Source organism: Pleurodeles waltl, chromosome 9 (assembly GCF_031143425.1).
Source record: "Pleurodeles waltl isolate 20211129_DDA chromosome 9, aPleWal1.hap1.20221129, whole genome shotgun sequence".
NCBI classification, from domain to species: Eukaryota; Metazoa; Chordata; class Amphibia; order Caudata; family Salamandridae; genus Pleurodeles; species Pleurodeles waltl.
In genome coordinates this window covers 23,107,859-23,396,216 of record NC_090448.1, presented here as the reverse complement: position 1 = coordinate 23,396,216, position 288,358 = coordinate 23,107,859, and the positions used below count along the sequence as shown (strand labels likewise).

The window sequence follows — 288,358 nt, the reverse complement described above, 5'->3', positions numbered from 1 at the left end:
AGTTCTTCATGGCTGTTGATGGGTTCTCAGTCGAGGAGAGGATCAGCTGTGTGTCATCAGCATAGGAGACAATGCTCATGCTGTAATTCCTGACGATGGGGGCTAGTGGGATCATGTACATGTTGAACAGCATGGGGCTCAGTGATGATCCTGGGGGTACTCAACATCTGATCTCCGTGGGTTTTGATAGGTGTGACGGGAGCCTGACTTTCTGTGTTCTGCCTATCAGGACGGAGTGTATCCATCGAAGGGCCTTGCTGTGTATGCCTGCCGCATGGAGTCTGGCGCATAGTGTATGGTGAGCGACTGCATTGAAGGCGGCTGAGAGATCAAGAAGGATGCAGGCTGCTGTTTGTCTGGGGTCGAGGAGGGAGCAGCTGTCATCTTCGGCTGCGAGCCATGTGGTTTCGGTACTGAATCCTGATTGGGAGACGTCCATGATGTTTTTGTCCTCGATGTGTTAGCGAAGCTGAGTGTTGATTGCTTTCTCTGCAACTTTAGCTTTGAAGGGCAGCAGTGAGTTCTTGAGGTCAGTCAGGTCGGCTGTGGGTTTTTTCAGAAGTGGCCCAATCTCGGCACGCTTCTAGTCTTTGGGGTAGGTTGCTGATTCTAGGCAACAGTTGATGGTCTTGCAGATTTTGGGCATGATCGAGGCACTGGCCTTCTTGAAGATGTAGTGTGGGTAGGAGTCGGTCGGGGCTCCCGAGTGGATGCTTCTCATGATGGAGTAGGTATCCTTCCTCATGAGGGGGGTCCGGGCGTGCCTGAGTAGTGGTGGTTCGGCTGGTCCTGGCAGGGGTGTTGTTGGTGGGCTCAGAGAATCTTAGGGTCCGAAACTGTTGTAGATGTCTTTAATCTTCCGTTGGAAGAAGGCGGCAAGTCTGTCGCAGAGATCATGCAATGGATGGATGTCAGTGGTCTTGGTCTGTGATTTGGCGAATTCTTCGACGATGTTGAAGAGTTCTTTGGTGTTGTGGGTGGAAATGTTAATTTTGTCCTGTAGGGCGAATTTCCTGCAGGACCTGATGAGGCTATGGTGGAATCTTGTGGCAGCTTTGAAGGTGGCCAGGTCTTGCGGGGATTTGCTGTTCTCCACTTCTTCTCCAGCCTCCTGCGTGAACGCTTTGATTCCTGGAGTGAGGGGGTGAACTAGCTGGCTTTCATGGAGGAGTGTTTCCCTGTAGTCATCTGGAGAGGGGGTAGGGTGTCAGCGCAATTGGTGATCTATTTGTGGAGGTTGCGGGCTGAGGTGCTAGTGTCTGTTGTACAGGGTAGTGGAGTGTTGCTGAGGGTGCTGGTGAGTTGCTCCTCTGAGATCTGGTTACATTTTCTATAGGCGGGGCGTGTTGGGGTGTGTAGGAAGCTGGCTCTTTATATTGTGGACCAAAAAGAGGTACACTGTGTAAAGTGTCCAAGCAAACCCCAGAGGAATTACAGAGGCACAAATGACACCCTAAGTGCTCTCTTTTGTGATAGTGTGGGCGAGCAGTTACGCTTATCAGAGGGTAATGCTAAACATGTATTGCACATACAAAGACAGTAAGCGAGCCACACAGTCAATAAAGAAATACGATACCAATTTATAAAAATAGCATATACTTTTGTATAAGTTTTAATACCAAGATCATCAGAATTGGTTGAATACTTTTCAAATTATGAATACGGGTACTTAGCAATGACTTACAGATCTGTTCTTCTGAACTTGAGGTGAGTATAGGGCAAGGTCCAAGGCCCCACCAACAGTTCAACTTCGGGGGCTCTAGGACATCTAGGAGCAGAGGTGTGCTACGGCATCGGGAATCCTATTCACTTCAGTGGAGATCAGTCCGGTCCGATAGAGGCTGTAGCTGTAAGCAGGGACTGGGCTGCCTGTCTGGGGGAACTCACAGGGGGACTCGACCCCTGAGATCTTCGGGCATGGAAGGACAACATTGGGGCACTTCTTGTTGGGCTGTTGGGCTCAGTGCAGTGGTTTCTTTTGGCATCTGGATTTACTCGCAGTTGGAGTGGGGCCCACAGACATAGGATGCAGGCGTGGACAGAGGGGCCAGTCCAACCAAGCCAACAAGCGGGCTCAGGTCTCACGAGGGTTGGAGACGTGGCGACAGCCTTCGTTCTGTTCTCCTCGATCCGAGGGTGGACTGGTGCAAAGGTTTCCTGAGACATCGGGTCTTTGTCTCCAAGTCACTCGCAGTAGAGGGGGTGGTCTGTAGACGGAGGCAGCAGACACCGTCAGGAAGTCCACAGTGGCCAAGTCCAAGGTGGGCTTTTTCTCTGTAGGGCTGGAGGACCACGCTGGCACCATTGGTCCACTTCAACTTGGCCTGTGCTGCTCGTGTGCAGTGGTGATGTCCGGTGTCGGGCTTTGGAGGTCTCGGGTTCTCGTAGTTCATCTTTTGTTGTCTTGTCTGCTGATGCAGGGAGCAGCTCATCTGCTTCAAGGGAGCTCTTCTTGATGATTTGTGAAGCACTGGCAGCTTTCCCGGTTCCTTTGAGGCTGCAGCGGCAGGACAGGTTAGGTGTTCCACAAGAGTCTGATGGAGCAGGCAGGCTGGCAGGGTTAGCACCAAGTCAGTTGTGCTCCTCGATCCTTGGGTCAGCAGTCTTCTTGTCCACTTCCACTTTTGTGTCCAGTGAAGATCTGAAGTCCTGGTATCAGGGGGTCCCCTAAATGCTCAATTTAAGAGGTGTTAAGGGGAGTGAAGTGTAGTAGCCAATGGGTTAGTTACCCTCGGGTCACTAGACCCCTTAGGGGACCACTTCCTTTGGGGAGCAGGCATCACTATGTCCCAGAATTCCAAATTGCACCACACACAAGTTGGTGAAATTCCCAAGGCTGTGTTTGTTTCAGGCTGGTCACCCAAGGGGTGTGACCAGCCTGGAAATGCAACATAGCTCCTGCATTTTCCCGCACCTGTCCAGGTGCCAGATGGGCAAGGAGGTTGGCATATTCCTCTGAAGAATGCCAGATTTGCATACCAAAGGCAGTGGACTTCTTTGAAGCCTTCTACCTTGGAATGCAGATTTGCAGGTCATCCTGTTGGGAGGAGTGTGTAACAACCCTGCCAGAGCAGGCTTTGTTTCTGACCTCCAGAGAGCAAATGCTCTCACCCTTGGGGGTCAGATTATCCTGTGTTGGTGGCAGGCTGGCTAGAACTAGTCAGTGAGCCCACCAGCAGTTGTTAGGTTTTCAGGGGGCACCTTTAAGGTGCCCTCTGGGTGCATGTATTAATAAACCTATCACTGAAATCAGGGAGGGTTTATTAATACGAGATGTTTGATATTAAATATCCCTAGTTTCAGTGAAGCCATCATGTAACTGGGAAACTCACATTGACCAGTGTCCAGCACATGTATTTAATATGGCTTCTCTACACACTTACTATGTCTAAGAATTGACAAAGACATAGCAGGGGCATATCTGCTGTTGCAAATATGCCTGCAAATGTAATATAATGCTCCCTGCCTTAGGGCTGTAAGGACTGTTGCAGGGGTAAATTACAAATATTACATGCAGTGTGTCATGTTGTGTTTTCACTTTTGGGAGCACCTTGTCACACAGCCTGCAATGGCAGTCTGCATGAGGTTAATGCTGGGTCCCTTAAAGTGGCACAAGTTATGATGCAGCTCTTAGGAACCCTCTTTAGTATCTAGGCGCTATGTACTAGAGATACCATTTACTAGGGACTTACAGAAGTGCTAATGGGCCTGGCCTCTTGGGGATTAAGTGACGAGATGTCTTATTTTGGGGAAAGAACACTGGCACTGGGGACCTGGTTAGCAGGACCCAAGTGTACTTTAGTCAAAGTTGTATCAAAAACCAGGCAAAAAATGGGGGTACTGCAACCAGAATCTTGCTTCCTACAGGTTGGTTTTTGAATGGTGTAGTGGGATAGTGCTCTCTAGGTGGGAGCTGTACAACAGGTCCACAGCAGTTCTTAACCGTTTTCTACACAGTCTCATAAGTATCACTTTCACTGTATGCACAGTTCGATATCCTTATTACTGTGTTCAAATTAGTAATATGTAACCTGTGATCGGTTCAGGAAGGACCAGCGTCAGGTCTGATTGATATGAAACTGGTGTTTCCTTTAGATCAATAGATATGCAACCTCTGTGTGCTAAAGAGATGTCACGCTCTGATCTAAACTTTACTAATTCTCCCACCAAGACAAAGCAACCTCGTGGTGGATTAGCTATGTTTTCCGTATTCAACGGAGGTCACAGGGCTTCAACAACACAGTTGTGTAGGAGGCTGGACTGGCTTGTAGTGAGTACCTAGGGGTACTTACACCTTGCACCAGGACCATTTATCCCTTATTAGTGTATAGGGTGTCTAGCAGCATAGGCTGATAGATAATGGTAGCTTAGCAGAGCAGCTTAGGCTGAACTAGGAGACGAGTGAAGCTCCTACAGTACCACTAGTGTCATATGCACAATATCATAAAAAAACACAATACACAGATATACTAAAAATAAAGGTACTTTATTTTTCTGACAATATGCCAAAAGTATCTCAGTGAGTACCCTCAGTATGAGGATAGCAAATATACACAAGATATATGTACACAATACCAAAATATGCAGTAATAGTCTTAGAAAACAGTGCAAACAATGTATAGTTACAATAGGATGCAATGGGGACACATAGGGATAGGGGCAACACAAACCATATACTCCAAAAGTGGAATGCGAACCACGAATGGACCCCAAACCTATGTGACCTTGTAGAGGGTCGCTAGGACTATTAGAAAATAGTAAGGGTTAGAAAAATAGCCCACCCCAAGACCCTGAAAAGTGAGTGCAAAGTGCACTAAAGTTCCCCAAAGGACATAGAAGTCGTGATAGGGGAATTCTGCAGGAAAGACACAAACCAGCAATGCAACAACGATGGATTTCCAGTCGAGGGTACCTGTGGAACAAGGGGACCAAGTCCAAAAGTCACAAGCAAGTCGGAGATGGGCAGATGCCCAGGAAATGCCAGCTGTGGGTGCAAAGAAGCTGCTACTGCTACTGCTGAAGATTCTGCAGGAACGACAAGGGCTAGGAACTTCCCCTTTGGAGGACGGATCCCCCACGCCGTGGAGAGTTGTGCAGAAGTATTTTCCTGAAGAAAGACCGCCAACAAGCCTTGCTAGCTGCAAATCGTGCGGTTAGGGTTTTTGGATGCTGCTGTGGCCCAGGAAGGACCAGGATGTCGCCAATTGCATCTGGGGACAGAGGGGGCGTCGAGCAAGACAAGGAGCCCTCTCAGAAGCAGGCAGCACCCGCAGAAGTGCCGGAGACAGGCACTACGAAGATGCGTGAAACGGTGCTCACCCAAAGTCGCACAAAGGAGTCCCACGTCGCTGGAGGACAACTTAGGAGATCGTGCAATGCAGGTTAGAGTGCCGTGGACCCAGGCTGGACTGTGCACAAAGGATTTCCGCTGGAAGTGCACGGAGGCCGGAGTAGCTGCAAAAGTCGCGGTTCCCAGCAATGCAGTCTGGCGTGGAGAGGCAAGGACTTACCTCCACCAAACTTGGACTGAAGAGTCACTGGACTGTGGGAGTCACTTGGACAGAGTTGCTGGATTCAAGGGACCTCGCTCGTCGTGCTGAGAGGAGACCCAGGGTACCGGTGATGCAGTCTTTTGGTGCCTGCGGTTGCAGGGAGACGATTCCGTCGACCCACGGGAGATTTCTTCGGAGCTTCTAGTGCAGAGAGGAGGCAGACTACCCCCACAGCATGCACCACCAGGAAAGCAGTCGAGAAGGCGGCTGGATCAGCGTTACGGAGTTGCAGTAGTCGTCTTTGCTACTTCGTTGCAGTTTTGCAGGCTTCCAGCGCGGTCAGCAGTCGATTCCTTGGCAGAAGGTGAAGAGAGAGATGCAGAGGAACTCGGATGAGCTCTTGCATTCGTTATCTAAGGAATCCCAAGAGACAGAGACCCTAAATAGCCAGAAAAGAGGGTTTGGCTACCTAGGAGAGAGGATAGGCTAGCAACACCTGAAGGAGCCTATCAGAAGGAGTCTCTGACGTCACCTGATGGCACTGGCCACTCAGAGCAGTCCAGTGTGCCAGCAGCACCTCTGTTTCCAAGATGGCAGAGGTCTGGAGCACACTGGAGGAGCTCTGGGCACCACCCAGGGGAGGTACAGGTCAGGGGAGTGGTCACTCCCCTTTCCTTTGTCCAGTTTCGCGCCAGAGCAGGGCTAAGGGGTCCCTGAACCGGTGTAGACTGGCTTATGCAGAAATGGGCACCATGTGTGCCCATGAAAGCATTTCCAGAGGCTGGGGGAGGCTATTCCTCCCCTGCCTTCACACCATTTTCCAAAGGGAGAGGGTGTAACACCCTCTCTCAGAGGAAGTCCTTTGTTCTGCCATCCTGGCCCGGGCCTGGCTGGACCCCAGGAGGGCAGAAGCCTGTCTGAGGGGTTGGCAGCAGCAGCAGCTGCAGTGAAACCCCGGGAAAGGCAGTTTGGCAGTACCCAGGTCTGAGCTACAGACCTGTGGGATCATGGGATTGTGCCAACTATGCCAGTAAAGAGGGGGCAATTCCATGATCATAGACATGTTACATGGCCATATTCGGAGTTACCATTGTGAAGCTACATATAGGTAGTGACCTATATGTAGTGCACGCGTGTAATGGTGTCCCCGCACTCACAAAGTCCGGGGAATTGGCCCTGAACAATGTGGGGGCACCTTGGCTAGTGCCAGGGTGCCCTCACACTAAGTAACTTAGCACCCAACCTTTACCAGGTAAAGGTTAGACATATAGGTGACTTATAAGTTACTTAAGTGCAGTGTAAAATGGCTGTGAAATAATGTGGACGTTATTTCACTCAGGCTGGAGTGGCAGGCCTGTGTAAGAATTGTCAGAGCTCCCTATGGGTGGCAAAAGAAATGCTGCAGCCCATAGGGATCTCCTGGAACCCCAATACCCTGGGTACCTCAGTACCATATACTAGGGAATTATAAGGGTGTTCCAGTAAGCCAATGTAAATTGGTAAAATTGGTCACTAGCCTGTTAGTGACAATTTGAAAGAAATGAGAGAGCATAACCACTGAGGTTCTGGTTAGCAGAGCCTCAGTGAGACAGTTAGACATCACACAGGGAACACATACAGGGCACACTTATGAGCACTGGGGCCCTGACTAGCAGGGTCCCAGTGACACATACAACTAAAACAACATATATACAGTGAAAAATGGGGGTAACATGCCAGGCAAGATGGTACTTTCCTACAAGTTGATACTGTTTGAGGTTTTCCACTTGACCCCATTCCTAAAAAGCTGTGATACAAAGGGCTCACAACCATACAGCCTACTGAAACGATCCTGTTTTTATAATGAAACGATCGATCTATTAACGCATGTCCTGTGTTGGCATCTTGGACATATATGTGTAGCACGTACCTGCCACATGTTTGGATATCTCAGGAGAGACCATAGTCTTGTCAAAAGTACCATTGGAGAAATACACTGGGGAAGAGAGGCATGTAACCTCTGGCAGACCTCTGAACACACCTCCCTCCCTCTCTCCAGGAACATGGGTGACCTGCACATGCATAAGTCAATAGTCATTATCTTATGCATGTGCAAGAGGCAGCTAATTATGCGAGCTCCCTTTTGTAAGTCCGCGAAAGGCATAACTGTGCATAGATGCACAATTCTGAAAAATCCCGAAGGGTACAAATTGCGCACATAATTGGATACAAAAGAGTGGCCATCTTATAATACAGTTTAAGCAAATTACTTATTATACGTATGTATACCTCTGCCACTCAGCACGTACCCTTGAGATATACCTGTGACTTCATAAATGGAGTAACTCACTAGAGAGAAGAGGTCGTAATTTATTTTACATGGTTTACAAATTTACTTCCGCCCGCAGGAGGGCCATCATCATGCTCAACTCTAATTCAAATTCAGTTTTATTCAATCAAGTTGAAGACCAATTTTTGACTTTTGCTGGATGTCTAACCTTTTGGTGGGGTGATCGATTGCTGTGCTTGGGCTTAACTTGCTAACCCTGTAACTATACTGAGCCCGCTCCAGCTGGGCTCGGGCTGCAAGTGTCATGTGTGTTCCATTGCACCCCCAGTTGAACTCCCAGTCTCCCCCGAGTGGCCCTGGCCCAGCTGTCTGGCATCCCGAGGCACATGAGTAAGGTGCAAGCTTCCCATCTAATCCTTCTTCCGGACACGACATTGATCTTGCGGGGCTGACCAGTGCTATTACTACCGAGTTGTTGCCCCTTCGTGGCTCCTCACCATCTCCCTTTTCTTTCGCCAGCTCAAAACTCTTGCAACCTTCTTGTTTATGAGAATCCTGCCAGCTCCAATGTCCCCCTGACATTCAGTGTGAACGTGTCTAACCCGACGCCGGACAAGTAAACCCTGCCTTCTGTCTAGTGTTGATTAGCCAATGCCCTATGCAGTCCCTGCCCATGTTTTGCAGAACTAACACATGGCTATGTTCGGAGTCATCCATGATATGTCTAGTGTGCCAGGTGCTTTTGGTCCCTCCATTGGAATCTGGGAATGAGATCAGACCCTATGATTGCGGTTGAGCTTAACAACTTTGCCACTGCTATCCAGTTCTTTCACATGTTAAGTAATAGTTGTCTGCTGCCCTTGGATGTCAAATCATAGTCTTTAAGGTCGACAACCGAAATGTCTGTCCTTCGGTGCCTGAGAGCAGTTTGGTACCCTCGGGAACAGCCGCCCCATCTCTTGGCTATCTCACCAAACCATCTCACATCGACACTCGTCAGCCCTTTAACTGTGTCCTCTTGTCGGCTCAACGTTGCACCCTTGTAATCTATGAATGTCCGATATACACAGACCTCCATTCCTGCTGTCTTTGTTCCCTTCTAGAGACACAAGCATCTAAAGCGGCCAGCTGTATTCATCACCTTCTTGTCTGATGTAAAACGCTTTTGATTTTTTTTCCATCCGACTTTCCTTATGATTTTTGCCCTCAGGCACTTTGTGTTCTTCTGCAGTGGCTGCTGCTCCTATTTTAAAGTAGTGAGTGCAAAGCGCAACGATGACTGCCCAATCTTGCCCAGGTCCTTTCCCATGGCCTGCTTGATAGGGAAGGTACATAGGCAGAGACGTTTTAAGGCATGGACAAGTGGGCTCTGGCCCGGAGCCCCGGTCCTTCAGGACACCCCCTGATAGGGCCAGCTCTAGTTGCAGAGAGCCCTACATTATGACCTAGAATAATTCCTAAACAAATTGTTATGAATAGCGTTTTTTTCCTTTAACTTATTTTTAATGCGGGAGATGTGTAAGAATCTGTTGCAAATAGTTTGCAGACAAATGTTGTGTTTATGTTTCATACAACATACATAAGAAAGTTTATTTTACATCAATATAAGACCTCACATATGAGAAATGGGAGGGGGTCACAGAGACCGGCGGTAATATTAGTAAACAGTGATGTGTTACAATATTGAAAACACACGCCATTATACCGGAATATTAGATGTACATACATTTAGAGTATGGCTGTGCACTGCCAGTGATCTGGACAAAGAGGGCATGAAAGAGCTGAAATTGGATCATAAATTCAAAGCTGCTCCAAACATGGTCCCTCAAAATACGTTTAGTCCAAGGCCACCCAAAATCCTTCAGATGTCGCTGTAAATGTTTGAATAGCAGCACCTCTCCCCTAATAGCCTGACACACTGCAACAATAAAGTTTGTCTGTGGAGTCTAGGTGGGTTCCACTGCCTTTTCCTAGCTGTTCAGTTTTTGACTTCCTCAGTATCAGAGTATGACAGTATCGGGTGACTATCATGCCATACATAGTGGAGTCTCTGGCCTAAGGCATGAGTCATTAGCTCTTTGGATGGGGCTATTAGCTCATTCACTCTGAATGCTCCAAAAAGGCCACTGAAAGCTGTCCTGAACATTACTATTTCAAATTGAGAGTAGCTTTCTGACCTTAGCAAACCGAGTAGAGAGGTAAACGTATTGAAAGTCAATGGGGAGACTGGTGTCCTTTTATTGTGCTTGGGTGTGGCCCCACCCTTTCATTACTCCTTTAAGTTTTGTGAAGAACGTCACATCAACCAACAGTGCCTATGCCCATGTTCTGCTCTTTCCTCCCTTGAAAGCCCAGTGGATGAATGGTTCCAATGCAGGTTGCTTTAAGACTTCTTGACACAGTTGATAGAAAAGAATACTTTAATAAGATTCACAGTAACAACCCCTGAACACGTCCTATCACCTCAGCAACTGCCTGCTTCTCTCACTGGAACTCACACTCTAGAATCCAGCAAAGAAGCATCCAGTTTCTAAGATACAACACATCTCCCTCCTTTATAATATACAAATTGTAAAACATAAAAACATAATCGAATAAACAAACAGTACATAGTTAATGTAAACATGCATTAACAAAAATTCTCAATATGAACATGCATAAACATTATGTACATGCATAGGCCCTAATTTTGACCCTGGTGGTCTTTTGACTGCCAGGGTAAATGTGGCTGTCCCACCACCAACAGGCTGGCGGTACAGACTGCCACATTATGAGTGTAGTGGGTTGGCCACTGCAAACCTGCCACATCTCCACACATACCGCCATGGCAGTTGGAACTGCCGGGCCGGAGATGATCATCTCTGACCCGGCGGTCCACAGAAGACCGCTGGCGGTATTAGGAGCCGGCTTTCCACCATGGTTTCCGCAGCAATAGCACCACCACAAAAACCATGGCGGAAAGGCTACCGGTGACGGGTAATTCCCTGTCACTGGTAGACGACTCCTACACCCCCGCCAGCAAGCACTAGACTCCCCCAGGCCCCACCAGACACAGCGCCCCTCCAGAGACAGTGCCCCCCTCCATAGACAGTGCCCCACTCCCCGCATACATGAACACGGACATCCAGATCAACCACGCATACACCCATTCACCTACACTTACATACATGCATTCACTCATATGCATCCATACACACATTCACTTCAACATTCATACACGCATTCAAGCATACATACTCACACCCATTCAAGCATGCATACTCACACCCATCCAAACACACATACTCACACGCAAACATGCATACTCACACGCAAACATGCATTCACCACAACACTCACACTTGCATACATACATGCATACACACTTACATGCAGACATGCACTCACTTCTGCATTCAGACACGCATACAACCACGCATACACACATTCATGCAGACACCACACACTCATACACGCACAAACAACACCCCCCACTCTCTCACCCCCTTCCCTGTCGGACGATCACCTTACCAGGTCTGGGAAAATGGTTGTCCGGCAGGGAATGGGATGGGGCGCTTCCACCGCCGGCAGAGCCCCACCAGCAGGACACCGCCAGGCCCTATATTGCCCATAATACCGCTGGTGGAGTCCTACTGGCAGGGTGGGTCTGGTGGTGGGACCCCCCCAAGCGCCTCCACCTCTGAGCACGACTACTACTGGATTTCTGCCCAAAGTCTGGCAGTACCCGTGATATGGTAGGCAGAAGACCACCAACACTGGCGATTTTCTGGCGCCCGCGGCTTTGACCGCCATAGTCGTAATGAGGGCCATAGTCTTTATGCCAGACTGGTTTTCTTTTGATGCATTCTCTCCCATTATTTTCAGCATGGGGCACAAACTCACTAATAGACACATGGGGCCTCATTATGACCCTGGCAGTCTTAAGAACGTCAGGGCCGCGGTGGCGGTCAGACCACTGCCAATGTGGTGTTCCAACCGCCATGGTCAGACTGTCAGCACCACCAGTTTTCCTTCACAGGACGGGCTGTCGGCCCAAATCTGCCAGGGAAGTGCTGCTTGCAGTGCTGCTTTGGGGATTACAATCCCTTCTCCTCCACCTTTTACATGGTGGTAGCCCCACCATTTAAAGGCTGGCGGAGACAGAGTGCAGGTGGCCCCAGGGGGGCCCCTGCACTGCCCATGCACTTGGCAGGGGCAGTGCAGGACCCCCATGGCCAGCCCCATTGCGCTTTTCACGGTCTGCATTGCAGACAAATGAAAAGCGCGACAGGTGCTGGTGCACCGCACCCACTGCAACATTGTCGCTGGCTCAGGAATGAGCCAGCATCAATGTTGTGGAGTGTTCCCCGCTGACCCAGCGGGGAACTCGTAATAGGGCCCACAGGGAGGTGGCCGCACTGGCGGCCACCTGCCCGTCGGGAATTTGGAGGACGGTGCAAACCGTCCATCGAAGTCGTAATGAGGCCCATTGGCCTTACTAAGCTGTTCCTTCCATTTTTTGCATTCTAGATCATTACTGAGTGTGACCTTCCTAATATTCCATCTTTTATTGTCATCCAAACATACACTATTTCCAAACACCTTCTTCACTAACTTGAGTTTTTACCACTTTGACAATAATGATTTTTGACCACCAATCCGCAAAGTCCGTATCCAATCACCTACCCTAAAACTTCGAGATACATTTTTCAACTTGTTATTGTGCCTGTCAACATACTTCTCCTGATATTTATTTACTCTTTGAACCAGATCTTCCTTATCAATCTCCTTTTTCTTTCCTTTATCCATACACAAAGTTGTCACTTTAGTTCCTGCTTGCCTGTTCTTCAATAAACAGAAATGTGTTTCCCTTGTAGCTGAATGTGGAGTGTTAGGATAACACCACAACATATCTTTAACAGCTTCCTTGGAATCTGCCCCACATTCAACACTCAGCTGTACACATTCTTTTATAACACGGTTGAATCTCTCGACAAGACCATTTTCTCTCGGATGATATGCTGCTGTTCTGTGGTGAGAAACTCCCACCCTTCCTAAGAGCTTCAGAAATTCATCAGCAATAAATTGTGGCCCGTTACCAGTAAATATACACTCAGGGTAACCCTCTCTTCTGAATACCTCCTTGCAAAAATTTACACTGGATGCTGTTACTTCACTAACAAAAGCCACTTTGGCCATTTAGAGAAATAATCTATTAAAACTAGGGGATATTTTCTGTCTATGCCGTTACTGCTGAATGGACCACATATGTCCCTGGCTAGTTTATGCCAAGGTTTCTCTGGCAGTTTGGTGTGCGAGATGGGGGACTCTTCTGACTTGTGATATTTGTCACTGCACATACAGGCTTTGCAATGACGCACAAACCTTTCAATATCCCTATCCATTCCTGGCCACCAAAAATCAATACAAGCCCTTCTTTCCGTACTTGACATACCACTGTGGCCCTAATGTAGTAATTCTAATAATCTGGCCTTTAAACCTGCAGGCACCACCGGCCTTCCACCCCTCCTTAAGATGCCATCGACTGAAACAATTCAGACCATATCATTCTATAGTCCACATATTCCTTCCTCACATTTTCTGCATGGCTAAAACTACCGGACAAACATGTCTTAAGTTGTTTCAATTCATCATCCTGCACAATTGCTTGTTTCCACTCTTCTTTCTTTATCGCACCTACACATGATTCAGTCACAGTGGCTACTAAACACTCCTCATCTTTATCCACATTTCCATCCTCTTCCTTCCCTTGCAACAGTAATCAAGATAAATAATCTGCATTCTTATTTTTATTACCAGGAACGTATTTTAGTTCAAAATTATACTCTTGCAAACCATAAATCCACTTGGCAGTTCTTGAGTAGCTCTTTCAGCCCCTTTTGCAGTGAATATTGCGATCAGGGGTTTGTGGTCGGTACTCAATTCAAAAACTGTTCCCCAAACGTATGATTTAGAAATGTTTACCCCCACCAACATGCCAACGCCTCTCTTTCGACTACAGAATATGTTGCTTCAGCACCCTTTAATGTTCGTCAAGCAAATGCTGCCACTTGCTTATATCCATTTTTTTTTGCATCAAAACAGTACCCAGTCCGTACGCACTTGCGTCAACCACAACTATAGTTTCATCTTTAGCATCAAAAGAGGTTAAGGTCACCACCTGCACGATTTCATTCTTAATTCTGTCAAATGCTGGCTGACATTTGGGTGTCCACTCGAAGGTCATACCCTTTTTCATCAAATTTCTTAAAACATGTATTTTGTCAGCGAAATTCTGTACACACTTCGAATAATATTTGGCTAGACCGAGAAATGATCGAAGTTGCTCCTTATGTGTTGGTGGGGATGCACGCTCAATTGCTTCAATTAACTTAAGCTTGGGTTTCACTCCTCTTGATAACGTATGTCCAAGATAATCCACTTGTGGCACTCCAAATTTGCATTTCTCCTCACTAACAGTCAACCCTGCTTTTTCTAACTTAGCTAATACATTGTTCTCCATGGAACCGTGCTGTTTGGCATCTACACCCCACACTAAAATGTCATCCTGGAAGACTAGCACCCTTCAAAATGCTACTCATGACCCTCTGGAACACAGCCGATGCCAACCCTAATCTGAACAGCACACATATGAATTGGAATGCACCCTCTGGTGTTATTAAAGATGTGAAATGTTTAGACTCAGGATGCAAATGAATCTGATGATAAGCGTTGGATAAATCAATAGATGAAAAATACTTCACACCTTTGACACTGGAAATAATTTCATTTATGTGTGGCAGGGGATGCCGGTCGACCCATATGCATTGGTTGAGGTCTCTCAAGTGAACGCACATCCGCAACTTCCCATTGGCTTTCCACGCTAGTAATATGGGACTAAGCCATTCCGACGTTTCTATTGGTTCTATTACACCAGCTGCACATAGACCATCCAATTCCTCTTTGTGTTGAGTTCTTAAAGTCAAAGGAACATTCCTCACTTTGTGTACTTTAGGTATACTATTAGATTTTAGTACAATGCGATGCTCACATTTTTCTAAACAATCCATTTTGCCAGCAAACAACTTAGGATATCTCGCTTTCCAACTAGCTTTCTGTGCTTCCTCAGTAAGTAACACCTGCTCAGGATGATTGGGATCAAGTATGATACCCAATGCTTTTTGGTCTTTCCACCCTAATAGAGCCCCCACATCCCCCCTCCCATTCACACATTTGTCTTTGTATGTTAATTTACAATTGAAATACCCCACCACGGGCAACTTTATTCCACAATATCCTTCAGGCTCAATATCAGGCAAACATAAATCACATTTACCCAACTCTTCCCAAATATTTTTATCAGTTATGGTATATGTGGAACATGAATCAGCCCATACATTGACATTGTTCTCGTTGATTTTCAAAATGCATTTTGGAGGGCGATAACCTTCCTTGATTTCCCCCACCCAATCTTCGTACTCCACTAACAGTTCTACTTTGTTGTACTCTTCGTCACTAGAACACTCATCACAGCATTTATTGGCTACATTTACCACGCATTTGTTTCCCTTGTGATTATCAGATTTGCACGCTCGAGAGAAATGTCTTTTTTTTTTACATTGGAAACATTTTGCTCTTGTAGCCGGACATGTCTCTGTGTCTGCATTATGGGGGTCATTATGACCCTGGCGGTCACTAGACCACCATAATAACTGTCGCAGTTGGACCACCGCCAAAGTGGCAATCTGACCGTAACATTATGACCGTGGAGGAGCCGCCACAGTCAAACCGCCAACATCGCCAAGCTGCCGCCAGCCTGCAGCCTGGCGGTCCCGGCAGTTGTAACTCTGTTTCTGTCCGCCGGCCCAGCGGGGAAGGCATAATAGGGCCAGCTAGGTTCAGGCCGCACAAGCGGCCTGATGGCGGGTGGCGGAAATGTCATAATGAAGGCCAATGTCTAGTACTTTCACATCTGTATCATGTCCGTCTGTCATTTAATACAACTGCTTTATTATTCTCTGCAAACATTTTTTTCCCTTTTTGCACAATGTTTACTTTGTTATGTTCACTAATCCCCTTGTCTTGTTCCCCGTTAAGTTCTTTGACATATCTTGTTGTGTTTTCTATTGTTCGTGCTATGTTAATAGTTTTTTGTAAAGAGGGATCTTTCAATTCTAACAATCTTTCTTGAATTTTAGTATTGCTGGTCCTATTTATAAATTGATCTCTTATAATGTCTTCATGTAAGTCCTTAATCTTACATGTTGAAGCCAACGTTTTTAACACAGATACATATTGTTCTACACTCTCACCTGGCAATTGAGATCTGGAAAAAAACGTATGCCTCTCCACTATAATACTAGTTTTTTTTTTTCAAAAGTTATCCTCTAAGGCTTTCTTAGCATTTTCATATTCCTGCGTAACACCTTCCTCTGACACAAACACACCATCTCCTTCTCCATCTTGGTTAGATGTGATTGTACATGATGGTATGGGCAATCTTTTTAACACTTTCCTTCCTTCAATCTCCAAATTCTGTTTAAGAAGAGCTAATTTACGAGATGCAATTTATGCTTCGCCCCCAATAGCTTCTAGGTAAGACTCAAAAGACTCTTGCCAATCCTCCCACAACATAACTGGAGTGCCAGGAATTTGTGAAATTTTGGGGGGAGGACATATCCATACTGGCTAATGCACTAATGTATTATTGATTCTATAAACTTGTTAACTGAAATTACGTTAATTTTTTAAGTTTTTTGACTGAGATTACGATAATTTGTGTAAGCTTGTTACTCACTTTCCTGTGTGATAAAAAAAATTATCAATAAACTACATTTTTTTTTTTTAAGTGAAACAAACTAAAATAACTAAAGTAGTCACCGTTTTCTAGAACCAGATGAAACACGTTGTTTCCTCGATGTTCACACTGTCAATAGTCCCAAATGACGCATTCAATGTTAAATCCCCAAAATAGACGTGCAACAAATCGTGAGTTTTCTTCTCTAGGTGCACACCAGATCGCGAGTGTTACGTTCCTTCATAGAGGCGCAGCAAATCATGAATTTCCCTTTATAAACACGCAGCAAATCATGAATCCCACTTCCTGGTTTGGAAAGGTTTGTAGAGTTGCCAAGCAACAACCCATAATAACACAACTAACTGAAATGATGCTGACAGACAATTACAATAATTTCATGATGTAACATTTACTTCCTCCTTACGATTTCACGTCTCACTCTTTCACTTCCTGAGCTATCCGATGAGTTCACACGTGCACCTTTGCACACAGGCTTCACAGTGAATGTGACTGTCACTAGCGTGATTCCTAAAACGCGCACCACATATTTCAAAAACAGCATTGTTGCACGATTAATCTGGTAAAATATTCTGTGTGGAAAATAACGCTCAAATACACATGCGCTGCTTGTCAATGGAATTCAATGTTGTCAAAGTTCAATGTTTACTTCCTAACTTAACATAATTGTGGCGCGTGACTTCACGCGCAGCGCACACACTTCTTTAATACTTCCACCTTGTTAAAACATGTTTTTTTTAACACAGTCACACGCATACCATGTGTAATAAACTCACCACAGATCAGGCTTCCTTAGTCTTCCAGCAGGTTTCAACACAAGCGCATACTAACAATTCAACGGATACACGAAGTAAGAACCAGAAGTTGTCCACAAAAATGAAAATTACGACATCCAGGCTAATTTAACAGTGTCCATAGTTCAGCATCCTTCTGGACACAGTTGATGGAAAAGAATACTTTAATAAGATCCACAGTAAGAATCCCTGGAACTCGTCCTCTCACCTCAGCAACGCCTGCTTCTCTCACTGGAACCCACACTCTAGAATCCAGCAAAGAAGCATCCAGTTGCTAAGATACAACATATTGGGCCTCATTGCGACTTCGGCGGTCTTTTTGGAAGGCCGCCGCTGTAGCCAAAAGACCATAATGTTGGTGGTGATCCGACCGCCGTATTATGACTCACACCATGAAGACCGCCAAAGAACAGCCAAAAACTGACACCACCAGGAGACAGGAGGGTGGGAAAGAAGAGGTCCCTCCACCAGCACCACCAGCCCGACCCAATTCCACCCACCATATTACGAGCCATAGATCACCACAGCTGTTTTTTCATGGTGGCAAACCATTGGCGGTGCAAACCGCTGCGCTCAGAACCCATTACTAACCGAACACCACATTGCACAGTTTGAATAACCCATACCTGACACACATACACACACCAGACACACCTACTCACTGCACTCACTATATAACACACCCTCACACAACCTATAATCCATTGCTACAAATTTGATTTACACATACACCAAGAGCAGGCAAATACACCTATATAGCACCATTACACCATAGGCACATATAGAAATCTCACTCAGCACACACCACACAACTGCATTACCAGCACAAAACACACATAACGAGCACACACACACACACACACCACAAGCGTCCATCACTCACTGCGCACCACTCACTCCTCATTAATCACCCTACACTGTACCCAGTACACACACAACACCCCTCCCACCCTCAACACAACCACTACCATTTCCCCACAAAAGCACCCACGGTTTACAGACGACGAGTTGAGGGTCATGGTGGATGAAATCACCAGCGTAGAGCCACAACTGTTTGGAGCACAGGTCCAGCAAACCTCAATAGCCAGAAAAATGGAGTTGCGGCAGAGAATAGTCCCCAGGGTCAACTCAGTAGGCAACCATCCAAGCACAAGGGAGGACATCAGGAAGAGTTGGAATGACTTACGGGGGAAGGTGCGTTCCATGGTATCACCGTGCACAAGATTGGCGGTGGGCCCCACCTCCTCCCCCACAGTTCACATCATGGGAGGAAAGGTCTTGGACATTCTGCACCCCAAAGAGCCTGAATGGAATACCCGGGGGACTGGACTCTGGTAAGTTACCCACAACTTCCATGTCACACTATTATTAGTATCCTGCATGCTTCCTCACCACCCCAATCCTCCCCAATTCAGGGTATGTCTCACTACACCTCCCACCTATCCACATAATGCCCCTCTCCTGCATGCCACACCTCCACCCAGCCCAAATGCCAACACAGCCCTTGGCAAAGGCAAGGATGGCATTGGCTAATACTATCACTACAACTCCCACAGTTCACTAGCCCATCTACGTGAATACCTGGAATGTGCACATCACATCACATCCCTTGCATATATGACTATTGTACTAGCTATACCAACTAGATGGTACAACTGAGAACCACTACATGGCAATAACAGCAATGCAGTGGCACAACACAATGCCAGACAAGGCAAAACAGAGCTACAGCACTGTGAAAATCCAATTGGCCACTAATCAGGATCCACAACCTAGAAATTCACCCACCATGGTCTGGAATGTAAGATAGCAGACTCCATGAACATGCAGAACATGCACAGACAGCACAATTATCCTTGCATACACACATACCCTCCTCCCACAGGGACACCATGCTGCAGTGCCCAGCCATTACCTCTCACAACTAGCAAGCCTGAATAATCACTGGCTAACAGTGCAGAACAGTCATTTGAACTATCAGACAGTAACAGAACCCATCCACAGAGCCTAAGTTACTAAACCTGAATGACACCAACCAAAATGGAGTATGGTACGCATGTCACAGACAACTAACTACCACCAATAGTATGCTGTGCAGCATCTGTCATTGTCATTGCTGGGAATCATGTCAACCCTCTGTATGAATATGAAAAACACACGTTCAACATTCAACTCATTCTCTCACTCCATCCACAGGTACCCCTGCCAGTGCCACCATGGAGGGGATACCAGAGACTGCCAGCCCTCCTCAGGATGAAGGCCCCAGTGAGGACAACGTTCCTGGATGTCAGGACACTGATGACCTACCTGGTCCATCTGGGACACCGGGTCAGTCTACGAATCCGTTTAACCCTGTTTAACCCTGCCCACATCGATCCCCCCCAACCCTGTGGCTTCAACATCACAGCCATCCCTTTGTCCCCAAACCTGTGTCCCAAGGACTGTTCAAACTATTATGTGCCCCACAGTACAGGGACCTGAGTCGACCCCTTACACCTCAGACAATAAAGGTTCTGCAAACACTGGGAGTGGGCACACCGTGCCAGGGGTACAGGCACATGGGGACAGGGGGCGTGGGAGGGACACTGTGGGTCAGAGGACGGGGCCCCCAAGAGACCCTACTGACCAGGAAACCACCTCCCAAGTTTTGGAAGCATACCAACAATCCCAGGGCAGAATGGGCCAGATCATCACCATGTTGGGCGAAAACCAAAGGCTGCAGAGGGAATACCGCCAGGAGGTCATGCAGCAATGGCAGGTACACAGTGCCACCATGGTCTCCATTGCAGGTGTGCTGAGGGATATCAACAACACTGCGTGTTTCCACCACCAACCAGCAGGCCCCTTCCGCTAGCAACATAACATCTGAGCCATACATATCAGGATCAGTTAGTGGAATGGAGGCCCTGCCAGGGGAACCACATCTCTCAGACACCCCTCCCTCTGTAGCAGAAGAACACCCTCCTCCCGCAAATGTGACATCTGGCTGGAGCAGATGCCAAGACCCAACCCACTGCCAGGAAGTGAACCTCACCTGTTATGTCTCCCTTGTGTGCCACTGAGACACACTATTGACTGTTCAGTGACATAACTCCATCTCCCCATTGACACATGGACACTGGACCTGTGCAACCAACTGGTGTACCACCTACTCTGATGATTCCATCTACCACGACCTCACACATCATCAGTTAGGCAATGTATGCACCATCATTTTGTAATCACAACTTTATTATATTCACAATAAACACCAATGGAACACAGCTACTATATATGTGTCTTCATTAAACCATCAACAAATGTAATGATTGCAAAATGTGATCTGGTTATGCCCCATTACATCCCATAGGCAGTGTAAGGGACAACCGACGGAGGCATCCTCAGCAGGAGACACAGTAAAATAGATATGTTTCAGGACAGATGTCAGAGAGTCAAAAATCCAGGCCCACACAAGAGCACAGTCAGTATTCCAACCTGAAAAAGATAACGATAGATAGTACCATCAGGATGGAAGGCATGGATTTACACAAATCACATATGCAGCTCATAGATGTCGTGCCCATTGTAGATAACCTCCTAAGCAGGGCTCCCCAGAGATTATCTATATATCCCCAGCCACAGAATAGTCATCACAAATCACTCTAGCTGCCATCTGTCATGTACAACCCTCAATTCTCAAATCATTTAGCAATGGCTAATGATTATGAATGCCTCAAGCCATAGGTAGCAGAGGCATATATTTCAATAGCACAGTCAGTGGGTGGAATGACATGAGAACAGGAGAATGAGGCAAAAATAACTCAATAGTGGTCTGTACAGGGGAGATGTGTATGTAGGAAACTGCAGTGAGTACACTTGTAGGAGTTGAGACACTTTTACTGTCAACCTTATATTCAATCGGTCAATTTCCCCAACACACACATAGGGATAGGACCACATTACACCCCCACTGATGAGTCAACTCTGGAGGACTATTGTCAGCAATTCATGTGGATATACATTATTTGCAAACCCACACTAACCATATATGTATGTTATTGGAAGTATTGATTGATGAGCTCAGTCCTAGAGTCAGCTGCACCTTCCTCCTCTGCCTCCTCATCACTTGCCATGTCAGCATTACCAGCTACTGGTTCAGCTGCCTCACCCTCTTCAGCTAGCAATGGTATCTGACGTCTCAGGGCTAGATTATGGAGCATGCATCAGGCTACTATTATCTGGCATACGTTTTGGGGTGAGTAGAGGAGGACACCTCCAGATAGATCCAGGCACCTAAATCTGGCCTTCAGAAGGCCAAATGTTCTTTTCATTACACGTCTTGTCCTCCTGTGGGCCTCATTGAAACTGAGCTCCCCATCTGTGGCAGGGTAATTCACTGGTGTCAACAGCCAGGGAAGGGTATGATAGCCCGATTCACCTGTGTTTTAAAAAATGTAGGACCAGTGAAAATACAGGTACAGCGACAGGGAAGAATGTTAAGACAGGTGCCATAACAGTGAAACACCTTCATATGCATACATAACAAGGAGCCAGGCCCTCTTTGTACGTAGTTGTGCCATCATGTGCGGGATATTGCTGTCCCTCAAAACATAGGACTCATGCACAGATCCAAGAAACTTGACTGTGACCTGTGAGATGTATTGGTCTGCCAGACACACCACCTGAACAGTTATGAAGTAGTAGTTCTTCCTGTTCTGGATGATATGCCTGTCCTCCAGGGTTGCAAGGTCAACTAGTGGACGGTACACTGGTGGTTGTCTCAATCTCCTCATGGCAGGATATCTAGGTAGAGAGGAGAGAACGTACATTGAGAAATGCAGTTGACACATGTAAGCAGAACATGTCAAAATCACACACCCTAACAATGTAGGACATTTGCAGCACTGCTGACACATACTATTATGGGCATGCTGAACCATCTTGGACACCATCCTTGCAGCACATTGCTGAACCTGTTAGTGGTATGGGACACATATCACGTGTAATGTACCATATGTGGCACACTGAGCTGTCATGCACTGATCAATTGAATAGTAATGGGATATACCAATATAGTGCCACTGCCTATGTGCTTCTGAGTATCTAATATACTGCCACATCACATCACTGGGCCATGCATGCCACATGCCTCTGCACTACCATAATGGCACAACATAGGCTTACTCCTCCATTTGGGTGAATATGTGTATGGCTGTCAGGGAGACCAGATCCTCGGGGCTTGCGCATGTTCCCAACATGTCCACCTCTTGGCAGCTCCAAACTCCACTAGATATTATATCACAGAGTTAAAGAATGGCCAAGTGGGGGAATGGGTTTTGGGTTGGGATCAGCGGGGAAGGAGACCTGTGGAAGCAAGAGTTAAACAACACAATTGCAAGATTAAACACAATGACTTTCAATAAGCTTTGTTTTCAAATAACATTATACTGAGAACTTGCTAACTTTTGCTCGGGGGCCAAAATTGCTGTATGGTTTGCGGCCGAGGGCCGCACTGGAGTGACAGCGGGAGGGGGGCGGGGCTTACAGGGGGCACAACCACCCCGCTATACGATAATGGCCGCCGTACGTAAATATAGAGGAGGGCCGCGGGAGCATGCGCAAAGAAGCCACTATTGCGCATGCTCCCGCGGCCCTCTTCTATGTTTATGTACGGCGGCCATTATCATATGGCGTTTGTCCGACGTGTCCGCGGGCTGCCAAGGTAGGTCCGTGGGGCCGCTGGCGGCCCGCGGGCCGTACTTTGAGTAGCACGGGTCTAGAGTTTCACTATAACTAGGCCTCAGAAATCTGGGTACCTGGAAATCAAGAAGGATTATGCAAACTGTCATATGAACATTCCAGAGTTAACATCTCACACTTTGAATATTAAACACTCTCCATTTGGTTCTTAGAATAGTCACTACATTATAACAAGGATCAAAGAACACATGGTTTTTCCTTCATGAATGAACTGTACTATGATCATGAATAACACTACAACGTCACACTCTGTCTAAGAGTCTTAAGTTTCAATTGTTCAGGAATTATTATGCACATTAATATTCAAACTGTACATCAAAGATTTCAAGATCTAGAAATGATTGTGCACTCTGCCGATCTGTACTTCAAGAGTTAAATGCCAAGAATGAATCGCGCGCACTGTTGCAGATTCAAGCGTCAATATTCAAAAGCCATGAAATGATAACGCATCCTGCAATCTGAATGCCAGGGTTTTCAATGTCAGGAATGAATCGCACACACTGTTGCCGATTCGAACATCAAGATGCAAATGTCATGAAATGATTGTGCACACTGGCGATCTGAATGCCAAGAGATTTAGGGGGTCATTCCGACCCTGGCGGTAAACACCGCCAGGGCCATGACGGACGGAAAGCACCGCCAACAGGCTGGCGGTGCTTTCCTGCCCATTCTGAAAAGGGGATCCGGCGGTTTCCCGCCGGATTACCCCTGGCTGGGCTGAATCTCCATGGCGGCGCTGCTTGCAGCGCCGCCATGGAGATTCTGACCCCCTTCCCGCCATCCTGTTTCTGGCGGTTTTTACCGCCAGGAACAGGATGGCGGTAACGGGTGTTGTGGGGCCCCTGGGGGCCCCTGCACTGCCCATGCCACTGGCATGGGCAGTGCAGGGGCCCCCTAACAGGGCCCCAGCATGATTTTCACTGTCTGCTTAGCAGACAGTGAAAATCGCGACGTGTGCAACTGCACCCGTCGCACCCCTGCAACACCGCCGGCTCCATTCGGAGCTGGCTCCTGTGTTACAGGGCCTTTCCCGCTGGGCCGGCGGGCGCTCCCTTGGCGGGCGCCCGCCGGCCCAACGGGAAAGTCGAAATGGCCCCCGCGGTCTTCTGATCGCGGAGCGGTCTTTTGACGGGGGAAGTTTGGCGGGCGGCAATCGCCTCCCGCCAAACTTGGAATGACCCCCTTAATGTCTGGAATGAATCGCGCACACTGTTGCCGATTCGAACATCACGATAAAAATGTCATGAAATGATTGCGCACACTGCCGACCTGAATGCCAAGAGTTTAATGCCAGGAATTAATTGCGCATACTGTTGCTGATTCGAACATCATGATGCAAAATGCCATGAAATGATTGCGCACACTGCTGACCTGAATGCCAAGAGTTTAATGCCAGGAATGAATCACGCACACTGTTGCCGATTCGAACATCACAATACAAATGCCATGAAATGATCGCGCACACTGCCGACCTGAATGCCAAGAGTTTAATGCCAGGAATGAATCGCACACACTGTTGCCGATTCGAACATCACAATGCAAATGCCATGAAATGATCGCGCATACTGCCGACCGGAATGCCAAGAGTTTAATGCCAGGAATGAATCGCGCACACTGTTGCCGATTCGAACATCACGATGCAAATGCCATGAAATGATTGCGCACACTGCCGACCTGAATGCCAAGAGTTTAATGGCATAAAAAACAATAACACACACGATTTCAGAATTAGGCCCAAAACTCGTATGTCACTGAAAACGGAGTCGGGGGCCTAACCCGGCCTCCGCCTTACCACCCTGCTTGAGGATCACCAAGGAAATGAGGGCAGGCCTGGAAATGCCTAGGTAGGCCTCCAGAACGGGAGCTCAGGAAACTGCTGCTGCTCTGTACCGGGACCTCTGAATAGTGAGCATGTGGAGCTGGGCTGGCTCCCTTAAATAGAGCCAAGCCCCGCCCACGAGCCACAGCCAGCCATGCTGCAGGAAAGGCTTCTAGAAAGTCTTAGAATTGGGACCACTCCCTAACCACACCCTGGAAGCCTGCAGCAAAGCCTTGCAAATGAACAATACATTACAAACAGCATTAATGGCTTTTCAAGGTAAAAGTTCTGCAATGCAAAAGGTTAACATACTGCATAGAAACACAATTCATGAATTATGACCCTGCATCAGAACTGGGTTTTTGCATTTACATCGCCCGTAGAGCGCGCACTGTCCTGATGTTGACAATGGCACACTTATTTTGGCAAATCAAAGCATGATTCGTGAACAAAATGGCAGCTGCCTGTCCTGCTGCACTGGACAGCTGGAAGTGACCTAAGTCCGCCAGCGCATGTCGTTATGGCAGTAGGCGGTCGCAACCACTGTGCAACTTGTTATTGGTTAACATTGCTGCCTATGGCGGACTGGAGCCAATTGCGATGACCGCTGGTGGTGACTGTCCTGTATGTGGTGGCTGTGACCACCATTTTCTGCAACCTTGCCCACTTGACTCCTGACATTGTTGCTATCAAGACCTCCACGACCTGAGCTGCTGTGTACTGTCTTTGGGGGCCATCATGCCATGTCCTGCATGGGATAGGGCCCCAGAAGCGCTCAAAAAGCTTGTGGAAGGGGTCCTACCCCTATATGAACAGCTGTATGAGGCACCAGAGGAGCAGGTGAGCCCAATGCCCTAGTCATGTGTGATAGGTGTGCGTGTGACGGTGAATGAGGTAAGTGTACCAGTGAGAGAGTATATGCATTCAGAGGGCATGAAGTGAAGGCGTGTGACCCGAGAGGATGGGTATGTGTGGGCAATTGGTGAGTCAGATGAGTACAGGCAACTCCTGTTGATATGGTGCCAGTGCACATGACATTCTCCTCTTGTCTGTGTCATCCATGCAGGTAAACTCCCATCAGAAGAATGGGATCTGGTGTGCCATCGCCAAGCAAGTGTGGATCCTGGGGCTCCAAAGCCAGTGGAGCACGCATTGTCGAAAGCAGTGGGAGGACCTGAGATGCTGGCCCTCGAAGACCACGGAGGCCCAGCTGGGGATGTCCTCCCAATGAGGTAGGGGTGCCGATAGGACCCTGACCCTCCTAATGGCCCGTATTTTGGCTTTGGCCTATCCTGAGGTGGATGGTGGATGGGCGTTTGAGGGCAGTACAGCAACCACAGGAGGGTGAGTACTGACTGCATTCTGGGACTTGGCTCTGGTTATATGGGATTAGCTGCCTCACTATAGCTTATGTGACAATGTAGTCAATGCATAATGTATGTAGACTAGTGGGAATGGGTAGTAACCACCCGGGCTGAGTATCAGTTGTAGATGCGTTTTGATGGTTTACTGTCAGTGGATGTACATCTCCCATATCAAGACATCCCCATATCTGGATTGTGGAGAGGGTCTAATGACATTGGCACATGTGTGACTCCATCCTGGCTATAGAATGGATGTGAGCTTGTGTACCACCTTAACCATTGAGTATTACCTGCTACATCCATCTGCATTTGTGGCTCTAAGGTGTCAGTCCACTCCCATCTGTATAGTATACCTGTATATGCAACTGTATGACTCTTGGTTTATCACAAGTACTGGTAATGGTATTGACTGAATGTGAAGAAGCCATTACATTTTCACCACAGATATGGCCTGTATATGACTGGACTAATGGCTTGATAGTTGTATACCCAGATATTGGTCATCTGCTAACTATAGGGTTTGTGAAGCTTGCTAAAGTAGGATACTTTTACATGTACAATTGATTAGGTCTGATTGCAATTATCATGCATTTCTAAGTGTTAGCAGCACCGTGGCTACTAGAAAGGGTCACCTCTATTTAGGCCAGTCCAGAACTAGTAAACAACCGGGCGTTCCTCAGAGTTCTTCAGCCTACGCTGGTAAGAGATGTGCAGACTGTGACATTGTAACGTGTTGTTGTATGTATGTAGTGTCATGTGGTGGTGTGTAATGTGTTAGCTTGCTGTAGCATTTGTGTTGTTCCGGTTGTGGTGTAGTTGTGTGAATCGGCTGTGTTGTGTATTGTTTTGCTGGACGGTGCTGGTGCTGTGTGTGTGCAGGGTGGTGTGTGTATTGTACATGTGTGTTGGCCGTGGTGTGTGTAGTATGGATGTGTGTGTGTGTGTTTGTGTGTGTGCATATGAGTGTTTGGTTACGTGTGTGTGCTGCCATCGCCTGCCGTCCAGGATGTGTATGTTGTGTGTGCATGTGTACTTTGGGTTTTCCCTACAGTGCAGGTAGGTGTGTGTACTCACAGTTGTTGTCGTCATTGCTGGTTCCAGAGTCGTTGTGCAAGCAGGAGTAGTGGGAGGACGTGCAATTCACACTCCATTGCGGCTCCAGACAGGTATGTGTTCCAGAAGGTGATGGTCTCCTTTTACAGAGTTGGTTTCTGCCAGGGTTTTCATGAAGGTGTGACCGCTGTGGAAACATTAGTGGTATGTAATATGTCCGGCCGAAAAAATGGTGTCCACCAGCCTGAAGGTGGCTACCTCCGTCCGCGGCAGTATAGGGCTGCACTGGCGGTACAGGTGGTGGTTTGGCTGTTTTCTCTTGGGAAGACCGCTGTGGTCATAACTTGGTGCTCTTCTCCGCCAGCCCATCGGCGGTGCGACAGCCGCCAACATGGCGATCCTGGTACCAGCAAACTCGTAATGACCCCCATTGTGTCTGCTCCTTCCCCCAGTGGTCTTGTAAACCTATGACCTGCTTGTGGCTGAGTACTTATGGTACCTTGTGCCTGTGTTGTCCATCAGGCAACTCAGGTCAGTTGTACCAGGGTGCAGAGTGTTGGCTTACAAGGTGTCATCTGAGTGTCTGTATGCAGAACCAATTATCTGACTTAGTCACCATGGAATTGAGAGAGCATCCGCCACTACATCGACTATGTCATCAACATGCCTCGCCCTCAACTCTGTGACGCCCCTTCTCCAGGTGGCAAAGTCAAAAGTTCCAGGGCCCTTGGGCACTTCGCTGCAGCATTGTCTACTGGCTGAAATACTCCTGGATTATTGGTCCATAATGTAATCATTTATGTAATGTAATCTTGTATGTAACCTTTTATTACAAAATTGTTCCTTCTATGTGCAGTGCGGCCACTATGGGGCAGAGTTCCAGCACAGTCATATTTTATGCTGTGCCTGATATTTTCCAGTTCACTGGCAATTCCTTAGCGCCCCATGTTTTGCCTAGGATGGCACCAAAACCTGTGCTGCCTTCACTGTTCATCTACTGCTCCCATTGCTGTGAGGACTGGAGAGCAAGATCCCCTCCATACCAGAGTGCTATGAAGTCTGCAAGAAACCTTTCCTACTTCAGAGGATCCTGCCTGAGCTCTGCGTACAAGCACGGGGCGGCCCCAGACTCAAATTCCCTCACTACCACCCTGCGAAAGTGACCCCATCTCGCTATAGCCCCTCTCTTACATATATTTCATTTGTTTCAAAACGTTGGTAAAGGCTGTCTTTACCACTCCACTCAGCTATCAACATAAAGTACAGATCTGTTCTTTGCAGCAGGCATAGTAACCCTTTGTGCTACTTTATATCGAGTCAAAACTGCCACTTGTCAAAACTCCGATCTCTCTCTCTAGCAGGAACATTAATCCCAAGAGTTATCATGACATTTGTATTGTTGCCTGAAAAGTGGATGCACAAGGAGGTCTGAAGCAGGTGTTTTTAAATCTTAAGTTATTCCTAAACAGAGCGATCCCCCACCCCCACGCCACCCTCTACCCCTCAAGGTCAGTGCCCCCCATCCAGTCAGCGCCCAGTGCAGCAGCACCAGTCATACCTCCCTAACACTCTGCAAGCTCTTGCTGTGATGCTTTGCTCTCGTACTCCCTGCCAGTCCCGCCTTCCCCTGAATATCAGTCCACCCAAAGGCCTCGGAATGGTTTCTGTATTGTCTTGCACTTCTGTGCCATACCTGCGACTGCTTCCTTGAGAGCCTCGAACTTTTCCCCTGGTAGCCCGCAGATCCCAAGAACTGAGTCACTTTCTATCCCCGAGAATGTGATGGTGCCTGCCTAAAAAGTAGTCCACAACAGTGCCCTGTCTAATGGTCATATTTCTGCTTATATTTTCATGTTTCTATCTTTATTCTTTCAGTTGTTCATATTGCTATACATTATTGAAAAAAACACGCTCAAGGCTTCTAGATGGTCGTATTTTTATAGTTTTTAATATTAGAATTTTAATGTTAATTGCAATTTTTTGCAAAACAAATCCATTTAATACAATTGCACTCTTGCCAAGACCAGACCTGAATTGCTTGTCTTACTTAGTATACAGAAACTGGCCAGCTATTAACTATTGGATGCTGGACCAAAACTGGAATAGAACATTCATTCATTCATTCATTTGTAAGCCTGATCTTTAAATCAGATATGTTTCCCTGAAATGCACTGGCATCTACGCACTGCTGAGTTGCCTTCAGTTTCTTGTCTTTTTTTAAGTCAAAAACATATTTCACAATGTTCCAAAATATTATGTGGAAAGTAGTTTTCAAAAATACCACAGTGGTTGGTAAATCATAAAATAAGGAACATTGGATGACAGAGAATGACTGCACGGTTAACTCTATTTTTAGGTTTGAAACCTTTCTTGGAGGTACAAACTATGTTGTGTATATATGACACAGCTTATTACTCACAATTGCACAATTCACCAAGCTTTGGATGGCCGGTGTTTTTGTGAAGTAAATCATTGTTCAAAAAGCAGTACACGCAGAATCTTCAGAAAGAGGTTTTTCAAATGTCATTTGGTAAGCACACTCGAAAGATTGAGTAAGCAAGCCGACCTGACAATAGAAAAGAACCAGAAAGTTTTATTTTAATTCCCATAAAATACTTTTGAAATAACTCTTAAGTACTGGCGTTCACTCGGGCAATGGAACCACGTGACTCACAGCACAGGATCTGATTTCAGCATTTGGTACAATGTCAGTCTAATCTGGGACGTGCCAGTGGAGGGACACAGAATGATTGAGACAGCAGTGCACGTGACAGCATGCACAGGCTCTCTGTAGATACACGACCATTCAGGCGTGCGGGAGCTAAACCATGAGGGTGTGAAAAATCTAACCAAACATAACTTCAAGAAATACATTATTTATTGTTTTTTTATCTTGCATTCATCACATAAAGCACACATAATGTGCAGTGGCGGTTGGTGGCAAATTACATTGGGGGCAAAACACATACACGAAAAACTACACATTACATACACACTGATATAAATATAATAAAAACCCTTAACCTACTCAATGTTCTCCAGCATATCACCATTGTTCTGTGGGTGTGAAGCCCACAGCCAGCTCCCTCATCCAATCAGGACGCTGTTTGTATGCTGTTAAGCAGCATGAAAAAAAGTCTTGATTGGCTGGAGCGGGCCGGCTCCACGTTCCAAAAGGCACTGAAGGCCTGTGCATGCTCTCCAACCCCGCTGTCCAAGACAGCAGGGTTGGAGTGGTTTGAATTTCGTATGTTGGTCTGGCCGAAGCAAGGTAGCCGGCCAAATTCAAATGTGCACTTCAAACTTAAGTGGCCACTCCTCACTGCTGCCGAACATTGGTAACAGTAACGCACCAGCCCTCACACTCCATTTGCTGGCAGAAAGTGTCAAAAATAAAATGGTAATAAAATGTTTTTATTACCATTTTATTTTTGATGCTTTCTGCACAGTAGTGTGTGTGTGGGGAGAGGGGGCGGTTTGGAGGGGGTATGCACCTCCGCTCCACAGGCCCATGGTTGTTTCAAACCGTGTTGATCCCATTAAGCTTTAGAATTAGGAGTCAAATGTGCCTCCTGTATACCGTACATGGTGCTGCTGGGCTCTTTGGAACTACTTTAAAGTTTGATTTGTAAAGCAAATCAATGTTTTTATTTTTGTATGTATTAGAAAATCATTGATATGTTCTCACCTTTTTGTTTCACACACCATTTTACCATAGACAAAACGTTAATATGTTCAAGCTGAAACATTCACCGGCAAAAATATGTATAATTTTTTTCTTTAAATTAACAGCCGTTTGTCAAAATAATGTTTACTACTGCTTGACAGTCCTTGGAATCGCTGCCAATGCTGCTGGAAGAAATGGCCTTTTATTGCTCTTTCTTCATCTGAAATTAAGGGTGTCTGAAGTTGCTACAACACCTCCATCACCCTTAGTTCCTGGTCCCACCTGCGATCCTTGCACTTCAGACAGGCTGCCAGCTTTTAAAACATGTCCTCACTAATTTGCCTCTAACACTTGTGTAATTGCCCTTTAAATTGGGTAGTGACAACCAAGGTTTTAAGTGGTGTGGGTCCCTCTGGGTCCCAGACCCCACAGTAATTAAAAAGTGACATTGAAATTGGTCCTTGTTGGGTCCCACATTCATGTCATTAACGTTACATGTAAAACCACTGATTGATTTCGGAACAATGACTATAGGGGTGGAAAAGTTTCCTGCATGGTGAAGGAAGTGCACTGAGTGCCCCAGCTGTAACGGTATCTGGATCATTGTTATTGATTTATTGTCATGGGCAAACACAGATCATGTGTGTGCAACATAACCTAGGTATTTTTCACAGATTATGGTTTTATTAGTCTGGGAGGGGCGCACTCGTAGTGGTAAAGTACTACTGCTCCTACCAAGAGTAAAGTAGCCGAGCAGTGTGGCGGCAGCATACTGTATTTGTAATAGGGATCAATAGAGTGAACAGACCTTTTTACCTTTGCCATTGGAGTAGGGGCTACCAGCCCACTCATGTAAAGTTCAACTGCTGTGTGCATAAACTGCCTTAGACCTACATCATGTTAGTAGGTAGGGCTGTAGAGTGCACGTGTTTGCACGTGCATGCAGTAATGTATGTGTGCCTGTGTGTGGTGCAGTACATGTAGGCCTATGGGTTCCATGTTGAAGTCCCACAGCCTTGTAAAGGCATACAGGGGAGTAGGGCCCATCCCAGACAGGTTTGTGGATTGCTGCCATTGCTGAGGGCTGGTTGCGACACACATACACTGGAGGGTGGGGAATCAAAGCATTTCTGTGCACTTCAAAATGGATCTTCGATTCTGGAAAGGTCAATGATCAGTGACGCATTGACACAGTGTCAGAGAGATAAAGGGGCTAATAAGGAAAGCACTGCAGATACAGAGAGAGAGGGAGAAAGAGCAGGCCTGGAGCCTTTTTAACCTTTTGTTAGGCATTTATTAGTGAGGCTGACATCGAAGTATGATCCTTTAGGCACTCCCATTACTTTTGTTGTGGGCTGTCAAGATTGGAGTCTCTCTTTCCATGACAGACTGCTTCCTCGATAATGGGCAGGACAGGGGAGTGGGGACTTCAAAGAAGGCAGCACTTACCGCCCAAGTTGTAAGACTGAGACACTAAATCACATCTATGTCTGGGAACCAATTTTAAAAAGGGGAACTTGAGTCTCCTAATTTGTCAAACTGTACCTGTACATCAGCGTGGAGAAGCTCAACATGACTTCTGCCTGTTGTGACCATGGCTTGGGACCACCGTCTGCTAGTCTCCCTGTGGGATGAGGGGACATCATCCTAGAGAATCAAAACCAACTTGGCCTGGAGTCTGAAACACCAGCATTTGCCTGCCAAGACCAGATGACTCTTCTAAGCAACAGCTTCCAAGCCTCCACCAGGTGAGTTTAGTCCAGTGTTACAGTGTTTTGTGACTGTGAAAGAGAGAAGAGAGGAAAGCATGCTAAGCAGTATGTGTATTTATTTCCTTGTGTTTCAATCTTTAAGTAAGTCCAGTTACATCTGAACATTTTCTCAGTGGTATGTATTCTACAAACTAAAGAACATAAACAAATTTGGACTTGTACCCATGTCAGCCGTCTATTTACTTATTTTATATTATTGGTTAACCTCCACAGATGGGACTGTAACATTGATTTTTTGTTTTGAAATGTTGGGCTGAATTTTCACAATCACAACCCAGAATTTGCCTTCAGACTAATTGATCACCCTGCAGTCAGACTTTGCCTTGGCACATTCCACTTTGGATCTCCTATTCACCAGGCAAGAGTAATGGCTCCAGACAAATACATAGGTCAGAGAGTAGAGAACTTCAAGTCCAGGTTCTTGGGTGCTGCTGTTCCCCCCCATAACTTGCATGCCAACACCACCTATAAAAGAGTGTCTTTTGGAGGAAACTGAGTTCTAGTCACCTTCTGTCAATGATCACTTGGACTTTGCCAGGGCACAGCATAATTCCAACAGGTGGGCTTATTCACATGTGAGGAGAAGCAGTACCAGATTAATGCAAAGTCTGAAGTCCAAAAGGCCTTGGGACTCAGGTCTGGTGGTTTGAGGTAATTCACCCATGCGATACATACTAACACTAAAGTGCTCTCTGTACTGATGCTGAGGACAATGCTTCTTCAGGCCTATAGGTCAGTGAGGCGAGGGCACAGAAGACCAGGGATGGGCAGAACTCACAGAGTTTCATTTCACGAAATTCATCAGAGTTACATAAAAATTCCATGAGATTCTGTGAAGTGTAGGAGGCTGGCCTGGCTTGTAGTGGGTACCAGAGGTACTTACACCTTGTGCCAGGTCCAGTTATTCCTTATTAGTGTAGAAGAGGTGTTTCTAGCAGCTTAGGCTGATAGAAGGTAGCTATGGCAAAGCAGCTAAGGCTGAACTAGGAGACATGTAAAGCTCCTACTATACCATTGGTGTCATATGCACAATATCATAAGAAAACACAATACACAGAAGTACTAAAAATAAAGGTACTTTATTTTTATGACAATATGCCAAAAGTATCTCAGTGAGTACCCTCAGTATGAGGATAAGTTATATACACAAGATACATGTACACAAACCAAAATTAGGTAAGTAATAGCAAGAAAAGTAATGCAAGCAGTGTAGAATTACAGTAGATTGCAGTAGGTGCACATAGGTATAGGGGCAACACAAACCATATACTCCAAAAGTGGAATGCGAACCACGAATGGACCCCAAACCTATGTGAGCTTGTAGAGGGTCGCTGGGACTATAAGAAAACAGTGAGGGTTAAAAAAAATAGCCCACCCCAAGACCCTGAAAGGTAGGTGTTAAGTGCACCTACTACCCCCAGAGAGCACAGAAGTCGTGATAGGGGGATTCTGCAGGAAGAACAAACACCAGCAATGCAACAACAGTGGATTTCTGGACCTGAGTACCTGTAAGACAAGGGGACCAAGTCCAATAGTCGCAACAGTGTCGAGAGTGGGTAGGAGCCCAGGAAATGCCAGCTGAGGGTGCAAGGAAGCTGCCACCTGTTGGAAGAAGCTTGGAGTTCTGCAAGAAAGAAGAGGACTAGGAACTTCTCCTTTGGAGGATGGATGTCCCATGTTGCGATGAAGCTTGCAGAGGTGTTCCCACGCAGATAGACCACAAACAAGCCTTGAAAGCTGCAAGGGTCACGGTAGAGGTTTTTGGGTGCTGCTGTGGCCCAGGAGGGACCAGGATGTCGCCACTTGGAGGAGGAGACAGCAATTCAGGGAGCCCTCACAGAAGCAGGCCGCACCTGCAGAAGTACCTGAACAGGCACTTGGAAGAAAAGTGAACAGGAGTCCACCCGAAGTCACAAAAGGGAGTCCCACGACGCCGGAGGACAACTCAGAAGGTTGTGCACTGCAGGAAGGAGTGTCGGGTACCCAGGCTTGGCTGCGCACGAAGGAAATCCTGTACGAGTGTACAGGAGCCGGAACAGCTGCAAATCACGTGGTACCCAGCAATGCAGTCTAGCGTGGGGAGGCAAGGACTTACCTCCACCAAACTTAGACTGAAGAGTCACTGGACTGTGGGAGTCACTTGGACAGAGTTGCTGAGTTCCAGGGACCACGCTCATCGTGCTGAGAGGGGACCCAGAGGACCAGTGATGCAGTCTTTTGGTTCCTGCGGTTGCAGGGGAAAGAAGAGATTTCTTCAGAGCTCCTGGTGCAGAGAGGAGGCAGGCTACCCCCAGAGCATGCACCACCTGGAAACAGTTGAGAAAGCCGGCAGGATGAAGCGATACAAGGTTGCTAGTAGTCGTCTTGCTACTTTGTTGCGGTTTTGCAGGCTTCCTGAGCAGTCAGCTGTCGATCCTTTGACAGAAGGTGAAGAGGAAGATGCAGAGGAGCTCTGGTGAGCCCTTGCATTCGTTATCTGGTGAAATCCCCAAAGCAGAGACCCTAAATAGCCAGAAAAGGAGGTTTGGCTACCTAGGAAGGAGGATTGGCTACCAAGAGAGTTAAGAGCCTATCAGAAGGAGCCTCTGATGTCACCTGCTGGCACTGGCCACTCAGAGCAGTCCAGTGTGCCACAGACACCTCTGCTTCCAAGATGGCAAAGGTCTGGGACACACTGGAGGATCTCTGAGCACCTCCCGTGGGAGGTGCAGGTCAGGGGAGTGGTCACTCCCCTTTCCTATGTCCAGTTTCGCGCCAGAGCAGGGCTGGGGGATCCCTGAAATGGTGTAGACTAGCTTATGCAGAGATGGGCACCATCTGTGCCCATCAAAGCATTTCCAGAGGCTGGGGGAGGCTACTCCCCCCCAGCCTTCACACCTATTTCCAAAGGGAGAGGGTGTTACACCCTCTCTCAGAGGAAATCGTTTGTTCTGCCTTCCTGGGCCAGGGCTGCCTGGACCCCAGGGGGGCAGAAACCTGTCTGAGGGGTTGCCAGCAGCAGCAGCTGCAGTGGAGACCCCGGAAAGGCAGTTTGGCAGTACCCGGGTTCTGTGCTAGAGACCCTGGGATCATGGAATTGTCCCCCCAATGCCATTCTGGCATTGGGGGGACAATTCCATGATCTTAGACATGTTATATGGCCATGTTCGGAGTTACCATTGTGACGCTGTACATAGGTAGTGACCTATGTACATTGCACACGTGTAATGGTGTCCCCGCACTCACAAAGTCCGGGGAATTTGCCCTGAACGATGTGGGGGCACCTTGGCTAGTGTTAGGGTGCCCACACACTAAGTAACTTTGCACCCAACCTTCACCAGGTGAAGGTTAGACATATAGGTGACTTATAAGTTACTTAAGTGCAGTGGTAAATGGCTGTGAAATAACGTGGACGTTATTTCACGCAGGCTGCAGTGGCAGGCCTGTGTAAGAATTGTCAGAGCTCCCTATGGGTGGCAAAAGAAATGCTGCAGCCCACAGGGATCTCCTGAAACCCCGATTCCCTGGGTACCTCAGTACCACATACTAGGGAATTATATGAGTGGGCCAGTATGCCAATGTGAATTGGTAAATTTAGTCACTAGCCTGTTAGTGACAAATTTGTAAAGCAGAGAGACCATAACCACTGAGGTTCTGGTTAGCAGAGCCTCAGTGAGACAGTTAGGCATCACACAGGGAACACTTACAGGGCACATATGTATGAGCACTGGGGCCCTGCCTGGCAGGGTCCCAGTGACACATAGACTAAAACAACATATATACAGTCAAATATGGGGTAACATGCCCGGCAAGATGGTACTTTCCTACATGAAGTCCCACCAATGGGTGGAAAACATGCAAATTGCATTGTTCACACTGCAATTTAGCACTGGTAGCACGAGCAGCGCTGAAAATCAGCACAAACATCACTATGTGGTGCACAAGAGCAGGTGTCCATTTGAGTTGATTTTGCTGTCATTTGACTAGAAAATCTACTCGAGCAGCACAAATCTACTTGAGAGGCAGCCGTCTGACCACGACCGCCTGCATTAGAAAATTACACTAGGGGGCACCAAATCTCACTCGCCAGCTGACATTTGTGGAGCCTGTCAGGAAAATAAATTTGCCACAGTGCGATTGAGGGAATTTGTTCAGAAGTCGATGTTAAGAGAGTGATGTGGACTTGCTAAATTCCACCAATTCCATGTGCGAAATGAAACATTCCACCCACACCTACCAAGGACATTGCCAAGTAAATAAAGATTTAGCCAGAGTCAGAGTTGTAGGAATTGTAAAGAACAAAATTCTATGCCAGGTAAGAAGCCATTGTCAACATCAATGGAGGCCACATTTTACTTGGAGAGATGTTGACTCAACAACCCCATTATTATATAATATTAATAATCATCCTCATTTGTGTTTCATTGTTATTACCTGAAGCTACTGTTACCAAACCCACACCTTCTAATGCTTTACCTTCCAGGCCAGTTCAGTATTTAGGGGCTGATTTAAGAGCCTGTAGCACCTCCTTGGCCACATTAGTGTTTGTTTTTTTTCTACACTAATGTGGCACAATGAGGCCAAAATTGCACTCCAAATTTACAAAGTGGCTCAATGCATGCATTGTGACACTTTGTAACCCTTTCCGCTACATTATGCCTGTACCAGGCATAATATATGCAAACAGGGCTTTCTCCCATTAGAGGGGCTGGAAAATGGTGCAAAGAAATCTCAGAGATTTCTTTGTGTACTTTTTTTCGGCACTTTTAACACCTGCTCAGAGCAGGTGGTAAAAGGAGGCACACCATTGTTTACAATGGGCCTCAAGGGGCTCAGCTATTGGATGAAGTGGTAAATACAGTAAGTCCATTCCCAGCCTCAGAACTGGAACTGGAGAGGCAGGATACTGCAAAGCTAGCTTTTCCTGTTACAGGGAAAACCTGGTGTTAGTGGACAGTGACAGCTGTGTGTTATCCGTGCTAGACCATATGTCCGCTACATTCTGCATACTAGTCTCAATGATCCAAACCACATTATTAAGAATGAAAAAACTGGGTTATATTCGTGGGGGTGTGGATTATAAAGATATAATGAAAAAAGCCACTATTAAGATCTCTGTAGATCACTTAATCATGTTTGGAAGCAGGGGACCCCCCAGCATCATTATTGGAACCTAGGGACAACCACAGAGTAAGTACTTGAAGCTGGGGACCCTGGCTTAAGCATTTTTTATGATTTCAGCCACAAAACAATACAGACGCAAGCATTAGTCAAGCAAATGCACAAATGATGAAGTATTTTATTTAATTCACAAACAAATAAAAAACCGAAAAATTTGAATTTTAATGGGAAGGATGGAGCTTTTCTAAATTCAATTGAGGCCACCATTGTCCATACAATATATTCTGTGTGATGCACGTACACTGCACCTTTAAACTAATCTGAAGAAACTATCTTAATTTTTTCGCCGCCAATTTCAAATTCCTTCACTTATACATCACATTTTAAAATGTTGAGTTACTCTTTTCTTTCTTTATTTATATATGGACTTTATTGACCTTTTAATATCATTTAATTTTCTAGGCAGTCACGGACCCCGAGAAGTCCTTTGTGCAGACAGTAGTTGATTTAACTTATCGGAACGTAAGTTTATCCATCCCCGATAAATGGAAAATGGTTGATATTATCGATAACAATTACCCTGATTTGGACCTTGCCATGCCACAATATGCAGAGGGGGGGACAGATAGTTACACACATGGACAGATATATTCCATTAAAAAAAAAAGGCAAAGGTTAAATAATTAGTTGAATTAATGAATCGATTTTAAGACTGTTTCCTTTATCTCCCTGAAATGTGCATAATTGAGCCCTAGAGCCTCCTGCCTCAGGCTATACTGATTGTTAAAGGCCCTGAACCTGGCTAGAGCTTTTAACGAAGCTGAGGGTTTTTAACAACCAGTATAGCCTGAGGCAGAAGGGCTATAAGACTATTAGAACATTCCACCCACTAATGGTAGAGTGTGCTAAATTAAAAAGGGAGAAACAGAAACACAAAGATTGGAATGCCATTTTTGGGGTCTCTGCACACCTATATCTTTGACAACACTTTTAAGATTCCAGTATTCTGGTGTAGCGTTACAGCCTACTGCTGAGGGCAATACATATTGATGAAGGCCCTGAAGCCGCAGATGAGGACCTATGAGACAGAAGAGAGCCTTGACAACCAGAATAGCCTGAAACTCAAGCTGTCAAGAGCTTATCTTCTTGGAGAAGTTGGTAAAGACTTTGTGGTATGAAGAAAGGGGGGTTCATCTTCAGCGGAAGGAGGGGAAGCCAGGATGTAATGAGTCTTGAACTGCTCCAGGAAATAAACCAGTAAGAAGGAAAGTCCAGCGAAAAAGCTTGAGGCTGGACCCCACAAGAAGCAGGTTGCAGAAGAAGTATACTGGATCTGCAGAGCAGGAGGTGAAAAGGAAACTGGAGACTTGGGAGATCCACTGACCCCAGGAGCAAGCAATGAAGAAACAATTGTGACATACCTTGCCTTCTCAATGGAGTCTCTTTTATTGTGGGAAACAGGAAATGAACTAAAGTAAAAATTATTCGACCATCTCGAATTAGAATGAAAAAAAAGAAGAAAAAAAACCAAGGCAACATTATAATATCTGCAAGAATAGTATTATTATGAGAGATACATTTTCTTTTGACATGTGATGCTTTATTGGAAATCTTTCTCATACATGCGTTCATAGGTGCCCGCACCGCACCTGAAACAAGATTTAGGCGAGAGAGAACGCTGTTGTGACCTCGCCATGGCTAGCGGCAGTGGAACAGAGCCACCATGAGCCGTGTTCTTGCGGCCAAGGTGAGGAGAAACTCCTTACACAAGGTCTAAAAGGCTATTAGAACATTCCATTCTCAGAGGGGAGAATGTTCTAAATTAAAAAAGGAAAGACATATATTGGAATGCTGGAGCAGAGGGCCTGTACCAGCATTATTAGCCATGAGCCACTCAACTGATTTCAACAAGGCACTCAACATTCCAGTGTTCTAATTGGACACCAAATAGAGACACTTGAGGACCCTCCACTGGCTACCGGTTGAGAAGCAAATTACCTTCAAGCTTCTCACCCACACGTACAATGACATACTCAACTCAGGACCAGCCCACCTGAACCACTGCGTCTCCTTCCACACCCCCGCCAGATCCCTCTGCTCTGCACAGATGGCCCTCGCCACCGTTCCTTGCATCCGCAAAACCACAGCCGGAGGACGATCTTTAACCTACACTGCATCGAAGGGCTGGAACAACCTCCCCCTGCTCCTCAGACAAACCCCGCTGCTCACCATCTTCAAGAAGAAGCTCAAGACGTGGCCCTTCGGATGAGGCCCCTCCCATCACGCAGGGTCTTGAGACCCTCATGGGTGAGTAGCCACGCTCTACAAATACTGATTGATTGATTGATTGATAGTTAAACTTAGCTTAGAGGCATCAGAGAATCAACATGCTAAGGTGTCAACAGCTTCATCTGGAGGCATCACCTTCACCGTATTGGATGGCAATGCGAAAGAGCTTCTTTATAGGATCAAATAGAGACAAGGCATTAAGCTTTTCATGTAGATCCGCTAAGACTGGTCGGGTAACGCCCCCTGGTACCTCGAAAGTGATCTCAATGAGCCAGGCAAGAGTTGCTGTTGGTAGATACTGCTAAAACCTATAGACTGAAGATAAATACTATCTCAATATTGTCAGAAGCGACAACCTACAGTACTAGGCAAATGTGATACAAAATAACAGAGTCAGTGGGACCAGAGGTTCAGCTAAACCTGAGGTCTGTTCTCTTCGGTCCTACCAGGAATTATGGTTGTTCATCTGTGGCTGATCGAGGGTATCAAAGGGAACAACTTAATATTGAAAGGGAATAACTACAATGCTAGCTACCTCATTACACATCTCCGAGGGTCCTTATGATACATTGAACAGCGACAATACGAAGAAATATTCCTCTCAAATTCTTTACAAATTATAAAGTCAACTGACCTTGAACAAGTTGAGTTTGTAGGGGGCAGGCGTATCTGCCATAAAACTGAGGGTGCCCTGTTTGCCCAACTTTGTATCACCCACACCCAAATTTAGATGACCACAATCTTAAGCCACCTACCTGATGGCAGAGCAACCTTTGGCTTTGCAATGGGAATAACCACTGGCTAAATAGGTCACTGCTGGGAATGGCATTAAACTAAATTTAGGAAGGGATACCATTTCTCCTTTAATCCCTAAAAACGTATTTTTATATAGCGCTTCATACCGCCCTTTCGTTCAAAGCACGTGTACCCAGTTGTGTTACTCAATTCACTGAGGCTAGGAGGAGGAAACTCTAAGTCTAATTCTATATCAGGACCGGAGGCTCGGATTATGCTTTCTCTTTCTTTACTTAAAATTCACAGCAGCCAATTAAAACAGAGTAAACAAAAAACTTCATCTCCCAAGATGCTCTAGTGTATAAATCACATGTACCAATCACAGACAGTGACCTTAGGCCATAAAAGCCATAACCTCAAACGTCATATCCTCTTTCTTTGCTGCTTGGCAGCAGATAAGTAACTTTTCACTTTATTCTATTATACAGGCTCGTTAACTGTATTAATAAGGTTAAGATTGTAAATTTGTGCAGGCGTTGCGAGTACGCGCGCCTTGCAGAGCGTTTTGTTTGCGTTTCGGCTTCCCACCGAGTTAATTACATTTTATCTAATTTTTTTTGTGTGGAGAGAAGTCGGGAGAGGGCTACGCGCTTAGCGCATAGTCTGTTTTCACTGGCAACCGAGGTTGCCAAGCGCGCGCGTCCTCTACGAACCAATCTCATTCCCAATTTCCTTTCATTGAGATCGGTTCGTATTTGGACAGCGCGCGAGGCATCGGAGCTTGCCTCGTGGCAAGAATTCAACTCCTCCCTGACGCCCGGTTGAGAGAAAAACCTGCTGGGTTGTAAAATTATGATTAGGCTTGGCCTAGAGTGAAATTTTGTTGCAGGCAACTTCCTCTACAACCTTATATATATTATATATTTGTATAGAGGTATATTGGTGTATATATATATATATTTTCAATCTTGCTTGTGGGTTTATATATATATATATTTCTATACATTCTAAAGAACCTGCTGGGGTTTTTTCACTCCCCCTTTATATACTTACTGACTACTGGTCCTATTTAGAATTATAATGGCTCAATGGAGTGACCAGGATGCAGGGTACTACCCTGATGATTCTGACAACCAACTGGAGGTGAATTTGGTTGAGGCACTAGACTCCAGGGTGCAACAGTCAGTTAATGATGCTCTTGTAAGAGCACTTGGCCCTTTTTCGGGGCAGTTGTTAGAATATGCCTAATCTCAGGGTTGGATGACTGGCAACCCCCCCAACCCCCCCCACCCCTCAAGACACGGCTACGCCAGTACCAAAAAAATCCAAATCTAAATCTAAGAACGTCTCACAGGAGACCCCTGCTGGGGAATTACATGCGGACATGTTTGACAAATTGCGCAGGAAAAGGAGCGCAGAGCACAATTATAGCTCTCATCGGGATTCCTCTTCTTCGGAGGATTCTGATGATCCAGATTCGGACGACATTACCGCTCCAATCCTTAGTAAAAAATCAAAAAAAATTCCCACAACATCTAAATTTTTCGATTTTGACCCCTCAGACATCATACATCGTAGATCCTCGAGTTGGCTGCCAGCACCTGAGGTAGCACTCTATGTGCACGCAAACTTAAGGAAAAGCTTCGATAAAGAGGTGCGCTCCAGACTCAGGGCGGAATGTCCCAGACCGGAACTAGATAATAATGTGGCGGAAACTCCTGAAAATGACCCCACTATGGTTACCTTTTTGAAAAAATACACGAAAGACCCCAAGAAGGGTCTAGACAGATCATGGCGCCTCTGTCAAGACAAACTGCTGGATATGTCAGGTCCATTGACAAAAATCTTAGATTTAGCTATCGCTTCCAAGGAGTCGGGCACACCGGTGAACACTGACGTTCTTTTGGGCTGGGCCCAGAGGGCAGTATGCCTTTTGGGCAACACAAACTGCGCTATTTCCACCGAGCGCAGAAAATCCATACTAATGCGAATGGATCCTAAACTTGTAGACTTAGCTTCATCAGAAGCGGGACCGGCAGCTGAAGGTCTTCTATTTGGGTCATCCTTCATTAAAGAACAGGCCAAATTTTGCTCTACCTTTTCGACCTTGGATAAGGAGCAACTGTCCCTTAAAAAAGTATTTAGAAGAGGCCTTTTTATCAGGACTGGGCGTTACGGCGGATGAATGCCCGGCCGAGGTGGCTTTGTCAGTCCCCAAAATTACTACCCGAGGGGTAGAGGTAACTGGTCCGGAGATCAAACAGACTCCACGTTCTATCCCTCACGCCCCCGTGGAGGAAGGTCCAGGTTGCGCAGAGGATACCGTAGAGGTCAGCAGGGAGCTATCCAAGACGCCTCCTTTACCGGTAAGAATTATTCTCCATTCACATGTTATTCTTGGGGGGAGAGTGAGCCTGTTTGTACACAAGTGGAGAGAAATCTCGGGGGATCCTTGGGTTATTCAGACCGTGTCAGGTTTTCACCTGGAGTTCATCAACACTCCTTTTCAGTAAACTCCCCCGGTGAATATGAGTTTTTCCCAATCAAGTCAGAGTTTTATAGATCTAGAAGTACAAGTGTTACTAGACAAAGGTGCAGTAATTTATTCAACCCCTCATCCTACCGGATTCTGCAATCCTATTTTTGTGGTAGACAAAAAAGGAGGTGGTCACCTGTTAGTATTAAATCTGAAAGATTTCAATTCTTGGATTGTGTACAGACACTTCAAGATGGAAGGGATTCACATGTTGCGAGACATCCTTTTAGAAGGGGATTGCATGGTTCGATTAGACCTAAAGGACGCATACCTTTCAATCCCGATTTTTGCTCCTCACAGGAAGTTTCTTCAATTCCAGTGGAAAGGTCATTGCATGGAATTCACGGCTCTCCCGTTCTGCCTATCCTCGGCCCCAAGGTGCTTCACAGAACTCTTGAGACCAGTGGTGGAATGGTTGAGAACCAAAGGGGTTTGTCTTATCATGTATCTGGACGACATCTTACTGATGGCGCAGGATTCCTTGACGTTACTGACGCATCTGAATTGGACAGTCACTCTATTACAGGAATTAGGTTTCCTTATCAATGCGCAGAAGTCATTGTTGAAACCCTCCCAAACGATAGAGTTTCTAGGTTTCAAGATAGATTCCATCCTCTCCCTATTGATACTTCCAGCTTCAAAAATTCGCAACATCAAGAGAGAGTTGAGAGCGGCATTACTCAGCCCGACTATTTCTCTAAGGAACATTGCTCGTTTGGTGGGACTATTAGCCTCATCCATTCAAGCAATATTTCCTTCCCCCCTGCATTATCGAGCTCTCCAGAGACTGAAGATCCACTATTTGAGACAGGGTCTGAGTTACTCAGCTCTGGTTCCTCTGACCTCAGAGGTCAAAGAAGAGATTCAGTGGTGGCTTCACCACATGGAAGCATGGAATGGCAGAGCCATTTTCGGATCTCACCCAGAAATTGTCATAGAATCGGACGCCAGCCAGTGGGGCTGGGGAGCTTGTTGCGGCTCGATGGTGACAGGGGGTCGTTGGTCATCGACAGAAAAAGATCTACACATAAATTGCTTGGAGCTCCTGGCGGGGTCTTTTGCAATAAAGAGTTTATCCCCGAGCAGGACGGACTGTTGCATTCTTCTGAGGATGGACAATATCTCGGCAGTACGCTATGTAAACAAGCTGGGTGGAACTAAATCCAGAATTCTGGCAGAGATAGCCAAGGAATTTTGCCATTATTGTCTGAGCCACAGATTAGTGGTGATGGCGGAGTATCTCCCAGGCGATCAGAACATAGTGGCAGACTGGAACTCCAGATATCTGACGCATCCCAGCGATTGGAAGCTGGATCCACAGATTTTTCAACAGATTTTCCAGGAATGGGGTTGCTGCGAGATAGACCTTTTCGCGTCTCGCCTCAACACCCAGATCCCAAAACTTTTCAGTTGGAGGCCGGATCCTCAGGCTATGGCAACAGATGCCTTCCTACAGAATTGGCACTCGTTCAGGAGTTATGCATTCCCTCCATTTCTCTTGATACCCAGAGTCCTAGCTCAAGTGCGGAGACAGAAGGCAGAGCTGATTCTAGTGACGCCGTTGTGGAGGTCTAAGCCGTGGTTCCCTATTGCTCTTCAATTAGCGTGTGCACTGCCATTGCTCATTCCTCCTCGTCAGGACCTCTTACTCAGTCCGGAGGGCCTTCAACATCCCTTGATTGTATCGGGGAATCTAACACTGATGGCTTGGAGGGTTTCAGGTCAAGATGGAAAGCCTCAGGAATTTCGCAACAGGCTGAAGGTTTTATCAAACAAGCATGGGCAAATAGTACCCACAAGAGATATGCTTCTGCATGGCGTTGATGGGTTAGTTGGTGCAATGGAAGAGGTCTTAATCCCTTGGAGTCAGGTATTGATATGATTTTTAAATTTTTGACTGAGTTAGCCTCTTCAGGCCTGGCCTATAGGACAATTAATAATTTTAGATCGGCAATCTCTTCGGGTCATACACCTATTGATGGCAAGCAGGTAGGTGAACATCCACTAGTATGTAAGCTGTTGAGGGGTATCAGATTTTCGAACCCTCCTCAAGCTAAATACTCTGTACTTTGGGATGTGCATATAGTATTGAAATTCTTGAACTCTTGGCCCAGTAATAAATACTTATACCGAAAACAACTTTCAGCTAAGCTGGCTATGTTATTATGCTTAGTCTCATGCAAGAGAATGTCAGATGTTAGAGCTTTGGATCTATCGGGTAGGCTTTATTCTCCGGAAGGTGTACCCTTTATTATTTCCAGAAGAACTAAGAATAATTGCAGGTCAGTATCTTATCCTTGGTTTCCAGACAATGCAAAATTATGTGTGGTACAGTGCCTTAAAGATTATGAAGTAGCTACAGAAGAGTTTAGGCAAGACATGAATGGACAAGTCTTAATTGCACTACAGAAACCTTTTAAACCGGTTGCTTCTGCCACTCTTGCGAGATGGATAAGATGGCTTATGAATGAAGCAGGTATTGATACTAGTCATTTCGGTGCTCATTCAGTAAGAGGAGCCATGGCTTCTAAGTCATTTACTTTAGGCTCTAGTTTGACGGACATTATGAAATCGGCAGACTGGTCATCTGAAAGTACTTTTCGAAAGTTTTACTTTAAACCTGTTTTAGATGTGGCCTCTGTAGTTATGGGTCAGCTTTGAACTAGCATAATCCAAGCCTCCGGTCCTGATATAGAATGAAAAGTTTTCTAGCTTACGCGTTAAGAATTTTCAATTCTATTAAGGACACGGAGGCGAGGATTATCCCACCCTTTCATGAATAATGGTAATTTTATTGCATTTGAAACTTTATTCATTTGTACCCTCCCAGTTGTTATATTGGGTAATGAAATGTATAACTTTTAAGTTGATTATTGAATCTTCTAGTTTGAGAATATTACCGGCTGGTATTTATTATTTTCCTAGGAGCGGATCAAAAGAATTCCTGAGGCTCTTCCCATCCAGTTGTCTCCGTTCTAAGAAAGCCGACTTGAAGTTCAGTCTGGTCTGTTCTTTGTTGGATGTTTCCTTCCAAGATGAGAGTTCGTATCATCTAAGACTAAGAGGTCGTTGGAAAGGAGTTACAGTTTCTGGTTGAAGCAATGAAAGAGGATATGACGTTTGAGGTTATGGCTTTTATGGACTAAGGTCACTGTCTGTGATTGGTACATGTGATTTATACACTAGAGCATCTTGGGATGTGACGTTTTTTGTTTACTTTGTTTTAATTGGCTGCTGTGAATTTTAAGTAAAGAAAGAGAAAGCATAATCCTCGCCTCCGTGTCCTTAATAGAATTGAAAATTCTTAACGCGTAAGCTAGAACATTTTTCATTGTGCATGGCTCGCCAGACTTCCAGTACATTTGTCAGCCGCGGTATTTAGCTCACTGAGCCATTCTGCATGTGGGGTGTGATTACAGCTGATATTCTGTTCGCAGACTGCTGAAGTTACTATCTCTTATGCCCTAATGCCTCGACTGTGCACGCAGACACATGGCACTCATGCGCAATGATATCCACGTAGACATGATGGAAAAAAAGACACATGAAAATACGAATTCTACAAATATTCGGAAACTGTACTTTAAATAGTAAATGATCCTTCCCTCCAACATTGAGGTGTATTTCTATGCCTCCCCTTCACTTGGAAGAAGCTTCTGAACACATGGAAATGTGGGAAAACCTGAACGGAGTCCAACCTGCTTCCACCCGGATCTTTCTCAAAGCTGCCTCTGTGTTTCCAACTTTGATGCTCTCTGCACATCTGCCAAACTTTGACATACCTGCAAGAAGCAAGTAGGTTTCAGCCCTTATGTTACTGTGCAGCAGTCATTGGTTTACCTTAGATAACAGCCCATAGTTTGCGCAGCCGTTAAATTTCCCAGGTCTGCCTAGTCGGGCCGGTCGCGTTTCCTTCTCTTAGAATTCTGGGTCTTGTAGTCTTATTTAACGCAGCATAAAACCAGGACTACAAGTGCCGGCATTCAATGAAAAAGTACTGATTGGGCTACCTTGTCACTCATGCACCTGAAATATATGGCTGCTATGAGCCCGTGTCCTGCACCAAACTGTACTTCTCTGTATTCTGCCTGGTTTTATTTGTATTTCCACAAGGACCAGACATAGGGACCAGGAAGTGGAGGGGAAGCTGAGTCCCTCCACAGCTCAGCGCGGTGGTTCGGAGAGTGGGGGTGGGTGTCCGGTTGAAAAGAACTTGCATGTGATATGGATCATATCTCAAATTAAAGAAGAGACGAGGTGGTGCCCCAGCAGGTGACACAGCGCTCTAAATGCACCTTTATCAATACAAAACTTTTGAACTGTAGCTCAGTGCAGGTGACCTGAAAGAGGGACCCAGAAGTATGTCAAACAATACATAGGGAAGGAAGAGTCTCTAACTCCAGCCAGCAGGGTTTGAAATCTCACTTTCACCGCTTTTGCTTTAGGATGAAGAAAGTTTCCATGGTAGGACCCCTTTGACCTGAGTCAGAGCATTATTGCCAGAGTTCTGGAGGCCTCAGAAACATCTGTTTATTTGGGCTCGTTGTGCAACAAAGAGTGTAATGGGGTGAGCAGGCGAGCCTGGGAACACTCATCAAGAATGAGTACCGGATGGGACCAAGATGGGCCTCTGTTTAAGTTACAACTCACTCTGGGTGTGTTGTTACATCTGGGTGTGTCACTTTGGGATGTCCTAATTCCTGGAAGTCTGGTCTCTGTGGAGTGGGAGGGAAGAGTTGTTTGAAGGAGTCAGAATAAAACATTACTCTCTCACCAGATGCAGAAATAGATTTCTATCCTGCACATGATATTTCGCTTCCCAAATTCAATGTTTCGCAGCTTTAATATGGACTGAACCTACTCTGTGGTCTATCTCCAAGTGAAGATTATTTTGGTTGTGAGGTCTCCTGTTTTAACATAGGATAGGCAGTGTCATTGGAACTATGCGATTGTGCAGCTGCGGTGATTTTCGCATAATTATAGATTTGCCACATAATCCATCATCTGTCGCATATTCTGCTGATATTAACAAAAAAGCTATTTCTTTCTGGCTCAAACAGTTCAAAGGTTACTAAAAATGCAGCTGCATGTGTTGCCCCACAGTGGAATGACCTTTGAAAGCTGGACTCGTCATCTTCCTGTTGATTATTTTTATATTTGGATATTAAACGGGTACTACTGAAGTGTAATCAGTACCCAGACAATGTTACCAAGTTTAAAAATGATGAAATAATGAAGTGATACTATTACAAAATGTGCTGCATTATGCCATATTATGTGGCTTTTCTTGCCACATAATTTACTCAACCATGCTGCATAATTAGGCCCTCTCCTGCTGCATAATTCCAGTGACCCTAAGATTAGGTAACTTTCTGCATGGGGGGGGGGGCAGTTTATATGACCTGTTGTGATTAGGGTGGAATCAACAGATTTCTCTGTCCTAGAGCAAAATAAAGTAAGGTGAATTACGTTTCTTACAGTAGAATTCAGCGTATTTTATTACCGAGACCAACTTTGCCACAGCGGACACGTTAAATTAAATACATTAAATATAAATATTACCATCCATTCAATAGTGGTTGTTTCAGATTCCAAGATGTTTCAAAGTTGATGTTTTAAACAGTGTGGCCCTTTCTGAGATGAGGCAGAACTCTGATACGGTAATTTTGTAATCAAAATTACCAATACTCGGGAAACCTTTTTTTTCAGGATGCTGAATTACCTCAGGATTAGAAGGTGTTATCCAAGGAACTGAAAAGATTGTGGAAATCATTCTCATTGCACCAATTTTGAGGGTAATTCCCCAATTCTCTCCCTTTTTCAAAGGAGGAAATACAACGACGATTGGTGACTTTCTCCACTAACTTGTCCCAGTATTTTAAACAAACACTAGCAAAGCTGATATATCTGGTGTTAACAGTCTATTGACTTTCTCACTGTTTTTGTTTTGTTATTATTTTTGCAAAACATTATTGTTGGGGGAGTTCCTGGTCACTCCTAAATCTTAAAAAAGACATCCGCTAAAAGCAAACATTTTTTGGTCTCAAAAGTACACAATGACAAAGTAATCCACGGAATTTAATGGAACTCCTTTCTGTCTGTATGTGCTCTTTGTGAAAGGACACAGTGCAGCGATTCACAAGGAAGTTAGCGAATGGTTGCAGTTGGCTGATCCATTGCCCCCTGCTGTATGTTACAGTGGCCAAAGATAAATGTGAATGACACTAAAACAGACCAATGGGTGAAGAGGACTGGCTCCATAAGTAATTGTATTATACATATCATTTTTTGTAAAATAAAACGGTCTTGGCTGACCCAGGCTTAAAAAGTAATATCTGGCATCCTGCTACCCTCTCCCACAGCTCTCTGCCCTGACCAAACCCAACACATCCCCCACTCAGCTGCGCACTCGGTAATCTCAGTGGCAGAGTGGAGATCAACCTCTCTGCCATGCCTTCTGCCATCATGGATTAAAATATGCACTCAATCATGGGGATGCAGATTTTAGCAGCGAATAGACAAATTGGCACTTACATTGCCTGCGTGCCACCCGCATTCCCAGCGCTGGACTGACCATTCAGCCACTCGGGCATTTATAGTGCCTAATATGAGTCGGTGGTGTTGGTGGGGAGCACCAGCACTCAATTTTGGGGACCGGAACTTGTTTTTCCTTTTTGCCTATTTACCGAGTTCAAAAGAGGGAAATTACAGAGGGAAAAGAAGGAGGAAGAGAAAGACAGCAAAACCGTCACAAAAGGAGAAAGCAGGAACCTGCCGGAGTGGGATAATGGGAAGAGAGTGTCTGGAACTGGACTAAAGAGGTTGTTTTAAAATGACCAGCCTTGGTATTGTGCGCACCAATGCTTAAGTGCACTAGCAAGGAGCTTCTAAGCAGATTTTCGGGCACCAGCATTTTTTCCTTTCACAAATTAAGCACTGGCCATTTCGTTGGTGGGCTGCAGCCCAGATGTCTGCTTTCAGAGCTGGAAGAGCTGCCGTGACCCAACCATGAAAGACACAATCTCCCCTTTATAAAAATGGAGTCTTCAGAGGCAGGTTGGTTTGAACATTGTTGCCAGGGCTGAATTTAGTTTGCAGTCCAGCCTCAGGTTAGTGGAGACCAAAGAGAGGATGGAGATGGTGTATCAGATGGTGGATCATTGACTTCCATTACGCTGCTCCCTCAGGCTTCTGAAACCCTCAGGAAGCGGCAAATCTACGTCCACCAACCATCAGCTACAGGGCATGGTATTTAGGGGTTTTACATTACAGTAGTGAAAATAGAAATCTTTTTCACGGCTCTAATATCAGAGCAGTGACAGGCCAGGTTTTTAATCTGGCGTATAAAGTACTGGATTCCAATAGAAGCCACACACAACAGTTCAGCGGTCTCCTGTGATAGTTTATGTCACAGGGAATGGATTAAGACATTTCATCAGCCATTCAGCCATTGCATCACATAGTGGACAACATCTGGCAACAGGGCAGATGCCAGAGAAGGCGATACAATAACTCTTTGCTACAGCCTGTTCATATATTGCAATGTGTTCTGCTACATAGTACATACAACTTTAAAGGAGAAATGAGTGTAAGTTGGAAAATACATATTTATCCAACACAAAACCAGTTACATAAATCGTACCACTCGGTGGAAAGCAGAAGCAAAAATTGAGCTAAAACACAAAGGCAGAAGACCCCAGATAGAGGCAATAATAATAATAATAATAATAATAATAATATAAATCTGTTTTTAACTATTTAAGTGGGGATTGTGGCCGGTGGACTTTGATAGTGGTGGGGCACAAACACCTGCAGTGAAATAGACCGAGTCACACAACTTGACGTACTCTAGTGTGTGGCTACTCATGTATATAAGTGTTGTGATATACCACCTTGAAAGCACTTTGCAGCTGTGATTTCCCATCCGTGTGTTGCACTGTGGGCATAGTATATTCCCACATAAAGCCCTGGGGAAGGCCTACAGTGAGGAGGAAACAACTACTACCCGCAGTATAACTGACGCAAAGGCAACCGCACTACACTAGAGTAGTGGTCCTGGGAAAAGAGGCAGTGGTCGTAGCTACATGCTCATGTAATGTGGTCTTAAATAAGCATTTCAAGATTGAGGTTTTAGTGACATTTATAAACAAGCATTGGCTAAGCCAATAGGTCTCCCTATATGAAACGCTTTCATAAAAAAATAAAATTACACATTGAAAAGAAAGAAAATGCTTCTAAGCATTAAATAAGGCTGTGGCTACAGTGTAGCCCTGCTGGATATAAAAGCAACATTGTTGTGAAGACTGCATGTGGAAAATAAACAAAGACATTTTAAATATTGAATAGTCCATCGCTGCAGTATCGACCTGGAGCTTTTAAACATCACTTAAGTCCGTGACTACAGTGTCAAAGTGCCTCAATCCGAGCGCGAGTAGCAGAAGAACACTAATAAAGTCATCAACAAAAAAAGTATGTTTCTGGGTAAACTGTTTGCCAAAGGTGGAGATGGACCGTTCAGCCGTTTTTTTCTGTATCAGATAGCAAGGTTTGCTATGGAAGTTCATATGGGAAATTAATATTTTAGTACCCCCTTACAGCATCCATTTTAGGACATCCTCACTCCTCACTCCTCATCCCTACTTCTCATCCCTGCTTCTCATACCTACTTCTCATCCATCATCCCTACTTCTCATCCATCATACATCATCCCTACTTCTCATCCATCATCCCTACTTCTCATCCATCATACATCATCCCTACTTCTCTTCCATCATCCCTACTTCTTATCCCTGTGTCTCATCCCTGCTTCTCATCCATCATCCCTACTTCTCATTCATCATCCTTACTTCTCATCCATTTTACATCATCCCTACTTCTCATTCATCCTCCCTGCTTCTCTTCCATCACCCCTACTTCTCATCCATCATCTCTACTTCTCATCCATCATACAACATCCTTACCAATCATCCATCATCCTTACTTCTCTTCCATCATCCCTACTTCACATAGATCATACATCATCCCTACTTCTCAACCCTGCTTCTCATCCCTACTATTCATCCATCATCCCTACTTCTCATCTATCATACACCATCCCTACTTCTCATCCATCATCCCTACTTCTCATCCATCATACATCATCCCTACTTCTCTTCCATCATCCCTACTTCTCATCCCTGTGTCTCATCCCTGCTTTTCATCCATAATCCCTACTTCTCATCCATTCCTCTCATCCATCATCCCTACTTCTCATCCATCATTCATCATCCCTACTTTTCATTCATCATCCCTGCTTCTCTTCCATCACCCCTACTTCTCATCCATCATCCCTACTTCTCATTCATCATACATCATCCCTACTCCACACCCATCATCCCTACTTCTCATCCATCATACATTATTCCTACTTCTCATCCATCATCCTTACTTCTCTTCCACCATCCCTACTTCTCATCCCTCATCCCTGCTTCTCATCCTTACTTCTCTTCCATCACCCCTACTTGTCATCCCTCATCCCTGCTTCTCATCCATCATCCTTACTCCTCATTCCTCATCCCTCAGTCATAACCACACATTTTCAGTTTTGTGAAACACACCTTCACACTGATTGGTTGGCAACAGGCAATCAGAGTTATGAAAGAGGTCTGCATTCAATTTCACTGAAAAGCAGGAGAAGGGGAAATGCAATTGTGTGTTTGTTTCCAGTGAATTCAAGGCTGTACAACATTTCATTTTATTTACCTAAGTGTTTTTCTGTTTAAACAGGCCTCTGTAGAAAGCTCTGCTGGTTTGGGAAATACAAGGAGCACACAGCCTGGGCCATAAATCAGCTCTTGGAGAAAGGGTTATAGAGTTCATCTACAGTTCAACCAAAAACCTTTCTGGTTTCAGTTTCATATGTAGATAGAAAATGTTTAAAATTAACTCTAGTGACAGTGCAATCCAATCCATCCAAACCTTTTCTGGTTTAATTTTTATTTACCACCGCCAACAGACAGGCGTAAGTCAATATACCACCCACCCAATCACAACACTCACATCCGCCAGCTTTTCCGGGGCGGTACCAACACCATCAAAAGCACGGCGGAAACAGTACACAGAAGGGAAACCACTCACCTCTTGACACTAAAGGAAGAACCAGGACACCATGGAGCCTGAGCTGCACGTCCTCCCCATGCTGGTCTACCTCCTCATACACGAGGAATATTAAAGGCAGCGGTGACGACCACAGTGAGTACTGCACCTAGCACACAGAGGACTGGGGGAGGAAAAAGAGAGTGACACACACACGCAACACGCAACACCCCCACCGGGACCCACAACACCATACACACAAACACATGCAACAACAGTATATTTACACCCCGTTACCCCCTGGAAGAACGCAAGGACAAAAGCAAATGAGTGAAATAAGTGATATTTTTGAAAATGCAGATATACGTAACGAATAGAAAAACATTAAATCTAAATATTTACAATATGTACAGAAGTCCACACACTCTCCTTTGCAAATGTCCATGGCCCACTGGGCCAAATATCATGGGCCAAGCCCACACTTGACTCCTGCCTCAATACGGAAAGAACACTGCAGGGGCATCAGGTTGAAAATACACAGGCACCTCAGGGGGACGGGGAGGGGTGGGGGGGCACCTCAGCCGGAAGATGGAATCAAGCCACTGCTCCTGGAGGGGGCTTCATGCCCACAGCAATGTCCTGGGGAGTGCAAGGCCACAGTCTCTCAAGTGGGAGGTTTGCCCACTGCTTGGTCCTGGGGAGCGCAAAGCCACAGTCTCTCAAGTGGGTGGTTTGCCCACTGCTCGGTCCTGGGGAGTGCAAGGCCACAGTCTCTCAAGTGGGTGGTTTGCCCACTGCTTGGTCCTGGGAAGCGCAAAGCCACAGTCTCTCAAGTCTCTCAAGTGGATGGCTTCTCCAATGGTTCTGGAGGGGGCTTTGTGCCCCGTGTGCTGCATCCTGCCAAGGATAGGGTGAGTGGATGCAATTCTCCACTGGTTCTGGAGGGGGCTTTGTGCCCAGTGTGCTGCATCCTGCCAAGGATAGGGTGAGTGGATTCAGTTCTCCACTGGTTCTGGAGCGGGCTTTGTGCCCAGTGTGCTTCATCCTGCCAAGGACAGGGTGAGTGGATGCAGTTCTCCACTGGTTCTGGAGGGGGTCTTGATCCCAGTGATGCAGCACTTGGGGTGTGGCAGTTCACATTCCCTCACCTGGTTGTCTGAGGCACGAGAAATGCAGGGAACAGGTAGCATGGTACTCCATGGAGGCAGGGCATGACTCCATCCTGCGGCGACTAAGGCTGCAAACTGGTGGCAGTGCCGTTGCTGGTGAGGGGGCTTCCAGTGGTGGTTGGAGGCTCCAGGCCATCTCCTGCAGCCTCGGACGAACGCACACTGGGGCTGCTGCTGCTGGTAGTGGTCCTACTGTCGGTGGTGCTTGCGGCGGTGCTTGCTGCGGTGATGCTGGCGGTGCTGTCCGTGGTGCAGGTGCTGGTGCTGCCAGTGGTGGAGGGAGGCACCAGCCCGTCTCCTGCAGCCTCAGATGGCTGCCCGCTGGGTATGCTGCTGCTGACAGTAGTTGTGGCAGCGGCGGTGCAGGTAGCGGTGCTTGTGGTGGTGCTGGCCGCGGTACAGGTGGCGGGGCTGTCGCTTCTGATGGTGGGCACCAGGCCATCACCTGGAGCATCCGAGGCCTGACGTTTTCTGCCCCTTCCTCACCTTGGCAGATGCTGATGGGACCTTGGCTCTGGCAGCTGGAGTTTTGGAGGCCTTGCTGGGTGGGTCGTGCTCCTTGGCCTTGCTGCATGCTGACCCCTTCTTCACCTTGGCAGGTGGTGGAATTGTTTGGTCCTTTGCAGGAGTCGGTGGCACACTGCCTAGCCTGACAGGTGCACCCTTTGATCCCCTGGGAGTTGCAGGTACCACAGGTGATGCCGACTTGGTTGCTGAGGTGGTGGCTTGGGATCTGGACACCCTGGCCCGAGGAGAAGGACGGGGTGGGGGTAGGGCTAAAGAACAGGTCAATGTTTGCCAGGACTTTTTTTTAGACACACTGGGACGGGAAGATGGAGAGGGTTTAGGAGTGGAGGAAGAGGGAGTGGTTGTATGAGGCATCTGTCTGCTCAGTTTGGGTGAAGGTGCATGGGCTGGATGCTGTTGTAAGGTGGATGGCTGTTGGCTGGGTGGGTGCTTGCGTTTATGTACTTTGGGAGGAGGGGTGTGTAGGAAAGTACCATCTTGCCTGGCATGCTACCCTCATATTTCACTGTATATATGTTGTTTTAGTCTATGTGTCACTGGGACCCTGCCAGGCAGGGCCCCAGTGCTCATAAGTGTGCCCTGTATGTGTTCCCTGTGTGATGACTAACTGTCTCACTGAGGCTCTGCTAACCAGAACCTCAGTGGTTATGCTCTCTCTGCTTTCCAAATTGTCACTCACAGGCTAGTGACCAATTTCACCAATTCACATTGGCATACTGGAACACCCTTATAATTCGCTAGTATATGGTACTGAGGTACCCAGGGTATTGGGGTTCCAGGAGATCCCTATGGGCTGCAGCATTTCTTTTGCCACCCATAGGGAGATCTGACTATTCTTACACAGTCCTGCCAGTGCAGCCTGAGTGAAATAACGTCCACGTTATTTCACAGCCATTTACCACTGCACTTAAGTAACTTATAAGTCACCTATATGTCTAACCTTCACCTGGTGAAGGATGAGTGCAAAGTTACTTAGTGTGTGGGCACCCTGGCACTAGCCAAGGTGCCCCCACATCGTTCAGGGCAAATTCCCCGGACTTTGTGAGTGCGGGGACACCATTACATGCGTGCACTATACATAGGTCACTACCTATGTATAGCGTCACAATGGTAACTCCGAACATGGCCATGTAACATGTCTAAGATCATGGAATTGTCACCCCAATGCCATTCTGGCATTGGGGAGACAATTCCATGACCCCCCGGGTCTCTAGCACAGAACCCGGGTACTGCCAAACTGCCTTTCCGGGGTCTCCACTGCAGCTGCTGCCAACCCCTCAGACAGGTTTCTGCCCTCCTGGGGTCCAGGCAGCCCTGGCCCAGGAAGGCAGAACAAAGGATTTCCTCTGAGAGAGGGTGTGACACCCTCTCCCTTTGGAAATAGGTGTGATGGCTGGGGAGGAGTAGCCTCCCCCAGCCTCTGGAAATGCTTTGATGGGCACAGATGCTGCCCATCTTTGCATAAGCCAGTCTACACCGGTTTAGGGATCCCCCAGCCCTGCTCTGACGCGAAACTGGACAAAGGAAAGGGGAGTGACCACTCCCCTGACCTGCACCTCCCAGGTGAGGTGCCCAGAGCTCCTCCAGTGTGCCCCAGACCTCTGCCATCTTGGAAACAGAGGTGTTGCTGGCACACTGGACTGGTCTGAGTGGCCAGTGCCATCAGGTGACATCAGAGACTCCTTCTGATGGGCTCTTACCTTTCTTACTAGCCTATCCTCCTTCCTAGGTAGCCAAACCTCCTTTTCTGGCTATTTAGGGTCTCTGCTTTGGGGAATTCTTCAGATACCGAATGCAAGAGCTCACCAGAGTTCCTCTGCATCTCCCTCTTCACCTTCTGCCAAAGGATCGACCGCTGACTGCTCAGGACGCCTGCAAAACCGCAACAAAGTAGCAAAGACGACTACTGCGACCCTGTATCGCTTCATCCTGCTGGCTTTCTCGCCTGTTTCCTGGTGGTGCATGCTCTGGAGGTAGCCTGCCTCCTTCTTGCACCAGGAGCTCTGAAGAAATCTCCAGTGGGTCGACGAAATCTTCCCCCTGCAACCGCAGGCAACAAAAGACTGCATCACCGGTCCTCTGGGTCCCCTCTCAGCACGACGAGCGTGGTCCCTGGAACTCAGCAACTCTGCCCAAGTGACTCCCACAGTCCAGTGATTCTTCAGTCCAAGTTTGGTGGAGGTAAGTCCTTGCCTCCCCATGCTAGACTGCATTGCTGGGTACCGCATGATTTGCAACTTCTCCGGCTCCTTTGCACTCTTCCAGAATTTCCTTCGTGCACAGCCAAGACTAGGTCCCCGACACTCTAACCTGCAGTGCACAACCTTCTGAGTTGTCCTCCGGCATCGTGGGACTCCCTTTTCTGACTTCGGGTGGACTCCAGTTCACTCCTCTTCTAAGTGCCTTTTCCAGTACTTCTGCGGGTGCTGCCTGCTTCTGTGAGGGCTCCCTGACTTTCTGGGCGCCCCCTCTGTCTCCTCATCCAAGTGGCGACATCCTGGTCCCTCCTGGGCCACAGCAGCATCCAAAAACCCTAACCGGGACCCTTGCAGCTTGCAAGGCTTGTTTGCGGTCTTTCTGTGTGGGAATACATCTGCAAGCTTCTTCACGACGTGGGACATCCATCCTCCAAAGGGGAAGTTCCTAGTCCTCTTCGTTTTTGCAAAACACCAAGCTTCTTCCACCCGGTGGCAGCTTCCTTGCACCCTCAGCTGGCATTTCCTGGGCTCCTGCCCACTCTCAACACTGTCGCGACTCTTGGACTTGGTCCCCTTATCTTACAGGTACTCAGGTCTGGAAATCCACTGTTGTTGCATTGCTGGTGTTGGTTTTCCTTGCAGAATCCCCCTATCACGACTTCTGTTCTCTCTGGGGGTTGTAGGTGCACTTTACACCTACCTTACAGGGTCTTGGGGTGGGCTATTTTTCTAACCCTCACTGTTTTCTTACAGTTCCAGCGACCCTCTACAAGCTCACATAGGTTTGGGGTCCATTTGTGGTTCGCATTCCACTTTTGGAGTATATGGTTTGTGTTGCCCCTATACCTATGTGCTCCTATTGCAATCTATTGTAACTTCACACTGCTTGCATTACTTCCTTTTGCTATTACTGCATATTTTTGGTATTGTGTACATATATCTATGTATTTGGCATCCTTATACTGAGGGTACTCACTGAGATACTTTTGGCATATTGTCATAAAAATAAAGTACCTTTATTTTTAGTATATCTGTGTATTGTGTTTTCTTATGATATTGTGCATATGACACCAGTGGTATAATAGGAGCTTTGCATGTCTCCTAATTCAGCCTAAGCTGCTCTGCTATAGCTACCTTCTATCAGCCTAAGCTGCTAGAAACACCTCTTCTAGACTAATAAGGGATAACTGGACCTGGCACAAGGTGTAAGTACCTCTGGTACCCACTACAAGCCAGGCCAGCCTCCTACAGGGTCACAGACACACTGGGAGAGGACACAGGGGACGTGTGCATGGTTGTGGGGGTGGTGACTGCTCGTGAGGGGTGTGTTGTGATGGGCGTGCTGGTGATGGAGGCAGTGGATGAAGATGTAGTGGATGCAGGTGTGAGTGGGGACGCTACTGGGAGGGAGGTGGACGAGGAGGAGGAGGGGGACACAGTGGAGGCAGTGAATGTTGGTGTGTCTGCATGGGTATAGTGCTTGTGTGAGTGCCTGTGAGATGAAGTGTGGTGCTTATGTTTGCCTGAGCCACTTTTGTGTGTTGATTTGGGTGAATGCTGGTCTGAAGGTGTGCTTGGGATAGGCTGGGGTTGAGGGGATTGGGTCTGGGTAGAGGAAGTTGGAGGGGGGAGGCTAGACACAGGGACAATGGCTGCAATCAGTACTGTGGTCTGAACCTGAAATGCTCTCTATTGAGCCGCCACTCCAGAGTGAATGCCCTCCAGGTATGCATTTGTTTGTTGCAAATGCTTCTGGATACCCTGGATGGCATTCAGTATGGTTGACTGCCCAACAGAGAGGGATCTTAGGAGGTCAATAGTCTTCTCACTGAGGGCAGCAGGGCTGACTGGGGCAGGACATGAGGTGCCTGGGGCGAAGGAGATGCCCACCCTCCTGGGTGAGCGGTCATGGGAAACACGCTGAGGGGCTGCTGGGAGGGCGGTGCTGGTAGGGGGGGGTGGCGGCTGTACCTGTTGTTGGGGTGGGCACAGAGGTGTCCGCCACCGCCAGGGAGCTTCCATCGGAGGAGGAGTCGCTGTCTGTGATCTCCCCTCCTGTCCCCGTCGTGGTGCTCCCCTCGCCCTCTGTCCCACTGGTGCCCTCACCGTCAGTGAATTTGTCCTCCAGGCCCATGTGGGATGCAGCTCCCTCCATCGCCGGTGCCTCTGCTCCACCGCCAGATGATGCTAATGCACACAAGGACAGGGTGACAAAACAAAAAGGGGGGGGGAGAGACAGAGGATACACTTGGTCAATGCCAGCAACACCACTACTGTTGGCGGACACAACACACAGGGAGCAGCCCTATGCACTAGGCCATGCCCAACCATTTCCTGAGGCAGTCACCAGCCCATGGGGTACAATACCTTGCGCCAGCATCTGCACACCAGAAACCCACAGGACCCTGCCCAGTAGTAGATGGCCACTTACACTATTGGGGTAGGAGTGCGCCAGAGCATGCCCAACAAGGAACCTACCCTGCCATGATTGCCCTGGCCTAGGGGCACCCACAGCCCACATCCCCCACCCAGGTACCTCCTAACGCGTGCAAAGTCAGCTTTCAGAATCTGCACTCACCCCCTTGTGTCTGCTGTGATGCCCTCAAGTGCCCATCCAACTCCGGATAGGCCACCGCCAGGATGTGGAACATCAGGGGGTTTATGGTGCGATGGGGACCCCTTCCTCGCTGGGAGGCCAGCCCCAGCTGAGCCTCTGCTGTTTTCTTTAACCTTTAACCAGCGGCGCAGGTCCTCCCATCTCCCTTCTGCAGTGGGTGCTCCACTTGTGAAAGACCACCAGGGTCCGCACCTCCTTGGGGATGGCACGCCAAATACTTTTTTTTTCTGGAGGGAAATGCAGCAGAAAAGAGAATTATTCACCAGTCCGGACCATCAGACTCATTGGCCACCAGTTCGCACCCATCCTCTGACGCACATACAATGACCACCTTACATGCTGCACTCTGGCCAGGACGCCTCAGCACACCCCAACCTGTGGCTTACATCCACGGCACTCCATACATTCATGGCCCACGCATCATGCTCACATGTTACTTACCTGTGTGTTTGGAAGGCTGTAGAGTAATGTGTACTGTGGTAGGACCCCATCCATCAGTTTTCCAGCTCCTCTGCAGTGAAGGCAGGGGCCCTTTCCCCAGACACATGAGCCATTGTCGCTTCCAGATACAGGTCACAGCAGCACTTGCAGTGTAGGTCCTCTCCTGTTGAAGGTCAGGTAGCAAGTGAGTGAATAGATAGAAAATGGCGGTCACGTGGCGGTGCGTACCGTCACCGCCGGCGTACATGGCCATTGGCTCCTGGAACACATAGAGACCAATGATAACCATTGCAAAGTTGCACGGCGGTCGTTGACCACCTACTGTGACAGCGCACAGCGCCAGCACAATTACCTCATTTCCACTTTGTGAGAAGGTAGCCTATTTTAAGCATTGTTACTCCCACTTTTAGCCTGTTTGTGAGTATATGTCAGTGTGTTTTGCCTGCCTCACTGGAATCCTGCTAGCCAGGACCCCAGTGCTCATAGTGAAAACCCTATTTGGCAGTGTGCTTTACTTGTCTCACTGGGATCCTGCTAGCCAGGACCCCAGTGCTCATAGTTTGTGGCCTGAATGTGTATACCTGTGTAGTGCTTAAAAGGCTCTGCTAATCAGAACCTCTGTGCTTATGCCCTCTCTGCCTTTAAATTTGTCACTATAGGCTAGTGACCACTTTTACCAATTTCAATTGGCACACTGGAACACCCTTAAAATTCCCTAGTATATGGTACCTCGGTACCCAGGGTATTGGGGTTCCAGGAGATCCCTATGGGATGCAGCATTTCTTTTGCCACCCATAGGGAGCTCAGACAAATCTTACACAGGACTGCCACTGCAGCCTGAGTGAAATAACAAACACATTATTTCACAGCCATTTTCACTGCACTTAAGTAACTTATAAGTCACCTATATGTCTAACCTTCACTTCCTAAAGGTTAGGTGCAAAGTTATTAAGTGTGAGGGCACCCTTGCACTAGCAAAGGTGCCCCCACATAGTTCAGGGCAATTTTCCCGGACTTTGTGAGTGCGGGGACACTATTACATGCGTGCACTACATATAGGTCAATACCTATATGTAGCTTCACAATGGTAACTCCAAATATGGCCATGTAACATGTCTAAGATCATGGAATTGTCCCCTCATGCCAAATCTGGCATTGGGGTGCCAATCCCATGCACCCCCAGGGCTCCACTATGGACCCCTGGTACTGCCAAACCAGCTCTCTGGGGTTTCCTCTGCAGCTACCGCTGCTGCCACCCCACAGACAGGGTTCTGCCCTCCTGGGGTCTGGGCACCCCGGTCCCAGGAAGGCAAAACAAAAGATTTCCTCTAAGAAAGAGGGTGTTACACCCTCTCCCTTTGGAAATAGGTGTTAAAGGCAGCGGGAGGGGTAGCCTCTCCCAGCCTCTGGAAATGCTTTGAAGGGCACAGATGGTGCCCTCCTTGCATAAGCCAGTCCACACCACAGTTCAGGGATCCCCCAGTCCCTGCTCTGGCACGAAACTGGACAAAGGAAAGGTGAATGACCACTCCCCTGTCCATCACCACCCCAGGGGTGGTGCCCAGAGCTCCTTCAGTGTTTCCGAGACCTCTGCCATCTTGAATCCAGAGGTGTGAGGGCACTCTGGAGGCCTCTGAGTGGCCAGTGCCAGCAGGTGACATCAGAGACCCCTCCTGATAGGTGCTTACCTGGCCAGGTGACCAATCCTCCTCTGAAGGCTATTTAGGGTCTCTCCTGTGGTCTATTCCTCAGATAACAACTTGCAAGAATTCACCAGAGTTCCTCTGCACCTCTCTCTTCGACTTCTGCCAAGGATCGACCGCTGACTGCTCCAGGACGCCTGCAAAACTGCAACAAAGTATCAAGAACACTACCAGCGACATTGTAGCACCTAAGCCTGCCGGCTTTCTCAACTGTTTCCTGATGGTGCATGCTTTGGGGGCTGCCTGCCTTCATCCTACACTGGAAGCCACGAAGAAATTGCCTGTGGGTTCAGCAGGCACCAAACTTCAGCTTCACTGGTCCTCTAGGTCCCCTCTCATCGTGACAAGTGTGTCCCCTGGAACACAGGTCATGGACCCAAATGACCCAGACTGTCCAGTGGTCCATCTGTCCAAATTTGGAGGAGGTAAGTCCTTGCCTCCCCTCTCCAGACAGTAATCCTGTGTACCACATGAACTGCAGCTACTAGGGCTTCTGTACACATTTCCACAAAATCCTTCGTGCACAGCCTAGCCCTGGTCCTCATCACTTTGTCCTGCAATGCTCAGCTCACTGAGTTGATCTCCGGCTTCGTGGGACCCTCTTTTGCAGTGTTGAGATGACCGCCATGTTCAGACTTCTTGAAACTGGGTTCACGTGCTTCTGCAAGTGTTACCTGCTTGTGTGTGGGCTCTCTACGTTGCTGAGGGCCCCCTCTGTCTCCTCTCCCAGGTGGTGACATCCTGGTCCTTCCTGGGCTCAGGCAGCACCCTTTATCTTTAACTGCAACTCTTGCAGCTAGCAGTCTTTTGCTAAGGAAACAACTCTGCATCCTCCAGCACGCCGTGGGACATCTTCTGCACAAAGGAGAAGTTCCTAGCTCCTTTCGTTGTTGCAGAATCTTCAGCTTCTTCCATCCAGAGGCAGCCATTTTGCACCTTCATCCGGGGTTTAGTGGGATCCTGCCCCCCCTGGACACTTTAGCGACTCTTGGGCTTGGTCCCCTTCCTTTGCAGGTCTTCAGGTCCAGGAATCCGTCTTTAGTGCTTTGCAGTCTGTTGTGGTCTTTGCAAAATCTTCTATCACAAGTTTAGTGTGTTTCTGGGAAAATAGTAGTACTTTACTCCTACTTTCCAGGGTCTTGGGGTGGGGTATTGTAGGAGGCTGGACTGGTTTGTAGTGAGTACCAAGGGGTACTTACACCTTGCACCAGGCCCAGTTGTCCCTTATTAGTGTATAGGGTGTCTAGCAGCTTAGGCTGATAGATAATGGTAGCTTAGCAGAGCAGCTGAGGCTGAACTAGGAGACGAGTGAAGCTCCTACAGTACCACTAGTGTCATATGCACAATATCATAAGAAAACACAATACACAGATATACTAAAAATAAAGGTACTTTATTTTTATGACAATATGCCAAAGTATCTCAGTGAGAACCCTCAGTATGAGGATAGCAAATATACACAAGATATATGTACACAATACCAGAAATATGCAGTATAGTATTAGAAAACAGTGCAAACAATGTATAGTTACAATAGGATGCAATGGGGACACATAGGGATAGGGGCAACACAAACCATATACTCCAAAAGTGGAATGCGAACCACGAATGGACCCCAAACCTATGTGACCTTGTAGAGGGTCGCTGGGACTGTAAGAAAACAGTTAGGGTTAGAAAAATAGCCCACCCCAAGACCCTGAAAAGTGAGTGCAAAGTGCATAAAAGTTCCCCAAAGAGCACAGAAGTCGTGATAGTGGAATTCTTCAGGAAAGACACAAATCAGCAATGCAACAATGATGGATTTGCATAGGAGGGTACCTGTGGAACAAGGGGACCAAGTCCAAAAGTCACAAGCAAGTCGGAGATGGGCAGATGCCCAGGAAATGCCAGCTGTGGGTGCAAAGAAGCTGCTTCTGGACAGTAGAAGCTGAAGATTCTGTGGGAACGACAAGGGCTAGAGACTTCCCCTTTGGAGGATAGATGCTCCACGCCGTGGAGAGTCGTGCAGAGTGTTTTCCTGAAGAAAGACCGCAAACAAGCTTGCTAGCTGCAAGTTGTGCGGTTAGGGTTTTTGGATGCTGCTGTGGCCCAGGAGGTACCAGGATGTCGCCAATTGCGTCAGGGGACAGAGGGGATGCCCAGCAGGACGAGGAGCCCTCTCAGAAGCAGGCAGCACCCGCAGAAGTGCCGGAACAGGCACTATGAAGAGGAGTGAAACGGTGCTCACCCGAAGTTACACAAAGGAGACCCACGTCGCCGGAGGACAACTCAGGAGGTCGTGCAATGCAGGTTAGAGTGCCGTGGACCCAGGCTTGGCTGTGCACAAAGGATTTCCGCCGGAAGTGCACAGAGGCCGGAGTAGCTGCAAAAGTCGCAGTTCCCAGCAATGCAGTCTGGCATGGGGAGGCAAGGACTTACCTCCACCAAACTTGGACTGAAGAGTCACTGGACTGTGGGTGTCACTTGGACAGAGTTGCTGGATTCAAGGGACCTCGCTCGTCGTGCTGAGAGGAGACCCAGGGGACCGGTGATGCAGTTCTTTGGTGCCTGCGGTTGCAGGGGGAAGATTCCGTCGACCCACGGGAGATTTCTTCGGAGCATCTAGTGCAGAGAGGAGGCAGACTACCCCCACAGCATGCACCACCAGGAAAACAGTCGAGAAGGCGGCAGGATCAGCGTTACAGAGTTGCAGTAGTCGTCTTCGCTACTTTGTTGCAGTTTTGCAGGCTTCCAGCGCGGTCAGCAGTCGATTCCTTGGCAGAAGGTGAAGAGAGAGATGCAGAGGAACTCTGATGAGCTCTTGCATTCGTTATCTAAGGAATTCCCCAAAGCAGAGACCCTAAATAGCCAGAAAAGAGGGTTTGGCTACTTAGGAGAGAGGATAGGCTAGCAACACCTGAAGGAGCCTATCAGAAGGAGTCTCTGACGTCACCTGCTGGCCCTGGCCACTCAGAGCAGTCCAGTGTGCCAGCAGCACCTCTGTTTCCAAGATGGCAGAGGTCTGGAGCACACTGGAGGAGCTCAGGTCAGGGGAGTGGTCACTCCCCTTTCCTTTGTCCAGTTTCGCGCCAGAGCAGGGCTGAGGGGTCCCTGAACCGGTGTAGACTGGCTTATGCAGAAATGGGCACCATCTGTGCCCATGAAAGCATTTCCAGAGGCTGGGGGAGGCTACTCCTCCCCTGCCTGAACACCTTTTTCCAAAGGGAGAGGGTGTAACACCCTCTCTCTGAGGAAGTCCTTTGTTCTGCCTTCCTGGGCCAAGCCTGGCTGGACCCCAGGAGGGCAGAAACCTGTCTGAGGGGTTGGCAGCAGCAGCAGCTGCAGTGAAACCCCTGAAAAGGCAGTTTGGCAGTACATGGTCTGTGCTACAGACCCGTGGGATCATGGGATTGTGCCAACAATGCCAGGATGGAATAGAGGGGGCAATTCCATGATCTTAGACATGTTACATGGCCATATTCGGAGTTACCATTGTGAAGCTACACATAGGTAGTGACCTATATGTAGTGCACGCGTGTAATGGTGTCCCCGCACTCACAAAGTCCGGGGAATTCACCCTGAACAATGTGGGGGCACCTTGGCTAGTGCCAGGGTGTCCACACATTAAGTAACTTAGCACCCAACCTTTACCAGGTAAAGGTTAGACATATAGGTGACTTATAAGTTACTTAAGTGCAGTGTAAAATGGCTGTGAAATAACGTGGACGTTATTTCACTCAGGCTGCAGTGGCAGGCCTGTGTAAGAATTGTCAGAGCTCCCTATGGGTGGCAAAAGAAATGCTGCAGCCCATATGGATCTCCTGGAACCCCAATACCCTGGGTACCTCAGTACCATATACTAGGGAATTATAAGGGTGTTCCAGTATGCCAATGTAAATTGGTAAAATTGGTCACTAGCCTGTTAGTGACAATTTGAAAGAAATGAGAGAGCATAACCACTGAGGTTCTGATTAGCAGAGCCTCAGTGAGACAGTTAGTCATAACACAGGTAACACATACAGGGCCCACTTATGAGCACTGGGGCCCTGCCTGGCAGGGTCCCAGTGACACATACAACTAAAACAACATATATACAGTGAAATATGGGGGTAACATGCCAGGCAAGATGGTACTTTCCTACACAACCCCCCCCCCAAACGAAGGACAATAAGACTAGCCATGACCTGATGAGTCTTCATTGTCTAAGTGGAAATATCTGGAGAGTCCATCTGCATTGGAGTGGGTACTCCCAGGTCTATGTTCCACTGTATAGTCCATTCCCTGTAGGGATATAGACCACCTCAACAATTTAGGATTTTCACCTTTCATTTGTTTTAGCCAAAGTAGAGGTTTGTGGTCTGTCTGAACAATGAAGTGAGTGCCAAACAGGTATGGCCTCAACTTCTTCAGTGCCCAGACCACAGCAAAGGCCTCCCTCTCTATGGCAGACTAGCGCTTTTCTCTAGGGGTCAACCTCCTGCTGATAAAAGCAACAGGTTGATCCTGGCCCTCAGAATTAAGTTGTGAAAGGACTGCCCCTACCCCTAATTCAGATGCATCAGTTTGGACAATGAATTTCTTGGAATAACAGGGGCTTTTCAGGACAGGTGCAGAGCACATGGCCTGCTTCAGCTCCTCAAAAGCTTTCTGACAGCTAGCTGTCCACAATACCTTTTTAGGCATTTTCTTGGATGTGAGTCATTAAGAGGGGCTGCAATGGAGCCATAGTTCTTAATGAACCTCCTGTAATACCCAGTGAGGCCTAGGAAGGCTCTCACCTGGGTCTGAGTAGTAGTGGGAACCCAATCTATAATAGTTTGGATTTTCCCCTGAAGTGGTGCAATCTGTTCCCCACTAACCAGGTGTCCCAGATAAACCACCTTTCCCTGCCCTATCTGGCACTTTGAAGCCTTGATAGTGAGGCCTGCCTTTTGCAGGGCCTCCAAAACTTTCCATAGGTGGACCAGGTGATCATCCCAACTGGAGCTAAAGACAGCTATATCGTCTGGATATGCTGCACTAAAAGCCTCCAGCCCTTGCAGGACTGTATTCACCAACCTTTGAAAAGTGGCAGGTGCATTTTTCAATCCAAAAGGCATTACTGTGAATTGGTAATGGCCTCCAATGGTTGAAAATGCAGTTTTTGCTTTTGCATCTTCTGATAATTTGATCTGCCAATACCCTGCAGTCAAGTCAAAAGTGCTTAGATACTTGGCAGATGCCAGTGTATCTATGAGCTCATCTGCCCTGGGTATAGGGTGAGCATCAGTTTTGGTTACTTGGTTGAGACCTCTATAGTCTACACAAAACAGCATTTCCTTCTTTCCATCTTTGGAATGAGGTTTTGGTACAAGTACCACAGGAGAGGCCCATGGACTTTCAGAGTGCTCAACCACTCCCAGTTCCAACATTTTCTGCACCTCTTGTTTTATGCAGTCTCTGACATGGTCAGGCTGCCTATAGATCTTACTTTTGACAGGCAAGCTGTCTCCAGTATCTATAGTGTGCTCACACCAAGAAGTGGTGCCTGGCACAGTAGAAAAGAGTTCAGAAAACTGACCCAGGAGATTTATGCAGTGGTCTTTCTGCTCAGCAGAAAGACAATCTGCCAGTACAACCCCTTCCACCAGAGCATCTTGTTCTGTGGAAGAGAGGAGATCATGGAGAGGGTCACTCTCTTCTTCCTGTCCCTCATCTGTTGCCACGAGCAGGGTGAGATCAGCCCTGTCATAGTAGGGTTTCAGGCGATTGACATGGAGTACCCTAAGGGGACTCCTGGCAGTGCCTAAGTCAACTAAGTAGGTGACTTCATCCTTTTTCTCAACAATTGTGTGGGGTCCACTACATTTATCTTGGAGTGCTCTTGGGGTCACAGGCTCCAAGACCCCCACTTTCTGCCCTGGTTGGTACTGAACCAAAACAGCCTTCTGGTCATGCCATTGCTTCTGGAGCTCTTGGCTGGCCTGAAGGTTTTTACTGGCCTTTTTCATGTACTCAGCCATCCTTGATCTGAGGCCAAGTACATAGTCCACTATGTCTTGCTTTGGAGCTTTTAAAGGTTGTTCCCAACCCTCCTTAACAAGTGTTAGAGGACCTCTCACAGGGTGTCCAAATAGGAGTTCAAAGGGGCTGAAGCCCACTCCTTTCTGGGGTACCTCCCTGTAAGCAAAAAGGAGGCATGGTAAAAGGATATCCCATCTCCTGCGGAGTTTTTCAGGGAGTCCCATAATCATGCCTTTGAGAGTTTTGTTAAATCTCTCCACCAGTCCATTTGTTTGTGGATGATAGGGTGTGGTGAACTTGTATGTAACACCACACTCCTTCCACATGGCCTTTAAGTAAGCAGACATGAAATTGCTTCCCCTGTCTGATACCACCTCTTTTGGGAAGCCCACCCTGGAAAAGATTCCCAGGAGGGCTTTTGCCACTGCAGGAGCTGTAGTGGTTCTTAGAGGAATTGCTTCAGGATACCTGGTGGCATGGTCCACTACCACCAAGATAAACCTATTGCCTGAAGCAGTAGGAGGGTCAAAGGGGCCAACTATGTCAACCCCTACCCTTTCAAAGGGAACCCCAACCACAGGCAGTGGGATAAGGGGTGCCTTTGGAGTGCCACCTGTCTTGCCACTGGCTTGACAGGTTTCACAGGACTTACAAAATTCCTTTGTGTCCTCTGACATTCTAGGCCAATGAAACAAGGGAACAAGCCTGTCCCAAGTTTTCATTTGCCCCAAATGTCCAGCTAGGGGAATGTCGTGGGCTAGAGTTAGGAGGAACTTTCTGTACTCCTGAGGAATCACCAATCTCCTGGCAGCTCCAGGTTTTGGATCCCTTGCTTCAGTGTACAAGAGGTTGTCCTCCCAGTAAACTCTGTGAGAGTCACTGACATCCCCATTAGCTTGTTTGACAGCTTGCTGCCTTAGACCCTCTAGTGTGGGACAGGTTTGCTGTGCCACACTCAGCTCCTCCCTGGCATGCCCCCCTTCACCCAAAAGCTCAGCAGTGTCTGCTTCCAGCTCCTCTGGTGTAGGTTCTGCACAGGGTGGAAATTCTTCTTCCTCAGAAGAAGAATCCACTGTAGAGGGAGGGATAGTAGGTAGTGCTTTACTTCTACTAGCCCTAGCTTTAGGGAGCACTTGGCCCATTCTTCCAGGATCCAAGTCACCCTGTCCTTTTTGCTTTTTGGCCTGAGCCCTGGTTAAAGCAAAAATATGCCCTGGGATGCCCAGCATTGCTGCATGGGCCTCCAACTCCACATCTGACCAAGCTGATGTCTCTAAATAATTTCCAAGTAGACAGTCTACAGGTAAATCTGAGGCAACCACAACTTTCTTTGGACCAGTAACCCCCCCCCCCAGTTGAGATTTACAACAGCCATGGGGTGGCTAAGTGTGTTGTTGTGAGCATCAGTTACTTGCTACTGGTGACCAAGTAGGTGTTGTTCAGGGTGGACCAGTTTCTCTATTACCATTGTAACACTGGCACCTGTGTCCCTGTAGGCCTGAACCTCAACACCATTTATTAGGGGTAGTTGCTTGTACTTATCCATGTTAAGGGGACAAGCAACTAAGGTGGCTAAATCAATAGCCCCCTCAGAGACTAACACAGCCTCTGTGATCTCCCTAACAAGACCAACCCCAACTAAGTTACCAAAGTGAGCACAGCTACTCCCTTGGATTGGCTATTAGTAGGTTTGCTCCAACCACCACTGCTATTAGTAGGGACACTAGGTGTAGCAGTAGGGGTTGTAGTGGTAGGAGGCTTGGTGCTTTTCTTTGGACAACTGGGATCTGTTGTCCAATGGCCTTTTATTTTACATAAATAGCACCATGGTTTCTTTTCTTTGTTTTGATTTGAAGAGGATTTGGACCCACCCCCCCCACCAGAGTGTTTTTGTGGGCCTGATGAAGACTCATTTTTAGATTTGACCCCACCCTTTTCAGAAGACTTACCAGCCTTCTTCTTGTTGCCATCTTTGTCACCCCCTGTATGAACTTTTCTGTTCACCATTGTTCTGACCCATTTGTCTGCCTTCTTTCCCAATTCTTGGGGAGAGGTCAGATCAGAGTCCACTAGGTACTGGTGCAACAAATCAGACACACAGTTATTAAGTATATGCTCTCTCATGATTAAGTTATACAGGCTTTCATAATCAGTAACTTTACTGCAATGTAACCACCCCTCCAAGACCTTCACTGAATGGTCAACAAAGTCTACCCAGTCTTGTGAAGACTCCTTTTTGGTTTCTCTGAACTTCATCCTGTACTGTTCAGTGGTTAAGCCATAACCATCTAGGAGTGCATTCTTAAGAACTGCAAAATTATTGGCATCACTTTCTTTCACAGTAAGGAGCCTATCCCTACCCGTTCCACTAAATGATAGCCATAGGATAGCAGCCCACTGCCTTTGAGGGACATCCTGTACAACACAGGCCCTCTCAAGTGCAGCAAAGCACTTGTTAATGTCATCCCCTCCTTATAAGGGGGAACTATCTTGTGCAGACTCCTAGAATCATGCTCTTTTGCAGGATGACTATGGGGAATACTGCTGCTGCCACCATGGGTTTCTAAACCCAATTTCTGTCTTTCCCTTTCCACCTCTAAGGACTGCCTATCCAAATCCAGCTGTTGCTTCTTGAGCTTCAGTCTTGTTTGTTCCACTCTCAATCTATTGAGCTCCCTTTCTAACACTCTGTCATCAGGGTGGGTGGGTGAGGCATGTCTAGAGACAGAAGTATGCTGAGATAGAACAGAAGGAGACCTGGCCCTAACAGAAGGCACCCTAATAGCTTGACTAACAGAAACAGCACTTCTACTATGATAAGAAGGGATACTCTTACTGTGATGTGAGACCACACTATCAGTATGGTGTGACTCTACATCAGTACCAGCTATGCTAGGTGGCTTGCTAGGGGGCAGGCTTGGAAGTTTCCCTCCCACCTCTTTTGCTAGGGGTGCCCCAGAATCAGAGTGGGAACCATCAGCTAACTTTTCAACAGGGGTGCCAGCTCTGGCCTTATCCTGTTCAACAAGCATATTTACCAACAGTTCTCTAGAGGGATTCTTCCTTACACTTAAACCTCTTTCTATGCAGAGACTCCTTGCTTCTTTCCAGCTAAGGTTATCATAAGCAAGTTTGGACAGATCAGCAGTTTGGCCTGTGCCAGACATTTTAGAAAGTGTTTAAGTGATAGAAAAAGTGAGAAAAAAGTTTTTCAGAACTTTTGGAAAGACAGAAAAAAACTTTTAAAACTTTTAAAGAACTTTTTAGAAAGTTAGAGGTACTTTTCAACACTTTAGAAAAGAAGTGAGAAAAGAAATGCAAAACTTTTTGGTTAGGTGTACATACACTGAACTAGTTTTGTATATTTTTCTCTTATGAAAAGTACAATGACAAAAGTGGTAAGTAGTTACAAAGCACTTATCCCACCTGTTGGACCTGGCTTTTTGACAGGGACATCCCCAAACTTTTTGCCTCCTTCCTCCTATTTTTTCTGACCTGTTGTTGTTGGCTTTTGACCTCTGAGCACTTTACCACTGCTAACCAGTGCTAAAGTGCATATGCTCTCTGTGTAAATTGTACTATTGATTGGTTTATCCATGATTGACTATTTAATTTACCTGTAAGTCCCTAGTAGAGTGCACTACATGTGCCTAGGGCATGTAGATTAAATGCTACTAGTGGGCCTGCAGCACTGGTTGTGCCACCCACCTCAGTAGCCCCTTAACCTTGTCTCAGGCCTGCCATTGCAAGGCCTGTGTGTGCAGTTTCACTGCCACTTCGACTTGGCATTTAAAAGTACTTGCCAAGCCTAGAACTCCCCTTTTCCTACATATAAGTCATCCCTAATGTGTGCCCTAGGTAACCCCTAGAGCAGGGTGCTGTGTAGGTAAAAGGCAGGACATGTACCTGTGTAGTTATATGTCCTGGTAGTGTAAAACTCCTAAATTCGTTTTTACACTACTGTGAGGCCTGCTCCCTTCATAGGCTAACATTGGGGCTGCCCTCATACACTGTTGAAGTGGCAGCTGCTGATCTGAAAGGAGCAGGAAGGTCATATTTAGTATGGCCAGAATGGTAATACAAAGTCCTGCTGACTGGTGAAGTCGGATTTAATATTACTATTCTAGAAATGCCACTTTTAGAAAGTGAGCATTTCTTTGCACTAAAATCTTGTTGTGCCCTTCAATCCACGTCTGGCTAGGTTTAGTTGACAGCTCCTTGTGCATTCACTCAGACACACCCCAAACACAGGGTACTCAGCCTCACTTGCATACATCTGCATTTTGAATGGGTCTTCCTGGTCTGGGAGGGTGGAGGGCCTGCCCTCACACAAAGGACTGCCACACCCCCTACTGGGACTCTGGCAGGATTGAACTGAAAGGGGGCTTGGTGCATTTCTTAGAGACTCTTTGAAGTCACCCCCACTTCAAAGGCACAACTTAGTATAAAACAGGGCCTCTGCCCTACCTCATCAGACACTTGCTGGAGAAGAAACCTGAACCAGAAACTACATCCTGCCAAGAAGAACTGCCTGGCTGCTCAAAGGACTCACCTGTCTGCTTTCTACAAAGGACTGCTGTCTTGCTGTTGCCCTGCTGCCTTGCTGAACTCTTGTCTGGCTGTGAAAGTGCTCTCCAAGGGCTTGGATAGAGCTTGCCTCCTGTTCCTTGAAGTCTCAGGACCAAAAAGACTTCTTCCTTTCACTTGGACGCTCCGTGCGCCGAAAATTTCGACGCACAGCTTGTTTCGCGGCGAGAAAAAACGCAGCACACCGACGCTGATCGACGCGACGCCCTCGGGACGATCGAGACTTCGACGCACAACCTCGCAAGGACAAAGCCGCCCGACTTTCCAGGAGAAATCGACGCGACGCCTACCGTGAGTGCGAAACTTTGACGCACGGCCTCGCAAGGACAACGGCGCCCGACTTCCAAGGAGAAATCGACGCGACGCCTGCCGTGAGACCAAAATTTCGACGCACGGCCTCGCAAGGACAACGCCGCCCGACTTCCAAGGAGAAATCGACGCGACGCCTACCGTGAGATCGAAACTTCGACGCGCAGCCCCGCAGAACGACGCGCAGCCGGAAAATAAGCAGGAGAATCCACGCACAGACCCGGGACATCTGGTAATCCCCGCGATCCACAAAAAGAGACTGTCTGCGCGCCGGAAAACGACGCCCGACTTCCCCGCGTCGAAAAGAACGACGCAAGTCTGTGTGGGCTGAGAGAAAATCGACGCACACACCCCTTTTTCCACGCATCTCTTCCCCTGTGGCCCTCTGAGGAGATTTCCCACCAGAAACCAGGTACTCTGTGCTTGAAAGACACTTTATTGCTTTTTAAAGACTTGAAGACACTTTATATCACTTTTCAGTGATATCTTTACAAATTCATATTGCAACTTTGATCGTTTTGACCTGAAGATACCCAGATAAATATTATATATTTTTCTAAATACTGTGTGGTGTATTTTTGTGGTGTTATACTATGGTGTTGTATGATTTATTGCACAAATGCTTTACACATTGCCTTCTAAGTTAAGCCTGACTGCTCGTGCCAAGCTACCGGAGGGTGAGCACAGGCTGATTTTGGATTGTGTGTGACTTACCCTGACTAGAGTGAGGGTTCTTGCTTGGACAGAGGGCAACCTAACTGCCAACCAAAAACCCCATTTCTAACACCACCACTGCACAACCAATGTAGGAGGCTGGACTGGCTTGTAGTGAGTACCAAGGGGTACTTACACCTTGCACCAGGCCCAGTTATCCCTTATTAGTGTATAGGGTGTCTAGCAGCTCAGGCTGATAGATAATGGTAGCTTAGCAGAGCAGCTTAGGCTGAACTAGGAGACGAGTGAAGCTCCTACAGTACCACTAGTGTCATATGCACAATATCATAAGAAAACACAATACACAGATATACTAAAAATAAAGGTACTTTATTTTTATGACAATATGCCAAAGTATCTCAGTGAGTACCCTCAGTATGAGGATAGCAAATATACACAAGATATATGTACACAATACCAAAAATATGCAGTATAGTATTAGAAAACAGTGCAAACAATGTATAGTTACAATAGGATGCAATGGGGACACATAGGGATAGGGGCAACACAAACCATATACTCCAAAAGTGGAATGCGAACCACGAATGGACCCCAAACCTATGTGACCTTGTAGAGGGTCGCTGGGACTGTAAGAAAACAGTTATGGTTAGAAAAATAGCCCACCCCAAGACCCTGAAAAGTGAGTGCAAAGTGCACTAAAGTTCCCCAAAGAGCACAGAAGTCGTGATAGGGGAATTCTGCAGGAAAGACACAAATCAGCAATGCAACAACAATGGATTTCCAAACTAGGGTACCTGTGGCACAAGGGGACCAAGTCCAAAAGTCACAAGCAAGTCGGAGATGGGCAGATGCCCAGGAAATGCCAGCTGTGGGTGCAAAGAAGCTGTTACTGGACAGTAGAAGCTAAATATTCTGTAGGAACGACAAGGGCTAGAGACTTCCCCTTTGGAGGATGGATGCCCCACGCCGTGGAGAGTTGTGCAGAGTGTTTTCCTGAAGAAAGACCGCAAACAAGCCTTGCTAGCTGCAAGTCGTGCCGTTAGGGTTTTTGGATGCTGCTGTGGCCCAGGAGGGACCAGGATGTCGCCAATTGCGTCAGGGGACAGAGGGGACACCCAGCAGGACGAGGAGCCCTCTCAGAAGCAGGCAGCACCCGCAGAAGTGCCAGAACAGGCACTACAAAGAGGAGTGAAATGGTGCTCACCCGAAGTTACACAAAGGAGTCCCACGTCGCCGGAGGAAAACTCTGGAGGTCGTGCAATGCAGGTTAGAGTGCCGTGGACCCAGGCTTGGCTGTGCACAAAGGATTTTTGCCGGAAGTGCACAGAGTCCGGAGTAGCTGCAAAAGTCGCGGTTCCCAGCAATGCAGTCTGGCGTGGGGAGGCAAGGACTTACCTCCACCAAACTTGGACTGAAGAGTCACTGGACTGAGGGAGTCACTTGGACAGAGTTGCTGGATTCAAGGGACCTCGCTCGTCGTGCTGAGAGGAGACCCAGGGGACCGGTGATGCAGTTCTTTGGTGCCTGCGGTTGCAGGGGGAAGATTCCGTCGACCCACGGGAGATTTCTTTGGAGCTTCTAGTGCAGAGAGGAGGCAGACTACCCCCACAGCATGCACCACCAGGAAAACAGTCGAGAAGGCGTCAGGATCAGCGTTACAGAGTTGCAGTAGTCGTCTTCGCTACTTTGTTGCAGTTTTGCAGGCTTCCAGCGCGGTCAGCAGTCGATTCCTTGGCAGAAGGTGAAGAGAGAGATGCAGAGGAACTCTGATGAGCTCTTGCATTCGTTATCTAAGGAATTCCCCAAAGCAGAGACCCTAAATAGCCAGAAAAGAGGGTTTGGCTACTTAGGAGAGAGGATAGGCTAGCAACACCTGAAGGAGCCTATCAGAAGGAGTCTCTGACGTCACCTGCTGGCCCTGGCCACTCAGAGCAGTCCAGTGTGCCAGCAGCACCTCTGTTTCCAAGATGGCAGAGGTCTGGAGCACACTGGAGGAGCTCTGGGCACCTCCCAGGGGAGGTGCAGGTCAGGGGAGTGGTCACTCCCCTTTCCTTTGTCCAGTTTCGCGCCAGAGCAGGGCTGAGGGGTCCCTGAACCGGTGTAGACTGGCTTATGCAGAAATGGGCACCATCTGTGCCCATGAAAGCATTTCCAGAGGCTGGGGGAGGCTACTCCTCCCCTGCCTGAACACCTTTTTCCAAAGGGAGAGGGTGTAACACCCTCTCTCTGAGGCAGTCCTTTGTTCTGCCTTCCTGGGCCAAGCCTGGCTGGACCCCAGGAGGGCAGAAACCTGTCTGAGGGGTTGGCAGCAGCAGCAGCTGCAGTGAAACCCCTGAAAAGGCAGTTTGGCAGTACATGGGTCTGTGCTACAGACCCGTGGGATCATGGGATTGTGCCAACAATGCCAGGATGGCATAGAGGTGGCAATTCCATGATCTTAGACATGTTACATGGCCATATTCGGAGTTACCATTGTGAAGCTACACATAGGTAGTGACCTATATGTAGTGCATGCGTGTAATGGTGTCCCCTCACTCACAAAGTCCGGGGAATTGGCCCTGAACAATGTGGGGGCACCTTGGCTAGTGCCAGGGTGCCCACACACTAAGTGACTTAGCTCCCAACCTTTTCCAGGTAAAGGTTAGACATATAGGTGACTTATAAGTTACTTAAGTGCAGTGTAAAATGGCTGTGAAATAACGTGGACGTTATTTCATTCAGGCTGCAGTGGCAGGCCTGTGTAAGAATTGTCAGAGCTCCCTATGGGTGGCAAAAGAAATGCTGCAGCCCATATAGATCTCCTGGAACCCCAATACCCTGGGTACCTCAGTACCATATACTAGGGAATTATAAGGGTGTTCCAGTATGCCAATGTAAATTGGTAAAATTGGTCACTAGCCTGTTAGTGACAATTTGAAAGAAATGAGAGAGCATAACCACTGAGGTTCTGATTAGCAGAGCCTCAGTGAGACAGTTAGTCATAACACAGGTAACACATACAGGGCACACTTATGAGCACTGGGGCCCTGGCTGGCAGGGTCCCAGTGACACATACAACTAAAACAACATATATACAGTGAAATATGGGGGTAACATGCCAGGCAAGATGGTACTTTCCTACAGGTATCTTGGACACCCTTTGTGTTTTCTTACACTCCCAGCTACCCTCTACACACTACACTAGGCCAGGGGTCCCTACGTGGTTCGCATTCCACTTTCTTGGTATATGGTTTGTGTTGCCCCTAGGCCTAGTACCTTTATTTTTAGTAACTCTGAGTATTGTCTTTCTTATGATATAGTACCTATATGATATAAGTGGTATAGTAGGAGCTTTGCATGTCTCCTAGTTCAGCCTAAGCTGCTCTGCTATAGCTACCTCTATCAGCCTAAGCTGCTAGAACACTACTAATCTACTAATAAGGGATAACTGGACCTGGCACAAGGTCTAAGTACCTCTGGTACCCACTACAAGCCAGGCCAGCCTCCTACACACTTGTCCCTCCTCACAGGTCAGGCAGCTGCCATTTCAGGGGTCCACAGGGCATGGCACCTAACTGCATCACAGCAGACATTGGCACGGCAACTGATTCTAGGATTCACATTTTGTTTCTGTAAAGTTAAAAAAACAGCATTAGTGTAATAGATGTGGGAATGTGACCCTCTGCTGACCGTTCTCTTCCATATGAGATGGCGGCATCCTCCGGTATACAGACCCCTGGTGGACCTTGCAACAATGGAGGACAGACACATTATCATTACCTACAGACTTGATCGTGTCACAATCCAGGAACTGTGTGCCCAATTGGAGCCAGACCTGATGTCAGCTATCCGGCAGCCCACTGGTATCTCCCCCTCTAGTTCAAGTCCTGTCAGTGCTCCATTTCCTGGCAGGTGGTTCCTTCCAAACAACAGTGGCCAATGCATCAGGGATGTCTCAGCCAATGTTCTCTAACGTGTTGACCATAGTGTTGTCAGCTCTGCTGAAACACATGCACAGCTACATCGTGTTACCCCTGGTGGAGGATTTGGCCACTGTGAAAGCTGACTTTTATGCCCTGGGACATATCCCCAACATCATAGGTGCCATTGATGGTACACAAGTGGCATTTGTCCCCCCGCCCCGGTGAAATGAGCACGTTTTCAGGAATAGAAAAAGCAATCACTCTATGAATGTGCAGCTGGTGTGTTTGGCGGACCAATACATCTCCCATGTGAAAGCCAAATACCCTGGCTCTGTGCATGACGCCTTTATCTTGAGGAATAGCAGCATCCCATATGTGATGGGCCAACTCCAGAGGCACCGGGTGTGGCTAATTAGTGAGCCCAAGGTCACCACACAGTATGAGTAGGTGTCTGGTTATGGGGTTGTCCCTAAGGGTTAGTGTGTGTCTTAACAGGTATCCCTCGATATTTGCAGGTGACTCTGGTTACCCCAACCTTTCATGGCTACAGTGAGGAATGCCAAAACAAGGGCAGAGGAACGTTACAATGAGGCACATGGGTGTACAAGGAGGATTATCAAACGGACCTTCGGCCTCCTGAAGGCCAGATTCCGGTGCCTCCATCTGACTGGTGGATCCCTGTACTACTCACCCAAGAAGGTGTGCCAGATCATCTTTGCCTGTTGCATGTTGCACAACCTGGCCTTGAGACGCCAGGTGCCTTTTCTGCAGGAGGATGAGCCTGGAGATGGTCTTGTGGCAGTGGGGGAGCCTGTGGACAGTGAGGAAGAGGAGGCAGAGGAAGAAGATGTTGACAACAGGAGCAACATTATTCTGCAATACTTCCAATGACACACAGGTAAGACGTACGTTCATATTACATTTCATTTAACCGCTGGACATTGTACAAGACAGCCTCTTACCTGATGTTTCTGGCCACTGACTTTACCCTTTGCCATGTCTATTTTCAGATCCCTGTGCCCCACTCTGGTTCCTGCTATGTGTACTGCTGCCCACTACAGGTCATACCAATGTATATATAACTGGACATATGGATTGAAATGTTTACAGCTTGTTCACCTAATACATATTGCCATCAATTGACAGACTCCGTACTTGTTTTTGATCCAAGGGTGTTTATTTCAGTGCTCATAGGTAGAAGGGGATGTGCAATGGACAGGGGTGATGGTGAAGGAAGGTCCAGTTAGAGTCCAGTCTCTTGGTATCATAGGTACATTGTCCATGCGGGGCATAGGAAGGGGAGTAACGGCAGTTCAAGGTGGACTGGGTGACCTAGTGGGACAGAAGGGTAACATTCAGGAGAGTCTTATTTCCTGGCGGGGGTCTTGGCAATGTTCTCTGTCTTCTGTCTGGATCGCAGGTGGTTCTCCTTCTGCAGGGGGTGGGGTGCTGGTGGCCTCTTGGTCCTGTGGTGGTGCCTCCTCTCCACTAGCGCTGGTGGAGTTGGAGGGCTATTCATCTGTGTGGCTAGTGTCAGAGGCCCGTTGTTGTGCCACTGCCTCCCTCATGGTCTTGGTCATGTCACCCAGCACCCCTGCAATGGTGACCAGGATGGTGTAGATGTTTGTTAGGTCATCCCTGATCCCTAGGTACTGTCCCTCCTGCAGCCGCTGGGTCTCCTGCAACTTGGCCAGTATCTGACCCATGGTCTCCTGGGAATGGTGGTATGCCCCCAGGATGTTTGAGAGAGCCTCGTGGAGAGTGGGTTCCCTGGGCCTGTCCTCCCCTTGTCACACAGCAGTCCTCCCAGCTTCCCTGTTATCCTGTTTCCCCTGAACCGTGTGCCCACTGCCACTGACCCCAGGTCCCTGATCGTCCTGTGTTTGTGGGGTTGCCTGGAATCCCAGTAGTGGTGGACACACTGCTGATTGACGTGTCCTGGGGACAGAGGGATGGGCCCGCTGGGTGGGTGCTGTGCTGCTGTTTCCGGAGGGTGGAGGCTCTGTGGTGGTTTGGGAGTGTGGCTGGGGTACCGACTGTCCAGAGGTCCCTGACGTGCCAGGTTGGTCATCCTGATCCAGGCATGCAGAGCTGCTGTCAGTACTGTGGGCCTCTTCAGGGGGTGGACTGGTTGTAGCTGACACCTCCTCTCCAGTGACATTGAGTAGGGGTCCTATGGGGATGCAAATGCAGTGTTAATGTATCTGCCTGTGCCATCTTGTGCATGGGTGTGTTTCCCTGTATGTGATTTCCCTGTCAGCTTTGCCTTGTGTTCGTGGTGGTTTTGTGGGCTGGGTGTTTATCTCTAATGGGCATGCTGTGGTGATGGATGTCCATGCAGGTCTGTGATGGGTGTCCATGCTTTGGTGTTGCATGCAGGGCTTGGTATTGGGATGGGTGGGTTGTGATGATTGGGTATATGTGAGGTGGTGGAGTGATGGGGGTGAGGGTAGGTGTAGGAGTTTGTGATGGCATGCAGGTAGGGTGGGGTATATAGTAGTAAGGATATGACTTTCCAGAGTCCAGTCCTCCTGCTACTCCTGCGAGGCCCTCAGGATGCATGATCGCCAAGACTTGCTCCTCCCATGTTGTTAGTTGTGGGGGAGGAGGTGGGTGTCCACCGCCAGTCCTCTGTACAGCTATCTGGTGTCTGAATACCATGGAACACACCTTCCCCCGTAGGTCGTTCCACCTCTTCCTGATGTCATCCCTTGTTCTGGGGTGCTGTCCCACGGCGTTGACCCTGTCCACTATTCTCTGCCATAACTCCATCTTCCTTGCAATGGACGTCTGCTGCACCTGTGATCCGAATAGCTGTGGCTCTACCTGGATGATTTCCTCCACCATGACCCTTAGCTCCTCCTCAGAAAACCTGGGGTGTCTTTGGGATACCATGGATGTGGTGTGAGTGGTAGGTGTGAGGATGTGTGGGGTGACGTGTGGGGTGGGGTGTTGTGGTTGTGGTGTGAGGTACGTGGATGGTGTATGGGTGATGGTGTTCTATGCCTCTGATTGAGTGGGTGCTCCTGCCTTGTGTCTCTCTCTGCTTGCTATCTCTTTTTTTTCGCTGTAAGTGGTTGTGGGTAAGATGGGTGTGTTTTTTATAGTGTTGTGGGTGTGTGGGTGTGGTGTGTGTATTTTGAGCGCGGCGGTGTGTACCGCCAATGGTTAACCACGGTTGAAAGACCACTGCGGTGATTCGTGGGTTGTGATACTGTAGGCGTATTCCTGTTGGCGTAATTGTGTGGGTTTTGCTACCGCCAGTTTATCACTGACCTTTGGTGTGGCAGACTTGTGTGGGTGTCTGTATAGTGGCAGATTTCTCTGTGTGGGTCATAATATCCGTAGCGGAATACCACAGCGGTCACGGTATATTGGTGGTGTAGATGAACTGTATAACCCTTTCCCCAGGAGCTGATTTGTGGCCCAAGATGTGGGCTCCTTGTATTTCCCAAACCAGCAAAGCCTGTGTAAACAGAAAAACACTTAGTTGAATAAAATGAAATGTTGTACAGCCTTCAATTCACTGGAAACAGACACACAATTGCATTTGCTCTCCTCCATCTTCACCCAGCACATGCAATGAGAAGGCTGTTTTTCAGCAAAATAGAATGCAGGCCTCTCTCATAACTCTGATTGGCTGTTGCCAGACAATCAGTGTTAAGGTGGGTTTCACAAAACTGAAAATGTGTTGATATGACTGAGGGATGAGGAATGAGGAATAGGGATGATGGATGAGGAGTAGGGATGATGGATGAGGCATGAGAAGTAGGAATGATGGAAGATGGATGAAACGTAGGGATGAGAAGTAGGGATGAGGGATGAGAAGTAGGAATGAGGGATGAGAAGTAGAAATTATGGAAGAGAAGTAGGATGATGGAAAAGAAGAACAGATGAGAAGCAGGGATGAGGGATGAGCAGTAGGGATGATGGAAGAGAAGTAAGTATAATGGATGAAAAGTAGGGATGATGTATGATGAATGAGGAGGGATGTAGAAAGAGAAGTAGAGATGATGGATGAGAATTAGGGATGATGCATGATGGATGAGAAGTAGGGATGATGGATGAGAAGCAGGGATGATGTACAATGGATGAGAAGTAGGGATGATGGATGAGAAGTAGGGATGATGGATGAGAAGTAGGGATGAGACGCAGGGATGAGGAGTAGGGGTGATGGAAGAGAAGTAGGGATGATGGAAGAGAAGTAGGGATGATGCATGATGGATGAGAAGTAGGGATGATGGATGAGAAGTAGGGTTGATGGATGATGGATGAGAAGTAGGGATGATGGATGATGGATGATAAGTAGGGATGATGGAAGACAAGTAGGGATGGTGGAGGAGAAGTAGGGATGATGGAGGATGGATAAGAAGTAGGGATGACGGATGAGAAGTAGGGAGGATGTATGATGGATGAGAAGCAGGGATGATGGACGAGAAGTAGGGATGATGTATGATGGATGATAAGTAGGGATGATGGATGAGAAGAAGGGATGATGAATGATGGATGAGAAGTAGGGATGATGGATGAGAAGTAGGGATGATGAAAGAAAAGCAGGGATTATGGAGGAGAAGTAGGGATGATGGATGATGGATGAGAAGTAGGGATGTGGATGAGAAGTAGGGGTGATGTATGATGGATGGGAAGTAGGGATGATGGATGAGAAGTAGGGATGATAGATGATGGGATGATGGATGATGGATGAGAAGTAGGGTGATGGATGAGAAGTAGGGATGATGGAAGAGAAGCAGGGATTATGGAGGAGAAGTAGGGATGATGGATGATGGATGAGAAGTAGGGATGGTGGATGAGAAGTAGGGGTGATGAATGAGAAGTAGGGATGATGTATGATGGATGAGAAGTAGGGCTGATGGATGAGAAGCATGGATGAAAAGTAGGGATGATGGATGAGAAGCAGGGATAAGACGCAGGGATGAGAAGTTGGGATGATGGAAGAGAAGTAGGGATGATGTATGAAGGAAGAGAATTAGGGATGATGGATGAGAAGTAGTGATGATGTATGATTGATGAAAAGTAGGGATGAAAAGCAGGGATGAGAAGTAGGGATGAGGAGTGAGGAGTGAAGATGTTCTAAAATGGATGCTGTACCCCCTTCCACTTTCTTGACTCCTACTCAACAGATTGACGTGAAACTTTCCAGGAACAAGCTGAAGTGGAAGAGTTTATTTTTCGGGCGTTTTGTGCAGATTCATTAAATGGCACCAAAGTTATTAGCAAAACTAAAAAACTATAGCCACACTGTGGTGATTTTACAGTGCTATTGTAAAACACTCCAACGCCTGCGGATAACGTCTGTGCTATAAAAAACTGCATACAATTAACTTTTAAAATTCATTAAATATATAGTATGCTGTCTGTCGCAATTTTTGAGTTTGGAGAAGGTCCAGAAAGAGGCTTTAATTGTGGAAAGGGGATGTGGCAATTTATTTGTAGGAGCATAGTTGGCTCATTTGAACAAAAGAGTCTCCAGTTCTTTCTTGAAGTGACTATGACAGGGAGTAAGATAAAGGACAAGTGAAAGCTTGTCCTGGCCCCAGGGTTTCAGCACATGGAATGTCCTGCTCCCAAATATATCCTTCCTGATGTGAGAGGTGTGACGTAAAGGCTGAGAGCTGGACTGCCAACATTTACATGGGGCACTCGCCCAATGTCCAGTCAACACGAAGGTGGGTCCACATTTATTGAAGGTCATGTGTTTAAGTCATTTGACCTTCAAATGGACCAGCTATTTGACTGGGGGCCATTGCTTGTGGACAAGATGCATTGCGGGGCCAGAAGCTGGTTAGGGGGTGATCTGATATTGGTTTAAAGATCAAGGAAGATCATTAGACTTTGGACTGGATGACTTATGATACTGAATAACAAGTGCGCCTAGAGGGACATGTTTGTGTACTGTATCTGGATCTTTGCTCCAGGCTTCCTTGTGCATGGTGCACAGAGTTCATGGTAGTTTAAATCTTGTTCTTTACCCCACCAGGACGCTACTGCCCAGTCTTATAAAGGGTTTGTTGTACTCTCGGATTTCCATGTTAATGCAGACAATGGTTGCCCAACAGTCATCAGTGTCAGAAAAGAAGAAAAAACTGATGGTAGAGGTAATGTATCCAGGGGCCAAAGCTGAGTTGTAAGAATCAAGGCTGAGCTATAGGTACCCATGATCTACAGAAGAGGGTGAATGATAAAGAGGCATGGCAATGCTTTATGTATATTTCTTCTTCAAAAATAGCTTAGAGAACTTGAGCACTACACTTCCAATTGGTAAGAGCATGGGACAAGCAAGTAGGATGGAGCTGAATTCTGCAGAGAAGTCCAAAAGAATTATCACTCTGACCCTACGGCCTTCTATCTCCGGGCATATCTCATGGGTAAGAGCAACCAACATGCAGTGAGTTGCCTACCCAGCTGAAGCTCTGTGGAGATGGAAATTGATGCCTAAAATGTATAGTTCATTACGATCAAAGATTCATAGGTGTTTGAGCTATCATTAATCTCTTCGGGTCCTCAGGAGAAAGCAGAAAACCTAATTAGTCCCAGAAGTCTGGGGTGTGTAAAGTAGGGAGAAGGATGATGAGGGGTGGAGGTGGAAGATAGAGGAAACTCTCTGATGTCCACCACATATTTACCTGGACAGATATCATTAGGTGATACCAAGCAATGAGTGGTGAATGTCAAGAACCTCACAACCCTCAAAGATAGTGAAGCGAGGTGAGCCATCAGGTCTCTCTTTGACACTAGTGCCGGCGGACAGTTTCCTAGCAGTAGTAAGGCATTGGAGTCCAAGGTCAACCCCAGTGATTTGAAATGTGTTTGACTGGAGGATCTGGTTGCCAAGAAGTATGATCCTACATTTCCTACCACCTTTTGCAACAGAAGGCGATTCGCCGTGTTAGGCAATTGTGGTTAACCATAAAGTCATGAAAATCTCAAATGCCGCCAAATGGAAAATGCATGTTGCTTGGAAATCAAAAAATTGTGTAATAAATAATACACATTTCCCTGTTACATTGTGGCCTTACTTAAAATATTTGAAGTATGCAGTGAAAATGTAACTTTTTCTGGTGGACATATTTTCCCATACCCTGTGTTTGCTGAGCATTTGAATAGCGGAAATACTACACAGGGTTAGGGAGTTTATAAATATTTCAGTAAAAATATTTTTGTGTTTTTTTCCTTCATGTCTCCCTCCTGTGAGCACCCACCATTGATTCTAAGAAACAGAGATATCGGTAAGGCCTTTGAACACGACTACAGCACGAACCACTGGATGGAATTACACCAAATTTTGCAGAAAGCTAACTTTCAGTACCCAGATTGTGCTTTTTCTTCATTTGGTGTAAATCTATTCAGTAGTTTACGAGAAATTAAGGAAAATCCAAATTTATATATCTCTAGCTGCAAATAAATTGTGAATATTCACAAATTTGAATGCACCACAAATAGGAGCACTCTAATAGACTGGTCACGACCTGACTAGAAAGTTGTGGCCGGCAGTTTATGTTAAGGAAGAGGGTCCCCAGGGCTGAAAATAGAAATGATAAGTGGTATATGGGTTCAGGATGGGGGTACCCTGACCCCAGGGGTGTGTTATAGGGGTGTTTTAGGGTCAAATTATGGATTTGAGTTTTCTACATGATGCTCAATATTCACGAATATCCGAGTATATGCAAAAAAAAAAAAAAAAACATTTACAGACTCATTCATACACTAATTAATTCCCCCTTCCATGCACTCAGAGACTCATATGCCCACTCACACACCGACTCTGACACTCATGCACCCACTTACATAGACTCACACACGCACTTTCAGACCCATTCAGACACTCATCCACCCACTCACAGATCCACTGAAAAGAGACAGGCCCTGTGGCCACCCCCTGATGTTCACGGCCAAAGGCCAGGCTCGGTGGTGGTTGGATTGACATATAGGACCTCAGTACCACCTCGGTGATGGCCGCCAATATACCGCTGCGGTGGCCATATTATGACACACACACACACACCAATCTGACAGAATACAGCCACATACACAAATCCACCAGCCCAAAGGTCAGTGGAAAAGTGGCGGTCCCAACACCCATACCGTTACGCCAACAAAACAACGCCCATCACATTATGACCCACAAATCACCACGGCGGACATTCAATGGTGGTAAAACATTGGCGGTACATACCGCCGCGCTCAGAATGGAAACCTACATACAAAACAACACCACATTGGCCAATACTAAAAACACACACCTGACACTCATACACACACCACACCCATAGCACTATAAAACACACACCCACATTACCCACAATCCTTTACAAATACAAATTATTGCCACCAGACTGACACCAAGACCACTGCGACAACTAGACACACACCCGCCACTTACACCCATACATCCCTCATGCACCCCACATCACACACCCCACCACATTACTCAACACACTCTCACCAACACACACCACACAACACCCATGTCCCCACAAAGGCACCCCCGTTTCACTGATGAGGAGTTAAGGGTCATGGTGGAGGAAATTGTCAGGGTAGAGCCACAGCTCTTTGGAGCTCCAGTCCAGCAGATATCCATTGCAAGGAAGATGGAGCTATGGCGGAGAATCGTGGACAGGGTGAACGCTGTGGGACAACATCCAAGAACAAGGGATGACATCAGGAAGAAGTGGAACGACCTACGGGGGAATGTACGTTCCATAGCAGCAAGGCACCAGCTTGCCATCCAGAGGACAGGCGGTGGACCCCCACCACCACTCCTACAGCTCATAGCATGGGAGGAGCAAGTCTTGCCATTACTGCATCCTAAGGGACCCGCTGGAGTAGCCAGAGAACTGGACACTGGTAAGTCAATATTTACTACTAATCACCCCCCATACCTGAATGCCATCTCACCCCCTCACCCTCACTCTCATCACTCTACCACATCCCACATACTGCACCTACACATATTATTAACCCCAATGCCAAGCCCTGTATGCTATACCAATGCATGGACAGCCCTCCCAGCCCTGCGTGGACACCCATCACAAAAGCATGCACAGCATACGGAAACTAACAATCACATAATACATCACCATACACAAGGAAAAGGTGGCAGGGCAACACCAACGATAGAGGAGAAGATAGGGATGTACAATATGTCACAGACATGAAGCATAATACATCACTTACATCCCTACAGGTGCCCCAGCCAATTTCAGCGGAGAGGAGGTGCCATGACTATCCAGTCCCCCAACAGAAGATGCCCCCGGTGATGACAGTATCTCTGGACTTCAGGATCTAGACCAACAACCTGGCCCATCAGGGACCACTGGACAGCCGGTCACCCCAGTCCACTCACAGTCCACCACAAAGCCTCCCCCATCAGTATCCAACACCACAGCAGCCACCCAGCGTACCCACACCTCTGTCCCCAGGACACGTCAATCAGCAGTGCGCCCACCTGTATAGGGACCCCAGTCCACACCTCGCTCCCAAGACAATCAAGGACCTGGGGTCAGTGGCAGTGGGCACAGCATTCAGGGAACAGAGACACAGGCCATTAGGGACACTGGGAGGACTGCTGTGTGCCAGGGGGAGGTCAGGACCAGGGAACTGACTCTCCAGGAGGCACTCTCGGAGATCCTGGGAGCCTCCCAACATTCCCAGTACACGATGGGCCAGATCCTTGACAACATGCAGGAGAACAGGCGGCTGCAGGAGGGACAGTATCAGGGGATCAGGGAGGACTTGCAGGCCATTAACACCACCTTGATCTCCATAGCAGACATGGCCAACATCATGAGGGAGGCAACAGCACAGCAGCGGGCCCCTATCACTAGTCAATCAATTGACCAGCCCTCCACTTCCACTGCAGTTAGTGGATAGGAGGCCCCACCACAGGACCCACAGGCCACCAGCACCCCTCCCCCTGCAGAAGGTGAACCACCCCACAAACATTCCCTGCAAACCAGACAGAAACCAGAGACACTTGCCAAGACCACCGCCCGGAAATGAGGCTCTCCTGATTGTCCCCCTTGTGACCCACACAGTCACGGTGTCCACTTTGAACTGCCTTTCCTCCCCTTCTTATGGCCACTTGGATACTGGACCTGTGCTACAAACAGACTGAAGCAATACCCTGGACTTTCCTCTATAATCACCCCATTCCATTGCACTTTCCCCTCAATTTGTTAGCACTACAATAAACACCCTTGAACACAACTTGACTACTAGTGTTTTGTGTTTTGAAAATGTGCATTTATGGAAACAGTCACATCTAGTGTAAATGATCTGAACACTGTGAGAGGATAGAAATAATGACCTGTAGCTGTCTGTAGTCAGCACATCAATACACAGTTGTTATATCACCAACATCTGTAAAATAACAAGCCATAGGTAAGTTGAGATGCAAAGGAAGTTAATGCCATCATGCTACAGCCACACAGAATACACCAATAGTCATAGGAATGGTCAGTTGCTCTGTCTCACCTGTGTGTCAATGGAAGTATTGACAGATAACTGATGTTCTGTTGTCCTCATCCTCTTCATCCTCACTGTCCTCAGGGTCTACTTCTGCCACGGGGGCATCTCCAGTCTCCTCCTCATGCAGAAAAGGCACATGTCATCTGATGGCCAGGTTGTGCAACATGCAGCATGCCACTACTTTCTGGCAGACCTTCTCAGGTGAGTAGCACAGGGATCAACCTGTCAGACGTAGGCACCTGAACCTGGCCTTCAGGAGCCCAAAGGTCCTCTCAATGATCCGTCTGGTTCGCTCATGTGCCTCATTATAATGTTTCTCAGCCCCTGTCCTGGCATTCCTCACAGGGGTCAGCAGCCACGATAGGTTTGGGTAGCCAGAATCACCTGCAATATTGAGGGACAACATTTAGCCTTACACAATCCTAGGGGGGGGAACACCTGAAGGCATACACTAAGATACAGTGGGTAGGGACCGAGTCTCACCTATTAGCCACACCCTGTGCCTCTGTAGTTGGGCCATCACATTTAGGATGCTGCTATTCTTCAGAACAAAGGCATCATGCACCAACCCAGGATACATAGCATTGACGTGGGAGATGTACTGGTCCGCCAGGCACACCATCTGCACATTGAGTGAGTGGAAACTCTTACAATTCCTGAACACCTGTTCATTCTGGCGGGGGGAACAAACGCAATATGTGTCCTGTCAGTCGCCCCAATAATATTGGGGATATGTCCCATAGCGTAGAACCCTGCCTTCACAGTGGCCAAATCTTCCACCTGGGGGAAAGAAATGTAGCTGCACATGTGTTTTACCAGAGCACACAAGACTCTTGCCAGCACGATTGTAAACATTGGCTGTGACATTTCTGCTGCCAAGCCCACTGTCACTTGGAAAGAACCAGTTGCCAAGAAATGGAGCACAGATAGCACTTTCACAAGAGGGGGGATCTCAGTCGGATGAGGGATAGATGAGATCAGGTCTGGCTCCAATTGGGCACACAGCTCTGTGATTGTGGCCCTGTCCAGTCTATAGGTGCCTGTCCTCCAGTCTAGACAAGTCCACAAGGGGTATGTGCACGGGGGTGTGTCTCCATCTCCTAATTATCTGCAGCGGTAGGTATCTAAGGGACTCAAGAGTGAGTAGGCTGTCACAACTGGAACAATGGAACCACAACTTCAGTGTACATGGTGAATTTATGTTATGGGACAGTGTCAATGGCGAGGTATGTGGCAGTCTAATCTGTGACGCAGTTAATGTCAATATGACCTTTGTCCTACCCCCCCTGAAATGACGACTACCTGTCCTGTATGTAGGGACAGGTAGAAGTGAGGTAATTCTGCCGACATTGGGCGTTGTGGCTGAAGGCGGTCTTGCACTGCTGTGTAATTCCTCATTGGATAATATGAGGCTCTATGGAGTACAGTGGCCAATGGGGATCTGTGCCGGCGGTCACAGTGTACACCGCCACAGGCGTGACTGACATTTTCTATCTGATCCCTCACTTGTTTCCTGATCTTCAACAGGAGAACACCTACACTGTGTGTGCTGCTGTGACCTGTGTCTGGAACCCACCAATGCCCGTGTGACCGGGGAAAGGGCCCCTGCCTTCGCTTCGGAGGAGTTGGAGTGACTGGTTTATTGTATTGTATTGTATTGTAATCGTATTTATATAGCGCTTACTACCCCTGACGAGGCGTTGAAGCGCTTTTCGATGAGTAGCACGCTACTCCGGAACCCAACAAGAATTAGTGATGGATTAGTATCATTTAATAATGAGTACAGTTTTAGTATTATTATGAGTTAATTTGAGCCGCGGATATGAGAGTTTGTTAGTTGGATTGACTGGAGTAATGGAGGGGGTGGAGGAGGAAAGAAATCCAGAAGTGTTAATTGGGAGTATATCCTTCATTTACTCAATCCAAAGGCTTGGGATGAATAAAGGGGGGCGGAGGGGGAAGAGTATGTGGAAGGGTTAGGGAGAGCATAGTAGCAGGGTGAGATGAATGCAAGAGAATTTAGTAGGGTTGTGTGGGAGGTCACAGAGGTAGAGTGAGGTTTGGTGAGTTAGATGTGGAGGTGGAGGGAAGAGCTTAGGTAGAGATATTTAGGAGATGAAAGTGGTCGAAGGGATTTGGGATGAGTCAGAGTGAGAATGGAGGATAGTTTGATAGAGACATGACATAAGAGTGATGAGTAGATAAGTGTGATAAAATGAGAGCAGAAATGCATAGATATCTAGTATAACAACCCAAAAACCAGGAGCCATGCAATGATCCACAAACATACCAAGCACAGAAACAACATATACACATACATACACATATATATATATATATATTTATACACACACACATGAATACACACACATATGCACATACAATACATAATTAGAATCATGGGTAAAAAATACTTAGTCAGACAGGTTTAAAAGAGTGTGTGTGTATTTTATTGTTATGACAATAGCAATACATATTTTCCAAAGAAACTATAAATAAATAGAAATACATATTTTCCAAAGAAACTAAAAATAAATAGAAATATACATATAATCTGAAAAAAATATTTATCCACATAGGCATATGCAGTTCATAGTTGTTTGAAAAAGGTGGTTATGAAGGAAAGAGCCAACTCTTGAGTAGTTTTCTGAAAACAAGAAAGTTATCTTTGGGGGTAATGAATTCCATAGTTTGGCTGCTTGGACGGAGAAGGATGTACCACCTACAGTATTTTTCTTGTATGGTGGTGTTCTAAGGCGGGGTGCCAGTCTTGAGCGGAGGGTTCTTTGTTGGATGTATTTGGTAATTTTCTTTCTGATAAAAAGCGGTCCTGTTCCATGTATAGCTTTGTGGGTGATACAAAGCAGCTTGAAAGTGCATCTTCTGGCAACGGGTAACCAGTGTAGTGCTCTCAAGGCATGGGAGATGTGGGCTTGCGGCTTTATATGTAGTAGTAGCCTGGCTGCGGAATTCTGGATACGTTGTAGTTTTTTCATAACAGATAGAGATGATCCATGGTAGAGGCTATTGGCATAATCCAGTTTGGATAATACAAGTGAGATAGTAGCTTGCACCTTGTGTGGAAATCTGAGGTGGGGGAAGATGCGTCGTAAAGTCTTTAAGGTGATGAAGCTTGTGCGTGCTAATTTGTCTACTTGGGCATTCATAGTTAGCTTGGAATCCATGGTGATCCCTAGGTTTTTAACTTCCTTGGATAATTGAGGAGGTGGTCCGAGATCGTCAGGCCAGACGCACAGAGGGTCATAATTTTTCCAGTCACCACATATGAGTATTTCTGTTTTGGAGGTATTTAGTTTGAGATGGCTCCAGGTCATCCACTGATCAACGGCTCTGAGGCAACTGAAGATTTGTGAGTTTTCAATGTTTTTGGGGTCTTCTAATTGAAGTAGTATTTGTGTGTCATCTGCATAGTTGTAGCATGTGAGATGGAAATCATTGATCAGTTCTGGTAAAGATATCATGTAGATGTTAAAAAGCAAAGGTGAGATGATTGACCCTTGGGGGACCCCTGTTTTTGTGAGGTAGGGTTCGGATGAGAAGGGGGGTGAGTGGATGATATTCGCTCTTTTTTGGAGATAGGAAGTAATCCAGTCGAGAGCAATCCCTTGTATGCCGGCTTTGTGGAGTCTTTGAGTTAGGGTGTCATGGTCAACCGTATCAAAGGCAGCTGAGAGGTCCAAGAGAAGTAGTGCAGCAACTCCATTTCGGTCGACTGTGTTTTTAAGATCGTCCCAGATTGCCATGAGTGCCGATTCAGTGCTTCTTCCTGGGCGGAATCCAGTTTGGAAGTCTGAAAGTATAGAATTGTGTTCAATGAATTGTGACATCTGGGCGAATGCTGCTCTTTCTATCAATTTGCCCAGGAAAGGTCCATTTGTGATAGGTCTGTAGTTGTTGGGGTCTTGCGGGTCTAGGTTTGTTTTCTTTAACAATGGTCGTATGTATGCCTTTTTCAGGTCTGTAGGAAAAGTTCCTGAAGTTAAAGAGTTGTTGATGATTCTTCTTACAGGTGTGGCAGCAGAAGTAGATAGCAGGATGTTCTTGAAGATTTATAGTGGGCAAGGGTCAGAAGGGCAACCAGAAGGTCTGCTTGCTTTGACCAAATCCATAAATTCATCCTGGGATATTTGTTTGAAGGACTGTAGAGGTTGGAGTGGTTTATTTTTAAAGGGTATTTTAGTAAAGGGGTTGGTGCTGATGGTTTTCTTCTGTTTTAAATAGGAGTCCAATGTGTCTGCCTTGGTTGTGTAGTGAGTTGCCAATTTGTTTGTGAAATCTTGAGTGGTGGGATGACTTCCTTCCATGCATGTAGGTTTTCGAAATTCATTGAGAATTTTATAAACTTCCTTTATGGGGTCCTAACCCAGTATGGACTGCTGTATGGGCCTCCAGACCAACAGGTGAGTACACATTGGGCACGATGCATGCGGGAAGGATGCATGGAGGTGTGTGTGCAAGCATTGTGTCATCGGGGGGATGGGTGGGAATGTCTTGTGGTGGTGTACATGGTGTGCGCCGGGCGATGTGTGTGCCATTGGTGATGGAAACGGGAATGGTAGGCCATTTGTGTGAAAGGCTTGATTGCTTGGTTAATGCTGTTCTCCTGTCTGTATTGCCTCTGCAGGTCAGCGCCCATCAAAAGAAGGGATTATGGCATGCCATTGCCAAGGATGTGCGGGCCCTGGGGGTGTATGGCAGGCGGAGCACCAACAGTCAGAAACGGTGGGAGGACCTAAGACGCTGGGCACGGAAGACCGCAGAGGCCCAGCTGTGGATGGCCTCCTAACGAGGAAGGGGGGCCCGTCGGAACCTGACCCCCCTGATGGCCCGCATACTGGTGGTGGCCTACCCAGAGCTGGATGGGCGCTTGAGGGAATCACAGCAGCCACAAAGGGGTGAGTATAGTGGGTATTATTCTAAAACTTGCCAGGTGAGGTGGGATCCAGGTGGTAGATGTGAGTTAGTGGGTGTAGGAAAGTACCATCTTGCCTGGCATGTTACCCGCATATTTCACTGTATATATGTTGTTTTAGTTGTATGTGTCACTGGGACCCTGCCAGCCAGGGCCCCAGTGCTCATAAGTGTGCCCTGTATGTGTTACCTGTGTTATGACTAACTGTCTCACTGAGGCTCTGCTAATCAGAACCTCAGTGGTTATGCTCTCTCATTTCTTTCAAATTGTCACTAACAGGCTAGTGACCAATTTTACCAATTTACATTGGCATACTGGAACACCCTTATAATTCCCTAGTATATGGTACTAAGGTACCCAGGGTATTGGGGTTCCAGGAGATCCCTATGGGCTGCAGCATTTCTTTTGCCACCCATAGGGTGCTCTGACAATTATTACACAGGCCTGCCACTGCAGCCTGAGTGAAATAACGTCCACGTTATTTCACAGCCATTTTACACTGCACTTAAGTAACTTATAAGTCACCTATATGTCTAACCTTTACCTGGTAAAGGTTGGGTGCTACGTTACTTAGTGTGTGGGCACCCTGGCACTAGCCAAGGTGCCCCCACATTGTTCAGGGCCAATTCCCCGGACTTTGTGAGTGCGGGGACACCATTACACGCATGCACTACATATAGGTCACTACCTATGTGTAGCTTCACATTGGTAACTGCGAATATGGCCATGTAACATGTCTAAGATCATGGAATTGCCCCCTCTATGCCATCCTGGCATTGTTGGCACAATCCCATGATCCCACGGGTCTCTAGGACAGACCCGGGTACTGACAAACTCCCTTTTCAGGGGTTTCACTGCAGCTGCTGCTGCTGCCAACCCCTCAGACAGGTTTCTGCCCTCCTGGGGTCCAGCCAGGCTTGGCCCAGGAAGGCAGAACAAAGGACTTCCTCAGAGAGAGTGTGTTACACCCTCTCCCTTTGGAAAATGGTGTTAAGGCAGGGGAGGAGTAGCCTCCCCCAGCCTCTGGAAATGCTTTCATGGGCACACATGGTGCCCATTTCTGCATAAGCCAGTCTACACCGGTTCAGGGACCCCTCAGCCCTGCTCTGGCGCGAAACTGGACAAAGGAAAGGGGAGTGACCACTCCCCTGACCTGCACCTCCCCTGGGAGGTGCCCAGAGCTCCTCCAGTGTGCTCCAGACCTCTGCCATCTTGGAAACAGAGGTGCTGCTGGCACACTGGACTGCTCTGAGTGGCCAAGGCCAGCAGGTGACGTCAGAGACTCCTTCTGATAGGCTCCTTCAGGTGTTGCTAGCCTATCTTCTCTCCTAAGTAGCCAAACCCTCTTTTCTGGCTATTTAGGGTCTCTGCTTTGGGGATTTCCTTAGATAACGAATGCAAGAGCTCATCAGAGTTCCTCTGCATCTCTCTCTTCACCTTCTGCCAAGGAATCGACTGCTGACCGCGCTGGAAGCCTGCAAAACTGCAACAAAGTAGCGAAGACGACTACTGCGACACTGTAACGCTGATCCTGCCACCTTCTCGACTGTTTTCCTGGTGGTACATGCTGTGGGGGTAGTCTGCCTCCTCTCTGCACTAGAAGCTCCGAAGAAATCTCCCGTGGGTCGACGGAATCGTCCCCCTGCAACCGCAGGTACCAAAGAACTGCATCACCGGTCCCCTGGGTCTCCTCTCAGCACAACGAGCAAGGTCCCTTGAATCCAGCAACTCTGTCCAAGTGAGTCCCACAGTCCAGTGACTCTTCAGTCCAAGTTTGGTGGAGGTAAGTCCTTGCCTCCCCACGCCAGACTGCATTGCTGGGAACCGCGTCTTTTGCAGCTACTCCGGCTCCTGTGCACTTTCCGAGGGAATCCTTTGTGCACAGCCAAGCCTGGGTCCACGGCACTCTAACCTGCATTGCACGACCTCCTGAGTTGTCCTCCGGCGGCGTGGGACTCCTTTGTGCAACTTCGGGTGAGCACCGTTTCACTCCACTTTGTAGTGCCTGTTCTGGCACTTCTGCGGGTGCTGCCTGCTTCTGAGAGGGCTCCTTGTCTTGCTGGGCGCCCCCTCTATCCCCTGACGTAATTGGCGACATCCTGGTCCCTCCTGAACCACAGCAGCATCCAAAAACCCTAACCGCACAACTTGCAGCTAGCAAGGCTTGTTTGCGGTCTTTCTTCAGGAAAATACTTCTGCACAACTCTCCACGGCGTGTGACATTCATCCTCCAAAGGGGAAGTTTCTAACCCTTGTCGTTCCTGCAGAATCCTCAGCTTCTACTGCCTAGTAGCAGCTTCTTTGCACCCACAGCTGGCATTTCCTGGGCATCTGCCCACTCTCGACTTGGTCGTGACTTTTGGACTTGGTCCCCTTGTTCCACAGGTACCCTCGTCTGGAAATCCATCATTGTTGCATTGCTGGTTTTGGTCTTTCCTGCAGAATTCCCCTATCACGGCTTCTGTGCTCTTTGGGGAACTTTAGTGCACTTTGCACTCACTTTTCAGGGTCTTGGGGTGGGCTATTTTTCTAACCCTCACTGTTTTCTTACAGTCCCAGCGACCCTCTACAAGGTCACATAGGTTTGGGGTCCATTCGTGGTTCGCATTCCACTTTTGGAGTATATGGTTTGTGTTGCCCCTATCCCTATGTGTCCCCATTGCATCCTATTGTAACTATACATTGTTTGCACTATTTTCTAATACTATACTGCATATTTTTGGTATTGTGTACATATATCTTGTGTATATTTGCTATCCTCATACTGAGGGTACTCACTGAGATACTTTTGGCATATTGTCATAAAAATAAAGTACCTTTATTTTTAGTATATCTGTGTATTGTGTTTTCTTATGATATTCTGCATATGACACTAGTGGTACTGTAGGAGCTTCACTCGTCTCCTAGTTCAGCCTAAGCTGCTCTGCTAAGCTACCATTATCTATCAGCCTAAGCTGCTAGACACCCTATACACTAATAAGGGATACCTGGGCCTGGTGCAAGGTGTAAGTACCCCTTGGTACTCACTACAAGCCAGTCCAGCCTCCTACAGTGGGTGCCCCTAATGCCGGGCCAGACATTGCAGTGTGGGTCAACTCCAGGGTAATAGGTATATGGCAAATGCAGGTAACCTAGCTTGTTAGCATTCCATTTCAGGCTGGGCTTTGTGGGTACCAGGAGGGGTGCAGTTGGCAGTGTGTATCCCTCATCTTGCCATAGCATCTAGCCATATCACTGGCAGTGCAATGTATAGTGCTTAAGCCTGATCCCTGTGTGTGACAATGCTGTGCATGCCAACTGTGGTGTTGGTGCAGTAATTGACCCATAGATTCATTTTTCTCTCTCCCCCCTTTTTTGTTCTGTCATCTTGTCCTTGTGTGCATTAGCATCATCTGGCAGAGGAGCAGAGGCACCGGCGACAGAGGGAGCTGCAGCCCAGGACCCAGGAGGCAGAGTCCACCGACGCCGAGGGAACCAGTGGGACGGAGGGTGAGGAGAGCACCAAAGCAGAGACAGGAGGTGACAACACAGACTCAGATACCTCCTCCGATGGGAGCTCCCTGGTGGTGGCGGACACCTCTGTGACCACCCGAGCTGCAGGTACAGACGCCACCCCCGTACCATCACTGCCCTCCCAGTAGCCCCTCAACCAGTTGCCCATGCCCGCTCACCCAGGAGGGTGGGCATCTCCTTCACCCCAGGCCCTGCCCCAGTGAGCCCGGCTGCCCTGAGTGAGGAGGCTATTGTCATACTGAGATCCATCTCTGTTGGGCAATCAACCATTAAGCAATGCATTCATGGAGGGCATGGCATCCACAGTGAATTGGCGGCCGAACAGAGATCGATTCAAGCTCTGGCCTCCTCTCTGATGGCAGCCATTGTCCCTGTTCCTACAGTCTCCCCTCCAACTTCCACTTTCCATTCCCAGTCTCCTCAACCCCAACCCATCCCATGCACACATACTGACGAGCATACACAAAAGACAACACCTAAAAGTGGCACAGGCAAACACAGACACCACATTTCAGCCCACAAGCACTCACGCAAACACCAGACAGTTGCAAACACAACAACATCCACTGCCTCCACTGTCTCCCCTCCTCCTCCTCCTCTTCCACCTCCCTCCCAATCACGTCCACACTCACACCTGCATGCACTGCACCAACATCCACCACCAGCATCACCTCACCAAGGAGCACACACACCTCACTAGCAGACACCTCCACAACATCCATGCATGCGTCTCCTGTGTCCTCTCCCACCTTGTCTATCCCCCCTCCTAAAGGACACAAACGCAAGCCCTCACACAGACAACTGCCATCCACCTCACATCAGCATACTGCCCATGCACCTGCACCTCAACCTCCACTCCAATCCCTCCTCCCTCCTCCCGCCCCACCGTCCCTAAGAAGCTTTTCCTTGCCCAACTTGACCTTTTCCCTCCCCCTACCTCCCCCCGTCCTGCCCGTGAGAGAAGGGTCCCAACGACCAATCCCAGAACCTAAGCCAAACAGTCCACGCGGACAGTGGTGGACCACCTAGTTGTGGTGGGAAGTCAGTGAAGGATCCCACTCCACCAGCCAAGAAGAGGAAGGATCCCACACCTCCAGCCAAGAAGGGAAAGGAGCCTGCGCCTCCTGCTTTGAAGGGGAAGAAGCCCTCGACTCCTGCCCAGAAGGCTAATGAACACATACAACCTGCCATGAAGGGGAAGAAGCCATCAACCCCTGCCAGGAAGGGTAAGAATTCCACACCCCATGTCATGCAGAGGACGAAGCCCTCTACTTCAGCGGAGGATGTCAGGGTGAAACCTCCACCACCACCAGTGGTGATGGGGTCCCCACCGCCTGCTGAGGAAGTGCAGCCACCTGCAGAGGCTGCCCAGGAGGGACCTCCATCTGCCACAAATGTTCAGCCATCACCACCTGCAGAGGCTGCACGGAGGCACCTCCATCTGCCACCACAGTGCAGCCATCACCACCTGAAGAGGCTGCCCAGGAGGCACCTCCATCTTCTACCACAGTGCAGCCATCACCACCAGCGGAATCCTTGTAGGTCACCCTCGAGGCGCTGGTGTACGAGGGCCCCCCTCCAGAACCAGTGGGAAACTCACCCACCTGAGAGACAGTGGCCTTGCACTCCCCAGGACAGAGACCTGGGCATGGAGCCCCCTCCAGAACCAGTGAGAAAGGTACCCACTCTAGAGACAGTGGCCTTGCACTCCCCAGGACAGAGAACTGGGCATGGAGCCCCTTCCAGAACCAGTGGGAAAGACACCCACCTGACAGACTGTGGCCTTGCACTCCCCGGGAAAGAGAACTGGGAATGGAGCCCCCTCCAGAATCAGTGGGAAAGTCACCCACCCCAGAGACTGTGGCCTTGCACTCCCCAGGACAGAAAACTGGGCATGGAGCCTCCTCCAGAATCAGTGGGCTTGTTCCCGACTTCGGCTGAGGTGTCCTCCGCACCCCATCCCCCTGAGGTGCCTGCTGTAGGAGGCTGGCCTGGCTTGTAGTGGGTACCAGAGGTACTTACACCACGTGCCAGGTCCAGTTATCCCTTATTAGTGTAGAAGAGGTGTTTCTTGCAGCTTAGGCTGATAGAAGGTAGCTATGCCAAAGCAGCTTAGGCTGAACTAGGAGACATGTAAAGATCCTACTATACCACTGGTCTCATATGCACAATATCATAAGAAAACACAATACACAGAATTACTAAAAATAAAGGTACTTTATTTTGATGACAATATGCCAAAAGTATCTCAGTGAGTACCCTCAGTATGAGGATAAGTTATATACACAAGATATATGTACACAAACCAAAATTATGCAGGTAATAGCAAGAAAAGTAATGCAAGCAGTGTAAAGTTACAGTAGATTGCAATAGGAGCACATAGGTATAGGGGCAACACAAACCATATACTCCAAAAGTGGAATGCGAACCACGAATGGACCCCAAACCTATGTGAGCTTGTAGAGGGTTGCTGGGACTGTAAGAAAACAGTGAGAGTTAGAAAAATAGCCCACCCCAAGACCCTGAAAGGTAGGTGTAAAGTGCACCTACTACCCCCTGAGCACAGAAGTCATGATAGGGGGATTCTGCAGGAAGAACAAACACCAGCAATACCACAACAGTGGATTTCTGGACCTGAATACCTGTAAGACAAGGGGGCCAAGTTCAATAGTCACGACAGTGTCGAGAGTGGGCAGGAGCCCAGGAAATGCCAGCTGAGGGTGTAAGGAAGCTGCCACCTGTTACAAGAAGCTTGGAGTTCTGCAAGAAAGAAGAGGACTAGGAACTTCCTCTTTGGAGGATGGATGTCCCACGTCGCGATGAAGGTTGCAGAGGTGTTCCCACGCAGAAAGACTGCAAACAAGCCTTGCTAGCTGCAAGGGTTGCAGTAGTGGTTTTTGAGTGCTGCTGTGGCCCAGGAGGGACCAGGATGTCGCCACTTGGAGGAGGAGACAGAGGGGGTGCCCAGCAACTCAGGGAGCCCTCACAGAAGCAGGCATCACCCGCAGAAGTACCTGAACAGGCACATAGAAGAAAAGTGAATCGGAGTCCACCCAAAGTCACAAAAGGGAGTCCCACGACGCCAGAGGACAACTCAGAAGGTTGTGCACTGCAGGAAGCAGTGTTGGGACCCAGGCTTGGCTGTGCACAAAGGAAATCCTGGAAGAGTGCACAGGAGCCGGAGCAGCTGCAAATCATGCGGTACCCAGCAATGCAGTCTAGCGTGGGGAGGCAAGGACTTACCTCCACCAAACTTGGACTGAAGAGTCACTGGACTGTGGGAGTCACTTGGACAGAGTTGCTAAGTTCCAGGGACCACACTCGTCGTGCTGAGAGGGGACCCAAAGGACCAGTAATGCAGTCTTTTGGTGCCTGCGGTTGCAGGGGGACGATTCCGTCGACCCACAGGAGATTTCTTCAGAGCTCCTGGTGCAGAGAGGAGGCAGGCTACCCCCAGAGCATGCACCTCCTGGAAACAGTCGAGAAAGCCGGCAGGATGAAGTGATACAAGGTTGCTAGTAGTCGTCTTGCTACTTTGTTGCGGTTTTGCAGGTGTCCTGAGCAGTCAGCGGTCGATCCTTTGGCAGAAAGTGAAGAGGGAGATGCAGAGGAACTCTGGTGAGCTCTTGCATTCGTTATCTGGTGAGATCCCCAAAGCAGAGACCCTAAATAGCCAGAAAAGGAGGTTTGGCTACCTAGGAAGGAGGATTGGCTACCAAGAGTGGTAAGAGCCTATCAGAAGGAGCCTCTGACGTCACCTGCTGGCACTGGCCACTCAGAGCAGTCCAGTGTGCCACAGACACCTCTGTTTCCAAGATGGCAGAAGTCTGGGACACACTGGAGGAGCTCTGGGCACCTCCCCTGGGAGGTGCAGGTCAGAGGAGTGGTCACTCCCCTTTCCTTTGTCCAGTTTCGCGCCAGAGCAGGGCTGGGGGATCCCTGAACCGGTGTAGACTGGCTTAAGCAGAGGTGGGCACCATCTGTGCCCATCAAAGCATTTCCAGAGGCTGGGGGAGGCCACTCCTCCCCAGCCTTCACACCTATTTCCAAAGGGAGAGGGTGTTACACCCTCTCTCAGAGGAAGTCCTTTGTTCTGCATTCCTGGGCCAGGGCTGCCTGGACCCCAGGAAGGCAGAAACCTGTCTGAGGGGTTGGCAGCAGCTGCAGTGGAGACCCCGAAAAAGCAGTTTGGCAGTACCCGGGTTCTGTGCTAAAGACCCGAGGGATCATGGAATTGTCCCCCCAATGCCACAATGGCATTGGGGGTGACAATTCTATGATCTTAGACATGTTATTCGGAGTTACCACAAATTCGGGGAATTTGCCGTGAACGATGTGGGGGCACCTTGACTAGTGCCAGGGTGCCCACACACTAAGTAACTTTGCACCCAACCTTCACCAGGTGAAGGTTAGACATATAGGTGACTTATAAGTTACTTAAGTGCAGTGGTAAATGGCTGTGAAATAACTTGGACTTTATTTCACGCAGGCTGCAGTGGCAGGCCTGTGTAAGAATTGTCAGAGCTCTCTATGGGTGGCAAAAGAAATGCTGCATCCCATAGGGATCTCCTGGAACCCCAATACCCTGGGTACCTCAGTACCATATACTAGGGAATTATATGGGTGTACCAGTATGCTAATGTGAATTGGTAAATTTAGTCACTAGCCTGTTAGTGACAAATTTGGAAAGCAGAGAGAGCATAACCACTGAGGTTCCGGTTAGCAGAGCCTCAGTGAGACAGTTAGGCATCACACAGGGAACAGATACAGGGCACATACTTATGAGCACCGGGGCCCTGCCTGACAGGGTCCCAGTGACACATAGACTAAAACAACATATATACAGTGAAATATGGGGGTAACATGCCAGGCAAGATGGTACTTTCCTACACCTGCCCACTTGCAAACTGATGCCCCTGCAGAGTTCTATCTGGATGAAGTCAGTATTCGAGTTGGGCCTTGGACTGTTCCCTGTAGCCATGTGGGCCCTTTGAACATTGGACAATTGGATTATTTGTTAGCTGTTGATATCAATACATTCACCTTGGTGCATTCCTGTTGTCCTTGCATTATTCTGCCGTGTATCGGGTGCAAATTGTTTTTCGTGGGCAGCTGGTTGTGTGCATGGTGTGTGTGTCGGGTGTGTGTCGTGCGTGTGTGTGTCACTCTCGTTTTCCTCCCTCCCTCCCTTGTGTGTTAGGCTGTGCTAACCGTCGGCGTTGGTGTTCCAGGTGGAGCATAACTTAGATCATCGGAAAAACTTGCAGTTCGGGTTCCATGGCGGCATTGTTCTTCCCTGTGTCTCCGATGGTGAGTCTTTTCTCTTCTGTGATATGTTTCCGCCAGGCTTTTGATGGCATTGGTACTGCCCCGAAAAACATGGTGGATTGTAGTGTCTTAATATCCTGGGAGGTTCTTTGTCTTCCGCCTGGCTGTTGACGGCTACCGCAGGGGTGAGTGTTGTGTCCACCCAAGCAGTTGGTGTGGTACATTGGCTGTCTAGGGGAGTTATTACTGCCATGGTCATAATTTGGCGGTAGTTACCACCAGCCTGTTGGTGGTATTACCACCGCTTTATCACTCACTGTCAGGGTCATAATGAGGGCCATAGTAATTAAAATTAATTAACTTTAAAAAAACATAGAAATTCACTGAAAATAGCAAAGGTTACAAGGACATTATAGTTAGGTTCTGAACTTACTTTTTCAAAACCCATAGAAATTCAGCAGTTAGAGTTATTTCAAGTAACTATCACTCGCGACACAAGGTAACTATAGTTCGCGTCTTCGCCATGCACAGCTAATTAGTCCACATATTATATAATTGATCACATCTTCTATGGCATCTTCGATATTTTTGCTGCAACATTTGCAATAAAATTATTGATAAGAACACTGTGCATGGCACGGCCACGCATGGTCCGACCCCCACCAAAAAAATACATTTTTAGACCAGATCTCAGGAGATGGGATCCCTGAGGCCAAGCTCAGCCTGGGGGGGGGGGCTCACACAACCCGCTTCCCCCAAAAAAATTAAATATTTATACTGGGCCCAGGGGATGGGGTTCCCGGGGCCGATATCGGCCTGAGGAGTGGGGGCCATGCAGGGTTGGATTGTTATAGGGGTTGGCCGCAGGGACTGGCCACAGGCCCGACCCTGCAGCCAACCCCCACTGCACAAGGCCAAAGGTCCTGTGCAGCTCGGAGTTGGGTGTATATAGGGGTTGGCCACAGGGACTTACCGTAGGCTAAGCCCTGTGGCCAGCCCCTGCTGCACACGACTGAAGGTCATGCGTAGCGTGGGGTTGAGTAGCTAATGGGGTTGGCCATAGGGACTGGCTGCATGCCAGGCCCTGTGGCCAACCCTACCTGCCCCCCGCAGCCCTGGGGATCACTACCTCCCAGGGGCTATAATGAAAAAGTGATATGGGGGTCCTTTTCTGGCCCCCAGGCCCTGGGGACCCCCACCTCCTCTGGGGTATTCTCGTAGGAGGGGGCTGTGCAGCCCCCTAATGGGACCACTGATGGCCCTGGGGACCACCACCACCCAGGGCCTGCTCCTGCTATGTCCTGGGGTGCCCATCCCTGGGGCATAGCTGTTTGTTGTCGCTAGGCTGCAGCTTTGACAGCTGCAGCCAAGTCACAGCAAACACTCCGATTTTTGACAGCAGGACCTGTCAAACAGGTCCCGCTGTCACAAAGCAGAGTTTTCATCTCTGTTCCCTGCACGTGGTCCCAGATAGCCCGTAAAAGACTTAGGGGGTCATTTTGAACACAGCGGGATTCCCCACTGTGTTCATGCTGGCGGTCTAAACACAGACCGCTAGCCCGTAGAAGACCCCGCCGGCCCTATAATAAACTTTCCACTGGGCTGGCGGAATGCTGGGCCAGGACATTGCCTATGGCTCCACATGGAGCCTTCGTCAATGCCGCAGTGCGGCAGGTGCAACAGCACCCGTCGCGCATATGACTGCCCGTAAATCGGACAGTGACCTGCGCAATGGGACTGTGCACGGGGGGCCCTGCATTGCCCATGCCAAGTGCATGGGCTGTGCAGGGGTCCCCAGTTGGGCCCTGGAGCACCCCTTCCGCCAGCCTTTCCCTGACGGGGGAAACCGCCATGGAAAGGCTGGAGGAACAAGGGTTTTTTATCCGGGGAGGCAGCGCTGCGTGCGTTGGATAAAGTAATCCGCCATCGTCAGGCTGCCTGTTGGCGGAGCCTGGCGGTGACGGAGGGCCGTCTGTGGCGGTCTTCATTTGTTTATTATATGGCAGTCCAGACCGCCATGCCGGTGATTTCCGCCACCGCCAGCATGGCGGTCTGGACCTTCATGTTCATAATGAGCCCCTTAGTATTAAAAAAAGTTAAAAAAATAGTGAGGGACCACAGGGTAGATCTTAAGGCTTATCCCACTGTCCCTGATAGCCCATAAAAGGCTAAAGAAATATATTTTTTTTAAATGACATAGCTCAAGTGTGAAGTTAGCAGACCTTCGCACTGAGCGTTAAAGGTTCAAATCGAGGTGTGCCCTTGGTCGTTTCCCTCTTTTTTTTTTATTCAAATGTTTAAGGTTCATACTAAAAGGTGATCTCACTCTTTTTAATTGACGAATACATTTTTCTTTTCCATTTGTGCAGAACTATCTCATTCTAAGTATATCATTCATCAAAGCCTAAAAAACTCTCTATCTCTCTCCCTCTCAATCTCTTTCTCTCGCTCACACACCCACTCACACACTTACACACCCATTAACAGACCCACTCAGGCCCTTGTGCACCCACTAACAGCCCCACTCAGACCCACTCACAGACCCACTCAGACAGTTACACACCCACTCACAGACCCACTCAGACAGTTACACACCCACTCACAGACCCACTTAGACTCACACACCCACTCACAGACCCACTGACACCCTCATGCACCCACTCACAGACCCACACACATACTGATGCACTCACTAAAACACTGATGTACGCACTCTCACACCCAGAAACACACTCTCACTGCCACTCTCACCCCCAGATACACCCTCTCATACCTATTCTCACACCAAGAGGGTCTGCAGCCTATTCCTGCCTCGCACAGCCAAACAGCTGTGTACAGCAGAGGGTTGGGTAGTTAGGGGTGTTGGCTGCAGGGTCTGGCTGCATGGTGCAAGGTTGAGTGCTTATAGCGGGTTGACATTGGCCAGGCTCTGTTGGCAACCATTGCCGTGCACGGCCAAAGGCCGTGCTCAGCAGTGGTTGGATTAACGTAGAGTAATGAAAATTACTACACGTTAGAAAAAACATAGAAAATCACTGGAAAAAAACAAAGGGTGCAATTAAAAAAAAAAAACATAGAAATTCACTTAAAAAAAACAAAAGTTACAGGGTCGTTTTAGGTAGGATTACATTTTAAACGCATGAAACCATAGAAATTCACCAGTTATAGTTACAGTTACCTCAAGTAACTATAACTTGTGCCCTAAGTTAACTATAAATCGCACCCTTGCCATGTGCTGCTAACTACCCCGCAAATTACAGCACTCATGACATCTTTGATAACATCATTGATAATATAAATGTAATATTTATAGTAACATTTGTAATGAAAAAACTGCGCATGGCCGTGGCGGTCCAAGTGTGATGGCCTCGTCTGTAGTGTGTCCAGTTCTGGAGAAGCTATATGGGATGCTGTGTAAAGTCCTTGAAGCCCCCCCGACCCCACCTCCCCTGAACACTGTCCAGTTATTTATTAATGCCTGCCATGGACTTCAGAATGATATTCTAACAATTGGGAGGTCACTTTTGTGCACTTTATTTGCCACTGAAAACCTCATCTTTAATGGGGTACCCTCTTCAGAGGGCCTCATCTGTTATTTTGTGCTGACATTTGGAAGGGCCTAAATATGTGTGAGTTAATGGCAAATGAATGGTGAATTGTGAACTGATGGTCACTGGACAGTAAATAAATGTAGAACGTATGATTAATGGAATCGGAGGTGACTACTGAGCAGCTAAGAAACGGGACAGTGGTTAAAGAATTGGTACATCAATGTTACATGGATTGTGACTCGGTGGTGGGTGGATGGTTAGATCCAGGTGAATGAATGGTAAGTAGTTAGTGATTGTGTCGTGAACGTAGGATGGATGGGTGATGATTGGATGGTAACAAGAGAATGAATGTTTAGTAGAGGAGAATGACGAATAGAGGGTAAATGTTGAATGATGACCATATTCTGCATGGATGGTGACTGAACGGTGGGTGGTGAAATGTTGGTGTATTGTGACTCTATGGTGACTGCATGGTGACTGGGTGGTGATGGAGAATTATGAATGAATGGTTGATGTATGGTACATGTACGTTGGATGGTGAGTCCATAGTGCGTGGTTGGGGTGTCCACGAGTGCATATTTGGTTGCTTTTCACCTTCACAATGTATGGAAAACTTAGCAACTTTCCACAGTTTGCGTAGGCGTTTGCTTTGCCACATCATAGTCAAAATGGTGTCCTTTGTTGCAATTTAGCTGCACACAAATGACACCAGGTGCTAGGGCTTCAAACATAGCAGAGGATCTTGGCAGCAAACCGACTCAATCCGTTGACGTCATGCAAAGCAAAGAAGACTTTCTATGGGAGGAAGGATGGAGTCGGTGAACAAGGATATGTGGTAATATGACATTTGCTTTCCTTCCCCTCGGTTCCTCTCCTTCAAACGTCACTTCCGGTGCAGCGCCCTCTGATGGCTGAAGCAGCTGGTGCACTATGTGTGCCTGAGGACGCTTCGAACAAATTATTTCTTATGATTCCTGTAACGCCTTATGTCTGATTCTTGCAGGTTTAAGTTTAAAGGTAGACAGCGCTGTTCACCTCTATTGCGAAGGTCATTTTACTGGCTCTCCCCTCGGTACACACATTCTAGGTGCCGTAATTGTAACAACTCTTCGTTTTAGTGTACCTTCTGCCTCTTTGAATCAGTGTTAGATTCCGAGTGCTGTAAGTTCCACCTTCTCTGCGTGGGAAATGATTTGTGACTCAACTCTGAGAAAAACACTCTTTCTCATCGCTTTCTCTACAGTAAATGCGCTTTTATGACTTCCCTTCCTGGACATTACTGGCCATAGCCCAGGCTAAGGGTCAAAGGGATGTCCTTAGTTATCAGAGATTGTTTCATTGTGTCTCTAAAACGAGAAACCGTGAAGCACAGAACATGATCGCCAGATCTGGCAAACAAAAAATAACTGAAAATTAAAACCTGGCTGATCCTTGCTGTTTCAATGTGCACTTCGCCGCTTGTGCTGTGAGATAATGATCACGGAATTTGTGACAACTCTAAGCATGCAGATAATTGCTATTTCTGTTTTTATAGTCAGATTATTGAAATACTTCATGATGGTTAGGGGACGAGAAGGGGTACAGAGTTGGGCTGTGCAGTGTAAAGAGTGTGGGACTCATTGCGCGATCCATATTATACTAACCAGCTATTCTTGGCTCAAAAACAAATATTCCACTCTGGTATATATATTTGCAAAATACCCCATAATGACTGGAAAACATTTTTATTTATTTTCTTAAATAATTAGCATTTTCAAGTACCGCCCTTCACATTCTTTCCTGCCTGGAAACATTGTTTTCCCAGCAGTGTACATACAGTCCATGCATACAGTAGTGTAAGGTACGTTTCTTTCAGATAAGCCGGCAGGCTTGTCTACTTTTAACGTCCCAAGGCCCACACTGATGTGGAGTATTTTGTTCAAGAAGTGAAACTGTGTACCTTTGAGCAAAAACTCTATTCCATGCTAAAATACGCAAATCCGTGGTGTGGAATGTTTTTTGGTGCAAAGACTAGTCTGTTTTGTCTCAATGACTATTGCATGTTACAAAGTCTTCTATTTCAGTTGAATTCAAAGATTGTCCCTGATATGTCTTCTGAGCCCTTGTGTTCACATTCGTATTTTTTCTCCTATCACTCATTCATGCAGTCACAAATCTTTCTGGCCTGGGTGTATACAGCACTAGCAACGCTGTGTTCCTCCTGGAGGAAGCTGTGGTCATGAAAGACGTGATTTGACTTGTCAGCCTCTCTTTTGGCGTGTACCCTGGGCACGCCTGTTCCCTCCTCATCCTCAGAAGCCGAACTGTAAGCGGCAGCCTGATTGTGGCTGTGGGAAAAGAGCTGACGCGTGACTTCACCAGTCATATCCAGAAGGTCGAAGGAATCGCTGGACAGGAAGCTGTCATCACTGATGATGCTAGAGGGTCGGCCGCTAAAGTGGATGAGGTCCTTCAACGAGTCAGACAACTTGAGGGCGGAGCAGTCAACGGGGAGATCCAGACTGGTGGAAAACCTTCCATTCCGCTTTAAGATGCCTCTTCTGTTCTGCTGCCCCTTCTCAGACTTCACTTTGCGCTCTGTGCTGTGGTCAACAGTCGATGGACACACAGAGGATATACCTCTCTCTGGAGATGACGAGTATCCTGACTCCCTTTCATAGTGTTTTTTAAGGATCCCTTTTCTTGGCATGGTCATTGTCGGCTGCCTGCTAGAAATGGTAGCTTTATCAATGGAGTCTGTTGGTTGAATGGCAGGCGTATGCTCCCCCTGCCCATCTGCATCACACGCCAAAGGCACGTTTTCTGAGAAGCTTAAGGAGGAAAAAAAGGCACTGTCAAAGCTACTCCTCTTCTTGAGAATCCCTTTGGGCTTCTTGCTCGTGGCCTTGGAGACATTGTCTTGCTGAGGATGCTTTATGTCATTCTCCTTCTTGGATTTCCTGAGGCCGGCCTCACACTCCTTTGTTTCCTCTGCTTGGAGGCTGCACTCCTGATGGGTTCTAGCCTCCCCACCGAAGCCGCTCTCTTCAAAACTCAACAGGTTCTGGCAGTCAATGTACCGAGCCAGAAGTGGGGATTGGCATTCCTGTGCCAAGTCGCAGTCACACACCACGGAGTCGAAGCCCCAGTTCACCCACCAGTGGTTGGCAACATCTTCGATGGTCGCTCTGTACCGCGAGTCCACTGTCAGTAGCCAGTCAATCAGCCCGCAAGCCCCTGTTGGCACAAAAACACAAGAAGGTCTTTAGTTAAAAATCTGTACTTCGATTTCTGAAGTTCAGTTTGCAAGATCTGCATGCAAGGAAAGTCATAGTGATCAGGCATTTGTTGACAAAAGTGTTTTGCACTTGATTTGACATGCAGTGTAAATTGAGGCAAAAGACAAACCCCTGAATACTGCGGCCCAAATTTACCAAATAGGCAGCCAAGTGCAGCAGCAAAACATACTGTGCTGCATGAGGAGAGTGCCTTATTTACAGAAATATGTCTATCTCCTCCCCTCTCCCTAGCGCTGGTGCTGATTTTAGCTGCCGTGTGCCAGGCACACACCTTTGCACCATTGTGGAAGGGTGTGTGCATGTGTCTAGCAGTACTCTTACAGTACAAAATACACATTTTAAAACCTTTCCTATGTTGGAAGTGTGATGCACAGTGCAGCATGCATGCAAAGTCAAAAAAGAAAGGAGAAATTAAACCATTTCTCCTTTTAATGCCTGCTTTCAAATGGCATTAACTTTTGGCTCAAAGCCCCGTCTACTAATGATTGTAGACAGAGACTTGCATCAAAAGGCATGGATGCTTGCATGGGAACGCCCATTCACCACCCATGTAACAAGCCCTTGGCGCTAAATAACGCAAAAAAGTGCTTTGCGCTGCTTTGCATCACATTTAGGGGTACTTTCCAGCACGCAACAAGTTTTGCGCTAGAAAGTAAATAGGTAAAACAGATTTTGCATCGATTTGCATCACTTTTGTGAAGCAAATACGGTGTAGAATCTTAGTAAATATACCCCCTGAGTCTTCTACTTTGTACAGGTGGCCGAAATGTATATTTTGCCTGCAGGATGTAGGCGTTTACAAACTTTCTTGTGAGAGAATTCTCCTATTAAAAATGAATTTTTATTGAGACTTTTTTTTTCTGAAAACCCTACAATAGTTGAATTTGTTTTAGCACAATTAAATATTTTAAGGGCAAACAAATCATTATGCAGAGGAAAAACTTTGCAACTTTGCCCACCCATACCAGTGAGTAGTCCTTTCTCTTGCATAATGTAAAATGTATCAAACCCACCCCACCTGCAGACATTATAGCATTCTTTATTCCCATTGTAGTTTTCATGTTTGTTGTCATTCATATCTCAGGTGTTGTATATAGTGTAGCTCACAATGCTTCAAGAAACTGCATCACAATATAAGAGCAGACACACTTAGGGCCATATGTACGAAAGCTTTTTCTCATAGACACAGAATGGGTAAAATCCTTTGGTACATCTGGCCCTTAATTACTTGCATTAAAAATATAAAAATTCAAGAATACTCCTGGTAGGACCATTTGGTTTTAGAAAAATGACTTGAATATCAGAGAGAACTCGGAAATCAGATTGCGGCCAAACAATACACAGTTAAAGCTGAAGGTTTCCCTTTTAAATATTTATATATTTAAATATTTCATAAATATGAACCGCTCCAAAGTGCCTTCTTTTGCTCTTATGATGAAAGGTGTGTTATTTGTAAAAATAAGTCCTTTCGGGCCCAGTAAATACCTGTACTACAGGCTAATATGATGTCCCCATTCTGAGTTTTTGCACCTCTAACCATGGAATAACAGGTAACGACACACCTCTTTCTCCTTGCCAAACCACAGAGAATATTGTGGCTTTTCAATGCACAGATGCTGCCAGGTATTACCTGGTAAAATTTGTGTGGAGGTAAAAAACATAATTCAGGGATATTTTTGAGCTGAACGTAATCCTGTTTCAATGCCATCTCCTCTGCCTGCTTCCTCACTTTGTGCATGCTATGTAAGATCTTGAAGTGGCTACCCCTACACACCAGACACACTGGGACACAGGCCCTCATCACCAGCCGACTGGACTACGGCAATAACCTCTATGTAGGAATTGCTGCACACCTCCTACAGAAACTTCAGACCACACAGAACACCGCCATCAGACTCATCCTGGACCTTCCCAGACAAACCCACATCACACACCTCCTCAGGCAACTGCACTGGCTCCCTGTACAGGAGTGATGCCAATTCAAGTTGCTGACCCACACGCACACGATTCTAGACAACCATGGACCAGTGAACAATAACCACCCCCTGAACTTCCACCATCCTGTGAGAAGACTATACTCTGCCTCCCTTTCACTTGCCCTTAATCTCTGCTTCTACCGAAGCAGAAGTGGAGGGTACTCCCTCTCTCACAACACAGCAAAAACCTGGAACAACCTCCCCACGCACCTCCGGACCATCACCTCACTTCCAGAATTCCGAATGGCTCTCAAGACCCGGCTGTTCGAATAAGCCACCGGGACCTGCAGGCGCCTGGATACCCTATAAGGTGATTAGCTGTGATTTATAAATCTTGATTTGTTGATTGATTGACTGATTCAGATGCAAACTTCTGTTGGCCTGATTTGGCATTTACTTTCTCAGCAGAACTGGATTTTATGTGCTGACGAGATCATTTTAACAAAGTTGCAATGGAGCCAAGTGACAAATCCGCAGCCATTCTTAGCATTCCTGGGCAATTGTGGTTTTTACGAAATTGTATCAATCACCTCTGTGGGACTTTTTGTAGCACGCTTTGTGAGGGTGACAAAATGGAACCTACAGGAAGCTTCATGGACATTTGTTCATTTGAAATGGAGATTATTTCCATCTATAAAACAGGCGTGCCCTTGCCATGCGTCATCTTACAGATGCACAAAAATATGCAAATGGCTTTTGAGGGAATAGGTTTGTGTGTGCCATCTTGGAGGTTGTGCATCATTTCTGTAATCCCCAGGGTGTCCTTTGGGAGGGACCACAGTGCACCACCGTGGAGATTATTGCAGGTACAGACGTCATCTCCAATGCAGGTGCTGGGCCTCCATGCCCACTGTACACCTACAACTGATGGCGAAACAGTAGAAGCTTTGGTGGCCGGTACTCTGCAAAGGTACCATGCATGCTGCCCTCTGGAATTGGACATACCCTTTCAAGGGGCACGGGATCATTATGGAAGCAGGTGCCAGCAGTAGGTAGAGCCTGCTCTTTCATGGTTATGGTTTGGTCCAATCTGACACCAAGATTTGTGGATATTGTCTGCTAGGTGTCCAGCAGGAACTATAGGTGCCGTAATCACATGGTTCAGGCATGCTTCCCCAGGCACCCATTATTACCATTTTGAGGACGTGGTTTCCCTTTCCTTTGTGGGGCAAGTGCAATGTGACAGAGGAATGACCTTCCACTCAATCACAGGTTACATAGGAAGGACTGTCTGGACACCCTTAAGATCAGACACTAGGAGCACTGCACTGTGTGGGGTGTTGAGATGGTAAGGTCCTCTCAAAAAATCCTCAGATGTCCTCTTATAATTATGAGGCAGTGAAAATATCTGGTAGAATCAAGTCACAGGGTGTCCAATATAACTTTCCTGCTTTCTTGACTTGTGCAGGTTTCAAGCCAGGCACTCCTGGAAGTGCTGGTTGATGAAATCCTCTCATAAATTCAGCCAGTGCCCCTTTACCATTTTGGGCCAGTGAAACCCTGCCCACTGTGAGGCTTGGACACAGGTTGTCTGGTATTATATGACCAGCTGTAGTGAGGGCATTTCTAGCTACATCTCCTCGCGCTGATGATCCATCAGCTCGACCGAGCCCCCAGTTGTTTTCCTTTCTCAAAACATTTCAGACCTGCTTTTAAGGATAACCTTCTTTCTTAAATTCCCTGGATCTGACCTGACGGTAGCAACCAATAAGCTGAACGGCGCCAAAACATGCGCTTCGTGTAGTGCTCTTCTTAAGTGCTTCAACTCAATTCACCTCCTCTGAGGTCTTATCAGTCAATAAAGCAGATTCTCCTCTTGAGTTGAACGTTTAAGTTATTGGGCTCAAATCCTAGCATTTTCCAAAACAAAATCAATTTTCCTTAGCCACCAATGAGCCATCTATGTTACTGGTGTGTTTTATCCCCAATTCACCTTTTGGCGTGCTACAAATGACAGGGGTTGGAACTACCTCCCTCTCCCTGCCTTGCCTTAGCAGCTACAGCGGGGCGAGGTTATTTATGGGCCTCTTCTGTATGCAACTCAGCAGACAAAAGCTCATGCATGATCATGAATGGAAGGAAGGGTGAAAAGAAGGAAGAGTGAAAGGTAAGAAGGGAATAGGAAAGGTGAATGGATGTCTGGGTGGATGAATGAGTGGGTGAAAGGATGAGTAAATGGATCGGTGCATAGACCGGTTAAAGGATGGCAGCATAAAGGGAAATCCGAGAGTGTGTGAGGACGGATGGATGGATTCCTTTATTGATGTATGGATAACTCAAAGGATGAATGTAAGGGTGGATGGATGTATGGACTGATGCATGCATTGATGGGGGAATTTGTGAATGACTGATGGACGGAATGGGGAAAGATTGGATGATGTATGGAAGAATGAATTGATGCAGTGGCGTAATGAAACTTGAAGGCCCCCTCTTGCCAAACACATGAAGGGAGCCCCCTATGTTCCAGACCCACACAGGAGCTCTCAGACCAGTGGCAGGCTACTCATGCACAGTGCCAGAGGGTGCCCTCTGGTGCTCGGGGGCCCTCCTGCACCGTAGGGGCTGCAGGGACTATTGTTACGCCACTGAATGGATGACAGAATGTGAAGATGGAATAGCAGATAGCCGCATTTGGATGGAAGAGTGAATGGATAGATGCTTGGATGAAAGAGACAAGGAGACTCTTTTTGGGAGGTTCGGGATTTGCTAGCTTGGTGTCATCACAGCTTTGGTGAGAAGTGGGTGCATTTTAATGTCCTGGCTACTCCCTGGACAACTGACATGTATTTGTTGATACTTGCATAGCATGAACCTAGCTTGGAAGACGTGGAGCAAGATCCCATTTACAGTGAGGTAGATAAACAGATAAGTACCACTGGCCTGGGGAGGGCAATGCTCTTTGAAACGGTGTGTCTTCATCTTTTTTCATCAAAATCAGGAAAGAAGGGGCAATCCTGAAGTCGGTGATGATGTTGTTCCTGGTTCTTGATTTCTTTTTGATCCTTCTTTGCTTTTTCCTTCCTGCACATCATGGTTTCCCATCTGTCCTCGATCCTGGTGTGGCATTGTTCACCTGAGGTTGACCTGGCAATTAGTGAGGCTGCCCATGCCATTTCCTTTACTGAAGCCTGTTGATCACTCATTTTACATATTTACTGGTCTCAGTTTGCTGGCGGAGAGGTGGGTGGGGGGGGGGGGGGGTGTACCCCTGCATCTCCTCCTCTGAGTCCGCTGACCAAGCACAGCCAGTGGCGTACTGAAACGTGAGCCCCTCCTGCAAAATACATGGAGGGGGCCCCCTACGCTCCGTATCCAGCCAGCAGTTCTCAGGCCGTGGACCCGCCACTTGTGCACAGCGCTGGAGAGGGTCCCCTGGAGCTCAAGGCCCCCCTTGCACTGGGAGGCTACAGGAGCTATTGTTGCACCACTGGCACAGCCCAAAGACCCAGACTCACTCAGTCCTTTGGAAGCGTGACACCCCCTGCCTCTTGCAGGCTTCCCTGTGTGGCTTGTCCTGCTATCACTCCAGCGGAGTCACCCCTCAGAAGGGAGGAAGGATGGGTCTTATGCTCTGCTTGAGGGTTGCCGCTGGAGTGGAGGGAGCCTCTGCCATTGCTCCTTTCCTCTGATCTCCTTGTTTCGCCACTGCACATCTTCTGTGGTCTCACAGGTCACCTGGGCCACTCAGGGGATCTTGGCATGCTGCTCATTGTATTCAATGCTTCCACAGGAGCGCCTCTTCTGCCGAGCTCGGTTACAATTCTGCTTGTGGTCCACACCCGGATGCACAGTGGTGCTTCAGATAGTTTTGATAAACTCTGGACCTAGAAGGTGCCATTTTAGCTGCACATTCCTCTGGGTCCTATTGCAGTTCACACATATGTCAGGCAGTATGGACAACAAAGCACTAGAGAGGCCTTTGGTTTCCCTTCACAAGGTGGGCTGGTTTTGGTAGACATTAGGCACCCATTCGCCTGGATTCCACCAGATTTCAAACGCAGGGACCTCTGCTGAGTGGCATCATACATCCTACCGGTCATGTCACTAGCCAAGGCCACCATTAGCGAATCCCGTTCTCTTGTCTAAAATGGTCATCAGTTTTCAAGTAAACCAGGAAATCCTTCTACCTATAATTTTCCCTGATCCCTTATCTCCTGTCGAAGAGCTTATTGATTCATCGACTGAATATTAAATGAGTGGACAAGACATTTACTCAGAACCGCTGTTGAATGAAGCCTGTTTGTGGAATTTGAGGCATCTCAGCTAGGATTGGCGCTGTCTGCTGTTGCACTTGAACTCAGCAGAGGTTTGCATCAGCCTAAGCACAAAGTACTCACAATCCCAGTTAGAGTTGCTCCAATCTAAGGGAGGTCCACCACAAGGATGCTGGTGTGTTAGAGCAAAGTGAGAAGAGCTTCTAGCATGGGCGTATGCAGGTAAGTGGCAGGGGCCCTCTTCTTAGACTTTCTTCTTTGGGATCGAAATGGGTCAGAATTTGCCTCTGCGATTCTGGCATCATTGATCTTTATAAAATTATTCCTGGGTGATGCATTAAAGTTGCTGACTCAGTAATTGTGGATAAGAGCCTCTTTACCGCTTGGAAACTACTACATGAATGTAAGGACTTCTCCAATGCCTGGGGAAAGGGATAATGATTTACTTACTTTGCATTTTCTATTGCCCCTAATCTTACTCTTCCTTGTAATAGACTTTTAAAAAAATCTGGGGGACTCCAACCTATCATTTTCTAATCGGTTTAGTTATTACTGGATTCTGCATCCGTTCTCATGTGGACAGAAGAGGGCCTAAACCTGCTGGACTTCAGACAGACCTGCATTGATGTGTGGACCACTTCATGAAAGGACTGTGATGAGGAAGAGAAATGCTAGGAGAAAGGAGATGATTCCACAATGAAGACATTTAATACACTATGGGCATTGCCAGTGCTGTTTACAAGAGGGACCGTGCTTATACCTGACAGATGTGGAGGCTTCCTGTATTCGCCGGTGCTGATCTGCTCTGCCAGTGTTCTGTAGTTGCTGTTGTCAAAAGGCATGCTACCATACACCAGTGCATACAAAAGAACTCCCAGAGCCCAACAGTCCACCTGAAAAGCAGAATTGAAGACAGTGAGAAGATCACAACATAATGTAATAAAGAAGTGTACAGGTATATGGAAAATCCCAGGTCTGTTCAATTATGATTCAAAGGACATGCGGCCATGGTTATCAGTTATACTGAAGATGTTTTTTTCTGCCTATTTCCTTAGTTATTAATTGCAGTGTGCAGCTACCCAGACCTTTGTGATCTAACCAGGTATTTATAGAACGGTGTTAGTACCAGCATGGCCAAAAGGTTTAACAAAAGCCTTTTACTAGAACCACAAAATGTTCTGCATTGACAAATGGAGATTTACAAATGTCAAAATAAAGATGTTTGGTTAAGCGATTAAAGTTGAGTTTCCTGTCCTGTACTTATTGTAGCATCCTCCCCAGCCTGGGTATCTGCCAATGACTACGCCACACACGGAGCTATATATTACACGTCATTATTCTTCAGCGTGTGCCCGCAAACTCCATACTCTAAACATGCATTCACTTCACCACATTCTTAAACTTACGTCATCATACTACGGAGTCTTTCAGGATCCCAAAAGGTTCCATCATACATACTCACAACACACTGAAACTTATGTGCCAGGGTTTTCTCCAATGTTTTGTGCAATGATGACAGCTGATTCAATCCTGCTTGGTCCAATGCCAGGAAGATTCAGTCTCTCACTCTTCCAAGGAGAGGAGCTCATGTCGAGATTCATTCTCCCCCGCCCTGCTAGTGGACCGAATGTTCAATTTCCTCCAGCACAGCTACATCTTTGGGTAACTGACTGCCACTATTCAGCCACTATTTCCCGTACTCATTTACTGGAGCCTCCGCCAGCTGCCTATTCCAAATAGTGCTTTTTCAGTACTCCACAATGATTTATTGCTGATTCTTTCTTTTGGACATTCTTCTTCAAGTGAATTTGGGATCTACCATAGCTCCTCAAATTGTTTTCTGCCCTGATGATGACCCATAGATTTCCCTAAGGGTCAAAACGACAATAGCGGCATAAAGACACTTTACCAAGAAACTAGTCATTTAGGAGACAATGAAAAAATAATGGATTATATTCTTATTATATTCAGTTATTTGAACGTATTCACTCTGTAACCGAGCAGTCCACTGACTGCCCACCTGTGATCACGGTATCGCTGTTCTTTATCACGGCACCCACTTGCACTGTGTGATCACTTTATTTCACAGAGCACCATGGCTGTTTGTTGTAGATCCTTTTGAATGTCGTTTGAGCTTTTCCATGATTGTTTGTACATGAAATATTACTGTATACATTCCTACATTGATATTTACACTTATTTGTGTTTTTATTGCATTAATTGACTATCATTTGACGTTATGAATGTTTTTGATGAATGAAATCTAGAAGGAATGTTGTTGCTCTCAATAACAGCTGATTCAGACATGCAGGTGTAACATGATGGGAATGCCACACATGTAACTGTGGGTATTGCTGGTGCTCTCAACAGGACGTAGGGAGCTCATACCTGTTGCTTCTGGGAGACTTCAAGAGACAGGTACAAATATTTTTGTTACATATATATTTAATGAAAAAACTCTGTGCTGACTGAGAGTTATGGTTAAGAACACAGAGCACAAATAAAGTCAAACAATTGAAATTCTCCTACAAAAACGTAAATTGAAGGGAAATTATGGATATTACCCAAAAATAAACGACCACTGGAATTCGTCAGACCTGGTGAGCAACCCAATAAAGCCCCCTCGCCCCCCACAGAATACACAGCTCATGACAACAGTCTTAGCATGCATAATTGTGTTAACCATGATACTTAGGGGCCCTGGCTGGACCAGGGCCCAGCCTCGCTGTCAACACCTCAAGTCAACAGAGCCCAGTGTGCACCACGCCCTGTACACAAGTTGGAGATGGTCTTGGGCTCTACTTATTATTCTCTGGACCCAGGCATTGACCTAGTCTCTGCTTATTGGACCCTCTTTGCATGGCCTTAGGGTGCGCACTGTGGGTTCAGGGTGCGATGCCTGCACCGGACCCACATGAGCTCCTGCAGAAGGAGCATCATTAACCAATGACGTAGCAGGAGAACCATGAGACCAAGGGAACAGGACTCTGCAGCTTCACATATCTGCCAAGAGTAGGTTGTGAGCAACAGAGTGAAGTGTGGTGGGGAGATCACAGAGGATGTTGATGGAGCAGAAGGATGAGTTGCAGTGCTTAATTTGTGCTTGTTGTTTCCGGTGCTGAGCACCGGCACTTATTTTTGCGGGCCGGTGCTTGTTCTTCTGCCTCAAGCATTTGCTGCGAGCAAAAGACACATATGGGAAAGACGGATGAAGAGAAAAACGAAAAAGCGTCACAAATGTTGAAAGTAGAAAGCTGCAAGAGTGAGCTGGAGGGGCAGGGAGTGGCTGTAAATGGATTAAAGAGGTCCGAGGTGGCTTCAGGATTACGCTGCCTGAGTATTCCGTGCTCGCACATTTAATTGCAGCAGCTGCGTATTTGAGGAGGGCTTTGGGCACCGGCACCTTTTTATTAACAAATTAAGCACTGATGAGTTGAATAGTACTTTCGAAGTTCGAGACTGTAAGGAGAGCTGTTTTAGTAAGGTGTCTAGAAAGGAAGCTGACTGCAGTGCAGAGGTACTGGTGTTAGTTACTGGGAGTGTCTATCTATGAGGGTCGTCTTTCAATAGTTATAGAAAAGGAAAGGAGAATAAACAAATGGATTCATTAATTAACGCGTGTCATTACCTCAGAAAAGGGTGTCCCAGTGTTACTAGGAATGTGGGAGAATTTTTAAGAGCAAATGAAAAGATGAGTTTTTGACAGGTTTCAGATCCTGGATAGGCATTTGGGGGAACAGCTGTCATGAGATAAAATGTTCCATTCTTTAGCAGTTATCGCAGTGAAAGTGAGTCCTCCCTAAACCTCCTGAGACTTGTAAGAAACAAAAGGTTTGCAGTATTGGAGGAAAGAGCCCTTGTAGGGACATAACACGTGAACTGATTGTTCGTGTTGCTAAAAAAAAAAAAAATATAGAGAATAAAAGGGCTTGTGACAAAGGTATTATTATGGCCTTGTAAATGCAGCGTATGGCAGGGGTAAGGGAAGTGACATCATGTGTCATTTGATCTTTACTTTTACTCATATACATGCTTATACACACAGGCCCATATTTATAAGGAGCTTTTGCCATCGCTGCGTCATTTTTTTGACAAGGTGACGGTGCAGGCTGCTGAGCCATATCTACAAGACCACGCTCGAACGCATGCGTCGCTTTACATGGCCTTGTAGATATGGAGTAAGGCAACGCAACACAAGTCGCTGTGTTGCCTTACTTTGTGTCAGGGAACCATTTCCGTGGGTGTTACCACGCAACATCCATAGATTTTGATGCATTCCCAGATTTACAAAGTTTTGTAAACCTGGGAATGTGTCAAAAATCTACACCACCCCAGGTGTGGCATAAGACTGACGCAACAGGGAGAAATATCTTTATTATCTGTGCTGCCATGTGCCACAGGGCCTTGTAAGTATGGCCCACACAATTTTACACATTCACACACACTCTCAGATAAACAGACTCTCACCCGAAAGCACGCACACACCATACATTTAAAAGTATGTTTACTTACCTCAGCTGCCAGTGATGGTCATATTCCAGCTAACTGTACTCCATTCTTTATTACATTTATAGTGAATAATATATTATTCACTATTAGTGTAATAAAACACTGACAGAAAACAAGGACAATGGAGCTCCTACGGACGTCTGCAAGGCCGAGCTGCCCCTGTGCTCCTGGTACTGATTTTGCCACTTCGGACTGACATATTCAGGACAGAAGAATGAGGGAGTGTTGTGTGAAACTGAGGGGGTCAACCTATAAACAGGATATGACGGACTTTGGCTGCTGTGTCCTACCCACTGATCACTGATGTAAGTGGTAGAGGTCTGAAGGAGCTATTCTTACACAGAAGGTCAATCCACCTGGAAAGGACATTCATGAGTTTGAAGAGCTCTGGGACATTTATCTGCACCTTTAAATCAAATAATCCGTTGTAAAATGCAAGCATGTACTTTCTGGCAATCACTGCTTTGTAAGATTCAGGGATGCGCCTGGCCTGCACAGATATGCAAGTTTCTTCTCGAAAGATTCAAAATGTACGTTGCTTCAATCAGTTGTGGTTTGTGGCTGCTAAGCATGTGTGTCCTCTGCATCCCTGGAACACCCAGTCAATCACCTTACACCGCTCACCTCCGGTCCTTGGTAAGGCAGACCATTCACGATTTCCGGAGAGGCATACAGCGGGCTTCCGCAGAAGGTCTCAAGGACTTGGTCCTTATTGTAGATGGTCGACAGCCCAAAGTCTGCGAGCTGGAAGTGAGCCAACAGAAACACAACATATAACAAATTCCTTTACAAACTTTTCACAAATCATAGAAGTGCCCTCTAAAATAATCATTTCCTGCTTACAAATGATAATTGATTGGCCTGCTAATGGAACACTAGAAGCTTGTTCACTTACAGTTACTTGTTGAGTAAAGGCCTTCCTGGGGGAGGCAGGGATGGTGTAAATCCAACTGAGAAACCAAAAGCACTGACAGTAAGGGAAAGATGGAGGATGGATGCTTACAAGCAGTTGGATCTCAGGCGTAGGAGTGGAGGACGGGGCGAACTTTATAAGAACTGTGAGGGGTTAAGGAAATGTGATGAGTCTTTAACTCATGCCTCAAGGGGAAGAAAGGAAACTTCAGGAAAGGGTGCTGGGGAGAGAGTTTCAAAGTCATGGGGCAAAGACAGGCAACACCACTGTCCAGGCCTTTTCACTCAAGCATTCCACTACTTTTAAGCAATGAGACTGGTTTGGTGTCTTACATGGTGAGCGCCTCTTCTAGGTACTCAGTTAACTATTCTAGAGATTCACTTTGTAGCTGGTGCATGCAGGGGTGTAGCTTCGTGGGGAGGGATGTTTGGGGTGTTACCCCCCCCTCAAAAAATGTATTCTGTAGTAAGTAGTTGGGTACAAGTGCTTTCAGTCGGGTATGATGAAGTATCTTTAGGATTTCACCTGGAATTACATGCACACATGGACAAAAAGAAACACACACACACACTCTCCTCTCTGTTTTGAAGGCCTTAAAATGTTGATTTGTTTGAAAAACTTTGTGTTTTAAGTGACCCTAACAATCCGCCCTCCTCTCTCTTTCCTCTGTCCTTTATGCCCCCCTCATGTCCTGGTTATCATATAATTAATTTTACCAAGATGTCCCAGTCTGACTGTTGGGAAATCTGAAGGTCACCCCACCCCTGTCTTAATGACCAAGTTACGCCCCTGGGTGCAGTTGACTTGATGCTGATATAAGTCTACAGAGTGAGCTGATGGAGAGAGATGGGGCAGTAGTGAATTTTCTGTTGCTGTGACATAAAAAATGAATTGTAAGGAGGTGACTACAGACTGGAAACATGTTGAGCAAGGCCATCTCTGCATGCACCAACTCTCCTCCTGGCATGCACACACAACACAGAAGAACAAATCAGCAACTTATTGAAGATCTTCATTACTTCCTAAATTCGGACCGTTATCAGTATTCAGTCTTTTGCACGATACATGTCAATTTAATAGTTCTTTATAAGTATACAGATGTCTGCAACTACAGCTAAGCTGGTGGGCATACTTGATGGCACACTAATTAATGAATGAAGAGATTGCACTGATGAGCTATATACTCTTAAGGCTGATGTAATGTACAATTCGAATTGCTCATGATGGGGTGACATAAAGCGCGTGACATGCTTTATCAGACGTGACCATGTTATTCTTTTATGAGTGCTCTAAAGTCGGGATGGGCTGAACTCACTGAGTTTCACTTCGCGGAATTCCACAAAGTTACATAAAACTCTACAAGATTCCACAGAGTTCCAGATATGCATGTTGTACTATTCGTGCTGCAATCTCGGCCAGTAGCGCAAGCATCGCTGGAAAATCAATGCAAACTGCACCATCCAGTGCACAAGAGTGCGCGGCCATTCAAGTTGATTTTGCTGCAGCTCGAGTAGAATATCTACTCGAGTGGCAGCAAATATACTTGAGAAGCAGACCTCTGACTACGACTGCCTGCATTGGAAAGTGGCGTGAGGGGGACATCAAATCTCGCTATGCCTAGAAAACTGTAGCCATTGCAGGTGACGTGGAATGCGTTTGTGAATTCAATTTTGCATGAGTACGAGTTCATTGGTATTTGTTTTCGTGCAAAAAAGTGTTAGCAAATGCACTTACTAACCTTTTTCTTTCACTTTGGTGCCAGTACCTTTCACCGTGGAGGATTCTTTGCCCTTCATCTCAACAATTCTGGGTAGTTGCTTACCACTTCTGTGGAAGGATTCCAACCTTTCCCTGTGTGGTTATGCTTCCGAGAGGTGTTTGTGAACACTCATGCGAGTGTAAGTTTGTGGGTGTGCACAAACCTCAAGGGCATTCCTGCTCTGTTACACCTACTCTGAATCCTCTAGAGTATACTTACTCACTCGTTAATATTCTTGACAAAAATCCTTTCACTAGGCCAAGGCAGCCTTTTGTGAATTGTAAAAGTAACTTTGCACTCGTAAAAAATGTTACTTGTGCACGTAGATCCGAAATATGCATACAAATAGCTTAGGGAATCGAGCCCTAAACGGTTTTTAAGATAAAAAGAGAGTATATAGTTTGGTTTCGAAAACACACCTCTAAAAACAAAATAGAACAAACACCGAAAGTTACACAAATTGCAATGGCAGGGCCCAGGTCCTTACTGACGGCTCTTGGTGTGGATGGAGGAGCTACACACGGTGGAGTACGGTGACATGGAGATGAGGAATGTCAGGTGTGGGTGTATTACAGAGGTGGGACAGTGCACCAGAATGGAGCTGCTGATGGAGTTGCGTAAATTCTGGGTGGATTTGCAGATCTGCACAAATGAGAATAAATCTGTCGAGCCTTTATCAGTTTCCATTCAGCAAAATGGAACAGAATGTGAGAACTGGTCTATGAACCCCCAGTGTCTTGAAGCGCATGTGTCAAGGCGCCAGACCCCCACAGTTATAAGTGGCATAACACAGGTCCCCGCAGCCCCCGGGGTGCGGGGGATCCCCGAGTTCCAGGGGGCCGCCTCAGTACATTACTCTGGTCTGAGAACTCCCGCGTGAGCCCGGAGTGGGTCCCCCTCTATGTACTGCGCAGGGGGTCCATCTCAAGTTTTGTTAGCCACTGACAGGTCAAGGTGTCTCTCATCTCGTGGCGAGAACGCCCTGTGTGGAGATGTGCACTGCACAGTACAGACGTAAAACAGATCATTCTTAGAGTACTGTCCGTGATGTACAACTGCATAATGTCCTTTCTTGTTCTTCAGCCAGAGCCTTCTCCTGTTTGTTGCTCTGGGCATGTTTCTGACGCCCAACAATAAATCATGTTACACTCTTGCTAATCCTGGCCTGACCTGCCAAAGGCTGAGAGAGAAGGCAGCCTTGTGGGCAGGAGCGCGGGACAGGACACCTGACCAGGACTCAAAAACACCCTCTCATCTTTGGCCTCCATGCACTATCCCCGGGGGCAATCTGCTTTTTGAAAGAACTTGTAAGTGTCCGAAACTCCCATAATTTGCTATAGCATAATTACATAAAATTACTGAAAAAGTGTGTGAAATTATGCATAATTATGCAAAATGCCTCTCTCACCCAAAACATTGCATAAACGGTCTATTCGGATAAAAATTCAACTTGAAAATATAATTTCAAGTTGATTTCCAGTCGCTCATGTTCAAAACACTGTCCTTCGCATTTGGATTTATAGTTTTACTCTCAAGAATTGGAAGAAAAGTCCTCCCAGGTGAAAAACCTATATGAAATGTTTCTTGACCTCTCGCTTTAAAGGCACGGCTGCTCACATTCTAAACACTGATTCTTACACTAAAAAATTACCCGAACTTTACATATTGCCAGCGGTGGCCCTTCCGTTATGGTGGAGGAGCGTCACCTCCCTGCCAGCAGAGGCAAACGAAAATTAAAATGATTAATAACATGTTTATTATCATTTTTTTTGTTAGGAGCCGAGTCTTGGGGTAGGGCCATAGGAGGAATGGTGGAGGAGTGTTGGACACTGCTGGTAGTGCGCATGTCGGTTTGGTCGGCCGTCTTAGAACGGCCAAACCGACATGCGCATTGACATCTCTCCAACCCAGCTGCATTTCTGGATGGAGAACAACAGCAGGCACAGCTCCCAGTCCCTGATGGAGGGCAAAACCAAGCTGCTCTCATGGGTTTTACCTGCATGAGAGCAGCACCTGGATTGGCCGTAGGGGAGTCTAGGAGCCTCAGCCTGTGCACAGCATAAGAGCGGTGAATGGCGAGCAGCAGGTACTTTTCCCTGACACCAGCCTCTGCTGCATCTTGCACTATAAATTCTCCCCGAAGAGACGTCTTATTATGCGACATGGGGTAATCTTGGTAACTAAACATAAATTTCAATATGCAGTTTTCCAAAATTATGCCAATTATGCAGGCATAATTTACAATTTCTCCCAGGTCTACTGTTAAGTAGATTAGCAAAGCCATGTCACCTTTAACAAGAACACTTGGAAAACGCATTTTATTCATTGAAAATTTAATTTAAATGCCTCAAACAAGGTTAGTTACCCTTTGCTTAAAATGTTGTCTCTTTAAATCATGGCAATTGCAACTACTCCTTCATAGGTGAACAAGGTAAATGTGGATTTTAGATACTACATTTTTATTTGTTCTGCACACATCAGTAGGTGTGATAAATAGGTTGCAGCAATGATGAAATGGTTGTACATGCATGCATTATTCATGAAATGTGGGCTCATCTATCCCACCAATCATTCAGTAATGCTTGCAGTGACAAATAAAACCACGTATGTAAATGTGGTTTATTTATGAACTCAAATATTCTATATCATACATATGCAAAAAGGTTTCGTCTCCTTTTTCAATCTCAGAACATCATTCATTTGCTATTTGGTGTGCTGCATTGGGTGGTTCGATAAAGTCTAAAATTGTGTTTATATCCATGTGGGAATGCACATGTTTTCAGAACTGCACATTTACCTGGAGTAATTCGTGATTTCCTTCAATTTGTAAGGTCTCAGTTGGCACCCCTAAAATTGTTCAACCCGAAGGAATGAATATGACTGCCACCATCTTCTGCCATGTGTGTGACCATTCATGACATGGATATGTCTGCCACCATCTTCTCCCATGTGTGTGGCCATTCATGGCATGAATATGTCTGCCACCATCTTCCTCCATGTGTGTGACCATTCATGGCAGGGATATGCCTGCCACCATATTCTGCATGTGTGTGTCCATTCATGGCATGGATATGTCTGCCACCATCTTCTGCCATGTGTGTGACCACTCATGGCAGGGTTATGTCTCCCACCATCTTCTGCATGTGTGTGTCCATTAATGGCATGTATATGTTTGCCCCATCGTCTGCCATGTGTGACCATTAATGGCATCGATATGTCTGCCATCATCTTCTGCCATGTGTGTGACCAGTCATGGCATCGATATGTCTACAACCATCTTCTGCCATGTGTGCCCATTCATGGCAGGGATATGTCTGCCACCATCTTAAGCCATGTGTGTGAACATTCATGGCATGGATATGTCTGCCACATCTTCTGCCACGTGTGTGACTGTTCATGGTATGGCCATCTTGGTCATAGCATTCATATGCATATGTTGTATGACAGAATCACACATGGCAGAACCACGCATGGCTTAACAACATGTCAGAACCATGACTGCGTCTTTACCACGCATGCCTTTATAACAAATTTTGTAGTAAAAGCATGCTTAGTAAAAGTATATGTGGTAACACCATGTATAGTTATGTGATACACCCCCTCTGACCGCCTCACCCGCCTTAAACCCTAAAGCATACCATGTCCTAAAAACTACCCACCATGTCCTAAAAAATACCCCAACACCCCGCCTCCCCTTAAGACCAAAACCTACCCTGCCCTGTCCTGAAAACTACCCTGACCCCAGCCATAAACCCTAAAAGCTACCCTTCCCTGTCCTAAAACCTACCCCAACTTGTTCTAACAACTACCTGACCCCGCACCCTAAACCCTAAAACCTACCCTGTCCTAAAAACTACCCCACCATGTCCTAAAAACTACCCTGCCACACTGCCGCCACCCTAAGCCCTAAATCCTACCCTGACCTATAAACTACCATGAACCCGCCCTAAACCCTAAAACCTACCCTGTCCTAAAAACTACTGAGAACCCCCATTCCAAACCTTAAAACCTACCCTGCCCTGTCGAAAAAACTACCCTGACCCCCCACCCTAAGCTCTAAAACCTACCCCACCCTGTCCTAAAACCTTTCCCACCCTGTCTTAAAAACTACCCTGACCACCCGCCTCACCATGAATCCTAAAACCTACCCCGCCGTGTCCTAAAAACCACCCCAAACCCACCCCACCCCAGCCATGAACCCTAAAACCTACAGTGTCCTAAAAACTACCCCACCCTGCTGTACAACTACCCTGACCCCACCTGAACCCTAAAACATACCTCCCTGTCCTAAAAACTACGCCGGCCACCTGCCCCCACCCTAAACCTTAAAACCTACCCTGTCCTAAAAACTACCCCACCCTGTCCTAAAAACACCCCGACCCCACCCGTAACCCTAAAACCTACCCCGTCCTAAAAACTACCCCAACCACCCACCCTAACCATGTCCTAGAATGTACCCTGATCTCCACCCTGAACCATAAAACCTACCCCACTCTGTCCTAAAAACTACCCCAAAACCCCAACCTGAACCCTAAATCCTAACCCACCCTGTTCTAAAAACTGCCCCAACCTCCCACCCTCGTTCTGAACTCTGAAACTTACCCCGCCCTTAAAAATCCCCCCACCCGCCCCAGCCCCACTTACCTGGCTGCAGTGCTCCTCTCCTGGCTGTTCCTGCCTGAACCATGCATATGCATGGTGCCTTAACCACACATTTGCGTGGTTCAGGCACATGCATGATTCAGACAAGCGTGGTCACACTTGCTTGGCTACATTATGCATTGCTCCAGCCACGTGGAAAAGGCTGTTTCCCATATGCATCACCTGGACAGTCAGCGATGTGGCCATACACTAAATGCATCATGTACCCAAGTGGTTATCATGGAGCATGATTCTCCTGATGTGTGACCTTCTGGGCATTTGTGAAGCAGCATGGCTGCCCCTATCCAGACTCTTAGGGTCTCCTTCATGAGCATGGCTGCCCCCATCCTGACTCTTGGACCACCTCCATGAGCATGGCTGCCCCTATCCTGACTCTTATGGTCTCCTTCATGAGGATGGCTGCCCCTATCCTGCCTCTTAGGGTCTTCTTCATGAGCATGGCTACACCTATCATGACTCTTGGCCCACCTCCATGAGAATGAGTAATCGCAAGCTGTGTTTTAGTGGATGGATATATGCTCTGAGGTATGCAGTCTTTACGCTGCAGCTTCTAACCTGTGGGACGGTACACCCACATAAGTACCACGCAGGACCCTTTTTTGTACCTTGCACTGCTGTAATTTACCATGCATGTAAAAAAAAAATTAAATGATATAATTCTACATTATTTCAAAAAGAGTGTTTAAGGATTAAAGTATGGGTAGAGTTAAGGGATGGCCAAGGGTAATAGAGGGTAGTGATAAAGGCAGGTATGGTCTATTTAGGGTTTAGGGATGGGTAATGGTAAAAAGAAAGTAAGGATATTTTAGAGGTCAGGAGCGGGTAGAGTAAAGAGGAATTCAAGGGTTTAAAAAAAACATGGTGTGGGTTTAGGGGATTATCCCCAAAAACAGATAAGCATTTGCAATACAATAGGTCTCGCATTTTCTTAAGTTAGAGCTATTAGTATTGTAAATTCATAACTAGACTTTACTTGTCACATAAATTGGTCAAGCCTGCCTCATAATTTAATCTTTTCTGCAATATAATTCCAGTGGCCCAGTATTTACCTAAAGCACTTCCTCTATCCGTCTTCCTCTATGATAAAACATATACAATTATAATATGAACCTTTATCAGAAATACACTTTTAGCATTAATGCTCAAAACAACAGAAAAGAGAGATGGTGAGAGAAATAAGCAGTGAAAGAGCCAGGATATGTATGTACTGACACATTTCCACAGAAACAGAATGGGAAAACCACTTTGACACTTCAGGTCCCGACAAGTAACTTGTGGCTTCCACATACAGATGGAAAAACAGGAATTTATACTTGTAAGACGTGAATTGACAGATAAGCATAAGAAAAACACCAGAGGAAAGAAGAAAGAACTAAAAAAAAGTGAAAGACAAATATCAAGTCAAAGGAAAGAGCAAATAAAAAAAGCATATTAAAAAAAGAAAGAATGAAGGGAAGAGAAAAAAATAGTGAAAGAATCAATGCCTGATGAAGACAAAAGAGAGGAACAAAACAAGGAAAGAAATAACCATGTTTTTGCAAGTTTAACCCCTTCGCTGCCAGGCCTTTTCCCCCTCCTGTGCCAGGCCTTTTTTTGCCTATTTGGGGCAGTTCGCGCTTAGGCCCTCATAACTTTTTGTCCACATAAGCTAACCAAGCCAAATTTGCGTCCTTTTTTTCCAACATCCTAGGGATTCTAGAGGTACCCAGACTTTGTGGGTTCCCCTGAAGGAGGCCAAGAAATTGGCCAAAATACAGTGAAAATTTCGTTTTTTTCAAAAAAAATGGAAAAAGTGGCTGCAGAAGAAGGCTTGTGGTTTTTCCCCTGAAAATGGCATCAACAAAGGGTTTGCGGTGCTAAACTCAGCAGCTTCCCAGCTTTCAGGAACAGGCAGACTTGAATCAGAAAACCCAATTTTTCAACACAATTTTGGCATTTTACTGGGGCATACCCCATTTGTGCAATTTTTTGTGCTTTCAGCCTCCTTCCAGTCAGTGACAGGAATGGTCATGAAACCAATGCTGGATCCCAGAAACCTAAACATTTCTGAAAAGTAGACAAAATTCTGAATTCAGCAAGGGGTCATTTGTGTAGATCCTACAAGGGTTTCCTACAGAAAATAACAGCTGAAAAAGAAAAATATTGAAATTGAGGTGAAAAACCCATCAATTTTTCTCTACGTTTTACTCTGTAACTTTTCCCTGCAATGTCAGATTATCGAAAGCAATATACCGTTACGTCTGCTGGACTCCTCTGGTTGCGGGGATATATAGGGTTAGTAGGTTCATCAAGAACCCGAGGAACCCAGAGCCAATAAATGAGCTGCACCCTGCAGTGCGTTTTCATTCTATACCGGGTAAACAGCAATTCATTTGCTGAAATATAAGGAGTAAAAAATTGCTATCAAGAAAACCTTTGCATTTCCAAAAAGGGCACACGATAAGGTGTTGAGGAGCAGTGGTTATTTGCACATCTCTGAATTCCGGGGTGACCATAGTAGCACATGAATTACAGGGAATTTCTCAAATAGATGTCTTTTTTACACACACTCCTATATTTGGAAGGAAAAAATGTAGAGAAAGACAAGGGGCAATAGTACTTGTTTTGCTAATCTATGTTCCCCCAAGTCTCCCGATAAAAATGGTACCTCACTTGTGTGGGTAGGCCTAGCACCCGCGACAGGATATGCCCCAAAACACAACGTGGACACATCACAGAAAACAGAGCTGTTTTTAGCAAAGTGACTACCTGTAGATTTTGGCCTCTAGCTCAGCCGCCACCTAGGGAAACCTACCAAACCTGTGCATTTCTGAAAACTAGAGACCTAGGGGAATCCAAGGAGGGGTGACTTGTGTGGCTCGGACCAGGTTCTGTTACCCAGAATCCTTTGCAAACCTCAAAATTTGGCTAAAAAAACACATGTTCCTCACATTTCTGTGGCAGAAAGTTCTGGAATCTGAGAGGAGCCACAAATTTCCTTCCACCCAGCGTTCCCCCACGTCTCCCGATAAAAATGATACCTCACTTGTGTGGGTAGGCCTAGCGCCCGCGACAGGATATGCCCCAAAACACAACGTGGACATATCACAGAAAACAGAGCTGTTTTTAGCAAAGTGACTACCTGTAGATTTTGGCCTCTAGCTCAGCCGCCACCTAGGGAAACCTACCAAACCTGTGCATTTCTGAAAACTAGAGACCTAGGGGAATCCAAGGAGGGGTGACTCGCGGGGCTCGTACCAGGTTCTGTTACCCAGAATCCTTTGCAAATCTCAAAATTTGGCTAAAAAAACCCATGTTCCTCACATTTCTGTGGCAGAAAGTTCTGGAATCTGAGAGGAGCCACAAATTTCCTTCCACCCAGCGTTCCCCCACGTCTCCCGATAAAAATGATACCTCACTTGTGTGGGTAGGCCTAGCGCCCGCGACAGGATATGCCCCAAAACACAACGTGGACATATCACAGAAAACAGAGCTGTTTTTAGCAAAGTGACTACCTGTAGATTTTGGCCTCTAGCTCAGCCGGCACCTAGGGAAACCTACCAAACCTGTGCATTTCTGAAAACTAGAGACCTAGGGGAATCCAAGGAGGGGTGACTTGTGTGGCTCGGACCAGGTTCTGTTACCCAGAATCCTTTGCAAACCTCAAAATTTGGCTAAAAAAACACATGTTCCTCACATTTCTGTGGCAGAAAGTTCTGGAATCTGAGAGGAGCCACAAATTTCCTTCCACCCAGCGTTCCCCCACGTCTCCCGATAAAAATGATACCTCACTTGTGTGGGTAGGCCTAGCGCCCGCGACAGGATATGCCCCAAAACACAACGTAGACACATCACAGAAAACAGAGCTGTTTTTAGCAAAGTGACTACCTGGAGATTTTGGCCTCTAGCTCAGCCGCCACCTAGGGAAACCTACCAAACCTGTACATTTCTGAAAACTAGAGACCTAGGGGAATCCAAGGAGGGGTGACTTGCGGGGCTCGGACCAGGTTCTGTTACCCAGAATCCTTTGCAAACCTCAAAATATGGCTAAAAATCCACATGTTACTCACATTTCTGTGGCAGAAAGTTCTGGAATCTGAGAGGAGCCACAAATTTCCTTCTACCCAGCGTTCCCCCAAGTCTCCCGATAAAAATGATACCTCACTTGTGTGGGTAGGCCTAGCACCCGCGACAGGATATGCCCCAAAACACAACGTGGACACATCACAGAAAACAGAGCTGTTTTTAGCAAAGTGACTACCTGTAGATTTTGGCCTCTAGCTCAGCCGCCACCTAGGGAAACCTACCAAACCTGTGCATTTCTGAAAACTAGAGACCTAGGGGAATCCAAGGAGGGGTGACTTGTGTGGCTCGGACCAGGTTCTGTTACCCAGAATCCTTTGCAAACCTCAAAATTTGGCTAAAAAAACACATGTTCCTCACATTTCTGTGGCAGAAAGTTCTGGAATCTGAGAGGAGCCACAAATTTCCTTCCACCCAGCGTTCCCCCACGTCTCCCGATAAAAATGATACCTCACTTGTGTGGGTAGGCCTAGCGCCCGCGACAGGATATGCCCCAAAACACAACGTGGACATATCACAGAAAACAGAGCTGTTTTTAGCAAAGTGACTACCTGTAGATTTTGGCCTCTAGCTCAGCCGCCACCTAGGGAAACCTACCAAACCTGTGCATTTCTGAAAACTAGAGACCTAGGGGAATCCAAGGAGGGGTGACTCGCGGGGCTCGTACCAGGTTCTGTTACCCAGAATCCTTTGCAAATCTCAAAATTTGGCTAAAAAAACCCATGTTCCTCACATTTCTGTGGCAGAAAGTTCTGGAATCTGAGAGGAGCCACAAATTTCCTTCCACCCAGCGTTCCCCCACGTCTCCCGATAAAAATGATACCTCACTTGTGTGGGTAGGCCTAGCGCCCGCGACAGGATATGCCCCAAAACACAACGTGGACATATCACAGAAAACAGAGCTGTTTTTAGCAAAGTGACTACCTGTAGATTTTGGCCTCTAGCTCAGCCGGCACCTAGGGAAACCTACCAAACCTGTGCATTTCTGAAAACTAGAGACCTAGGGGAATCCAAGGAGGGGTGACTTGTGTGGCTCGGACCAGGTTCTGTTACCCAGAATCCTTTGCAAACCTCAAAATTTGGCTAAAAAAACACATGTTCCTCACATTTCTGTGGCAGAAAGTTCTGGAATCTGAGAGGAGCCACAAATTTCCTTCCACCCAGCGTTCCCCCACGTCTCCCGATAAAAATGATACCTCACTTGTGTGGGTAGGCCTAGCGCCCGCGACAGGATATGCCCCAAAACACAACGTAGACACATCACAGAAAACAGAGCTGTTTTTAGCAAAGTGACTACCTGGAGATTTTGGCCTCTAGCTCAGCCGCCACCTAGGGAAACCTACCAAACCTGTACATTTCTGAAAACTAGAGACCTAGGGGAATCCAAGGAGGGGTGACTTGCGGGGCTCGGACCAGGTTCTGTTACCCAGAATCCTTTGCAAACCTCAAAATATGGCTAAAAATCCACATGTTACTCACATTTCTGTGGCAGAAAGTTCTGGAATCTGAGAGGAGCCACAAATTTCCTTCTACCCAGCGTTCCCCCAAGTCTCCCGATAAAAATGATACCTCACTTGTGTGGGTAGGCCTAGCACCCGCGACAGGATATGCCCCAAAACACAACGTGGACACATCACAGAAAACAGAGCTGTTTTTAGCAAAGTGACTACCTGTAGATTTTGGCCTCTAGCTCAGCCGCCACCTAGGGAAACCTACCAAACCTGTGCATTTCTGAAAACTAGAGACCTAGGGGAATCCAAGGAGGGGTGACTTGTGTGGCTCGGACCAGGTTCTGTTACCCAGAATCCTTTGCAAACCTCAAAATTTGGCTAAAAAAACACATGTTCCTCACATTTCTGTGGCAGAAAGTTCTGGAATCTGAGAGGAGCCACAAATTTCCTTCCACCCAGCGTTCCCCCACGTCTCCCGATAAAAATGATACCTCACTTGTGTGGGTAGGCCTAGCGCCCGCGACAGGATATGCCCCAAAACACAACGTGGACATATCACAGAAAACAGAGCTGTTTTTAGCAAAGTGACTACCTGTAGATTTTGGCCTCTAGCTCAGCCGCCACCTAGGGAAACCTACCAAACCTGTGCATTTCTGAAAACTAGAGACCTAGGGGAATCCAAGGAGGGGTGACTCGCGGGGCTCGTACCAGGTTCTGTTACCCAGAATCCTTTGCAAATCTCAAAATTTGGCTAAAAAAACCCATGTTCCTCACATTTCTGTGGCAGAAAGTTCTGGAATCTGAGAGGAGCCACAAATTTCCTTCCACCCAGCGTTCCCCCACGTCTCCCGATAAAAATGATACCTCACTTGTGTGGGTAGGCCTAGCGCCCGCGACAGGATATGCCCCAAAACACAACGTGGACATATCACAGAAAACAGAGCTGTTTTTAGCAAAGTGACTACCTGTAGATTTTGGCCTCTAGCTCAGCCGGCACCTAGGGAAACCTACCAAACCTGTGCATTTCTGAACACTAGAGACCTAGGGGAATCCAAGGAGGGGTGACTTGTGTGGCTCGGACCAGGTTCTGTTACCCAGAATCCTTTGCAAACCTCAAAATTTGGCTAAAAAAACACATGTTCCTCACATTTCTGTGGCAGAAAGTTCTGGAATCTGAGAGGAGCCACAAATTTCCTTCCACCCAGCGTTCCCCCACGTCTCCCGATAAAAATGATACCTCACTTGTGTGGGTAGGCCTAGCGCCCGCGACAGGATATGCCCCAAAACACAACGTAGACACATCACAGAAAACAGAGCTGTTTTTAGCAAAGTGACTACCTGGAGATTTTGGCCTCTAGCTCAGCCGCCACCTAGGGAAACCTACCAAACCTGTACATTTCTGAAAACTAGAGACCTAGGGGAATCCAAGGAGGGGTGACTTGTGTGGCTCGGACCAGGTTCTGTTACCCAGAATCCTTTGCAAACCTCAAAATTTGGCTAAAAAAACACATGTCTCTCACATTTCTGTGGCAGAAAGTTCTGGAATCTGAGAGGAGCTACAAATTTCCTTCCACCCAGTGTTCCCCCAAGTCTCCCGATAAAAATGATACCTCACTTGCGTGGGTAGGCCTAGCGCCGGCGACAGGAAACACCCCAAAGCGCAACGTGGACACATCCTAAATTTTGGAAAAAAACAGAGGTGTTTTTTGCGAAGTGCCTACCTGTAGATTTTGGCCTCTAGCTCAGCCGGCACCTAGGGAAACCTACCAAACCTGTGCATTTCTGAAAACTAGAGACCTAGGGGAATCCAAGGAGGGGTGACTTGCGGGGCTCGGACCAGGTTCTGTTACCCAGAATCCTTTGCAAACCTCAAAATATGGCTAAAAATACACATGTTACTCACATTTCTGTGGCAGAAAGTTCTGGAATCTGAGAGGAGCCACAAATTTCCTTCTACCCAGCGTTCCCCCAAGTCTCCCGATAAAAATGATACCTCACTTGCGTGGGTAGGCCTAGCGCCGGCGACAGGAAACACCCCAAAGCGCAACGTGGACACTTCCTAAATTTTGGAAAAAAACAGAGGTGTTTTTTGCGAAGTGCCTACCTGTAGATTTTGGCCTCTAGCTCAGCCGGCACCTAGGGAAACCTACCAAACCTGTGCATTTCTGAAAACTAGAGACCTAGGGGAATCCAAGGAGGGGTGACTTGCGGGGCTCGGACCAGGTTCTGTTACCCAGAATCCTTTGCAAACCTCAAAATTTGGCTAAAAAAACACATGTCCCTCACATTTCTGTGGCAGAAAGTTCTGGAATCTGAGAGGAGCTACAAATTTCCTTCCACCCAGCGTTCCCCCAAGTCTCCCGATAAAAATGATACCTCACTTGCGTGGGTAGACCTAGCGCCGGCGACAGGAAACACCCCAAAGCGCAACGTGGACACATCCTAAATTTTGGAAAAAAACAGAGGTGTTTTTTGCGAAGTGCCTACCTGTAGATTTTGGCCTCTAGCTCAGCCGGCACCTAGGGAAACCTACCAAACCTGTGAATTTCTGAAAACTAGAGACCTAAGGGAATCCAAGGAGGGGTGACTTGCGGGGCTCGGACCAGGTTCTGTTACCCAGAATCCTTTGCAAACCTCACAATTTGGCTAAAAATACACATGTTACTCACATTTCTGTGGCAGAAAGTTCTGGAATCTGAGAGGAGCCACAAATTTCCTTCTACCCAGCATTCCCCCAAGTCTCCCGATAAAAATGATACCTCACTTGTGTGGGTAGGACTAGCGCCCACGAAAGGAAAGGGCCCAAAACACAACGTGGACACATCACATTTTTTTATAAAAAGCAGTGCCTACCTGTGGATTTTGGCCTGTAGCTCAGCCGACACCTGAGGAAACCTAGCAAACCAGTGCATTTTTGAAAACTAGAAACCCAGGGGAATCCAAGATGGGGTGACTTGCGGGGCTCTGACCAGGTTATGTTACCCAGAATCCTTTGCAAACATCAAAATTTGGCCCAAAAAACACTTTTTCCTCTCATTTCGGTGACAGAAAGTTCTGGAATCTGAGAGGAGCCACAAATTTCCTTCCACCCAGCGTTCCCCTAAGTCTCTCGATAAAAATGGTACATCACTTCTGTGGGTAGGCCTAGCGCCCACAAAAGGAAATGGCCCAAAACACAACGTGGATACAACATATTTTTTCACAGAAAACAGAGGTGTTTTTTGCAAGGTGCCTACCTGTGGTGTTTGGCCTGTAGCTCAGCCGGCCCCAGGGGGGGGGGGCAGAAATGCCCTAAAATAAATTTGCCCCCCCAACCCCCACCCTCCCCCGCCGGGAGCGACCCTTCCCTACGGGGTCGCTCCCCCTGCGTGACATTGGCGCCAAAAAACAAATCCCCGGTGCCTAGTGGTTTCTGCCCCCTTGGGGGCAGATTGACCTAAAATTGGCCAATCTGCCCCCAGGGGGGCAGAAATGGTCTAAATACAATTTGCCCCCCCCAGGGGAGTGACCCTTGCCTGATGGGTCGCTCCCCATCTCTAAAAAAAGAAACAACAAAAAAAAACCACACAAAAAAAAAATTGCCCTGGCGCCTAGAGTGTTCTGCCCCCCCCCCCGGGGGGCAGTTCGGCCTAATAATAGGCCGATCTGTCCCCCGGGGGGGCAGAAATGGCCTAAAATAAATTTGCCCCCTCAACCCCCACCCACCCCCCGGGAGCGACCCTTGCCTACGGGGTCGCTCCCCCTGCGTGACATTGGTGCCAAAAAACAAATCCCCGGTGCCTAGTGGTTTCTGCCCCCTTGGGGGCAGATTGACCTAAAATTGGCCAATCTGCCCCCAGGGGGGCAGAAATGGTCTAAATACAATTTGCCCCCCCAGGGGAGCGACCCTTGCCTGATGGGTCGCTCCCCATCTCTAAAAAAAGAAACAACAAAAAAAAAAAACACAAAAAAAAATTGCCCTGGCGCCTAGAGTGTTCTGCCCCCCCGGGGGCAGTTCGGCCTAATAATAGGCCGATCTGTCCCCCGGGGGGGCAGAAATGGCCTAAAATAAATTTGCCCCCCCAACCCCCGCCCCCCCCCCCCCGGGAGCGACCCTTGCCTACGGGGTCGCTCCCCCTGCGTGACATTGGCGCCAAAAAACAAATCCCTGGTGCCTAGTGGTTTCTGCCCCCTTGGGGGCAGATTGACCTAAAATTGTCCAATCTGCCCCCAGGGGGGCAGAAATGGTCTAAATACAATTTGCCCCCCCAGGGTAGCGACCCTTGCCTGATGGGTCGCTCCCCATCTCTAAAAAAAGAAACAACAAAAAAAAAAAACACAAAAAAAAAATTGCCCTGGCGCCTAGAGTGTTCTGCCCCCCCCCCCCCGGGGGCAGTTCGGCCTAATAATAGGCCGATCTGTCCCCCGGGGGGGCAGAAATGGCCTAAAATAAATTTGCCCCCCCAACCCCCACCCCCCCCCGGGAGCGACCCTTGCCTACGGGGTCGCTCCCCCTGCGTGACATTGCCGCCAAAAAACAAATCTCCGGTGCCTAGTGATTTCTGCCCCCTTGGGGGCAGATTGACCTAAAATTGGCCAATCTGCCCCCAGGGGGGCAGAAATGGTCTAAATACAATTTGCCCCCCCAGGGGAGCGACCCTTGCCTGATGGGTCGCTCCCCATCTCTAAAAAAAGAAAAAAAAAAAAAAAAAAAAAAATTGCCCTGGCGCCTAGAGTGTTCTGCCCCCCCCCCCGGGGGCAGTTCGGCCTAATAATAGGCCGATCTGTCCCCCGGGGGGGCAGAAATGGCCTAAAATAAATTTGCCCCCCCAACCCCCACCCCCCCCCGGGAGCGACCCTTGCCTACGGGGTCGCTCCCCCTGCGTGACATTGGCGCCAAAAAACAAATCCCCGGTGCCTAGTGGTTTCTGCCCCCTTGGGGGCAGATTGACCTAAAATCGGCCAATCTGCCCCCAGGGGGGCAGAAATGGTCTAAATACAATTTGCCCCCCAGGGGAGCGACCCTTGCCTGATGGGTCGCTCCCCATCTCTAAAAAAAAAAAAAGAACAAAAAAAAAAAACACAAAATTTTTTTTTGCCCTGGCGCCTAGAGGTTTCTTCCCCCCCTGGGGGCAGATCGGCCTAATAATAGGCCAATCTGCCCCCAGGGGGGGCAGAAAAGGCCTTCCTAAAAAAATGCCCCCCTGGGAGCGACCCTTGCCCAAGGGGTCGCTCCCTTTTGCCAATTTCAAGAAAAAAAAAAAAATCCCTGGTGTCTAGTGGGGTTTCAAAAGCCGGATTGCAAGCAATCCGGCTTTTGAAACCTGTGAGAGACTTCAAAGGGAAGGAAATACATTTCCTTCCCTTTGAAGCCTCTCGGGGCCTCCCCCATGGGATTGAAAAAGAAATGCAAAAGCATTTCTTTTTCAATCGCGCTGGAAGCTCTGCTTCCAGCGCGATGGGGGAGACCCTGTGACTAATCAGCGCGCGCTCGCGCGCTGACGTCACAGGGGGGGTTGGGGGGGTCGGGGGTGGGAGGGGAAGGGCTTCCCCTTCCATCCCTGACTTGGGGGGGTGGGGGGGAACCCCACAGAGGGAGCGAGAGCGCTCCCTCTGGGCTCTGTGCACAGGACGTAATGGTTACGTCCTGGGCACAGCAGCACTGTGCCTCAGGACGTAACCATTACGTCCTGGGCACAGAAGGGGTTAAAAGAAGAGTTAGCAAGAGCAAGAGGGAAATAAAAAGAAGGAGAGGAGTAGAAATAAACACTTGAAAGTAAGAGCAAAACTGTTAACGTGTGGATTTTAAGAGCTAGAAAGATAAAAGTGAGAGAGAAAGAAAGCATTGAGAGTAAACACAGTAAAGGAAAGAACGGAGTGAGATAGGTGAAACAGACTCCCCCCCAAATAAAGATGGCAGCTAAGAATAGATTTAATTGGCTCCCCCATGTCCTCAAACAGAAGTGAGAGTGTGGAACAGCGGGGGCGCTGCAGAACAGTAGGAGGTGCATTAGCAGAGTTGTATGTGAACCCCATTACAGCAATATTGGGGCGCTTCAGATCAGGATTGGGGGTAGAGACAGAGCTGTGTCCCGGCCCAGTGCTGGAATAACAAAGGCAGCGGGTGAGGAATGAGAAATGGAGCGCCACGTAATTCCTGGTATTGGAATAATGGGGTGCTGCAGGTGAGGGTTGAGGCGCACTGACAGAGTTGTATGTGGGCTGCAGTACTGGAATAGTAATGGGCACACAAAGTCAGAAGTGTGGTATGTTAATGGAGCTATGTGTGAAATCTAGTGTTGACATGCCAGTGTTGCCGAGTGTTATCCTGGAGGTGCCCTGGTGATGCTATAAGTGGGGCCCAGCATGGGAGTGGCATTGCCTCTGAACCACAGAAGCGAGGAGTCCTGAAGGGCGTGTGTGTGAACCTTAGCAGTGAGAAATGTGCACTGAATGTTAGAATTGATGGATTCTGTCAGAGCTGTAGTGGTGTCCATCAATAGTCGCATTGGATGTTAGACTTGAGGTGCACTAGCTGAGTTGTGTTTTGCTCCATTGGGTCCAGAATTGGCTTGGCAGTGGGACTGAATATTAGAATTGAGCTGCTGTAATGGAACTGTATTTGAGCGGGGTCCCAGTATAGGAAAGGAAGTGACTTTACTGGGGTAGAACTGAGGTGCACTGATGGAGCTGCATCCGAGATACCCAATACTGGAATAGCAGAGTGTACTACTGCAAGAACTGAGGTGCTGTGTCAGACATCGTGCATGGGGTTCCCGGCACTGGCATGGCAGAGGGCTTGGAGCGTGTGAACCAAGATGCACTGATGGCACTGAGCCCGAGATCCCAGTACTGGAGTAGCAGAGTGTACCGACTGCAAAAACTGAGGTGCTCTGGCAGACAGCGTGCGTGGGGTTCCTGACAATGGCACAGCTGAAGGCTTGGAGCGTGTGAACGGAGGTGCACTGATGGAGCTGCGCCAAAGGTCCCAGTATTGGAGCAGCAGAGTGTACTGACTGCAAGAACTGGGGTACTCTGGCAGACAGCATGTGTGGTGTTCCTGGCACTGTCACAGCTGAGAGCTTGGAGCATGTGAACAGAGGTAAACTAATGGAGCTGCGCCCAAGGTCCCAGTACTGGAGCAGCTTAGTGTACTGAGTGCAAGAACTGAGGTGCTCTGACAGACAGCTTGCATGGGGTTCTTGCACTGGCATGGCTGAGGGCTTGGAGCATGTGAACGGAGGTGTACTGATGGAGCTGCGCCCGAGGTCCCAGTACTGGAGCAGCAGAGTGTACTGACTAGAAGTACTGAAGTGCTCTGGCAGACGGCGTATATGGGGTCCTGGCACTGGCACGGATGAGGACTTGGAGCGTGTGAACTGAGGTGCACTGATGGAGCTGCACGTGAGGTCCCAGTACTGGAACAGCAGGGTGTACTCACTGCAAGAACTGAGGTGCTCTGGCAGACAGCTTGTGTGGGGTTCTGGCATTGGCACAGATGAGGGCCTCGAGTGTGTTAACTGAGGTGCACTGATGTAGCTGCGATTCGAATCCCAGTATGGAGCAGAAGTTGGCAGTGTCTCTAAGGATTGTGGAGCCCTGGTAGAGATGCCTAGGCTATAAGCAATTACAAGTGATCCTCCAGGCAGGCACACTTGGCAAAGAAAATCCAAGCCAAGGAAGGGTGGGAACTAGGCAGCTGAGAGAGGGTGCAGAGAGCCCATAAAGACCAAATGTGACCAAGATAACAGCCTGATTTATAGCCTTATTTACAGCTAAGCTCAGAGCAAGAATGTTCAGCAAATGAAAAGGGAAGCTTCCTTGGACAGGAGCAGGAAACAAAGTGAAAAAAGTCCCCTACAGACCAGATAAAGAGGACAAAGCATAATTATACAGTAGTTGGTCCCTGCTCCCACAGAGAAGAAGGAGGGACAAAGAGGTATGACTGACCACTAGCAAGCAAGGATTTTTAAATGACACTGAAACTAACAAATGAAATAGCTGGAAGCCCACAAAAGAAGTATACTTAAAAGTATACACAAGGTCGTACGCTTACGTTTCACCTAAAAAATGTAAAAAGGGGGATATATATAAAGCAGTGAGGTGGTGGTCCCTGGGGCTGGTCTCCCCCACGACAGCAATGAGTTTAGCCCCTGGGAGGTGGTGATCCCTCGGGTGCGAGGGGACCGTGTGGCCCCCGCACAAGAGATAAATGCCCCAGGAAGGTGGTGGTTCCCAGGGTTGCAGGAGGGACGTGAGGCCCTCGTACACAATGACATAAATACCCAAGGGAAGTGGTGGTCCCCAAGGCTGCGGGGGGCCAGGCAGCCCCCTGCATTTACTTTCATTAATGCTCGGGGGAGGTGGTGGGTCCCAGGGCAGTGGGAGGGAGCCGGGAGGCATCCCACCCTTAAATAATGCCCCAGGACTTGGCTCTCCCGAGGGCTTCAAAATGATGAAGCGCGGCAGTCCACACTTTGTTTTTTTTAAAGTTTTGCTGCAGATTCTTGGCCCGTTGTGATTCTGCAGCAAAAAAAAATAAAAAAAACTTTTAAGCCGAGGGGTGTGGGGGGGGGGGGGTGTGGGTGGGGGGGGTATACGTGGTTGATTCTGAGTCCGAACATGGCTGACAACACTTCGTTGTTGAAGTGTTGTCAGCCAATCAGATCTCAGCACTAGATCCGGAGGGGGCCGTGAATCCTTCCCATTCCTATATATACAAATTTCAATTTCCTTTAATTTCTCTATAACTCATGAACGGATTTACACCAAATAACAAAAAGGGCTTTTTCTGGACCAAGAGCTATCTTTCTGCCAAATTTGGTGTAATTCCGTCCAATGGTTTTGGTGCTATCGCTGTTCAAAATCCCTATGGAAAAATGAATGGGAAAAATGCTTTTTGGTATCTCCCTTTTCCTTGGCCCCCGCTTGACGGATTACCCCAAAACTTTCCGGACAGCAGCTGAAGTGAGCGTGAAAGTTTTTGGGTAAAATCTTGTGCAGGTTTGTCAAGCGGCACCAAAGATATTTGCAAAACAAAAAATGCTTTTTCTATTGAAATAGAAACTAGCCCCTAGCTATAACTACCTAGTGGTGACTGCCACTAGTTTCTATCTATCTATCTATCTATCTATCTATCTATCTATCTATCTATCTATCTATCTATCTATCTATATATATAATATATTTAGGTATATAGATTTACAGATGCAAATCATATATATATATACACACACATATATATGTATATATATATATATAAATATAAATAAATAAAGATAGATAGATAGATAGATAGATAGATAGATAGATAGATAGATAGATAGATAGATCAAGGTATATAGATTTACAGATGCAAATCTGTATATATATATATATATATAGATATATATATATATCCTGAACAAAAAACAAAGGATAAAGTGACTTTATAGTTAGGTGAAATGGCAGTTGAAATGCAACATTTTAAACTAGAAAAATTACTGAAATTCATAGTTATATTCTACTCAGCTAGGTAGAACTTGTGCTCACACTATGCCCAGTATAGTTTACTGAGCGGCCCAGACCTTGTACCTCCACTATGTCCAGTGTTGTCATTAATGATGTAATTTGAGATTCTATCAGTAATGTAATCAATGATGTCTTTTAACCTGTTAAGTGAGATGCAGTCTGTGCAGTTGGGTACAGCATGCGTAGGGCACAGGACCTGTGGACTCCCGCCCAGGTCTACCAAACCTCACCGCACGCAGCCTATGGCTATGGACGGCTGTGAGTGGGGCACAGGGCCTGGCATGCAGCCAATCATAATGCTCCATCTTTTTAATTCCCAGTCCCGCAGGACTCCAGAGGCACTCCCGGAAAGACCATCTGTCAGTATATTGCTATTTATTAAACTTTATTTCTTCAAAGCTACAGAACAGATTTACACCAAATCCAGGAAAAGTCATTTTCTGGGTTCACAGCTGCGCTTTCTGCCAGGTTTGGTGTAATTCTGTTCAACCATGTTTTTTCTGAACAATCTATTTTTCTATATGGAAATTGCATGGGGAAATTGTGTTTTGGGACCCCCTTTTTCTCAACCCCACTTGACTGATCACCTCGAAAGTTTCCAGGAAAGTGCTCAAGTGGATTTTTTTTTTTTTTTAGTTTCTTGAAGATTTATCAAACTGCACCACAGTTATTAGCAAAATAAAAGGCTCTTCCTATGGAAAGTCTCACCAGTTATGACTACACAGTGGATTGTGTAGGCGTAAAAAAAGGAAGCAGGGAACTCTGGGTATTCCCAAGTTTAGGTGGAGAACAGCTCCTTTACATAGAGCTCCCTACAACACCACCGACACTGAATCTCCTCACATCATATGTCTCTTTTTCAAGCAGACAATGTTCCATTGATCACAATATTTTCGCCCTGGTTAGGCTGTGCAAGATTACAGCTGTTCAATCTGCCTAAACTAAAAATGTTATTGCAAAATTGCCTCTGTACAATCTATACAATGGAGCTCATACAACCTGGTATCAAGAAACAAAAGGCTGGAATAGACCAATTAGAAGCTAGTTGCAACTGGAATGTCCATCAGGGAATGTTCGATGCTCTGCTGAGAAGAGCTGGAATAATCAGAGGACAGATCATGAAAGAACAGCCATGAGAGGGTTTGTCACTGACAGTGGGACAGTCTGTGTACACAGTGCAGTGGGACGGTCTGTGTACACAGTGCAGTGAGACGGTCTGTGTACACAGTGCAGTGGGACGGTCTGTAACGGTCTGTGTAGACAGTGCAGTGGGATGGCCTGTGTGCACAGAGCAGTGGGACAGTCTGTAACGGTCTGTGTACACAGTGCAGTGGGACGGTCTGTGTACACAGTGCAGTGGGATGGACTGTGTACACATTGGGATGGTCTCTAACGGTCTGTGTACACAGTGCAGTGGGATGGCCTGTGTACACAGTGCAGTGGGGCGGTCTGTAACGCATCCCACTGCACTGCCTACACAGACTGTCCCACTGCACTGTCTACACAGATCGTCCCACTGCGCTGTGTATACAGACCATCCCACTGCGCTGTATACACAGACCGTCCAACTGCACTGTCTACACAGATCGTCACACTGCGCTGTCTACACAGACCGTCCCACTGCACTGTGTACACAGACCGTGCCACTGCGCTGTCTACACAGAGCATCCCACTGCACTGTGTACACAGACCATCCCACTGCGCTGTATACACAGACCGTCCCACTGCGTTGTGCACACAGACCGACACAGACTATTCCACTGCGCTTTGTACACAGACCGTCCCACTGCACTGTCTACATAGACCGTCCCACTGCATTGTCTACACAGACTGTCCCTCTGCGCTGTGTACACTGACCACCTCACTGCACTGTATACACAGACCGTCCCACTGCACTGTGTACACAGACCGTTCCACTGCACTGTGTACACAGACCATCCCACTGCGCTGTATACACAGACCATCCCACTGTGCTGTGCACACAGACCGACACAGATCATCCCACTGCGCTGTGTATACAGACCGTCCCACCGCGCTGTGTACACAGACCGTCCCACTGCGCTGTGTACACAGACTGTCCCATTGCAGTGTCTACATAGACCGTACCACTGCGCTGTCTACACAGACCGTCCCACTGCACTGACTACACTAACCGTTACAGACTGTCCCACTGCGCTGTGTACACAGACTGACCCACTGCACTGTATACACAGACCGCCCCACTGTGCTGTCTACACAGACCGTCCCACTGCACTGTGTACACAGACCGTGCCACTGCGCTGTCTACACAGAGAATCCCACTGCACTGTCTACACAGACTGTCCCACTGCACTGTCTACACAGATCATGCCACTGTGCTGTGTATACAGACCATCCCACTGTGCTGTATACACAGACCGTCCAACTGCACTGTCTACACAGACCGTCCCACTGCGCTGTGTACACAGACCATCCCACTGGGCTGTATTCACAGACCGTCCCACTGCACTGTGTACATAGACCATCCCACTGCGCTGTATACACAGACCGTCCCACTGTGTTGTGCACACAGACCGACACAGACTATTCCACTGCGCTGTGTACACAGACCGTCCCACTGCACTGTCTACATAGACCGTCCCACTGCACTGTCTACACAGACCGTCCCTCTGCGCTGTGTACACTGACCATCCACTGCACTGTATACACAGACCGTCCCACTGCACTGTGTACACAAACCATCCCACTGCGCTGTATACACAGACCATCCCACTGCGCTGTATACACAGACCGTCTCACTGCACTGTGTACACAGACCATCCCACTGCGCTGTATACACAGACCATCCCACTGCGCTGTGCACACAGACCGACACAGACAATTCTAGTGCGCTGTGTACACAGACTGTTCCACTGCACTGTCTACATAGACCGTCCCACTGTACTATCTACACAGACCGTCCCTCTGCGCTGTGTACACAGACCATCTCACTGCACTGTATACACAGACCGTCCCACTGCACTGTGTACACAGACCATCCCACTGCGCTGTATACACAGACCATGCCACTGTGCTGTGCACACAGACCGACACAGACCATCCCACTGCACTGTATACACAGACCGTCCCCCTGCACTGTGTACACAGACCATCCCACTGCGCTGTATACACAGACCATCCCACTGTGCTGTGCACACAGACCGACACAGACCATCCCACTGCGCTGTGTACACAGACCGTCCCACTGCGCTGTGTACAAAGACTGTCTCACTGCGCAGTCTACACAGACCGTCCAACTGCACTGACTACTCAAACCGTTACAGACTGTTCCACTGCGCTGTGTACACAGACCGTCCCACTGCACTGTGTACACAGACCGTGCCACTGCGCTGTCTACACAGAGCATCCCACTGCACTGTCTACACAGACTGTCCCACTGCACTGTCTACACAGTGCAGTGGGACGGTCTGTGTAGACAGTGCAGTGGTACTGTCTATGTCCACAGCGTAGTGGGATGATCTGTAACGGTCTGTGTACACAGTGCATTGGGACGGTCTGTAACGGTCTGTGTATACAGCACAGTGGGATGGTCTGTGTACACAGCGCAGTGGGATGATCTGTAACGGTCTTTGTAGACAGTGCAGTGGGAAGGTCTGTGTAGACAGTGCAGTGGGACAGTCTTTGTACACAGCGCAGTGGGAGGCTCTGTGTACACAGCGCAGGGGGACTGTCCCACCGTGCAGTGGGATGGCCTGGGAACACAGCGCAGTGGGACGGTCTGTGTAGACAGTGCAGTGGGACAGTCTGTAACGGTCTGTGTACAGAGCTCAGTGGGACGTCTGTGTGCACAGTGCAGTGGGACGGCCTGTGTACACAGTGCAGTGGGACGGTCTGTGTAGACAGTGCAGTGGAATGGTCTGTGTATACAGCACAGTGGAACAGTCAGTAACGGTCTGTGTAGACAGCGCAGTGGGACGGTCTGTTCAGAAAGTGCAGTAGGACGGTCTGTGTAGACAGTGCAGGTGGACGGGCTGTGTACACAGCACAGTGGGACGGTCTATCTACACAGTGCAGTGGGATGGTCTGTGTACACAGTGCAGTGGGACGTCTGTAATGGTCTGTGTACACAGTGCAGTGGGATGGTCTGTGTACACAGCGCAGTGGGACGGTCTGAAACGGTGTGTGTACGCAGTGCAGTGGGACGGTCTGTGTACACAGCTCAGTGGGACGGTCTGTGTCGGTCTGTGTACACAGCGCAGTGGGACGGTCTGTGTAGACAGTGCAGTGGGATGGTCTGTAACGGTCTGTGTATACAGCGCATTGGGACGGTCTGTGTAGACAGTGCAGTGGGATGGCCTGTAACGGTCTTTGTACACAATGCAGTGGGTCGGTCTGAAACGGGTTGTGTAGATAGTACAGTGGGATGGTCTGTGTACACAGGGCAGTGGGACGGTCTGTAACGGTCTGTGTACAAAGTGCAATGGGACGGTCTATGTTCACAGCGCAGTGGGACGGTCTCTAATGGTCTGTGTATACAGTGCAGTGGGATGGTGTGTGTATACAGCGCAGAGGGACGGTCTGTGTAGACAGCGCAGTGGGACGGTCTGTGTACACAGCGCAGTGGGATGGTCTGTATAGACAGTGCAGTGGGACGGTCTGTGTCGGTCTGTGAACACAGCGCAGTGGGACGGTCTGTGTACACAGCGCGGTGGGACGGTCTGTGTACACAGCACGGTGGGACGGTCTGTGTACACAGCGCAGTGGGATGGTATGTGTCAGTCTGTGTGCACAGCGCAGTTGGATGGTCTGTGTATACAGCGCAGTGGGATGGTTTGTGTACACAGTGCAGTGGGACGGTCTGTGTATACAGTGCAGTGGGATGGTCAGTGTACACAGCGCAGAGGGACAGTCTGTGTAGACAGTGCAGTGGGACGGTCTATGTAAACAGTGCAGTGGGACGGTCTGTGTACACAGCGCAGTGGAATAGTCTGTGTCGGTCTGTGTGCACAACGCAGTGGGACGGTCTGTGTATACAGCGCGTTGGGATGGTCTGTGTACGCAGTGCAGTGGGACGTCTGTGTACACAGCGCAGTGGAACAGTCTGTAACGGTTTGAGTAGTCAGTGCAGTTGGACGGTCTGTGTAGACTGCGCAGTGAGACAGTCTTTGTACACAGCGCAGTGGGACGGTCTGTGTACACAGCGCAGTGGGACGGTCTGTGTACACAGCACAGTGGGATGGTCTGTGTATACAGCGCAGTGGGATGGTCTGTGTACACAGTGCAGTGGGACGGTCTGTGTATACAGTGCAGTGGGATGGTCTGTGTCGGTCTGTGTGCACAGCACAGTGGGATGGTCTGTGTATACAGCGCAGTGAGATGGTCTGTGTACACAGCGCAGAGGGACAGTCTGTGTAGACAGTACAGTGGGACGGTCTATGTAGACAGTGCAGTGGGACAGTCTGTGTACACAGCACACTGGAATTGTCTGTGTCGGTCTGTGTGCACAGCGCAGTGGGATGGTCTGTATACAGCGCAGTGGGATGGTCTGTGTACACAGTGCAGTGGGACGGTCTGTGTATACAGCGCAGTGGGATGGTCTGTGTATACAGCGCAGTGGGATGGTTTGTGTACACAGTGCAGTGAGACGGTCTGTATATACAGTGCACTGGATGGTCAGTGTACACAGCGCAGAGGGACGGTCTGTGTAGACAGTGCAGTGGGACGGTCTATGTAGACATTGCAGTGGGACGGTCTGTGTACACAGCGCAGTGGAATAGTCTGTGTCGGTCTGTGTGCACAACGCAGTGGGACGGTCTGTGTATACAGCGCAGTGGGATGGTCTATGTACACAGTGCAGTGGGAGGGTCTGTGAATACAGCCCAGTGGGATGGTCTGTGTACACAGCGCAGTGGGACGGTCTGTGTAGACAGTGCAGGGGGATGGTCTATGTAGACAGTGCAGTTGGACGGTCTGTGTATACAGCACAGTGGGATGGTCTGTATACACAGCGCAGTGGCATGATCTGTGTAGACAGTGCAGTGGGACAGTCTGTGTAGACAGTGCAGTGGGATGCTCTGTGTAGACAGCGCAGTGGCACGGTCTGTGTACACAGTGCAGTGGGACGGTCTGTGTAGACAGCGCAGTGGGACGGTCTGTGTATACAGTGCAGTGGGTCAGTCTGTGTACACAGCGCAGTGGGACAGTTTGTAACGGTTTGTGCAGTCAGTGCAGTGGGACGGTCTGTGTAGACAGCGCAGTGGGACGGTCTGTGTAGACACTGCAATGGACAGTCTGTGTACACAGCGCAGTGGGACGGTCTGTGTTCATAGTGCGGTGGGACGGTCTGTGTACACAGCGCAGTGGGATGGTCTGTGTCGGTCTGTGTGCACAGCACAGTGGGATGGTCTGTGTATACAGCGCAGTGGGATGGTCTGTGTACACAGTGCAGTAGAACGCTCTGTGTACACAGTGCAGTGGGACGGTCTGTGTATACAGTGCAGTGGGATGGTCAGTGTACACAGCGCAGAGGGACAGTCTGTGTAGACAATGCAGTGGAACAGTCTATGTAGAGAGTGCAGTGGGACGGTCTGTGTACACAGCGCAGTGGAATAGTCTGTGTCGGTCTGTGTGCACAACGCAGTGGGACGGTCTGTGTATACAGCGCAGTGGGATGGTCTGTGTACACAGTGCAGTGGCATGGTCTGTGTATACAGTGCAGTGGGATGGTCTGTGTACACAGCGCAGTGGGACGGTCTATGTAGACAGTGCAGGGGGATGGTCTATGTAGACAGTGCAGTTGGACGGTCTGTGGATACAGCGCAGTGGGATGGTCTGTATACACAGCGCAGTGGGACGATCTGTGTAGACAGTGCAGTGGGACAGTCTGTGCAGACAGTGCAGTGGGATGCTCTATGTAGACAGTGCAGTGGCACGGTCTGTGTACACAGTGCAGTGGGACGGTCTGTGTAGACAGCGCAGTGTGACGTTCTGTGTAGACAATGCAGTGGGACAGTCTGTGTAGACAGTGCAGTGGGATGCTCTGTGTAGACAGCGCAGTGGCACGGTCTGTGTACACAGTGCAGTGGGACGGTCTGTGTACACAGCGCAGTGGGACGGTCTCTGTAGACACTGCAGTGAGACAGTCTTTGTACACAGCGCAGTGGGATGGTCTGTGTACACAGCGCAATGGGACGGTCTGTGTACACAGCACAGTGGGATGGTCTGTGTCGGTCTGTGTGCACAGCACAGTGGGATGGTCTGTGTATACAGCGCAGTGGGATGGTCTGTGTACACAGTGCAGTGGGATGGTCTGCGTATACAGCGCAGTGGGATGGTCAGTGTACACAGTGCAGTGGGACGGTCTGTGTATACAGTGCAGTGGGATGGTCTGTGTACACAGCGCAGAGGGACGGTCTGTGTAGACAGTACAGTGGGAGGGTCTATGTAGACAGTGTAGTGGGACGGTCTGTGTATGCACAGCGCAGTGGAATTGTCTGTGTCGGTCTGTGTGCACAGCGCAGTGGGACGGTCTGTGTATACAGCGCAGTGGAATGGTCTGTGTATACAGCGCAGTGGAATGGTCTGTGTACACAGCGCAGTGGGATGGTCTGTGTAGACAGTGCAGGGGGACGGTCTATGTAGACAGTGCAGCCGGACTGTCTGTGTATACAGCGCAGTGGGATGGTCTGTATACACAGCGCAGTGGGACGATCTGTGTAGACAATGCAGTGGGACAGTCTGTGTAGACAGTGCAGTGGACGCTCTGTGTAGACAGCGCAGTGGCACGGTCTGTGTACACAGTGCAGTGGGGCGGTCTGTGTAGACAGCGCAGTGGGACGGTCTGTGTATACAGTGCAGTGGGACGGTCTGTGTACACAACGCAGTGGGACAGTCTGTAACGGTTTGTGTAGTCAGTGCAGTGGGACGGTCTGTGTAGACAGAGCAGTGGGTCGGTTTGTGTAGACACTGCAGTGGGACAGTCTGTGTAGACAGTCAGACCATCCCACTGCACTGTCCACACAGACTGTGCCACTGCAGTGTCTACACAGACTGTCCCACTGCAGTGTCTACACAGACCGACCCACTGCTCTGTCTACACAGACCGTGTGACAGTCTGTGTACACAGCGCAGTGGGACGGTCTGTTTACACAGTGCAGTGGGACGGACAGTAACGGTCTGTGTACACAGCGCTGTCTGTGTAGACAGTGCAGTGGGACGGTCTGTAATGGTCTGTGTACAGAGCTCAGTGGGACGGTCTGTGTGCACAGTGCAGTGGGACGGCCTGTGTACACAGTGCAGTGGGACGGTCTGTGTAGACAGTGCTGTGGAATGGTCTGTGTACACAGCGCAGTGGGAAGGTCAGTAACGGTCTGTGTAGACAGCGCAGTGGGACGGTCTGTGTAGAAAGTGCAGTGGGACGGTCTGTGTAGACAGTCCAGGTGGACGGGCTGTGTACACAGCACAGTGGGATGGTCTGTGTACACAGTACAGTGGGATGGTCTGTGTACACAGTGCAGTGGGACGTCTGTAACGGTCTGTGAACACAGTGCAGTGGGATGGTCTGTGTACACAGCGCAGTGGGACGGTCTGTAATGGTCTGTGTACACAGTGCAGTGGGACGGTCTGTGTACACAGCTCAGTGGGACGGTCTGTGTAGACAGTGCAGGTGGAAGGGCTGTGTACACAGCACAGTGGGATGGTCTGTGTAGACAGTGCAGGTGGACGGGCTGTGTACACAGCACTGTGGGACGGTCTGTGTACACAGTGCAGTGGGATGGTGTGTGTACACAGTGCAGTGGGACGTCTGTAACGGTCTGTGTACACAGTGCAGTGGGATGGTCTGTGTACACAGCGCAGTGGGACGGTCTGTAACGGTCTGTGTACACAGCGCAGTGGGACAGTCTGTGTAGACAGTGAAGTGGGATGGTCTGTAAGGTCTGAGTATACAGCGCAGTGGGACGGTCTGTGTAGAAAGTACAGTGGGATGGCCTGTAATGGTCTCTGTATACAACGCATTGGGACGGTCTGTGTAGACAGTGCAGTGGGATGGCCTGTAACGGTCTTTGTACACAATGCAGTGGGTCGGTCTGTAATGGTTTGTGTAGATAGTGCAGTGGGATGGTCTGTGTACACAGGGCAGTGGGATGGTCTGTAACGGTCTGTGTACAAAGTGCAGTGTGACGGTCTGTGTACACAGCGCAGTGGGATGGTCTGTAACAGTCTGTGTACACAGCGCAGTGGGACGGTCTGTAAAGGTCTGTGTACACAGCGCAGTGGGACGGTCTGTGTACACAGTGCAGTGGGATGGTCTGTAACGGTCTGTGTACACAGCGCAGTGGGACGGTCTGTGTAGACAGTGCAGTGAGACGGGTGTGTCGGTCTGTGTGCACAGCGCAGTGGGATGGTCTGTGTATACAGCGCAGTGGGATGGTCTGTGTACACAGTGCAGTGGGACGGTCTGTGTATAAAGTGCAGTGGGATGGTCTGTGTACACAGTGCAGAGGGACGGTCTGTGTAGACAGTGCAGTGGGACAGTCTATGTAGACAGTGCAGTGGGACGGTCTGTGTACACAGCGCGGTGGAATGGTCTGTGTCGGTCTGTGTGCACAGCGCAGTGGGACGGTCTGTGTATACAGCGCAGTGGGATGGTCTGTGTACACAGTGCAGTGGGACGGTTTGTGTATACAGCGCAGTGGGATGGTCTGGGCACACAGCGCAGTGGGACGGTCTGTGTAGACAGTGCAGAGAGATGGTCTATGTAGACAGTGCAGTCGAACGGTCTGTGTATACAGCGCAGTGGGATGTCTGTATACACAGCGCAGTGGAACGATCTGTGAAGGCAGTGGGACAGTCTGTGTAGACAGTGCAGTGGGATGATCTGTGTAGACAGCGCAGTGGCATAGTCTGTGTACTCAGTGCAGTGAGACGGTCTGTGTATACAGTGCAGTGGGACGGTCTGTGTATATAGCGCAGTGGGATGATCTGTGTACACAGTGCAGTGGGACGGTCTGCGTAGACAGTGCAGTGGGACGGTCTGTGTACACAGTGCAGTGGGGCAGTCTGTAACGCTCTGTGTACACAGTGTAGTGGGACGGTCTCTGTACAAAGAGCAGTGGGACGGTCTGTGTACACAGTGCAGTGGGGCGGTCTGTAACGCTCTGTGTAGACAGTGCAGTGGGACGGTCTGTGCACACAGCGCAGTGGGACGGTCTGTGCAGACAGTGCAGTGGGACGGTCTGCGTAGATAGTGCAGTGGGACGGTCTGTGTAGACAGTGCAGTGGGACGGTCTGTGTACACAGCGCAGTGGGACGGTCTGTGCAGACAGTGCAGTGGGACGGTCTGCGTAGATAGTGCATTGGGACGGTCTGTGTAGACAGTGCAGTGGGACGGTCTGTGTACACAGTGCAGTGGGACGGTCTGTGTACACAGCGCAGTGGGCACCGAGGCTGATAAACACTGAAGGCGGAAGCGCGTTATTCCCACGTGGATCCACTGATGCTCTGGCGCGCCAGGAATGCCAATGCATCCGGTTATTCACGGGGACTGCATTCTGGGGGCGAGAATACTGGGGGCCTCGGCTGAGAATGCAGACGCCCAGGACACGGAACAAGGACATTCCCGGCATTCCTCAGGCGCACTGAACCTGAGGGGCTCGCCTTACAAGGACAAGGGAGCAGGGATGTCGCCCAATCAGCAGCCAGGCTTATTTTTAGACATTCTGTGAAATGCGGGCTATTTCTGTCCTGTTGGCTTCAGCTGCCGGACTCCTGAAAAGCACTCACCGGGGCCTGTTCCTCCTCTGATGAAACTCTTCCCACAAGTTATCAGCACAGCAAGTGCATACCCGGCTATCAGCTGGCACTGCCCGCTGCCCAGGCCTCTGCGTTCCTACCCCTCGAGGGTGGCCATGGGCCCCAGGGCAAGGAAGGAAATGGGCCCCCGGCTGCCATCTGGATTATAAAATAGAGCAATAATCAGGGTTCAGCACAGTGGGGCCATCTGGGCCCTGGTGCCACTGCACCTACTGCACCAGTGAAAGATACTCCCTTATTGTTGAAACCAGGTGCTGTAGAGCGTGGGATCTGCCAAAACGCCTTGGAAACAATTCTCCTCCATTTGCTTATTGCTTTGTCCTCTGCTCTTCATACCACGAGATTCCGAAAAATATTTTGGGGCATATTTGTGAGCCCCTTGCACTGCCGTTGCGTCACTTTTTGTAACATTGCGGCGGCGCAAACCTACCAACCATATCTATGAAGCCAAGCAAAGCCACTTTTCATGTTTTTGAATGTCCCAGTAGATATGGAGTAAGACAAAGCAGCGCAAATCCCTGCGTTGCCATACTCTGCAGAACGGAGGTGCCCCATGGGCGTTGCGGTGGCTGTTTCTATGCAACACCTATGGATTTTGATGCTGCCCCAGATTTACGATACCTCGTAAACCTTTGGATGCGTCAAAACCTTACGCCTGCCAGGGGAGGTGCAACGAGGGAAAATGTCTTTACTTATCCTAGTTTTTTCCTCTTTCTATGTGTGCTTCATGCTGCAGCAGACATAGAAGGAGGAAAAAGTCTCTCAGGATTGTTTTTTATGCAGGAAGGTGTCTCTACCTGCACAAAAACAATACTGCATGCAACGCAGACACCCTTGCACCATGGTGCATGGGTGCCTGCGTTGGCGCTGTGCAACCCATTGCACGCCAGCACAGAGGGAAAGGACGGGAATTTGCTGTATGCCTGAAATACGGTGCATTCCTGTCTTTTCCAAGTGATGCTGTGCAGAGCAGCAAGGTGACTTGCTGTGCCGCACTGCGCCACTTTTTTGTAAATATAACCCTTTTTGTATTTTTTTCTTCTAAAATACATGAGTGATTTCATGCATACTAAGGTGGTCATTCTGACCTCGGCGGTAAAAGGCGCCTACCGCCGGTCAGAAATCCTCCATAATCCCGCCGCGGTCGCGGAAACCCGCCACGGTCATTCTGACCCGCAGAAGGCAAACCTCCGAAAATCCGACCGCCACAACAGACCGCCAGACCAGCGGTCGGCGGAAAGGTGGAGGTGACCAAACCTCCACCGCCACGCCAACAGAAATACGCCCATCCCATTACGACCCACGAATCCACGCGGTGGTCATTCAAACGCGGTATTCCATTGGCGGGACACACCGGCGCGGTCAGAATACCCACCAACGAACAAAACTCACCCACATTGGACGATTTGAATCCCACACACCTGATACACATACACACACCACTCCCACACACACAATACAATATAAAACACCCACCCACATCACCCACAAACCCCTACGCTTACAAATTCGTAAAGAAGGCAAGAGCGAGACACCAGCATCCAAAACATAACAGCCACAGCCACTCAACACCATCACCCACACACTATCCACACACAAAACAACACACACCACCACACTCAACTCACTTAAATACACATACTCCACCCCACACATCATACACACCACCCCATGGCACCCCAAAGACAACCCCGCTTCACAGACGAAGAACTCAGGGTTATGGTGGAGGAAATTGTTCGTGTAGAGCCCCAGCTGTTCGGCACACAGGTCCAATACACCAGCATTGCCCGGAGGACGGAGCTATGGCAGAGGATTGTCGACAGGGTGAACGCAGTGGGACAGCACCCCAGAAATCGGGAAGACATCAGGAAGCGATGGAACGACCTACGGGGGAAGGTGCGTTCCATGGTATCCAGGCACAACATCGCCGTGCAGAAGACTGGCGGAGGACCCCCACCTCAACCCCCACAATTCACATCATGGGAGGAGGAAGTCTTGAACATCCTGCATCCTGACGGCCTCGCAGGAGTCGGCGGAGGAATGGATACTGGTAAGTTGAAGCTTCAATACTGCTTCCCCCCCACCTGCATGCCAAATCAGACCCCAACCCTCACCCCCATCCTCGAACCCCACCCTCACCCCCACCCCCATCCTCACCCCCCACCCTCACCCCCACCACCATCCTCACCCCCACCCTCACCCCCACCACCATCCTCACCCCCACCACCATCCTCACCCCCACCCCCAGCACACCTATTCCCCGCCAATGTCTCACCATCACAACCCACACATCCCAAAACCTAGGCCTGCATGCGTCCACTAAGCATGGACACCCATCACCAAAGCATGCCCAATGCATATACACATCCCCCCCACAAGCCACCCTCACCAAAGCCCCCACACACGAATGCCAGCACTTGGGGACACGGGAACCCACAGATACACCCATATGCCACACATTGAAACTATAACCATACCTCTATACCCCTGCAGGACCCGACCGTCAACACACCGCGGCGGAGGGGCCAGAATTATCCACACCCCCCACCCAAGAGGCCGTCAGCGATGACAGCAGCTCTGTCGATCTGGACACCGATGACCAGCCCGGACCATCGGGGACCTCTGGACAGTCGGTTCCCCTCACACAGGCACAGGCCACTATAGATCCTAACCCCTCTGGGAACACCAGCACAGCTCCCACCCAGCGGGCCCATGCCTCTGTCTCCAGGGCGCGTCAATCTGCGGTGTGTCTACCACTACAGGGCACCCAGGATAACCCACCACCCCAACAACAACAGGGACCTGGGGGCAGTGGTAGTGGGCACACCGGCCAGGGGGCAGAGGCCCAGGGAAACAGGGCAACTCGGCGGGCAGCTGTGCGACAGGGGGGGGAGGAGAGGCCCAGGGAACCCACTCTCCACGAGGTCCTCACCACCATCATGGGAGCATACAACCGCTCCCAGGAGACGATGGCGACGGTACTGGCCCGGTTCCAGGAGATCCAGGTGCTGCAGGAGGAACACTATCGGGGGTACAGGGAGGACATCCGAGCCATCAACACCACCCTGGTTACCATGGTAGGGCTGCTGCAGGACCTCGTAAACAGCAGGGCGGACACTGAACAACACCCAAGGGCCCCTGCCACTAGCCGGGACCAAGAACAGCCATCCACCTCCGCCGGCGCTAGTGGACAGGAGGCCCCCGCACAGCAGCAGCCCACCAGACCCCCACCTCCTGCAGGAGAAGAACCACCCCGCAAGAGGGCCCTGAGATCTCGCAAGACAGAGTAGGATGTCAAGACCCCCCGCCAGCAATGGATACCACCTGATGTCATCCCACTGTCCCACATTGTCACCCTGTCCATCCTCGAACTGCCCATGCTCCATCTCTCCACAGGCCTCTGGACAATGCACCTGTGTGACTGTTACTCTGGACTCTGCCATGGACATTCCTTCACCATAGCCCCCACCCACTTGAAACCACCCATCCCATTTTGAGCACTTCAATAAACACCTATTTTGCACAAAAATATCAGGAGTCTGGCTGTGATTTCAATAGATTGTAATTGACATGACAGTGCAAATATGTCCTTGTACATGGTGAAGTCAACAAACAGCTGCCACAAAGCTGTAGTCCATGGGGAAACGAAGCACAGGACTCGTAGTGGGGACCCCAGATCTGAAATAGGGAGGGAAAAGCCAAAACTCAGTCATCATACACTGGGGCAAATAGACAGGCAGCAGAGATGCTGCAGAGTAGTTAACATTTACTAAATTATCTTTGAAATGTTACCTGTGTCCTATTGGAAGTACTGTTCAATGATTCTGTCCCTGTTGTCTGTTTCAGCCCCGTCGTCTTCCTCCTCGTCACTCTCCTCAGGTTCCACCGCTGCCACAACACCACCGTCTCGACCATCCTCCTGCAGGAAAGGCACCTGGCGGCGCAAAGCCAGGTTGTGAAGCATGCAGCAGGCCACGATGATGTGACACACCTTCTTAGGTGAGTACATTAGGGATCCACCGGTCATATGCAGGCAGCGAAACCTGGCCTTTAGGAGGCCAAAGGTGCGTTCGATCACCCTCCTAGTACGCCCATGGGCCTCATTGTACCGTTCCTCTGCCCTGGTCCGGGGATACCTTACTGGGGTCAGTAGCCACGACAGGTTGGGGTACCCAGAGTCCCCCACTAGCCATACACGGTGTCTCTGTAGCTGTTCCATCACGTAAGGGATGCTGCTATTCCTGAGGATGTAGGCGTCATGCACTGACCCTGGGAATTTGGCATTTACATGCGAGATGTACTGGTCAGCCAAACACACCACCTGGATGTTCATTGAATGGTAACTTTTTCTGTTCCTGTACACCTGCTCCCTGTCTCTTGGGGGAACCAAAGCCACATGGGTCCCCATCAATGGCACCAATTACGTTGGGAATATGTCCAAGGGCGTAGAAATCACCCTTCACTGTAGCCAGTTCGCCCACCTCAGGGAAAATGATGTAGTTCCTCACGGATTTATCAGGGCAGACAACACTCTGGATAACACCTTTGAAAACATGGGCTGAGACATCCCGGAAGCAATTCCCACGGTTGTCTGAAATGACCCACTTGCCAAGAAATGTAGTACTGACATGACCTGCACCAGAGGGGGAATCCCTGTGGGTTGGCGGATGGGGGACATCAGGTCGGGCTCCAGCCGGGCACACAGTTCATGGATAGTGGCACGGTTAAGACGGTAGGTCAGGATAATGTGGCGTTCTTCCATTGTCGACAGGTCCACCAGCGGTCGGTACACGGGAGGATTCATCCGTCTCCTCGCCCAACCCAGCGGACGGTGCCTAGGAAGGACAACATGGAGCACACAGTCAGGCAACCCACAGGTACGTACTCACAGCTAGCACAGTATACGATTCTCTATGCAGTGAAATGGCGTGTATGAGTGGCTATGCAAGGCCTAGGCCTGTGTGACGCAGTTGAAATTGAGCCATGTGGGCCCTGGAAATGGCGGCTGCCTGACCTGTGAAGTGTGACAATGGGATGTGAGGTCAATGCGCTGGCGTGGCACACCGCGGCGGGCGGCGGGCCAAGACCGCGGCGCGAAGCCGCATTGGTTAACATTGAAGCCTATGGGTTTTCAGGAGCCAATGGCGAAGGGCGCCGGCGGTGGCGGGACGCACCGCCGCGGTACGCACCGCCGCGGACGTGACCGCCATTTTCTATCTACTTATCCACTTGCGACTTGAACTTTCACAGGAGAGGACCTATACTGCAAGTGTTGCTGTGACCTCGGTCTGGAAGGGACAATGGCTGCTGCGACTGGGGAAAGGGCCCCTGCCTTCACTGGAGAGGAGTTGGAGAAACTTGTGGATGGGGTCCTCCCCCAGTATGCGCTACTCTACGGTCCTCCAGACCAACAAGTGAGTTTAATTCTATATGGATTTGGGGCCACTGGCTGGCTTGGGGGCCTGGCGGGGATGGGGGGCATGTTGGGCATGGCGGGGGGCCTGGCGGGGGGCCTGGCGGGGATGGGGGGCATGTTGGGCATGGCGGGGGGCCTGGCGGGGGGCCTGGCGGGGATGGGGTGCATGTTGGGGCTGGAGGGGGGCCTGGCGGGGATGGGGTGCATGTTGGGGCTGGCGGGGGGCCTGGCGGGGGGGCCTGGCGGGGGATGGGGTGCATGTTGGGGCTGGCGGGGGGCCTGGCGGGGGGCCTGGCGGGGATGGGGTGGCATGTTGGGCATGGCGGGGGGCCTGGCGGGGGGGCCTGGCGGGGATGGGGGGCATGTTGGGGCTGGAGGGGGGCCCTGGCGGGGATGGGGTGCATGTTGGGGCTGGCGGGGGGCCTGGCGGGGGGCCTGGCGGGGATGGGGTGCATGTTGGGGCTGGCGGGGGGCCTGGCGGGGGGCCTGGCGGGGGGCCTGGCGGGGATGGGGTGCATGTTGGGCATGGCGGGGGGCCTGGCCGGGGGCCTGGCGGGGATGGGGGGCATGTTGGGCATGGCGGGGGGGCCTGGCGGGGGGCCTGGCGGGGATGGGGGGCATGTTGGGCATGGCGGGGGGCCTGGCGGGGGGCCTGGCGGGGATGGGGTGCATGTTGGGGCTGGCGGGGGGCCTGGCGGGGGGGCCTGGCGGGGATGGGGTGCATGTTGGGCATGGCGGGGGGCCTGGCGGGGGGCCTGGCGGGGATGGGGGGCATGTTGGGCATGGCGGGGGGCCTGGCGGGGGGCCTGGCGGGGATGGGGTGCATGTTGGGGCTGGAGGGGGGCCTGGCGGGGATGGGGTGCATGTTGGGGCTGTTGATGGGGGGCGTTGGGCCACTGGAAAGGAAAATGCTGAGTAACTTGAACGTGGTATTTCTCCCTCCCTGTACGTGTCACATAGGTCCGCGCCCATGAGAAGATCGGGATTTGGCGTGCCATCGCCAAGGAAGTCCGGGGCCTGGGGGTCCACCATCGACGGGGCACCCACTGCCGCAAGAGGTGGGAGGACATCCGCCGCGGGACCAAGAAGACCGCCGAGTCTCTGCTGGGGATGGCCTCCCAACGTAGGCGGGGTGCCTGCCGTCAACTGAGCCCCCTGATGTTCCGGATCCTGGCGGTGGCCTACCCTGATTTGGATGGGCGCGTGAGGGCAGCACAGCAGACACAAGGGGGTGAGTACAAGCATCATCTACTCTGTTGTCGTGCAGTGGAGGTGTCTGGGTGGGGGAGGAGGGCTGTGGGTCCCCCTAGGCCAGGGCGATATCTGTAGGCTGGGCACCCCCGTAAGCCCCTGTGTCCCCAGCCACCACCCTCAGTAGTGTGTCAGTACAGCCATCCCTGGGCCGTGTCATCCATGGGTGCAGTTGACAACTCTAGGCGTGTAGGGCATGTTCCACGGAATGCGTAGCGGACCCCAAGTGCGCAACTTAGTGCAGGGGGCATCTGTGTCTGTCATGTCCGCTAACTGTACCGGAGATCCATGTACTCAATATCCCTTTATTTCTCTCTCCCCCCCCCTTTTTGTTTGTCTTTCTGTGCTTGTGTGCATCAGCATCATCAGGCGGAGGAGAAGTGGCATCGGGGCAGGAGGGAGCTGCATCTCACATGGCCCAGGAGGGCCATGCCACAGAGTCAGACTGGACCAGTGAGACGGAGGGCGAGGGGAGCTCCACGACGGGGACGACTGGAGCCTGCAGCGACACGGACACGTCCTCGGAAGGGGGCTCCCTTGCGGGGGTGGCACCATCCGTGCCCCCCGCCATTACAGGTACAGCCGCCACCCAGCGCACCATCTCCGCCCTCCCAGCAGCCCCTCCGCGTTCGCCCCGTGCCCGCTCTGCCAGGAAGCCGGGCATCTCCTTCGCCCCAGGCACCTCAGGCCCTGCCCCTGTTACCCCCGCTGCCCTCAGTGAGGAGGTCATTGACCTCCTCCGAACGCTCATTGTTGGGCAGACTACCCTTTTGAATGCCATCCAGGGGGTGGAGAGGGAGGTTCATCGCAGCAATGCGTACCTGGAGGGCATTCATTCGGGTCAGGCTGCCCATCAGCGATCGTTCCAGGCTCTGGCCTCAGCACTGACGGCAGCCATTGTCCCTGTCTCCTGCCTGCCTCTACTAACTCCCTCCTCCCAGTCTCCTGTTCCTCTGCCTGTCCCACCCACACCATCAGACCAGCCTGCACACACCTCAACACCCAAGAGAAGCTCATCCAAACATAAGCACCACAGATCACGCAGACATTCACACACGCAACATTCCGATGCAGACATGCCAACAGTCACTACCACCTCTGTGACCCCCACCTCCTCGTCTCCCTCCTCCCTCCCTGTGACGTCTACACTCACACCTCCATTCACCTCACCATCAGCCAGTGTTTCCATCACCAGCACACCCTCCACTCCAGTCCGCACACGTGCAGTCACCACCCCCACTGCCATTTACACGTCCCCTGTGTCCTCTCCCACTGTGTCTGTCACCCCCTCTTCCACACCACACAAACGCAGCCACCCACCCACCCAACAGCCATCCACCTCACGACAGCCTATCCCTCCTGCACCTGCACCCAAAGACAGCAAACGTGACTCACCTACAACCACATCCTCTCCCTCCACTCCCATTCCCACTGTACCTACCACTCTCCATTGTCCCAAGAAGCTCTTCCTCGCCACTACTAACTTCTTTCCTGACCCTGAGCCCCCCCCTCCTTCTCGTCGGGGTAAGAAGAGCACCTCAGCCACCACCAGCCCTGCAGCCCCCTTGACAAGGGTGCAGGGGTATTGGAGCCCGCCAGCCCGCATGTCTGGATCTTCGCCCAGCAGCAAGGGGACAGCCAGCCCACCCCCTGGGAAGAGGAGCAGAAGGCGGAAGGGGCGCCGCAGGAGCCCGCCTTCTACATCCCCCCCGGACACCACCCAGAGACAGTCACCAGCCACAGCTCCAAAGGGAGGCAAGGGCCACAGGCCGACGACTAAGGAGGGCAAGGGCAGCAAGTTGGAGAGGTCAGGCAGCAGGCCTGCTGCCCAGGAGGAGCCCACAACCCCCATAGCCGCTGCCCCGGGAGGAACCGGCACAGCTGCCCCGGGAGAGCCCACCACCCCCATAGCCGCTGCCCAGGGAGGACCCAGCCCAGCTGGCCAGGAGGGCCCCACCACCCACAGCCCAGGTGGGCAGTGAAGGAGCACCATCCCCGCTGCCCAGGAGGGCACCACCAGGCAATTAGCAGTTGGCCATAGACCGTCCGCCGTCTCAAGAACCGCTGAACTGGGCCCCGCCGTCTCAAGAACCGCTGAACTGGGCCCCGCCGTCTCAAGAACCGCTGAACTGGGCCCCGCCGTCTCAAGAACCGCTGAACTGGGCCCTTCAAGGCAAGAACCGCTGAACTGGGCCCCGCCGTCTCAAGAACCGCTGAACTGGGCCCCGCCGTCTCAAGAACCGCTGAACTGGGCCCTTCAAGGCAAGAACCGCTGAACTGGGCCCCGCCGTCTCAAGAACCGCTGAACTGGGCCCCGCCGTCTCAAGAACCGCTGAACTGGGCCCTTCAAGGCAAGAACCGCTGAACTGGGCCCGCCGTCTCAAGAACCGCTGATCTGGGCCCTTCAAGGCAAGAACCGCTGAACTGGGCCCCGCCGTCTCAAGAACCGCTGAACTGGGCCCCACCGTCTCAAGAACCGCTGAACTGGGCCCTTCAAGGCAAGAACCGCTGAACTGGGCCCCGCCGTCTCAAGAACCGCTGAACTGGGCCCTTCAAGGCAAGAACCGCTGAACTGGGCCCTTCAAGGCAAGAACCGCTGAACTGGGCCCCGCCGTCTCAAGAACCGCTGAACTGGGCCCCGCCGTCTCAAGAACCGCTGAACTGGGCCCTTCAAGGCAAGAACCGCTGAACTGGGCCCCGCCGTCTCAAGAACCGCTGAACTGGGCCCTTCAAGGCAAGAACCGCTGAACTGGGCCCTTCAAGGCAAGAACCGCTGAACTGGGCCCCGCCGTCTCAAGAACCGCTGAACTGGGCCCCGCCGTCTCAAGAACCGCTGAACTGGGCCCTTCAAGGCAAGAACCGCTGAACTGGGCCCGCCGTCTCAAGAACCGCTGATCTGGGCCCTTCAAGGCAAGAACCGCTGAACTGGGCCCCGCCGTCTCAAGAACCGCTGAACTGGGCCCCGCCGTCTCAAGAACCGCTGAACTGGGCCCCGCCGTCTCAAGAACCGCTGAACTGGGCCCCGCCGTCTCAAGAACCGCTGAACTGGGCCCTTCAAGGCAAGAACCGCTGAACTGGGCCCGCCGTCTCAAGAACCGCTGATCTGGGCCCTTCAAGGCAAGAACCGCTGAACTGGGCCCCGCCGTCTCAAGAACCGCTGAACTGGGCCCCGCCGTCTCAAGAACCGCTGAACTGGGCCCCGCCGTCTCAAGAACCGCTGAACTGGGCCCTTCAGGGCAAGAACCGCTGGCCCTTTGGCAGACGTGGCAGGGCAGGATCTATCTCGGGCAGGGCTGCAGGATGTCCTCTGGCCAACTTGCCTCCTCCAGTGGCAGTGGGGTCTGTTATGGACTGTATGGACTGTGGCTTTGCTCTCCCCAGGATGGCCCAGTGGGCAGGCCACCCACTGTATGGACTGTATGGACTGTGGCTTTGCTCTCCCCAGGATGGCCCAGTGGGCAGGCCACCCACTGTATGGACTGTATGGACTGTGGCTTTGCTCTCCCCAGGATGGCCCAGTGGGCAGGCCACCCACTGTATGGACTGTATGGACTGTGGCTTTGCTCTCCCCAGGATGGCCCAGTGGGCAGGCCACCCACTGTATGGACTGTATGGACTGTGGCTTTGCTCTCCCCAGGATGGCCCAGTGGGCAGGCCACCCACTGTATGGACTGTATGGACTGTGGCTTTGCTCTCCCCAGGATGGCCCAGTGGGCAGGCCACCCACTGTATGGACTGTATGGACTGTGGCTTTGCTCTCCCCAGGATGGCCCAGTGGGCAGGCCACCCACTGTATGGACTGTATGGACTGTGGCTTTGCACTCCCCAGGATGGGCCAGTGGTCATGGAGTCCCCTCGTGGATCTGGCGTCGTGTACTCAAGTGGCTGAGGTGCCCCCCCTTCCCTTCCCCCTGAGGTGCCTGTCCTATTTTCTTTCTGATGCCCCTGCAGTGTTCTCTCCGTGGAGTTCTTGTCGTGGGACTGGGCCTTGCCCCTTTGCACAGGACCCCTGTGATCCACGGACAGTGGTTGGACTACATTTAGTAGCTGTATATATTTTGTACATAGTTTATTTATTTATTTGGATTACTGGTGTCCATATTTCAATATATCTGGCCGTTTATGATCTCTTCTTTTGGTCTTTGCATTATTTCGGAGGGGGGTGGTTTGTGGGTTGTGACAGTGATCTGTGGGAATGCATTGATGTGTGTGTTGTAGTGGGTGTGGGTGGGTGGGTGTGTGCCGGTAATCTTTTCCCTCCCCTGTGTCGTAGGTGCAGTACTCACCGATGTCTTCCGCGCCGCCGGGCGTGCTCCTGGTATATGAGGAGGAATAGGAGTGCGGGGATGACCTGCAACTCTGGCTCCATACTGCCGGAATCTCGCGTGGAGTGCGTAGAGGTGAGCGTTTTCCCGTTCGTAGTCTGTTTCCGCCGTGTTCTTATCGGCGGTGCTCCCGCCCCGGAAAAGGTGGCAGATTGGTGGGTCGTAATAGGGTGGGCGGTACTTTGTCTGCCGCCGGGCTGTTGGCGGGAACCGCCGCGCTGTTTGTTTGTACCGCTGTGGCGGTCGGAGTGTTAAGTTGGCGGGCTGTGTTGGCGGTTCCCGCCAGGGTCAGAATGCCATTTTTAATACCGCCGGTCTGTTCGCGGTCCGACCGCCGCCTCTCCGCCGACCGCCAGGGTCAGAATGAGGGCCTAAGTGTGCTTGAGAGTTCCCTATGTCCGTTGTTCACAATCTGCAAAATGCCTCACTTAAAAGACTTTTCTTCAAGTGTTTATCGGTGTGTCCAGTTCTTAATTTGAGCCGGAGGTTGCCGGTGGTGGCTACCAGCACTTATTTTCTTACCAAGAGCAATAGAGGGAAAAAACACACAAATCCGAAAGACGGAGCGAGGGAAATACAGAAAAACCATCACAAAGGGGTAAAGCAGGAACCTGAGAGAGTGAGTTAAATGGTCAGGGGGTGTCTGCTAGTGTTTCAAAGAGGCGTGAGGTGCATATAAGATTACTCAGTCTTGGTGTTAGGTGCACCTAAGTGTAATTGCTCTGGCCTCGGGAGCTTCGGCCACTGTCACTCTTTCTTTTACAAATCAAGCAATGGGGGCCAGATTTACTATTCTTTCACACAGTGCAACGCAGCAGGACACCTCGCTGCGCTGCGTGAAAGGGAAACGGTAGGGATACGGTGTATTTACCATTATGCAATGCATCCCTGTCCTTTCCTAGTGCTGGCACACTTTTGGCTGCGTAGTGCCAACACAGGCACCCTTGCGTCAGGGTGAAAAGGTACCTGCGTTGTAGGCAGCATTGTTTTTGTGCAGGAAGGGTCAACTTGCAGCACAAAAAAATACTGAGGGGCATTTTCCTCTTTATATGTGTGCTTTCAGAATGCAGCACACATAGAAAGAGGGAAAAAAACTAGAAGAAATAAAGATATTTATCCTCAATATGTCTCATCTGGGGAGGCGTAGCATTTTGACACATTCCCCTGTCTCTCACTAATGGTAAATCTAGGAATGCGCCCAAATTCATGGGTGGATGCATGGAAACACCCACGGTCCACCCACGGAATTCCTCCCTGCTGCCGAGTAACGCAACACAGCAGATTGTGCTAGCTTGCTTTACTCCAGATTTGTTGAGCCATGCAGGGCCACGCAAGGTGGCCTTGATGGCTTGATAAATGTGACGTAGGTTTTGAGTCATCCTTGCGCCCCCTTGAGTGGTGCACAGACGATGCACACCTTGATAAATCTGGCGTTGGGTGTACCTTCCCTCAAATAAAAAGCAATTTATTTGGGGCTACCTTGGCTGTACTAGCCGAGCACAGGCTTTATCGGCCGCTCACTCGGTCCTCGGCAGGCGCATGCATGTGGTCAGCCGGCGAGGTCTGAGATGGGTGAACAGGAAGTCTACAGGGTGAGCTCAGCTGGAGGACTGCTTCCCCTTACAGCCAAAATACAAGCTAATTTGTAAGTACCACAAGAGTCAATTCCTTTAACACTTGAAAGAGATTTAGTTGTGTACATTAGACTAAGATTAGGACTCAAACCAGACCTACAGGAGTGACAGGTGTGGAATGAATCATTTATGTGGATACACCTAGAAAGATTCTCAAATAGTCAACCTACTCTAAATGCTCTGACGTCATTGCATGGCGGACTCAAGAGCAGCATGCGTTTACCCAATTTAAATGGCTATTATTATAATTATATCTGAGGCCATATTACTGCCCTTTAAAGAACACAAGAGGGAGAAGTTTCTTTTATACTGTTCATGCTTTGAACTAAAGTACATCTAGCTCCTCCCAATCAATCAGGGATTTGCAAAGTGCACTACTCACCCGTAAGGGTCTGAAGGCACTGAGGAGGGGGGGAGAAGGTGTTTTAGGTCCTGAGCTCGCCCCCCACGACCGCAGCACCAACCTGCTGCCTCCTGCCTCTGTCCCACGACCACGCTGCCGTCTGCGTGTTCGAGGCCCTCCTCCACCCGCAGGCATCCTCCTGCGCCTCATCCCTGGTGGCTAGTGGGCTCACTTGACCCGTGTGCCGCTTCCGCCGTCCCGTAAGTTGTTTTTCGTTTTTCTGCGCCTCGCCGCCGGCGCTTCTGCCCCCATTGTGCCCCCCTGATTGCTGTCTCCCCGATCGTGTATTGTGCCAGTATTGTATTTCTTATTGTGTGGTTTTTCTTATCGTGACTGCCTTTAGTTTTGCTCGTTTTCTGTGTTTTTGCCCCTTGTGCGCTCCCCGATCCCTGCCGCTGCCTCCCTGCGGCCCGCCCCCCTCGCGCCCCCCATTTGCCGCTCCCTCCCGCCTCCCGCCTCCCAGCTGCTCCTCCCTCCCCCCTCCCTTCTTAATGGCTGGCGCTGCGCGTCGCGAGTGAGTGAACTCTGACCTGTTTTAGGTCCTGAGCTCGCCCCCCACGACCGCAGCACCAACCTGCTGCCTCCTGCCTCTGTCCCACGACCACGCTGCCGTCTGCGTGTTCGAGGCCCTCCTCCACCCGCAGGCATCCTCCTGCGCCTCATCCCTGGTGGCTAGTGGGCTCACTTGACCTGTGTGCCGCTTCCGCCGTCCCGTAAGTTGTTTTTCGTTTTTCTGCGCCTCGCCGCCGGCGCTTCTGCCCCCATTGTGCCCCCCTGATTGCTGTCTCCCCGATCGTGTATTGTGCCAGTATTGTATTTCTTATTGTGTGGTTTTTCTTATTGTGACTGCCTTTAGTTTTGCTCGTTTTCTGTGTTTTTGCCCCTTGTGCGCTCCCCGATCCCTGCCGCTGCCTCCCTGCGGCCCCGCCCCCCTCGTGCCCCCATTTGCCGCTCCCTCCCGCCTCCCGCCTCCCAGCTGCTCCTCCCTCCCCCCTCCCTTCTTAATGGCTGGCGCTGCGCGTCGCGAGTGAGCGAACTCTGACCTGTTTTAGGTCCTGAGCTCGCCCCCCACGACCGCAGCACCAACCTGCTGCCTCCTGCCTCTGTCCCACGACCACGCTGCCGTCTGCGTGTTCGAGGCCCTCCTCCACCCGCAGGCATCCTCCTGCGCCTCATCCCTGGTGGCTAGTGGGCTCACTTGACCCGTGTGCCGCTTCCGCCATCCCGTAAGTTGTTTTTCGTTTTTCTGCGCCTCGCCGCCGGCGCTTCTGCCCCCATTGTGCCCCCCTGATTGCTGTCTCCCCGATCGTGTATTGTGCCAGTATTGTATTTCTTATTGTGTGGTTTTTCTTATTGTGACTGCCTTTAGTTTTGCTTGTTTTCTGTGTTTTTGCCCCTTGTGCGCTCCCCGATCCCTGCCGCTGCCTCCCTGCGGCCCCGCCCCCCTCGCGCCCCCATTTGCCGCTCCCTCCCGCCTCCCGCCTCCCAGCTGCTCCTCCCTCCCCCCTCCCTTCTTAATGGCTGGCGCTGCGCGTCGAGAGTGAGCGAACTCTGACCTGTTTTAGGTCCTGAGCTCGCCCCCCACGACCGCAGCACCAACCTGCTGCCTCCTGCCTCTGTCCCACGACCACGCTGCCGTCTGCGTGTTCGAGGCCCTCCTCCACCCGCAGGCATCCTCCTGCGCCTCATCCCTGGTGGCTAGTGGGCTCACTTGACCCGTGTGCCGCTTCCGCCGTCCCGTAAGTTGTTTTTCGTTTTTCTGCGCCTCGCCGCCGGCGCTTCTGCCCCCATTGTGCCCCCCTGATTGCTGTCTCCCCGATCGTGTATTGTGCCAGTATTGTATTTCTTATTGTGTGGTTTTTCTTATTGTGACTGCCTTTAGTTTTGCTCGTTTTCTGTGTTTTTGCCCCTTGTGCGCTCCCCGATCCCTGCCGCTGCCTCCCTGCGGCCCCGCCCCCCTCGCGCCCCCATTTGCCACTCCCTCCCGCCTCCCAGCTGCTCCTCCCTCCCCCCTCCCTTCTTAATGGCTGGCGCTGCGCGTCGCGAGTGAGCGAACTCTGACCTGTTTTAGGTCCTGAGCTCGCCCCCCACGACCGCAGCACCAACCTGCTGCCTCCTGCCTCTGTCCCACGACCACGCTGCCGTCTGCGTGTTCGAGGCCCTCCTCCACCCGCAGACATCCTCCTGCGCCTCATCCCTGGTGGCTAGTGGGCTCACTTGACCCGTGTGCCGCTTCCACCGTCCCGTAAGTTGTTTTTCGTTTTTCTGCGCCTCGCCGCCGGCACTTCTGCCCCCATTGTGCCCCCCTGATTGCTGTCTCCCCGATCGTGTATTGTGCCAGTATTGTATTTCTTATTGTGTGGTTTTTCTTATTGTGACTGCCTTTAGTTTTGCTCGTTTTCTGTGTTTTTGCCCCTTGTGCGCTCCCCGATCCTTGCCGCTGCCTCCCTGCGGCCCCGCCCCCCTCGCGCCCCCCATTTGCCGCTCCCTCCCGCCTCCTGCCTCCCAGCTGCTCCTCCCTCCCCCCTCCCTTCTTAATGGCTGGCGCTGCGCGTCGCGAGTGAGCGAACTCTGACCTGTTTTAGGTCCTGAGCTCACCCCCCACGACCGCAGCACCAACCTGCTGCCTCCTGCCTCTGTCCCACGACCACGCTGCCGTCTGCGTGTTCGAGGCCCTCCTCCACCCGCAGGCATCCTCCTGCGCCTCATCCCTGGTGGCTAGTGGGCTCACTTGACCCGTGTGCCGCTTCCGCCGTGCCGTAAGTTGTTTTTCGTTTTTCTGCGCCTCGCCGCCGGCGTTTCTGCCCCCATTGTGCCCCCCTGATTGCTGTCTCCCCAATCGTGTATTGTGCCAGTATTGTATTTCTTATTGTGTGGTTTTTCTTATTGTGACTGCCTTTAGTTTTGCTCGTTTTCTGTGTTTTTGCCCCTTGTGCGCTCCCCGATCCCTGCCGCTGCCTCCCTGCGGCCCCGCCCCCCTCGCGCCCCCATTTGCCGCTCCCTCCCGCCTCCCGCCTCCCAGCTGCTCCTCCCTCCCCCCTCCCTTCTTAATGGCTGGCGCTGCGCGTCGCGAGTGAGCGAACTCTGACCTGTTTTAGGTCCTGAGCTCGCCCCCCACGACCGCAGCACCAACCTACTGCCTCCTGCCTCTGTCCCACGACCACGCTGCCGTCTGCGTGTTCGAGGCCCTCCTCCACCCGCAGGCATCCTCCTGCGCCTCATCCCTGGTGGCTAGTGGGCTCACTTGACCCGTGTGCCGCTTCCGCCGTCCCGTAAGTTGTTTTTCGTTTTTCTGCGCCTCGCCGCCGGCACTTCTGCCCCCATTGTGCCCCCCTGATTGCTGTCTCCCCGATCGTGTATTGTGCCAGTATTGTATTTCTTATTGTGTGGTTTTTCTTATTGTGACTGCCTTTAGTTTTGCTCGTTTTCTGTGTTTTTGCCCCTTGTGCGCTCCCCGATCCCTGCCGCTGCCTCCCTGCGGCCCCGCCCCCCTCGCGCCCCCATTTGCCGCTCCCTCCCGCCTCCCGCCTCCCAGCTGCTCCTCCCTCCCTTCTTAATGGCTGGCGCTGCGCGTCACGAGTGAGCGAACTCTGACCTGTTTTAGTGTCCTGAGCTCGCCCCCCACGACCGCAGCACCAACCTGCTGCCTCCTGCCTCTGTCCCACGACCACGCTGCCGTCTGCGTGTTCGAGGCCCTCCTCCACCCGCAGGCATCCTCCTGCGCCTCATCCCTGGTGGCTAGTGGGCTCACTTGACCCGTGTGCCGCTTCCGCCGTCCCGTAAGTTGTTTTTCGTTTTTCTGCGCCTCGCCGCCGGCGCTTCTGCCCCCATTGTGCCCCCCTGATTGCTGTCTCCCCGATCGTGTATTGTGCCAGTATTGTATTTCTTATTGTGTGGTTTTTCTTATCGTGACTGCCTTTAGTTTTGCTCGTTTTCTGTGTTTTTGAACCTTGTGCGCTCCCCGATCCCTGCCGCTGCCTCCCTGCGGCCCGCCCCCCTAGCGCCCCCATTTGCCGCTCCCTCCCGCCTCCCGCCTCCCAGCTGCTCCTCCCTCCCCCCTCCCTTCTTAATGGCTGGCGCTGCGCGTCGCGAGTGAGCGAACTCTGACCTGTTTTAGGTCCTGAGCTCGCCCCCCACGACCGCAGCACCAACCTGCTGCCTCCTGCCTCTGTCCCACGACCACGCTGCCGTCTGCGTGTTCGAGGCCCTCCTCCACCCGCAGGCATCCTCCTGCACCTCATCCCTGGTGGCTAGTGGGCTCACTTGACCCGTGTGCCGCTTCCGCCGTCCCGTAAGTTGTTTTTCATTTTTCTGCGCCTCGCCGCCGGCGCTTCTGCCCCCATTGTGCCCCCCTGATTGCTGTCTCCCCGATCGTGTATTGTGCCAGTATTGTATTTCTTATTGTGTGGTTTTTCTTATTGTGACTGCCTTTAGTTTTGCTTGTTTTCTGTGTTTTTGCCCCTTGTGCGCTCCCCGATCCCTGCCGCTGCCTCCCTGCGGCCCCGCCCCCCTCGCGCCCCCATTTGCCGCTCCCTCCCGCCTCCCGCCTCCCAGCTGCTCCTCCCTCCCCCCTCCCTTCTTAATGGCTGGCGCTGCGCGTCGCGAGTGAGCGAACTCTGACCTGTTTTAGGTCCTGAGCTCGCCCCCCACGACCGCAGCACCAACCTGCTGCCTCCTGCCTCTGTCACACGACCACGCTGCCGTCTGCGTGTTCGAGGCCCTCCTCCACCCGCAGGCATCCTCCTGCGCCTCATCCCTGGTGGCTAGTGGGCTCACTTGACCCGTGTGCCGCTTCCGCCGTCCCGTAAGTTGTTTTTCGTTTTTCTGCGCCTCGCCGCCGGCGCTTCTGCCCCCATTGTGCCCCCCTGATTGCTGTCTCCCCGATCGTGTATTGTGCCAGTATTGTATTTCTTATTGTGTGGTTTTTCTTATCGTGACTGCCTTTAGTTTTGCTCGTTTTCTGTGTTTTTGCCCCTTGTGCGCTCCCCGATCCCTGCCGCTGCCTCCCTGCGGCCCCGCCCCCCTCGCGCCCCCATTTGCCGCTCCCTCCCGCCTCCCGCCTCCCAGCTGCTCCTCCCTCCCCCCTCCCTTCTTAATGGCTGGCGCTGCGCGTCGCGAGTGAGCGAACTCTGACCTGTTTTAGGTCCTGAGCTCGCCCCCCACGACCGCAGCACCAACCTGCTGCCTCCTGCCTCTGTCCCACGACCACACTGCCGTCTGTGTGTTCGAGGCCCTCCTCCACCCGCGGGCATCCTCCTGCGCCTCATCCCTGGTGGCTAGTGGGCTCACTTGACCCGTGTGCCGCTTCCGCCGTCCCGTAAGTTGTTTTTCGTTTTTCTGCACCTCGCCGCCGGCGCTTCTGCCCCCATTGTGCCCCCCTGATTGCTGTCTCCCCGATCGTGCATTGTGCCAGTATTGTATTTCTTATTGTGTGGTTTTTCTTATTGTGACTGCCTTTAGTTTTGCTCGTTTTCTGTGTTTTTGCCCCTTGTGCGCTCCCCGATCCCTGCCGCTGCCTCCCTGCGGCCCGCCCCCCTCGCGCCCCCATTTGCCGCTCCCTCCCGCCTCCCAGCTGCTCCTCCCTCCCCCCTCCCTTCTTAATGGCTGGCGCTGCGCGTCGCGAGTGAGCGAACTCTGACCTGTTTTAGGTCCTGAGCTCGCCCCCCACGACCGCAGCACCAACCTGCTGCCTCCTGCCTCTGTCCCACGACCACGCTGCCGTCTGCGTGTTCGAGGCCCTCCTCCACCCGCAGGCATCCTCCTGCGCCTCATCCCTGGTGGCTAGTGGGCTCACTTGACCCGTGTGCCGCTTCCGCCGTCCCGTAAGTTGTTTTTCGTTTTTCTGCGCCTCGCCGCCGGCGCTTCTGCCCCCATTGTGCCCCCCTGATTGCTGTCTCCCCGATCGTGTATTGTGCCAGTATTGTATTTCTTATTGTGTGGTTTTTGTTATCGTGACTGCCTTTAGTTTTGCTCGTTTTCTGTGTTTTTGCCTCTTGTGCGCTCCCCGATCCCTGCTGCTGCCTCCCTGCGGCCCCGCCCCCCTCGCGCCCCCATTTGCCGCTCCCTCCCGCCTCCCAGCTGCTCCTCCCTCCCCCCTCCCTTCTTAATGGCTGGCGCTGCGCGTCGCGAGTGAGCGAACTCTGACCTGTTTTAGGTCCTGAGCTCGCCCCCCACGACCGCAGCACCAACCTGCTGCCTCCTGCCTCTGTCCCACGACCACGCTGCCGTCTGCGTGTTCGAGGCCCTCCTCCACCCGCAGGCATCCTCCTGCGCCTCATCCCTGGTGGCTAGTGGGCTCACTTGACCCGTGTGCCGCTTCCGCCGTCCCGTAAGTTGTTTTTCGTTTTTCTGCACCTCGCCGCCGGCACTTCTGCCCCCATTGTGCCCCCCTGATTGCTGTCTCTCCGATCGTGTATTGTGCCAGTATTGTATTTCTTATTGTGTGGTTTTTCTTATCGTGACTGCCTTTAGTTTTGCTCGTTTTCTGTGTTTTTGCCCCTTGTGCGCTCCCCGATCCCTGCCGCTGCCTCCCTGCGGCCCCGCCCCCCTCGCGCCCCCATTTGCCGCTCCCTCCCGCCTCCCGCCTCCCAGCTGCTCCTCCCTCCCCCCTCCCTTCTTAATGGCTGGCGCTGCGCGTCGCGAGTGAGCGAACTCTGACCTGTTTTAGGTCCTGAGCTCGCCCCCCCACGACCGCAGCACCAACCTGCTGCCTCCTGCCTCTGTCCCACGACCACGCTGCCGTCTGCGTGTTCGAGGCCCTCCTCCACCCGCAGGCATCCTCCTGCGCCTCATCCCTGGTGGCTAGTGGGCTCACTTGACCCGTATGCCGCTTCCGCCGTCCCGTAAGTTGTTTTTCGTTTTTCTGCGCCTCGCCGCCGGCGCTTCTGCCCCCATTGTGCCCCCCTGATTGCTGTCTCCCCGATCGTGTATTGTGCCAGTATTGTATTTCTTATTGTGTGGTTTTTCTTATTGTGACTGCCTTTAGTTTTGCTTGTTTTCTGTGTTTTTGCCCCTTGTGCGCTCCCCGATCCCTGCCGCTGCCTCCCTGCGGCCCCGCCCCCCTCGCGCCCCCATTTGCCGCTCCCTCCCGCCTCCCAGCTGCTCCTCCCTCCCCCCTCCCTTCTTAATGGCTGGCGCTGCGCGTCCGTGCAGCGGGCGCGCCAGAGGCAAGCCCGTCTGCGCCCGTCCGCCCCTGGACCGTGCCCAGCGCCACCCCCCCTGGTCCTCGCGCCCCCGCGTCCGCTACTCAGCCAACGAACTCCACGCTTTCAACACCGGCTCCTCCACGGAGTGCTTCCTGGCGTCCCCGAAGCACACTAAAGGACCTTTTTCCTGCCGCTCCTGCAACTTCTCCTGCATCAGAACGACAAAACCAACAATAGAATCACTCAACCCCAACCACCTGAATTGCATCCTCATCAACACCCGCTCCGCACAAAAACACGCCATCGAGCTCTGGGATTTGCTCGACTCCACTGCACCCGACGTGGCCTTCCTGACCGAAACCTGGTGGAACGACTCCTCGGCTCCGGACATCGCCATCGCCATACCGGACGGTTACAAAATCACCAGAAGAGACCAAACCAACGGAATCGGCGGCGGAATAGCCATCGCTCACAAAGCTTCCCTCAAAATCCACACCCACACTGACGACACCCTCAAGACAGCCGAACACCTCCACTTCCAGATCCACACAGACCCCAACACGACCCTCAGAGGAACCCTCATATACCGCCCTCCAGGACCAAGAGCCCCCTTCAGCGACACCATCGCCGACCTCGCAAGCACCCACGCCCTCGCTTCCCCGGATTACATCCTACTGGGAGACCTAAACTACCATATGGAAAATATCAACAACGTCAACACCGCAGCACTGACCTCCAACCTCCTCAACCTCGGACTCCGCCAGCTGGTCAACACTCCCACCCACACCGCTGGACACACCCTCGACCCCCTCTTCACCTCAAGCAACCACATCTCTTTCAGCCACACCTCCGAACTCTACTGGACCGACCATCACTGCGTCCATTTCTCCTATAAGAAAATTACCGAGCAGCACCGCATCCATCTACCCCCCTACCGCCGCTGGGGCAAAGTCACCCAAGACCAACTGACCAGCACCCTCGTTAAAAACCCTCCACCCGACGCGACCGACACGAGCACAGCTGCCATCAACCTCCATCAATGGATCCTCGACTGCGCCAACACCTTAGCCCCACTCAAGAAGCCCACCGCCAACCAAGGAAAGAAAAAACCAGCCACTCAGGCTCCCCCACGGACCCATGCCCTCATCATGTTTTCAACACAGCCAACGCCACCATCGCCCCCAAACTCCGCAAGATCATCAACCTCTCCTTCACTTCCGCCACCTTCCCGGACAGCTGGAAACACGCTGAAATCCAACCCCTCCTCAAGAAACCCAAGGCCGACCCCAACGATCTCAAAAACTTCCGCCCGATCTCTCTCCTCCCTTTTCCAGCAAAAGTCATCGAGAAGATCGTCAACACACAACTCACCCACTTCCTCGAAGACAACTCCATCCTGGACCCCTCACAATCCGGATTCAGACGAAACCACAGCACGGAGACTGCTCTCCTCGCCGCCACAGATGACATCAGACATCAAATGGACAACGGCGAAACCTCGGCCCTCATCCTTCTCGACCTATCAGCCGCTTTTGACACAGTCTGCCACCGCACCCTACTGACCCGCCTCCAGGAAGCCGGCATCCAAGACAAAGCCCTCCACTGGATCTCATCCTTTCTCTCCGACAGAACTCAGAGAGTCCGACTCTCCCCCTTTCGCTCCAAAGCCACCAACCTCATCTGCGGCGTCCCCCAAGGATCCTCCCTCAGCCCTACTTTGTTCAACGTCTACATGGCCCCCCTCGCAAAACTGGCCCGCCAGCATCACCTCAGCATCATCTCCTACGCCGACGACACCCAGCTCGTCCTCTCCCTGACCAAAGACCCACTCACCGCCAAAACAAACCTCCACGAAGGACTAAAATCCATCGCCGAATGGATGAACAACAGTCGCCTGAAACTCAACTCCGACAAGACGGAAATCCTCATCCTCGGGCGCTCTCCTTCGGCCTGGAACGACTCATGGTGGCCCGCCGACCTCGGACCCCCACCCACCCCTGCCAGCCACGCAAGAAACCTCTGCTTCATCCTGGACTCTGCACTCACCATGTCCAAACAGGTCAGCACCGTCTCCTCCTCCTGTTTCAACACCCTCCGCATGCTCCGCAGAATCTTCAAGTGGATTCCAACAGAGACCAGAAAGATGGTGACCCAAGCCCTCGTCAGCAGCAGACTTGACTACGGCAACGCACTCTACACAGGCATCCCAACCAAAGACATCAAACGACTCCAGCGTATCCAAAATGCCTCCGCCCAACTGATCCTCGACATACCCCGCCGATGTCACATCTCCCCTCACCTGAGGGAACTCCACTGGCTCCCGGTGGAGAAGAGGATCACCTTTAAACTGCTCACCCACGCTCACAAGGCACTTCACAACGCCGGACCCTCCTACCTCAACTCCAGACTCAATTTCTACGCTCCCACACGTCAACTTCGATCCGCCAACCTCGCCCTCGCCGTCGTCCCCCGAATCCAGCGCAAGACCTGCGGCGGCAGATCGTTCTCCTTCCTCGCCGCCAAGTCCTGGAACTCTCTCCCCACATCTCTACGCCAGACCCAGGACCTCCTCACCTTCAGGAGACTCCTCAAAACCTGGCTTTTCGACCGCTAACTGCAGCACACCTCCACCCCACCCCTTCCCCCCAGCGCCTCGAAACCCTGACGGGTACATAGCGCGCTTTATAAATATCGTGATTGATTGATTGAGGGGGAGGTGCTGCTACTGCTTGAACAGCCAGGTCTTGAGAAATTTCCTGAAGGTAAGGAGGTCTTTGGTGTGGCGCAGGTGGGTGGGAAGAGTGTTCCACGTTTTGGCGGCGAGGTGCGGGAATGATCTACCGACGGTTGTAGTTCTGCGGACGTGTGGGACGGTTGCGAGGGCAAGGTCGGCCGAGCGGAGATGCCTGGTCGGGGTCAGTTAAGAACACTGATGGACAGTGAAACACTTGCCTGTGGTCACACAGTTTGGTCAAGGGGAGTAACCAAGATTTGATCCTGTATCTCCGGTTCACATGGCCTGCACTTCCTGCAATCTCTTCTCCTCCCTCCAGATTTACACAAAGAACACATCGATGTTGTTAGTTTTCTTGAAGCGCTAAACCACTGCCCTGGTCTATAAAGCAGGCCTGCAAAACAAGTGTGGCGAGTTATTTCCATTTCACATCTTGTAAGAAAGCGTTTCTGGATACAAACTCTGCAAACTGGTAACTATCGAGAGGAGAAGGGGACAGTTTACATATTTCAGCAAACTCCACGGTGAACCCAAAGTTAAATGCAAGGAGAGCACACTGTATATGTCACATTTGCTAAAGATTGTCCTCCCATCACCCAACAAAACTATGTCAGGAGAGGGCTGGCACCTTAGTGCAGACATGGTGGAGGGCTTGTCTGACCCAGGCCCATGCCCTTGCCACTCTGTGACACAAGCTTCAAGTAAGAACCTTCCACAAATACACAACTACTCGCCCCACTCACAATCAAGGAACATGCCACTGTCTGGGCACGTGACAGCAGCATCTGCGAGTTAGTCTGTGCATGAATATATCAGGCTATCTGGATGTTACTCAGTCTGCACATGAGTATATAAGGCTATCTGCGTGTTAATCAGTCTGCATGAGTATTTCAGGCTATCTGCATGTTAATCAGTCAGTGCATTAGTATATCAAGCTATTTGCTTCTTACTCAATCTGTGCATGAGTATATCAGGCTATATGTGTGCTACTCAGTCTGTGCATGAGTATATCAGGCTATCTGTGTGTTAGTCTGTGCATAAGTATACCAGGCTATCAATCAATCAATCAATCAATCAATTAAATTTATACAGCGCGCTACTCACCCGTGAGGGTCTCAAGGCACTAGGGGGTGGGGGTCACTGCTGCTCGAAGAGCCAGGTCTTGAGCTGCCTCCGAAAGGCGAGGTGGTCCTGGGTGGTCCTGAGGTGGGCGGGGAGGGAGTTCCACCTCTTGGCTGCCAGGTAGGAGAAGGATTTCCCACCTGCAGTGGTACGGCGGATGCGAGGGACGGCGGCGAGTGCGAGGCTGGTAGAACGAAGTTGACAGGTGGGTGTGTAGAAGGTGAGGCGACGGTTGAGGTATTCGGGGCCCTTGTTGTGGAGGGCTTTGTGTGCGTGGGTGAGGAGCCTGAAGGTGATCCTTTTGTTGATGGGTAGCCAGTGTAGGTGTCTCAGGTGGGCGGAGATGTGGCTGTGGCGGGGTACGTCGAGGATGAGGCGTGCAGAGGCGTTTTGTATTTGCTGAAGACGTTTCTGAAGTTTTGCGGTGATTCCTGCGTATAGGGTGTTTCCGTAGTCTAGGCGGCTCGTGACAAGGGAGTGGGTCACAGTTTTTCTGGTGTCAGCGGGGATCCAGCGGAAGATCTTTCGGAGCATGCGGAGTGTGAGGAAGCAAGAAGACGAGACGGGGTTGACTTGTTTGGTCATGGTGAGAAGGGGGTCCAGGATGAATCCGAGGTTGCGTGCGTGGTCTGAGGGGGTCGGTGCGGTGCCCAGGGCAGTGGGCCACCAGAAATCATCCCAAGCGGACGGGGTGTTTTCGAGGATGAGGACTTCTGTTTTGTCTGAGTTCAGCTTCAGGCGGCTAAGTTTCATCCATTCTGCAACGTCTTTCATTCCATCCTGCAGGTTGGTTTTGGCGGTGGCTGGGTCTTTGGTGAGGGAAAGTATCAGCTGGGTGTCGTCGGCGTAGGAGATGATGTTGATGTTGTGTTTGTGTGCGATGTAGGCGAGGGGGCTCATGTAGACATTGAAGAGGGTCGGGCTGAGCAAGGAGCCCTGTAGGACGCCGCAGATGATCTCGGTGGGATCCGAGCGGAATGGCGGGAGGTAGACTCTTTGGGAGCGGTCAGAGAGAAAAGAGGCGATCCAGTCCAGGGCCTGTCCTAGGATACCGGTGGAGCGGAGGCAGCCGAGAGGTCGAGGAAGATGAGGGCGGCTGTTTCTCCGTTGTCCAGCAGAGTTCGGATGTCGTCGGTGACTGCGATGAGGGCGGTTTCCGTGCTGTGGTTGGCCCGGAATCCGGATTGGGAGGGGTCGAGCAGGTTGTTGTCTTCGGGGAAGTTTGTCAGTTGTTTGTTGACGGCTTTCTCGATGACTTTGGCCGGGAAGGGGAGGAGCGAGATGGGGCGGAAGTTCTTCAGGTCGCTGGGGTCCGTCGTGGGTTTCTTCAGGAGAGCGTTGACTTCCGCATGTTTCCAGCTCTTGGGGAAGGTGGCAGATGCAAACGAGCTATTGATGATGGTCTGGAGATGGGGGGTGGTGATGTCGTCGTCTTTGTTGAAGATGTATCTGCGTGTTAGTCTGTGCATGAGTATATCAGGCTATCTGCATGTTAATCAGTCTGTGCATGAGTATATCAGGCTATGTGTGTGTTAGTCTGTGCATAAGTATATCAGGCTACCTGTGTGTTACTCGGTCTGTGCATGAGTATATCAGGCTATCTGCGTGTTAGTCTGTGCATGAGTATATAAGGCTATCTCAGTGTTAGTCTGTGCATGAGTATATGCGGCTATCTGCGTGTTAATCAGTCTGTGCATGAGTATATCAGGCTATCTGCGTGTTACTCAGTCTGTGCATGAGTATATCAGGCTATCTGGATGTTACTCAGTCTGCGCATGAGTATATAAGGCTGCACCTTGGCATGTGACATGTCTGCCTCCTCAATATTTCAGTGGTGGATTGGGTCCTAATTTTAAATGACGAAGTCTGGCCAGCAGCATGGTTTATACTAGATTAATCGGAATGTGATATCTAGTGCTATCACAGGTGAGATATCTATTGATATCAGAGGTTGAGGCCTGTAAATTTCTTTCTGCAGGTGAAATATCCTTATTACGAAATTGCAACACTGGAGAAAGGCGCTTAATATTGTAAAATATTATAAGTGATGAAAGGTGGTCAGAAAGGGTCAGCAGAGGCGGTGTCAGCCTGTCTGAAGGTTCTTGTAGCAGCAGTCTGGAATCACAGCTGCACCCACCGCCTCACCGAGCCTTGCCCATGTGTGATCTTTGACCTGCCAGCTGATGCTCTTATAAATGGTACCTGCACTACTGAAGCCCTGCGGGAGATTGAGGCTGAAGCAGAAGACGTGCCCCATGGCCACCTTTGTGTGTGCAGGAGGCATCTTCCCTTGTCTGGAGACTCCCAAAAGTTGTGGGTAACTTGGCAGACATGATGGAAGGGTCTCGCTGTAGTCGGAGCCAGGGTGGAGCTGGGGAACCCCACATCTCTCCCTGCGTCGAGGCAGGTTCCCCACTCTGCAGCCCATTCTCATGGATCTCTCAGGAGAGGTTGCACTTGCAGGAAGTCTGCCCAGGTGCCCTCATCCTCCTCTGTGTCCACGCTTCATGTCAATGTGCAGGCACCGGTAAAGCACAATTACACTCTAGTAGTGTTCTCACTTCCAGAGGCACCATTTATCACTCTCAGGTGGCCTGACCCATTCAAGCATCACCGTCCACCTACTCAGGTTTTCTAGGTAGATATCAATGCACCTCATGATTAAGGCTTCCAGTTTTCCATTTTTACAGATACAGACAGAGAGCAATCTATTTCCTGTCTGTATTTATTTCAAAAAGTGGAAAATACAGAAATGTGTGCTTCTTGTTGTCCTTCTTGAATTCCAGACCAACTACTAAGAAGATAGACACCGTGGGGATTTAAGAACAGGATGAGACTCCCTTAAATACAGGCATTTGTTAAGATATATTTGTATATAATGCTAATATTTACCTGTGGGTGGAGTGTTGTGTTATATTTGGCTGCTTAATTTGCTAAAACACGACAGGCATCAAAGTATAAGTGCATGTTTATCAGTTAAATAAACGTAGAAATCAACCGTTTTGCGCTCCATTTATTTGCAGAAAATAAGTATGGATAAAGACAGATGGAAATGTTAAAAAATAAATAGTATAAAACCAGGGGTCCTACTCATGATACAGAAACATACTAAGATTTGTTTTTAGATTTAGAAATACAAAAGCCAGTTCACAAATACAAGAAAACGAGTCAAACTGAGATACTAAGATTTATAGCAACCCAGGCAGTGGACATACTATGCGGGTGGACTTTTACTCTCTTATTTAGGGACAGACAACGAGGGGACAATCTCGCAGTGGACATCAGCAGAGAGGATGTTTCTCTAAATGAGTGCACCTGAGAGCTTTTCAAGGCGAAAAATTGTATAACTTGTGAATTTATTTTTCTAACCCACTCTAAGGTGTAGGGAAAACTGCAACTTTCCAAAGGATATTAAGTTTTCTGCTTTGCCACTTCCACATGAATTCAGGACTGTTGCAATATTGTGTTCTACACATCTTCATATTTAATGGTAACACAATGGTTCTGCACCAGTACACTTCACAGAAGACAATTAGTGGCTCTGGAACTCTCTTATACAACCCGAACTGGCTATCCTTCTGACACACAAAATGCATCCGCTCAGACCACACACTTATGCCTGATCCACTCTCTTCAGCTTGCTCTCCTGTGCATACTGTTCCAGATGTACCGACCTGTGATGTTAAATTCTTGCTATTTTAAGATATTAAGGCCCATATTTATACTTTTTTATCGCCACATTTGCGCCCCTTTTTGACGCAAAATCGGCGCAAACTTACAAAATACAATCGTATTTTGTAAGTTTGCGCCGATTTTGCGTCAAAAAATGACGCAAAAGCGGCGCTAGAAAAGTATAAATATGAGCCTAAGGGCCTTATTTAGAGTTTGGCAGACAGGTTACTCTGTCACAAACATGACCGATATCCCGTCCTCCATATTACGATCCCCATAGGCTATAATGGGATCGTAATAGGGCGGACGGGATATCCGTCACGTTTGTGGTGGAGTAATCCCACCTCCAAACTCTAAATCAGACCCTACGGTTTAGCTCTTAATTTGTAAAAAATAAATGCCAGGGCCCTCGCCAGGATGCAACAGCAGCTCGCCCCATCTATTGCCCCTGCCAACGCTGCCGACAACAGTACCAACACAGTTACTAACCATCACACTACTACAGGTGTGACAATTCAGACTATTGCAGACCCCCAAAGCCATAAGAACAGTTTACGCGGCAGATAATGGGCATTTTAATTCATAATGAATTAATAAACAGTTGTGCTCATCTCTAAATTAGACAGACAATGCCACCATGTGGCAAACTGTGACAAACACCAGTCTTGACAATTGAGCACAGGTGCTGAGCACCAGACGCCACCTGCTCAAATTAAGAGATGCAATGGATTCAATGTTTCAAATTAAAGGTGTTATTTACAAGCCGCCAACGCTACTAGTGCGTCACTTACAGCAACACTCCGGTGGCATTGCACCCATTTCCACATTTATAAGGTGGCACTAAGCCACTTTGCGTGGCTCAACACCACCTTGTAAATATGGACCACCCTGGTGAAGTTTTCTGCTGCAGAGGGGTGTGCAGTGGGTGCTGCTGTGGGCGTTTCACCTATTGCTTTTGACACTGCCCCAGATTTACGAGAAATGGTAAATCTGAGGCAGCGGCAAAAACAAACACAACCCCAGTGGTGGGGTTAGAGTGGGGCAATGGGAGAAATACTTTTATTTCTCTTCGCTTTTGATTTTTATATGTGTGTTGCATTCTGCAGCATACATAGAAAAAGTTAATGAGCACATAAACAATCATGAAATAATGCAGAAATAATAGCAGATTTGCTACTTCTCTATGTGCTGCATTCTGCAGCACACATACAAGTAACACATTGCCATTATTGATTGTTTGTGTGCAGGAAGGGACACCTTCGTGCACATAAACAATCATTCCCTGCAACTCAGGCACCCTTGCTCTATAGTGCAAGCATGTCTGTGTTGACGCCAGGCAGCTAGTTTTTGCGTCAGCGCAGGGGGAGAGGACAGAAATATGCCATATCGTACAGATATGGCGCATTTCTACCCCTTTCCTGGTGGCACAGGGCGGTGCAGCTAGACCCTTGCTGTGCTGCCCTGCACCACGGGGGCTTGTAAATAAGCCCCTAAGTATCATGTGCCAGATGCTCCTGTGGGTGTAAACTTCCTACCCAGCAAAGTTTCAAGAATTCAGGATTTGTATTCGACAGAAGCACATCAACTGTAAAGAATATCCCTGACAAAGTGTCAGATGTATAATCCTTGAGTTTATCTCGAGGGCACCGATGAAGGAGTGACATATATTGTGGAAATTCAGCTCCTGCTTATAAAGGAGCCACATCACCTCTCTGCACACATCTCACTCAAACATTCATCCTTGAAGATGCTTCCTGGTCCTAAAAAGACATTATCCAATTCAACTTTCTGCACATGTCGACAGAAACCTTCATTTCACAAGTGTTTCCAAATCCTCAGAACCAGATAGTTTACAAAATGTACTTAGGAAACATCCAAATCATTTCAGTCAGAACTGCTGTAAGGATGTTGACGGTACATAAAATAAAGAGGGATTAAATGATTTACAATGACCACATGTAAGTCAGAATGGATGAGGATAAACTTAACAACGAAGACGGACATCTGATAAACATACTATATGGAGAAATTAAGGGCCTGATTTAAATCGGGCGGACGGAATACTCTGTCATAAACATGATGGATATCCCGTCTGCCGAATTACAATCTCTAGAGCATATAATGGGATCGTAATACGGTGGACGGGATACCAGTCCCGCTTCTGATAGAGTATTCCCCTTGCAGAGATCTAAATCAGACCCTTAATTACATATTTGCATGGGCGTCGGATAGCATAAGTTGATAATCATTCTTTATTTTCTAGCTGGTGTTGAATGACCTGTGAGGACTGTTTTAAGGTCCAGGAGTGAGTTGCATGCTGTGATTTCAAGTGGAATTCTAGGGGACCTAGGAAAAAAAACACAAGTCTAATTTAGATGCAGGTGTCTGAATGGGATTTTTGAACCTTGCCTAGGAGGCACCTTACCAGCCCCTTTCCTCTGCAGAGCCTCAGCTCATGTCTGTTTGGGCCAGGTGCGGTAAGGCAGCCTGGCATTGACAAATCTTTTCTAAACCCTGGTGGACACTGGTGCAAGGAGATCAACCAGGGTGCCAGTTAAGGCAGACCTAAGCTCTGGGAAGTTACTTGTGCTGTACTTTGGCCACAGAGTCCTCAAGGCATTGCTGAACTCTTGGTGGCCCATCAAGCTTCCTAAATACTTCCAGATTCAGGCCAATCTGTGCTCCTTCTGTCTGCACACACACATATTTCTTCAGTTTCTACTTCAGAAGTAGGGTCCAGGTTTAGGAGAGCACTGAAGTTTAACTAGCAGAAGCTGAGAGTATGCGTGTCACTCTTTTGAACACTTCATTGAAAGGTGACCCAGCCAAGGGGGACTCTCAGAGGTTCCTCTCCTACCCTCCCCTCTTCAGCTACCTACCCTAGCTCAGGTGCAGCCATCTTCTGATCCCTCTGTTAAATGATATTTAGTCAATGGGATGCTCCCATTCTCCAAGCAACAATGGGTCTCTTGATACAACATTTGTTGTAATCTGCGCCCTTTCTGCTGGTGGTGTAAGGCAGCTGCTCACAGTGGCCTTAATGTTGCACCAGCCCTGACTGAATGGCTCTCCTAGACTTTCATTCAGGATGTACATGGTCTACCTAGACTCCATCGGTTTACGCTCACCACACTCTCGTGCTCAGAATTACACCGTACAGCAGACTTGTTTCTAGTGCACTTTGCTATCTCCTCCCTGCTGAGGACAAATGTACCCAGACTACCAGGTAGACTGATGCCCATGTCCTGCCCTCTAACTGGAGTCGGTGTCAGGGGACCTTTCATTCACCACGTCTAACCCTTGATAACTCACAACATTCAGTAGGCAGGACCTCCTTAACCGTAAAGAAGGCAGTAGGATTCTGTACAGTCCTTTACCATTGGATGTGTAGACCCACGCGGCCACCCTTGGTGGAGGTGGACCAAGCTTTTCAGCGTAGCGCAACTCACCCAGGTTAAGTTGGCTGGAAGTTCTGGGACAAAAATCCATGCCATTCAAACACCCTCCCCGCTGTAACCAGATATGTAGGGAGGGGGGGCATTGGATGGTGCTGCTTGTAGGGACTGGTGAGAGAAGTGAAGGTGCTGTGACCAGGGTATGCAGAGCATAGGTCTGGGCAACTGTGTTCGTTGGGATGGCCGCCAACACCAGATCAGGCAGTGATGGAGTATAACTATCCATTGATGCATAATAAAGATGAGATTTATTTTTAATCTATCACCATTGGTGGAGCACAGTTTTACTGATTCAGAACTTGTTCTGCAGAACCTCCATTATTGGATTAAATCAGGCACACACCCCATACTTCTACGAAACACATATTGCAGGCGGCATTACTTCTAGGCACTTTACTGTTTGAGATATTGACGATGTAGGTAATTCGATGATCATTGTCCAGTTCTGGTCACTAAGCTTGAATGAGACAGTAAAAGGAAGATTGGGCAAGGTCAATGTTTGAGAGACAGGGTGTTTCATTAAATACCGTAGGCCAACGTGGAAGAGTACCAGATAACTGTGGACTAAATATTGTGGTGCAAAAATATTGTGTCCTAAATTATGTTCATAACCGTATTGCTCCATTGGAAATAATAATATAAAATGTCCACCCAATAAAACGATTAGTTGTAAACAAATATTTTTATCAATGATATTCTGATATATCCAAGTTTGTAGGTGTATATTAAAATTATAGTTATGCAATAAATTGAAAGCGTATTTATGGATGTTTTCCAGGTCCTATCCCATCTCACAAGCAATGTATTTCTACAGTAAAAATACATTTAAGATGTTTTCTCATCATATATTGACACACCTTATGATGGTAGAGAGCTCAGCCTAGCGCACTCCATCCCCTCCAACCCCTTCTAAGTGCTGCCCGATTAGTCCACATTGACTTGAAGAGGCGCTCACCTTCACCTGCAGGTTTGCATCCAGCAGAATGTTCTCCAGCTTCAGGTCTCTGTGCACCACTCCCTTCTGCGAACAGAAAAAGCACTGTTATAGTTTTAGCAATCCCTTTGCTATATTTTGACCTGCGTGGGGCATTTGTGGCCGATAATGAGCACCTCACCAGGTGAAAAGTGCATACTACCATTATAAAAAGGAGATGCCACGAGTCCTGTGCCCTTGGCATCTGTACAGGGCATCAACCAAATGCTGCTGCCAGAGTGGGCATCCGAAGAAACTAGGCTCCTTGTTTCATTGGATCCCACTTTAGCGGACTTCAGGGTGGTGAGTTGTATGAATCAAACATGTCCTGCCTGCAGGGGCCTGCTCCTCTAACCCCACAGTGAGCACAGGCAGTCGGGGGAGGAGAGGTCCTAAACTGCAGAAACTTATAATATGAGAACATGAGGGGGGAGAGGTCAGGAGGGGTCTGGGCCCCACTGCCTGCCCCTCGAGGGTAGAAATAAAGTCTTAATGACAGAAACTTTTAAACTAAGGGGTAAAGTGGGCTCAGGCCCAGTCCCCCCCTTTCAAGAAGGTGGGGATGGGGGGGGAGGGGGGATGGACCCAGCTCTCTTTTGCAGAGTCCTGCCCTGATGACCTTGAATAATTGTTAAACAGCGCTGTAAAAATACCTTTTTCCTTCAATTTATTTTTCATATGTGTGTTGTGTGAGAGTCTATTACAGACATTTTACAGACAGACATGTTGTGTTTATATTTCATGCAACATCCATTAAACAGGTTTCTTTTAGATCAAAAAAGGGCTTCACAAATGGGACTTGAGAGGGGGTCACATAGATTGTTTGCAGTAATATTAGTGAGCTGCTGCTGTGTTACAGTATTGAAAACACACATCACTATCCCTGAATATTAGATGTAAACACATTTAGAATTTGGACCAGTGCATCTGTCACTGTCAGTGACCTGGACAAAGAGGGCATGAGAGAGCTGAAATTGGATCATAAATTAAAAACTGTTCTGAAGGGGGCCCCCTAAATACATTTGGCCCTGTCCCTAAAATCCTTAAGCTGTCCCTGCCTAACGGGGCATCCAGCACCGCCATTCTATGCAGTGGGACCGCCCAAGTGACACCATCTCCCAGCGTACCTAAAATTATACTGTGATGCTGAGAGACCATTGTTTCTGCAAGAAAACTCAAGGCTGCTCCATATTCTTCAACTTGCCCCATTCTAGAAACTGGTCATGGAAGAATGAACTTCGACCTTCGAAGAGACGTCATGTAAAAGCTGCCCAGTCATCGACTTGCCTAGTGCAGTGTATCTGAGCCTGCCTTGCAGCCTTCTATCTAGTGCTCAATCAAGGGGTGGGTGACCTCCCTTACTTGATTGGTGAAGTCTTCACAGGGACAATTGCATAAAAATAACTGAAAATAGAGTATGGCTCATCATTATTGCCAAGCCACATGTGATGTCACTTCCTGCACTGCTATCATGGTTCAGCCTCTTCCTCAGTTTCTATGAAATTGGTGAAATCTTAATATTGAATAAGTGCATAAGGTTGGTTAACCACAAATAAACTGGCTTGTTATCGCGGTCAAAGGTAATGTACACTACATCCTTCAATGCCGTGAGGACGTCACTTCCTCTGCTGTTATAAACTTGATTCTATTTGAAAACACATTTCATGATGGTTATTTAAAAAATCCTCAATGACTTGTCATCACTGTCAGGTGAAACCACTTCCTGCACTCCGCATGATTAATAATGATAATTTCTATTAAAGAAAGCGACTGATTTAAGAAAAGTGGCGCTGCACCCAGTGCAGAGCCGCCCCTTAGCGCCCCCTAACACCACCATGTGTGTGCCGTATCTAAGATACGGCGCACCAAGGCGGCAGTTAGGGGAACTAGTGTCAACATTTTCTATGCTAGTCCAGAGCTTTGCAGGATTAGCTTTAAAAATGTTGACGCTAATCCTGCAAAGCCCATTGAAGCCCATTGTAAACAATGATGTGCCTCCTATTAACACCTCTGAGCAGGCGTTAAAAGTGCCAAAAAAATGATGCAAAGAAATCTTTTAGATTTCTTTGTATCATTTTTTGGTCCCCCCTAATGGGGTGCGGGATTTTGGCCTCGTTGGGCTACATTAGCGTTAAAAAAATGACGCTAATGTGGCGTAAGGAGGCGCTAGGGGCTCTTAAGTCTGCCCCAAAGTGGCTTTTCATCACTGTCACAAGTGATGTTCTGTCACCTTCTGCAATGGAATCAAAGGTGTGTGATGTCACATCCTCTTCTACTCACATTTGTTTGATGAAACCTCGAACAGTAACCAATTGCTTAGAGACTGTGACACGGTCAGGAACGACTGGGTGCGCGATGTACACTACCAGCAGACATTTAATGGAGTCATAGACATAAATCTGACAAAGTGTGATGCAGTCACAGGCCAGCGTGTATGTAATGTTGTCTAGCGCACTCATTTGGTGAAATTAAGTTACACTGGGGGTTCCTCCGCATTGTAGAAGGAGCATTGCCCTCCTGGCTGAGCCAGTAGATGGAAAATAAAATGATAGCTTGCTATTGTTTTATTTTTCATCATTTTTCATCTGCTGGCTCAGCAAGCAGAGTGTAAAGGGAGGGCCAGGGCTGGGCCACAGGAGGTGAGAGGGAGTGGGAGGAGGGGAAAGTGCACTAAGTGCGCATGTGTGTTTGGCTGGCCATCTGAGTCTCGCCAAACAGATATGCGCACTTAAGTTTCTCCAGCCCGGCTGTCTACAGAGCAGGGCTGGAGAAACAGCACAGACCCCAGGCTTATGTCTGAGTAGCACTCCAAGCAGCTCAGACCAATCCTGACACTGCTTACATGCTATGTTTAGCATGTAAGCAGCGCTAGGATTGCTGAAGCGCCTGTGCTGGTGTTCCAGCGAGACGGCCTGTGGCGGCGTGAGACAGTGGCGCAATGGAAACAGTAAGTGTTTTCTTTATTTTTAAATAATGTTGTTTCCCCCGCCACTCCCCCACACATCCCCACCTTGGCATATGCAGCGGGCGCCATTGTGATGGTATTTTAAAGAGGTGAGTTTCAGTGTTGTCTATAATGGAGAAGGGTTGGGGCGGTGCTGATTGAGTCAGGACCTTCGGCCATATGTACAAGGCCATTTTGAGGTCGCAGACGGACCAATATTGTGAACACAAAAAGCAATTTTGACACATACCAAACCCAAATAGTGATTCACTAACCTGCTATTGAATCGCAATTTGGGTTTGCGATTTGTTATTAGATAGGGGCATGTTTAGGCCGTCCCTTCCTAATACCGAATCGTAGTGGTATGAATGAATGTTTTGCAAATGAAATGCAGTCGCAAAACATTCGCATTTTACCACCAATTTCAAATTGGTGGTAACCCATTTGCAAATTGGCTAGGGGTCCCGAAGGGACTCCCTTCCCCTTTGTGAATGTTTGTTAAAGCATTTTTGAGAGCATGCAGTGGCCTCACAGACCAGCGGCTACTACTAACAAATGAAAAAAAAAGTATCTTTTTTTTTTTAAACGCATCACGTTTTCCTTTAAGGAAAACGGGCAGCATTTTGGAAAAATAAGTTGCTTTGTTTAAAAGCAATCACAGGAATTGTGGTCTACTGACCCCAGCAGGCCACCACCCCTTTGATTTTTGCGATTCCCAATGGGTCGCAAACCGAGTCCTACCTCATTAAGGGCCAGATGTACGAAATTCCGGCATTGCGACTCGCAAATTGCGAGTTGCAGTGCCGGATGCAGGATGGTGTCCCTGACACCATCTGCGAGTCGCAAGCGGGTCGCAAAGGCCCACCTCTTCCCCTTTGCGAATGGGTTACCACCAGTGCGACACTGGTGATAACTGCGATTGCTTTGCGACCGCGTTCGCAGTCACAAAGCAATCCTACATCGCGATGCGACTCGCAAATAGGAAGAGGAACACCCCTTCCTATTTGCAACTCGCAGTCCCATTTTGCGAGTCAGTAACCAAGTTACCGACTCGCAAAATGGGAATGGGCATCGCGATGCAGGTTTTGCGCCTCGCAAACAGCGATTTTCGCTGTTTGCGAGGCGTAAAACCTTTCCTACATCTGGCCCTAAAGTTCTTGAGGTAAGTCTATTTGCCACTGGAATCGCAAATGAAACTCACAAGAGTAACATAAATTTAAAATAGCGATTTCCTAATTTCGATTCCCAGAAAATCGCAATTAGGAACTAGCTATTTCAAACTTTCGTATATGTGGCCCCTTGTTCCAGATCCTGGCTGCATAAAGAGGACTGTGTGGTTGAATTAAATATCTTCTGCAGCCCCACAGGGTGCACCAAGGTTGCTATAACTTTATCGCTCCAAAGAGCAAACTCCTCCGCTCTGTTGTATGTATCAGAGGTCTTGAGAAGTCCACAGTTTGCAGCTGTTTGTGCCAGTTCATTTGATAGACATTCATCAGGGCGTCAGAGAGGATGTGTCCCGCACGGTGTCTCCATGGAGACCGTGTCAACAATAAACACAGGCACACTGTACACTGTATTTATGTACTGGCATCCAGGAGATGCTGCTGCGGAAGGAACCACGAACACAAGTCTATTTCAGGAAGGGGACAGTTTACTTTCAAAGGCACGCGGTGCGACGTCATGTATGTGGAAAGGCTCGGTGCTCGGCGAAGAAGTCTTGTACAGTGAGATATGGACTGGGCTTCTGGCTTCCTAAAACAAAGCCGACTGTAAGCTTCTCTCTGGGAGATCATTCAGATGGGCTTGTGACTGACTTCACTGGTAGCGAATGTTTGCCAGTTTTTGTGTCTACAGAGAAAACATGGTCTCCATGGTTTAAACATGGCCAACCACGGATCAGCACAATTTCCAAGATGTGTATTACTGGATATTTATCCAGACCTGGCACAAACATCAATGTTTTGTCATTTCTGACCAAGAGGAGACCCGTATGTCTTCAGACGTATGTTCAGGAGCGTTGTACTGAAAGCTTGTAAAGTTTCTTTAACTACTCAGTAAACAAGGAAAATGACAAGACCTTTAGAGACTAAGGGGGTCATTCTGACCCTGGCGGCCGGTGACCGCCAGGGTCACCGACCACGGGAGCACCGCCAACAGGCTGGCGGTGCTCCCGAGGGCATTCTGACCGCGGCGGTTCAGCCGCGGTCAGAAAGGGTAAACCGGCGGTCTCCCGCCGGTTTACCGCTGCCCCAATGAATCCTCCATGGCGGCGGAGCGCGCTCTGCCGCCATGGGGATTCAGACACCCCCTACCGCCATCCTGTTCATGGCGGGAAACCCACCATGAACAGGATGGCGGTAGGGGGTGCCGCGGGGCGCCTGGGGGCCCCTGCAGTGCCCATGCCAATGGCATGGGCACTGCAGGGGCCCCCGTAAGAGGGCCCCGCAGAGTATTTCAGTGTCTGCTTTGCAGACACTGAAATACGCGACGGGTGCAACTGCACCCGTCGCACCCCTGCAACTACGCCGGCTCAATTCTGAGCCGGCGTCCTCGTTGCAGGGGCATTTCTGCTGGGCCGGCGGGTGCTCTTTTGGAGAGCGCCCGCCGGCCCAGCGGAAATGTCTGAATGGCCGCCGCGGTCTTTTGACCGCGGTGCGGTCATTCGGCGGCGGAACCTTGGCGGACGGCCTCCGCCGTCCGCCAAGGTCTGAATCAGGCCCTAAGGGCCTGATTCAGACCCTGGCGGCCGGTGACCGCCAGGGTCACCGGCCACGGGAGCACCGCCGACAGACCGGCGGTGCTCCAAAGGGCATTCTGACCGCGGCGGTTGTGCCGCGGCCAGAAAGGGTAAACCGGCAGTCTCCCGCCGGTTTACCACTTCCCTTGGAATCCCCCATGGCGGCGCAGCTTGCTGCGCCGCCATGGGGGATTCTGACACCCCCTACCGCCATCCTGTTCCTGGCGGTTCGGCCGCCAGGAACAGGATGGCGGTAGGGGGTGCCGCGGGGCCCTTGGGGGCCCCTGCCGTGCCCATGCCAATGGCATGGGCACGGCAGGGGCCCCCATAAGAGGGCCCTACTGTGTATTTCAGTGTCTGCCTAGCAGACACTGAAATACGCGACGGGTGTAAACTGCACCCGTCGCACATGCCCACTCCGCTGGCTCCATTCGGAGCCGGCTTCCTCGTGGGGAGGGGTTTCCCGCTGGGCTGGCGGGCGGCCTTCTGGCGGTCGCCCGCCAGCCCAGCGGGAAAGCCAGAATGGCCTCCGCGGTCTTTCGACCGCGGAGCGGCCATATGGCGGTTCCCTCCAGGCGGGCCGCGACCGCCGCCCGCCGGGGTCAAAATTACCCCCTAAATGGCTGCCAGTTACGGTCAGGGCAAAGACTCCACCAGAAATCTCAAAAACTCCACCCAGTCATGTTAAATTTCAGGTTCAATGGAGAGAGAAGGTTATTCGTGCTCTCCACGATGTGCTTTTTGCAGCCCTTGAACCAAGCACGATGCAGGAAATCCAGCTGTTCTCGTGTGAAACGCAAAGGAAAAAGGGCCCAATTTAGATATTGGCAGACAGGTTACTTCGTCATGACCGTTACGGATATCCCGTTCGCTGAAATCTAAATTTTATTATTTCCTATGGGGTTTAGATTTTGGCAGATGGGATATCTGCCTCCGTGGTGATAGAGTAACTTATCTGCCAACGTCTAAATCAGGCCATTTTTCATTAGCTAATTTCTTCTCATTTTGCCCAAAATGAATACCTATAAGTTAAAGAAGATTGTAGGAAACTGTATATAGGAAACCTGATAAGATGCTGTTGGCCAAGGTGGCAGATCCCACGTGACTGGGGAAGGCGTGAAGCATGAAAGGTATAGAATAGGAGAACCTGGCTGTACACCCACACATCTGACATTGAAAGAAACAGACAAGCCCCAGGAATGTTCAATTATGGCTTTCTGGCCAATGAGACTCCATCTTTTCCATTTTACTGCCCCTTTTTCTCCCTGGCACGTTCAGTACAAAAAAATGCCTCAACATTTGAAGCATTTTCCTGGGTTACAGCCCCCTAAACAAGAGGATTACCACTGTTATCTTTTTCTATGCGTACATGCTTGAAGGTCATATGTAGGATTGAGAAAACGAAGCACATAAACTGTTGTTAACATTATCAATTATTTTGTTATTCATATTAAAAGTAGGGATGGGTGAAGAATTCCGCTCCTCCTGCGGAGTTCGCAGAGTTTTCCCCACTCCACACTTTGCGCGAAGTTCCAAACAACTCCACAAAGTGACGCGGAGCAGAGTTTTTTCTCTTGCTCGCCAAAGTTAAGTTGGTGAGCGCGAGCAAGAGAAATCGCTAAGATAGGGAGTGCAATTTCTGAACGCGAATGGTCACAGTAGGCTGCGACCATTCACGCTGAAAAAGCTGCTGCTCATGTTGCGGAAGCTGCCGCTCAAGTGGAAAATGTACTTGAGCGACGAAAAGAAGTTAGCACTTCTGGCACTCTGCATGACGCTGTTTCAACTAATTTTACAGCATGGGAGAAAGTCTCACGCTGAAAATCAGTGCGAAGAGCGAACCTTACCCGAACTCCACCGTTCAAGGAACTCCACCTTGCTCGGCAGAGTTTTTCGGCACTTCGCAGAGTTCCTTGTAGCAGGACTCTGCGAACTCCTCCATGCCTTAATAAAAGTCACCATCATTTGAACAAATAATGATGTACACCGCAACAAGTTAACTGTGCCTAGGTCAGTTTCAGCTTTAGGTGGGTAACAAATCGAGAAGGAAATAACTAGGGTGAACGACAAGCAGGAACAGGAACAAGACAGAACATGTATTTATCATTTACTCTTATTTCCTCTAGCAAGTTCGGAGTAGGAAGTGGGACACGATGTCATGATGTGGCTATGACAACTCGCTCTACCTGGGTGCCCCCTAAGCAGTTATCAGCAAATTACATCTTGTGCAGAATGCAGAAGCCCGAACCCTGTTAAAGATTCCTAGACACACCTCAGTTAGACAAGGTCTGGAAGACCTGCGTTGGCTCCCAGTTGACCAAAGAATCAAATTCAAGGTGTTATGCATTGCACATAGAGCCCTCTGTATGCAAGAACCACCCATCTCTCATCTGCTCATTGCCCCCTACATTCCCAAGAGGGTCCTAAGATCCTCCAATGTACAAGGGGACCCGGGTACCTCCTATTAAAAGAGCAAGAAATGGAGGACGCTCCTTTAGTTTTAATGTATGTAATTCCCCTAGCTATGCGAAAAGTGGGCAACAAACTATCCTTCCAAACACTACTCAAAAGTTGGCTATTCAAGAACTAACACCAGACGGAGTAATGTTCATAGACAGTGTCGCTTCACCAGTGCTGGGATGCCCACGGGTCACCATGAGCTCTCCCAATACGTCTAGTATCGTATAGTATGTCTTGATTGTTAGTGCAGTTCTTATAGAAGGAGTTGCCATTGGAGACCATCCTTCATCGAGGGAAGTGATGCGACTGAGCTCAGGCTGGCGAGAAGAGAGTTCCAGAGCAGAGATTCCAGTAGGCAGAGAGACCAGAATCTACAAACTGCATATTGAGGTTTGGGTATGTTTTGGACTGGCACAGGGCAGATGTGGAGTGTGGATGCACTGAGTGAAGTTTTCAAAGTTTTGGGAACAACAATTAATGACTTTGAAAATCAGAATATCTCTATGTTTTGTGACAGGAGGTTCTTTGGGAAGAAATTTAGGAACTTGGACCATGGTGTACAAGGTCCTTGTAGTGACATTTACAAACATATCTAGTGGTAAGAATGAGTGCAAGAGGAGATCCTTTGATCCCTGATGTTTATCATTTGAATATTGATAAAGCGCTGAAACCCACTGTGGCGTCCAAGTGCTGGCACACAAATAACAGGATGAGGCGATCAACTTTAAAGGTTTTATGTGATTTCCCAGGACTAGTAGATCCAGCATATTTGACACCTTACAACCCTGAGAACAACTGATCTATCTGCTCCATCTTCTGCCTATTCTAGGTCCCTCCAAGAACAGCTGGTCCTGAGAGTGCTAACCAAGCCTTCAGAAGTGTGGGTGACCAGTTAAAATTGCTCAAGGAGTATTTGACAAGAGCCATCGAAAAATGGATTCCCCTTCGATTCCTGCACTGGCCAGAGGAATAGAAGACTCCGACAGGAGGCTGATGGTAACCATTCACCATGGTACAGTATGAAGAATGATTCCAAGCTTGGCATCAGATTGTTCTGCACTTCCGAAATTTTCAATGATCATGTTTTACCCTTATTCATGAGTCCGTGACTGAAGGGGGAGACGGGGTGCGAATCATAATGGATAGAGCCTAGATTATAGCCTGGAAGTCAAGATGCCTGGTGAACTCGCCTGGGCACGGATTCAATCCAATCAGTAAATAAGCATGCTGGAAGGAGTGGCAGGGGCATTTTAAGGATTTTGGGGGCCCTGGGCCAAACGTTTTTTGGGGAGCCTGTTTGAAACAGTTTTGAATCTATGATACAGTTTCAGCTCTCTCACGCCCTCTTTGGCCAGGTCACTGACACTGCACAGACACCGGTCCAAATTCTAAATGTGTTTACATCTAATATTCAGGGACAGTGACCTGTGTTTTCAATATTGTAGCACAGCAGCAGCTCACTAATATTGCTGCAAATAATCTCTGTGACACTCTTCAGTTTCTCATATGCGAGGTCCTGTTTTGATCTAAAACAAACTTTTTTATGGATGTTGCATGAAACATGAACACGACATTTCTCTGCAAATGTCTGTAATAGACACATTAAATTTAAATTCAAGGAAAACAATATTTGAACAATCTGTTTAAGAATTATTCAAGATCACTGGGATAAAACCCTGCAGAACAGAGCTGGCTCTAGGGGGCCTCCTGAAAGGCTGGGCCCTGGGCCAGAGCACACTTTGCCCATACCGGAAAACGCCTCTGGGGTGTGGGAAGGGGGCACAAGACATGAGTATAGCTCCCGCAGTCTTCCTGCATTAAATTTAGAATCGGAAAGAAACTGCACAATGTTTTTGCACCGTCTGTTTGAGGGCCAGTTAGAGTTGCTTCTGAGGTGTAACTGAAACTTTACCTGTTGCCCAGGTAAGATGGTTCACTGAGTTAAATACTCGCTGCTGACACGTGCTGGGATAGTAAGTCACAAGTTTGAATGCAGGAAAAGTCAACTCATCTTGAGGACAGAAAACTGAGGTCTATTAATAGGACACTGATAAATCTTATTATTTATAGTGCATAGAGTGGCAGAGGGGTAGTGCAAAGAGCTATATAAAAGAGACAAGCTATTGTTATCCATGATCAGCAAGTCCTGAATCCTGGAAGAGATAGGGGGGCATCTGAAATGAAGAGAGTGGGGCAGCACAGCCAGGAGATTTATAGAGATAACACGTATAATAATCCATGTCACTGAACCCCTGCTCCAAATTAACTCCATAAACACGGCCCAAAGCCAGTGGACGCCTTGAAAGGATTAACACTCACTCCAGGCACCCGGATTCTGGACAGGAAGGTTCCTACCCCCCAAACTCAAAGACGAGAAACTTATTCACAACATCTTTGTTTTATTAAATCTACTCCCTTAACCTAGAAACATGTGTTTCAAAGGGATTGATTACAAACAAAATAAACTGTCTGTTCATCGATGAACATTCCTTCTGCGGTGAACAGTACAAACCTGAGGCGTGGGGAGGGGGGAGTAGGTTTAAAAAGCTACATAGAATTAGGGCAAGGAGGCGCCCTTTGAAGTGCATCTGATGGAAACATTGGTCTTGGCCATCTTCTGAGCACATACTTTTCATAGCAGCATAATGTGGGAGTGGCCAACATGTGAAGGTAAGATGTGTTTACCAGGATGTGTTACAGTTCAGGAATCAGGGTTAAGAGTTTGTTAAGGTGAAGAAACTCAAGACCTGGCTTTTGGACGGAGACCTCGCACCCCAGCGCCCAGACACCCCCAGGGGTGACAGTGCTGCGCTCTACAAATGACTGGGTTATTGAACCCCTAAAATGTGCACAGTGTCACAGGTTAGCTAAGCACAGCAAATAGTTTATGGAAACTTCAAGGTGTCCCATGTTTCACCAGTGAAGCCCTGACAGTGATCTAGCAACAACAATTGTGCCTGTATAGGGATGTGAAAGCCGTTCCCTCCCCCAAGAAGTCGGAGAACTGCACCCATTGCAAAGTTTTATGACTTCTGTTAGCATGATTGAGGTCAAGTTGACCCTTTTTCCTGTAGCTGGAAGTTAAACACTCTGTGTTTGTGTTTTAGCATCCAGAATTGTCACTTAAGCCACCCACATCCAGCTGTGACATTTCTGCACATCTTTTGTACTCACAAGAGCACCTCCTCAACGCCTCTTCTTGCTTTTGGGAGCTATACAGCTCTTGGAGATGGTGGCAGGACTCTGAGGGATTTGTTCCAGCTTTCCTTTTTTTGAAATACACTTCTGTGCAAAACGTTCGGAGATTAATTCAAAAGGAATCAATCTATCCTTCTGGCAAAAAGAAAGATATTTATTTTAGACTAGAGTGTCCCATTGGAATCTAACTCAAGGTACAGTTAAACAAAGTGGTTGATAATGAAACCATGAAAAAACAATAAAGGCGGTCATTATGACCCTGGTTGTTGGTGATAATGTGGCAGTAGTACCGCCAACAGGCTGGTGGTACATACCGCCACATTATGACATTGGCGGGTTGGGCAAAGCCAACCAGCCAATATACCACACTGACCGCATTGGCGGTAGCAGCGGCCAGGCTGGAGATAAGAATCTCCAGACCGGCGGGAACTAATGTACCGCCACAGGCATTTTGACCCTGCCTACCGCCATGGTTTTCATGGCGTTACGAAACCATGGCAGTAGGCCCTACAAGTGACAGGGAAATCCTTCCCTGTCACGCCAGCAGAACACGGCCAGCCTGTATTATTTTTCATAATACGACTGGCAGCGGTCTACTGACGTGGCGCTGCTGATGGTAGCAGCGCCACCTTAACACCATCTGCCAGTATGGCCACAGCCGGATTTCTGACCTCCTTGTGGTGGAAATCCAGCTGTGGTCATAATTTGGCAGACGGATGTTAGCTACGGTGACGGTCTTTTGGGGGCCGTCGCCGCGGCAGTAGGTGGCACTTACCGCCAATGTTATAATGTGCCCCAAAGTGTGCCCCAACATATGGTGCAACAGTGCTGATCCTATAACATATATGTGCAGACAGGATTTAAATAGTGTGAAACCTGCTACAGAGGAAGGGAGCGCTATGTAAAGCTTTGGGATGAAGTGACAAGCTGATGGAAGGCAGACCAAAGAGCTGACAAATGGTGGTGTTTGAATGAAGTTCACCCTTCTTACAGCTGCCAATGTGTAGTGTATCACAAGACCCCAATATTGGAAGTTCTACGCAGATGAATTACCTTTGAAACCAAAGCCATAGGTACCTCCTTGACTGGCAGATTCTTTATGGCAGAGCCTCTGATGGCTCTTCTGTTGTAATCCTATGAGCTCAAGGCCCAACTACCACAGGAAGGCCAGGATCATGTGTCAGAATACCCGCCCTCTGTGGGAGGGGCCTCTCAAGGCATGGTCCCCTGGCTGTGAGCACCATGAGGGAGGCAAAACAGAACCGGGCTAGAAAAATTATGAATAACCCCCAATACGCAGGGATAAATCTCTGTGTTGCGGGGCCATCAATTTGTTTGTATTTCAGAATGGAACAGATGCTTTGGGAGTTTGTTTTTGAAAAACTAAAATGATGATCAGCATCCAGGACATGGTGGCCAGCAGTACAGTTTTTCCGAAAGAGTTCCAACTGTGCCAACACAACTTTTGCCAGGCTAGTGTAAGTTTCCCTATTTTGCAGGTGGCCTTAAACTGGGTGGGAAGAGGTTGGGGGATCCTTAGGCACGTAAATGTGGCGTCCCCACCCTACGCACAATGACCCCTGCCAGGTTTAGCAACCTAATGCTATTAAAGGTAGCAGTGAAATATAAACCTACAATATATTTCCTTTTTCTGCAGTATGTTTGTAAGGAAACCAGTACTAACTTCTATTTTTAAGATGCAGTCTGCACATTTACCCTCACCATGGCCTCATTTCTTAATATTTTGGGAACCATCTTTGAGAAGTATGCCTACTGTGCTCACAATGTCTTGGACCCAACGTTCTGAGACTATTTCAGTGTGTTACAACATACTGACAACAATAAAGATTAATTGATTACAAAGGTGGAAGCAAGCAGAAGCCGAAGATGGAGAGGATATTTCTGGAATTTGATAAGAATACTTTGTACTGTCTCACCTATTGTCAGTACTTGTTTTAAAAAACTACACAATCCCAGCCCAAAACAACAGTCATGTTTCCCTGGTCTGTTCCATTGTCCTACCTTGTGACAGTAGTGCACTGCGGAGACGATCTGTCGGAAGAAGCCCCGCGCCTCGTTCTCCGAGATCAGATGCCGGTTGTTCACGTAGTCGTAGAGCTCTCCGTTGCTGGCGTACTCCATGATTATTATAATTTTGTCCTTGTTCTCGAACACTGTAGAGCAGAGAAGAAGGTGTGATTAAGCATTGTGCGGGGCATTCAAGGCTTTTATAATGGAAAAAACAAGACTACAAGTCCCAGAATTGAAAGAAGTAAACTGGAATGGAGCAGCACATGACACATGGACCTGTGAAACTTGTCAGGGCTCTTACACACAATCAGTCCCAGTACTGAAGGGACCATCTTCTTTGAGGTCCTTCAGCTTGGATGATACAGAGACAACTTGAGATGACACCTGGTGCAAGATACCTGTCCCCTCCTCAACAGGAGTGCTCTGTGACAGAGCTTCAGGACTCCACGGTTCATCGCAGTCTTCTGAGAGCTCCTTAAGACTTTTCCATCAGTACCTAGAAAAGTGTAAGTGCATCTCTGGTCTCCTGCTCCCCCTCACGGATCCACCCCCAGGACTCCCTCCAGTCCCTTTCTTATGTTTCCTTGATGCCTGTTGGCTCCAGCCAGGACTTATCCTTTAGGTTCTGTTTATGGTAGTTTTGGATGCCCTGAGAAACATACAACAGAAGTGTTGTTGGGTGTTTTACAACACACTGGACATAGTAAAAAGACAATAATATGCATACAGGGTGAGGCCAGCCATCATGGTACATGGAACTGGGTAGGGTTGAGACAGCTTTCTAAGCGCTAACAAAATCCAGGTTAGTTTCACAACAAAGAGCACCAAAGTATTGCAATACCTAGAGAAATCAGAAAACAGATTTACAAGGGCAACCTGCCAAACGGTTGAAGAGAGTAAGCAAAGGTTGCCCAGACACCATTTCAAAAGACTGAGAGATGGCAGAAGTTCAAATGAAAGTAGCTTTCTGTCTGAAACAAGGAGCTTTCATAAGTGTTAGAAATTTACACCTCAGCATCGTCACATCGCCTGAGATTTTCAGGTTTCGCATCAGATCACAGGGATTAGTCACATGGGAGAGGTTTACACGTGATAAACGCTGTTTTAAGTATTTCCTCATTCGATAGATAGCCCTGTCAGAGACGCAAGAAGAGGGCGATGTCCACTTTTGGTATCTGCAGCATGTTGAGCAGAAGAGCATTGCCAAGGGCAGCTTATGGAGAGGCTAATCCTGTTTTTTAGGGTCCATGTATCCAGGGGCGGCCCCTCCTCGAGAGCGGAGAAGCATCGCCTGCTAAAAAAAATTCTCCAGAACTGAAAAATAAAATGGTAATAAAGTTTATTTATTACTATTTTATTTTTCAGCACCCAGTCCTGAACCGAGTGTCAGGAAGGGGTGGGTCAATTGCTGCTGAGTGGCAGCAGGGAGCTCTGCACATTAGTTTAAAGTGCGCATGCCTTTTTGGCCAGCCATATTTCGACGGCCAGCCTGACATGCACACTTTAAACTTCTCTAACCCAGCTGTCTTAAGACAGCTGGGTTAGAGAAAGCCCAGGCCTCCAGAGCTCCCTATAGTGATGAGAGAGGCTGCTCCCTCCAATCCTGACGCTTCTCTCATGTTGTTTAACAGCATGAGAGCAGCACCAGGATTGGTTAGTGCAGTTCCTGGGTCCCACTTTGGAGCTTCCAGGAGAGACGATGAGAAGAGAGAAAGACGCCATGAGGTAAGTGCCATTTTTTTTTGTGATTTTATTGTACCCCCATCCCACCCCTACTGTAAGTATCTGCATGTATCTCCATCTGTGTTTCTATCAACTGCGGCTTGATACAGGGCAAGCCTTGGCTTCGCTAAATAAAAAAAGTAATGAAGTATGTATGGTCCTCCAAATGTCGACATATGCTTGGATCGGCAGCTGGTGGTCGCACCAGATTACAGTCAGAAAGTTGTTTTTAGCATTTGGGAGCAGTGCCTCAAATATTACTTTGCCCAGATTGCTGATAATCTCGTCACCATCACTGACCACTGCTGATTATACTATAGACGTTCCTGTCCATCCTTGTTTTACCTTCTCCAGTGCTTAATTTGTTAAAAAAAAATAAGTGCCGGTTCCCTTGTCAGGCCACTGCTGCTTGCACCAGCCAGTGACAGAGCCAACACAACTACTAACCCTCGCCCTTCCGTGATAATTCAGACTATTCCAGCCCCCCAAAGCTATGAGCGGCTTGGGCATCGGGTGTTTGTCATTTTAAATGTATATTGAATTAAACAACAGTTGTTGTGCTCATCTCTAAATTAGACAAACAGCGGCACCCTCTGGCAGACTGTCACAAGGGCCAGTGTAGACAATTAAGTGCTGGCATGGAGCACCAGAAACCACCGGCTCAAATTAAGCACTGACCTTCTCATTGCCACTATAGTAGAAAACCAAGCCATGCCACAGAAGGATCCTCCCAGCAAAAGTGACCTGGCCCTGAACAAGAACTGAAGGTGAATTTTCACTGGTATAAAAAGACCACAGTGCCAAAGCCTTATTCTTTAAATGCAAACACCACAGAATACCAAGCTTCTGAGACATTATGTAATTCCACCTGTAATACACCACTTTGGCAAGATTGAATGTGGACTTTTTAATGTGATTTATTTTTTTGCTGTTTCTTTTCTCATTTTATCCTCATTAGCTGGCATTCATTATAATGTGCTAAACCTGCTTTCTGTGTGTTGGGTTTTATGTGTAAAACTAGGGATGTAGGCAACGACTTCAATCACTCATCCCTATTGACACACAATTTAACCTGATTCATTTTAGAGCCCTTTTGACAAAGTATGTTCTATTGCAACATGCAGTAAAATTAATCAATAAAGTACAAGAGAACCATGAACCAGCGCTTCATCACAGAAGAAAGGAGAGGAAAAGACCTGGAAACAGAAAGGAGAGGAGCTAGGATTTGAATATGGGGCAGAGATGCCCAGCCAAACACACATGCGCACTTAGGGTGCAGACACTACACTGCTCCTCACCTCTACCCCCTCCCATGGCACAGTCCCACCCCCCCGCATCTGCTGCTGGCTCAGCCAGCAGCTGTAAAATAAAAAATAATCAGGTATTTTTTTTTACAGCTCCTGGCTCTTAGTCAGGGTGAGCCTCCCCGTAGGCAGATCCATGCAGAAACACCCACAAACGGTGTACACCCTAAATATTGATCCCAGAATATCAATGGGACACAATATAGAGGACAAAATATCGGAAAACAAATATCAACAGATTACTAAATCTAGATTTCCTATACCTAACTCCACATATACCACATACGCAATACATACATCTTCAAGGCACGTAGATGTGGAATGAAGAATAGTAAATCTATACTTCCCTATCTACACTTACTTTTCGATATTTTGTCCCTTGATATTCTGTCTTCGATGTTGCTGTACTAGAAGTTCTGGCAGGCGATATTCAGTCGTACAAACCCCACAAAGCTCTCTTATTATTTCATTTGGAAATTTGTAAATTCCATTGTAATGGCTCGAATTACACATCCCAATTTTGGGAATTAAGGGCCAGATGTATCAACCGGTTTTACCCATTTTGTGTCTATGGGAAAATGTGTTCGTACATGTGGCCCTACGTTCTGCCGTTCTTGATCACTTGAATAAGCATTTGGTTATTGCCCTGGCCTTAGGAAGGTGAGCTTTCCTCTCTCCTACAACCCATCATGTTTGCGGATCTGGTGTTCAGGAGTGTTAGCCCCTTCCTTGGTCCTTCTTACCTTCATAGACCTGGACAATGTGCTCATGCTTGAGCAGCGCTGTTATTTCAATCTCACGCTGAAGGTGCACCTTATCCAGCTCGTCCGTGATCTTATCCTTGCCTATGGACTTGACAGCCACCTGTGAGGGAAGATGCCAGAATGAGGATTCAGCACAATTCATATGATAAACACACAACACCTAAGCAGAAGATACAACACCACCTTTCTGTAGGAAGAGGAGTTCAGAGATCACAACCCCCACCCAGGCCCCCACCCACAATGCACAAAATCACTCTTACAAAATGTTTGAGACTAATTATTGACAGGTATAATTGCTGCCCTCTGTGCTATGTAAACTGCCTATACTCCCACTTGCATCATATCTGGGGCAGGGGTGCCTTGCCATAGCATTGTTAGGGGTATGCCCCACATTTAATTAATGCCCATGTCACCGCTATGTTGCAGATTTTCTTCTATGTGGCACATTTGAGCAATTACTACAAATGTTTAGGAAAGATTAATTATTGTTAAAATCTCTTCCACTAACTCTTGAGAGCACTGCACTTTCACTTTAAAAGGACATCATCCCAGGCAGGTGAAGCTAGCTCCATCGTCATCATACTGAAATCCTATATATACATAAGTTGAACAATTATTTGCATTTTTGAGTCAATCACACTTTGTAATGTTACCATACAATGCACAATTCATACATCTTCACCATTTAAAAAGGTTATTTGAAAAATGAACCATAATCATATAATCTCATAATATAAAGCGTAACTATGCATCCAATCTATTGTACAGTAAACTCATTGCATCTACATGTTTCCACACATTATAATTTGGAGAAAAATAGCTTCACCAGACATTTCACATAGAAACCAGCTTATGGTATATAAACAGCCTATGACTAATGTTTTGCCTCCCAGCATTACACAGTGGACCAATACTATCCTATAGATCCTATAGTAATGTTCCCAGGAAATAAAAAGTAAATGTAAATGTATGTGAAACAAATCTATCTATCTATCTATCTATCTATCTATCTATCTATCTATCTATCTATCTATCTATCTATCTATCTATCTATCTATCTATCTCACAAAGTATAGTCGCAACTGTGTGGTTATAGTTAGGTCACGGTTTCCATAGGAAGAGCATTTATTTGTTTCGCTAATACCTTTAGTGCTGTTTACAACTCTGCACACAACTTTCCCCAAAAAGGTAATCCATCTTGACTCCTTAATGGAAAGTTTTGAACTGGTCTGTCAAGCAGGTGCCAAGAAAAAAGGGGGTCCCAAAATTGTGATTTTACATATTAATTCGCATAGGACATTTTACTCTCCAAAACAGAAAAAGGGTTGAATGGAATTAGGTCAAAATTGGCAAAAAGTCAGAACTTTACTCAGTTAATGCTCTAAAAAGCTAAAATGAAGAAATATTTTCTGAGTTCTCAAAATATCTTCCTCACTCTATAAAACATTCTGACATGCAGACTGAAACATGTACTTTCAGCACCAGCAGCATCCTGCCAGTTAAGTCACTAGTGATCAATTGCAGCTTCACCACTGAGTTCTAATGAACAACTAGAGCACTAACATTCTGTATTGATGGTAAAAGTGTGTAATCTTGAAGGAAAACAAAACAGGTGATACCGAAGCACACATAACATGTCATCAATTAGTTTTACATGAGAAGTCGTTCCAAATTAAGTCCAAAAATCCAAGAGCTAATTTGGTGAGTTGGTCCAAAGAACCACATGACTCTTGGTTGTGAATTCATAAGCAAAAACTGGGAGCCATCACACATTTCATCAAAGTGGGACTTTATCAAGGTTCAGTACAAGTTGTAATACTGTCACAATGAATTTCACCTCTACTGTATACGTCAAGTACAGTTTGGATAATGACCCCTCCAAAGTATAGAAATAAGGAATTGAAAAGTACAGAAATGTCTTTTTAACAAAGTAAACTTCAAAGGAACTCTGTGCTGGTTTGGCACAATGCTGTAAATGAAACCAACAAAATGTCCAGCATGGCCCAAAGTAAAGATGATAAAAGCTGTGATAAGCCTACAAGGGTTGTTTCTGTCCGCCGAGGACTAGTGAGTGGAACTTCCTATAGAGGTTACCGCAGTAAATTAACAAAATGCGGGGTTCCTTTTTCATATTGAAATTATGGTTCGTGCACTAGGAAGCTCAAATAAGGCACATTTTCTATGAGTTCTCAAATACCTTTCTCATCCATTTCAGTAAAACATTTTGACATGCAGAGTGAAACACCAGCAGCCTGACAGGTAAACTCCCTAATAATCGTGTGAAGCATCACCACTAGAGTGCTAACTTTTTGTATTGAAGACAAAAGGGAGGCACTCCTGGACACCATTTTGTTGGAATAGGAGATGTTGAATTTAAAGCCTGACCTGAATAGCGGGCTTAATTAAGGCTTAAGTAAATGGCATTGAGATGCTACTGAAGGCATGAAACCAGCGAATTAAAAATGCAAGAGGAGGTGTGGATTTTTAGTAATCTGAGACCAAATTATTTTTCAAGGTGCATAAAAACAGCAACTCCTTCCCACATCTGTTTACTCAACCTTACCCATTTTCTCAGTTGCCCTAATTTTAATAGAGTAACATTTGATTGAGAAGTTGAAGTGGTATTATAGTTAGGTTAGGATCTAAGGGCCATATTTATGAAATTTAGGCACAGGGCTTTGCAGCAAGTCATCTTGGTGCGCTGCCCGGTGTCAAAAGGAAAGGACTGGAATGCGCTGTATGTATGTGATATGACACATTCTGTCCCTTCCAACTGCGCCGGCGCCGTTTTGTCTGCATAGCTCCAACACAGGCATCCTTGCACTGTGGCGCAAGGGTGTCTTTGTTATCGACAGGATAGGTTGGTGCAGGGAGGGGCAGCTTCCTGCACAAAAATAATCCCGGGAGGCTTTTTCCTATTTCTATGTGTGCTGCATTCTGCATTCTGCAGCACACATAGAAAGAGGGAAAAAAATATATTTCTCCTTGTTTCACCTCCCCTGGGGAACGGGAAGGTTTAGTCTCATCCCCAGGTTTACAAGCTCTGGTAGGTCTGGGGATGTGTCAGAATCCACGGGTGTTGCATAGGAAATCCCACTGCAGTGCCCATCGGATGCTTCCCTGGTGCACAGTAAGGCTGCCTTGCCTTGCGCCATATCTATGAGGCCATTAAAAGCCACAAGAAGTGGCTTTCTGTAGCCTCGTAGATATGGTTGTGAGGTTTGCCCCGCCACCGCGTCGCTAAAAGTGATGCAACGGCAGTGCAAGCCACTCGGACATATTGCCTTAAGCCCTTAACCTATGCTTAAAAAAAAATCACAAATTCTCGGAAAAGAACAACGGTTAAAGTAACGTTATAGTTAGGTGTTGGAATGACACGAGCTAATGCTAAAAGCCACTGAGATATGCCAGGTATAGTTTAGTGAACTAACTATAACTTGAAGCCCTTCATGCGTGGCCTATGACTTCAAATGTTAGGGCACTGGGGACTGCATTAAACAAAGGTCTCTGTTACACTGAGCGCCTTAAGGGGGCTGAAGGAGTCACATTGTATTATACAAAACTATATTCTAAACACAACTCTTCATTAAATCGAACACTCTGAAAGGTATATTGATGTACAAAGAAAGAGCTCAGGACAAGTGCAAGGAATTTTAGAACTCTGGGCAAGATAGCATTTTGATGTTGGAGGTCTCCCTGCACCTTTTTCCCAAGCACTGACAAAGCAAGTAGGGCTGACTTCATGTAATAAACAACATTTGTGTATGCAGTGCATGCAAACAGCATCAGTAATTGCCTGTGTTCACATATTCTGGCACATTAAAGCCACACCTTTTGGCTTTACCAATGCTTGTTTCATATTTTTGCTCCTATGAGCGGAGTACATATGAGTTTTTGAATTCGGATTCGTGACCAGCTAACCCTATCCTGCTGGTGTGTGGGCTTTTGTCTGCAACCCGCTTTGAAGGCCCAGTATTGCCTGTGCAGGGCACACCTGTTTCATTTTACACTTAATCATTGGGTGCTTCCCAGTTTTTTCACCATGTGGGTTTTATTTATTTCTTCCTCCTTCGTCCTGCAGTGTTCAGTCGCCTGTCTTTTATTTTAAAGCCTCAAACAGCCTTGCAGATCTGTAGTCAGATTACTAAATACCACCCAGGAGATAAAGCGAGTCCAAGAAAAATGGAATTACACTGGAAGTGAAAAGGAAAGACGATTACAGCGCACACCACTTGCATCCTTTCTAATCACACCAGTTCATCTAGTAACAGCAAGATGTGTGTGGGACTGAAGGATGTGAAGATTTAAAGGGACTGTCTGAGCTGTGGGTGGTAGAAAAAACTCTGGCTAAGGCTCTTGATTAGCTTACAGGATAGCACAAATGGCTCAGTAACTGAGCAGGTCGACTGCTTTATAATTTTAATATCACATGTTTGATACTGATTGCACTTACAACAGTGGTTTCAAAACCCATATTTCACAGACATGATGTCATATCTGGGAACTACACCCATAATTTGCATAAATTATATCATCATATGGATTGTAGATTTGGTGCAATGAGAGGACGGGTCTCAGGCTGACTTCCATCTCACAATTGTGGGCCTTATTTAGAGTTTGGCAGAGAGATGTCCTTTCCACCGTATTGTACCAGTGCAGTAGACCGGAGTGGTGCAATGTGCAGTGGCAAAAATACAGTGGTGTAGAGTGGCGGAGAGTGCATTGGCTGTGATCTTAACACCTGAATCACAGTTCATGAACAGCCCTTCATTAAGAACAAATGGACGCTCATTTTGTGTGTTTTCTGCTACTAATGTAACACAAAAGAGTGCATCTTTACCTCAAAAGTCGTCTCATGTTTTAGATTTTAATAACAGAGAAAAGTTATTGTTTGTATCATTATCTTAAATCAACAAAAATAAAACTGAAAAACTTGCCCCTGCAATCCACCAGGTGCAAATCAAATAGTGTTTGCTCCATTCCCTATTAGCCGAGTATCAAAAAAGTTGGGGAAAGGTCTGCAGCTGGTGTTGTGCACAAGTGAAAGCCTGAGCCTCCTCTTACAGCAAACCTTAGTCTAAACCAGACTACCTTTAACAAGAGTTTGTCTCTGTGCCCTGGTTAACTATGTTGTGCTTTGTTACCAGCACTTGTGCAATGCACTTCTGTGTGATACTATCATGTTTTGGGTATTGAGCCAATTTCAACCTTGAATTCTCCTTGCAGTCTTTAGTTGTAGACTCCACTGATCCCTGAACCTTAAAAACCACTCGCAACACCTAAGTTGTAGTCAGAAAATAAGTGCAAAGGGCCCAGAAAAGTTTCTTAAGAGCCCCCTGTCATCGCTGCTGAACACCTAGACTGCCTATTCTTTATTCTAGCTTGTGGTTCTTCTACCACCCTACACTTCATGTCTCTTTATCTCATGAATACAGAGGCTTGTCTGGAGTGGCTACATCTCATGTCACTTTCTTCCATCGCCCTAAACGTCTGGTTGCTTTACCTCATGAATACAAGAGCTAGCTAGTCTTGGTTCTAGTTTATGCCTCTTTCCTCCACCATCCTCCAGTTTGATCTCTTTATGGCATGAATATCAGGGCTGTCTAGTCTTGATTCCACCTCATGCCTCTTCCACCACCCTACACTTCAGGTATCTTTATCTCACGATTACAGAGGCTTGTCTAGAGTTGATTCCTCCTCATGACTCTTTCTTCCTCTCACTTTATCTCATGAATAGCTCACTCCGAGTGACTCCACCTCATGCCTCTTCCTCTTTCACCACCCAACACGTTAGGTATCTTTATCTCATGAATACAGAAGTTTGTCAAGAGTTGATTCCTCCTCATGCCTCTTTCTTCCACCGCCCTACAATTCCTGTCACTTTATCTCATGACTAGCTGGATATGAGTGATTCCACTTAATGTATCTTCCTGTTCCACCACCCTACACTTCAGCTATCTTTATCTCATAAATACAGAGACTAGTCTAGAGATGATTCCATCTCATGTCTCTTCCTTCAACTGCCCTTCATTACCTGTCACTTTATCTCATGAATAGCTGTGTATGAGTGATTTCACTTCATGACTCTTCCACCACCCACCACTTCAGGTATCTTTATCTCATAAATACAAAGGCTAGTGTAGAGTTGATTCCATCTCATGTCTCTTTGTTCCATCACCCTACAATTTCTGTCACTTTATCTCATGAATAGCTGTGTATGAGTGATTCCACTTCATACCTCTTCCTCTTCCACCACCTTACACTTCAAATATCTTTATATCATAAATACAGAAGCTAGTCTAGAGTTGATTCCATCTCATGTCTCTTCCTTCCATTGCCCTACAATTCCTGTCCCTTTATCTCATGAATAGCTGTGTATGAATGATTCCATCTCATGCCTCTTTCTCTTCCACCACCCTACACTTCATGTTTCTTCATCTCATGAATACTGAGGCTTGTCTAGAGTTGATTCCATCTCATGTCTCTTTCTTCCATCGCCCTGAAACTCCTTTAACTTTATCTCATGAACAGCTGCATATGAGTGATTCCATCTCATGCGTCTTTCTCTTCCACCAGCCTACACTTCAGGTCTCTTTAGTTCATGAATATAGAGGCTTGTCTAGAGTTGATTCCATCTCATGTCTCTTTCTTCCACCTCCCTACAATTCCAGTCACTTTATCTCATATGTAGTGAAGCTGTTTGTGATTGTTTCCACCTCGTGCCTTCTTCCACCCAACACTTCCTGTCTCTTAACATCACTCTTGCAGGTTCTGTCACATCTCTGTTTTCTCCATGTTGTGCTTCTCTCCTGTGCTGGATGAAAGTCTGGTGAAGAGAAGTACGTGGTGGTCCCCACAAATGATTGCTGGTGCCCATCACCTGCCACCACTGGCACACATTAAGCAGGTACCTTCACTAAAGTCAATGGTTTCCTGTCATTTGTTTGTCCAGTATATTTTGTAGGCATGAGTTCTCATGGATAATTGTTCAAATAGAATGTGTCAGAGCCTGTGAGTGTCCTATCAACAGAAGTCCAAAGACCACACCACCAGGTCAGCCCTGACATGTGCATGCATTGGTGCCAAAGAGGATCGACTGGAGTGAACAAGAGCACACAGTAGATCCTTGTACGTCAGCGATGACCTGGGAGTCAGTGTGGGTGCCAGCAGGCCAGGCACAGCTGGAAAGCCCTGCTGCTCCTAATCTCCACAGGGGTAATCTGCCGCACTCAGATGTGTCAAGAGAACCTCACCCATCGGCCGCCTCCTGGCAGGCACTGATAGAGCTGCTGGCGGAATACCAGCCTCTTCGGGGGGTTAGCAGGCTGTGCCCTGCCACTCTTGCAGCTGGCACTGAGTCACACGGCGCTGCAGGGGGCGCTGCTGGCAGAATACCAGCCTCCTCGGGGGTTAGCAAACTGTGCCTTGCCACTGTCAGAGCTGGCACTGAGTCACACGGAGCTGCAGGGGGTGAGAATACCAGCCTCCTCGGGGGTTAGCAGGCTGTGCCCTGCCACTGTCAGAGCTGGCACTGAGTCACACGGAGCTGCAGGGGGTGCTGCTGCAGAATGCCAGCCTCCTCAGAGGGTTAGCAGGCTGTGCCCTGCCACTCTCAGAGCTGGCACTGAGTCATAAAGAGCTGCAGGGGGTGCTGCTGAGAGAATACCAGCCTCCCCGGGGGTTAGCAGGCTGTGCCCTGCCACTGTCAGAGCTGGCACTCAGTCACACGGAGCCGCAGGGGGTTCTGCTGGCGGAATACCAGCCACCTCTGAGGGTTAGCTGGCTGTGCCCTGCCACTGTCAGAGCTGGCACGGCCCGCCGGGGGTGCTGCTGACAAAATACCAGCCTCCTAGGGGGGTTTGCAGGCTGTGCCTTGCCACTGTTAGAGCTGGCACCGAGTCACACGGAGCTGCAGGGGGTGCTGCTGAGAGAATACCAGCCTCCTCGGGGTGTTAGCAGACTGTGCCCTGCCACTGTCAGAGCTGGCACCGAGTCACACGGAGCTGCATGGGTGCGCTGCTGCAGAATACCAGCTGCCCCTGGGGTGGGTGCAGGCTGCCCCCTGCCACTTTCACCACCGGTAACAGTCCCATGAAGTTGGTGGGTGCTGCTATATATATAACTCCGGCTGCCTCTGGGGTGGGTGCAGGCATCATCCTGCCACTCTTGGTGTTGGCATTGAGTCACACAGAGCTGCAGGGGGCGCTGCTGCAGAATACCAGCCTCCTCGGGGGTTACCAGGCTGTGCCCTGCCACTCTTGGTGTTGGCATTGAGTGACACAGAGCTGCAGGGGGCTCCGATTCTGCAAACGGAAAGTCAGAGATACAAACTTCTCAGATATTCCCAGTGAGTGTCAGACTCACTAATAGGGAATTGTGAAGCTTTCCAGAAGCACAGGCAGGATCGCAGGGACTGGGGACGAGTCAGTCACACTAAAGAGTCACTGACCTGTCGAGTAATAGCCATATTTGTCACCTGATACCTGTAATATCTCCTGAGATCAGCTGGACACACGTTTGATAAATCAGGTACCATACAGTAGTTACATGCCGGAAAATAATTAAATCACTATATAAAATGTGTTATTACATTACAACTGCAGTAAGATCCTGTTACCACATCACATTCCCTTTCTCTGCAGAGCTTAGAACACAAACTTAATACCCTCACCTCTACTTTCTCCCACCTGATATCACTATCCCACCTGTGCACTGCTCTGGCCTATCTACTGCATTCATCTCTCCCCCAGCAGAAGGCACATTACCCCAAATACCCAAAACCGAGGAGCAGTCACCTCCCTCTCTGCAAGAGATTCACCCCAACCTCTCCCAAGCAATATTGTGAACCTACTTGCAAGTTACATCAGCACATTATCACCCTGCTCCCCACTGCCACTAGTCCAGGGAACCCAAACCTACACTAATGGCTGCTTATTTCCCTGACTCGGACCAAACACCAGGGGCTCTCAAAGTAGACTTTGACCAACAGACATATCCTTCCTATTGCAACCAAAATCTCAGACACTCCTTTAACAACTCCTACACATACGTACTCTAACTTATATCTACTAATACTCACAGAGGCTTTGTTCAATGACACATTTCATACCATATTTGACCTTTTTCTTCCTCCAAACTTCTCCATCGTCAGAAATGACAGAGTAGGTAGAGTCAGGGGAGACGTGACTGCCATCTTCGTAGATGACCCATAATGCAAGGGGCTTTGCAATGGGCCTTTTTCCACACTCCAATGTCTAACCTTAGAACTAAGAGTTCAACACAACTCCCCTTTCAGATTTAACGTCAGCCTCCACCCACCAGGTGACAACTTTGCCTTTATTGAGGAATACATTGATCTCACAAGTGGCCTATCAACACAAATCAACAAAGTGGTCATTCTAGGTGATTTTAATCTTCATTGGGGCAACACAGAAGATGGATGCTGCATTCAACTAGCTTGCCACCTTTCTTCTGCAGAAAATCTGATACAACACACCTTTGAACCAACGCCCATAAAAGGCCCCATACTTGATCTAGTAATCTCCAAAGATGACCTGCTCTCAGTCGATGAACCCATTTCAGTACACTGGTGTGACCACTTTCTTATTCCTTTCTCATTACTACTCCCATGTTACAACTCCTTCACCAGAGGCCAACCAAAAAGAGCGACTTTTTGGTTTAGCGACATCAAGAACATCAACATCAGCATATTCATCAAAGTTGAGATGAAGGTACTACCCATCGTTAGTCCAACCACAGATATCAGTGTCTCTACTGCCCACTGCTTCAACAGTCTCTCTGTTTTGGTTCACGAGGCAGCCCCACTACAAAGCAAAAATAAAAGAATCGACTAAAACAACTCTTTGGTTCCATCAAACCTGATGACCCCTCGAAGAAAGCAGAAGAGTTTGTAAATTTTTTTTATTCCAAAGTAAAATCACTCCTATGCCAAGATGAGCATCATAAACCTACTGTGGTTCGCAAACTCAACAACACCTGGCAAGCCTTTGATTTTATTGGGGAGAACGTCTTACTTAAAAACATCATGAAAATCAAACCCTTTACCCACACATGCTCCCTTACTGGACAAAAGTTATTAATGTCTTTCTCAGCCAAGGATCATTTCCTGATTCCCTCAAAACTGGTAAAGTCACCTACTTCTCAAAAAACCCTCAGCAGTCGCAAATGAACTCAATAACTCGCCCCATCACCAACCTAACATTTCTTGCAAAAATCATTGAAAGATTTGTAGCGGAACAACTCACCCAACACATCAAAGACAATAACCTTCTAGACGAATTACAATCTAGCTTGAAGCAAGGATGTAGTTCTGAAACAGCACTGCTTCATTCTTTTTAGATGTGGTTCCACTTTCATTCAGCATCAAAGAATTGTCCTGGGGCTGTGCATCTGTACACCAGGTGCCATGAACCAGGTCTGTGTGAGCTAAGACAGAGCCCGTGCCCCAGTCTGCCTCTGACGCACTCAGCGTGGAATAAAACACCACCATTTTATTCTATGTTTAACACACTCATGGGTCATTGCATAGCTTTTTTTATATAAATTGTTTGATTAGATGCTTATCGGTCTCTGTTTTATTTATCTATCATAATAGGTAAATATTATCATAACTATTTACCTACAAGCACTTCACTGTTGAAAATATTGAGGAAAATATCAAATTTAAAAAACTGAGTTTTAAAAAATACACAAATAAATTACCTTCAAATACTTCAGCAATTGAAAGTCTATGTTTGTACAACTTCAAATCTCAATAGATTATCTTCCTTATACATATGTCCCCTTTCTATGTAATCCTGTATCTATATATTTATTACCTTTTCCTACTTCACAAGAGAAAAAATCACTCTCTCCAATGCACTACTCTGTCTCCCCCTAGACCTCTCTCAATCTATCCTCTGCCTCCGCTCTCCGACTCATGCCACAGCTCATTCTACTCCTATGATCTCCAAAATAATCCCTCCTAGCCTCTTCCCTCCTCTACCCACGGCTCACCCCAAACCTCAGTTTACTACTATGATCTCCCAAACAACCCCACTAAACTCTTCTCTCATGTAGCTCTCCTTTGACTCGTCCCTTACCTCATTTTACTACTACGATCTCCCTAATTCCTGTCTACCGACTCTTCCTTCCTCTATCTCTCCTTTTATTCATCCTGAATCTCATCTTACTACTATGATCTCCCGATTAACACTTTCTAGATTCGTCCCTCTTCTATCCCTCCATTATTCTATTTAATCCAACCAACAACCTCACATGTTCACAGCTCAAATTAACTCATATTTCTCTGTACTAATCCACCACTAATCCTTTTGGGCTCCAGAGTGGTGTGCTACTCACCAAAATGCGATACAGCAGTTCGTCAGGGGTAGTAAGCACTACATAAACACAATTACAAGAAAACTGGTGTTAACTGGGGTCGAGGTAGCGCTGATAAAATCACAGCGTGCACCGCCGAAATACGAACAAGCGGTATCCACTGGGCATGACTTTACTCCTGCTGAGAAACAGGAATTTTCCTCCAATGACTACATCTCTTGAATTATGACTTTGAATCCTCAGGATGCACATAGGTGAAGAGAGTTATAGCATGGAGCCGCAGGGGATAAAAGCAAGATTGCGGATTGAGTTATTGAGAGTTAAAGGGAACGATGGCATGAATGAAGAGTGTAGAGCCTGGTACTGACGTAAGACAGGTGGCGTCTGACCAAGGAATAACTTGATGGCATGAAGATAAATTAATATGATTACCTGCAGGTTCTAGGCTGGGCGAGGGGGCATAGTGGGCGATCACACGTTGTCACTGTAGGTCCCTGATGGCCAGATAGACGCCATGCCAGACTTTGAAGGGAGCAGCATGTGCCCTGAGTGCAGAGATTCTGCCTCGAGTGTATAGAGTCTGCCACAAGTGCAGAGAATCTGTCCCGAGTGCAGAGATTCAAGCACGAGCGCAGAGATTCTGCTGTGAGTGCAGAGATTCTGCCCCGAGTGCAGAGATTTCACCAAGAGTGCAGAGAATGTGCCTGAGTGCAGGGATTCCACCAAGAGTGCAGAGATTCTGCCCCGAGTGCAGAGATTCCACCAAGAGTGCAGAGAATGTGCCTGAGTGCAGGGATTCCACCAAGAGTGCAGAGAATCTTCCCCAAGTGCAGAGATTCAACCATGAGTACAGTGATTCTGGGCCAGATGTAGCAAAGGGTTTTACCCATTCTCTCCTTATGGGAAAATGTGTTCGTACATATGGCCCTCTGTCCCGAGTGCGGAGATTCCACCACGAGTGAAGAGATACCACTACGAGTGCAGAGATTCCACCATGAATGCAGAGATTCTGTCCCGAGGTCAGAGATTCCGCCACGAGTGCAGAGATTCTGTCCCGAGTGGAGAGATTCCGCCACGAGCGCAGAGATTCTGTCCCGAGTGCAGAGATTCCATCACAAGTGCAGAGATTCTGCCATGAGTGCAGAGATTCTGTCCCGAGTGCAGAGATTCTGTCCCGAGGTCAGAGATTCCGCCATGAGTGCAGAGATTCTGTCCCGAGGTCAGAGATTCCGCCACAAGTGCAGAGATTCCGTCACGAGCGCAGAGATTCCTCCATGAGTGCAGAGATTCTGTCCCGAGTGCAGAGATTCCATCACGAGCGCAGAGATTCTGTCCCGAGTGCAGAGATTCTGTCCCGAGTGCAGAGATTCCGTCACGAGCGCAGAGATTCCGCCATGAGTGCAGAGATTCCGCCACGAGTGCAGAGATTCTGTCCCGAGTGCAGAGATTCCGCCACGAGTGCAGAGATTCTGCCACGAGTGCAGAGATTCCGCCACGAGTGCAGAGAGTCTGCACTCGTAATTTTGTGAGTCGTGAGTCTGTTTGTGAATCGGGCCCTCAGTTCAGCTCTCAGCTCAGTTACAGTGGCACAATACAAGCCCTCACTCAACAAAAGTAGCCGGGTGCAGCCCAGAGTCAGCCCATAGCATTATGGGAAACGTGTCAGCCATTACATACAATGACTTTGGGACAAAAGAAAGCTTTTATGCTGAAGAAATGCCGCAAATATCACCAGAAAGGCACATAGTGCAAGACCTTTTTCACCAGCACATCCTAAATAAACAGTGGCGACCCACAAACCAGGAACTTCGTTCAACAGCCAATCAAAAAATTCCAAAGATGAGGGGAAGGACCAGTGTATGAAACCTGGGCGTGTTCTATGGTAAGGCAATACTAAGTGGTTGCCTGAGTCGCCGCCAGCAGGAGGTGCCACATGCCCGCACAATGACACAGCAGAGCCACATTGCTAACTCGGGAAGGGCATGAAAATGTAAGTTCCTAGCGCAGCAAAAACTCTACCACCGGCCTTTGCATCGAAAAATAAGAATTTTTACTACTGATCATGACACAAAAAATCTAGGGCCCATATTTATACTTTTTTAGCGCTGCATTTGCCTCACTTTTTGACGCAAAAGTGGAGCAAACTTGCAAAATACAATTGTATTTTGTAAGTTTGTGCCGTTTTTGCGTTAAAAAGTGACGCAAATGCGGCGCTAAAAAAGTATAAATATGGGCCCTAATATTTTACTACTGGCTTTGACGTAGAATATCCCAAACATTCTGTGATGGGTTTTGTCACGGGAAACACAAAGGTGCTATCACTTGGCTTGCCACGGAAGATGCATTTAAAGTTGACTTGAGGAAAACTACCTGAAGTGTAGAAAAAAATCTGACACCCCTCCTTTATAGGGGACCTCGTACCCTACTTAGACCCACCCCAACTAAAACACATGCTATCGGAGCTTGGCCTTACGTTTAAGTATTGTATTTAACTACAGAATAATGAAACACTTAAAACAAATATTGGTTCAAATATAGTGAATCCGTAACCGTTTATTTACAATGCAGTTCTTTGTGGTAACTGGGATAGAGAATTCACTAACGGTGAATTCTAGAAAAACAAAAACAGGAAAAACCCAAATGTTATATGTACAGGTAGGGAGCTCTGTGCCACCTCGGTTTTTAATTCTTTTGAACCCCGATTACACCAGGAAGGGGAGCACCTGTGTCCGTTTACGTTTTTATTGATTTGGACACATTTATTGAAAGCAGGATATTTTCAAGTGAAATTATTTGTAGTTTCTGATCCGCGACCTTAATAATTCTACATTTCTGATCTGTTTTCTCATTAAACAATGTAAAACTATAATTTATCAACTTATATTATGCAACTGAGCATTTTGGAAATACACTTTACATAAAGTTTCCACCTCCAGTGGTGCAGCAGTGGGTCAACAGTCTGTTTAAAGCCTGTAAAATAGAGCATCTCTGTGGTGTGAACACTGCCAGGAGGAGATCGGAGAACTCAACCCTCCCCAAGAGAAGTTTGAGTGCCCAAAAGAGATAGTGTTTCATCCCATCAGTGGTGGCAATATAGCGACCTTTGTGAGTGAAAGGCCCCATAGTGGTGCACACGTGGTGGTGTGAACCAGAGGCGCACAAAGGCCTCTTCTATGTCAACAGAGGCGCTATACAGAGTGCAGTACAAGAGGCGACCTTATCTCGAAGGGCTCAGCTGCTGTTAAAGTGACAGGGCGCTGGAGCGACATCTGTGACCTTTCACCTATGGAGTCCGAGGAAACATGACATGACGGGTTCTCCTCCTCCAACATGTGTGACCGGCCTCGAGGGGCGCTGCAACCTGGCAGGTGCCCCCGCCACCCCCACTTGTGACCTGCCTTCTGGGCCTCCTGAAATCTGACCTGTGAACAGGGGCATCTTAAGGATTTTGGGGGCCCTGGGCCAAAAGGATCTTGGGGCCCCCTGTTCAGAACAGCTTTAAATTTGTGATCCAGTTTCAGTTCTTTCAAGCCTTCTTTGGAGAGGTCCCTGGCAGCGCACAGGAGCACTGGGCCAAACTCTAAATGCGTTTATATCTAATATTCAGGCGCAGTGACGTGTTTCAATAGTGTCACACAGCAGCAGCTGACTAATATTACTATGTGTCATCCATCTCTGTGACACCCTCCTAGTTATCATATGTCGTGTTTTAAACTAAAAGAACCTTTTTATGGATGAAACATAAACACACTTCCCTGCAAAATGTTAGTAATAGACTCTCACACATCACCCACAATGACAAATAAATTCAAGGGCGGCGGTATTTGTTAGCAGAGCTGATTGAGAATTATTCGGGTTTCTCAGGGCAAGACTCTCTGTAGAGCACAGCCGGCCCTATCAGGGGCCCCTGAAAGGCTAGGCCCTGGGCTAGAGCCGTCCCTATCAGGGGCCCCTGAAAGGCTGGTGCCTGGGGCCCAGGACCAGAGCTGGCTCTATCAGGGGCCCCTGAAAGGCTGGAGCCCTGGCCCAGAGCTGGCTCTATCAGGGGCCCCTGAAAGGCTGGGCCCTGGACCAGAGCTGGCTCTATCAGGGGTAACTGAAAGGCTGGAGCCCTGGACCAGAGCTGGCTCTATCGGGGGCCCCTGAAAGGCTGGAGCCCTGGCCCAGAGCTGGCTCTATCAGGGGGCCATGAAAGGCTGGAGTCCTGTGCCAGAGCTGGCTCTATCAGGGGCCCCTGAAAGGCTGGTGCCTGGAGCCCTGGACCAGAGCTGGCTCTATCAGGGGCCCTGAAAGGCTGGAGCCCTGGCCCAGAGCTGGCTCTATCAGGGGCCCCTGAAAGGCTGGAGTCCTGTGCCAGAGCTGGCTCTATCAGGGGCCCCTGAAAGGCTAGTGCCTGGAGCCCTGGACCAGAGCTGACTCTATCGGAGGTCCCCTGAAAGGCTGGAGCCCTGGCCCAGAGCTGGCTCTATCAGGGGCCCCTGAAAGGCTGGGCCCTGGACAGAGCCCACTTTGCCCAGGCCTTAAAACGTCTCTGACTATGAGAAGGCAGGTGCCTCGCCCTCAGTCCCCAGTGCACTTGTGCAATGTTCCTTCGTGTGAAGGTTGTGTTTTCACACCGGAGAGGCCCTGAAGAGTGTCAGGCTACCTCCGAATCTAGCAGTGAACATCTTCATCCCGTACAAACAGAGCCTGGCAGCGCCTGGCATGTCACCGACTCTGCTGCAGCCCTGCCGGCCTCAAGGCACCGGCCCTGTCTGCACATTACCTTTACAGGAGCGGGCCTGCAGGTGACATAGAAGGCTCGGACTGGTCACAGAATGTAACCCTGTCTCGTGGGGGGCGTTGGCAGCCAAGATGGCTTGATTTGTAGAGTCTGATACTGGATTTAATGAGACATCACGCGCGCCTACAGTAAGTCATAGAGGGGGATATTTACAGTCCCCCTGTGCCACCATGCGCCCTAATAAAGTCCTTATTTATGATGTAAATGTGGCCCAACTAGGCCTAAATCTCGGCGCCGTATTTACATTGTGGTGAAATGAATGCAACACTATTGCCCCCTATCCTGCGCCGTGGTGCGCCGTATTTTAAATACAGCGCACACATGGGGGCGGTACAGGGTGCTAAGGGGTGCAGGGAATGTTGCGCTGAACTCGGAGCAGTGCCACTTTCCATAAATCTGCCCCGTAGTCTTCTGAGAGTGTGCAAGGCTCTCTTCTAGCAGCTCATGCAACGTCTGCGCTCTTCACAGAAGTAAACCAGTTTGAGATCACAAAAATGACAGTACACCACTGTAGTGGATCCTCCATCAAGAAACTCTTTATTCTTACGAAACTTGGCTCATAGGTTCAAACAGATCCTCCAAAGAGGTGTCACAGTCTTCAGTTTTAAAACCGGAGAACCATAAAACAGCTTCCAAAGCCAATACATGTTTCGTCTGCTTGGACAATACCGCAGCAGACTTCATCAGGGCTTGCAGGAGAACATCTGGTACCTTCCTATCCGAGCAATAGTGACCGAAACGTCTTCAACTGAAGTCAAGCAGTGGAACAATGCAGTACTCCACCCGTTTCAAAACATCATGGGTATTTGAATCGATGGAGAGTGCTCCAGCTGAGCACGCGGAGTACCACGCGGAGTACCACTCGGAGTACCACAAGCTCAGAGTTTCTGACATGCACATGGTCTGACTGCTCCTGGTCTGTCCCTGGAAACTCAGCAAAAGCTGTCAGACATAAAAGTGCGCATCTTAGGTGCTGATTCACGAAGCCTTCTCTAAGCAGCCATGTGATACTCCTGTTTGAGCTGTGAGTTACTCCCGACTTTCCATTCGTAAGACATGCTTACTCACAGACCTGATTCACAAATACTCTTCCGTAAGTAAGCTTTGTGAATCTGGCCCACTGTGAGTAAGACAGAAAAACGTAATTTAGTTTCTAAATCTGAGGCCGAGTGTTCTGAAACCAACTCAGCCCACCGTAGAGTGACCACATGAGCAGAATGGGCAATTGCCAAGGGCCCCAACCCTCCAAGGGCCCACTGCAAAATTTAAAGCTCTCTGTATTTGACCCCTCTCTAGTCTATTTTTCTTCTCTCTCCCTCACTGACTCCCTCTACCTCTTACTCTGTCTACTGTGTTTTAAGACTTTTTGGGGTTCCAGGAAAGACATATTTCAACTGTTTTTGTGTGACCCTGTTAAAGATTAACATAATTTAGTATTGTTTGGCACCAAGCATGGAAGGGGTCCCCAGGGGTCACAGCTGCAACCCCTGGCTTGCGACCCCTGGCCTCACAGGTGGCAAAGCCAGTGCCAGGAACACAAGGGGCGGCTCTGTATTAATGATATTCTGACAGTTTTTCATTATACTAATAATGAATAATATTCTATTGTTCACTATAAGTGTAATAAAAATGGAGCACACGTAGGTCTTTTGGTGGCAACTGTGGTAAGTAAATATAGTTGTAAATGTATGTTCTATGCCTGCTTGCAGGTGCGAGAATGTTTAAGTGAGATAGAGCGTATGTGTGAGCAAGTGCATTTCTATGTGTTAGCATGAGTGTGTGAGCCAAGTTACGGGTACTGAGCGAGATTGTGTGAGATTTTGGCCCAGATTTTCTATTTTGTGATGCATGGCAACGCTGCAGCAACGTTGCTGCATTGGCTCGCATTAAATGGAGAGAGAAAAAATGCACCTTTTTTCACTCTCAGTACACTGGCGCACTTTTGGCAGCCATGCACCAACGCACACTGCCTTGGGCCATAGTGCGACGATGTGTGTGTTTTCCGAAGCATAGGTTTTATACTGGAATGAGTCCCTTCCAGTTAAAAAAACTATGCTTTAAGGCTTTTCACACTTTGTAAGTATGCTGCACTATGTAGCACACATGCAAAGTTGGGATAACTAGTAGATTTTTTTTTTAAATTACCTTTGTTATGTCTTCCTCAAGGAGGCTTAAGATTTTGGTACAAATTCCTGTCTACCCATGTTTGTAGACGTAGACTTGCATTAAAACCCATGGGTGGTTGCATGGGAACAGCCATGACCAACCATGGAAGGCCCCCTTGACACAAAATAACGTAAAGCAGCGTATAGCGCAAGTTTGCGTTATGTTGATGTACTATCCAAAGCAAATCCTCAATTGTTGTGATGTTAGAGTCATGTGACATACCTTCCTGATAAACATCAGAGTCAGGGGTCATATGATCTCACTTCCAGTGATGTCATTAAGGTCAAAAGGTATACGTTGTCACTTCCGCTACCCCTGGCATCTTGGTGAATCAACGCCCATGGCACCATGTGGGCTAAAATGAGCAGGAAATTGGTAACAATATTTAAAGTTGTTCCATACAGGAGCCCCCAAAATATGTTTTACTAGGGGCCACAAAATTCTTAAGATGACAATGATCAGGCATGAGATTTTTTGCAAGGTTAGTTTTTTTTTATCTCACGTAATTTCAGATTTGGGCAAATTTTGAATGTAGAGCAGGACATTTAGGTTGCTATTCAGTCAGTGTTTGATTTGAAAAAAAAGAGAAAAGGACAGCTGCCCTAAGTTTTTTCTAGGAGCCCCCTGCTGGCACCACCACATGTCAGGGTTGCAGAATACCGAGACTGCCTAAACTTTACTCCACCTCATATCTCTGTCTTCCACCACCGCACGCTTCCTGCCTCTTTATGTCACTCTTCCAATAGTTTCCAGCCCTGCATTCTCTCTCTAGCCCTGTTTCCCAATATTTTTATATTCTACCTTCTTCCTTCTTCACTTTGTGCTCTGGGTCAATGTCTGATGATGAAAGTATAACCCAGTCCCCCTCAATGAGTCCCAGTGTTTGCCACCTGTGACCACCTTTGGCAGTTTAACCTATACAGACATATTAGGCTGACGTGTATAGTGTGTTATAAATAATGTTTAAAAAAATATATCTCTATTAGTTGTAGCTTTCATATTATTAACTCCATCGGGCAATGTTTTTGTGTTGGAGATTTGGGACACAGTTTTTTGTCGGCCTATATTCTGACAAGGATATTCTGGTACCACACTGTGACTGTTGTTTGTGCTGGGCTGACCAGAGGTTAAGGTAGACCAGTGTGTTCTCTACTAGGACAAGAAATAGGGGTTAGTGTAACATAAATAACATAAAACATGTAAGGGAGGGAATAAATGAGTGCTTAATTTGTGCTGGTGGTTTGCACCAGCACATATTTTTCTGGGACCAGGATTTATTTCTTATTTTCAGACTCAGTCCTATCACTTTCATCTGCTCCTGTCAACATCTGTCTTCTTGGTCTCATTGTCTTCTCTCAACTCCACCCTGATACATACATACAAGTGCACACCCAAAAATTAACAAACAAGTACACCACTCTTTTCACTTAATCCAATCTGAACACTGACGCCCAATACTACTTTAAATCCAAATCCAGTATTTGTAAAGCACACAAATCACCCGAGAGCGTCTCAAGGTGCTAAATCGTAGGCACGGGGAGATTACGTGATTTGCCCAGAATCACAGGATGTTGAGCCAGCAGCAAAACTCGAACCTGCTTCACCAGTTCCAAAGTCGGTAGCTCTGGACGTTAGGCCACAACTTCTTCCCTACTTGTGCGACATCCCACACTGGCCAACCTACCTTACATAAGAGCCAAACAACTACAACTTCCCTTACTTAACTGAACCACTGACTCCAGCTTAAATGTGGCATTTTTGCCATCCAGTTCTCCTAGCATGTGTTTAAGGCATCTAAAACAGCAGTTACGTAGTCGTCTCATACATCATGTCCTGGGGAAGCAGATTTGACTTATTCTCCTGCCTGAGACCATGAGTATGAGTTGTGGAGATGCAGAAATGAACTCCCCGTTCACTTCCTGTCTGAGTACTAGAGCTGTACACAGGCAGAGACACACAGTCAACTCACCCCCTGCCCATGGTGTCCAGCTGTGCAGCTCTGTAACACCCTGTAGCCGTTCCCCAAGGTGCTCCACAAGCACCTGTCCTTGCCCCAACTCTGTTCAATCTCTACCTTGAACCGTTAGCCTCTCTGCTAATACAACCCTGCTTCATCCTACCACAGTACGCTGACGACACACAGCTTTACCTAAAAGTTTCTTCCTATGCTCACATATCTTTCTTGACTACTACTCTTGTCAATGCTCAGTCATGGATGACCTCACAGCATCTCTTAGTCCACATAAAAACGAGGGCCTGATTTCTATCTTGGAGAACGGGGTTACTCCTTCACAAACATGACGGATACTGTGTCAGCTGTATTATGATTCCATTATATTCTATGGAAATCGTAATGCAGTGGACGAAATATCTGTCATGTTTGTGAAGGAGTATTCCATCTACCAAGATCGTAATCAGGCCTAGAGTTCCTTTTCTTCTCACTGCAGTCTACCTCTCTGCCTGTTCAAGAGTGGCCGAGCACGACCAACATTCTCGATTGCTTCCCATCAATTTCCAAGAGCACCACATATCTCAGTTTCATCATTGACAACAGATGAAATGTCATTGTACCCATCAATCCTGCTGCAATAAATGCAAACTAGCGACTCAGACTCATCCGTGGGATCAAACCCTTCCTTCCTGATAAAGACCTCGAAGGAGGCATCCAAGCTATGGCCCTCCTACGACTTGATGACAAGAATGACATTCTTCCTGGTGTTCCTAAACCTCAGCTAACCCTCATCGAAGCCACTTTGAACACTGCAGCTCACCTGGCCACAGGAACCTCCCCCATTGATCCCATCTACCTTGTCCTGCCATCTCTAGGCTGGCTCATTATCGAATACCGATCCAGGTACAAAATTGCTTGCATAGTTCACAAGATTCTGCACACCAACCAATCTCATACTGGGCCAACAACCTGAAGCTATGAGGCAGAACTTGTTGACGTGGAAGCTCTAACTTTCTTCTTCTTGGAGTCTTGCATTCCAGAAAATGCACACTCCAAATTAATCCTTGTCAGGCTGTGCACGGAAAGACCAGCATACATCAACAAACGAATGACCTTCCACCAACCGACCAGACACCTACAATCTGTCTCCCTCTTCCTCGCAGACACCCCCCTGGGTCCGCCAATCCAACAGCAGAGGACACTCCTTCTCTCATCTGGCAGCCAAAGCCTGGAATGACCTTCACCTGCTCCTCAGGAACGCCACATACCTCTGGGAATTATGGAAAGACTCAACAAATGGCTGTTAGAATGAACAGAGCTGCTTCGGCTCAGTGCTCGAGTGAAGTTGCAGCTGGTTATGTAGCACAGGGCATCCTCTTGACTATGATTCAAATCACTAGCTCATCTTAATTTGCTCTCATGTTTTCTTATTTCACAGGCTTATTGTAATTTGTCACATATCAAGCATTTATCTCTCACCCTCTACTAATTGTATCCTTCACCCTGCCTTGTTTGTTTCTTCTTGACCTTGTATATTCTTCTTTCACTGTTCATTTGTACATTTTTTATGTAATTTGTAAAGTTCTCAGATGCTCTTGGGGCTTCTATGTTGTATTCAAAAATATAATAAAATTAATATATTAGAAAATGATCTATCGGTTCAGCTCTAGCCTGAGGCTCAGGACTCTGTGTGAACACAATTACTGCCCATTATGCTGACATTTAAGAGGCGTGCCAATTACCAAAATAAATGTTTGAATGACCCTGGTTCGATTTCTCTAAAACCCTCCCCTTTAGTAGTGTCCCCCATTTTCTAGCCACTGGCACCCTGGTCCCTCCAAGGTTTACTCAGTGGCGGTTCCTCTATGGGAGCAGAGAAGTGTTGCCCCCCTGCACTGCTGTGCAGAAAGCGTAAAAAATAAAATGGTACTAAAATATTACCATTTTACTTTTGACGCTTCTGCCAGCAAACAAAGTGCGATGCCAGGGCGGGCAAGAGAGTCACTGCTGCCAATGATTGGCAGCAGTGAGGAGTGATCCCTTTGTTTAAAGTGCGCATGATTGTTTGGCTGGCTACCTTGCTACGGCCAAACCGGCATACACATTTCAAACCTCTCGAACCCGGCAGGCTTGGACAGCTGGCTTGGAGAGCAGGCACAGGCATACAGTGCCTTTTGTATCGTGGAGCCAGCCCACTCCAGCCAATCAAGGTGCATTTTTCATGCTGCTTAACAGTATGAAAACAGTGTCTTGATTGGATGAGGGAGTTGGCTCAGGGCTTCACGCTCCGAGGACGTGCGGCAGGACATCGAGTAAGGGAAGTGTTTTCTTTATATTTATATTGGAGTGTATGTTATGTGTGTATGTTATGTATGTTATGTTCTGTTATGTGTGTATGTTGTAGCTTTATGTGCCCCTCCAATTTATTTTACTGCCAGCTGCCACTGGGGTTTACTACTGAAACACATACCCATGGATGGAGAATTCCCTCCCCATGGAGTAGAACAGTGCACAGAAAAGCCAGGAGAAGCAGAGGCCTTGGGTCATAGGCTTGCGAAATACATGGATTGTGCTACTTTACGCACTACAAAATGCAGTTGGTGAATTGGTCCCCTATGGGTAGATTTCATTACATCCTGCATGCTTTTTACAATGGGATCAGCACACCGAAACTGGGCTCTGTGCCTACATTTCATGCACTTATGTAAACTGTGATATAATTTGGGGTGGAAAAGTATGAGTTTGCTTTTAAACTAACAGAGGATGTACAACACAGACTTCAGGGCTCAGCAGTGTTTGCACATCCACAGCCCTGGAGATGGCCTCACACACAGCACTGAAACATCAGCCCCTGGCTGAGTAAGGCATCTGGTGGTTCTGGCTCCTGGCTGCTGTTCTAATGTGGTTGAACTGCAGCAAGTTGTCATAATATTAGTGTCTGTGATAAACCTGTTGGTCTTGAAACCAGGCCAGGCAAGAAGTGATGGTGAATCTGGCTGTGTCCCCCTTCCTCCCTGCAAGGGTGGGGCGGCCTCCCTTCCAGCCCCCAGCACTTCATTGGCTGGAATTCCTTGTATATTTCTGTTGTAATTTCCTCTGAATTGGTGATATGTGTATACAAGGGAAGTGTTCTTCATGGACCCCACTAGAGTTGGATATGTTACTAGCTTAGGCCACACATATAAACACACACACACACACAGACACACGTATACACACACACACTCTGAAGTAATCTGCGCCGTTCATGAATTTCTGTTAATATCTGACAGTGGACCTGTGAGTGTGCTCAAATAGAATCGTGTTAGGATTTAAGCAAGATTCAAATGGGGAACCTGCTATTGCAGCATTGCATATTTTGTAAAGTGCAGGCAGTGGGCGCGTGATTGAGGAACAACATGCCGGGTGTGGTGGTTCATTGGACTAAGTAATCAACTGCAGAGATCCATGTTTATTTCCAGTGTTCAAAGATACAAATTCCGCTGGGCACACTCAATCTTCTATCCTTCTAAGGTTGATAAAACGTGTCCTTGACATGGGTAGCAAAAAACGTCAATTATTTTCCAGAGGACCCCTGTGGGAGTGAACGTTCCCTATAACCAGGGCCACTGAAATTATGCGGCAGTGGAGCACCAAATTGTGCGGCTGGTTGACTGAATTATGAAGGAAGAAAAGGCAAGCTATGCAGCATAATGCAGCACATTTTTTTATACTAGTTCGTCATTATTTTGTCATTTTTACACATGGTAATACTACTTGGACAGAGATTTCACCTCATTAATACTAGTTTAACAACTTAATACAGAAAAGCACTAACGAAAGATGCCCAGTTAACCTTTGCAAAGGGCATCCACTGCGAGCAAACCCACGACGCCATGTTCTTAGTAACTTTTGATCCGTTTGAGCTAGAAACAACATTTTTTGTTAAAACCTGCAGATTATGCAGTTGATGGTGGATTATGTGGCTAATGTGGAAAATCCAAAATAGTGCAAAAAAAAAGCTGTGGCCGTGGAATCACATAATTCCAGTGGCCCTGGCTGGCCTGGTTTGTAGTGGGTACCTAAGGTACTTACACCTTATACCAGGTCCAGTTATCCCTTATTAGTGCACTGTAGGCAGTGTCTAGAAGCCAGGCTGTCTAGGGGTAGTGTGGATGAGCAACCAAGGCCTAACTAGGAGACGTGCAAAGCTCATGCAATACCTCTGTAGTCACAGAGTACTCACACATATGAAAGAAAATACTCAGTGTTACAGAAATAAAGGTGCTATATTTTGGTGACACAAATGCCAAAAATACCATAGAGACTATACTCCCTTAGGAGGTAGGTAATACCCAAATTATACACTAGTATGCAGAAATTCAGAAACAATAGTTGGAAATGGGCCTGGGGGAACACAAACCATATATTAAGAAAGTGGAATGCGAATGTTGGATTCACACCCACGTAACTGTAGTGTGCAGAGGGGCGCTGGGAGTATTAGAAAACACCAAAAGTAAGTAATAGAACCCAATCCAGAGCCCAGGTAAGTAGGAGTAAATCACAGTAACTTTCCTAGAACACACAAGAACACAAGAAAGAAGATTATGTAAGAACCAGAAGAGACTGCAAGACACCAACGATGGATTTCTGAACCTGAAAACCGGTGGAAGAAGGGGACCAAGTCCAAGAACCACTGAAGAGTCCAGGGAGAACAGGAGCCCCTGCTAACACGGATGAAGGTGCAACAGAAGAACCACCAGTGAGGAAGAACAGTCAGTACTGCACCCAAGAAGATGGACGCGGGTTCCTTGGTTGGTGCAGATGATGTCCCACGCCGGATAGATGATTGCAGTTTGGTTTGTGTTGCTAGATTCCACCAACAAGCCTTGGCACACGCAAAGCACCAGGTTAGCAGAAAATGGCGCTGCCCGGGACCAGGAAGGACCTGGTGGACTCTACCCAGGAGAGAGAGTCAGAGGGGGCTCTCAGCAACTCAGAGAGCCCCCGGAAGGCCAGGCAGTGCACTGAGGAGTCCCACAGCACAGGGACAAAGAAGGTGCTAAGGGAGGCCCACGCAGCACTACAACAAAGGATCCCACGCCGCTGGAGAATCACTCAGGAAGATGTGCGTCACAGGATGGAGTGCTGGGGGGCGGAGCTGCACGGTGCATGAAAAACTTGGTGGAAGAATGCCAACAAGCCTTGGCAACTGCAAATCACGTAGTTCACGGGGTACTGTCTTGTGTGGGGAGGCAAGCTCTTACCTCCACCAAAGTTGGACAGTAGGACGTCAGGACCGTCGCGACCACTTCAGTCCACCACCTGTGATGCTGGATACACGCACTTTGTCAGGAGAGGGGACCCACGCCACTGGTTGTCGCTGCAGAGGGGTGCCTGCTGAAGCAGGACAATGACTCCTTCACTCCAAGGGAGATCCCTTCATTCTTCTGGTGCAGGCTGAAGGCAGGCTGTCCTCTGAGGATGCATGACCTGGAAACAGTTACAGTTGCTGGCAGGAGCTGAAGATACAATGTTGCAGAAGTCGTCTTTTCTTCTTTGTTGCAGTTTGTAGAGTTCCTGGAGGGTCCAGGTGCAGTTTCTTTGGTAGGAAGTTGAAGTAAAAGATGCAGAGGATTCCTGCTGGAGTCTTGCAATCCGAATCTGAAGACCCTAAATAGCCCTGAAATGGGGGGTTGGTCAGCTAAACAGGTAAGCACCTATCAGGGGAGGGCTCTGACGTCACATGCTGGCACTGGCCACTCAGATGCTCCCAGAGTTCTATGCCAACTTGGAATCCAAGATGGCAAAACCCAGGGACCCTCTAGAGGAGCTCTGAGCACTACCCCTGGCGTGGTGATGGACAGGAGAGAGGTCACTCCCCTTTCCTTTGTCCAGTTTCACGCCAGAGCAGGGACTGGGGGTCCCTGAACCGGTGTAGACTGGATTATGCAAGGAGGGCACCAACTGTGCACTTCAAAGCATTTCCTGTGGCTTGGGGATGCTACCCCTCCCAAGCCTGTAACGCCTATTTTCAAAGGGAGAGGGTGTAACACACCTCTCCCAAAGGAAATGCTTTGTTCTGCTTTCCTGGGCTCGAGCTGCTTGAGCAACAGGAGGGCAGAAACCTGTCTGAGAGGTGACAGCAGCTGGGGCTGCCTGGAAAACCTCAGTAGGCTGTAATGGCAGTACTGTGGGTCCTCTAAGGAGCCCCCAGAGTGCAGGGAACCATACAACCAATGCTTACATGTTTGATACCATCCATCATTATGTAGCTGGACATAGGTAGTGGCCTATGTCCATTACATGCGTAGAATGGCGTCCCAGCACACATTAAGTCCGGGAAAATTGTCCTGGAGGTTGTGGGGGCTCCTCTGCTAGTTCAGGGGTGACCTCAAACACAGGTACTCTGCACCCTGCCCTCAGGGCTGGAGGGCCTGCAATAGGGGTGACTTATAAGTGACCTGGTGCAGTGTAAATGGCAGTGAAAGGGTGCATACACCTTTTCACGCAGGCTGCAATGGCAGTCCTGCAGAACCCTTTGCATGGGCTCCCTATGGGTGGCAAAATATATGCTGCAGCCCATTAGGATCCCCTAGAGCACCAGTGCCCTGGGTACCTCAGTACCATATACTAGGGACTTATAAGGGGGCGCCAGTATGCCAATTGTGGGTGAAATACTGGGTTACCAGTATCCTACAACCATAATTTAAGGGAGAGGGCATAACTACTGGGGTCCTGCTTAGCAGGATCCCAGTAGACACAGTCAAACACACTGACAAAAAGGCCAAAAATGGGGGTAGCCAAGCTAGAAAGAGGCTACTTTCCTATACCCTGCTTATAACTCTCCTGGTTATAACACAGGGCCTGATTTTCAAAAGTAGTAAAACATAACTGATTGTACATGATGCCTGTCTGTAGGTTAAACAGGATTGAGGTATGTGTTAAATCTTCCTCCCGAGCAAAAGTGATGGCTGCTGTAAGGAAGTGATGCAAAAGCAGGGTTTATAAAAGAGATCTTAAATGTCACGAAGGACTCCAGCCAGTGCTTAATTTGTGCCAGTGGTTTCCGGTGCACTTACTTTTGGAGCCTAGTACTTAGTTTTCTGCATCAGGCATTTACTGCGAGCAAAAGACACATATGGGAAAGATGAAGGAAGAGAAAGACGGAAAACTGTCACAAAGGGAGAAGGCAGAAAGCTGCAAGAGTGAACTGAAGGGGCAGGAAGTGTCTGTAAATGGATTAAAGAGGCGCGAGATGGCTTCAGGATTGCGCTGCCTCAGTATTCAGTGCTCACATATTTAATTGCAGCAGCCGTGCGATTCAATGGAGCGCTTTGGGCACTGGCACGTTTTTGTTTGCAAATTAAGCACTCACTCCGGCCTGTAGATAGGAGTAACTTATACCTGTGTAGGTTACAAAAAAATTAAAAAATGTAAAGTACTGGGACGGTCGCTCAGTACCTGCTGCAGAAAGTGTGGACAAGATTAAATATCACCACAGTTTCCACAGGAAGCGAGGAGGTAAAAAGGGCAAATTAAAGAAAATTATTTAAAGCCACAGATGAAAAGGGTTCCCAAGATCTACAGGAGGTTGTGCCCGTTTTCCTAAACAGGTGTATTTCAGTCATTGCCTGAAATATACACAATGTACTTCTTTGATACATATCTCACCTTTAGAAATAATCCTTACGACAATCTTAAATGACAACTGTTTGGGATGGATGGTTTAGTAAATACCCCCACAAGCCCAAATTAGGAAAAGCGAAGGTGAAATTTACAAGAATCGTACATTACAACTATTTTTATTAATCTATAGGCCCTGGTTGTACGTGATATAATACAAAAATTCGATGAATCAGGATCTAGAAAGCGCGGCACATCTCCCGTGTTGGTCTCAAAGCGCTGTGAGGGTCTCGAGGCGCACATCCTTTCGTTATTCTACCCTTGTGTACTTTACGCAGCCATCATAGGGTGAGGGATTAGATCCCTGCCAGGATCCCTGTCATTTGATCGCTGTCGCTTCCTGTCTGCTGTGGGCTCCAGGGACAGGACGCGCTCCCGCAGCAGCTGGTCCTTCCTGTGATGACGTCAGAGAAGGATGCCCTGCTGGGGCTGCTGTTAAGTGGCGGTGGTGGGCCGTTTAATTGCTATGAATGACTGATCTGCTGGGCAGTAGCACCTGTGCCTCACCGAAGCATGAGTGACAAGGGAGCTCAAGGGTCAGAGGGCACCGTGGGGGGCGGGCAGAAGGGACAAGGCAGATGGATGGATGGATGAATGACGTGGTTATACGTTGCCACCCTCTGCCAACCTCACCCTGTCTGTAACAAAAGCTTGTCAACGCTGCCTGCGATCTGCCCATTTCGAAGCTTGAGACACAACCCACACTAATCAGTCTCCAGCTCTGTCTTTGTTCTCACCTGATGCTAATGTATATGTCAATAATGAAACAAGACGAGCCCAGTTAAGTCTGTTAACATCATTTGTATTGTAAGTTACACATTCACTCGACGCAAACCTTGGAACTGAACAGCAGAGGATTATTGTACCCCACACCGTGGGACTCATTTTATCAACCTTGGAAGGATGAATGGATCTCCCTGGGTGGAACCCTGTGATCATGGGCAAGCACGGATCCCTGCATCCTAGGGTCATGGGTCAAACACAAATCCCTGCATCATGCGTCATGGGTCGTGCACAGATCCCGGCATCGTGGGGTCATGGGTCAAACACAGATCCCAGCATCGTGAGATCCCTGCATCATGGGGTCATGTGTGAAGCACAGATTCCAGTATCGCGGAATAACGGGTCAAGCACAGATTCCTGCATCATGCGTCATGGGTCGTGCACAGATCCCGGCATCGTGGAATTATGGGTCATGCACAGATCCCTGCATCATGGGGTCACGGGGCAAGCACAGATCCCAGTATCGCGGAATAATGGGTCAAGCACAGATCCCTGCATCATGGGGTCACGGGGCAAGCACAGATCCCAGTATCGCGGAATAATGGGTCAAGCACAGATTCCTGCATCATGGGGTCACAGGTCAAGCATAGATCCCGGAAGTGGATGCCTTAGCCCAATAAGCCACCAGCCCTAGCATATTCCTAGACCTGACATCAACAGCAGAGACAATGGTTTGTGTCCTCGGCTCTCACACCCTGAGGACATTTTGTTGGGGAATGTTTACAAGTGTTTGCAAGGTTGAAACTACGTGTAAATGTGTGTGAATTCGTACACAGCTCTGACATGTGGGAGTTACCAAGACGTGTCCGGGTTCACTGCCATTCGTGTTTTATTTTTATCATCCTTTCCTTGCAGTGACAGTGAAAATAAATGTGGTCCAATAATGCTATTTAGAGAAACTCTACTTTCAAATGCACATTCAGTCATCTATCACTACAGTGCAAAGTGCAAGTATGTGTTCATTACCACAGCAGGTGAGAAAACCACCTCTCACTGCTCCACAGAGTGCATGAAGCAATTACTGAAACCTGGAAACAACTCTCCCACAAGTCAAGAGAACACTTCAGTGTGGTTTAACCGCATTGAACACATTTATGGGTTACACCCTGGTTTCGATTTGTTGACGTTTGTTAAAAGAAGTACACATGGTAATATACCATGGCATGATACAAATATGCAGATGCTCATAATATAATCTTATGCTACCATTGTTGAAGGCGGAGAAAGGAAAACCTCTGGCAATTCTGGGTCACGGCTGTTCTTCTACCCCATGTGTGAGCACTGGAATACCAATGGTGACATGGGGTGGGCAGGGTAAGGCTGCAGAGATCTTCCAGTCCCTTTGGAGGTTCTTCACTAGGTGCTGCCCTCCTCCGCGCCGGTGACTCTGGGATACGATGCTGACGCCAGGGGACCATGTTTGGCCAGGTGCCCAGAGATGCCCAGATGCATGTACCACAGGAGGATGGTGGGTCCCTGGGGATGCCTCTGGCATGGTGTTGGCTAGAGTCTACGCTGGCACCTCTCCCTGTTTTGGGAACAGCGAGTAGGTCTTTAAGAATTTGGCAAAGGGTCCTGAGTGTACATGGTGACCATATTTAGGGACTCAAAGGCACATATTTATGGGCAATTGGCTTAGGGCAGAACCACAAGTCTTCTTGCCGTGCTGCCCTACGCCAATGCGAAAGGGCAGGGATGCACCGTATTTATGAAATAAGGTACATTTCTGTCCTTTCCCCCTGCACTGGCGCACAATTTGCTGCCAAGCCCCAATGCAGGCACCCATGCACCATGGTGCAAGGGTGCCTGCGTTGCATGCAGGATTGTTTTTGTGCTGGAAGACGCACCATTCCCTGCACGAAAACAATTCTGAGAAACGTTTTCCTCTTTTCATGTGTGCTGCATGGTGCAGCACACACGGAAAGAGGGAAAAAATAGGAGAAATTAAAATATTTCTCCTCGTTGCATCTACTGTGGGGAGGCGTAAGGTTTTGGCGGTGCCCCAGGTTTACGTCATTAAGTAAATCTGGGGCAGCGTCATAATCCATGTGTGCTAAGTGGGAAAACCCATCGCAACCCCCGTGGCATGGTGCAGGGAAAGGCATTGCAGCGACTTGCGCTGCTTTGCCATGAGGCCATGAGAAGACACGCAAAGTGGCTCTGCGTGGCCTCATAGATATCATTGAGAGTCCTGAACCACCTGGCGCATCAAAGAAAGTGACGGCGCAAGCCTCTCGTTACCATGCCCCTCAGTGTAGAAGAGGCCTCAGTTAGGAGAAGCCAGATGGTGGCCAACCGTGGCTCCAATTTTACATGCACCGGGAGTGTAGGTGTCCGCAACTCCTCTGTCCAGCTCTTCTGGTTCCCAAAAAGCTGCTAAGAATGGTGTAAATCTTGTGGGTGGGTCATTGTTTTATGTGGTATTGTTTTATGCATATTGTGTGGTTTTTCAAAGTGATCCTGTTTGAATTTTGAATGAATATGGCCTGAGATTCTTTCTCACAACTCAAAATGTCTGGGCCTCTGAATGGTCATGATTGAGAGGTCTTATAACAGAAATCCGAAGAGGAGTCTCCATGGGTCCAGCTCTTAGAAAGGGAAGGGAGACCTTCAATACTTAGGAAGGGGGATATACTCTCTGTATATAAACAAGCGTAACACGAAAGTATTCCCTGCCTAATTCTTTCTTTTAGTTACACGATTTTGCCTTCCATTTTGTCACCCTGATTCTCACTCACTCTAGTAGAGGCATGCTTCATCACTGGGTCTCATCCTGCTCCCTAAATATCAGGATTGGCTTGCCCATATTCCAGGGAGTGGTACTTTGCCATTGGGCCCCTACACAGATTGGAGGGATCCTCCTATTCAACCATTCATCCTTGAAAGCAAACCAGAGTGAAGTCCCCCTGTACCCCACATGGCCAGCCCAGATTAGGCTGCAGATGGTCCCTGCTACAGTTTATAGTGATCACTTGTTTTTGTGTAGTGCTTTATACCACACACCCGCCGTTTCTAGGAGCAGTAAAAAGGAGTGTTACTAATGTCCATTTTATTGCAACTAGTTACTGACCTCGGAAGGATGGAAGACTGAGGTGGCCTTAACGGGATTTAAAACTATGGCCTGCAGATTACTGCATATGTCAGCAAACAACACGTAGCTCACTGAGCAATCGTGATAAGAATAAAATAGCTATTTCTAAGCGGTCATTGGTAGAAATCCACAGCACAGTGACCCGGGGTGGGTGGGAGTGGCAGAGGTCACCAAAGGTCCTGGATAAATTAGCCCCACCCCCTTACATTAGTGAGCCCTCTGTGCAACTGAAGAGGCCTGTCACTCACCCGAGCATTGATTGCATGGAGGGTAACCATGGATACGCACCCCCTTCCAATCTGTGACCAGCTGGGGCCTGTAAAAGAAGGGGGGGAGGTGTGGACGAAGCATCACATTCGGTAAACTTGATTTTACTTGGTAAATCGTGTGTTTATGCGGGAAATATGTGGTAACACACTCATGGGCGCTTAGAACTGTTTATAACAAGTGAATAAGTTTAGATTTAATTTATAAACTAAACACCCTCCTTAAAAACCTGTCACTGTCCGGCAACATTTGATCTCTCATAACTGACGCAGACAGTGGGGGGCATGGTGTGCAAGCATTACTACCCTTGGGGGAGGGGGGTTTGTGGGGGGCAGTGTTCAGGCACTGCAGGGGGTACATGGTGTTCAAGGACCGGTACCCATGGGGCATGGCAGCATCATCACGTGGTGCACTAGGCGTGCAGGCGTGATGAGGTACACAGCCGGTGCAGGTAGGAGTGACACATACATCATGTAAAACCGAGAGGCTCTCCGAGTAAGCAGCTAGTTTAGGGCACAACACTCCAGATGGTATGCTGCAATGCACACCCGATGCTGAAACCCGGTACTCTTGAGGCCTCGAAGTAACAAAATACTCCTTTCTATGGGTATAAGCATGCACCAGACATTGCAGTAAAACTCCGCATTCAGTCCCACGGGAAGAAGGATAAAAATATCTCCTTACAAACATTTTAATCTTATTTAGAGTATAATAAAGACTATTGGAATTCTGTGATTTTGCAGCTGTGACATTTTCCGCATAATTATGAATCTGACGCACATGTCACTTAATTCATAATCTTCAACGTAATCTGCAGATTTTAACAAAACATGTGTTTTCTTGCTGAAACGGATCAAAAGTTACTAAAAACGCAGTGAGGTGTATTGCCGAGCAGGAAATGACCCTTCATAAACGCTGAGTGGTCACCTGTCCGCTTATTGCTGTATTTGGTTCTTAAACTGGTATTAATTGTTGAAATTGTGCCCAGACAGTGTTAACGTGTAAAAAAGAGTGCTACATTACGCCGCATAATTTGCCTTTTGTTGCTGCATATTTTAGCCATAAAGCTGCATATACTAGGCTTCCCCTGCCGCATAATTCCAGCGGCCCTGAGTATAATTTAGCCCGCCCATGAGTGGAACACACGGAATCTGGAACAGCAAACAAAGCTTAGAGAGAGGGCTCGCCCGATGTGTAACCAGCTCTGCCCATCCCTTCAGGGGCACCTGGCTGAGGATCTGTGGTCAGTCTCACCTGCAGCCCTCTGCCATGGCGGGCAGTGCCAAGGAGCCTCTCAGCGAAAGGTTCGCTCTTCCTTTCAATATACTTGTTAGCATAGCTCAAAATAATGCTGACATCTCACCGCCCCCGTGCCTGACGCACCCTGCATGCCAGTTATAAATCCGACAATGACTAATGGCCTCCACGTGCCCGCCTCTTCTTATGCAGGACGCCTTCACCCCGCTATAGCCAGCATCGCGTTGCATGCTGGGAAGGAGAAAGTGAACCCACAAGTACCAGATAAGAAAGTGCTGCTCGTGGAAGTGCCGGGGTGGCCCAGCTATACTGCCCTTACCGGACACCCTGTACTCTAGTCTCTGGCGGGCAGGTAATCACCACTCTGCGAGATGTGGGGCAGGTATTCACCACTCTATCAATCATGGAGCAGATACTCACCAATCTACCAGTCATGAGGCAGGTATTCACCACTCTACCACCCATGGGACAGGTACCACTATACCATACACGGGGCAGATATTCACCACTTTACCAGTCATGGGACAGGTACTCACCACTCCACTAGTCACAGGACAGGTACTCATCACTCTACCAGTCACGGGGCAGGTATTCACCACTCTACTAGTCATGGGACAGTTACTCACCAATATACCAGTCACGGGGCAGGTATTCACCACTCTACCACCCATGGGAAAGGTACTCACCACTATACCATTCACGGGGCAGGTATTCACCACTCTACCAATCACGGGGTAGGTACTCACCACTATACCAGTCATGGGACAGGTATTCACCACTCTGCCAGATGTGGGGCAGGTACTCACCACACTACCAGTCTCGGGACAGGTACTCACCACTCTATTAGTCATGGGACAGGTACTCACCACTCTACCAATCACGGGGCAGGTACTACTATACCAGTCATCGGACAGGTACTCACCAGTCTACGGGGCAGGTACTCACCACTCTGCCAAGTGTGGGGCAGGAAGTCACCACTCTACCAATCACAGAACAGGTACTCACCCCTCTACCAGTCATAGGACAGGTATTCACCACTATACCAGTCATGGGACAGGTACTCAGCACTCTACCAATCACGGGTCAGGGACTCACTACTATACCAGTCATGGGACAGGTACTCACCACTCTACCAAACATGCGGCGGGTATTCACCAATCTACCAGTCAAGGGGCAGATACTCACCATTCTGCTAGTCTCGGAGAGGTACTCTCCACTCTACCAGTCATGGGGCAGGTACTCACCACTCTTCCAGTCACAGGACAGGTACTCTCCATCCCACCAGTCACAGGACAGGTACTCACCACCCTACCAGTCACAGTACAGGTACTCTCCACCCCACTACTCTCGAGGTGGGTATTCGCCCCTCTACCAGTCTTGGGACGGGTACACACCACTTTACCAGTCTCTGGACGGGTACTCACCACTCTGCCAGTCACAGGACAGGTACTCACCATTCAACTAGTCAGAGGACAGGTACTCACCACTCTCCAGTCACAGGACAGGTATTCACCACCCTACCACTCACGGGGCCGATACTCACCACCCCACCAGTCACAGGACAGGTACTCACCATTCTACCAGTCTCTGGACAGGCACTTTCCACCTCATCAGTCACTGTACAGGTACACTCCACCACGCCAGTCACGGGACAGTTACTCACCACTCCACTAGTCACAGGACAGGTACTCACCACTCTTCCAGTCACCTGACAGGTACTCACTACTCTTCCAGTCACAGGACAGGTACTCTCACCCCGCCAGTCACATGACAGGTACTCACCACTCTTCCAGTCACCGGATATGTACTCACCACTCAACCAGTCACCGGACAGGTACTCACCACTCTACCAGTCACATGACAGGTACTCACCACTCTACCAGTACTCTGCACCACACCAGTCACATGACAGGTACTCACCACTCTTCAAGTCACAGGACAGGTACTCTCCACCCCGCCAGTCACAGGACAGCTACTCACCACTCTTCCAGTCACTTGACAGGTACTTACCACTCTTCCAGTTACATGACAGGTACTCACCACTCTACAAGTCATAGGACAGGTACTCACCACCCCACCAGTCACAAGACAGGTACTCACCATCTACCAGTCTCTGGACGGGTACCCACCACTCTATGAGTCACTGAACGGGTACTCACCACTCTACCAGTCTCTGGACAAGTACTCTCCACCCCACCAGTCGCATGACAGGTACTCACCACTCTACCAGTCACCGGACAGGTACTCACCAGTCTACCAGTCTTGGGACAGGTACTCTTCACCCACCAGTCAAAGGACAGGTACTCACCACTCTCCCAGTCACATGACAGGTACTCCCGACTCTTCCAGTCACATGGCAGGTACTCACCACTCTTCCAGTCACAGGACAGGTAGTGTCCACCCCACTGGTCACAGGACAGGTACTCACCACTCTCCCAGTCAAATGACAGGTACTCACACTCTTCCACTCACAGGACAGGTATTCACCACCCCACCAGTCACATGACAGGTACTCACCACTCTTCCAGTCACAGGACAGGTAGTCTCCTCTCCACCGGTCACAGGACAGGTACTCACCACTCTCCCAGTCACATGACAGGTACTCACCACTCTCCCAGTCACATGACAGGTGCTCTCCACCCCACCGGTCACAGGACAGGTACTCACCACTCTCCCAGTCACATGACAGGTACTCACTACTCTTCCAGTCACATGACAGGTACTCACTACTCTTCCACTCACAGGACAGGTATTCACCACCCCACCAGTCACAGGACAGGTATTCACCACTCTTCCAGTCACAGGACAGGTACTCACCACTCTCCCAGTCACAGCACAGGTACTCACCACTCTTCCATTCACAGGACAGGTATTCACCACCCCACCAGCCACAGGACAGGTACTCACCACTCTTCCAGTCACAGGACAGGTACTCACCACTCGCCCAGATGACCTCTCCACCGCCTTCTTGACCTTGCCGTAGGTGCCTCGCCCCAGGGTCTCCATCACTTGGTACCTGCTCTTCACGCTGTGTTTGTGGTGGTGCTTCTTGACTCCTGCAGGTCTCTCGGGGCTCGGACTCCCACTGGTGGGGTTCCGGGGGCCCCCACCTGCAGCCCTCTCTGGCCTCCTTTGCTTTACATTGATGCTGGTCACCAGTTCTCCCCCGGCCAGCCTCCCTTCCATGGTGACCGCCTCCCGGTCTGTGTCCCTGCTCAGGGGGGTGACCCCGGTCATGTGTGCGGCCTGCTGGGGGCGCGGAGGGTGTCCTCGGCTAGGGGGTCTCGGACTATAAGAGTCTCCTCAGCAGCATCTCTCTCAGCCGCCAATCTTGGCTGCTCATCGCCAGGGATCACACTGTGCGTCTGTGCGGAAATGTGCGCCGGGACAGGACGTCTGACTTTCAGATACACCTTTAGTTCGTGTCTAGCCCTCTTTCGATGTGGAAGCGCCTCGAGGCCGCTCAGATTGCTGCTATGAGCTTTGCAAGGTTCCCATTCATTATTTCACTCAGTCTTCTTGCTGTAAATACACCCCAGTCACGGGTGTTTTAAGAGGTGCAGCGCCCCCTCTCGGCCCCAGGCGTTGGCAGCAGTCTCCCCTCTGTGACCTCGCCTCTGAGTGGCCCTGGCACCCCTGCACGGTCACCACCCCCGTGTCAGCATCCTGGACTGCACCTTGCACCCGGTATGCCAGCTCCATCCTTGGCAGCTTTCACTCACCATGCTACAGGCTGCCCTCTCCCTGCAGGGGAGGTCCTGGCACAGCCTCCCTGGGCGGTGTCTCTGCGGGGGTCTCCCTCAGGGCAGTGTGTGGGGTGTCTCTATGGGGGTCTCCCTCTGGGCAGTGTATGCGGTGTCTCTACGGGAGTCTCCTTCAGGGCAGTGTGTGCGGAGTCTCTATGGGGGTCTCCCTATGGGCAGTGTGTGCGGTGTCTCTATGGGGGTCTCCCTCTGGGCAGTGTGTGCGGTGTCTCTGCGGGGGTCTCCCCCTGGGCAGTGTATGCGGTGTCTCTGCGGGAGTCTCCTTCAGGGCAGTGTGTGCGGTGTCTCTATGGGGGTCTCCCTCTGGGCAGTGTGTGCGGTGTCTCTATGGGGGTCTCCTCTTGGGCAGTGTGTGCGGTGTCTCTATGGGGGTCTCCCTCAGGGCAGTGTGTGCGGTGTCTCTATGGGGGTCTCTACTTGGGCAGTGTGTGCGGTGTCTCTATGGGGGTCTCCTCTTGGGCAGTGTGTGCTGTCTCTATGGGGGTCTCCCACTGGGCAGTGTGTGCGTTGTCTCTGCGGGGGTCTCCCCCTGGGCAGTGTATGCGGTGTATCTGCGGTGCCTCCCCCCTAGGCAGTGTGTGCCGTGTCTCTGCGGGGGTCTCCTTGTGGGCACGGATGCCACTTGTCTCCTCTGCGGGGGTGGCAGTAGCCCTTCCTATATCCAGGAGCAGCTGCCGATCTCCACCATGCACACCCCACCTGTGCGTTGGCACAGTGCCAGCAGGTCTTGCCACCTCCTTGGACTGCTAGTGCAGAGTGTCTCAAGTGCCAGTGGGCTCTCCGTGTGGGCACTGATGCCCCGGGGGTGGCAGCAGCCCTCCCTATCTCCAGGAACAGCCGCAGGGGTCCACCCTGCACACCCCACCTGTGCGTTGGCACAGTGCCACAGGTTCTGCCACCTCCTCGGACTGCCAGTGCAGAGTGTCTTCAGTGTCAGTGGGTTCTCCGTGTGGGCACTGATGCCCCCTTGTCTGCTCCGCGGGAGGGTGGGAGTGGCAGCAGCCCTTCCTATCTCCGTCAGGAGCCGCGGGTCTGCCCCCTGCCCACAGAGGCTGTGTAGTCCCAGTGCCTCCAGGCGCTGCCACCTCCCTGGCACTGCTGGTAGAGTGTCAGTGGGCTCTTCTCCAGGGATCCGACGCCTGCCCCTTCCTCTCACGCCCAGAGGCCCCGTTATCTGCAGCTGCAGCCCGGGTCTGCTCTTCCCACACCATGCCTGCGTGTGTAGTCAACGCCTGCAGCCAGCATGGGCTGTGCCTGCTCTGTGGAAGGGGAGGGAGAGGCCAAGGGGGGCGGGATCCGGGGTGACCCCCTGAGAAAAATGTAGGCAGGGATCTTTCTACCTGCCGATCGTGCACTCTGCTGGTGGGACACATGGCCCAATTGCATGCCCCGCCCACCCGACCCCTAGGCTACAGAGACCAATGAGGTGCAAATGGAAACTGAATTACAACAAGCATTGGCAAAGCTAATAGGTCTCTTCTATGCAAGAGTTATTAGCTTTAGCAATTTGTTTTAACCATGTTGTACACCAGCATGGTTGCTGTTCAGCACGGCTAAAAGAGGCATAGAGAAGAGTGGCGTAGAGTTGAATATCGCAGAGTGGAGTATAGTGGTGTGGACTGGAGTAGACTGGAGTGGAGTCGACTGGAGTGGAGTAGAGTGAAGTAGAGTGGAGCAGAATAGAGGGTTGTAGAATGGAGCAGTGTTGAGTGGAGTAGAGCGGTGTAGCGTAAAGTGTTGTAGAGTGGAGTGGTATTGAGTGTAGGGGTGTAGAGTGGGGCAGAGTGGCATGGCATAGAGTGGAGGGGTGTAGAGTGGGGCAGAGTGGCATGGCATCGAGTGGAGGGGTCTAGAGTGGGGCAGAGTGGAGTGGCATAGCGTGGAGGGGTGTAGAGTGGGCAGAGTGGAGTACAGCGTGTTGGACTAGAGTAGACTGGAGTAGAGTGAAGTAGAGTGGAGCAGAATAGAGGGTTGTAGAATGGAGCAGTGTTGAGTGGAGTGGAGTAGAGCGGTGTAGAGTAAAGTTTTGTAGAGTGGAGTGGCGTGCAGTGGAATGGTGTGGCGTAGAGTGGAGTGACATAGGGTGGAATAAAGTGTTGTAGAATGGAGGGACATTGAGTGGAGGGGTGTAGAGTTGGGTAGAGTTGAGTGGCGTGCAGTGGAGTGGTGTGGCATAGAGTTGAGAAGCATAGAGTGGAGTAAAGCATTGTGGAGTGGAGGGGTATTGAGTGGAGGGTTGTGAAGTGGAGTAGAGTGGAGTGACGTAGAGTGGAGTAAAGTGTTGTAGAGTGGACGGCTGTAGAGTGGGGTAGAGTGGAGAGTGGAGCAGAGTGGAGAAGAGTGCCGTAAAGTGGAGCAGCATAGAGTGGAGTAGAGTGTTGTAGAGTGGATTGTTGTAGAGTGGAGTGTTGCAGAGTAGAGTACAATGGATTGATGTAGAGGAACTTACATATTGGAGTGGCGTAGAGTGGAGTATAGTTTTGTAGAGTAGAGTGTTGTAGAGTGGAAGGTCATAGACTGCAGGGGTGCAGAGTGGAGGGTTGCAGGGTAGCATAGAGTGTCGTGGAGTGCCATTGAGTGGAGTAGAGTGTTGTAGAGTGGAAGGTCATAGAGTGATGTAAAGTGTTGGTGAGTAAAGTGGTGTGGTGTTGAGTGATGTAGAGTGGAGTCGAGTGAAAGGAAGTGCGTGTTGTATAGAGTGGAGTAGAGTGGAATGGAATGGGGTGGTGTAAAGTGGCAAAGAGTGGAATGGCATAGAATGAAGTAGAGTGTCTTAGAGTGGAGTGATGTAGAGTGTCATAGAATCTATTGTCTTAGAGTGTCATAGAGTGGAGTAGAGTGGCGTAGCATGGAATGGAGTAGAGTGGAGGGGTGTAGAGCAAATGTGTTGCAGAGTGGCATAGAGTGAGTAGCATTGAGTGGAGTATGATAGAATGGAGTCAAGTATCATAGAGTGGAGCAGTGTTGTGTGGAGTAAACTGGCATTGGAATGTTATTGAGTGGAGTGTTCAGGATTGTCATATTGTGGAGTGTTTTATAGTGGCGTGTTTTGGCCTATAGTAAAGTGTCATAGAGTGGAGTAAAATGTCGTAGAGTGGAATAGAGTGTCATAGAGTGGAGGGACATAGGATGGAGCATGTTTGGTATGGTTGCGCAATTCCGTTACAGGCAACAAGTTTTCAAATGAAATGACCATTACATTTGCGACTACAGTTTTACTGAAAAAACTATACAGCACACAAACGATAATGTGTAATAATGTGTGGAAATGGCATCACCTAGTGCATTGATTTGTTTTGATCACATTAAAATATTTGTTTCCCTCACCCTTCAGAATACAAAACATGTGCTTGAATTGTGCTTTCCCAATTCTAATATATTCTGAAATACTTACTCCGTTTATTTACAGACATATATATTTTTTATGTGCTAGAAAAAAGCCCTTCCTTTTCTGTACGCAGCAAGATTCTCACATAAATCCTCTCACTTTGAAGTCAGAGAAAGAAAACTAAACACCAAGCTACCTGGAAGACAGAGCCTCACATTTGACTTCTGTGTTTGAATGCACAACAAATATGACAAGATAATAACAACATTTATAGGCCTGTTTACAGAAAGCAAACACTCGTGGAAGAAAACAGTAAACAGGCTATGCTCCACAGGATGTATTAACTCAAGTGGGACAGCCTAAAACAAATAAAGCCAGCAAATAAAAAGCAAGCATGAGTTACAAAGCAGAAACTCAGTGGTAAGCAGTGGGCAAAATGCATTCCCAGGCAAGGTTTCAGAATATCCACAAGAAGTCTTTGAGGCTTCGACCTAAAAAGAGAACTATGATTAAGTAATGACATGCGGTATCTGTGCCTGTCAGCTTTTGCAGTTCCATGTCCCTGCATTGTGCCCGTGAAGCGCTATATAAATTATGCATATGCAGCAGCTGCTTACTCAACCATCAGGAAAGTGCTTTAGGCCTCTTACGGGTAGAGGATCATCTGATATCAACATCACTACCATGCAATGCTTCAATATCCTGCCTACATGTTCCCCTCTCCCTTCACCCCATGAAGATATGGTGGCACTTTCTCTCCCCCGAATGCACTTACTCTAGCATTTTTTTAAACTTAACTCATGTGCATGCAGGGTGTGGAAACCACTGGGAGTTGTGAGAATGTTACATATACAAAAAAACAGTCACCATGAAGATTTTACACAGTTGTCATAGCATGTGAGCCCCTACGTATTCTGTGAACTATGGCCTGTCATTGGTTGGTGTGGATGACACTTTCTGCAGACTTACACTTGTGAAAGAACCAAGGGCCATATGTATCAAAGGGTTTTACCCTTTCTGTGTCAATGGGAAAATGCTTTGGTACATATGCCCCAAGCCACTATGGCTCTGATGCCTCGTTGTCCAATTGATCAAACTCTGTAGTGCCAGGGAAGTATCTAATCATAAAAATTATGATTTTAATATTGATATATCACATATACCAAGGGGTACCAATTAAGTCTATGATTGGTAAGCATTTTTTCCCAGGGAAGCCTTTCTTTCCCAGACACAACATATATGGAACAGATGCAAGGTCTTGTCCCGGGTTTGTAATTTGTTGACTGTAAAAGCATAAACAGGGCATTCCTCACTCAAAAGGTGCTTAATCACACCAACATACCCATCTGCCTTCACAGCCACTCGAGATACATATATACAAAAGATGTTGCCTGGGCAGAAAAGGTCCTTCTAAGCACCACATTCACAGAACGGAGCTGCTCTCTTGAAGGTCATTGAGGGTGAAGATGTGCAGCACCAACTGATGAACCTGGAAGTAGTGAGGCGTACATCAATTGACTCACAAAAATCTCACATTTTGTGGGGTCAGGCATTTACAATTAAACTACTTTTATGGCAACAAGAGTATTGGACTGGCAGGTCACATTCCCAACATTTGTTTGAAAATATGATGCATTTTTGTGCAATGCCTGAATTTTTTTTAGATATGTCATAGCAAACAGTTCAAGTAATGTGGTTATACAATTTGCCATGACCTCCTATTTTTGACAGGATGCGCATAACATCTTTCGTCACTTCTAAGTTATACCTTCTTTCATTATGTCTCGCCTACACAGAGCATGTGTTGTGCTACAAGACTACTGTTTACAATTCATTCGGCTTGCATTAGTTGTTGTCATTGTCACTCTCATTTGAAATCTTTCGATTGCTTAGCACCTGTAGGCTTCCCTTCCTTTTTTTTGTAGCCTCTCCCTGGAGCATGGCCAAGTACGTGTTCTTCCTCACCTTTGTTCTTCCTTGGCTTTTTGCAGCACCTTTTTTATTTTTTATTTTATAAAGATTTCAGTATTGTTCCTGGATGTGCAATATCCTTTCCCACTTTTAACATAGGGATATGGCTTCCTAATGATTGTGCTTTCACCCTATCTACCATCTCTATTTATGCTTTAGTTACCTAACCCACTGCTGTGGTACTCTATGCCACTGTACACCACTCTATACTACTACACTGTACTCTACACCACTCCCCTCTACTTCACACTATTCCACTTCACGCCGCTCTACTCTATGCCAATTTAATCTGTCACTCTAGTGCAGTGGTCTCCAAACTTTTTAATGCCGCGCCCCCCAGTTGAAAAATAAAAATCATTGGGCCCCCCTCAGAATTTTTCACAATTGTTTTATAAATATGGCAATGTTTAAATATGTCTAGACTTATTTAAACATTGCAGTTACATACTGTTACCTTTTTAAAAATGCAATAACATGCTTTTGCTTAAAAAAAAGCCCTGTTATTTGGATAATGCTTCTTTTGGCCAGAGCCCGGCGCCCCCCTTGGGATCACTTGAGGCCCCCCTAGGGGGGCCCGCCCCCCAGTTTGAAGACCTCTGCTCTAGTGTATGCCACTCTAATCTATGCCACTCTACACCACTTCACTCTACTCCATGCCATTCCCCATTACACCACTCCACTCTGCTCTACACCACTCCACTCCACCCTATGCTACTCTACTCTATGCACCCCTATTCAGTGCCACACTACTCTACTCTACGCCACCCTGCACCACTCCACTCTATGCAACTTCACTCTACAGTATTCTACTCTAATCCACTTCAATTTATGCAACACTGTGCCACTCTATTTCACACCACACCAGCCTATTCCACTCTGCACCAGTCTGCTCCACTCAAAGCGAGTCTACACCACTCTAAGTCACTGTACATCACTCCACCCTACTCTACTCCACTCTGCTCTATGCTACTCTATCCTATGCCACTTTAATCTACGTCACTCTAGTGTATGCCACTCTAATCTATGCCACTCTACACCACTTCACTGTACTCCATGCCATTCCCCTTTACACCACTCCACTCTGCTCTACACCACTCCACTCCACCCTGTGCTACTCTACTCTATGCACCCCTATTCAATGCCACCCTACTCTACTCCACTCTGCTCTATGCTACTCTATCCCATGCCATTCAACTTTACGCCACTCTACTCTATGCCACTCTACTCTGCCAGTCCATGCCACTCCACCCTATACCACTCTACCCTACTCTACACCACCCTGCACCACTCCACTCTATGCCACTCCACCCTATGCTGCTCTACACCACACTACTCTAAGCCACTCTATGCCACTGTATTCCACACTATACCTGTCTACTCCATTCTACACCAGTCTTCTCCACTCAACACTACTCTACATCACTCTTTGCCACTCCACAACACTCTGCATCTCTCCACTTCACTCAACACCACTCCACTCTACTCTATGCCACTCCATGCCACTACAATCGACACCAAACCCCTCTACTCTACGCCACTCCACTCTACTCCATGCCACTCCAGTCCACACAATGGCACTCCATTCCACACATTGCTACTCTACAGCACTCTACACCACTCCACTCTACGCCACTCTATTCAATACCGCTCTACATCACTCCACTCTGCGCCACTCCACTCTACTCTGCTCTGTGCCACTCCACTCTACTCTACACCACTGTCCGCCACTTCACTCTACTTCATGCCACTCTACTCCTCTCACCCCACTCAATGCCACTCTATTCTACTCGGTTCAGCACCACTCTATGCCACCCCACTTTACTGAATGCCACTCCACACTACTCAACGCCACTCTTCTCTATACCACTCCACTCTATGGTACTCCACTCCATTCTTCACCACTCTACTTTACACCACTCGACTCTATGCCACTGTATTCCACACTAAACCTGTCTACTCCACTCAACACCAGTCTACTCCACTCAACACTAGTCTACACCTCTTTATGCCACTCTACATCACTCCACTTCCCTCTACCCACTCAACTCTACTCCATGACACTCCAGTCCACGCAATGCCACTCAATTTCACACAATGCCACTCTACAGCACTCTACTCTGTGCTACTCCATGCTACTCCACTCCACACAATGCAACTCTACAGCACTCTACACCACTCCACTCAATATTGCTCTACATCACTCCACTCTATGCCACTCCACTCTACTCTGCTCTGTGCCACTCCACTCTACTCTACACCACTGTCCGCCACCTCACTCCACTCCATGCCACTCTACTCCTCTAACCCTACTCAATGCCACTGTACTCTACTCAACTCAGCACAACTCTATGCTACTCCACTTTATTGTAAGCCACTCCACACTACTCAGCCCCAGTTTATTCTATGCCACTCCACTCTATGGTACTCCACTTCATTCTTCACCACTCTACTGTATGCCACTAAACTCTATGCCACTTTACTCAATGCTACCACTCTATTCTATACCCCTCTGCTCTACACCAATCCACACCACTCCACTGTAGTCTAAGCCAAGCCGCACTACAACAGTTCTATGCCACTCTACTCTATGACGCACTTTTTAATGCCTTTCTATGGCATTCTACTCCACACCATTGTACTCTCCACTGTACACCACTCTACTTCACTCCAATCTAGTCTATGCCACTCTATACCCCTCTACACCAATCTACCCCAGTCTATGCCAGTCTACACCACTCCACTCCACTTTGTGCTACTCTATCCCACTCCACTCCACTCTATGCCACTCCATGCATTGCACTCCATGCTACCCTACTATTCACCATTGTAATTATCATCACTATATTCTACATCACCACACTGTATTTAATGCCACTCCACTCTGTACCACTCCACTCTATTCTAGCCCACTCTACACCACTCCACACAATGCCACTCTGTGGCACTCTACACCACTCTACTTTACTCAACTCCGTACCACTCTATCCCACTTCACCCTATTCTATGCCACTCTACTCTTTGTCATTCTACTCCACTCTAATCTACACCACACCACTCTACTCAACACCATTTTATTCTGTGCCACTCCACTGCACTTTACACCACTTCACTCTACTCCATGCCGCACAATGCCACTTTACTTTCAGCCATTCTACTCTTTGCCTCTCTATACCACTCTACTCTTTGCCACTCTAAGAACTCCACTCTACTTGGCAACACCCTACATACTCTACTCCACTCTATACCACTCTATGCCACTATTCACCACTCCACTCTACACTATGCCACTGTAGTCTACACCACTCCACTCTACCCTATGCCACTCCACTCCCCATAATGGAAACTCACCCACCCCTTCCAGCCAAGCTCACAACCTTGGAATCATCCTGGACCCCGACCTCAGCATGAACCATCAGATCAACTTAGTCACCTCCACCTGCTTCTGCACTCTCCGCCTCCTATGCAAGACCTCAAATGGATCCCCCTCGAGCTGAGAAAGACCGTCACACATGCCGTCATCACCAACAAACTGGACTACGTCAACGCACTCCACGCCAGAATCAACAAAAAACTCACCTACAAATTGGAAAACATCCAGAACGCCGCCACCAGATTGATCCTTGACCTACCCCAACACTGACACATCTCACAACACCTACACACACTGCACTGGCTCCCCATTAAGAAAAGAATCACTTTCAAAATCATCACCTACACACACAAAGCCCTCCACAACACCGGACCTGCCTACCTTAACCAGCGACTCAACTTCCATGTACCCCACAGGACCCTATGCTCAGGCCAGCTCTCTCTCTCAGAAGTTCCCCTCTTCAGGAAAACCAGAACAGGAGGACGCTCCTTCTCCTACCTCGCAGCCACCGCCTGGAACGCCCTACCCATCCACATCAGACAAACCACCTCCCTCCTCAGCTTCACGAAGGAACTGAAGACATGGCTTTTTTAATCCACCTCCGGTACCCGCTACACCTACCCTCCTAGCGCCTTGAGAGCCTAACAGGTGAGTAGCTTTATAAAACTCTGATTGATTGATTGAGTGCCACTCTATGCTCTGTATGCCACTCTACTCTACAGCACTCCAATCTTCATTGCTCTACTCTACATCACTCCCTTCTACACCACCCTACTCGATGCCACTCCACTCTACGCCACTCCACTCAGTGCCACAGTAATCTATAGCACTCTATGCCACACTACACCACCCCACTCTATACCACTCTTTTCCACTCAATTCCTCTCTAAGCCACAGTATTCCACTCTATGCCAGTCTACTCCATACTACGCCAGTATACATCTGTGTACTTTTCTCTGTACCACTCTATGCTGCACAACTTTACTCTATGTCACTCTCTGCCCCTCCACTCTATATCACTGGATGCCACTCTACTCCACACCTCTCTACTGTATACCACTGTAATCTATGCCATGCTACTCTACATCACTCCACTCTACTCTGCTGCACTCTACTCTATGCCACTCTACTCTACACCAATCCACACCACGCAATAACACTCCATGGCGTTCTACACCACTCCACTCTATACCACTCTACTCTATGCCACTCTACTCTACTCACTCCAGTCTACTCTACTCTACCTCACTTCACTACACCCTACACCACTCTACTCTGCACTACTGTTTGCCACTCTACTCTTGTCCACTCCTCTCTACTTCATGTCGCTCTACCCCATCCCACCCCAAAATATTCCACTCTACTCTATGCCACTCAACACTACTCTATGCCACTCTGCTCTGTGCCATTCTATGGCACTCCATTCTACCCTCCATGCTACTCTACATCACTAATCTCCATGCCGCTACTCTACACCACTCCAGATCACTCCACTCCACACAATGCCACTCTATGGCACTCTATACCACTCCACTCTTCTCCACTCTATGCCACTCTACTCCACTCTATGCCATGCCTTTCTATGCCACTCTACTCCACCCCACCCCACTCTACACCACTCCACTCTACATCACTGTACTCTATGTCACTCCATGCCACACAGTGCCACTCGACTGCATGCCACACCGCTCTATTCTATGCCAGTCCATTTTGCTCTATGCCACTCTACTCTATGCCAATCTATGCCACTTCACTCTACTCCAAACCACTTTTTGCCACTCTCCACCACTCTATTCTATGCCACTCTACAGCACTCCATCCTGCATCACTCCACTATATGCCACTCTATTCTATGCCACTTAGCTCTAATCTATGCCACTGCACCACTCTCTTCTATGCTACTCTAATTTATGCCACTCTATACCACTCCACTCTATGCCACTACATGCACGCTACAGCACTCCATGACACGCTACCCCACTCTACTCCACTCTATGTCACTCCACTCTACTTCATGCCACTCTGCTCAACCTCAGTCCACTATGTGCCACTCTATTCCACTCCACTGTACTCTACACCACTCTACTTTACACCACTCCACTGTATGTCACTCTACTGTACGCCACTCCATTTCACTCTACATCACTCTATGGAGCTATGGGAGTCATTCTGACCCCCGCGGGCGGCGGGAGCCGCCCGCCTGGAGGGAGCCGCCATATGGCCGCTCCGCGGTCGAAAGACCGCGGAGGCCATTCTGGCTTTCCCGCTGGGCTGGCGGGCGACTGCCAGAAGGCCGCCCGCCAGCCCAGCGGGAAACCCCTCCCCACGAGGAAGCCGGCTCCGAATGGAGCCGGCGGAGTGGGTAGGTGCGACGGGTGCAGTGGCACCCATCGCGTATTTCAGTGTCTGCAAAGCAGACACTGAAATACAAAGTGGGGCCCTCTTACGGGGGCCCCTGCAGTGCCCATGCCATGGGCATGGGCACTGCAGGGGCCCCCAGGTGCCCCGCGACACCCCTCACCGCCATCCTGTTCCTGGCGGTCGGAGCCGGCAGGAACAGGATGGCGGTGAGGGGGTCGGAATCCCCCATGGCGGCGCAGCAAGCTGCGCCGCCATGGGGGATTCCCAGGGCAGTGGAAAACCGGCGGGAGACCGCCGGTTTTCCTTGTCTGACCGCGGCCAAACCGCCGCGGTCAGAATGCCCTGCGGGGCACCGCCAGCCTGTTGGCGGTGCTCCCGCATCCCCGGCCCCGGCGGTCCTTGACCGCCGGGGTCGGAATGACCCCCTATATGTCACTCTACTCCATGCCACTCCAGTCTTTGCCACTCTATCCTTCACCACTCCACTCTACTCTATGCCACTCTACTCTACACCAATCTGCACCACACAATAACACTCCAAGGCATTCTACACCACTCCACTCTATACCACTCTACTCTATGCCACTCTACTCTACTCACTCCAGTCTACTCTACTCTACCTCACTTCACTACACACTACACCACTCTACTCTGCACTGCTGTTTGTCACTCTACTCTTGTCCACACCTCTCTACTTCATGTCGCTCTACCCCATCCCACCCCAAAATATTCCACTCTACTCTATGCCACTCAACACTACTCTATGCCACTCTGCTCTGTGCCATTCTATGGCACTCCATTCTACACCACTCCATGCCACTCTAGATCACTAATCTCCATGCCACTACTCTACACCACTCCAGATCACTGCACTCCACACAATGCCACTCTATGGCACTCTATACCACTCCACTCTTCTCCACTCTATGCCACTCTACTCCACTCTATGCCATGCCTTTCTATGCCACTCTACTCCACCCCACCCCACTCTACACCACTCTACACCACTCCACTCTACATCACTGTACTCTATGTCACTCCATGCCACACAGTGCCACTCAACTGCACGCCACACCACTCTATTCTATGCCAGTCCATTTGCTCTATGCCACTCTACTCTATGCCAATCTATGCCACTTCACTCTACTCCAAACCACTTTTTGCCACTCTCCACCACTCTATTCTATGCCACCCTACAGCACTCCATCCTGCATCACTCCACTATATGCCACTCTATTCTATGCCACTTATCTCTAATCTATGCCACTGCACCACTCTCTTCTATGCTACTCTAATTTATGCCACTCTATACCACTCCACTCTATGCCACTACATGCACGCTACAGCACTCCATGCCACGCTACACCACTCTACTCCACTCTATGCCACTCCACTCTACTTCATGCCACTCTGCTCAACCTCAGTCCACTCTGTGCCACTCTATTCCACTCCACTGTACTCTACACCACTCTACTTTACACCACTCCACTGTATTTCACTCTACTGTACGCCACTCCATTTCACTCTACATCACTCTATGGAACTATATGTCACTCTACTCCATGCCACTCCAGTCTTTGCCACTTTATCCTTCACCACTCCACTCTACTCTATGCCACTCTACTCTACGTCACTCTGCTCAGCACTCAGTACTGTACTTTATGCTACAGTACTGTACGCTACTCCACTCTCTGGTATCAACAGCATTCCAAACCCTTCACAAATGTTGAGCTCCCATCAGGACAATGAGATAACAGGGACACCTGATTAAAGGATAGTCATGCGGTTGTGGTTGGCTGAAAGAACCAGGATGTGTAACAGTTCCAGTGAAATCAAAAATGTGATAACTGAAATGCACTCACTTGATTGTGCTTGCAATCGAGTGGTGTCACTATTGGCAACTAATGTGTGCTTTGACCCCGTGAGTCAGTTAGTAGGGGAGAAAAGCTCCTGGAGTAATAAATATATCCCACACAAAGTGGTTAAAGAACCTAGGCGGTCATTACAACCCTGGCGGTCGGTGCTAAAGCGGCGGTAAAACCGCCAACAGACCGGCGGGAAAAAAAATGGAATCACGACCGTGGCGGAAACCGCCAACAAAGACAGCCACTTTAACACTCCGACCGCCACGGCGGTACAAACAAACAGCGCGGCGGTCACCGCCAACAGACAGGCGGGAGTCAAAGTACCGCCCACAGTATCACAACAGTCCAATCCGCCACCTTTTCCGGGGCGGATTCACCACTGATAAAAACATGGCGGAAACAGGCATTTCGAAGGGAAAATGCTCACCTCTACACACCCCACGAGGAACGAGGACACCATGGAGCTGGAACTCCAAATCCTCCCAGCTATAGTCTTCCTGCTCCTCTACCAGGAGCACGTACGCCGGCGCAGAAGACAACGGTGAGTACTGCACCTACGACACAGGGAAGGGGGGAGGGAAAAAACAGTGACACACACACGCAACACCCCCACCCCCACCCACTACAACACACACACTAATACATATCTATACATCACAGTTACACCCCCCAGACCCCCTGGAAGAATGCAAAGACAAAAGGAAATGACTGTAACCATTGAAATATATTGAAATACAGCAATTAAAAATATATACACACTAAAAACTATTATATACACCAAATTCACAAGTCCAGGCATTGTACCAGGCATTGTCCGTGGACAACTGGGCCCAAAAAACATGGGCAAAGCCCACACCGGATACCTGACCTCAACGGAGAGAACACTGCAGGGGCATCAGATAGCAAACCTACAGGCACCTCAGGCGGAAGGGAAGGGGGGGCACCTCAGCCGGATGAGTGCACCACGCCAGATCCACAAGGGGGCTCCATGCCCACTGTTCCATCCTGGGGAGTGCAAAGCCACAGTCTCTCAAGTCTCTACAGTGGGTGGGTTTCCCACTGTTCCATCCTGGGGAGTGCAAAGCCACAGTCTCTCAAGTCTCTACAGTGGGTGGGTTGCCCACTGTTCCATCCTGGGGAGTGCAAAGCCACAGTCTCTCAAGTCTCTACAGTGGGTGGGTTGCGCACTGTTCCATCCTGGGGAGTGCAAAGCCACAGTCTCTCAAGTCTCTACAGTGGGTGGGTTTCCCACTGTTCCATCCTGGGGAGTGCAAAGGCACAGTCTCTCAAGTGGATAACAGTCTCCACTGGTTCTGGAGGGTGCCTGTTGGCCAGAGTGCTTCTTCCTGTGCAGGAATGAGGTAGTGGATGCATGTCTCCACTGGTTCTGGGGGGGGGGCCTGGTGCCCAGAGTGCATCGTGCAGCCCTGTCCGACACAGATGCGGCACTGCCCCTGCCGCTCATGGGCCAGCGGTGCATGAGATGGCGGTCCCCTGTTCAGCGGTGCTTGGGATAGCCGTGCCCTGTTCAGCGGTGCTTGAGATGGCGGTCCCCTGTTCAGCGGTGCTTGAGATGGCGGTCCCCTGTTCAGCGGTGCTTGGGATAGCCGTGCCCTGTTCAGCGGTGCTTGAGATGGCGGTCCCCTGTTCAGCGGTGCTTGGGATAGCCGTGCCCTGTTCAGCGGTGCTTGAGATGGCGGTCCCCTGTTCAGCGGTGCTTGGGATAGCCGTGCCCTGTTCAGCGGTGCTTGAGATGGCGGTCCCCTGTTCAGCGGTGCTGGCCATGCCGGGGTGCTCATGTGCCATCTGGCTTGGGCCTGGCGGGGCCCTCCTGCCCACCTGTCCTGTGGGTGCCGGGGCCCTCCTGGGCAGCTGTTCTGGGGCTTTTGGTGGCCTTCTGGCCAGCTGGGATGGGGCTTGCGGGGCCCTCCTGGCCAGCTGGGCTGATGGCGGTGTTGTCGGGCGTGCTGCCCTTCCCAGCCTTTCCTGCTCTCCTGTGGCCCTTCCCCACCTTGGCCGGTGTCCCAGCTGCCTCGACACTCCCGCCGGGAGCCCTGGTAGGGGTTTTTGTCCCTGGTGTCTTTACCCTCTGCCGCCGTGCACTGTCAATTTTTGGATGTTTCTGAGGGGGGGGGGAGGGCTGGCTGTGCTGTGGCTCCGTACCAGACTGGCTGCCCTGGTGGGCGGTGCACTCCAGTGTCCATGTACGACATGCACCACCGGGCCGGTGATGTAGTGGCTGAGGTGTTAGCTCTGGGCCTATGACATGGACGGGGTGGGGGAGTTGAGGGAAAGAGGTTAAGTTTGGACAGGAAATTTTTTTGGGGAGCAGTGGGACGGGTAGGTGTAGTGGGTATGGGAGTGGAGGAAGAGGTTGTGGTTGTAGGAGGTGTAAGTGGGGTGGCTTTGGGTGCAGGTGCCTGGGCTGTAGGCTGTCGTGAGGTGGATGGCTGTTGGGTGGGTGGCTGCCTGCGTTTGTGTATCTTGGGAGGGGGCGGCACAGACACACTGGGAGAGGACACAGGGGATGTGTAAATGGCAGTGGGGGTGGTGAGTGCACGTATGCGGGGTGTTCTGGTGTGTGTACTGCTGAGGGACGTAGTGGCTGAAGATGCTGTGCATGCAGGTGTGAGTGGAGACAAGACTGGCAGGGAGGAGGGAGACGTGGAGGAGGGGGACACAGTGGAGGCAGTGGATGTTGGTATGTCTGTATGTGGATGTTGCTTGTGTGACTGCCTGTGGGATGTGTGGTGCTTATGTCTGCGTGAGCTGCCCTTGGGTGTTGAGGTGTGTGCAGGCTGGTCTGATGGTGTGCTTGGGATAGGCAGAGGTACAGGGGATTGGGTCTGGGTGGAGGAAGTTGGAGGGGGGAGGCTAGACACAGGGACAATGGCTGCCATCAGTGCTGAGGCCAGAGATTGCAGGGTTTGATGAAGGGCAGCCTGACCAGAATGAATGCCCTCCAGGTATGCATTAGTTTGGTGCACTTCCCTTTCTACACCCTGGATGGCATTCAAAATGGTAGACTGCCCAACAGTGAGGGACCTGAGGAGGTCAATGGCCTCCTCACTGAGGGCAGCAGGGGTGACTGGGGCAGGGCCTGAGGTGCCTGGGGCGAAGGAGATGCCCACCTTCCTGGGTGAGCGGGCACGGGGCAAACACTGAGGGGCTGCTGGGAGGGCGGTGCTGGTGCGGGGGGGCGTCTGTACCTGTTGTTGCGGGGGCAGAGATGTTGCCGCCACCACAAGGGAGCTCCCATCAGAGGACGAGTCTGATCCACTAATGTCCGCTCGTGTCCCCGCCATGGAGCTCCCCTCACCCTCCGTCCCACTGGCGATTTCAGAGTCGGTAGTGTGGCCCTCCATGGCCATGTGGGATGCAGCTCCCTCGTGCTCAGGTGCCACTGCTCCTCCGCCTGATGATGCTAATGCACACATGAACAGGAAGACCACAAAAAGGGGGGGGGGGAACAGAAGAAAGACATGTTGAGTGCATGCATTCCCGCTACCGTTGGCGGACAGCACAGACACAGAAGCCCCCTGCACTACGCCGCGCACTTGGGGTCCACTTTGCAATCCCTGGGACATGGCCTACAAGGCTATGGACGACATCTGCACACATAGGTGACACAGGGCCATGAATAGCTGTACTTGGCACCCTACAGAGGTGGGGAGCGGGGGCACAGGGCCGTGCCTTACGGAGGGGCCTCACCTACGGAACTTGCCCTGGCCTAGGGATACCCACAGCCCTCCTCCCCCACCCAGACACCTCCACAGCGCGCAAAGTTAGCAGAATGTGAGAGTACTCACCCCCTTGTGTCTGCTGTGATGCCCTCACGCGCCCATCCAAATCGGGGTAGGCCACCGCCAGGATCTGGAACATCAGGGGGGTCAAGGTCCGACGGGCACCCCTCCCACGTTGGGAGGCCATCCCCAGCTGAGCCTCCGCCGTCTTCCTGCTCCAGCGGCGAATGTCCTCCCATCTCTTCCGGCAGTGGGTGCCCCGTCTGTGGTGGACCCCCAGGGTCCGGACGTCCTTGGCGATGGCACGCCAAATATCCGTCTTCTGGTGGGCACTGACCTATATGAAATGTACAGGGGGAGAAGAAAAGTAATTACCTTCTGCACCATCAATGTGAGTGGCCCCCCATCCCTACCCTTGCCATGTGGCACATGCACTCACCGTCGTTTCAAGCATGCCTCAATCTCTCCCCCCCCATCTTTCATCCACCCCACTCAACACAGGCATAGCCCATACAGCATGCTCCCAGTGTATTTACCTGTTTGTCTGGAGGACCGTAGAGTAGCGCGTACTGGGGGAGGACCCCATCCACAAGCTTCTCCAACTCCTCTGATGTGAAGGCAGGGGCCCTTTCCCCAGTCGCATGAGCCATTGTCCCTTCCTGATCGAGGTCACAGCAGCACTTGCAGTGTAGGTCCTCTCCTGTCGAAGATCAGGTATCGAGTGAATTAACAGAGAGAAAATGACGGTCACGTCTGCGGCGGTGCGTAGCGCGACCGCCGGCGCACATCGTCATTGGCTCCTGAGACCCATAGGGTCCAATGTTAACCAATGCAGCATTGCGCCGCGGTCTTCGACCGCCTACCGCCACGGCGTACAGCGCCAGCGCAGTTACCTCACATCCCATTGTCACACTTTACAGGACAGGCAGCTGCCATTTCAGGGGCCTACATGCCTTACTTTTTGTACTGTGTCACACATACCTAGGCCTTGCATCCACACTCATACAAGCCATTCGATGGGTTAAGATCCGTGTTTTTTTAAAGCTGGGGTTACGTACCTCTGGGATGTTTGACTCTGTGGTCGCTGTTGTCCTTCATAGGCACCGTCTGCTGGGACATGTGAGGAGATGGCGGCATCCTCCGGTGTACAGACCACTGGTGGACCTGTCGACAATGGAGGAGAGACATCTCATCCTGACATACAGGCTTGACCGTGCCACTATTCTGGAACTGTGTGCCCAGCTGGAGCCAGACCTGATGTCACCCATCCGCCATCCCACAGGAATCCCCCCTCAAGTGCAGGTGCTGTCAGTACTCCATTTCCTAGCAAGTGGGTCATTTCAAACAACAGTGGCCATAGCATCAGGGATGTCCTAGCCTATGTTTTCCAACGTGTTGTCCCAAGTGTTGTCTGCCCTGCTGAAACACATGCGGAGCTACATCGTTTTCCCTGAGGTGGAGGATTTGGCTACAGTGAAAGGTGACTTCTATGCCCTTGGACATATCCCCAACATCATCGGTGCCATTGATGGGACCCATGTGGCTTTGGTCCCCCCCACAGGAGTGAACAGGTGTACAGAAACCGGAAGAATTATCATTCCATGAATGTCCAGATGGTATGTTTGGCAGACCAGTACATCTGCCATGTGAATGCCATGTTCCCTGGCTCAGTGCATGACGCCTACATCCTGCGGAATAGCAGCATCCCTTATGTGATGGGTCAGCTCCAGAGGCACCATGTGTGGCTAATTGGTGACTCTGGTTACCCCAACCTGTCATGGCTACTGACCCCAGTGAGGAATCCCAGGACTAGGGCAGAGGAACGCTACAATGAGGCCCATGGGCGAACTAGGAGGGTGATCGAGCGGACCTTCGGCCTCCTGAAGGCCAGGTTCAGGTGCCTCCATATGACAGGTGGATCCCTATTCTACTCACCAAAGAAGGTGTGCCAGATCATCGTTGCCTGCTGTATGCTTCACAACCTGGCTTTGCGTCGCCAGGTGCCTTTTCTGCAGGAGGATGGTCCAGATGGTGGTGTTGTAGCAGCTGTGGAGCCTGTGGAGAGTGAAGAGGAGGAAGACGAAGAAGACGACATAGACAACAGGAACACAGTGATACTGCAATATTTCCAATGAACAGAGGTAAGAATACAAACCGGCCTACTACATGTACTTAAACACTACTACCTCTGTACTGTCTGTCCTTTTCACCCAGTGTATGGTAACTGAGTTGTCACTTTCCCTTACGATTTCAGAGATCTGGGTGCCACAGTGTGACATCTCCTTTGTTCCCCAATGGACTACAGCTGTGTGACATTGGTATGTTGGCATCACAATGTAAATAAGCATTTTGGCACTGTAATTACAGATAAATATATTCACATTCACAGACAGACTCCTGATTGTTTTGTGCAAAAACTGTGTTTATTAAGGTGCAAAATATTGGAGGGGGGTTGTAAATAGGTGAGGGGTGATGGTGGAGGAATGTCCATGGCAGAGTCCAGTCTATTAGTTTCACAGGTGCATTGTCCAAATGGGTCTGGGAAGTGGAGCTGGGGCAGTTTAAGGATGGACAGGGTGACAAAGTGGGACAGTGGGATGACTATCAGGGTGGTATCCTTTCTTGGCGGGGGTCTTGGCATCTTACTCTGTCCTCTTCCTGGATCTCTGGGACCGCTTGCGGGGTGGTTCTTCTTCTGCAGGGGGTGGGGTGCTGGTGGCCTGTTGGTCCTGTGGCGGTGCCTCCTGTCCACTAGCGCCGGCGGAGGTGGTGGGCAGTTCTTGGTCCATGCTAGTGTCAGGGGCCCTTTGTGGTGCCACAGTGTCCCTCAAAGTGGTCACTACCAGATTCAGCACCCCTACGATGGTGCCCAGGGCGGAGCTGATGGTTCTGAGTTCCTCCCTGAAGCCCAAATAATGTTCCTCCTGCATGCGCTGGGTCTCCTGAAACTTGGCCAGTACCGTAGCCATCGTCTCCTGGGAGTGGTGGTATGCTCCCATGATGGAGGAGAGGGCCTCGTGGAGAGTGGGTTCCCTGGGCCTGTCCCCACCCTGTCGCACATCAGCCCTCCCAGTTCCCCTGTTTCCCTGGGCCTCTGTCCCCTGGACCGTGTGCCCACTGCCACTGCCCCCAGGTCCCTGTTGTTGTTGGGGTGGTGGGTTAACCTGGGTGCCCTGTAGTGGTGAACACACTGCTGCTTGACGTGTCCTGGAGACAGAGGTGTGGGCCCGCTGGGTGGGTGCTGTGCTGGTGTTTCCAGAGGGGGGTAGGTCTGCAGTGGCCTGTGGCTGTGTGTGGGGAACCGACTGTCCCGAGGTCCCCGATGGGCCAGGCTGGTCATCTAGATCCAGGTCGACAGAGCTGCTGTCATCACTGTGGGCCTCTTCTCGGGGGGGGGGGATATTTGTGGACCCTCCTGTGTGGTGACGTTGCGTAGGGGTCCTGCAGGGGTATAAAAGCATGATTATTGCATCTGTGTGTGTAATGGTGTGGAATGGGTGGGTGCCCGTGTCCCCCAGTGCTTGCATTCCTGTGTGGGGGCTTTTGTGTCGGTGGTTTGGGGGGGTATGGGTATGTGCAGTGGGCATGCTTTGGTGATGGGTGTCCATGCTTTGTGGTCGCATGCAGGGCTTGGTGTTGGGATGGGTGGGTTGTGATGGTGGGACATTTGCAAGCAGTAGGAGTGATAGGGGTGAGGCTGAGGGTGGGGGTATGTGTTGGCATGCAGGTGGGGTGGGGGGGATGAAGTAGTGAAGATGTGACTTACCAGAGTCCATTCCTCCAGATACTCCGCCGAGGCCCTCAAGATGCAGGATCGCCAAGACCTGCTCCTCCCATGTCGTAAATTCTGGGGGAGGAGGTGGGAGTCCGCCGCCAGTCTTCTGCACTGCAATCCGGTGTCTGGATACCATGGAACGCACCTTCCCCCGTAGGTCGTTCCACCTCTTCCTGATGTCATCCCGATTTCTTGGGTGCTGTCCCACTGCGTTGACCCTGTCGACTATTCTGCTCCATAGCTCCATCTTCCTTGCAATGGACGTCTGCTGCACCTGTGCTCCGAATAGCTGTGGCTGAGTATACAATAAATGCCCATGTTCTACTGGCACAAGGTCTTCTCCTGTCATATATAGTGAGCCACCACAGTGCCAGCTATGATCACCTTAGGGGTTGTTTGTGATTTAGTAGAAAAACAATTTAATGGAATACCATTACTGAGAAACCGTTTCATCTAAATGGCTTAATGGAAATGTTGAGGAAGAATGGCATACATTCAAAGGTGGAGCACACTAAGATAGATTTGCTTGTACACACAGACTCTCTCTCACAGATTCTATCTATTATATGCACAAACACACAAACATGCCAATACCCTGATATCCTGGTCCCCCCATTAACTTATCTGCATACCTGGCTTTGCTTCTCTCTTAAGCCATGGAACGTACATAAGTGTTCTTCAAAGAAGGATAAGTTTAAGACCTATTCAGTGTTTATTTCCAGGTACAGGCAGAGGGCCTGGTTTAGATATTGGCAGAGGGGTTATTCCATCACAACAGTGACAGATATCCAGTCCACCGCAATATAAATCCCATTCTGCCCTATGGGATTCATATTTAGGCGAACGGGATATCCGTCACCATTGTGACAAAGTAACCCCTCTGCCAATATCTAAATCAGGCCCAGAATGATGTGGAATCCACGGGTAAGCACTAAAACAGTGGGTAAACAAAGCCAATACCTTCTTGAGGTGTTCTTGGCTCCAAGAATCAGGAGAAAGGTACATAACCACAAACTGGACAACCATATCATGCTTACGGTTACTAGAGTTCCAGCGTCAACATATTCCAGGCCATAGCAGTTGTCACCAAAAAATAATGTGGCTCTTCTATAGCACAATAATGACGTCAAACAGAGGTGTCCCAGTGCCAAAGGCCCGGCCACCTTGCGTTTCTTTGCTTCTACACCTCTCAACATCTATATCTTCCTCCCCCGAGTTCCTCCACCTCACCTCTCTCATTTCTCCTTTTTGCTACCTCTATGTGTTTATCTCTACCTCTTTTTCTCAGTCTATTACGTCCCCTTCGCCTCTTGTATCTCTCTAGCACCTCTTCTCTAATTCAGTTCACCCTCTCTTCCTCACACCTCACACTCTCCCTTTCCTATTACACACTTCTTTACTCCACCACTCTGTCTCTCCCCACATCACCTCTGTCTCCCTCACACTCCCTCTCTCCATGTCTGTACCAAGCTCTGTCTCTTCCTCACCCACCCACATCTCTCTCTCTACGTTCTCTCTACACCTTATCTCTTGTTTTACTATTACCCACTGATTTCTCTACCTTTCTCTCCCACTACCCTCTTGATATGACCTCTCCTTCTTTACCTCGTCCCATTTTTCTTTTCTCTTCTCATTTTCCCACTTTCTCTGTAGCTCACCATTCTCTCTCGACCCTGTATCACTCTATACTTCTTTCAGTACCTTACCTTTCTTGCAGACTACTGCTACATCTTTCTACCTCTAGCTCAATTCTCTTTCTACCAAACCCTCTATCTCGCTCTTCAGTGTACCTGTTCACCGCCCCTCTCCATCTTTCTGTATTTATTTTACCCTATCCATAGCACTCTCTAACTCTCTGTTATGTTATCTGTAATTGTCGAGCAATCTATCACTCATGAGAGTGTTCTAGGACTGAGCGGATGAGAGTCTTACCCGTCTGCTATCGAAAAAGCCAGATCTTTAGCTTCTTGCAGAACTCAAGAACTGAGGAGGATGCTCTGATGTGTAGTGGGAGGATACACGGTTCTTTAGGAGTGATTTGGGAACAGGTCCGACCTCCGGATCTGAACATGCGTGGGATGTGTGCAAGTAAAGAAACGCAAACTTCGCACTACTCACCTGTTAGGGTCTCAAGGCGCTGTACAACCCCTCCTGGCTTTTCCCTGTGAGGCACCCACTCCTGGGTAACCCCAGGGTAAAGCCAGGCATCCAAGCACTGTCAGGGCTGTTGTGGAGATTAAGGGCCAGATGTAGGTAGCCTTTTGTGCCTCGCAAACGGCGAAAAACGCAGTTTGCGAGGCGCAAAAGGCCTTCCGCGATGCAGAGTCACATTTTGCGAGTCGGCACCGACTCGCAAAATGCGATTCCGACTTGCAAATAGGAAGGGGTGTTCCCTTCCTATTTGCGACCGCATCGCGATGTTGAGTTGCTTTGTGACCGCGAAAGCGGTCGCAACCAACTCGCAGTTACCATCCACTTGAAGTGGATGGTAACTCATTCGCAAAAGGGAAGGGGTCCCCATGGGACCCCTTCCCCTTTGTGAATGCCACAAAAAAATATTTTTCAGAGCAGGCAGTGGTCCTATGGGTCCCAGAGTAGGACCACTGCCTACTCTGAAAAAAACGAAACTAAATGGTTTCGGTATTTTTTCTTTTTGCAGCTCTTAAGGAAAACGGGCTGCAAAAAGAAAAAAAAAACTGCTTTATTTAAAAGCAGTCACAGACATGGTGGTCTGCTGTCTCCAGCAGGCCACCATCCCTGTGAGTGCCTAGACTCGCTATGGGGTCGCAAACTGCGACCCACCTCATAAATATTCATGAGGTGGGTCTTTGCGACCCCATAGCGAGTCGCAGAAGGTGTCTGAGACACCTTTCTGCATCTCGGATTGCAAGTTGCAATTTTCGAGTCACTATGACTCGCAAATTGCAAGTCGCAATTTGTAACTTACCTACATCTGGCCCTAAGCAAGCTATTGCCCAGAGCGGGACCCATTAATTAGAGTAGGCACTGAGGTGAAAATTATTAAGGGAATTGAGCCCAAGACCCACCAAGGGGGAATTGAACCCTGGTCCTAGGCCAGATCTCTGTATCAGGGTCTGCTGCTCTAACCATTGTGCCACACTTCTCCAAGTAAGCATCTGGTTGAGTGGAGGTGTTTGCTTGGCTTGTGAAAGGAAATAAGACTATTATGGAAGGCTGGGCCAGTGTTGTGTAGTGTTTCGAAATTGTCAGTGAGGAGTTTGAACTGTGCACGCTTGTGAATCCGGAGCCAGCGGAGCTACTTATGGCGTGGCGTGATGTGAGTGCTAAGTGGGAGATTGAGAGTGATTCTGGCTGCCAATTTCTGAATTGTTTCCTGTCATCTGGTGAGTATTTTTGCTGATCCCAGAGTAAAGGGAGTTCCCATAGTACAATTTACCAGTGACAAGGACTTGTGTGATGGATTTTTCGGGCGCTGTTTGGCAGCCATTTGAAGATTTTCCTCAATGTCTTCAGGGTGTGGAAGCAGGAGGCTGTGATGGCATTGACTTGGGCAGTTATGTCAAGTTTGCAGTGGAGGCCTTTCCCGCAATTCTTAGTGTGGATGCTGGGACTGAGTGTGGGGCTCAGTTCCGCTGGCCACTAGGGAAAGTACCACGGTGAGGTGTTCTTCCTGCAGATTATGACTTCTGTTTTGTCGGTGTTGAGCCCGAGAGAGGAGTATGAGTTACTACGCTTCTGTTTTCCTACAAACCCATTCTTCTGCTATATCTCTGTATTTTTCGTTCTATCTCACCTCCCTATCTCATATCTCTTCTTTCCTTTGTCCATCTTGGTCTCTACATCCTCTTAACCTCTACTTTGCTTCCCTGTCTTCTTTACCTCACCTGCTATTCCACTTTTGTCACTTCTTGTCCATCCTCTCACTGGTTTCCATTTATCTTACTTGTGATAGATGGAGGATGGTGTTTATCTCAACTCGTTGCATTGTATCCTTCGCGTGAGCAACATCCCCTGTGTGCACAACTAGGGATCCTAAAAGTGGGACTCAAACCTTCTTCCACTTGTTGAGAATGAATCTTTAAACTTGATAGATATACTTCCTTAATTGTGACTAACTTTCATTAGATCTATTCCTTGCCATAGACTCCGCCGTAGATATGCGTGTAACTTAATTTAATGCACTGGGATTGTGGAGTGTTCATGTACATATGATTAGCAGCACATCTGGATGATGTAATACCATGCTTAAGGATGGATGCTTGCGCATCTTTGGGATGAAATATGTTTTAGCAAAGAGATAATCTTCTGAAAGTTTAAGTCCCACTTCTGGAACCCTCATCAGTGCACACAGGGGAAGGAGATGGCGCAACCAGTCATTTGTTTCAGCGCATATGATCAGAAGGCGATACCCTGATGCACACAATTAATCATTAAGGAGGCATCACCCTTAGTATTACTTGGAGTACTGAAAACAGGAGTACATTGTCCATCTACCTGAGTGTTTCTGAAGAAGTGGCCACATCGAGACAGGACAGATGGGACAGGCCGGGCAAGAGAATCAAGGAGAAAATTATCAGATTTCTTCTGATGAAATGCTGAACATTGATGATGCAGTGCTCTGATTTTGCAAACATGTGAACTGTGAAGATGATTTATTTTGGATCACGGTATCTTACAACTAAGGGTTATATTTTCAAGCCCCATGACGCAAGGCAGTGCCAGTGACCTTGCTGCGCTGCCCTGTGCCACAGGGAAAGGGCAGAAATGTGCCGTATTTGCAACACAAAGTGCATTCCTGTGCTTTACCCCTGCACCGGCGCAGAAATTTCTGAATAGCACCAATGCAGGCACCCTTACACCATGGCGCAAGGGTGTCTGCGTTGTCAGCAGGATTGTTTTTGTGCAAGGAGGGGCACATTCCTGCACAAAAATAATCCAGAGAGGCATTTTCGTCTTTCCACGTATGTGGCAGGATGCAGCACACAGGTAAAGAGGAAACAAGGAGAAATAAAGACATTTCTACGTGTTGCACCTGCCCTGTTTTGATTCTTGTAAATCTGGGAATGCATCAAAACCCATGGGTGTTGTGTAGGAACACCCACTGCAACGCTAATGGGACACCTCCCTGACGCAGTGTAAGGCAACAACTCAACTTGTGCAGCGTTGCCTTACACCATATCTACAAGGTCATGAAAAACCACGCAAAGTGGCTTTGCGTGGCCTAGTGGATAAGGGTCTGCATTATGCCCCGCCGGAGCGTCACAAAAAGTGACGCACCGGCAACGCACTGGGGCTTGTAAATAAAACTCTAAATCTACAATTTCAAGTGCTATGTCTCTGTCTTAATTTAATAGTTTGAATCTGTCCACTAAACACCACTAAAGTAACCCTTACAGTCTCTTACCTACGGGGTGCGGAAAGGACTTGTTTGATACTAAGGGCCAGATGTAGCAAGCTTTTTGCATGGTGCAAACAGCGAATTTCACTGTTTGCGCCATGCAAAAAGCACATTGCGATGCTCATTCCCATTTTGCGAGTCAGTAACCTGGTTACCGGCTCGCAAAATGGGAATGCGACTCGCAAATAGGAAGGGGTGTTCCCCTTCCTATTTGCGATTCGCATCGCAATGTAGAATTGCTTTGTGACCGCGAATGCGGTCGCAAAGCAATTCAGAGTTACCACCAGTGTCACACTGGTGGTAACCCATTCACAAAAGGGAAGGGGTCCACGCCCTTTGTGAATGGCCCTGAAAACATTTTTTCAGAGCAGGCAGTGGTCCGTAGGACCACTGCCTGCTTTGAAAAAATTAAACAAAAACCTTTAATTTTTCCGTTTGTATTGCAACTCGTTTTCCATAGGACCACTGCCTGCTCTGAAAAAATTAAACAAAAACGTTTAATTTTTCCGTTTGTATTGCAACTCGTTTTCCTTTAAGGAAAACGGGCTGCATTACAAAAAAAAACTGCTTTATTTAAAAGCAGTCACAGACATGGTGGTCTGCTGTCTCCAGTAGGTCACCATCCCTGTGAGTGCTGCGAATTGGAAGGGGGTCGCAAATTGCGACCCACCTCATTAATATTAATGAGGTGGGTCTTTGCGACCCCTTTGCAATTCGCAGATGGTGTCAGGGACACCATCCTGCATTTGGGTTTGCGACTCGCAAATTCTCTGACTTTGCTACAACTGGCCCTAACTTCCTTGTAACATACTTTTATTGCCAAACAACATGCTAGATCCTAGCTCAAAAAGAAATGGCTCTGTTTCTGGAAGTTTAATGTACAGTTCAATACAATTTGGCACCACAGGGTTGGACTCACCTACAAATGGGTACAAATGTCAAAGTTATTGTGATGGGCGCCCCTAAAAATGTCTTGTCTGAAGCCCCACACATCAATAAGAAAGCACTGCATGTGGACTGTCTTAAGAAATGAGAAACAGGAGTTTAAACAGTACTGCTACATTCTGTGTACTATAAGTGAATATTTGGACAAATGATGGTGAGTTATGCTTCATCTTAAAATCTTCTGCTTGGGGCACAGGAAGTGGGGGTGCAGCCACATAACAGACCTCGAGAGCTGCTAGATGATGCCTTAAGTTTGTTTTTGCTTCAGACACTAATACAACACAAGTGGCGAAGCATGCATAATTTAAATGTTACCAGTGAAGGGCACTTGCAGAATGGAGCAATCTACAGAGTTAGAGGCACTTTAGTAAAAGGTCAAACAAGATCATATCCGTAAATCAGAATGCAGTGCATCTGCAGTCTGCCAAATGTGCTTCTAGGCCGAGTACAGGGAATGCATTGTTCTTTGTTGGGCTCAAGGTATTTTCCATTAAAGAAAACACCGCAGCGCTCTCTGGCTCAGCGCACAGAAGGCCTAGGCACCCCTTGATTAGGGGGTGGCCTAGTGCAATAAGTGAGCATAACCCCTTCAGCAGGGAGAGTGAGAAAGGTGCCCTCCAAAGGCCATTATGTAAAAATAGGATCCATGATTGGTTTAAAGCACCACAGTTCTACTGTATGGGTAAACTTTACTACGACCATTCATGGTGAATACATGGTAATCGAATGGTGCTTTTCCTAACTTAGAATGGTAAGAGCTAAAGGCAGATCTGAAGAAAATCTACTGAATGATTTCTCTGCAGCTCTAAAGCCTTAGTGTGCCTCTCACTTAAATGTTATACCCTATGGGAGCACTGGATTCCCACAAGCAACTGCTTCTATTAGGGCTGAAAATGTACCCACTTAAAAACCTGAGCTCCAGCAGTAATAACACCTTATCATGGGACTTGAACTGGTGGCTGGTCGAACTTGGACCCCCCACCCTCCCTACCCTAGCCAGGAACCTCAGAATAACCATCAATAGCAAATGTGACTGCATCCTGCTTCCACACCCTGAAGATCCTGGGGAGAATGTTCATATGACTGCCAGGCAAAACTAGAAAAACTATCACTCATGCCCTAGTCACCAGCAAGTTGGACCACAAGAATACACTCTATGCTAGGATCACCAAGCAGCTTACTAGAAGACTACAAACCATCCCAAACTTGGCAGACAGACTCATCCTCATTCTCTCACACAGAACTCACACTGCACCACACCTCAGGGAAGTTCTCTGGTTCTCGACTCACTTCAAACCCCTCAAACACACTTAAGGCACTACACACCTCAGGCTGCCCTACCTGTAAAGTTGCATCTCCTTCCACCAACCACCCTGACAAAATTTGCTCCGCAAGACTCCTACTTGGACACATAGCACGCTTAGAAAGAACCAGTTCAGGAGGACGGGCGTTCTCTTATATCACTCTTAAACCATTGAACAACTTCCCTCTCCACTTCAGAAATACTTCCTCTCCTCTTGAATTCTGAAAGAAACTGAAGACCTGGATTTTCACTTAACCAACCGACCACAGGCAGGGTAGGCACCCATACCTGCTATCTAAATAAAAAGGCTGCAATCAGAAATACTCTGAATTTACAGAAAATATATCCCACTTTAATACTGTGAAATATGATAATGTCCTGAGTATACTATGTCATAAAACATAGGGGCATAGTTACAAGCCTCTAGCACCACCAGAACATCACTTTTTGTGATACTCTGGTGGCGCTGTGCACTGCGCCATATTTACTAGGTGGCGTTAAGCCACTTTTTGTGGCTTAATGCCACCTTGTAAGTATTGCCCCTTCACACGCAGCACTTTGCATGGAAGTGACATTGAATGGGTGTTGCTGCCCATGATTTATGAGATTTCGTAAACCTGAGGCAGCGCCAAAATCTAAAGCCGCACCAGGGGTGGAGTTAGCATGCCACAATGAGGAAAAATGCTTTTACTTCTCGTTTTTTGCTCTTTCTATGAAAGAGAAAATCAGCATTGAAGATTGTTTTTGTGTAGATAGGCTTCCACACAAAAACGATGTCCCCCGCAACGCAGCCATCCTTTCACCTTGGCACAACAGTGGCTGCGTTGGCATTAGGCAGCTAATTTAGCACTGGCACAGGGGGAAACAGAAGGTTGTTCCATATTTTTGTAAATATGGCGCATCCCTGCATTTCAGAACTGATGCACTGTGATGTTGCCAATTTTGGCACATCGCCGCACCAGTTGTATGTAAATATGCCCCATAGATCTGCGTGATATTGGATGCAAAACGAGCTCAAAGATTAGAGGGGGACAGAATTTGGCCATAAAATATTGCACACTAGGATGAAGCCCTTGTCATGGTTACCTGCTAACAGTTTCACTTTAGTATGTACAACATTTACCTATTTGAATTACCTAAAACTACTGCAGCTCTTTCCGCCCCGCTTTTTGCAGGGCCACTGCTCACCCCTTGCAATGATGCGTGGACCACTCTCCCTGCAGAAAAGCTGCAAAAAATTAGGAACACTCACTCACTTTAAGGCACCGTTTTCAAATATATTGGCTGAAAAGTCATACTTTTTCTAGGCACTACATGAGGGGCAGTCATGGCAAATCCCAGGAATTTCATGGTGTGCTAATTACGCCCGACTCTCTCCAGAAGTGTGGGGGGATTGGCCAGCCTCAAGACAACATGAATCATTTCCGCATAATTTAGCTAAAAAACAGACGTTTTACACACACAGTTAAAAAAATCTGAGTATGCAGTTTTACATGATCTCTTGTCATTTTGCAAAATGTTTTGGGCATCTTTCTTCACTTCTACTTCCTTTCATATCCACATCCAGCCTCTAATATGACTACAAATCTACTCGGAGGGGGCAGGATGGGAAAATAAGAAGTTACAAAGATCTCACAATCTCAGGCCAACCACAGCAGAGCTATACAGATCCGTCACTGGGTTCCCTCCCACGTTTACTCTGCAGTGTTTACACCTGTAATGGTTTCTCTCTCTGAGCCTACAGGTTCAGAACATGGTCATTATAAAATGGTTTCTGTTTTTGACCTTACCGGCTCAACCCTAACCTGCATTCATAACATGGCCATATCTATAAAGGTTTCTATCCCTGACCTTACCGGCTCAACCCTAACCTGCATTCATAACATGGCCATATCTATAAAGGTTTCTATCCCTGACCTTACCGGCTCAACCCTAACCTGCATTCTTAACATGGCCATATTTATAAAGGTTTCTGTCTCTGACCTTACCGGCTCAACCCTAACCTGCATTCATAACATGGCCATATCTATAATGTTTTCTGTCTCTGACCCTACCTGCTCAACCCTAACCTACATTCTTATCATGGCCATATCTAAAATGGTTTCTGTCTCTGACCTTACCGGCTCAACCCTAACCTGCATTCATAACATGGCCATATCAAAAAAGGTTTCTGTCTCTGACCCAACCTGCTCAACGCCAACCTGCATTCTTATCATGGTCATATCTAAAATGTGTTCTGCTTCTGACCTTACTGGCTCAACGCTAACCTGCATTCTTAACATGGCCATATCTATAATGGTTCTGTCTCTGACCCTACCTGCTCAACCCTAACCTGAATTCTTAACATGGCCACATCTATAATGGTTTCTGTCTTTGACCCAACCTGCTCAACGCTAACCTGCATTCTTAACATGACCATATCTATAATGTTTTCTGTCTCTGACCTTACCGGCTCAAACCTAACCTGCATTCATAACATGGCCATATCTATAAAGGTTTCTGTCTCTGACCCAACCTGCTCAACTCTAACCTGCATTCTTATCATGGCCATATCTATAAAGGTTTCTGTCTCTGACCTTACCGGCTCAACCCTAACCTGCATTCTTAACATTGCCATATCTATAATGGTTCTGTTTCCGACCCTACCTGCCCACCCCTAACCTGAATTCTTAACATGGCCACATCTATAATGGTTTCTGTCTTTGAACCAACCTTCTCAATGCTAACCTGCATTCTTAACATGACCATATCTATAATGTTTTCTGTCTCTGACCCTACTGGCTCAACCCTAATCAGCATTCTAAAATGGTCACATCTAAAAAGGTTTTCTGTCTCTGACCTTACCGTCTCAACGCTAACCTGCATTCTTGACATGGCCATATATTTTATGATTTCTTCCTCTGACCCTACTAGCTCAACCCTAACCTGCATTCTTAACATGGCCATATCTATAATGGTTTCTGTCTTTGAACCAACCTGCTCAACGCTAACCTGCATTCTTAATATGGCCATATCTATAACGGTTTCTGTCTCTGACCTTACTGGCTCAGTCCTAACCCGCATTCTAAAATGGTCATATCTGTAATGGTTTCTGTCTCAGACCTTACCAGCTCAACCTTAAACGGTGTTCTTAAAATTGCCACATCTATAATGGTTTCTGTCTCTGACACTTCCTGCTCAACCTTAACTTGCATTCTTAACATGGTCATATCTAAAAAGTTTTTCTGTCTATGAGCTTACCATCTCAACCCCTACCTGCATTCATAACATGGCTGTAGGAGGCTGGCCTGGCTTATAGTGGGTACCTAATGGTACTTACACCTTGTGTCAGGTCCAGTTATCTCTTATTAGTAGATTAGTAGTGTTCTAGCAGCTTAGGCTGATAGAGGTAGCTATAGCAGAGCAGCTTAGGCTGAACTAGGAGACATGCAAAGCTCCTACTATACCACTTATATCATATAGCACTATATCATAAGAATCACAATACTCAGATTAACTAAAAATAAAGGTACTTTATTTTAGTGACAATGTGCCAAAAATATCTCAGAGTATATACTCCCTTAGGAGGTAAGTAAAATACACAAAATATACACACAAACCAAAATCAGGTAAGTAAACAGTTAGAAAAGTAGTGCAAACACTGTAGAATACAATAGGATGCAATAGGCCTAGGGGCAATCAATCAATCAATCAATCATTAGATTTATAAAGCGCGCTATGTACCCGTTAGGGTTTCGAGGCGCTAAGGGGGGAGGGGGGGTAGCTGCTATCGTTTGAAGAGCCATGTCTTGAGGAGTCTCCTGAAGGTGAGGAGGTCCTGGGTCTGGCGTAGTGAGGTCGGGAGTGAGTTCCAGGTCTTGACGGCGAGGTAGGAGAAGGATCTGCCATCAGAGGTCTTGCGCTGGATTCGGGGGACGATGGCGAGGGCAAGGTTGGCAGAGCGTAGTTGGCGTGAGGGAACGTAGAAGCTGAGTCTGGTGTTCAGGTAGGTGGGTCCGGTGTCGTGTAGTGCCTTGTGTGCGTGGGTGAGGAGTTTAAAGGTGATCCTCTTGTCCACGGGGAGCCAGTGGAGGTCCTTCAGGTGGTGGGAGATGTGACATCGGCGGGGTATGTCGAGGATCAGGCGGGCGGATGCGTTCTGGATGCGTTGGAGTCGTTGGATGTCTTTAGTTGGGATGCCTGTGTAGAGTGCGTTGCCGTAGTCGAGTCTGCTACTGACGAGGGCTTGGGTCACTGTCTTTCTGGTTCCTGTTGGAATCCACTTGAAGATTCTGCGGAGCATGCGGAGGGTGTTGAAACAGGAGGAGGAGACTGCGTTGACCTGTTTGGACATGGTGAGAGCGGAGTCGAGGATGAAGCCGAGGTTTCGTGCGTGGCTGGCTGGGGTGGGTGGGGGGGCCAGGGCGGTGGGCCACCAAGAGTCGTTCCAGGCCGAGGGGGGCGGCCGAGGATGAGGACTTCGGTCTTGTCGGAGTTTAGTTTCAGGCGGCTGTTGCTCATCCACTCGGCGATGGATTTCAGTCCCTCATGGAGGTTGGCTTTGGCGGTGTGAGGATCTTTGGTCAGGGAGAGGGCGAGCTGGGTGTCGTCGGCGTAGGAGAGGATGCTGAGGCCGTGCTGACGGGCCAGTTGTGCGAGGGGGGCCATGTAGACGTTGAACAGCGTTGGGCTTAGCGAGGAGCCTTGGGGGACGCCGCAGATGAGGTTGGTGGCTTCGGAGCGGTAGGGTGAGAGTCGGACTCTCTGGGTTCTGCCGGAGAGAAAGGAGGAGATCCAGTTGAGGGCTTTGTCTTGGATACCGGCTTCGTGGAGGCGATTTAGTAGGGTGCGGTGGCAGACCGTGTCGAAGGCAGCGGAGAGGTCTAGGAGGATGAGGGCTGAAGTTTCGCCGTTGTCCATTTGTTGTCTGATGTCATCTGTGGCGGCGAGGAGTGCAGTCTCTGTGCTGTGGTTGCGTCTGAAACCGGATTGGGAGGGGTCTAGGATGGAGTTGTCTTCGAGGTATTGGGAGAGCTGTGCGTTGATGATCTTCTTGATGACTTTCGCTGGGAAAGGGAGGAGGGAGATCGGTCGGAAGTTTTTGAGATCGTTGAGGTCAGCCTTAGGTTTCTTGAGGAGGGGTTGGATTTCTGCGTGCTTCCAGCTGTCCGGGAAGGTAGCGGTGATGAAGGAAAGGTTGATGATCTTGCGGAGTTTGGGGGCGATGGTGACGTCGGCTTTGTTGAAGACGTGATGTGGGCAGGGGTCAGAGGGAGATCCTGAGTGGATGGAGTTCATGGTCTTTAGTGTTTCGGCGTCGTCTACGTGGTCCAGGTGGTGAGGCGGTCGGCGTGGGAGGAGTTGTTGGGGGTGGGGTCAGGCGGAGGTGCGGTGTTGAAGCTGTCGTGAGATGGCTGCGATTTTCTGGTAGAAGAAGGTGGAGAGATCGTTGCAGAGTTTCTGGGATGGTGGGACGTCGTTGACGTTGGCGTTGTGGTTGGAGAGCTCCTTCACGATGCAGAAGAGTTCCTTGCAGTCGTGTGCGTTGTTGTTAAGGCGTTCTGTGAAGTGGGAGAGTTTGGCGAGTCGGATCAGTTGGTGGTGTTCGCGGTTGGCTTCCTTGAGGGTAGCAAGGTTGCCAGGTGTGCGCTCGAGGATCCATTTTTTCTTGAGTTTCTGGCAGGTGCATTTGGAGGTGGTCAGTTCGTCTGTGAACCAGGCTGGTTTTTTTCTTTCTTGGTTGATGGTGGGTCTCTTGAGTGGTGCTAGGATGTTGGCGCAGTTGAGGATCCATTGTTGGAGGTTGATGGCGGCGGAGTCCGGGTCCGTGGGGTCGGGTGGTGGGTTTTTGTCGAGGGTGCTGGTTAGTTGGTCTTCGGTGACTTTTCCCCAGTGGCGGTGAGGCGGTAGTGGGGTGCGGTGGTGTTCGGTGTTTTTCTTGAAGGTGAAATGGACGCAGTGGTGGTCGGTCCAGTGGAGTTCGGAGGTGTGGCTGAATGAGATGTGGTTGCTTGCAGTGAAGAGTGGGTCAAGGGTGTGACCGGCGATGTGGGTGGGTGTGTTGACCAGTTGACGGAGTCCGAGGTTGGAGAGGTTGGTGGTCAGTGATGCGGTGTTGGCGTCATTGTTGTTCTTCAGGTGGAAGTTGAGGTCTCCCAGGAGGATGTAGTCTGAAGAGGCGAGGGCGTGGGTGCTTGCGAGGTCGGAGATGGTGTCGCTGAAGGGGGCTCTTGGTCCTGGAGGACGGTATATGAGGGTTCCTCTGAGGGTAGTGCTAGGGTCCGTGTGGATCTGGAAGTGGAGGTGTTCGGCTGTCTTGAGGGTGTCGTCCGTGTGGGTGTGGATCTTGAAGGTGGATTTGTGGGCGATGGCTATTCCTCCGCCGATTCCGTTGGTGCGATTCTTCTGGTGATCTTGTAGCTGTCAGGGATGGCGATGGCGATGTCTGGGGCCGAGGAGTCGTTCCACCAGGTTTCGGTTAGGAAGGCTACATCTGGGGCGGTGGTGTCGAGCAGGTCCCAGAGCTCGATGGCGTGCTTTCGTGCGGAGCGTGTGTTAAGGAGGATGCAGTGCAGGTGGTTTGTGTTGGTTGTTGCAGACTTCGTTGTTCTGTTGCAGGTGAAGTTGCAGGTGCGGCAGGAAAAAGGTCCTTTGGTGTGCTTCGGGGTGGCCTGGAAGCATTCTGTGGAGGGGCCAGGGTTGAGTGCGAGGAGTTCGCTGGCCGAGTAGCGAAAGGTGGGGATGCGGGGGGCGTGAGGACCAGGGAGGGTGGCGCTGGGCGCGGTCCAGGTGCGGATGGGCGCAGACGAGCTTGCCTCTGGCGTGCCTCTGGCGCGCCAGCGGCGCGGACGCGCAGCACCAGCCATTAAGAAGGGAGGGGGGAGGGGGGAGGGAGGAGCAGCTGGGAGGCGGGAGGCAGGAGGGAGCGGCGAATGGGGGCGCGAGGGGGGTGGGGCCGCGGGGAGGCAGCGGCAGTGAGAGAAGGCAGTGGGGGAGCGCACAAGGGGCAAAATACCAGGAAATAAGGCACAATAAAGAATACGGCACAGTTTACAACAGTCACAAAACTAGGCAAAAATGGCACAAATACATATGGAATACAGCAATCAGAGGGGCACAAACAGGGGCTAGAGCGCCAGGAGGCAGGAGCTAAAAAGTGGAAAAAACACTTACAGGTGCGGCGAAAAAGCGTCAGAAGCCCCGGGACTCGAACACGCTAGCAGCAGTGTGGGCGGGGGCCAGGGGCACGAGACAGCAGGGTGGTGCTGCGGACGTGGGGGGCGAGCTCTGGACCAAAACAGGTCAGAGGTCGCTCACTCGCGACGCGCAGCGCCAGCCATTAAGAAGGGAGGGGGGGAGGGAGGAGCAGCTGGGAGGCGGGAGGCGGGAGGGAGCGGCGAATGGGGGCGCGAGGGGGGGCGGGGCCGCGGGGAGGCAGCGGCAGTGAGAGAAGGCAGGGGGGGAGCGCACAAGGGGCAAAATACCAGGAAACAAGGCACAATAAAGATTACGGCACAGTTTACAACAGTCACAAAACTAGGCAAAAATTGCACAAATACAAATGGAATACAGCAATCAGAGGGGCACAAACGGGGGCTAGAGCGCCAGGAGGCAGGCGCTAAAAAGTGGAAAAAACACTTACAGGTGCGGTGAAAAAGCGGCAGAAGCCACGGGACTCGAACACGCTAGCAGCAGCGTGGGCGGGGGCCAGGGGCACGAGACAGCAGGGTGGTGCTGCGGACGTGGGGGACGAGCTCTGGACCAAAACAGGTCAGAGGTGGCTCACTCGCGACGCGCAGCGCCAGCCATTAAGAAGGGAGGGGGGAGGGAGGAGCAGCTGGGAGGCGGGAGGCGGGAGGGAGCGGCGAATGGGGGCACGAGGGGGGCGGGGCCGCGGGGAGGCAGCAGCAGTGAGAGAAGGCAGGGGGGGAGCGCACAAGGGGCAAAATACCAGGAAACAAGGCACAATAAAGAATACGGCACAGTTTACAACAGTCACAAAACTAGGCAAAAATGGCACGAATACAAATGGAATACAGCAATCAGAGGGTCACAAACGGGGGCTAGAGCGCCAGGAGGCAGGCGTTAAAAAGTGGAAAAAACACTTACAGGTGCGGCGAAAAAGTGGCGGAAGCCACGGGACTCGAACCCGCTAGCAGCAGCGTGGGCGGGGGCCAGGGGCACGAGACAGCAGGGTGGTGCTGCGGACGTGGGGGGCGAGCTCTGGACCAAAACAGGTCAGAGGTCGCTCACTCGCGACGCGCAGCGCCATCCATTAAGAAGGGAGGGGGAGGGAGGAGAAGCTGGGAGGCGGGAGGGAGCGGCTAATGGGGGCCTGAGGGGAGCGGGGTCGCGGGGAGGCAGCGGCAGTGAAAGAAGGCAGGGGGGGAGCGCACAAGGGGCAAAATACCAGGAAACAAGGCACAATAAAGAATACAGCACAGTTTACAACAGTCACAAAACTAGGCAAAAATGGCACAAATACAAATGGAATACAGCAATCAGAGGGGCACAAACGGGGGCTAGAGCGCCAGGAGGCAGGCGCTGAAAAGTGGAAAAAACACTTACAGGTGCGGCGAAAAAGCGGCAGAAACCAAGGGACTCGAACACGCTAGCAGCAGCGTGGGCGGGGGCCAGGGGCACGAGACAGCAGGGTGGTGCTGCGGACGTGGGGGGCGAGCTCTGGACCAAAACAGGTCAGAGGTCGCTCACTCGCGACGCGCAGCGCCAGCCATTAAGAAGGGAGGGGGGAGGGAGGAGCAGCCGGGAGGCGGGAGGCGGGAAGGAGCGGCGAATGGGGGCGCGAGGGGGGCGGGGCCACGGGGAGGCAGCGGCAGTGAGAGAAGGCAGGGGGGGAGCGCACAAGGGGCAAAATACCAGGAAACAAGGCACAATAAAGAATACGGCACAGTTTACAACAGTCACAAAACTAGGCAAAAATGGCACAAATACAAATGGAATACAGCAATCAGAGGGGCACAAACGGGGGCTAGAGCGCCAGGAGGCAGGCGCTAAAAAGTGGAAAAAACACTTACAGGTGTGGTGAAAAAGCGGCAGACGCCACGGGACTCGAACACGCTAGCAGCAGCGTGGGCGGGGGCAAGGGGCACGAGACAGCAGGGTGGTGCTGCAGACGTGGGGGACGAGCTCTGGACCAAAACAGGTCAGAGGTCGCTCACTCGCGACGCGCAGCGCCAGCCATTAAGAAGGGAGGGGGGAGGGAGGAGCAGCTGGGAGGCGGGAGGCGGGAGGGAGAGGCGAATGGGGGCGTGAGGGGGGCGGGGGCGCGGGGAGGCACCGGCAGTGAGAGAAGGCAGGGGGGGGGAGCGCACAAGGGGCAAAATACCAGGAAACAAGGCACAATAAAGAATACAGCACAGTTTACAACAGTCACAAAACTAGGCAAAAATGGCACAAATACAAATGGAATACAGCAATCAGAGGGGCACAAACGGGGGCTAGAGCGCCAGGAGGCAGGCGCTAAAAAGTGGAAAAAACACTTACAGGTGCGGCGAAAAAGCAGCAGAAGCCACGGGACTCGAACACGCTAGCAGAAGCGTGGGCGGGGGCCAGGGGCACGAGACAGCAGGGTGGTGCTGCGGATGTGGGGGGCGAGCTCTGGACCAAAACAGGTCAGAGGTCGCTCACTCGTGACGCGCAGCACCAGCCATTAAGAAGGGAGGGGGGAGGGAGGAGCAGCTGGGAGGCGGGAGGCAGGAGGGAGCGGAGAATGGGGGCGGGCCGCGGGGAGGCAGCGGCAGTGAGAGAAGGCAGGGGGGGAGCGCACAAGGGGCAAAATACCAGGAAACAAGGCACAATAAAGAATACGGCACAGTTTACAACAGTCACAAAACTAGGCAAAAATGGCACAAATACAAATGGAATACAGCAATCAGAGGGGCACAAACAGGGGCTAGAGCGCCAGGAGGCAGGCGCTAAAAAGTGGAAAAAACACTTACAGGTGCGGCGAAAAAGCGGCACAAACAAAGGGACTCGAACACGCTAGCAGCAGCGTGGGCGGGTGCCAGGGGCACGAGACAGCAGGGTGGTGCTGCGGACGTGGGGGGCGAGCTCTGGACCAAAACAGGTCAGAGGTCGCTCACTCGCGACGCGCAGCGCCAGCCATTAAGAAGGGAGGGGGGAGGGAGGAGCAGGCGGGAGGCGGGAGACGGGAGGGAGCGGCGAATGGGGGCGCGAGGGGGGCGGGGCCACGGGGAGGCAGCGGCAGTGAGAGAAGGCAGGGGGGGAGCGCACAAGGGGCAAAATACCAGGAAACAAGGCACAATAAAGAATACCGCACAGTTTACAACAGTCACAAAACTAGGCAAAAATGGCACAAATACAAATGGAATACAGCAATCAGAGGGGCACAAACGGGGGCTAGAGCGCCAGGAGGCAGGCGCTAAAAAGTGGAAAAAACACTTACAGGTGCGGTGAAAAAGCGGCAGACGCCACGGGACTCGAACACGCTAGCAGCAGCGTGGGCGGGGGCCAGGGGCACTAGACAGCAGGGTGGTGCTGCGGACGTGGGGGACTAGCTCTGGACCAAAACAGGTCAGAGGCCGCTCACTCGCGACGCACAGCGCCAGCCATTAAGAAGGGAGGGGGGAGGGAGGAGCAGCTGGGAGGTGGGAGGCGGGAGGCGGGAGGGAGCGGCGAATGGGGGCGCGAGGGGGGCGGGGCCGCGGGGAGGCAGCGGCAGTGAGAGAAGGCAGGGGGGGAGCGCACAAGGGGCAAAATACCAGGAAACAAGGCACAATAAAGAATATGGCACAGTTTACAACAGTCACAAAACGAGGCAAAAATGGCACAAATACAAATGGAATACAGCAATCAGAGGGGCACAAACGGGGGCTAGAGCGCCAGGAGGCAGGCGCTAAAAAGTGGAAAAAACACTTACAGGTGCGGTGAAAAAGCGGCAGACGCCACGGGACTCGAACACGCTAGCAGCAGCGTGGGCGGGGGCCAGGGGCACTAGACAGCAGGGTGGTGCTGCGGACGTGGGGGACTAGCTCTGGACCAAAACAGGTCAGAGGCCGCTCACTCGCGACGCACAGCGCCAGCCATTAAGAAGGGAGGGGGGAGGGAGGAGCAGCTGGGAGGTGGGAGGCGGGAGGCGGGAGGGAGCGGCGAATGGGGGCGCGAGGGGGGCGGGCCGCGGGGAGGCAGCGGCAGTGAGAGAAGGCAGGGGGGGAGCGCACAAGGGGCAAAATACCAGGAAACAAGGCACAATAAAGAATATGGCACAGTTTACAACAGTCACAAAACGAGGCAAAAATGGCACAAATACAAATGGAATACAGCAATCAGAGGTGCACAAACGGGGGCTAGAGCGCCAGGAGGCAGGCGCTAAAAAGTGGAAAAAACACTTACAGGTGCGGCGAAAAAGCAGCAGAAGCCACGGGACTCGAACACGCTAGCAGCAGCGTGGGCGGGGGCCAGGGGCATGAGACAGCAGGGTGGTGCTGCGAATGTGGGGGGAGAGCTCTGGACCAAAACAGGTCAGAGGTCGCTCACTCGCGACACGCAGCGCCAGCCATTAAGAAGGGAGGGGGGAGGGAGGAGCAGCTGGGAGGCGGGAGGGAGCGGAGAATGGGGGCGCGAGGGGGGCGGGCCGCGGGGAGGCAGCGGCAGTGAGAGAAGGCAGGGGGGGAGCGCACAAGGGGCAAAATACCAGGAAACAAGGCACAATAAAGAATACGGCACAGTTTACAACAGTCACAAAACTACGGGGGGTAGAGCGCCAGGAGGCAGGCGCTAAAAAGTGGAAAAAACACTTACAGGTGCGGCGAAAAAGCGGCAGAAGCCACGGGACTCGAACACGCTAGCAGCAGCGTGGGCGGGGGCCAGGGGCACGAGACAGCAGGGTGGTGCTGCGGACGTGGGGGGCGAGCTCTGGACCAAAACAGGTCAGAGGTCGCTCACTCGCGACGCGCAGCGCCAGCCATTAAGAAGGGAGGGGGGAGGGAGGAGCAGCTGGGAGGTGGGAGGGAGCGGCGAATGGGGGCGCGAGGGGGGCGGGGCCGCGGGGAGGCAGCGGCAGTGAGAGAAGGCAGGGGGGGAGCGCACAAGGGGCAAAATACCAGGAAACAAGGCACAATAAAGAATACAGAACAGTTTACAACAGTCACAAAACTAGGCAAAAATGGCACAAATACAAATGGAATACAGCAATCAGAGGGGCACAAACGGGGGCTAGAGCGCCAGGAGGCAGGCGCTAAAAAGTGGAAAAAACACTTACAGGTCCGGCGAAAAAGCGGCAGAAGCCAAGGGACTCGAACACGCTAGCAACAGCGTGGGCGGGGGCCAGGGGCACGAGACAGCAGGATGGTGCTGCGGACGTGGGGGGCGAGCACTGGACCAAAACAGGTCAGAGGTAGCTCACTCGCGACGCGCAGCGCCAGCCATTAAGAAGGGAGGGGGGAGGGAGGAGCAGCTGGGAGGCGGGAGGCGGGAGGGAGCGGCGAATGGGGGCGTGAGGGGGGCGGGTCGCGGGGAGGCAGCGGCAGTGAGAGAAGGCAGGGGGGGAGCGCACAAGGGGCAAAATACCAGGAAACAAGGCACAATAAAGAATACAGCACAGTTTACAACAGTCACAAAACTAGGCAAAAATGGCACAAATACAACTGGAATACAGCAATCAGAGGGGCACAAACAGGGGCTAGAGCGCCAGGAGCTAAAAAGTGGAAAAAACACTTACAGATGCGGCGAAAAAGCGGCAGAAGCCACAGGACTCGAACACGCTAGCAGCAGCGTGGGCGGGGGCCAGGGGCACGAGACAGCAGGGTGGTGCTGCAGATGTGGTGGGCGAGCTCTAGACCAAAACAGGTCAGAGGTCGCTCACTCGCTACGCGCAGCGCCAGCCATTAAGAAGGGAGGGGGGAGGGAGGAGCAGCTGGGAGGCGGGAGGTGGGAGGGAGCGGCGAATGGGTGCGTGAGGGGGGCGGGGCCCGGGGAGGCAGCGGCAGTGAGAGAAGGCAGGGGGGTAGCGCACAAGGGGCAAAATACCAGGAAACAAGGCACAATAAAGAATACAGCACAGTTTACAACAGTCACAAACCTAGGCAAAAATGGCACAAATACAAATGGAATACAGCAATCAGAGGGGCACAAACGGGGGCTAGAGCGCCAGGAGGCAGGCGCTAAAAAGTGGAAAAAACACTTACAGGTCCGGCGAAAAAGCGGCAGAAGCCAAGGGACTCGAACATGCTAGCAGCAGCATGGGCGGGGGCTAGAGGTACGAGACAGCAGGATGGTGCTGCAGATGTGGGGGGCGAGCTCTGGACCAAAACAGGTCAGAGGTCGCTCACTCGCGAGTGCCAGTCATTAAGAAGGGAGGGGGGAGGGAGGAGCAGCTGGGAGGCGGGAGGGAGCGGAGAATGGGGGCGCGAGGGGGGGCGGGGCCGTGGGGAGGCAGCGGCAGTGAGAGAAGGCAGGGGGGGAGCGCACAAGGGGCAAAATACCAGGAAACAAGGCACAATAAAGAATACGGCACAGTTTACAACAGTCACAAAACTAGGCAAAAATGGCACAAATACAAATGGAATACAGCAATCAGAGGGGCACAAACGGGGGCTAGAGCGCCAGGAGGCAGGCGCTAAAAAGTGGAAAAAACACTTACAGGTGCGGCGAAAAAGCGGCAGAAGCCAAGGGACTCGAACACGCTAGCAGCAGCGTGGGCGGGGGCGAGGGGCACGAGACAGCAGGGTGGTGCTGCGGACGTGGGGGGCGAGCTCTGGACCAAAACAGGTCAGAGGTCGCTCACTCGCGACGCGCAGCGCCAGCCATTAAGAAGGGAGGGGGGAGGGAGGAGCAGCTGGGAGGCGGGAGGGAGCGGAGAATGGGGGCGCGAGGGGGGCGGGGCCACGGGGAGGCAGCGGCAGTGAGAGAAGGCAGGGGGGGGAGCGCACAAGGGGCAAAATACCAGGAAACAAAGCACAATAAAGAATACAGAACAGTTTACAACAGTCACAAAACTAGGCAAAAATGGCACAAATACAAATGGAATACAGCAATCAGAGGGGCACAAACGGGGGCTAGAGCGCCAGGAGGCAGGCGCTAAAAAGTGGAAAAAACACTTACAGGTCCGGCGAAAAAGCGGCAGAAGCCAAGGGACTCGAACACGCTAGCAACAGCGTGGGCGGGGGCCAGGGGCACGAGACAGCAGGATGGTGCTGCGGACGTGGGGGCGAGCACTGGACCAAAACAGGTCAGAGGTAGCTCACTCGCGACGCGCAGCGCCAGCCATTAAGAAGGGAGGGGGGAGGGAGGAGCAGCTGGGAGGCGGGTGGAAGCGGCGAATGGGGGCGTGAGGGGGGCGGGCCGCGGGGAGGCAGCGGCAGTGAGAGAAGGCAGGGGGGGAGCGCACAAGGGGCAAAATACCAGGAAACAAGGCACAATAAAGAATACAGCACAGTTTACAACAGTCACAAAACTAGGCAAAAATGGCACAAATACAACTGGAATACAGCAATCAGAGGGGCACAAACAGGGGCTAGAGCGTCAGGAGCTAAAAAGTGGAAAAAACACTTACAGATGCGGCGAAAAAAGCGGCAGAAGCCACAGGACTCGAACACGCTAGCAGCAGCGTGGGCAGGGGCCAGGGGCACGAGACAGCAGGGTGGTGCTGCAGATGTGGTGGGCGAGCTCTAGACCAAAACAGGTCAGAGGTCGCTCACTCGCTACACGCAGCGCCAGCCATTAAGAAGGGAGGGGGGAGGGAGGAGCAGCTGGGAGGCGGGAGGTGGGAGGGAGCGGCGAATGGGTGCGTGAGGGGGGCGGGGCCCGGGGAGGCAGCGGCAGTGAGAGAAGGCAGGGGGGGTAGCGCACAAGGGGCAAAATACCAGGAAACAAGGCACAATAAAGAATACAGCACAGTTTACAACAGTCACAAAACTAGGCAAAAATGGCACAAATACAAATGGAATACAGCAATCAGAGGGGCACAAACGGGGGCTAGAGCGCCAGGAGGCAGGCGCTAAAAAGTGGAAAAAACACTTACAGGTCCGGCGAAAAAGCGGCAGAAGCCAAGGGACTCGAACACGCTAGCAGCAGCATGGGCGGGGACCAGGGGTACGAGACAGCAGGATGGTGCTGCAGATGTGGGGGGCGAGCTCTGGACCAAAACAGGTCAGAGGTCGCTCACTCGCGACGCGCAGTGCCAGTCATTAAGAAGGGAGGGGGGAGGGAGGAGCAGCTGGGAGGCGGGAGGGAGCGGAGAATGGGGGCGCGAGGGGGGCGGGCCGTGGGGAGGCAGCGGCAGTGAGAGAAGGCAGGGGGGGAGCGCACAAGGGGCAAAATACCAGGAAACAAGGCACAATAAAGAATATGGCACAGTTTACAACAGTCACAAAACTAGGCAAAAATGGCACAAATACAAATGGAATACAGCAATCAGAGGGGCACAAACGGGGGCTAGAGCGCCAGGAGGCAGGCGCTAAAAAGTGGAAAAAACACTTACAGGTGCGGCGAAAAAGCGGCAGAAGCCAAGGGACTCGAACACGCTAGCAGCAGCGTGGGCGGGGGGCGAGGGGCACGAGACAGCAGGGTGGTGCTGCGGACGTGGGGGGCGAGCTCTGGACCAAAACAGGTCAGAGGTCGCTCACTCGCGACGCGCAGCGCCAGCCATTAAGAAGGGAGGGGGGAGGGAGGAGCAGCTGGGAGGCGGGAGGGAGCGGAGAATGGGGGCGCGAGGGGGGCGGGGCCACGGTGAGGCAGCGGCAGTGAGAGAAGGCAGGGGGGGAGTGCACAAGGGGCAAAATACCAGGAAACAAAGCACAATAAAGAATATGGCACAGTTTACAACAGTCACAAAACTAGGCAAAAATGGCACAAATACAAATGGAATACAGCAATCAGAGGGGCACAAACGGGGGCTAGCGCGCCAGGAGGCAGGCGCTAAAAAGTGGAAAAAACACTTACAGGTGCGGCGAAAAAGCGGCAGAAGCCACGGGACTCGAACACGCTAGCAGCAGCGTGGGCAGGGGTCAGGGGCACGAGACAGCAGGGTGGTGCTGCGGACGTGGGGGGCGAGCTCTGGACCAAAACAGGTCAGAGGTCGCTCACTCGCTACGTGCAGCGCCAGCCATTAAGAAGGGAGGGGGGAGGGAGGAGCAGCTGGGAGGTGGGAAGCGGGAGGGATCGGCGAATGGGGGCGTGAGGGGGGCGGGCCGCGGGGAGGCAGCGGCAGTGAGAGAAGGCACGGGGGGAGCGCACAAGGGGCAAAATACCAGGAAACAAGGCACAATAAAGAATACAGCACAGTTTACAACAGTCACAAAACTAGGCAAAAATGGCACAAATACAAATGGAATACAGCAATCAGAGGGGCACAAACGGGGGCTAGAGCGCCAGGAGGCAGGTGCTAAAAAGTGGAAAAAACACTTACAGGTGCGGCGAAAAAGCGGCAGAAACCACGGGACTCGAACACGCTAGCAGCAGTGTGGGCGGGGGCCAGGGGCACGAGACAGCAGGGTGGTGCTGCGGACGTGGGGGGCGAGCTCTGGACCAAAACAGGTCAGAGGTCGCTCACTCGCTACGCGCAGCGCCAGCCATTAAGAAGGGAGGCGGGAGGGAGGAGCAGCTGGGAGGCGGGAGGGAGCGGCGAATGGGGGCGCGAGGGGGGCGGGCCGCGGGGAGGCAGCGGCAGTGAGAGAAGGCAGGGGGGAGCGCACAAGGGGCAAAATACCAGGAAACAAGGCACAATAAAGAATACGGCACAGTTTACAACAGTCACAAAACTAGGCAAAAATGGCACAAATACAAATGGAATACAGCAATCAGAGGGGCACAAACGGGGGCTGGAGCGCCAGGAGGCAGGCGCTAAAAAGTGGAAAAAACACTTACAGGAGCGGCGAAAAAGCGGCAGAGGCCACGGGACTCGAACACACTAGCAGCAGCGGGGGCGGGGGCCAGGGGCACGAGACAGCAGGGTGGTGCTGCGGACGTGGGGGGCGAGCTCTGGACCAAAACAACACAAACCATATACTAAGAAACTGGAATGCGAACATCTTAGAGACCCCACGCCTACTGTAGTGTGTAGAGGGTCGCTGGGAGTGTTAGAAAACACTAAGGGTGTCCAAGATACCCCACCCCAAGACACCGAAAAGTAGGAGTAAAGTGACCCTACTTCCCTAGAAACACACTAAAGTTGTGATAGGAGATTCTGCAAAGAAAACAACTGACTGCAAAGCACTGAAGATGGATTCCTGGACCTGAGGACCTGTAAAGGAAGGGTACCAAGTCCAAGAGTCACGAAAGTGTCCGGGGGGGCAGGAGCCCACTAAACCCCGGATGAAGGTGCAAAATGGCTGCCCCTGGGTGGAAGAAGCTGAAGATTCTGCAACAACGGAAAATGCCAGAAACTTCTCCTTTGCAAAGAAGATGTCCCCCGGTGTGCTGGAGGATGCAGAGTTGTTTCCACGCAGAAAGACCGCAAACAAGCCTTGCTAGCTGCAAAGGTCACGGTTGAAGAAAATGGTTGCTGCCTGGGCACAGGAGGGACCAGGAGGTCGCCCATTGGAAGAGGAGACAGAGGGGGCGCTCAGCAGTACAGAGAGCCCACGACGAAGCAGGCATCACCCACAGAAGCACTTGGACAGGGGTTCAAGAAAACTGAGCATGGTGGTCATCTCAACACTACAGAGGAAGGCCCCACGAAGCCGGTGGTCAACTCAGCGAGTTGAGCAATGCAGGACAGAGTGCTGGGGACCTGGGCTGTGCTGTGCATGAAGGATTCCTTGCAAAAGTGCACAGAAGCCCTAGCAGCTGCAGTTCATGCAGTACACAGGATTACTGTCTGGCGTGGGGAGGCAAGGACTTACCTCCACCAAATTTGGACAGATGGACCACTGGACTGTCGGGGTCACCTGGATCCAGCTCCTGTGTTCCAGGGACCACGCTCGTCAAGATGAGAGGGGACCCAGAGGACCAGTGAAGAAGAGGTTTGGTGCCTGCATTAGCAGGGGGAAGATTCTGTCGACCCACAGGAGATTTCTTCTTGGCTTCGAGTGCAGGGTGAAGGCAGACAGCCCTCAGAGCATGCACCACCAGGAAACAGTTGAGAAAGCCGGCAGGATTAGGTTCTACAATGTTGCTCGTAGTCATCGTGCTACTTTGTTGCGGTTTTGCAGGCGTCCTGGAGCAGTCAGCGGTCGATCCTTGGCAGAAGTTGAAGAGGGAGATGCAAAGGAACTCTTGTGAGCTCTTGCATTCGTTACCTGACGAGAAACCCACAGGAGAGACCCTAAATAGTCCTCAGAGGAGGATTGGCCACCTAACCAGGTAAGCACCTATCAGGAGGGGTCTCTGACGTCACCTGCTGGCACTGGCCACTCAAAGGCCTCCATTGTGCCCTCACACCTCTGCATTCAAGATGGCATAGGTCTGGGACACACTGGAGGAGCTCTGGGCACCACCCCTGGGGTGGTGATGGACAGGGGAGTGGTCACTCCCATTTCCTTTGTCCAGTTTCGCACCAGAGCAGGGGGTGGGGGATCCCTGAACCGGTGTAGACTGGTTTATGCAATGAGGGCACCATCTGTGCCCTTCAAAGCATTCCCAGAGGACAGGAGTGGCTCCTCGTCTCAGGCCCTTAACACCTATTTCCAAAGGGAGAGTGTGTAACACCCTCTCTCAGAGGAAATCCTTTGTTCTGCCTTCCTGGGACTGGGCTGCCCAGACCCCAGGAGGGCAGAAGCCTGTCTGTAGGTTGGCAGCAGCGGTAGCTGCAGTGAAAACCCCAGAGAGCTAGTTAGGCAGTACCCGGGGTCCATGCTGGAGCCCCGGGGATGCCTTGGATTGGCACACCAATACCAGATTTGGGATGGGGGGACAATTCCATGATCTTAGCCATGTTACATGGCGATATTCGAAGTTACCATTGTGAAGCTACATATAGCTACCTATATGTAGTGCACGCGTGTAATGGTGTCCCCGCACTCACAAAGTCCAGGGAAATTGCCCTGAACTACGTGGGGGCACCTTGGCTAGTGCCAGGGTGCCCTCACACTTAGTAACTTTGCACCTAACCTTCAATAGGTGAGGGTTAGACATATAGGTGACTTATAAGTTACTTAAGTGCAGTGTAAAATCGCTGTGAAATAACGTGGACGTTATTTCACTCAGGCTGCAGTGGCAGTCCTGTGTAAGAATGGTCTGAGCCCCCTATGGGTGGCAAAAGAAATGCTGCAGCCCATAGGGATCTCCTGGAACCCCAATACCCTGGGTACCTAGGTACCATATACTAGGGAATTAAAAGGGTGTTCCAGTGTGCCAATCAGAATTGGTAAAAATGGTCACTAGCCTGCAGTGACAATTTTAAAGACAGAGAGAGCATAAGCACTGAGGTTCTGGTTAGGAGAGCCTCAGTGACACAGTTAGGCACCACACAGGGAACACATTCAGGCTACAAACTATGAGCACTGGGGTCCGGGCTAGCAGGATCCCAGTGAGACAGGCAAAAACAAACTGACACACAAGTAAAAACGGGGGTAATATGCCAGGCAATATGGTACTTTCCTACAATGGCCATATCTATAATGGTTTCTGTCTCTGACCTTATCGGCTCAGCCCTAACCCGCATTCAGAACATGGCCATATCTATAATTATTGCTCTCCCTGACTCTACCTGCTTAACCCTAACCTTCGTTCCTAACATGGCCATATCTATAATGGTTTCTGTCTCTGTCCTTACTGGCTCAACCTTGACCCGCATTCTAAAATGGTCATATCTATGCTGGTTTCTGTCTCTGACCTTACCGGTTCAACCCTAACCTGCATTCTTAACATGACTGTTAGATTTGGCATCCTTGGCGTGGTCTCCCCTAACTTTTTGCCTCTGCTCCCTAGGTTGTTGATGAGTGCTGGACTCTGTTTTTGCTGTTTTTGTTACTCTGGGCACTTTCTCACTGCTATCCAGTGCTAAAGTGCAAGTGCTCCTATGTAAAATGTATGTGTAATTGGATTTCCATGATTGGCATATTTGATTTACTGGCAAATCCTTAGTACAGTGCACTAGAGGTGCCCAGGGCCTGTAAATCAAATGCTACTAGTGGGCCTGTGTAGGAGGCTGGACTGGCTTGTAGTGAGTACCAAGGGGTACTTGCACCTTGCACCAGGCCCAGTTATCCCTTATTAGTGTATAGGGTGTCTAGCAGCTTAGGCTGATAGATAATGGTAGCTTAGCAGAGCAGCTTAGGCTGAACTAGGAGACGTGTGAAGCTACTACAGTACCACTTAGTGTCATATGCACAATATCATAAGAAAACACAATACACAGTTATACTAAAAATAAAGGTACTTTATTTTTATGACAATATGCCAAAGTATCTTAGAGTGTACCCTCAGTGAGAGGATAGGAAATATACACAAGATATATATACACAATAGCAAAAATATGCAGTATAGTCTTAGAAAACAGTGCAAACAATGTATAGTTACAATAGGATGCAATGGGGAAACATAGGGATAGGGGCAACACAAACCATATACTCCAAAAGTGGAATGCGAACCACGAATGGACCCCAAACCTATGTGACCTTGTAGAGGGTCGCTGAGACTATTAGAAAATAGTGAGAGTTAGAAAAATAACCCTCCCCAAGACCCTGAAAAGTGAGTGCAAAGTGCACTAAAGTTCCCCTAAGGACAAAGAAGTCGTGTTAGAGGAATAATGCAGGAAAGACACAAACCAGCAATGCATCAACTGTGGATTTCCAATCTAGGGTACCTGTAGAACAAGGGGACCAAGTCCAAAAGTCACAAGCAAGTCGGAGATGGGCAGATGCCCAGGAAATGCCAGCTGCGGGTGCAAAGAAGCTTCTACTGGACAGAAGAAGCTGAGGTTTCTGCAGGAACAAAAAGGGCTAGAGACTTCCCCTTTGGTGGACGGATCCCTCTTGCCGTGGAGAGTCGTGCAGAAGTGTTTTCCCGCCGAAAGAACGCCAACAAGCCTTGCTAGCTGCAAATCGTGCGGTTAGCGTTTTTGGACGCTGCTGAGGCCCAGGAGGGACCAGGAGGTCGCAAATTGGACTAGCAGAGAGAGGGGACGTCGAGCAAGACAAGGAGCCCTCTCTGAAGCAGGTAGCACCCGGAGAAGTGCCAGAAACAGGCACTACGAGGATGCATGAAACGGTGCTCGCCGAAGTTGCACAAAGGAGTCCCACGTCGCCGGAGACCAACTTAGAAAGTCGTGCAATGCAGGTTAGAGTGACGTGGACCCAGGCTTGGCTGTGCACACAGGATTTCCGCTGGAAGTGCACAGGGGCCAGAGTAGCTGCAAAAGTCGGGGTTCCCAGCAATGCAGCCCAGCGAGGTGAGGCAAGGACTTACCTCCACTAAACTTGGACTGAAGAGTCACTGGACTGTGGGGGTCACTTGGACAGAGTCGCTGGATTCGAGGGACCTCGCTCGTCGTGCTGAGAGGAGACCCAAGGGACCGGTAATGCAGCTTTTTGGTGCCTGCGGTTGCAGGGGGAAGATTCCGTCGACCCACTGGAGATTTCTTCGGAGCTTCTG

General features: G+C 49.2%; 1 protein-coding gene across 1 annotated transcript; it reads right to left on the bottom strand.

Moving 5' to 3' along the window:
• Window positions 1-107,069: 107,069 nt before the first annotated feature.
• Window positions 107,070-240,180, bottom strand: LOC138258870 (NUAK family SNF1-like kinase 1). Its single transcript, XM_069206167.1, has 7 exons — window positions 237,999-240,180; window positions 201,738-201,858; window positions 197,960-198,111; window positions 184,578-184,643; window positions 119,963-120,082; window positions 115,590-115,722; window positions 107,070-108,577 (listed from the first exon to the last, which is right to left on the bottom strand). Exons 1-7 carry the CDS (start codon window positions 238,296-238,298, stop codon window positions 107,493-107,495), a joined length of 1,977 nt encoding a protein of 658 aa, XP_069062268.1. The 5' UTR covers window positions 238,299-240,180; the 3' UTR covers window positions 107,070-107,492.
• Between the last annotated feature and the right edge of the window lie 48,178 nt (window positions 240,181-288,358).

Bases quoted from the DNA above. Each gene is read 5' to 3' on its own strand.
- LOC138258870 (XM_069206167.1), bottom strand. From the start codon at position 238,298: ATGACCGGGGTCACCCCCCTGAGCAGGGACACAGACCGGGAGGCGGTC. The intron at 201,859-237,998 runs GTGAGTACCTGT...CTTCCCTCACAG, and splicing joins AGAGGTCATCTGGGCGAGTG to GTGGCTGTCAAGTCCATAGG. The intron at 120,083-184,577 runs GTGAGCGCCTCT...GCTCACTTCCAG, and splicing joins ATGCAAACCTGCAGGTGAAG to CTCGCAGACTTTGGGCTGTC.